Here is a 236,410-nt window from a genome sequence, read left to right on the forward strand (position 1 = left end):
CCGAGAACTATAGTGGTTTGGTGGACTGTTTGCCTGGAACAAACACGGACTCTAGGCAAAAAGGGTTCAACCACCAGGTGTCATGGCAGAAGACAGAAATATCACAAGTTCAAGGTTATCCTATACCACACAGTTTGGGTTTGAGGATAGGCTGGGCTATATAAGACACCTTTAATCCCTAGGGCTCAGAGAGGCAGAGGCAGTAGGATCTCTGTGAGTTCCAGACCAGCCAGGACTGTGAGGTGAGACCTCGTCTAATAAACAAACAACAAATCTGCAAAGAGAACAACAGTAAGAACAAGCATAGACAAGCAAACAGCAACTGTAAGCTCTCAAACGTGAAAGGAAAACAGACATTTCGGGTGTTCCCTAGGACACTACCAACCTCGCCCACCACAGCGGATGAAGCAATGAATGCATCTTTACCGCTCAGATCCACTGCTGCCCTGGGGGTCACGTGGATTATGTATGTGTTCTGTGGCTTTGGATGAATGTGTGTGTGACGCTGTGTCTACTGTGTAGAATCATATATATGATGCCACATCATACACAGTGTTGCTGCCTTGGCTCTGTCCACCCCTTCCTCCCAACCACCAGGTCTTCTCCGTCTTCACAACTTTGCCTTTTCTGGTCACAGAGATGGAGTTGTAGGGTGCGGCCTTCTCAGAGTGGCTCCTTCCCTCTGTTGTATGCACTCGTGTTCCTGCTCCGTTTGTTTACGGCTGGACAGATCAACTTGGGGTAATTAATATTCTGTTGTCACTTGATGCTACTCCGAGGAACTAATTTGTGTTCAATCCCCAGCATCACATAAAACAGACATGGCGGTGCACACCTGCGACCTTGGCGCTTGGGTGGTGGAGGCAGGAGGATCACAGGGTCCAATCAAAGTCATCCTTGGCTACGTAGTGAGTTTGAGCCCAGTCTGAGATATATAAAACCCTATCTCATATCTTCCTATGAATATTCAAAATATTCTGCCACCCTCACATCCCACCAGCCTACCCTGGACCCCTTTCACAATCCTTCCGGATGCTGGTCCAGGTTCCTTGAGAAGAACAACAGGCCATCAGGGATTGACGATTGCCACATTGGGTTGCTGCTTCTTAGGCCAGGAACCGGCTTAGACAGGGGCGGGCTTAGTGACGCTATTGCCTTGATTCTGGTTTCTGATTGACAACCTTTGAACGTCTGTGCTTGGCCTGCAGCAGATGCTCCACAGTTATTTTGAAACATTTCATGTGATTTGGGAACAGGATGAGGCCTTTAATCCACTCTGACTCAATGCAGATGTTCTTGGTGTAACACTGCTCCAAGTCAGTGGTTCTCAACTGTGGGTCAAGACCACCTACAGGGTTACATCCCGGCTATCCCGAATACTAGATATTTATATTGCAATTTAGAGAGTAGCAAAATTACAGTTATGAAGTAGGGACAAAAATAATTTTGACTTCGAGCGTCACCACAACATGAGAAACTATATTAAAGGGTTGCAGCATTAGGAAGGTTGAGAACAACGGTTCTAACAGGGCTGGCTGGGGGTGTAGTTGAGAAACAGGACACTTGCTTAGCACATGGAAAGCCCTGAGTTAGATCCTCAGCACCACAAAAAAGAATTAATTAACTAATCCATTTCAAACAATAGGGAGTTCTATGTAATGAAAAACAGAAGCTGGGTGGGAGAGAGAGCTCAGTTGGTAAAGTATTTGCCTTGTGAGCATGAAGACCTGAGGTAGATTCACCTCAAAAAACGCTGAGTGTGGCAGACTGTGCTTAGTTTCCCGGACCTGGGAAGACAAAGACATTTGGGAAGACAAACCCAGAGGTTGCTTAGCCGGTCAACCTAACCAATTGGGCAAGTTCCAGGCCAAGTTCCAGGCCGGTAAGAAACAATGTTTCAACAACAATAACAACAACTAAACAAACAAAAAAGCCCATAGGTACTGCCTGAGGGAAGAAACAGCACCTGAGTTTGTCTTCTTCCCTCTATGCATGCACAAGTAAGCATGTATGCGTACACACACACACACACACACCACACACACACATAATCACACACACACACCACATACACACACACATCACACACACACATCACACACACACCACACACACAATCACACACACACACATCACACACATCACACACACACACACCACACACACATAATCACACATACACCACATACACACACACACAATCACACACACACAATCACACACACACACACTACACACACACACACACACACACACACACACACACACACACCCCACACACACGTTGACCCCTGCTCAGTGTGCCCTGTGGATGCTGACGTGGTACACCTCAGCATACCCATGGGAGTCTGCCAAAGCTGTTGTGACAGCACCCCAATCTGGGTGGACTGAAACCACAAGCTTTTGCTGTCTCTCAGTGCAGGGGGCTAGGAGAGATGCCTGAAGCCGACAGGGAGAATATCTCCTACATCCCTGTCCCAGCCTGTGGTGACCGCCAGCACTCTGGGGTGTTCCTGGGTCTGTTACAGCATGACACTGTGTTTTGGCTTTTTTTAGTCAGTGTCTATCTGTAAAACCAGGCTGGCCTAGAACTGATAATCCCTCTGACTCAGCTTCCTGAACACTGGGATTACGGACAGGTGCTACCATACCTCGCAACACTGTCCTCACACACCACTTTAACTGTGTGTACCTCTAAACCCAAAGTGCCCCAGCCCTTCTTAAGAACAGTCAAGGGTTGGGGATTTAGCTCAGTGGTAGAGCGCTTGCCTAGCAAGCGCAAGGCCCTGGGTTCGGTCCCCAGCTCCGAAAAAAAGAAAAAAAAGAAAAAAAAGAAAAAAAAGAAAAAAAAAAAAAAGAACGTCAGTCAAATTAGGTCCCACCCTAAGGATTTCACTTGAACTTCATCTGCAAAGACCTTGTCTCTAGATCAGGTCACACTGGGGTACACTCTGGATACACTATGATTCACAGAAATATTTGGAGGAGATGAGTGACCTCATTACAGTGCCCATAAATCAAGTTTTCTATCTAGACAGAGAGATGCAAGGTTCTCAGCTCTGTGCTGTGAGGTGTAGCAATGGCATCTTAGATGGAAAAAAAAATGAAAATTGAAAAGATCAAATCAGGGCCAAGCATATGGCTGTAATCCTAGCATTTAGACAGAGGCAAGAGAATGAATGTTGCCTGCCTGGAGTTGACAGTGGCCGTGGAGTTAAACTGACACTGTCCCGTTTTTCTTTTGAGTGTCCTATGCAATTGCAGGATTTCCAGGAACTTCCACTCCTTCTCCGACTCTACTGAGTATGTTTTTAAAAATTTACACACACACACACACACACACACACACACACACACACACACACACCCCATTTCAAGTACTCTAAGCAACACTCATCACATAGCTAGAGACGACCTTGACCTAATCTTCCTGCCTCTGTCTCCCAAGTGCTGGCATCACAGGCCCGAACCAAGACACACAGCTGGGCCTGAGCCCAGGGCTCTGTGGCAAGCGCTTCACCTAATCGATTACATCACACCTCCAGCTCCCACTGTTGTGGCTGTCTTTTTCATGGTGGTCCAGGCTTGACCCTCCACTATGTTTGTTTCTTTCTTTCCAGAGCTGGGGATGGATCCAGCAACTTGTAAACTCATCGTTTCTGCCTCTGAGGTACACCCTCAGCCCCAACACAGCACTATTTTTGAAATGAAAAGGAGGGAGACAAAAGAGCTTAGAGGGAGCTCCTTGAATCAGAACTTCCTCTAGGTTTCTTCCATAAATGGTGAGACCTCCTGGGAGGCAGCCCTGAGGAGAAGGCCCCATTCAGCCACAACTTTTGCTTAGGATAAGACAGCCAGAGTATGGGGCTGGCGAGACGGGAGGATCCAGGTTCAGTTCCCAGGACCCTATACAGTGGCCCTCTGTAACTCCTGTTCCAGGGGATCTGAATCCCTGTTCTCACAGGGGCACACCTGTCAAGCACAGATGGACAAGCAGACATACTATGGCCATACACATAAAATTAAGAAAAAAATTTAAAGGCAGCAACGGTGTTATTCAAGCTGGCACAGGCCTTCAGGCTGTGGCGGTGGAGGAAGGACTGACCGAGCTCTACACAGATCAGCTATGATGAGAGCAGCAGATGCTGGGCAGGCCGAGCAGGCATCCTGTCTTATCAATAAGCCAACAGGATGGGCATACGTGCCAGCTGTTCACTGGGCAGATGTTTGCTTTGTGTTAAACAGAGGGCTGGGCTCTGGAAGCCTTGACTAGGTCTTTTTTTTTCTTTTAGGAACCAGGAGAACATTGTTTGCCAGGAAGGCCTCTATCGCTGAGCTGTACCCCTAACCCAGGAACAATATGGTTTCATTCTATGGTTGCTGTTTTCCTCTTTGTCTTTCTCTCATTTTGTTCTAAAGATAGGCTCTCATGTAGTAAAGGATGGACTTGTACTAGCAAAGCAGCCAAGGGTAACCTTGAACTCCTAACCTTCCCCAGCCTCATGAGAGCTGACATTACAGGCATGCACCACCAGGCCTGACCCACAGCCTAAGTTTTGAAAGATACCACTTTTCTTCTTGGGAGTTTTGGCGGTGAGAGAGAGTAGCATCCAGACTGCATGCAATGGAGAGAAGCCAGAATCTTTAAAACTCTGGAAAAGACTGGTTCAAGACCTAGAGCCAGGCCTGCACACTGGCCTCTTATGGAGAAGGGTAGAAAGTTTTCGGGGCAAAAACCTGAAAGCATCTGAGGCTAAAGCCACAGGAGGGGGCCCTGCCCCTGCTCCACCCTCAGTCTTCTTGGCAAACTATAGTATTATCCTCCGTGCACAGGAGAGGTGGAAGCAGTTTTATAGAAAAGCACAAAGAATGGAGTGTGTGTGTGTGTGTGTGTGTGTGTGTGTGTGTGTGTGTGTGTATACGGAGGCCATAGATGAATGTTGGGTGCCATCTTCAATAACTATCTGTTAGATTGCCTCCTCCCAGTGACCTAGCAAGGCTTATGTCATCATCTGCTGCCATTACCTGCCACAGCCAGGTACAGGCTCACCACCCCAGTTCTCTCTCTGTTTCCACGTGTTCCCAGCCAGTCTCTCTCTCCCCCATTCTGTCCTTCTCTGTCCTCTTTTCTCTGCCCTCATGGCTCTACTCCTTCTCCAGGCCCTCACTCTCCATCCCTTCCCTTCCCCCAAATAAACCTCCTTTATACCAGATCTGTTGCATGGCATAATTACCCAGGGGGACATCTTGGCATGGGCCTGCCCGGTACCCCCTCACTACATTATATTTCCTAACACTGTCCACCTGATTTTTCTGAAACAGAGTTGTCGATGACCTGGAGCCTGCTGATTTGTGTTAGCTTGCCTGCTCAGTAAACCCCAGGAATCCTCTGTCTTTTCCTCTCCATCAGTTCTGGAATTAATTCATACCCTCTGGCTTGCTGATGGAGCCATGTATCTCTCTCTGTCTCTTTTTCTTTCTTTATGACTTTTTTCGTTTGTTCGAGACAGGATAGCTCTGTGTTACCCTGGCTGGTAGCCTGTATTTAGACCTAGCTGCTCTTAAGCTTGCCTGGTCTATTCCTGCCTCTGCCTTCTGTGTGCTGGGATTACAAGTATGGACAGCCACCATCACTCAAACAGGAACCCGACATGAGATCCTCAGCTCACTCCCGCCCTCCTCCAAAGTTACGGTTTGCTACCAGGCGAAGTGTTCCTTTACCCTGTGCTAAACCTGGTGAGAGCACAGCCCTGCTGCTTCTGTGTCCCCCTCCCACCACCTGGCAGCCCACCCATTCCCACCCCAAACCCTTCCGGGCAGCGCATCACCCAGGGCTGAGTGCACACGAGCACCTCATACTTGGAGGGAGCACAAGTGGCGTAGGCCCAAGAATGAAATCTGGTGGAAGAAACTAAGGCAGCACGCCAGACACCCCTCATTTTCAGGAAGGTTTGGAGAAATGCTTGCTTAGCAGTCACTGGAGAGAGCAGAACAGTCACGGTACTCCTGTATTTTATGACCACCCATAAACAAGCCGCCTAGGTTTCCCTGCTGCTCTAATCGCAGCCAGCTTTCGGAATGGTTAATAGATAGTAATTAAGTACCATAGTCCCTTCTACTTAAGTTTGAGACAAAAGAAATTACAGTGGTTTAAAAGAAACGCTCCATTTCTACAACTTCCAAAGCTCTGTCAAGAAGAGAATTGTACTTTGGAATTCTGGCCGGAACAAAGAAGTTTCTGCGTCAGTGATAGCTGGTTCTGTGAGATTAGTAATTCCATTGTTAGAACACTGATACGCTCTGCTTTCTCTGCACCTGAGGTGCTCTGCTACAGCTTCAGAACTTATCAAAATTTTACTGTGTGTACATACGTGTGTGCGTGTGCATGCATGTGTGTGCCTATGCATGCATGCATGTGTGTGTATGCATGCATGTGTGTGTATGCATGCATGCGTGTATGTGTGAGCACGTGTGTGCATGAGGGAGAGACTGGGTCTTCCCTATCCCTCTCCCCTTTATTTCTTCGCAACACTAAACCTAGAGATAGGCTGATAATCAGCACATCCCAGTGATCCTCCTGTCCCTGCTTCAACAGTTCTGAGCTCACAGGTGTGTATGATCATGTCAGACTTCTTTTTTAAGAAAGTATTTATTTTTATTTTTATTTTTATGTGGATGAGTATTTTGCCTGAATGTATGTATATACAGTGTGGGTGTGCCTGGTGCCTGCAGAGGCCAGAAGATGACATCCCCAGGGACTAGAGTTATAGATGGCTGTAGGCTGCCATGTAGTCTAGGAACCCAAGCCAGGTCCACTGTGAGTCCATCTCTCCAAGAGTAGCCATTCTGGGCTTCCCCACTATGTGCTAGGGATCTTAATGCAAGAGCAGCAAGCACCTTACCCACTGAGCCATGCCTCTAACCCCTGGATGCCTGAGTCTGGAAGTCTGTGGGGCTAGGATCTGATGCTGGGCCCCAGAGGCTGCTCTGTCTGTTGCTGTTTCCCATCTGACCCCTTTCTGTCATACCTTCATTTCTCTTTGTAACTTCCTGCAACTGCCTGTTCCTTTAACAGCCTTATACTTGTAGGTGTGTAGTTCCTGCCTTATCTTTCTGTTTTTAGTCCATCGTGTTCAGTAAGTAACTTAGAGACCAGTGTGGTGAAGCATGACTTTAATACCAGTGCTCCAGAGGCAGAGGCAGATAGATTTCTGTGTGTTCAAAGCCAGCCTGGTCTACACAGTGAGTTCTAAGCCAGCCAGGGTTACATAGTGAGAACCAGTCTCAAACAAACAAACGAAGGAGATAACTTGATAAATAAATTATTTTAAAACTTTGGATATTAAAATTATTAAATCTAAGGGGCCAGTGAGATGGCTAAGTGGGTGAAGGTGCTTGCTGTCTAGCCTGATAATTTGAGTTCGATCCTTAAGGCCCTTATGGTGGAAGGAACAGACACCTGCAAGTTGTCTTCAGACCTCCACACTCATACCATGGCCTACCTGCACCACTCCCACACATACACAAAATATGTAATCTTTTAAAAGTTTTTAAACATCAGAGAAAAGGTAAATATCTTATAGAATAAACAGTAACAACCCACAATTTCCAGAGAGAACTTGTTACTGATATTTTCAAATGTTAACTGCTCTGACATGTCTGTTCTCTGGAGCCAGGGACTGAGATTTCTCGATAGTCCAAAGAAGTCAAAGAAATAAATAAATAAAACCCAGAGCCTGTATATTGTGGAGGAAATTAGAACTTTAAGCAAAGGGAGTGTTAGGGGGCAGCTCTGCTGCTGGGCTGGCAAAGGTGGAACCTCTCAGAGGAAAAGGCTATCTCCTCCTCCACACCGGATATGTGGAACCCAAAGGACCATGTAGTCATCTCTCCTGGATCAGCAGCGACAGGTACTGGTAGGGCATTTTTAAGGAACTCCAGTTGAAGAATGTGCACTTTGTTGTTTATTTAAGACAAGGTGCCTTTAGGTAGCCCTGTTTGGCCTGGAACTTCCTATGCGGACCAAATTGAAGATGCTTTCCCAAGTGTCTAACAACCTTCCTTGTGTGTTAACAATTCACAGTCATGTATTAGGAAAAATCTGCACTTTCTGATAGTGCAGTGATTAAAGAGGTTAACCACATACATATGCACACATGTATGTACATATTACATACACACATATAACACTGATTTCTTTTCACAGAGCAAGCCATCAGTGAACCTCCACTAATGATCAGAGTTCAGGTTCTCAGTCCGACCAAGATTTTAAGAACCTGGCAGTCTGTCGCCGTGGCTCACACCTGGGAGGCAGAGGAGGAGGATCACGCCGGATTACACCGGATCATGCCGGTATGGGGCTGTCCTGGTCTACACAGCATGCTCTACAACAGCAAGAACTACAAAGTGAGGCCCTGTCTCAAAAGAGCCAAAGGGGAAAGGAGGGGAGGGGGAGTGTTTGCCTATTGTGCCTGAGACCATAAATTAGATTTTCTGTAATCCCACTTGGGAAGTGGAAGCAGGAAAATTATAAATCTAACGTCCTCTGAAGCCACAAAAGCCAGTTCGAGACACTGTCTCAAAAACAAAGCAAAACTGAAACCTGACCAGTTGTCCTATGATGTAAGTTGGAAGATAGAGTTTTGAGAAAGCGCCCTTTGGTTTCGAACAACAGAAGAAAATTTGTGGAGTAGGGTATGACCCCTCCTTGGATCTATCTGGGCTTCTTGTCTCAAATTAGGAGAAAAATTCTGAGTTCTAAATGTGAAATATAGAAAGGGAGGTGCTTAACACATTTTGGTTCGAAATATTTAGAAATGTATGGGACTGGAAAGATGGCTCAGTGGCTCAGAACACTTGCTGTGCAAGCATGAAGACCTGGATTTGAATCTCTAGAACCCATGTAGAAAGCCGGCTGTAATCCAGCAGTTAGGGGTCAGAGACAGGCAGACCCTGGAAGTTTGTTCACCAGCTACTCGTCCTCACAGAAACAGAGCTTTGAGGCAATAAGTCAGACAAAGACTTGGAGGAAGGTTCAGATGTCTTCCTCTGACCTTCTCATAGACAAACACTGGTGTACCACCCATAGACTCTCGTGTACATGTACACATACACACACATATATACACACAAACATACATACATACACATACATACATACATACACATACATATACGTACATACACACATACGTGTACACACACACACACACACACACACACACACACACACACGGCATCAAACACTTCATTGCTCAGGATCAGAGGCAAACAGTCTTAGGAATTGCACATCCCTTATGACTGGATCTCCCCTAAGAGCTCCCCTAAGTCCAGACTCTGTTACAATGAAAACAAGTGTGTGAGTTAAAATGAGTTAGGGTTAGAAGGACAGGTTCAGGATGATAGAGAGGCGAAGCAAAAGAGCTTACAGCTGAGTCTACACCATCGAGTCGATGGATTAGAGGAAGGACAGGCCTCCAGGGAAAACCACAAAGCGGTGCTGGAGTCTTGGAAGGCGGCAGCGGCTCCCACGAAGCCTCTCCCAGGGAACGCACACAGGCACTTCCATATATCCTCATGCCTACTTGCAACAGACTAAATTGGTTTTGTTGTTGGTCGTTTGGGTGGCTGCCTGGCTAGTTGATTGGTTGGAGACAGGGTTGCACTGTGCAGCCTTGGCTGGCCTGGGACTCACTGCGTAAACCAAGCTGGCCTCAAACTCATTGAGATCCACCTGCCTCTGCCTCCGAATGTGATTAAAAGCATGCAGTCTGCCTGGCCCAGACTGAATTGTAAGGACGATTTCTAAGAAGCTCCTGTTTATTCCAGAAACAGGAGTCTGCCCTAGAGACATGCGGAAGGCTGGGATTTAGATGTGAGGTCACCAGAGAAAACGGCAGCTGTGTCTGGAGGCTGCTGACAATCCGAGAGCCAGTAAGCGATTAAAACCTTGAAGCTGCAGTTGGGTTGTTCCCACTTTATCAACAACACACCAGGGCATCACCCACACATGCACACTAATGAGGAGTCTGACTCCTTAAAGGACCTGACTCATGATAACAGCATTTGCACTGTGGCTTGGGTACCCCTCCTTTTTGTGGCAAGTATAAGAGAAAATACTTAAGAGAAAGATCTAGCCTGCCGTGCCTTGGGACAGAAGAGGCCTCCTCCTACCTCAGGAATGTGCTACCTGTCTTATCTTTAAAAATCACAACACAGAACCGACCAAGCTGCTCCCCATTTTGGGCACCCACTACAATCACTTTAGGGTGCCTACTATCATTGCCTTGTTGCTTCTGTTGTTTTTGCTAAATAAACTTAAACTGTGTATCTTGGCTGAACCTGTTTTTCAAGAAGGTGAGAACAGAAAGGACCCCACGTCCATGCCCCCTCAACATCCTCAACGTTCTAAAGGCACCATGTGGATGATGCTCCCTAGAACAAGCAAACCAGTTAATCTCCTTAAGACTTAGGTTTTGCACATTAAAAAATTAAGATGTTAATAAGAGCAATTAGGGCGGAGAGATGGCTCAATCGGCAAAGACATCAGCTGCCGAGCCTGAGGATCCACATGGTGGAAGGAAAGAGCCAACTTCTCAAGGGTTGCCCTCTGACCTTTGCATGTTCACTGCGGCATGCATTCAAATTTAAGCACATATACGAAATAATAATAGTAAGTTGGGGTGTATTGATGGCTTTCTTTTAATCTTAGATCATAGGGTTATTCATTTCATGGTGAGGCACTCCTAGTAACTCCTGTCTGTACACTCCAGCCAGTCCTGCCTTTGCTGCTCACATCTGTGTCGCACACTCAGGCTGGTCTTACCTTTGCTGTTCACACCTGGGTCCACACCCTTTATCTCCCTCACCATCTCCCTAAGAAAGCATTAAGCAATTGTCTGTTTTTTGTTTGTTTGTTTGTTTTTTTGTTTTTTTGCTTTTTACTTCATATCAGTAGAAAGATGCAGGCTTAGAAAACCTTTAATTTGTGCTGATGCAGGCTGACTCGGCGTGCAAAGACACTTGCCGGACAATCACGGCAGACCCGGGTGCGGTCCCTGAGACCCATGTGGCAGAAAGAGCCAACCTTCCCACGCTGTCATCTGACATCACGCATGTACACACGTGCAGCAGCATGCATACACTCTAAAAGGAGTAGAAAGCCATGAGCCTTAACCTGTTTCCTTTTCAGGATACATCGCTATCTACATCTTTAAAAATGCATTTAATGATCTGTGACAAGCGGAAGGTAAAGAATGGATGATAACCGTACATTAAGCTTCAGACTTAAGTGGGTATGAAGATGTACTTGTCTCCAGCAGCTGTCAAGCCCTGACTCTAATGATCTGTTCTGTTCTTTAACCTGGTACAATCTACAGCAGTAGCTTAAGAAAGAACTAGACAATGGTACAGACTAAGCAAAACCTAGGCGCTCGACATATACTTTTTTTTTTTTTTAAATTAGCCACTGCTTAATTTCCTTGATTTAGACAACTGGTAGCCTGATAAAGCTGACAGGCCTTCGAGCCTTGCCCTTCATGTCTCAGTAATTCCCTGAGGTCAACGAGCTCTGCTGGCTGTTCTCAGAGCCTGTCTCCCCTGAGCCTGTCACGGAGAAGGCTAATGATGTCTTTAAGTCAGTGCTGCTGACTAGACACTAGACTCCTATAGAAATGTTAAGCACACCCTTTGACACAGCAGTCTTATTTTTAAAGAATTTATTCTAGAGATAGACTCAAATCCTCACCGACCTGTAAGAGGATATTCCCTGAAGCATCGTTACACATGACTGGAATCGATCACTGAGAAGCTAATTTCAATATATTATGCTCAGGCCTGGGGAGACGGCTCAGCAGGTTAACTGTCAAGCAAGCCCTAATGACCTGAGTTCAACCCCCAGAGCCTGTGTCAAGGTGGAAGGCAAAAGTCAGCTCCACAGAGCTGTCCTCTGACGACCAAACACACATCATACACATACAGTAATGAGATCTACCATAATGAAAACCAAATATAAATAAGACAGAGATGCTGATGCAATTTTCATAGAGTTTTCTAAAAGACATATATTTTTCTTAGGGAACAAAGTATTTCAAAAATAGTGTCTGAATGGTGGTGGCACATGCCTTTGATCCCAGCACTTGGGAGGCAGAGGCAGAAGGATCTTTGTGAGTTTGAGGCCACCCTGGTCTATATAATGAGTTCCCAGACAGCCAGGGATATACAGAGAAATTCTGTCTTAACAAACAAACAAACAGAGAATGTCATGTGGAGGTGCTGACAGAAGTTTGTCCTTGGGGACTTGTAGACACAATGGGAAGCTGAAAGTGGTCTCTTTGCTGCTTAGACCATTTGGACTGTTTGGATTTGGGGCAAGGACAGGCAGACCGCATGGTGGCTAAGAACCCAGCTGCCTGAGATCCTACCCTTTCACTTGCTTCGGAAGTTCTGACAGGCTAAGAGCTCTTTGTACCTTAATTTCATCATCTACAAAATGGGGCTTAATTCAGGAAAAGAAAGTGATGTACTTCCAACATGATAAGTTTTAGAAGTATAGAAACAAATAAAGTATATGAAGATATTAGCCCATATAGAGTTTGCATTCTAGCCAGAAAAGATGGATAATTAAGACGTATGCCTGGGTCTGAGATGGCCCAGAGGTGAAGGCACTGGGTCTGAGATGGCCCAGAGGTGAAGGCATTTGCCCCCACACCTCCCCCCTGAGTTGAATTCCCTGGGACTCACATGGTGGAAGAAAAAGACTTCCACAAGCCATCTTCTGACCTCCACATGGTCCATGTTAAACGCACACCCACACATAGAGACACACAGACAGACATGTACACATGCGCACACACACATAGAAAAAATAGAACCGAAGAGACAGTGACAGCTCAGCGTTTAAGAGCACTTATTCTTCCTGAGGACTTGGGTTCAGTCCCAGCACCACAAAATGGCTCGCAAGTATTCTGATCCCCGTGGGCTCCAGACACATACATGGGTGTGGATCACTTTTTATCGTGAAAAAAAAGAGGCAAAACCCCACACCCCTAGCTTTAATTAAAATCTCACATTTTTCATTAACAAACTTCAACTCGATAAAGGATGAGGCTATACAAGGTTAATGGTAAATAAAACTGATACAATTTCTCCAAAAGAGAAATTGAGGGAAAATGAGAAATATAAGCTATACAATTCATCCTTTGACTCAAGGATTTCCATTTTGACTAAGAACATAATTTAAGGGCTGAAGAAATAAGCCGGTTGGTGGTGGTGCACGCCTTTAATCCCACTACTCAGGCAGAGGCAGGCGGATCTTCATACATTCAAGGCCAGCCTGGTCTACAGAGTGAGTTCTAGGACAACCAGGGCTACACAGAGTAACCCCGTCTCAAACATTCAAATGTCCCATTGGGTGTGGTGGTACACACCTGTAATCCCAGCACTCGGAAGCTGTGGGAGAGGAGAAGCAGTTCTAGGCTTGTCTATCTAGTGAACCTGGCTGTCCAGTGAACCTAGGCCATTCAGTGAACCCTGGCCTCACAAAAAGAAGGGGAGGAGGAGAGGAAACAGGAGAGGAGGGGAGTGCAGGGGCAAAGTTACCTGAATGGTGATGGAGCAAACATCTAAAATATGCATGCACATGTTCATTTCGGTATAGGAACTTTATGGCTGAAATTAGAAGGAGAATTGCAGGTTCAAAACCAACCTGGGTTACCATGCTGGTTAGTTTCTGTCAACTTGCCACACACTGTAGAGTCACCGGGGGACCTCAGCTGAGAAAATGCCTCCGCAGGATTGGCCTACAGACATATCTGTGGTGCGTTTCCTGATTGATGATTGATGTGGGAATTCTCAGCCTACTGCGGATGGTGCCACCCCTGAGCAGCCAGTCTCGAGTTACATAAGAAGGCAAGCTGAGGGGTTGGGGATTTAGCTCAGCGGTAGAGCGCTTGCCTAGCGAGCACAAGGCCCTGGGTTCGGTCCCCAGCTCTGAAAAAAAGAAAAAAAAAAAAAAAAAAAAAAAAAAAAGAAAGCAAGCTGAGGCTGGAGAGATGGCTCAGCAGTTCAGGGCATCGGCTGTGCTTCCAGAGGTCCTGAGTTCAATTCCCAGCAACCACGTGGTGGCTCACAACCATCTGTCACATCTGGTGTCTTTGAAGAGAGCAACAGTGTACTCACATGCATAAAACAATAAACAGTGGCTCACAACCATCTGTAATGGGATCTCTTCCGGTGTGTCTGAAGACAGCAACAATGTACTCACAAAATGAAATTAAAATTTTTCTAATAAATAAATAGAAAGAGAGAGAGAGAGAGAGAGAGAGAGAGAGAGAGAGAAAGAAAGAAAGAAAGAAAGAAAGAAAGAAAGAAAGAAAGAAAGAAAGAAAGAAAGAGCAAGCAAGCTGAATGGGCCATAGAAAGTGGGGAGTATTCCTTCATGGTTTCTGTTCCTCCAAGTTCCTGCCTTGGCTTTCCTTAATGGTGAGCTGTATATAACTTCTAGGTTAAAGCAAATCCTTTTCTCCTAAATTGCTTTTGGTCTTTAAAAAACAACAACAAAATACTACTTTTACATTTATTTTGCTTGTGTGTGTATGTTTGGGTGTGCTTTCTCACCGCCTGGAACTCTGAGACCATAGCAGAAGTGGGTCTGAGCTCGCCTACGGGAAAATAAGAATCAAGGGAAGGAACACAGGTGTCCCACTAACAGCCTGCCGACTGCCAGACGCCTGACAAGGCATCCTAGATGCGTAAGCTTGCAACCACCCACTGACCACAGTCCTGTATGGGAGCCTAGCAGCGATTAGCCATCCTGCCTAGACCTCAACAATCGACCCGGAGAAACTATAGCATTCTGAGCCGAACAATAGTTACTCCTTTAAACCACTAAGTCTTAAAGGAGGCTTGTCAGCAAATGCTGACGTAGATCCTCTTCCTCTTCCTCTTCTGCCTCCTCTTCCTCCTCTTCCTCCTCCTCCTTGTTTTTCAATTGAAGAATTATCTAAGCAAAAGCTACATTTGAGTTGAAAATGTAAGAGTCCAGCCAGAGACACACTTCAGATACAACATGCCTAAGGCCCTGCATTCAACATCCACAGTATGGGGGCAGGGCTATGGACGGGGATTTTGTTGGGGTCTCCAAACAGCAAGAATACCCTTCATTATTGATCCATATTTGCAAACATTATCCCTATTCCTTAGGACTCTAAAGTTCTAGTTAATATCCTGTCTCTGGGAGTCTCTCCAGTGTCAAGGACAGTATTAAGTTCCATACCCATCTACTGTCCCTTCAGTGCTAGAACTGGACCCAGGGTCTTGTGTGCTCTACCTACTGGGCTACATCCCCAGCCTTTTTTGAGAGATAATATTGCTATATTGCTCAGAATGGCCATGAACTCAACGTTGTAGCCGAAGTTAATCTTAAGCTGGTAGATCTTCCTGCCTCTTCCTCCTAAATGTGGGGATTATGTTCTTTGGGAATTAGAAATCAACATGTGAATCTTAATCCCTTACTCTCTAAAATAATTGAAAGGGAAATCATGATCAGTTCCTGCCCTTGAGAAAACAGTTTGGCACCTCCTAACGATGAATCTGCATGTTCCAGGGCCCAGCACCAGGCTCCTGTAGGCTTGCGGCACTGAGAAATACGTGCCTTCTTAGCAGGAGACAGATGCAGGAAGGCACAGAGAAGCATTAGTTAAAATAGCAAAACATGGTCCAATATGGCGGCACTCAGTGGCGGTGTGAACTGTGAAGAGTTCGCCGAGTTCCGGAAATTACTCAAGGTGATGAGGACAATTGATGACAGGATAGTACATGAATTAAACACTATGGTTCCAACAGCTTCCTTTGCAGGAAAAATTGATGCCAGCCAAATCTGTAAACAACTATATGAGTCTTTGATGGCAGCTCATGTCAGTAGGGACAGAGTTATAAAGAACTGTATAGCCCAGACCTCAGCAGTAGTAAAACGTCCCTGAGAAGAGAGAAAAAAGAATCTGGGTGATTTAACGTTATTAAAACAACTTAGAAAAGAAAAGATAAAGTTGAAATGGATGCAGTCAGACTAAATGTCGAAGAAGTGGTAATGACAGGAGCTGGAAGTGTTCAATGAACGCTGCCAAATTCACTTCAAGCCTCTGAAGAATGAGTAGAGAGAGTTTTTTTATTTTTATTTTTATTTTTTATTCTTTTTTTTCGGAGCTGGGGACCGAACCCAGGGCCTTGCGCTTACTAGGCAAGTGCTCTACCAGTGAGCTAAATCCCCAACCCCCGAGAGAGGTTTTTTTAAAAAGACCCGGTCATCTCATTGTCTGAGCATTTTCTAACAAGGAAAACATTTTACGAAAAAATTTATTTTTATTTTATGCATATGGATGTTTTGAACTTATGTCTGCACACCACATGAAAAGTATTATTTGCCTAGTGCCTTCAGGGGCCACAGGAGGATGTCAGAGCTCCTAGAACTGGAATTAAAGATCATTATCAACTGCCATGTGGGTGCCAGGGATTGAACCCCAGTCCTCTGGAAGAGCAGCCAGTGCTCTTAACTGCTGAGCCATCTTTCCTGCTCTTGAGAAGAAAACGCTCGAAGGCTGAGGAAAAGAGGCCAGAAATCAAGCTTATGTTTGGCACATTTATTCAGGCTGCGTGAAACAAGACATTATTGTGGAAGGAAGGCAGCTCAGTAGGAGGCCTGGAGACGGAGTCTTGGACAAGGACAAAAAGCCATCGCACTCAGTATATTTTGAAGGAAGGGCTGGTAAAATTTTTCTGATGAATTCTGATAGAGGAGGGAGAAAGAGGGGAGTCAGGACTTGCAGCCTGAGTGTTGGGAAGGAAAGGGCTGTTGGCAGCTGAGAGGAGAAAGTTTCTTTGAGGCACAGGATTTCAAAAAAAAAAAAAAAAATCAACATCAAAGTGATGCTGAGGACCAGGTCTGGACATTCTGAACCTGAACTGCCAATTAAATGCATATCCAGATGCAGCCGGATATACAGGTGTAGCGTTCAGGGGCAAGGTCCAGACTAGAAGTATGAATCCAAGACCCATCGATACATATGCGGCCTTTCACCTTGCCTTGTTGCTGTTTGAAGTCGTCTAGGGAGTAAAACTCAAGGGCTGGGGAGAGAGACGGAGGAATAGAGGGACGTTTGATGACTGACTTCTGGGAACTGACAGATTCACAGCTCAAGGAGACAAGGAGGCTGGAAATCAGGTAGAGAAGAGAAGGAGCCACCAGGGAGGCAGAAACAAAGCCAAGTCTCGAGTGGGGCTGGAGTCAGAAAGCATAGGTAGGCAGTGAGAGCCATCAGAGCTCTGTGAAGTGCTGGTAGATGAAGCCTGCTGGGGGCAGAAAGGTTACCAAGGGATTGGACAAGTGCAGTTTTCCTGAAAACGCTGGGGGTGAAAACCAATGTGGAACGTGGTCGATAAAGGAGAGGGGCCTAGAGAAGCTAGAGGGGTCTGGAGGGGTCAGACAAGATTTTCAAGAGTTTAGACAAGATTATCAGGAGGAACAGCTAGCTATATAGAGAGTTACATACACAGCAGCTGGAAGGAGATGGACAATCAAGAGACTAGAGAGATGGGCTAGAGAGATGGCTCTGCGGTTAAGAGGACCAATTGCTCTTCCACAGGTCCCGAGTTCAATTCCCAGCAACCACATGGTGGCTCACAACCATCTGTAGTGGGATCTGATGCCCTCTTCTGGTGTGTCTGAAGACACCACCAACAACAGTGTACCCACATATATAAAATAAATAAATCTTTTTTCAGAAAAAAGAGAGAGAGAGAAGTCTCTTTTTTTTGGAAATCAAATTTATTCTAGGTCAGTGCTCTACTGTTGACTTGTATCCCCAACCCTATCTTTTCCTTTTCTTCTCTCTCTTTTCTTTCTATTTCCTCCCTTTCTTCTTTTGTCTTTTTCTTTCTTTAACAAGGTCTGACGGGGTAGCCAGGCTGGTCTCGAACTTCTAGAAAAACAAGCTTCCTGCCTCAGCCTTCCCAGTGCTGGGACTGAAGACTTAAGCCACCATGATTATTTGTTTCTGAATTTTATTCCAGACACTTATTTATGAATTTTTAAATTCCTCCTCCTCCTTTTTCCTGAGACAGGGCTTCTCTGTGTAACCCTGGATGTCCTGGAACTCACTCAATCCTCCAATCAACTGTGAAAAAGGCAAGAACCCAGTTACTCGCATCTTACAGACGAGAAGGTGAAGGTGAGACGTCTTGCCAAGGCTCTGTGGCTGAAAAGGAGAACGGGGCCAAATCTGCTACCTGCAGGCCAGCAATGTCCCAGAGAAACGTGAGCCTCCTTCGGGCTTTTCAATTTGTCTCAAAAATGTAGAGAACAAAAAGGGTTAAATTAATTTTAATGGTAGGTTGCATTTAGATACTATGTAGGCCTTATCAACTTATAGTCATTATAAACTATTGCAGTGTTCTTCTTATATTCAGTCTTCAAAATTGACAGGTGTTAAGGTACGGCTCATTTTGGCACCAAATACTCATTCAAAAGTGCTTGATCTCCATTCTGACTTTATAAAAATTGCAGCAAGGGGAATGTACTCATTTACCCAAATGATCTTAAGTTGAGTTGAAAAGGTTTTCAGACACTGAGTATCTACTTTAACTTCACTTAATTAAGATGAAACAAAATCAATGCTCTAGTTCCTCAGGGTCCTTGACACCTCTAACTAACTGCCTCCTACGGCTGGTGGCCGCAGAGTAGAATACCACAGCGCCAGACTCTTTGCCAAGTTCAAGCACCTTTTCCCCAGAATGCCTTCTGCATCTGTTTCCCTCTCCTTGTTTATTACATGTGTTTGCTTTGCTTTCAGACAGGGTTTAACTCTGTATGCGGTCAAGGTGCCCTAAAACTCCCAGGGTGGCCCAGGCCCCTGTGTTAACTTGAGGCGGCCTTTCTGTCCCACATGACAGGGTTACCCACATTTGTTGTTGGTTTTTTATTTATTTATTTGGTTGGTTGGTTGGTTGGTTGGTTCAGTTTTGAGGCAAGGATCTTAAACCTTGTGTAATAACCCATACACCCCAATTCCCCCATACACCCCAATTCCCCCATCCTCCCCTGCTCCACACACACACTTCTGCTTTCCAGGACTGCAGGTGAGTGACATTACACTCAGCTTTCAGTTCAACCCACCTCCATCACCCTTATCCATAATGACTTCTTTTTAATTTATTCTTATGTGTATGGGAATATTGCCTGCATGTATGTCTGTGAACCAAGTGTGCTCCTGGTGCCTGGGAAGCCAGCTCTGGGTTTCCATCAACTGGAGTTACAGACGGTTGTGTAGGGATTGAACCCTAGTCCTCTGGAAGGGCAGCCAATGCTCTTAACTGCTGAGCCACTGCCCCAACCTCAGCACTTAACGACTTTTCATTATCATAAGCCAGGGTCAGATTGACTTTCTCTAAAACACAGTTGTAACCACTAACAGTTATTGGACACTTACTATGCCAAGATATGGTCTAAGTTCTGCCCACGGATTAACTCACCTAAATTGTTGTATGAAGGGAGGGTTATTAGTACCTTCCTTTTCTTTTTCTTTCAGTGCTAGAGATCAGGCTCATGGGCTCACACAGGCCAGACAAGCATCTTATACCAAACTGTATCCCAGGCTCCCAACATCCCCGTATCAAAGAGAAGTGACTGAGGAGATCAAACAACCTCCTGGCTACTGAGTGGAAGTGCTAGAAAGTTGAACCCAGTTTAACCAACTCCTCACATTCTGGGCCACTGGGAGGTTGTATACCTTCCTCCCTCGCAGGTGTACACACAAGTATGGAATTTCAAGTGATGGGATTCCACATGCTTTAAAAAAACCTTCTCGGGGCTGAGGATTTAGCTCAGTGGTAGAGCACTTGCCTAGCAAGCGCAAGGCCCTGGGTTCTGTCCCCAGCTCTGAAAAATAGAAAAGAAAAAAAAAAAAAACCAAAAATCTTCTCTCCTTCTTGTCAGTGTATTCCAATTTATGTGCCTATGATATGTACCATTTTTTAAATGTCTTAAGTCTGATAATCATTATTCTAGTGTGTTTTCAGTAGACAAAGTTGCTTCTTAAATGTTTGGATCCCAAGATCTTGCTCCTTAGTCCCTTCTGATAGTGAATATCCTCCTCTGTTAGTAGCGACAGATGCTTTAAACATCCAGCCTCAGTGTAAGAATCATTCTCTCATATTCTCTCTCTCCATCTCCTTCCCCCTCCCCCTCTCCCTCCCCCCTCTCTTCCCTCTCCTCTTCTTTCCCCTCTCCCCCCTCTCCCTCTCCTATTTTCTAAACAAGGTCTCCTATAACCCAGGTTGGTCTTGAACTTTCTGTGTAGCCCAAGGTTACCTTGAATTCCTTCCTTTTCACCTCCAGCGCGTTAAGAATGACAGGAGGTAATGGCATTGGAGAGATGGCTCATTGGTTAAGGGCACATACAGCTCTGGCAGAGGCAGAGCCCCCAAATTCAGCTCACAATAACGCCCTAAACCTCCAGCTCCAGGGGCATCTGACGCCCCTAACGTCTATGGGAACTTACATTCACATACACATACCCACATAGAGACTCCCCAAAATACAATTTTTAAAATTGATTACAGGAGTGTATGACTCACTATGCCTGGTTTATAAATGCTGGGGTTCAAACAAAGGGCTTCTTGAATACTAGGCAAATGTTCTAGCAACTGAGATATAACCCCAACCCTTCACCATATCTATGGGAATACTCCCTGAGCAGGCTTCCCTCCAGACCAGAAATCCTTCATGGATTCTGACATTCTGACTTTGTCTCCTACTAGCTTTACACCACTTCAAGTTTCAGCCAACTGGTCTACTTGCAATTCCCGGATTGTTTTTTCCATCTGTTGAACTTTCCTCAGACTCCTCCCTCTATCTAGAAAGCATCCTGCTTCCCTGTCTGCACAATCATTACTACCCAGGCAGGTCAAGTAGCCCGGTTCTGGTTACTTTCTCTCTCTCTCTCTCTCTCTCTCTCTCTCTCTCTCTCTCTCTCTGTCTCTCTCTCTTTCTTTCTTTTCTTTCTTTTCTTTTTTCTCTCGCCTGCCTCACCACTGCAGCCCCGCTGACCACACACATTAACCTTAGGTCAAAGTTTATATGTTCTTATGTGTGTGTATGATTAGTTTGCCCACCAGTGTTTCTTAAACACCATACAATGGGAGTATGTACTAGGTACTTGACTGTGCTATCTAATTTAATTCAATCCTCACAACAGCCCTTCCAGATAGACATGACTCCCTCCATTTTATAGGATAGGAATCTGAGGCTGTCAGAAGTTAATAATCTTGATTCCTTACTAAATGGCAGAGTCATCACTCACTCAACAAATCTTATTCCGCTTCCTAGGCCCCCCTGGGCTTTTCAGTATGGATTGGGAAGTCCCTCTGGGGGCTATTAGAACAACAGCCTCAGGACCAGGCAGAGCATGTCAGAGGCAGTTTTCTCGTTGCACTATGTTTAAAGAAATGTTTGGGTCGCAGCCGGCACTTAGCCTGGGCCAGCACAGCGCTAAAGGAGTGATTCATGTGGACAAACATCGTCCAGGATGTTTAGATCCAGTGGTGACCCTGATTATTGTAAAACTGAGACAGGAGTGCCAGGCCCTGGCACACGTCCAGCTGTCTCCTCTCCCTGTGCACTGCCACCGCAATAAAACCTGTGGCCAAGTCACCCTTCTTCCTGCCTTGCTCCGGTTGGAGCTCTCAGCTTTTATAAATAAATAGTCCATGATAGCAATGCTTTCGCTTGGGTCAGCCTTGGATTGATAAGAGGCCCCGGCATTAATACCCTATAGGCTCCTCAGAAATCCATAAGAAAAAAGAGAAGAGACTGGGAAGACACAGTCTCCCTCAAACTAGATTTTCACCTTTTGGGGTTAGAAACCCCCAAACTCGTTGGATCCGTTCACAGTGCTCAGTGAAGAACTTGCAACAATGGACTCATTCTCTTCCTGATTATTTTGGAGTCAAGGGTGTTCAGAAGTTGTTTGCTCAAGGAGAGTGTAAACAGAGCTTGCTGGTGCCCCAGGCCAAGAGCATGCCTCCAAAGCTATTTCAACATGGCAAGAGGTGGGGGGTCTAGTTAAAGAAGCTGAACCAAGAAGTAGGGGTGAAGTATTTTGTATTTGAGGTCCATTTTTATCTACCATCTTCAAGACAGTCATCCCTGGGGTTGGTGTTAGCAGGACACCCATTTCACAGCTCCCCAAAGAGTGGAGTGTTCCCTTCCCACTGCCTCTGGCTCACTTACTCCTAAGCAAATATGGGTTGTTTAAACAGGTCTAAAGACAAAATATTCGCACAATGTAAAACTCTTACGTTAATATTCTTCCCTTCCTCTCAACCAAGATGGTGTAAGTATCCAAGGCCTTCAAGGTCTCATCTGTCACAGTGGACAAAGACCTAATGATCAGTGGCAGTTGTATGGTAGAATTCTTATCTTCTACAAAGGAAATGGCAGTGTTTAACTCTTAAGCAAGGCAATTAGACCACAGGCCACCAAGGCCGGTGAACCAACATTACTGGGAAGCCATCCTGTTCTTGGTTATCTTTAAACTCCATCATGAAGTGGCTTGGTAAAAGTATACACAGCCGGGGTATCATTGGGACTAGTAAACGTTCTCAAAGGCCCTCTGACTCGGGCCATTTTCAAGGGATCGCTGTTTTGTTCTCCTGTGAGTGTGTTCTTGACATGGGTATGAATATGGGTAAACACATCCCACAGCATGCACGTGAAGGTCAGAGATGACTGTGGAGCCTGCCTCTCACTACGGACCTGTGAATGATCTTGGATTTCTGTCCCTGCTGTCCCTACCTCCCAAGTGCCAGAGATTACAGACATGTGTCTCGACATCTGGTTTATTCGGTATTGGAGAATCAAACCTGGGGCCTCACACATGCTAGGCCAGCACTTATCAACTATGCAAAAGGTGAGAGATTTGAAAACAAAAGTCTAGCACTTTAGGAGGAACGCCAACTGTCAAACGTTAAGGTGGCAAGAGGTTAAAATAGTCCCCGTAGCTAGGTCCCAGTCGTGGGGTGACTTCATTTTTAAAAAAAAAATATTTTTTTATCTTATGTATATGAATGCTTGCCTGCATGCATGTATGTGTACCACATGCAGGCAGTGCCCTCAGAGGCCAAGACTGAGTGTCAAATCCCCTGACACTGGAATTACAGATGGCTGTGAGCAGCCATATGGGATCTGAGAACTGGATTCAGGTTCTCTACAAAGGCAGCAAGTTCTCTTAACCTCTGAGCCAGAGCCATTTTTTTTCTTCCTTTGTGGAACATGCTATGTCCTAGAACTCGATTGGTAGTTTAGGCGGGCCTCGAACTCACAGTGATCCACCTGCCTCTGCCTCCCAAGTGCTAGGATTAAAGGCATGCACCACCAAGTCTGGTACCCATGGGCCACTCAAATATTAATGAATCTTTTAGGCAAACATTATTTATATAAAAATCCCACTTGCTTCTTTTGGGATTTGCTATGTTATAGTCAGGCTAGTGGTTAGGACCCTACATAATAACACTTGTATTTATGGGACTGCACTGGCATTGTCAATTAACATTGGTGATTTACAGGGACTAATTTAACCCCTCAAAACCTTGGCTGGGCTTGATATTTAGCATCCCTCCTACAGCGCTAGACTTCTGACGTATTTTCAAATCTCTCACATTCTGCATAGATAAATTTTATTCTGCCTTCCCCAATAGAGTTTTTTGTAAATATTTCAACGTAGCTTCTACCATATGTTTTTTAAAAGTCACTTAGAGCACAAACCAAACATTGTTATTTCACTAATACAGAAACTAATTTTGCTATTCCTAAGGTCTTGTCATAGGCCCCCAAAAAACAATTTTCCAAAAGCATTTTGTTGTTGTTGTTAGAAGGCATTCACTACCTACTGCGCGAATTATGTTGATAACATTTTAGAGACACCTTGAAAAAGACTTATGGCATATGTTAAGAGAAGTTCAAAGGAGAGAGTGGGAGAAATATGTTAAAGAATTCAAAATCAAGAAAAGGTGTGTCATATGCTAAACACTAAATGAAGTGTGCAAGAGGACAGGCAAAGCGTTCCAACAGGGTCACAGCCAGCAGCTGTGGGCTACTGATGTTACCACAGAGGGCACTTATTAGGATCCTAAGGTCGATATCCCGAGCTTCCCATCCTCAGACTCCAGGGCTTCTGACCCCAGTCTACTACTGGTCCCTAACTTTACTTTTATCCCAGTCCCCTCCTTTCCTCTTTCTGTTTAGCTTCTCAGTGTTTTCAACCACTTTTTAGGTAACCCATCTGGAAAGCAACTCCTGTCTTCTTTCTCTTTCTGAGAACTGTCACTCTTTCGGACCTTACTCCTGGAGCCAGAGCTGCTGAGAGCTTGTGAGGGTAGTCTATTTTAGGAGTCCTCCAATGGGCTGGCCTCACCCATGACGATGCCAGCCTGCTTCCCTCCCCCCAACCCCTACTTATTCCTAGAAAAAAAATTGAACTCTGTGGTCCCTGAAACTGTGACTGGATCTACAAGGTCTGTATTCTGGATCTAAGCTCTTTTTTTTTTTTTTTCTTTTTTTGGTGACCAAAGTGAGATCAGGTCAAGGGGGTGGAGTGGACAGTACCTCTTTGCAGGCGTGAAGCTCGGGTCCGGTTCCCAGGGTCACCTGGAAGGTGGTCCCAGCCCAAAGCAACAGCCACAGAAGCCGGGATGTGCGCCTTTCAGTTCTTCCGCCTTCTCTGGCAGAAGGTTGGGGGTTGTGACCAGGCTCAGCCATAGCGCTGTCCTGAGCCAGCGGCAGTAGCGGCTCAGGTGCTGCGGTAGCTGCTTATGCTGGCAGAAGGAGGAAAAAAAAAAAAAAGAAAAAGAGGAGGGAGGTACACAGAGGAGGATGCAAGGGGCTGGACTCGCTTCAGTCACCTCCCTGCGGCTACGCCAAGGCCGCCCATCCCTCCTCCCTCGGTCCTCTCCTCCTCCTATCCATGTCGCCTTGACAACCGCATCCTCTTCGCTCAGCGCGGGTGGGGCAAGGACCACGCGCGCCTGTGCCGCTCACCTGCCGGTCTCCATGGCAGCCGCCACCGCTGGCGCGCGGCATGGGAGTGCACGCGCCAGGGTTTGCAAGTAACCGAATAGGCTTACGTTACGTAAAGCACGCAGTAGAAGAACCTTCAAAACATCTGCAGCGGCTCATTTCGCACCTATTACTCTTCCGGGCCGGGAGGCTATTTCTAAGCTTCTCTTATTTTGTAAACATGGCTTATAAAACGATTGGGGGAAGACAGAGGTCTTCGTCATCTTCCAGGGATCGTCTCCTAGAGTGGCCCCAGCAGTAACTGCAAAATTTAGTTCCATCCTTCCACCCCGCCAAGTCCATTCACGTTTTTACAGCCGTCTCGGTGAGCAACCCTGACGTCTGCATAGTTAAACAGCGAGGGTGACCTAATCGACAATTTTCCAACTAGGACACGTGAGATCTTTGATTTTTTTTTTTTTTTGACATTCTCTTACTCTCATTGATTTGAAAATGGGGAAGCTTTCTTTTAAGTGAAGGCGAGAAGGAAACCTTTGGGTCATCTTTTAGTACTTCTTTCGTTAGCTTTTGCAGAAATCCCACGCCGTGGGAAGCCAGCGTTTTCCAACTGAGGCTCCAGATTGCGTATCCAGGTCGCCTTCCCTCTGCATTCACAGCAGTCTCCTCCCATTCTTGGAGACTTCTGTCTTCTTATTGAACCGCCAGGTGGCGCATCTCTCCAAGGGAATACATCTGTCATAACTGGAGGGGCAGTTGCCTAGCAACTAAAAACTGGGCGTTCCAAACAATTGAGACCTGGGATCCTCTTCAAGCCGGGTCGCCCTGTGGCGCACTGGTCTCCAGGGAGTAAGCGTGCACCCCTGGGCCTTTAAGCATGCCTCACTCTCAGGAATCTTACCCGAACCCTGCCGTAGGCGACAAAGACACACATTTGGGAAATCTGCTGGCCTCTAAGGTACATTGAGGTTTCCTCAGCAAATTCCCAGTGGGGTCTCCAGCAGATTCTTGGTCACCTAACTCTGGTGAGATCACCAGGTACCCAAGAAATCTTTTTTGCCTGTCTCCTAGGCCAGCTATTTGCGTCTGATAACCTTTTGGAAGTGGTTTTGAGCAGAGGGAACTGAACTCTAATGTAGAAGAACAAGGTCTGTCAAAGCAGTGACGGGGAATATAAATAATGGGAAATATATAATATAATGTAATATAATATAATAGTCTGGGTTGCGCCAAGCTACTGTTTTCTCTTCTTTTGGCATCTGTACTCTAAAGACAGATGAGATGTAGAATAGAAGAGAATCTCTGAAAGACAGAAGGTCATACTTCAAACAAGTCTTCGCGATACCTCTGGTTGATGCAAGAACAGATTTGTATATGTGTGTGTTTAACTTAATTATGTTCAGTGGTTAGAAATACAAACCATCTTTTTCCTAGTCTAATTCTTTGGGATATTTGAAGAGAGGCACATTAAAGTGAATTAAATGGTAATGTGAGGGCTGGGGATTTAGCTCAGTGGTAGAGCGCTTGCCTAGCAAACGCAAGGCCCTGGGTTCGGTCCCCAGCTCCGAAAAATAGAAAAAAGAAAAAAAATGGTAATGTGAGCTTGATAACAACACCAAAGAACTTGCTTTTCTTCAGTATTTGTGGCTTCTATGCCAGACGCCCTACGAAACACTGAGCCTAAACTTAGATATAGTTACTGTCTGGTTAGCTTAGTAAGGAAGATGGGCCAGCAACTGCGTCATAAGTCACTTAGTGGGTAATACAACTGACCCCAGGATTTGGTGGGTGAAGGGGAGGATCAGGAACTCTAAGCCTGCTTGAGCTATAAGAACCTGTTTACAAACAAACAAACAAACCCACAGACATAACCAAAACCAAAATGTACTTCCCTCAGTGGCACATGCATTCCGCCTGAGAATAGGACCAGGAAGGAGGAGTTTCTCAAAGAAAGTGAGTGACATTTGATGAATTAACTGAGACACATGCAAAGGGTGTGTGTGTGTGTGTGTGTGTGTGTGTGTGTGTGTGTGTAGTGAAGAAAGAAAGAAAAACCAGCTATTGGGGGGGGGAAGCAGTAGTTACAGATGCGTTGGAAGGAGAGACAGAGTGGCCTGTAACTCCAGAAAAGCCAAATGTCAGTGTGAAATAGTGACAAGGACTGATGGATGCTAGAGACCAGACCTTGATGGCTGAGTGCTGTGAGCATTGTGTTAGTGGGCTAGGCACCATCCCAGAGCTGTTGGGAATCACACACCGCTGTGACATGCCTTTCAGTAAATGTGTGTTAAATGTATACGTATAAGCAAAATGGAGGGCCTACCACCTCGGCTACATCGCTACATCTCGAATTCAAGACGAACCTAGATGATATGAGACACTGTCCCCAACACCAAAACTGGTGGCCTATGTGGGTAAACTTGGTCAAGAGAGGATGCTGTTAACATTTATGGGACTGGTCTTACGAGTATTGTATGCTCTGTCCAAAAGATTGTTGAAGCTAAGTCACTGCTGCTGGAAGTGTACTTTTATTATATCCTTGACAACTGTGGATGCCATGTGAGGCTGCAGTGAAAGTGAAATTAGAGTCTCAAGATAGCTTGCTGTGTTGGGGTTGGGGATTTAGCTCAGTGGTAGAGTGCTTGCCTAGCAAGCGCAAGGCCCTGGGTTCGGTCCCCAGCTCCGAAAAAAAGGAAAAAAAAAAAAAAGATAGCTTGCTGTGAGTCCTGGACACCCAGAGGAATTGAGTTAGCAGAAGGATGCCAACGCATGTTTACTATGGCTCTGATAATCACAGTCCCCAATTTAAAAAAATAAAATAAAAATAGCGTAGGTACCTGTCCATATGAATGGCTAAGTGTTCGAGACATGCACAGCCAAGTATCGTTTAGTCATAAAGAACAGGTATGTTTTCCAGAAGTTGGGTGCATACATAAGGAAGTCGAGGCAGATTCAGAAAGGCAGAGTGGCATGTGTAAAATCTACTCTAAAATTAAGCATGTGAGACTGGAGTGGCCAAGTGGTCGAACTTGCCTAGCGTGAGCTGGACAATGAAGCAAGCAGGGACCAAACGTGACACAGAAAGGGGACTGTTTGGAAAAGAAGCGAGAGAGGATAATGGGAGACAAATATGGTCGGAGTTTTGTGCTGCTCGTAATATCACGATGAAGCCTGCTTCGTCTAGCTAGTGTGGGTGATAATAAAAGATTACATTTTTTTTAATGTTCGGAGAAACCTATCACGGAATTAGTGACCAATAAGTACAGGCTCTTATGGCTTGAAAAAGAAGAAGAAAGAAATCACATGAAGCAGTGAGCTGATCAGGCTGGGCATGAGACAGAAGCCCCTCAGATCAGCTGGGAGCCGAGTGCAGTAGTCAGAAGCAGGCGCAGAAGTCCTGGAAGAGCAACTGACACCGAAGACAGGTGATAAAACTCGAGTCTGAGGAGGACGCGGCAGACCAGGCAGTGGGATTTGATGGCTGATTCCATATGGTCTAAAGAAAATGGATAAATACAGGACAGACTCCCGGGTTTCTGAGGGTTCAACACACCCTCACTGAGATGAAGCATCCCAAGGAAGTGGGTTTGAAGAGAAAGATGTTGACATCAATTATGTAGATGCTTTGTGGTGCCTGTGAAATCTTTAAATGATTGTGTGGTATGCAGGCCTGAGAAGCTAGGGTTGAAGATGTGTGCCTGGGAGTTACACAGCTTATGTGCTGTTTAAAATTGTAGTAGAAAAGCAGCCTATCCCATGAAGCTGAAAATAAGACATGAGGGACTGGAGAGATGGCTTAGCGGTTAAGAGCATTGACTGCTCTTCTGAGGACCTGGGTTCAACTGCCAGTACCCACCTGGTAGCTCATAAGTGTCTGTAACTCCAGGCTCTGACATCCTCACACAGACGTACGTGCACCAATGCACATTAAATGAAAACAGTTTAAAAATAAAACAAACAGAAAGACGCTCTCTTGAGAAGACTGAGCAGAGAAGGAAGGTGTAACAGCCAGAGACCAGAGTTAAACCGCTTGGCCTCATAGGATGGAGAAGGATTGGTGGGGTTTCGGAGTTTCCATGCCTGAAGTCTCAGGAACCAAGAAAGATCAGAACTGGAAGGATCTTCCTAGTGGCCACAGAGACCATAGGTCAATAGCCAGTTTCAGTGGGCACTGGAAGAGAGGCTAGACCACAAAGGGTTGGAGACAGGAGTGGTGAAGAAGGGGAGTTTGTAATTGTTGACCCTTGGAGAAGGTGACAGAGTGGCAGATCCGCCTCCATTAACAGATGGTAGAGAAGGTAGAACCAGATGAGGGGCAGGGAATGGCACTGATGGAAAGGACAGGGAAGGGCTGGGTATAGAGAAGCTTCCTCCTGAGTGAAGGGACTTCTCCCTGTGATCAAAGGAGAGAGGGTCTCAGACTGGCATCAGTGTTGATACTTGGCTTTTTCTGTTTCTTTTTGTTTGTTTTGGACAGTGTTTCTCTGTGTAGCTGTGGCAGACCTAGAACTCATCTGTAGACCAGGCTATCCTCAAGCTCACAGAGATCCTCCTACCTCTGCCTCCTCTCATTTATGCTTATATTCAGCCCTTGATTTTGTTGCTGTTTGGTTTTGGTTTTGAAGACAGGGTTTCTCTATGTAGCCCTGGTTGTCCTGGAACTTGCTATGTAGACCAGGGTGGCTTCTAATTCAGAGATCTGCCTGCCTCTGCTTCCGACTCCGCCTCTGACTCCCAAAGTTGTGCACCACCACCACCACCACCACCACCACCACCACTTAGTGAAAGGCAATCTCCTTGTGCCAATAGAGAAGATGTTGAGCCGCGTATAGCTTTTAAGGAATGTGGCAGAGCCACTCGGAGACACAGCAAAGCAAACCCAGATTTATCTGAGTTAAATCACCCAGCAGTTTGCTACATGGAGAGAGAGAGGAGGCTAGACAGTAGGCTCACTAGAATTCGGTCATTGGTTTGATCAGGCCCCGGTTTGGTTTTTTTTTTTTTTTTTTTGGTTTTTTTTTTTTTTGTTTGTTTTTTTGGTTCTTTTTTTCAGAGCTGGGGACCGAACCCAGGGCCTTGCGCTTCCTAGGTAAGCGCTCTACCACTGAGCTAAATCCCCAGCCCCCAGGCCCCAGTTTTTAAATACATGTGTTGGGTCACTGTACTTGAGGACACCTGCAGTGGTGAAAATATTCATTTTTGTATACAAGAAAAATCAACAGTTTTTCTCACTTACGCCTGTGGCGTTTATAGAACCGAGTGTCCAGTGACCTCTTTTCTGATGTCCCTTTCCTCCGTGAGTTATTCTCCCTTGTGTAATCTTTTTGTCACCTAAACAGCACACATTCTTTGTTCCCCATTGCCTCTCATGGAACCCTCCCTGCCCCAGTGAAAATTCTGTCCTCATGGAGCCTTTTGGTCAAGTTCTTTTCCTGCAGGCCCCAACTACTACTGCATGTGGACAACTTATGTCATTGGTTCCAGTCCTCCAGCGAGCCATGCACAACCACTTTTCCGTTAATTAGAACTCCAAACTTGGAACTTCTAATCATGACCAGGTTGTTGTTACGCCCAGTTCCCTGAGCCCCTCCTCTTATTTCCAGGATCCCAACCCACTGGTTTCTTGTTTCCCTGGCCCTTTTCTATGATTTCTCACTCAGAAGGCTCAGGGAGCTGCCTCTGCTGCTGTGCCTCTCCATGCAATGGGATGCACCACAGGAATGACCGTGGCCCACACTGCATCAGCATGGTGTCTGGTAACTGGGTCCTGCATGTGGTTTCTCTTGCAGAAATCGACTTTTAAGAACCCAACCCACCTTGTGCAGCAGCAGGATACCTGGAATCGGCTCAGCTCGGCTTCTACAGCCACATCCATAAGGCGAGACGCCTACTTTTATGATCCGAAGGTACTTAGCATTGTAATATGAAATACTACTTCTTTTTGCATCTACTTAGGCCTTAATAAATTTATTTTCTTTTTGGTTTGTTTGTTTATCTGTTTTTAAAATAGAGCTTTGTTACATAGCCAAAGCTGAGCTCAAACTTAGTATTTAGCCCAGACTGGCCTGGAACTCTCGATCCCTCTTGTTTTAGCCTCCTAAATACTGGGATTACAGGCATATGCCAGCACACCTGGCATTCATATCCTTTTCTAAAGATAGTCCAGAGTGCCTCAGTATCTTTCCCTTTGTTCCCAATTCAAGATATTACCATCCAAAACCAACCTATTAAGTCACAAGGCTTGGTCCAGATCACACACTGTATCAAATCAAAGGCTGCTCCAGGCTGTGGTGGTGCACACTTTGAATCCCAGCGCTTGGGAGGCAGAGGCAAGCAGATCTCTCTCTGAATTAGAAGCCAGCCTGGTCTCCAGAGCAAGCTCCAGCACAGCCAGGGCTACACAGAGACACCCTGTCTCAAAAAACAAAAACAAGCCAACGAAAAAAAACCCTCAAAGGCTGAATATAACTGTAAATGAGGTAGGGCTGATTAAACCCAAATCGAAGACAATTTTCCATGTCACCAGTAACATAGCCGTAACCGAAAAAAGACACTTTCTATTGACCAGAAGTCTGATCATTTGCAGTGTGGGGTTAAGCGCTCCCTCTGATCTGAATACAATAGCTGGGTACAATCTGAGGAGTCAGGCATAGAGCAGCCAGGTTAACTGTGGGAGGACTGATTCCTCTACAGATACCAAAGGATGATCTGGATTTCCGCTTAGCTGCCTTGTATGACCACCACACTGGGGCATTCAAGAACAAAACTGAAATACTGTTACACCAAGAGACCATTGAGGATATGCAGGGGTGAGTAATGGAAACAAAGCTCCTCCACCCTAAGGATGTAAGCATCAATTGCAACGCAGGTGCTGTGAACAAGCCCACAGTTGTTTATTTTGAGGGGTTTTTTGTTTCGTTTTTATCTGCAACATAGTTTGTTGTTCGTCTTTGTTTTAACTGTGCTAGGGCCTGAACCTAGGGTCTCCTGCATGCTAGGCAAGTGCCCTACCGCCGAGCTACATCCCTCAGCCCTCATTTCTGTATTTCATTTTTAAAACATGAGCAGAAGTCCTATCTCCATAGTTCACCTCCATGAAGGTAAGTTCGTGTAGCTAAACAAACACTGCTTTGATCATTCTAGAAGAGCGAAGGGGGCCCTGAGGTCTTATGAAATCATGCTTTCCTCTCACCAGCTCCTTTCTGATTGGCTCTCTCTCCTCTGCTCTCTTTCCACCATTGTCTAGAACCAAACTCCAGTTTCCTGGAGAATGTTTCCACTCTCCTTCAGCCCCCATCACTTCCCGGACTACCATCCGGCACTGGATCAACCCTAAGAAAGAATCCATCCATAGCATTCAGGGATCCATAGGTGAGGATTAGATGATGGGTGGGCTCATGGTGGGGGTGATGGGTGGGAGGGGCTGGCTAGAGGATGGCGGGGATCAGAGGCTCGTGGTTACTGGTCAATAGGAAAGATCAGAGACTATAGAGGGTGGGAATTATCGATTAAGTTGTCACCTACCAGACTAATACTAGATGATCTGTTGATAGTAGAACTGGAGGATTCTATCTTTAGATTAATTCTAGGAAGGCACTGGACATGAATGTGAGAGTGAAGACCTTGGTTCATTTCCATTGGTCCATCATATCTCAGTTTTCTACTTTTACAAGAATTTTCTCATAGTATTGATAAGTGCATTGATTACAGGATTAAAAGGGGGCTGGGGCAAAGGGTCTGAAATTCCAGCTCACCCCATTCTCTTTTCTTCACAGTGTCCCCTCACACTGCGGCTACTAATGGAGGTTACTCCCGAAAAAATGATGGTGGCTTCTTTTCCACCTAGTGGTGACAACTGGGCTAATTTTGCCATGGTGGAACATGCAGTCACCCATCTTCATTAAATAGGTTTGTTCAAGATGAAGCCCGATGTGTCTGCTGCCTAGGACATTTTTGAAAATTCCCCAATTCTAGAGACTAGTCCTGTTGGGTAAATTTGTGCCTTGGAAAGTCTTTTTGCCAGACGTAAGGGTTTAGGACAGAACCGTACTGGTTTGGACACAAGTATTTAGTGTACAAGTTTAGTGTATAACTAAAGTCACAACTACACAGAGCCACATCGGTGCACTGGGCACTAAGAGTCAGGGACACAGGAAACAGAATAGCCTATTTTCTTTCTTTCTTTCTTTCTTTCTTTCTTTTTTCATCTTTATTAACTTGAGTATTTCTTATTTACATTTCGATTGTTATTCCCGGTTTCCAGGCCAACATCCCCCTAATCCCTCCCCCTCCCCTTCTATATGGGCTTTCCCTCTCCATCCTCCCCCCATTACCACCCTCCCCCCAACAATCACGTTCACTGGGGGTTCAGCCTTGGCAGGACCAAGGTCTTCCCCTTCCACTGGTGCCCTTACTACAGAATAGCCTGTTTTCTTAACAAGCAAGTTATCACTATGATACTCCACACTCCACAGCTAATGTCACATTATCGGCCTCTTGGGTTTAGTCATCTGCTTCTTTCTCTTTGAGGGTTCGTTTCCCTGGCCCTACTCCTTGCTGTCGTTCAGTCTCTGACTCTGCCACTTCCTGGAACTCAACTGTCTTCTCTGTGTTAATTTTGCCTGTGGCATGTAGACCTGATTCTCATAAACGTCATTCAAAAACTCGGTGTTTGGATTTCAAGGTCCCTAAAATTTGATGCAGTAACATGGTTCCTAATCTTATAAGTTATGGGGTTGGTGGATGGCTCAGTGGATAGTGTTTGCTGTGCAAGCATGAGGACTTGAGGTTTATATCCCAGCACATCTGTAATTCTGGGGTTATGAGGCAGGGATGAGGGGACAAAGGATGATCCTAGGGGTTCTCTGGCCAGTCTGGCTGAATTAACTGAGTTCCAGGTTCTGTGAGAGACCCAGTCTCAAGCAAACAAATAAATAAACAAACAAATAAACAATATGATAAATCAGACAGAGATAGATGAGGACACCCAACTTCAACCTCTGGCCTCCACTGGTGCACACACAGAGGCATGTGAATCTGCACAAATATGCACAAAAATAAAAACACTTAAAAATTAAGAGGCACTGATAAGAACCTGTGTCAAAAAACGATTGGGCAAAAAATGATCCAATGTCCTTTTGGAGATCGCACTATAAGGTATGGAGATGGTATATAGCTTTAATCCCAGCACTCAACAGGTAGAGACAGAGGATTTGCTCATCCAAAACCAGTCTGAGTTACATAAACATTGTTTCAAAATATTTAAACAAAAAGTATTGGACTATAAAGTCCCATTGCTAATTAAGTCTGACAGCATTGCTTCGTGTATAATTCAAATACAAAGGGGGTTCTTCCAGGAACTGAGGTGTCCCTTTATATTGAAACTTTCCAGTCTCCTCAGATAGTATCCGCTGCCATGTGGCAATATGAAGTTTCCACACTTGGGAGGCTGAGGCAGGAATATCAGTGAGTTCGAGGCCAGTCTGAGATATCGTATATGATGCACTGTCTAAATAAAATCTTAACATTATTCTGAAAATGTGAACAAGAAGTGATTCTTACAATTTCATTTCTCAGGGCAGCATTAGCCTGATATCAGAACCAGATAAAGACACTTGTACACACTCAGAAAACTCATACTTATACATACACACCTACAATGCTCTCACACATATACACACATACTTTCACATTGAGACACTTATGCACACTTAAATACATATCTCTCTCTCTCTCACACACACACACACACACACACACACACACACAATTAAGAACTTTTTTTTTAAATAAGGAAAAGGAAAGGCCTATATTTGTAATGAATGCTATGGTGGCTTGAATAAAGACAGGCTGGGGTTAAAGGTGGGCACCATCTCTTCCAGGCTGGGGTTAAAGGTGGGCACCATCTCTTTTGGCTAGGCTCATATTTGCATGTTTCCCAGTTGAGGAACTGTTCTGAAAGGATTAGGAGGTGTGGCCTTGTTGAAGGAGGCGTGTCCCTGGGGGTGGCTTTGAGGTTTCCAAAGCCCACACCAGGCCCAGTCTCATCTCTTTCTCTGCTTCTAACTGGTGAGTCTGATGTAGCTCTCAGCTATGCTCCAGCACCATGCCTGGTGCTGCCATGCTCCTTGCCGTGATGGTCATTGACACCCTCTGAAACTTCAAGCGATATTTCGATTCAATGTTTTCTTTAAAAAGTTGCCTTAGTCATGGTCTCTCTTCACAGCAGTGGGACAGTAATTGAGACAAACATAGATGTAAAACTCAGCAAGGTACTAACCAAGCCCAATGGCTCATCAAAAGGATTATTTTCTGTGATCAAATGAGGTTCATACCAAGGACGATAGTTCAATATGTAAAAACCAATAGACTGAAAGGTAAAACCCACTTAATCATCTCACCAGATGGGAAAAGGCATTTGATAAAATCCAACATCCCCGGTCTGGAGAGGTGGCTCAGCGGCTGAGACTGCTCTTCCCAGAGGTCTTGATTGAAGTCCCAGCAACCACATGGTGGCTCACAACCATCTGTAATGAGATCTGATGTGTCTGAAGACAGCTACAGTGTACCCATATAAATAAAATAATTTTTTTCTAAAAATCCAGCATCCCCTCAGGATAAAAATGGAAGATGTCCTGGCTGGTTTTATGTTGGCTTCATACAAGCTAGAGTAATCTGAAAGGTAGAAACTTCAACTGAGAAAATGCCTCCATAAAAGACAGTTTTTCTTAATGATTGATGGATGAGGGCTCTGCCCGTGATGGGTATCCTACGTGGCTCTATCCCTGGACTATTGGTTCTAGAAGAAAGCAGGCTGAGCAAGCCACGAGAGCAAGGCAGTAAGAAGCATCCCTCCACGGCCTCTGCATCAGCTCTTGACTCCAGGATCCTGCCCTGCTTGAGCTCCAGTCCTGACTTCTTTCAATGATGAACAGTGCAGTGGAAGTGTAAACTGGGGGAGTGGCAGTTCTGTTTACCGATAGGAAATTGCGTGAACAAGAAATCAAGAAAGCAACCCCATTTGTGATAAATGTGAACCACGATGTGAATGCGCTCTATTGAGAAAACTGTAAACACGGAGACACTGCAAAGGACAGGCACACATACAGACATTGTGTTCATGCACTGGAAGAATCAGTCCTGTTAAAGTGTCCAAAGCATTGTACGGAGTCTATGCAATCCTTATCAAAACACTAATGGCAGTCTTCAGAGACCTAGGAAAGACAGTGCTATGATCACATGGAACGACAAAAAACAAAACAAAACCTTCAAATAAGGCTGAGGAGAGGTCCCAGTAGCAAGCTGCTTTGCAAAACCAAGGAGCTGACTTCAATCCCAGAACTCACGTTCAAAATGCTGAGCAGGGGCCCTGGGAAGATGGTTCAGTGGTTAAGAGCAGTGACTGCTCTCCCAGGGAGAACCGGGCTTTGATTCCCAGCACTCACATGGTAGCTAACAGTTTTAACTCCAGTTCCAGGGTAGCTGATACCCTCTCCTGGACTTGGTAGACATCCCATACACGTGGCACACAGACATATGTGCAGGCAAAACACTCATACACATAAAAATAAATTTCAAACAAATAAGTGTGGAGGTGCATGCTTTTTATCCCAGCACTGGGGAGCAGAAGCAGGTGATCTCTGAGTCTGAGGACAGCCTGGGTCTACAGAGTACCAGGACAGTCAGAGTTTCACAGAGAAACCCTGGCTCAAAAACCAAAGAAAACCAAAAGATGACGAAAAAGAGAAGAGGAGGAGGGAGAGTGGACAGTGCCTCTGTCCCCCATACACACATAGCCCACATACATACACCCATACATGCATCTGCATTCATGAACTCACATCATAGCCAAATCTTGAGCTTACCTCTCTTAATATATCATAAACGTAGTATAGAAACTGTATATTGACAAAAATAGGTACTTAGACCCATGGGCAGAAGTTATCTATTTCTAGGCAGAAGAAGCCTAGAAATAATGCCTCCACTTCTCCAACCAATTCATCTTCAACATGGCTGCTAAGGAAGCATATTGGAGCCACTGAGGTGGTACACAGCTTTAGCACTGGCACTCAGGAGATAGTGGCAGGCAGGCCAGTGAGTTCCAGGCCAGAGCTACAGAACAAAACCCTGCCTAGAGATTAAATAAAACCCTGTGCTGGGTTGTTTTGGAACTTGACACAAACTAGAACCATCGTTAAGTGGGAACCTCAGAAAATGCCTGTCAGATTGGCCTATAGGTATTTCATGTAGGATTTTTTTTTTTTTTGAGACAGGGTCTCTTTATCATGTAATGTAGAACTAGAGTTTTAAAAAGGTTACTCATTGTCAGAGTCTGGATGTGCAGGGCTGGACGTGCCTGAGGGAGAGCCAGAGATAGGACTTGCCAAACCAGCTATCAGCCCCAAGGACATTGACCATCTGTAGCCACCCTCTCCCCTTCCTTCACCCCCCTGAGTGAGATGAGCCACCCTACCTGCCTGCCGAGCTGCTAGAGAGCACGTACTCCTTGCTGATGTAATTTCGCGCCGAAAGAAACTGTGCACCATTTGAATTGACCAATCATGTGTAACCTCACGAATGTCCCTATATAAACCCCCGAGTTTGGAAGCTCGGGGTCGATTCCTCTGTCTCCTGTGTGGGATACATATCGACCCGGGATCCCGCTAATAGGGATCTCGTTAATAAAAGCTACCTCCTGCTGTTACATCAAGGCTGGCTACTCGTGATTCCTGGGGGCACCCCACCCCGCGATCGGAGTGAGAGACGCAGCTCCCCGTTTAGGGGTACGCTCTTTCATTTGGAGGTCCCACCGAGATCAGAGCGTGACCCCCCGGAACCCCGAATGCCCCTTGGAGGTGAGTTGGATGTTTGTCTGAGTGTTTCTGTGTGAGCGGCGCCACAATTGTCAGTCTGTGTCTGTCTCTGTTTTGGTTCCGCCGTGTGTGTATATATGTGTGCCTTAGTACTGGTCAGTGCTAAGAGGGCAGATGTGTATTCCTGCCCTGTGCTAAGAGGGCAGATGTGTATTCCTGCCCTGTGCTAAGAGGGTAGATGTGTATTCCTGCCCTGTGCTAGGAGAGTGGATGTGTATCGACCCCCTGGCTGCGGAAGGGGGGACGCCCCGGGCCCGCAAGCTGCAGCCCCTGGAAGACGTTCTACGGGCGGAGAACAGTCGGGAGAGCTCGGCTGTGGCCAGTCAAGGGGAAGAGAGTGGATGTGGAATCCCACTCTGTATCTGTGTTGAGAGAGTGGATGTGGAATCCCACTCTGTGTACCTGATTGTGGTTTTCTGGATAGGATGTCTTGGTCTTGTTTGCCTGGATTGTTTTCTGTGGTATTGTCCAGTGTCTTTTTGACTTTTGTTTCGTATTTGAATTTGGACTGACGACTGTGTTTGAATCTTGGACCTACGACTGTGTTTGAAATCATGAAACTGTTTGCTTTGTTCGTCGAAGAGTTTTACTTGGTCCCCTTAATGTTTAGTGAGTAAGGAACTTAATTTTGTGGACCCCGCTCTAGTGGCAGTGTGTTGGTTGATAGCCAAAGTTAATTTTTAAAGCATAGTGTTTTATCTGAGCTTGTACTCGCAGCCAGCTGTGATGAGCTGGGAAATATTTAAATTTTGCTTGGGAGCAAAGAACCTTAAAGGGACAGGCTACATTAGAAATGCTACAGGAGGAACCATCTGAAAAGGCTGAGAGCTAGGTGGGAGAGGACTATAAGGAAAACAAGAACAAGAAAGGAATTTCTGACATTTGCTCACAGTAGGAGAGCGCTCATTTAGAGAAGTTCTTTAAGGGAGCCTGCCTTATCAGGCGGTGGCCAAGGTCAGGATTAATGTTTTCTTTTCCATGGGCCTTTAAACCCAGTGAGACAGTTTGGTAAAGGGCTACTACTGAGGTCCTGATAGCCCCAGGTGAACTGGTTACGATTCTTTTGTCAGCCACCTGGCATCTAGCACCCAGGTTCTAACCATCTCTCCATCCTTTTGTTATTAGTTGTTACTAGAAGCCTAGTGTCATTTGGAGGCTGGTTCTCTTGAGAGGCAAAGCCACTAAGCTGACACTGAAGAGAGATACTCCTTGAGGGAAAATCTAAGCTTGTGCTTATTTGTACAATGGCCTTTTTGTTCCAAGAAAGGCCTTCTGGCTTCCCGTCTGACATTGGCGTCTTTGCAAAGGGTCACATTGAAGTAACGCTGCTCCGGGACAGTCTTTAGGAGTCAGGATGGCCGAAGACATCAAGACTAAAATCAAGAACTACAAAACCGCCCCCTTTGACAGCCGCTTCCCAAACCAGAACCAGACTAAGAACTGCTGGCAGAACTACCTGGACTTCCACCGCTGTGAGAAGGCAATGACGGCAAAGGGCGGTGACGTCTCCGTGTGTGAGTGGTACCGGCGTGTGTACAAGTCCCTCTGCCCCGTCTCATGGGTCTCAGCCTGGGATGACCGCATAGCAGAAGGCACATTTCCTGGGAAGATCTGACCTGGCTCCGCCCACCTCTCCTCTGCTCTTTGACCTTCTCCCCGATAGAAAAGGGGGACCTCAGTATATGATGGTCCCTACCCTGGGACCCTGAATCATGATGCAACTACTAATAAAAACTCACTGGAAAGGTTTCAAAAAAAAAAAAAGAAAGAAAAAGAAAGGCCTTCTGGTTTAGCTGTGTGACTAAATGCTGTTTGCCCTCTTCAGTAGACCTCTATTCTCAAGATTCTCTTGTTTTCTCACCATCCCATTTGAGATGCTTGTTAGTAACTGTTACAGGTCTTCTTTACCACCGAGGAAAGACGGAATCCTACTAGAGGCCAGAAAAAATGTTCCAGACACAGATGGAAGGCCCTCACTTCTGCCTGCTCTCTTCAGACGCCTGAAGGTAGGGAGTGCTCCAGGTCTGCCGCCAGGCTCCAAGGGTGGGTCTCTGAGGGGCTAGAAAGTGCCCCACCAATCTGGCTAAGATAAGGAAAGGATATAAAGAGAATGTTACAGAAATTTAAAGGGTTAAGCTAAGTTGCTGAGAGTTAGTATAAGTTACAGAGAAAGTAAGGTTGAAAAAGAAAGAGATAAAAAGAGCAAGAAGCTAGGAAAGAAAAGAGACAAAAAGAAGAGGAAGTTAGAGAGCTAAAGAGAGATAAAAAATGAGAGAGGAACATATACTGGCCACAGTAGTTAGGTAACCTAGGAAGATAGTACCTGGCAACAGAAGAGAATTCCTGGCTAAAGATCAGTGTGCCTAATGCAAAGAAAAAGGACACTGGGTCAGGGACTGCCCAAGAAAGAACAAGAGGGACCACTGGAGAGCTTCTTGGTCCTAGAGTGCTGGACAGGGACCCAATGCTCTATGCTCCTATGCCCCCAGTGGGCCAATATCCAAAGACCTTGAGTGCAAGGGGCTACAGGCAACAAACAATACTTATGGACTGCCCGAAGAACAGTGGACCTTGGTGTGGGCCGGGTAACCCACCCGCTAATTCATGGTCATCCCTGACTGCCCCTATCCCTTGCTCATGAGAAAATTGCTCTCCAAATTGGCTTGCGTGGGCTTAAATGGCTGGGTGAGGCCATGTGTATGCATATCTACAGACTGTGTATGTGGAGCTTAAGACCTGTCTCAGTGCACCAGTACCTGATGCTGGGAGATGAATGGCTTAGCGCTGTTCTGCTTGGAACATATCACTCCTGCTAGTCGGGCACTAACAATTATCACCCAATCCAGGACTTAAACTGTGATAGAGTGGCTGATGTTTTGCCTTTAAATAGAGTGTCCCAAAAGATGGGACCACTGGTCAGCTGCCATAGACTAGATTCTCCACCGGTTGGGGACAATCTGGTCACCTTGCTGCCCAATCCGGAATTGGCAGAAGCCCATGGGTGGAGGAAAGACCTCTGCGACTGGCTGATTGACCCCTGCTGAAAGCCGAGGACCTTGTCCACAGATGGGAACAGTTCTCTTCATGAATGAAGGTCAGAGACAAGTGGGTGCTGCCATGGTGGACAACACGACGTCATCTGGGATGGCTAAACTTCTACCCCCCAGCACATCAGCACTGAAGATGCCTTTACCATCTCTTGGATGCCCTGGTGAAGCCAACAACTGCAAGAGACGGCCTCGATAGTCATCAAGAAGATACTGGAAGAAATCTTCCCTCAGTCTGGAGTGCCCAAGGTAATCTGGTCAGACAACAGCCCTATTTTCATTGCCAAGGTAAGCCAGGGTGTGGCCAAGTATTTAGAGGTCGATTGGAAATTACATTGTATCTACAGACCTCAAAGTTCAGGACAGGTAGAATAAATAAATAAAATTTTAAAAGAGACCCTGACCAAATTAAATTGACCATGGAGACTGGCGCAGACTGGGTGACACTCCTTCCCTCTTGCTCTCTTCAGAGCAAGAAATACCCCTTCCAGATTCAGCCTTACCCCCTTTGAGATCTTATATGGGGCCTCAGCTCCCCTGACTGTATTAGATGATGTTACTGAACCAACACGTCATGTGTGCCAGGTTAAAAGACCTACAGGTGATACAGAAAGAAATCTGCTCACAGCTGACAGCAGCTTATGCTTCGGAGACCCCTGAGACATCTCATCAGTCATCAGTTCCAGGAGACTGCAGCTACACTGAGCCCAGACACTCGAGCCTCGCTGGAAAGGACCATACCTGGTGCTGCTGACCACCCTGACAGCTGTCAATTCTCAGCCCTCACCAGCCGTGTACTAGCTGTTAGGGCTGAGAGCTGGGACCTAGAGGGAAATTCAGTCATGTTTGTCCTGGGTTCTATCAGGATAGGTGTGGGATAGGCTTGATTTCCATTACAAATGATGTAACATTACATATGTTAGTACTCTTAATACTTCTTGGGACTGTGCCTCAGGGATCACAGTCTGTATAAATTTAGAAGTTCTAAAAGCTAGTCCTGACCTTGGTGTATAGGCTTGGATAGTGTCCAGATTAGAATCCTCATGTTAAGACAACAATACCAAGCTGTTATGCTAGATGAAACTGAGTTCTCTATGTAGTTCTAAGATTAGAACTATTAACAAAGAAGAAGGGAATCTAGAACTAGAGTTTTAAAAAGGTTACTCATTGTCAGAGTCTGGATGTGCAGGGCCGGACGTGCTTAAGGGAGAGCCAGAGATAGGACTTGCCAAACCAGCTATCAGCCCCAAGGACATTGACCATCTGTAGCCACCCCCTCCCCTTCCTTCACCCCCCTGAGTGAGATGAGCCACCCTACCTGCCTGCCGAGCTGCTAGAGAGCACGTACTCCTTGCTGATGTAATTTCGCGCCGAAAGAAACTGTGCACCATTTGAACTGACCAATCATGTGTAACCTCACGAATGCCCCTATATAAACCCCCGAGTTTGGAAGCTCGGGGTCGATTCCTCTGTCTCCTGTGTGGGATACATATCGACCCGGGATCCCGCTAATAGGGATCTCGTTAATAAAAGCTACCTCCTGCTGTTACATCAAGGCTGGCTACTCGTGATTCCTGGGGGCACCCCACCCCTCGATTGGAGTGAGAGACGCAGCTCCCCGTTTAGGGGTATGCTCTTTCAGTAGCTCTAGCTGTTCTGGAGCTTGCAGTGTAGACCATGCTGGCCTTGAATGCACAGAGATCCATCTACCTGTGCTTTCCAAGTGCTGGCAGGAAAGGCCCATGTCTCGTCAGTGTTAGGATGAAAGACGCATGTCTGGCCAGTAGGCCAGTAGTTTTCTCCATTAGTGATATGGGAAGGTACAGCCTATTGTGGGCAGTGCCACCTCTGGGTATGAAAGGTGACTCAGTGAGCACCTGGAGAATTAGCTCGTAAGCAGCATTCCTTCATGGTCTCTGCTTCAGTTCCTACCTTCAGGGTTCTGCTTGAGCTTTTCTTGACTTCCCTCAGACATTACTGTGACTTAAGATCAATCCTATCCTCCCCAAATCGCTCTTGGTCGTAGTGTTTATCATAGGCAATATAGAACCACATACAATTGACCGGCGAGTATCTGAAAGATTGGTATCACTAATCAAGAAGTGCAAACCAAAACCACCATCGGGTATCACCCCACTTCAGTTAGGATGGGACTAAGGCAATTGAAGATCCAAGTACCAGGAGGAGGTCTGGGGATGTAACTCAGTTGGCTGAGTGCTTATCCAGGACGAATAAAACCCTGGGCTTGCTTTCCAGCACCGAATAAACACTAGGAGTGGTGAAACCTCGCACTTATAATCGGAGCTTTGGTGGCATACACCTTCCAACATAGTGAGTTCCAGGCCAGCCAAGGTTCTAAGAGTGAGACCTATTTCAAAAAGGGGAAAAAACCCTATCAGCCAGGATTGGTGGCTTGCTTGAAGTCCTAGCTATTCAACAGGATTACATCAACCCTACAGCCTAGAGACCTTGTCTCATAACCAAACCAAACCACAGGATCCATCCAGTAAGTCTATAACTTGTTATGTATCAGTGAAAATAAAATCAGTTATTTTGAAGAGATATCAACCTCTCCATGTTTACTGCAGCACTAATAAATGAATTACAGGGGCTGGAGAGATGGCTCAGCGGTTAAGAGCACTGACTGCTCTTCCAGAGGTCCTGAGTTCAAATCCCAGCAACCACATGGTGGCTCACAAACATTTGTAATGGAATCCAATGCCCTCTTTGGTGTGTCTGAAGAGGTCTACAGTGTATCAATACACATTAAACAAGTCAAAAGAAAAAAGACGGAATTACAACAGCTAAGAATTTAAACATCCATCGATGAATGGATTAAAAAAAGAAGCATCAAAGCATCATCCATGGGCTGAGAAGGTTGAATAGGTAAAAGCACTTGTTGCCATGCCTGTCAATTGTAATAATGGAAGAGCAGTTCAGGCTGTAAAACAAGACAGCACCACCCACCAAAAATGAAAACAAGCCTGAGAAGGCTCAGATTACACTGGGATCCAGAACATCTAGAGCATTAGCCAGCTAGTAAAGACTTTCTATTGGCTTAAACCCACGTCTAGGCAGTCGACTCTGGTGAATTACCCAGCTGCCACCGGAGTTTAATCCCTGGAGCCCACATGGTGGAGAGAAATGACTAACACAGGCTACCCTGACCTTCACATGCCCACGAGCTGTGTGCACACACAAGGAAGTGGGAAAAACAGCTCAGTCATGAAGAAAATATGGTGTATGTACACAATTGTCTTAGGATTTCCATTGGTTTGATGAAAAACCAAGATCGAAGCGACTTGGGAAGAAAAAGATTTGGCTGACATTTCCACACTTCACTGGAAGAAGCCAGGACAGGAAATCAAATAGGGCAGGTTCTTGGAGGCAGGAGCTGATGCAGAAACCATGGAGGGACACTGCTTAATAACTTGCTCAGCCTGCTTTACAGACCACCAGCCCAGAGGGGCACCACCCACATTGGGTTGGACCCTCCTCAACAGTCACTAATTAAGAAAATACCTTACAGTCTATCCCGTAAGTCAATCTTATGAAGGCCATTTTCTCAGATGGGTACCCTTTCTTTCAGATGACTCTAGCCTCTGTAAAGTTAACATCAAACTAGCCAGCACAATAGAAGGTTATGCACCCATCAAAAACGAATGGGATCCTGTTGTGCAGCATATCCGGAACTGGGGATCATTAAATAAGTCAAGCACAGAAAAACATAATCTTACTCATGTGGGCTCTAAACCAGTTGCTCTCCTACAGGTTGTCGGCATACAGTAAATTACCAGAGGCCGGGAGAATAGTGATGGGGCATGGGGGAAAGGTCCCCCTTTGTGGAAAATACACACACCCACATGCTATTTGAGACAGGTACCCTTACCCTAATGTAGACATTACATAATGTGCAAATGTACTGAAAACCTCTAATTAAGTACTTTGTGTGCCAATTAAAATTATTTTAGGATGCTAGAAGGATGCAACATGTCTGTCACCCCAGCACTTGGTAGGCAGAGGCAGCTGGATCACTCTGAGTTCAAGGCCAGCCTGGTCTACATAGTGAGTTCCAGGACAGCCAAGACTACACAGAGAAACCCTGTCTTAAGAAAAAAACAAAACAAAACAAAAAATCTATTAGGGCTAGGAGGGTAGCGCAGTGCATAAAGCGCCAGAAGGATGAGGAATGGACTCTTGAGTTTCCAAAACCACATAAAGGCCAGTGGGCACACTTGTAATTCTGGGGTGTGTGTGTGTATGTGTGTGTCTATGTCTATGCAATCAGCTAGTTAGAAGAGCAGAAGCTTCAAAGAGAGGAGAGGTTCTGCCTCAGAAAATTATGTGTGTGTGTGTGGGGGGGGGCTGGTGGTGGAAAAACTTGACACCAACTTCACACAATCACCTATAATCTTACAAACAGGACACACACACCTTTTTTTTTTTTAACTCAATGTGTTAATAAAGTGGCTGTAATGGGAGCCTGGAAGGTAGAGGCAGGCATTCTGGAATTCAAGGTCATCCTCAACTACTAACCAAGTTCCCCAGCCTAAGACCGATCAAGTAAGATCAAGGTGTAGGCAGGGAGAGGGGCGTCGGGAGTAGGGGGGACCACACACACTCGCCTTCTAGGCCCCAGACTCCAACATCCGTTCTTGCACTAGGTCCACATGCACCACACACGCCGCAAAATACAAATCAATGCGGTCCACAACCCATCCAAAACAACACATCCATCCTTGAAGCCTTAAATCGTACACAGCCCATTCTAATTTACTGCATATAGGGCAAGTCCATGCATCTGGTAGTTTGTAAATGTATGCTCTCTAATGGATACACTATACAGGATATACTATAGAGTCTGTACAAGGCCTAGGTGAAACTATTAATAGCCCAGACTAAAAGGGGCACTCGCGGACACACACACACGGTGAGAAGAAAAACTGCAGCGGGGACAAAGCCTCCATCTACAAGCGGCGGCGCGCCTCTGCAGCACACGAGGCTACAGACCTGAACCAGGGCTCGCCGGCGGGGTCCTGGGGCCGGGCTCAGATCAGAATCGCCTCGGTAATCAGCGGCTGGGACGGACCCGGCCTCGTCTATCTGATCAATTCATCACTTCTGAGCGCCGGGCCCGCAGGACCGATCCGGGAACCTCGGGAACCGCGGCGTCGCCACCGCCCAGAGGGCCTCACTGCACAGCGCCCCACCCAGGGGGCTTCGCAGGAGGGCTGCTTTTCATTTCGGGGCGGCCCGGCGGGGCGGGGGTCACGACCCGATCAAATAAGATCAAGGTGTAGGCGAGGGGAGGGGCGTGGGGAGGACACACACTCGCCTTCCATGCTGCAGACCCGCGCGCACACACTCGCACATCCGTACTCGCACTCGGCCCACATGCACCACACGCAGCACACAACACAACCCAAAACTACCCACCACCCCAGCCGCGCTCCCACTCGCGAGGAAAGGGCAGTTGCACCCTCTTTTAAACACTCGGTCTTGTCTCAAAGGATTCTGGGAGGAACCACAGAGTAGTCAGGCGGTTTCCGTACACCTTGTTTAGCCAGAGTGTTCTCTTCTGCCACCCTGTGGCTGGGAGGTCCCAGGACAGAAAGCTTGATTTCCACAGATGGACTTAGGTTTTGTTGTGTTTTGTTTGAAATTCTAAGTTGCCCAACCTGGTAACCGACTCAAGATCCTTCTGCATCAGGCTCCGGGTACTGCGATTACAATCAGGCAGAAAACCCACCTTCCTTATTATGTATCAGTTTTATATAAAATGTAAATGTTTATATTCTCACTTAGTTTTTCCTTGATTTGACCTTTTCTTTGCTCTAAATTAAAAGATATCCAATTTGTAGCTATGAAATGACCCATTCTCAGACATATACGTGCTGACTTATTCATGGACTTATTAATCCTAGATTATTATTAACAAGAGCATCATAGGAACACTTAGGGACGTGCCTTCTCCTTGACAATATAATTTATCATGTGTATGTATTTATTGACAGAGTCTGAGCAATGTGTCATGGTGCAGACGTGAAGGTCAAACTTTAAAAGTCGGTTTTCTTCCACCATATGAGTCATGGAATCAAAGAGTCTGGTGGCTTGGGTAACAGGCGCCTTTTACCCACTAACCACTTTGTAGCGCACTAAATACCATTTAATCAAAGGATTTCTGAGTACTCAGGCACAGGGCATCTGTAAAATGGGGACTGCATATCCCTAGCCTCGCTTACAGAGCCTCCTGTTTGTCCAGAACTTGGTGCTGAGAGTCAGACCGCTGAGCCTTCATTTACACTCATTCCGTTAAAATATATCGGATGTTTCTCCAGGCTCGATGGTGCATGCCTTTAATCCCAGCACTTGAGAAGCAGAGGCAGGTTGGACGTCTTGAGTTCAAGGCTAGTCTAGTGTGCATACTATAAATTCCAGGTCAGCCAGGGCCATGTAGTCAGACCCAATTTAAAAAAAAAATCTAATTTTCAAATTCCATGAGTGAAGTAACAATTAGGTAGATGTACTGGCTGGTTTTGTGCCAACTTGACACAAGTTGGAATTATCACAAAGGAGCCTCACTTGAGGAAATGCCTCCATGAGACCCAGCTGTAAGGCATTTTCTCAACTAGTGGCCAAGGAGGGTAGGGCCCAGCCCATTGTGGGTGGTGCTGTCCCTGGTTTGGTGGTCTGGGTTCTATAAGAGAGCAAGCTGAGCAAGCCAGGGGAAGCAAGCCAGTAAGAAACATCCCTCCATGGCCTCTGCTCTAGGTTCCTGACCTGCTTGAGTTCCAGGCCTGACTTCCTTTGGTGATGAAACAGCATGTGGAAGTGTTAGCTGAATCAGCCCTTTCCTCCCCAGCTTGCTTCTTGGTCATGGTGTTTGTGCAGGAATAGGAGCCCAAACTAAGACAGTAGATGTGCCTCTCACCATATAGAAAGTGCATTAATACTCCATCCCCTCCTGTCCTTTTTCTGTAAGGGGCAAGGAGTGGCAAAGTTAAAAAAAAAAAAAAACAAAAACAAACTAGGGGTTGGGGATTTAGCTCAGTGGCCCTGGGTTCGGTCCTCAGCTCCAAAAAGGAAAAAAAAAAAACAAAAACAACAAAAAACAAAAAACTAACCATTAGTAGAAAATGATTTCTGAAGCTGTCATTTGTACTTATACCAGTCCTAATTGGCTGTTCAATAAACAAATACTGAAGAAAGTACCCAATATATGCTCCTGAATTCCACTGGCTCAGATATTTTCTAAGGGCTTGGGTGGTTAACCTAATAACCTCAGAATGAAGAACTTCACCAATAATGACAAATGACACAATTTTTTCTGTTTTGTGTTTGAGACAGGGTTTCTCTGTGTAACAGCACTGGCTATCCTGGAGCTGTTTGTAGACCAGGTTGGCCTCAAACTCACAAAGATCCAAGTGCTGGGATTAAAGGCGGGTGCCACCATGGCTGCTAAGACACTAGTCCTTTAATAGTAGCAATGGGCCTGTTGGCTAAGTGTACCAAAGCTCACCAGAATGGCAGTATTTACTCCAGTGAGCCAACACGCTATGGCATGGGTAGAACCCGAGAGCACTGAACAGTTCAATAAACACACACGACAAAGCAGGCAAAAACCACAAGGAGAAAAGTTTATTTTCAAGGATTGTGCCAACAATGGTGAATAAAAAAGCAGCTGATTCCACTATAAAAAAGGAGCTGATTTCCTCCAGCCCTGGCACAGGGTGGATCCAGCTTGAATCTGAGTAATAGTGCTACCCTCATACCACCCCTGAAGGACCTCTACAACTTTATCATTTTCTTCTTTGCCAAAAGTGAAACGCAGGCTAAATAAGTACACCAGGTTTCTATTTACCTGATTACATAAGGTCAAAAATGAAGTCGGCCATTTGCTTCTTCCTGTACTTTTTGATACATTCTGATAAGAAAACATCTCAAAATATAACAATGCAGAACATTTAGGCCCAGAGGACCTATGACGGAAGCCGCAGAAGGAAAGCTGTTTAGGGAGTGAAGCTGGTTCTAGAGCACAGTGGAGAAGCCAGCCCTGTTTGAGAACAAGCCATCAAATACAAAGTAACTAGTGTTGTGCCTACTTCCCAAGGGACACCCAGTTGGTCAACAGGTCCCAAACTCCCACCCAGAAGATCTCTCTAGCCCCATTAAATTTTTCTCTCTCCTGAGGAAGGATCCTTAGGAATGACCAGAAAACAGCAATAATTGCAATTTGCCTGTGGACCAATTCCTAGAGAGGCTCACACATGCGGTAGCGAGTACTTGGTGACTTTCTAGCCTGCTGCAAACCCTCACAGCACTCGTCTACACCAGGACCTGTGCTTCCAAGCAGCCTTTGTTCTGGTGCAGTATACGGACAGCAGAGAATTACACTTCTCCTGGGAGTGAGCCCCTGTACTTGTCCTGCTAAGCTTTATGACACACGATTGAACATGTGTGTGCTCGTGTGTATGTTAGACCTACTTTTTTGTTCCACTATTGCAGACTTCACATTTACCAGCTGATTCTTGTGCAGGCATAGGGGGGAATGGAGAAATCTTCCCTTCAAACGTTGAGTCATCTGACATCACCTGCTCACAGCTCTTACACCCCATGGAAAAGCCCTCAGCACTCAGGGGCAAAGCTTCATTTTTCTTTCCTCAGAAACACACTCATTTTATTAATGAATTCTCCTGGCTGACCAAATGCTAGTGTCAGTGACTTTTCTTATTCCAGTTTCTCATGGTCTGACAGAGAGGGAAATACTGCAGCATGAACATAAGAGTTGGCAGAGACAACTAAAATCGCTGTAACCCAGACTGAAGAACAAGCTTGGATCTCTTATGAAAAAACCCCCATCTACATACATTTTTATGGCAATAAATTCTTATACTAGATGAACTTACTAGTATATGAATTGACATACTAATTTACTTCTCTTCTACCCGAACTTCAAATATATTAATCAATGATTTTTTTCAATAGTCCCCTCCCCCAGCATTCATATTTAAAACTGAGTAACAGTATTTAGCACTAGGTAATTTAGAAAGTGTTTAAAAAGCTTTAGGAAATAGCGAGAGTTGGTTCATTTTCTCTACATCAGTCGGTTGACTGAATCTTCTCTGGGGACACTGGTAAGCTGCCTTGGCCCACTCGCTGCTTCTTACTGATAACCCTAGATTTCACAAGCACTCAGGTTCTCTGGGGAACCTTCAAGCTGCCAGAATGTGGCAGTCTGTTCTCTCTGCAGTGAGAACCACCCCCTCTTAAGCCCCCAGATACACAGAAAGAACACATTTCCAAAGCCAAACAATTTTTTTTGCCTCTCATAACTCCTAGTTCTCATCCAGCCCCACTCTTCTCACCAATTCATCAGATCAAAAGTAGCCAATGAAAAAAATGAAGCCTTAAAAAGTATTTCCTGGCACATGCCTTTAATTCAGGAGGCAGAGGCAGGCGGCTCTCTGTGAATTTGAGGCTAGCCTGCTCTACATTGAGTTCTAGGACAGCCAAGGCTATGTAGAGTGCCTCTCTTTAATCTGGGAAGTCTGAACAAAGCCTGTATCATTCCCCCGTGAGCCGCAGTTTTCAGAGATTCTGATGATGGGCTAGAGAGCAAAGCCGATGGCCAGCTCTAGCTAGTTTTATCAATGCTGGAGTGAACCCAAGATCGTGTCAATACTAACCAAATGCTCTACCATTGAGCTACCGCCCAGCCTGGGTTCTAAGCAGGAGATACATAATCATATCGATGGGGGCGATGTAATTTATCTGGATATACAGACTTGCTGCTGGGAGCTGATTAATGCAGAGATCAAAAAAGGTTGGCTTTCTGGAATCCCCTGAAACAAAAATGTTTGTGACCATGAGTTTTCCCCACATGTGGCAGGCAGACGCTTCAGTGTCATCTTGGGGACACTGACAATTTTAGCTCAACTCTCCTATGCTGGGTCCAGGTTTCCGACAAGTTCTTCATCTTTATCCCCTGGGTTGGCAGCTGATGAGCTGGATGGTTTGGAATTCATTTGATAAACAGGACGTAAAAGGCCATTACGATGCAGGCAATTGCAACAGCAGCATGCAGCCGGGTTCCAATCACAGCAGCTAGGGGACAAATGGAAAGTGAGGTCACGCCAGGTTCTTCACAAAAGCCTTGCTTTCAAACCATGTTTTGAATCTCTAACGAGAACCAACGGTTCCGAGAGTCTGGAAATGTTCTTAAATGATACCCTTATGTTCTAGGCTCTACATGAAATGGCTTAGCCCTGGCCCCCTTTTACTTTCTGAGATAGAATCACACTGTGTAGCCCTGGCTGGCCTCTAATTTGTAGCTAGAACAAGAATGTCCCTGAACTCAGAGGTCTGCCTATCTGCCTCTGCCTCCCCAGTGCTGGGATTAAAGGTGTGTGCTGCAATGCCTGTCCTCCCTAAACCTTTTTGAGACAAAGGCTCACTGTTCAATAGGATTAGAGAGATGAGTCACCATGCCTGTCCTTATTTTACACAATTAAAAGAAATATTTCTATAGGATTCCTGATGAAGGTGCCCAAAATAAAAAAAGCTAAAATATATATGAATTAATTAAGCTAAAAGTTGTTTCCAGTGTGTTCTGTTAAAAACAAAAGTGAGAAATTATTCTTCCTGCTAAGAGGAATTTCAGGCCAGCCTAAAATGATATTAACCTGTAAAATATCTCTCCCTCATCTCATGGGACCAAATATTACAACATTGGCCAAGAACAAGCTCACTTCTTGGCTTCCCAAGTAGCTGGAACTACAAACATGTGTCACACCTGGCATTGTATGTAGTCTTTAATCCTAGAACATCAAAATTACCTAGAAAGTAAAATAAACAAGTATGCCTTAAGGAATAGCTAATTTAAATTTTACCTCTTACCTCAACTTTGACTATCTTATTAGCAGACTCTAGGCAAAGCACTTACCACACAATTGTGAGGACCTAAGTCAAAATCCGAGAAGCCATGAAAACTATGGCTAGAGTGATACAAATCTGTACTCCCAGTACTTCTAGGATAAGTGGGCATGACGAGTTCTAGACTCACATGGGCCAGCTAGCCAGGTGTACACACCTACAACCACACACCCACAACACATCACATACACTCACATAGTAAAGATGAGTCCAAATAGAACCCCGGCACTACGCCTTGTATTTTATAGAACCACACTGCTCAGAAATAGCTACGTTCTCTCTCTGTATCCAGAGAGACCTTACCTTTGTAAAATACACCCCAAACTCCCTTCTTCTCTGAAAGCAGCCAGGTTTTGAGACGAGGTACTTTCTTGAAGTAGGCACAGGTGCAAACAAAGAGCAGACCAAACACCAGAATCCCATCCAAGGAGTACACTGTCGCATAAAGAAGAGAGAGAGAGGGGTTGGGGATTTAGCTCAGTGGTAGAGCGCTTGCCTAGGAAGCGCAAGGCCCTGGGTTCGGTCCCCAGCTCCGAAAAAAAAAAAAAAAAAGAAGAGAGAGAGAGAGCGTTGACGCTGGTTTAGCCTGGGAAAGGTGACCCTGCCCAGTTTGGTGCTGACATCACCTCAAACGGCAGTGCCAACAATGAACAGGAAGGATTCAACCATTTTGGCACTGTTTCCCCAACTTGCTTATAAACAGCCCCTTAACCACTTCACTCCCCTGCCCCCACTTCAGACTGGAAAACACGAGTGTATTTGTGTGGAGCTCTTGGAGTGACTGATGCTAGTACTATCTGTGCATAAGATTTACATATGTTCTTGATGTAAATCACTCATCTGATGCAGGAAAGCTCAGTCTTTAGCCAAGGTTTCCAGAGTTGCATCTGCCGGTAAAGCGTATGTTAAGGCGGACCATAAAGCTTAGTGGAAAACCCAAGAGTTAGACCTCATATAGCCACACTTTTGCTCTACCCAGTTGATATTTCAAGTACAGTACAGTTTACAAATCATAGTCCTGCCTGAACAAAAGATTTGCATAAAGCGAAAGACAGGAAAAACTGACGAGCATAAGGCATAACGATGCACTCCTTTGACACTGGCTTAGCAAAGGACAGCCAATTACAAAGGGAGACCATGTCCTGTTTTTGTTTCCAGACAGGGTCCTGCTGCCTAGACAGGGCTGGTCTGTCTGCCTCCTCCTACTCTAAGCTGGGCTTAGAGGCTTGCCACATAACATCCTGCAAAGTACACTCTCAGAAACAGAACAAAACTGTAGTTGATGCTTAGATGACACAGAAAGCTCTTAGTTCTGCTTCTGACATGTGTTATACAGGTAAGCAAAATGAATTACATAAAGGCAGAATTTATTCAGTAATCATGGTGCCAGAATATTTTATTTCCTAGTTTAATTTACACCATGTCTTTCTTTGGGTGATGTTCCTTCTTTAACTTTGTGTAGTATGGTAAGACTGACTACCCAGAAAGCTTCAAATGGATATTATATACAACCAGGGTCTTTGCCAGTTCCTGCCAGTTCTGGGCCATTCTGTCTTGTTCCAGTGAAACTATTTCATAGCTAGTTCCAGTATATCAGTCAACTCACAGACAGTTTTATGTGTTATTATTTTGCTCCGATAAGTTCTTGTAGACAATGCCAAAATTCACAAGGAAATGACATTTCAGTCTTCAGTGTTAAGTCGATGAAAGTCTATGAGAAAAAATTTCCTGAGCCTCTCCAATCATAGTGTCTAAAAAGGCTTTCTTACTTCCTTTCCTGTAAGATTGGCTATAAAGGTCTTAATTTATCTTCTAGAACCTGAAAATCATGACTATAAAATTATTTGAGGCAACCTGGAAAAATTATAAGTGCTCCATCATTAATAAAAGGCGGCTTCTAAATCCACCTTTTGCAATATTAGCCAGAAGCTCGAGGTGGAGCCACCCAGCTAGGACTTTATAGTCAAGTAAGTGAAGGTTTTTTTGTTATTTAAATTAAGAAACAAAACAAACAAAACTTTGAGGATGTCTACATTCACCTCCTCCGCAAACTGTGGAATTTGATACCATTTCCAGGTCCTCTCAACCAGCTTATTGTCAGAAAGTATGAGATCTTAGGGAACCAGATAATAGCTTCTCCTCCCTGGGGACTAACAGCATAATTCTACAGGGACCGACCTCCCCAGAACCAACTTCTAGGAAAGAAGAGAGTAAAGGGTGATAACCAAAGAGTCAGGCGTGGATACTAGGGTACCCTTATGGGCTTGAGAAAAGAGAAACTGCAAGGAGCGTCCCAGACAGGAGTTAGGGGCTCCCCAAGGTCCAGGGGGGCCGGGCTGGGAGGGGGCGGGGGGAAACGGCCACGTCAGTCTAGCCCCGCCCGCCACGATTGGTCCTGGTCGTCTACCGTCAACCTCCGCTTGGGCCCCCAGCACTCACCGTTCGTCATGGCGGTAGTGCCCGGCCCGGGTGAGGGGTCCGGGTTCAGCTGTAGAGGCTGCAAAGGCGGGGGAACCTGGTTCCCACTTGACACTTCCCGATCCGGGCCGTGGTGACAAGAACGAGCCGTAGTACGCAAGCGCGAGGGCCGAGAGGGAGAGAGAGAGAAACGCCGCACTCAGACCAAAGTAGCTGATCGTTGAGCCAAGGCCCCCACCCTGCCTGCGTAACGTCTGCGTCCCTACGTACGTGACGAGCGCGTGGTGGGCGAGGCTTCCTTTGTGGTCATGGCAACCGGATGTCTGCCTACTTGCCGTGTGTAACTGTGTAACTAGAGGGACTGGACTGAGAGAGTGTGTTTAAAAAAAAGTCAGGGGGTTGGGGATTTAGCTCAGTGGTAGAGCGCTTGCCTAGGAAGCGCAAGGCCCTGGGTTCGGTCCCCAGCTCCGAAAAAAAGAACCAAAAAAAAAAAAAAAAAAAAAAGTCAGGGGGCTGGGGATTTAGCTCAGTGGTAGAGCGCTTACCTAGGAAGCGGAAGGCCCTGGGTTCGGTCCCCAGCTCCGAAAAAAAGAACCAAAAAAAAAAAAAAAAAAAAAGTCAGTATGTAGGGTTTGCTCTGCGGCTATTGCTTTCGTGTGTGTGTGTGTGTGTGTGTGTGTGTGTGTGTGTTTTGTGTGTGTGAGCCACCCGCTTACAATGGTGGGAGAGTAACTGCTTTCTTTTTCTCTGTGACGCAGTATGCCAGAACATGTCGTTCTTCTCTTTATCTTCTTGAGAACAGAACTTTAAGGTTCAAATGATTCATGATTAAGAAACAGAACCATTCCGTTTCCTCCAACTTATTTAGGAGACAACTGGTAATGAAATCAGGTACAGTTCCAAGAGAAAACCCTTGGAAAGCAGGCTGCAATGTGAAGGAATTGCACATAAGGGGCGCACATGTGAATACTACAGCAGGGCAGTACTTTATCTTACCACACCAAGCTGAAAACGTCACCACTGTCAGTGTTTTGAACTGTTTTCTTGGAGACACGGTTTGTTTCGTTTTGTTGTTTTGCTTCTGTGTTCTGCAGTAGTACTATGCCCTGTAATATCTGAAACCCAGGGTGGAGGGGGGATACCACAGTAGTTACCCAGGCTCCTGGGACAGCCCTCATTAGGTGGCTTCTCCTGGCAGAAATCTAGCCAAGCTACATTTGGCTTTTGTAGACGAAATAAGAAAGTTTATTATAAAAGCCACATATTTCAGATAGTAAGGCTTTCGGTTGTCAGAAGCATTCAGACGACTTCCCTTTTCTTTTCCTTAAACTAACAGGATAGTTTCCTTTATTTCCTGAGTTTAAGTCATGCCAGCCTCATCTTTTCAGGAATCTGCCCTACCATGGCTTTTCTGAAGTGTTTTTACTGTATGGTGATAGTCTGATGATGGGGTGGGGTGCAGGAGACAAAGCTTTAGGTTCTGCTTTGTAAGCCAGGACCTTTAGAGACAGTTGGGTCTGCTTCCCTAGAGGCTGGGTAACAGGGCTGCACTCAGTCCTGAGAGTGGTTGTCAAAACCCTAAGAATTCTGTCCATTCCTGCTACAGTGCCATCTGCTGGCCGAGAACTGCCTGGTTACCTAGAACAAAACTGTCAGGTTTGGAATGGACGGAGTCAGGAGGAGGAAACCACTAGCAGCAACAATAGTTATAACAATGTTTGGTGCGGGAAAGAGTTCTTGAGAAAACAAGCTCAAATTATGAAACTATAGCATCAAAAACCAAAGAATATATAGAAAAAACTAATTAATACAATCATTTGGATTGTACACACAAGACATTCCACAAACCAAGACAGGATTGTAGAGATGGCTTAGTGGTTGATAGCATTTGCTTCTCTTGGTAAATTAAGGTGTTAGTAACTGAGGTGTTGGGGAGGGGTCACTCCAGTTGGCCCACCCAGGAAGTATTAAGGTATTTCCTCCTGGTTTCCTTCAGGTATAGTTTACAAAACAGGAGATTTATTTAAGAGAAGAGCCATAATATGGAAACTCCATCTCCCTTCTGACGTGGTCTCAGACAGGGATGGAACTGCCAACAGGTCCTTGGGAATAAATTACTTGCTCTAAGTGACTGTTGTGGTTTGAATAAGATACTCCTCATAGGCTCATATATTTGAATGATTAGTCATCAAGGAGTGGCACTATTTGAGAAGGATTAGGAGGTGTGGTCTTGTTGGATGTCACTGGGGGTGGGCTTTGAGGTTTAAAAACTGCCCCCAACCTCTCAGCCTATGGATCAGGGCATAACTTTTTTTTTTTTCCGGCGCTGGGGACCGAACCCAGGGCCTTGTGCTTCCTAGGCAAGCGCTCTACCACTGAGCTAAATCCCCAACCCCAGGGCATAACTTTTAGTTACTTTACTAGCACTATGCCTGTCTGCCATCATGCTTCCTGCCACCATGCTTCCCAACATGATGAGGATAAACCAAGACTCAGAAACTGTAAGGAAACCTCGATTGCATGCTTTTCCTTTATAAGACTTGCTATGGCCATGTCTCTTCACAGCCATAAAATAATGGCATACACAGGTCCTTACCCTAAAAATACCTAACTAGTTTCTACCCTTACCAACTGGACATGGTGGCTCATGTCTGTAATCCCAGCACTTGGGAGACAGATAATGCAATCTTGGTGAATTCAGTACCAGTTTGGTCTACACAGCAAATTCTAGGCCAACCAGGACTGTATAGATCCTGACTCAACAAAATAGGTATATGTGTATGTCAGGCCCAAATTCCCCAAACTCCAAAAGGCAACCCAAATATGTAGAATGAGCTCAATCTAGACTCTAGAAGGATTTCTAGCAGCTTGGTAAAAGCCAGCATTCCTCATTGCAAAGCCAGCTACTGTCTATCAATGGGAGTCATTCAGCAGTCACAGCACATGAAGACCTCCAGGCTCCTTCAGTGTTAAAGTATATATATTTCAAAGTCCATTCTGGTATCCTAGCTCTTCCCACCTCCTCTCCTACTCTACACTTCCTCTAGCTCCTGGGCTTCCCTCTTGACAGCTACTCATCCTTGAGAAGCAGCATTTTTCACTCTTCTCCCCTTAGGTTCCTACTATCTCAAGATGCTTTCTCCACTTTCTCCCACACCCCTAGCCATGGCCCTGTTCAATCTGCTCACCATGTTCAGTCTACTACTTTCTCTCTCTGCTCTGGACTTTTCCAGATGCCTCTGGCTGTTCTCTCTCTCATATCTACAATATAACCTCTCCATACCTGGAAGCAGTCATATTGTCAGTTTATACATAGATATTGATTTTTCCTATATGAATGTGTTCATATATATTGTTTTCTCCTCTATAAATATTGCATTAAAATGGTGGATCCTTTCTGGGGTTATTTGATTAACTGAACTACTACTTACAACAATAGTTGACAGACACCTGGCATTACTCCATCAAGACTAGCTACCACTGTTGATGTTCATTTGCTTAAAAAGTGTTTACCAAGCAGGAATGGTGGTGCATGCCTTGACTCCAGCACTTGGAAGGCAGAGGCAGGTGGATCTCTGCAAATCTAAGGTCAGCATGGTCCACAGAGTGAGTGGAGGAAACTTTGTCTCAAAGCAACAAAGTGAACATTGCTGAGCACTTGGTAGGTTTTGCAGAAACAAAAATCAGTCTCTGCTCTCAAGAGAACAAAACATACCGGGTAAGACAGGTGAATAAACAATAAGAGTATATAGTCGTTATATATGTGACATTATTTGTGACTCTTTAAAATATCTGCAGACTTTTTTTTAAGTAAGAACATTAAGTGAGAGTCTGGAAGTAAGTATGTGGATGAGAGCCTGTAGGTAGCTGGGGTCCAGGTAGGTCTGTGGAACTTCAAAGCTCCCTTCTGGTTGTTACTGCATTGCCTCAAATTTCCATGCTCTTCACCATCTCCATCTTTGATGATTTTCTCCCAAGCATTATGCTTTTGTCTTGCCTGGATCACCCGGATAGCCTCAGTGCCATCCATCCCCGACAGACATGTTTCTTGTCAGGCTAACCCCGGGTCACTGGTTCTTAGAGCACAAAATCAAGGAATAAATAGAGCCTGGCTGAACTGGGGCATCCCAATTCATACTTCGTCAGTTCATTTCAGCTGACACTGGAGAGCTGCCAGTTCTTGCCAAATGCCTGTCAGTCCAGAACAGTAGCCTGTTTGTTAGAATCATTGCGGTCATTGTGGTGAATGCCAATCAGTCTTGGGGACCATGACCAGAGCATTCTGGTTTAACTGAAGAGTAAGTTCAGTCCTAAAGGCACGGCTTGCAACAATAGCTTCATTTGAATGAAAACTACTTGAAAAGCCACGTCAAACAGGCATTCATAGATGCTACACACATTTGTTTCCAGATGTCTAAGGAATGAGCTAACCTTAGGGAATCAAGAGACGGATGAGAAACCGACTGCTCTGAGTAAGTTTAAGGTTTAAGGGAAACAGGTAAGTCACATATAGCAGCAAGCAGAAAATGAGGCAGAAACCGAGAGTTGTTAAAAATGAAAACAAAATGCTGTGGGAGGATGAAGGAGACACGCCTTCAAAGGAGGCTTTATGGAAGAACAGACCATTCACTGGGCCTGAAAAGCAGGCAGCATCTCAATGGGAAAAACATTCCAGTGGGAAAGGAGCTCTGATCAAAGGCTGGAGAGGGAGAGTTCAAGACCAGTCTGGAGCACCCTGCACTTCTTTCTTCGCTAGCTCACTCCGCGCATGCCTCAGGCCTTAGCTGACTTCCTGCCTGCTCCAACAAGGCTTCCTCCGATGTGGGGTCCTCTACTGCAACAGACACTTGGAAAGTATAAGCTATCAAGTGTATCCAAGTTACGCTGTAGTGTCCACTTGCATTCTGTATCATTTTATTGATGCTGGATGTATTTTGTGACTGCTTGACAATTATTTGTTGCAGGGTCTGGGAGATGGCTCAGTGGGTAAAGGTGCTTGCTGCCAAAGTTGACAGCCTGAGTTCAATCCCTGGAATCCACATGGTGGTAGGAGGGAACCAATTCCTGCAAATTGTCCATTGGCATTTACATAAGCACCATGGCACATATATACAGATGCACACAACAAACAGCAAACGAACAAACAAGTAAATGTTAAGAACTTGAAAATTTGTTACATGAATAGCCGAGCGTGGTCACAAAAAACTGGAATGTCAAAATTGGCGCGCGTGCACACACACACACACACACACACACACACACACACACACAGAGAGAGAGAGAGAGAGAGAGAGAGAGAGAGAGAGAGAGAGAGAGAGAGGCATGTATGCACTCACACAGAAGCACGAACCATGAGAGGCACATATATCTATTAGATCAGAAAGGGAGCCAAGAACAAACCCAAGAAACGATTGGACCAATGTCTAACCTGGTAACCTGATTGACTTGTATTGGAATTACTAGCAGGAGTATGGATAAGGGGTTTCAGATGAGGGATGGAGATGACTCAGAAGCAGCTGCATCACAGAAAAGCCCACTGCAACCCAGATGGTAATTCATGAAACCTGCGTGCCGGCCGCTCTGTGTGCGGCTGGCAGGGAGCTAGACTAGCTGTGACTCCCTGAGTTGTTAACCACTCTGTTTTCAGTTGCTGGGGCCAGGACCTCAAAACTCATCTGTGTTTCTGTTCTCCCAGATATGTAAGACACGGGCCTTTCTCTCCCTCTTGTGTGGAATATTTCAATCAGAGAAAACTGACAAACGACAGAATAGCAAATGATTGTCAGCAAAGGCCACTCCATTTTGTAAAGGTCCCTTGTTTTGGCTTAAACAATGGTAATACCTGAGACTAATCTCTCTAGGTCCTTGCCCTCTGAGCCCTGTCCACCCTCAGGAATGGCTGGCTATGAGATACTTTTCTGTCATTTGATATCTTTCCTCCAACCCTAAACTGGACTCTGGAGTCCACTCTGAAATTGTAGAAGAACCCCGGGCTGTTCCCTCTGCTCTGTGTCTGATCTACTCATTACATTGCTTTGTTATTCCCGGTTTCTGTTTTGGAGTTTGAGTTAAGAGGGTTGAATTTATCCACACTTCATAGTTTATAGCCCTGCTAGCATTGTCCATAGTCCTTTGCTTTTTATTTTTTCCTTTATGCCCTATTTCTACCTTTTCTGTGCTGCCAGCTTTCTAATGCATTTAATGTCTCTGCTGTTTTGTTTGTTGCTGACCTTGAACTCAGAGATTTTCCAGCCTCTGCCTCCCCAGGCAGGGATTAAAGACGTGTGCCATCACACTTAGCTCTTTGATAATTTTAAAATGTTTTACTTATTACTGTGTATGGAAGCCAGAGGACAGCCTTGTGGAATCTGTCTTCTTACCTTTCACTTTTTATATAGGCCCAGGGATTAAACCTGAATATTAGTCTTATTCCGTGAGAGCTTTCACTGACTGTACCATCTCTCCCGCACATCTTTTGTAATTAAAAAACCAAACCCAAACCCACCCCCCTCATAAAACCCAATGTACACACACACACACACACACACACACACACACAAACACACAAAATTACGGAGGCAGGAAAGATTGTTCTGCAGCTAAGAGCATTGGCTGCTTTTCCAAAGACTTGAGTTTGATTCCCAGCCCCTACATAGCGGTTCACAATCATCTAACTCTAGTTTCAGGGAATTAGTTGCTCTCTTCTGGCCTCTTTGGCGCTGCGAACACATGGTACACATGCGTGTCTGCAAAACACTCATATACATAAAGATTATATATATATTTTTAAAAAGTATATCTATGTGGGCTTGTGTACTTGAATGCATCAGTCCCAGAGGCAAAAATTCATCATATTCCCCTGGAGCTGGAATTACAGGCATTTGGGAGTCTCCATTAGTATGCACAAATTTATCATTTATGATTTCTGAGATATGGGCTCATGAAGCTTGAGTGGTCTCGAACTCTAAGCTCTCTTGCCTCGGCCAAGTGCACGGAATTTTTTCGGTATAGTACACCACGCCTGGCATCTTTGTAATTTTTAATCCCTTCTTCAGGATTCCACGCCTAAGTACGCGTCACTGATTTTCAGCCAATCTCAAGGCCGGGGTTAGGAGAATGAGAGTGCACACCCATCTGCGCAACTCCGGCCAGGCCGGAAGTGACGCACATATCTTATAAATCTTGCGAGCCGCCCTTGGGCGGGCTCAGAAGGCTGGCGGGCTGCTAGCATGGCAGATGAGGAGGAAGATCCCACCGTGAGTGAGCGCCCGTCACAGCCTGTTTCCTCACTCCCTCTGGCTCACTAGCGGAGGCAGAGTCTGACCCTCCTGAGCCTTAGGGAATCCCGCCGAGAGTTCGGGGTCTCCGCGGTGTTTTCCTCTTCCTTCGGTGTACCTTAGTCAGTGCGTGGGGCAGGAAGGGAAGGAAAAGTAGACAGGATCTCCTTTTGATCTGGATCTTCCTGACACTGAGAGTCTAGAGAGTCATAGGAGATCAAAGCAAATACTGCGGAACCAGCAGCCCATCTGCTAACAAAACTAGTGAAAATAGTGGAGAAAAGATGAACTAAAGTCAGGAAGTTTGAGATCCAGATTCTCCTTTGGAGTTATTTAACTTAAGGCATCGGTTTTCTTGTCGTGAGATAGGGTCAAGCCCAGTTAAGGAAAGTTTTTAGCCCTGTATTGACAGGTGCTTAGTAAATGTTGCTTCTGATGGCAGCAGAGAGTAGATTTTAAACTATCAGGTCTTTTACAGTAGTAGCATTGCTTAGCAGTATGACCACTAAATGGGCTAAAACCAAACCCAGAACCTGACGTCCATTTGAACTTCACACACACACACACCCCGGGTAGGGTTGTTAGTTAGGAGCCGTAATAAAAGACTTCTTGCACGACTTGAGAAGTGGACTAGGACATAAGAGCCCTCTGATGCTAAGTTTCTATGACTTTGTGCTGTTTGCCTTAGCTTACCACTTTTGAAAATGCAAAAGGGTCACTGGGCATGGTGGTGCACACTTTGAATCCCAGCACTCAGAAAAGGATCTCTGAGTTCCAGGCAGACGGGCACATACCTTGTCTCAAAAAAAAAAAAAAAAAAAAAGTCTAGAGATTTTGCTTTAGTGCATCTGGCTACCTACAGCAGTTAGACCCCTTTTTTGGCCTCTACGGGCATTTGCAGGCATAGTCAATGTAGGCACACACAATACATATAAATAATAAATGTCTTTCAAAAAAAGATGAAAAGGGCACTGGAGTGTAGCTCAGTGGTCAATTAACTGTTTAGAATCGTGAGCTCCTAGGTTCAATTCATAGCACTCAAAAGAGAGAGCAGGAGGAGACTCTGGAGAATATCACGTGCACTGCCATCATTTGACATTTCTGTATTTTTAAATTTCTAGTTTGAGGAGGAAAATGAAGAAATTGGAGGAGGAGCAGAAGGTGGCCAGGGGAAGAGAAAGAGACTTTTCTCTAAAGAACGTAAGTTGTACTTTCCAATGCTTTTATTACAGGTGGTGAGAGCTTTTAAACATGTCCTTGGAGAGTAGGTACATTGCTCTGCATATGTTTGCTTAGAGGGACAGTGTTCTCAGACTTGCCTGTAAGGTTGTTTTTATTCCTGTTTGTTTTTGCTTTTTTTTTAAAAAAAATTATTTTATGTATATGAGTACCAGAAGAGGGCATCAATTCCATTACAGATGGCTGTGAGCCACCATGTGGTTGCTGGGAATTGAACTCAGGACCTCTGGAAGAGCAGTTAGTGCTCTTAACTGCTGAGCCATCTTTCTAGCTCCCCTTGTTTTTGCTTTCTTTTTTTTTAAAGATAGGCTCTGCATAGGCTTGGCTATATTGGTGCTCACTGTTTAGCCCAAGCTAGCTTTGGGTGGCGGTAGTCCTCCTGCCTTAGCCTCTCAAGTATTGGGATTGCCGGTGTGCCTCCTGTGGTTGGTATAAGTCTCTTTATCATGTATACTAATTCTCTCTTTGTGACGTAAAATAATGAATGTGATTCCCCCCCACCCACACATACACTTTGAGGTGGGTTTTTTTTATTTTATTTCTTTTAGTTTTTTTTTTTCTCCTTTTCTTTTTTTTTTTTTTCGGAGCTGGGGACCGAACCCAGGGCCTTGCGCTTGGTAGGCAAGCGCTCTACCACTGAGCTAAATCCCCAACCCCTCTTTTAGTTTTTTTTTAAGATTGATTGATTGATTATAATTACACTGTAACTGTCTTCAGACACACCAGAAGAGGGCACCAGATCTCATTACAGATGGTTGTGAGCTGCCATGTGGTTGCTGGAAATTGAACTCAGGATTCCTGGAAGAGCAGTCAGTGCTCTTAACCACTCAGCCATCTCTCCAGCCCTCTTTGAGGTTTTTGAGACAGGGTTTTTCTGTGTAGCTCTGGCTGTCTTAGAGCTCATTCTGCAGATCAGGCTAGTTTTGAACTCACAGAGAGATACATATGCCTCCACCTCTGCCTCTGCCTCCTAAGTGCTGGGATTGACACTGTGAACCACAGCCACCCAGCTGAGGCAGGGTTTTTATATCCCAGTATGGTTTCAACCTTGGTATGTAGATGAGTATGACCTTGAACTTCTCCTGTCTGTATCCCTCGTGCTACACATAGGCCCATATGTCATGATTCCCAGTTTGTTTAGCTAAGGATTGACCCTAGTTGTGTGTGTTAGGCTAGCACTCAGCTACTAACTGAGCTACATTCATTGCACCGCTGCCCCTCCCCCTTTCTGTTTTTTTGTTTGCTTTGTTTTTGTTGTTGTTTTTCCCTTTCTGTGTTTAGCAGGGTCTCATGTACCCTAGATTGGTCTTGTATTTATTACGTAGCTGGGGATGACTATGATGTTATATTCCTCTTGTGTCCACCTTTCAAACGATGTAAGTTGAGGCTTTGGACTAAGGCACTGATCAGGGCAAGAAAGTGAAGTCTGGGGTACTAACAGTGTCGTTAACCTTCCATCATACTCCTTAGGCAGACAAGTTAAATCCTTAGAGCAGCAGGGTGAGCTGTTTCCTCTTGTCATGCCAATACTAATTCCTGAGAATGCCCTCTCCATCCCCGTGCCCAGGGACCTTGTCTGAGCATTGAGAAGTGTAGCAGCATAGATTTATAAATGCCTGGATGCAGTGGGATCGAAAAATTCTAGAAAACTGCAAGGCAGCCTTTAACTGTCTACATTGTTTTTGATCCCAGCTCTTGGGATAGATAGGGACAGGAGGTTTGGAGTTCAGGGTCGTCCTCATTGAGTTTGAAGTCAGCTTGGGCTGTAGGAGACACTGACTCACAACCACAATGGAGAAACCATTGCCAATACCTTCAGGTTTCCTTAAAGTCTGACCATTTCCATTCCGTCTCACTGATGCTAGTTACGTGATTTGTATGTGGTTTTACTTCCAGTCATGTGGACATATGAAAAGGACCGTGACATCAAAGCGCTCTAGAAATGGTGCCCACGCTGCTGCCTGTCCAAACCTTTAGTTCAGTTTCAACCGCTCCACTTTTGTGATGACAGAAGTTTGGGATCCTCCTAGGCTTCTCTCACTGACTTAATAGAGTCTTTGTGTCTCCTCCTTTTTGCTGTTTTTTTCAGACAGGGTCTTGCTATGTGGTCCAGGTTGACCTTAAACTGGTGTTTCTCTTGCCTCCACGATTCCCTCCTTCTACCACATGGGTCCTAGAGATGGAACTGGGTCTTCAGGTTTGGCACCAGGTGACTTGATGTGCTGAGCTACCTCCCTGAGCTTTTTTGTTGTTTTTTAATTATTATATCATTTTTCCCCTTCCCTTTCATCCCTCTAAACCCTCCCATATACTCTTCCTAGCTCTTTCAAATTCATGGGCTCTTTATTTTTGTTGTATACATACATACATACATACATACATACATACATACATACACACACATACATACACATACATACATACATATGTACGTATATACATACATATTCTCTCTCTCTCTCTCTCTCCCTCCCTCCCTCCTTCCCTCCTTCCTAATCCTAAATATGTCAGTACAACTTGCTTTGTTTCTTTCCAAGGGCTTACCATTGGTTTGGACAAACAGTTGGTGTGCTTAACTTTGGGAAGACTACTGCACCCTTTCTCAGCTCCTTAGTTGCCCGTTCTTCTTTGAGGAGAGTTGCCGCCTCCTGGGCTTCCCCCGCTCCACATTCGCACATCTGTTTTGGTTGCCCTTGCTTATTTGTTTGCTTTTGAGACAGGGTTTCTTATAGCCTAGGCTGCCTTGTAACTGCAAAGGACTCGAACTTCTGATCCTCCTGCCTTTACTTCCAAAGTGCTGAGATTACAGGGGTGTGCCACCATGACCAGTTTTATTCAGTGCTAGAAATCAAACCCAGGGCTCTGCGAATGCTAGGTAGGACCCTCCTGACTGAGCCACATCTCCAACTCTACAGACGTCTTTTTCTTACCCTAACAGAGTTTCAAAGCACCTACTGTCATTTGTCTATGCCTTTATCAACCCTTTGGCCAAATATGTGCATCTGATATAACAAATTTTCTACTCCCAATGAGATAGGTAAATTATGCCCATCAAAATATTTGTGATGGGGGCTGGGGATTTAGCTCAGTGGTAGAGCGCTTACCTAGGAAGTGCAAGGCCCTGGGTTCGGTCCCCAGCTCCGAAAAAAAAAAAAAAGAACCAAAAAAAAAAAAATATTTGTGATGGGTATCTTCTTCAAATACTTAAGGGAAAAACGGCTCATAGTTGGAAATTATAGCATACATCACTTTAGCGAAGATCAGAGTTAGCATCGTCAATGATACATTGGCATGTACCCTTGGTGTGAGAGCGTGTTGACCTTGGTATTCTTCAATAGCATGTAAAAGCATTCTAACCCCAGGATAATCACAAGAAAGCAGCAGATAGAACAGTCTGCCATATCTGACTAGGATTCTTGTTGAGGTCTCGAAAGACAGGGACGAGCTAAAGAAGTTGCCACAGGTTAGATGGAGCAAACTTCAGAGGTGTAACAGGTAGGAGAGTGACGTCTAACGGGAGTCTGAGAAAGAGGCCTGGGGACTGTAGCTCAGTGATAAGAGCATTTGCCTAGCACATGGGAAGCTCTGGTCGGGGTTGGGGTACAAACAAGGAACCTGAACCGAAAATGGACCTAAGTAGAAAAATCAGTACAGTCTGAATAAGGGACTAGTGTTACTTTCTTAGTTCTGATGAATATTTGTTATATAAATGTAAGGGAAAGCTAGATACTGGGCATATGGGAGCTCTCTCTCTCTCTCTCTCTCTTTTTTTATTACTCATCTGTAAGTCTAAAATTGTCTCTTAAAAAGACAAGTTTTAAAAATAGAATTCAGGGGTTGGGGATTTAGCTCAGTGGTAGAGCGCTTGCCTAGCAAGCGCAAGGCCCTGGGTTCGGTCCCCAGCTCCGAAAAAAAGAAAAAAAAATAGAATTCAAAAAAAAAAATATATATATATAATATTGGCTCCTATAGCAGCTTTCTTCCTTCTGTGTTGGGACCCAGAGTCTCTTGGCATTGTGAACTCACGGGATAACTACTGTAAGCTGGCTTCCAAGTCACCACATTCATTCTGCTCTGCCAGTTCTTGCTCTAAAGAGGAATTATTCTAAGGCTGAATATAGTGATATATACCTATATAATCCTAATACTCAGGAGGCTGAGGCAGGAGGATTCTGAATTTGAGGTCAGTGTGGGTTACACCGACAGACACTGTCTCAAGTCCCTCCCCTCCCAAGTAGTTAATTAGATAATGATAATAGTCATAAAAATAAAAACAATGTAAAAGGAATTGCTAATGTACTTATTTCTTTTTCTACAAGTATATCCTGAGTTCCTTTAAAAACAATTAGAGTTGGTCATGGTGCTGCTTGTCTTAAACCCAGCACTAGGGAAGCAGAGGCAGGTAGATCTCTGTGAGTTCTAGGCTAGCATGGTCTACTTATGAGTTCCAGCACAGCCAGGGCTACATAGTGAGACCCTGTCTTTTAAAAAGCTATTGGTCTGTGTGTGGGTGTGCACATGCCATGACATGGGAGAGCAGAGGACAACTTCGTGAAGTTGATTCTTTCCTTCCACCTTTATATGGGCTCCAGGGCTTGAATTAGGTCATCAGGATTGCACAGCAAGCATCTTTAGCCACTGAGCCATCTTGCTATCCCTTCAACTTTCTCTTTTAAAAAAAAATTTAGCTGGGCAGTGGTGGTCCATGCCTTTAATCCCAGCACTCAGAAGGCAGAGGCAGGTGCTTTTCTGTGAGTTCAAGGCCGGCCTGATCTTCAAAGTGAGTTCCAGGACAGACAGCCAAGGCTGTTACACAGAGAAACTCAGTCTTGAAAGGTGTGTGTGTGTGTGTGTGTGTGTGTGTGTGTGTGTGTGTGTGTGTGCATATAATAAGGTTAGTCTTTAGTAGTTTGGAAGGAAGAGAAATTTATGGAGGCTAAATAGTAAGAGCAGTCCTAAGACAACTTTGATCTTTTATACCAAAATCCATACTTGCAGACACAACTGTAATATTTCGTTTGTCTTACTGCATAGACCAGCCTGGACCAAACTAGGTCCACCTGTCTCTGATTCCTGACTGCTGGGATTAAAAACCAAGCTGTACCACGCCCAGCCATAACTGTGTTTAAACCATTGTTTATAATTTGGTTTAATCCTACTTGGTATGCAAAGTGTACTGGTGACACTGGTCCATCTCTGGGTCACGCAACACTCTTGCTCTCTCACAGTGCGCTGTATGATGTATGGGTTTGGGGATGACCAGAATCCTTATACGGAGTCAGTGGATATTCTCGAAGACCTTGTCATAGAGTTCATCACTGAAATGGTAAGATACTTTGTAACTATCACTTTTTTGTTGTGTTGATTTTTGTAACTGTTAATTGAAGGTTTAAAATGTTAAGCTTTAGATAATGCTAGAATTTTTGAAATAAACTATCTGTTTGAGTGCCTGCTTTGTGCAAGTTCCTGGCTTCTATTTGCCCTTACTATGGATAGTACGTAAATGTATCTCAGAACTTCTGAGCTTTGTTTGTTTTATATTTCACTTGGTGTGTACAGGTGTTTTGCCTACAAGTATGTCCCTGTATGTTATGTGTGTCTGGTGCTCTTGGAGGCCAGAAGAGGGTGTTGGATTCCCTGAAATTGGAGATACAGACAGTTGTGAGCTGCCATGTGGGTGCTGGGCACTGAACTCCAGTTTTCTGGAAGATACCATTGTTCTTAAGCACTAAGATGTTTCTACAGCCCCTGAGTTTTATTTGTAAAAACATAGTATCTTTGAATAAAATTAAAAGTATTGCCCATAATCTCACCCAGCCTAAGTTCTTTCCCTTCCAGTATTTATTTAAAGGTATGTACAGGGGGTTGGGGATTTAGCTCAGTGGTAGAGTGCTTGCTTAGGAAGCGCAAGGCCCTGGGTTCGGTCCCCAGCTCCGAAAAAAAGAACCAAAAAAAAAAAAAAAAAAAAAAAAAAAAAAAAAAAAAAAAAAAGGTATGTACAGCTCATGGAATACCTTTGGGATTTTTAAAAAATTCTATTTCATGTGCATTGGTTTTATCTACATGTATGTTGTGTGAGGATGTCAGATACTTTGGAACTGGAGTTAAAGACAGTTGTGAGCTACCTTGTGGATGCTGGGAACTGAACCTGGGTCCTCTGGAAGAGCAGCCAGTGCTTTTTTTTTTTTGGTTCTTTTTTTCGGAGCTGGGGACCGAACCCAGGGCCTTGCGCTTCCTAGGCAAGCGCTCTACCACTGAGCTAAATCCCCAACCCTGAGCAGCCAGTGCTCTTAACATCTGCACCATCTCTCCAGCCCCTGGTCTAACATCTTGAATGACCATTTTTATGGTTTTCTTCTTTTCCTTTGTTTGGATGGATTAGCAGGGGTGAGGTCACTGAGTTTGGTTGGTTTTAGTTCTTATGAGTGTTCACCCTTTACATTGGACCATCTCCTTACTACAGAATAAGTGAAAGGATTACTCAGCCAGGGCTGAGGCTGTTCGGTGTGTGTACAAGGGCCTGCACATGTGGCGAGTATTTAATCCAGTTTACCTCAGCTCAGGGAAAACATTAGCCATAGTAGTGCCAGATTATGCTAATATGCGTGTGCGAGGCCCTGGGCTCAGTCCCCAGCAGCATATTAAATGACAGAGCCTGCCATAGTGGCTCCTACCTGTAATCCCAGAATTCCAGAGAGAGTCAGGAGGATCTACTACAGGATGTAGCAGGTTCTAGGCCATCCAGAGCTACATAACAAGACTAGGATTTCAAACAAACAAATAAAATGAAATAAAGACATCTCTCAAACAAACAAACAGATAAAAACAAACAAAGCAGCCAGGCAGGAGAAGATGTCATTTCGGTGTGCTCGGCATTCAGGAGGCTGTGGTAGGTGGACCCCAGTTTTAAGACCAGGCTAGGTAGGCTAGGTAGTAAGACCCTTTCTCAACAAACAGAAACAAAGCTGAGCATAGTGGTGCATGCTTTTAGTTCTAGAAGTTGTAGCAGAGGCAGGAAGATTGCCTCATTTGAGACCAGCCTAGTTTCTGGATCCTGTCTCTATAAAAAACAGTCAGGAGGGGTTGGGGATTTAGCTCAGTGGTAGAGCGCTTGCCTAGGAAGCGCAAGGCCCTGGGTTCGGTCCCCAGCTCCGAAAAAAAGAACCAAAAAAAAAAAAAAAGCCAGTCAGGAATCAGAGATAAGTTGGCTTGAGTTCAAGGCTAGGCCAATCTACATAGTAAGTTCTAGTTATATAGTGAGACTCAAAAACATGTCTCAAAAACAAAACAGCAACAAAAATAATGTTATAATTGTGTCTCCAAGTATAGATTTTTTTATATAAAAGATTTAAGCATTAGTCTTAGGATCAGTTTTATTATTTAGCCTCCCAAAACCTCCCTTCTTTCCTTCCAGCCTACTAAAGCCTAATTGTTATTTTCCTAATCTCTATTACCTACTCATTAGCCAACCCAGAACACATTTAACAAGACAAAAACTTCACCTATATCATAAAATAAAACAGAAGTATCTTCAAAAGTTGCTAGGTTTTTTTTTTTCCTTTTTCTTTTTTTTCGGAGCTGGGAACCGAACCCAGGGCCTTGCGCTTCCTAGGCAAGCGCTCTACCACTGAGCTAAATCCCCAACCCCAATTTGCTAGGTTTTGTTGTTGTTTTAGTCTGCCAGTCTGTCTGACCATCCATCTGCCTATCTGTCCATCCATCTATTTTTAAGGCAGGGTCTCGCTATATGTCCCTGGTTAGCTTGGAACTTGCTTTATAGACCAAGGCTTGTCTTGAACTCACAGAGATCTGTCTGTCTCTGCCTCCCAAGTGCTGGAATTAAAAGTGTGTATCACTCTGTCTAGCTCATTTTGGTAGTTTTATTGTCCGTAATGAAAAAAGAAGTCCTGTAATGCAGAAAGAAAATACTGTCGATTATGCAATAGAAAGGCGGTAAGGAGGGCTAGAGAGATGGCTCAGCGGTTAAGAGCACTGTCTGCTCTTCCAGAGGTCCTGAGTTCAATTCCCAGCAACCACATGGTGGCTCACAACCATCTGTAACGAGATCTGATGCCCTCTTCTGGTGTCTGAAGACAGTTACAGTGTACTCACATGCATGAAATAAATAAATTCCTAAGTAAGGAGATGATCAGACAGCTGGTTCACAAATGTAACACTAGCGTGATTAATAGAAAATTAAAACACAAAAATATTTGGCCCTTAAAAATTGATGTGTTTCCTTGTCATAGACTCATAAGGCAATGTCAATTGGAAGACAAGGTCGAGTGCAAGTTGAAGATATTGTCTTCCTAATTCGAAAGGATCCGAGGAAGTTCGCTAGAGTTAAAGACTTACTAACTATGAATGAAGAGTTGAAACGGGCTAGAAAAGCTTTCGACGAAGCCAACTATGGATCTTGACACCGTTTGTGATGCCCGGGATTTTGATATTTTCTGTGGAAACCATACATTGTATTTGTTGTCTGCAGTAATATCGTGATAGCTAGGCATGCAATGACAGAGGCCTTTGATTTTAGATTTGTAACGTGAGCCTTTTGTTGCCTGTCTTTATCTGACCATATTTGAGTTGCTTACTGGCCTTGAATAACTCCTAACTTAAAGTATTGCAAACCATGCAGTTCCACCCGAAAGGGGGAAGTAGTACTTATTCTTCAGGTAGACATGTGCATTCCAAGCTGTGTACATCGCTGCATAAAATGCAATCTAAATGTCCTCTTGATTTTATGAATGGTAGGGCTTGTGCTTTATGAATCTCAAGTTTTTAGACGACAGTAGTGGGAGAAGCTATTAAAGATAATGAACTGGTTTGTGTGGTTTTTTTTTTTTTTTAGAAAACTAAATTCTTGTCAGAATGTCTTAATCGATCATTTGTTTTAATATTCTTTTCTAAAGAACACTTTTTTAAAGAGAAACTAGTATTTGCTAAGCATTAGTAATCTCGTCGTCTTCCTTGATGACTGTAATGCTTCCAAAAACAAATGCCTTCAGCCGTAGGAATGGCACAGCTTGTGAAGCAGAGGCCAGGACAGGTATTCTGGGTTGTGTTCCACTGATATACACATAAATACTTTCATTGTGAGAATGTATGGTTGATTAAACCTGTATGTGGGTGTGCAAGCCATTTTTATAGTTCAAGATATGCAGACTTTGTGTGTAGTTCACTTACTGCATTAAATTATTCTGCTTAGCTTATAATGAGGATTAAAATTGCATTCAAAGAGGTTACTGACTGTGTCTCTGAAACCTGCTGGTATTCCTTAACGTCTCTAACTCAATGCTTGGGGAAATACTACCTGTTTAATCTACTGATCCAAGGAATAAAGAATGAGGAATTAAACACACCAGTACTTGAGTTTATGTTTGTTTGTGTATGGTTCTTACAAGATAGGGTTTCTCTGTGTAGCCCTGGCTGTCCTGGAACTTGTTTTATAGACCAGGCTGGCCTCAAACTCACAGAGATCCATCTGCCTCTGTCTCCTAAGTGCTGGGATTAAAGGCCTGCACCATCGCACACTGCTGATTTTCTGATTTACCTCTTCCTCAGGATTCTGCATCCTTTACTGTAGGATAGTCCTAGCTCTCTTCTCCCGTTTTTCTATGTTATTTTTATATTATAGCCCAGCTGATGATGAGATTTAATGCATAACTGAACTGATCATTTTATTAAAAAAAAAAAAACAGTTGAAGGGACTGGAGAGAGAGAGCTCAGATAGCTCAGAGGTTAAGAACATTGGCTGCGGGTTTGGGGATTTAGCTCAGCGGTAGAGAGCTTGCCTAACAAGCGCAAGGCCCTGGGTTCGGTCCCCAGCTCCGAAAAAAAAGAAAAAAGAAAAAAAAAAAAAAAAAAGAACATTGGCTGCTTTTTCTAGAGGAACTCAGGTTCAATTCTCAGCACTTGACATGGTGTCTCACAACCATCTAACTCCAGTTCCAGGGGATCCAGTGTCCTAGCCTTCTCGAGTACCAGGCAAGCAAGTGGTGCACAAGCACGCCCACAAGTAGAATCCTCGTGTACGTAAACTAAAATGTTCAAAAAGCAATTGAAAAGCTACCTCAGTCTATGTTAAAATAAAAGATGGCAGTTGAGTGCTGACAAGATGGCACACTGAATAAAATATTTAAAACAACATGGCAGTGGCATTATATCTGTCACTATTAGGGGGGTGGGATGGGGTAAGACTGGGTCTCTACAAAGCCCTATTTGTCCTAGAATCACTATGTAAACCAGGCTGATCTTTTTTTTTTCCCCTTTTCCTTTTTTCAGAGCTGGGGACCGAACCCAGGGCCTTGCGCTTGCTAGGCAAGCGCTCTACCACTGAGCTAAATCCCCAACCCGACCAGGCTGATCTTAAACTCATAGAGATCTACCTGCTTTTGCCTCTCCAGTACTGTGAATAAAGGCGTGTGCCAGTAACTATCTGTCACTGTTTTTGCTAATCAGGGCCTGTTCTGAAAAGTGTACTAAAGAATTTGTACTGAGTGCTACTCAATTTTTACCCACTTTATGCAGAAGAGTGTACGCACACTGAGTTGATTCAGTATCTCAGTCATTTTAAGTGTCTTAATATTCTGCTAATGACCTGGGCCCATAATTTAGGGCCCATAAATTAATGATAATTTTAGTGTTTTATAACACACACACACACACACACACATACATGTATATTTGTGTATCTGTAAGTATGTGCACAAGAGTACATGTGCGCAAGGAGCTGGTTAGAGGATTTCAGATGTTTCACAGGTGTGAGCTACCTGATGAAGGTGGTGGGAACCAAGTCTTGGTCATCTTTAAGCAGTATGCATTCTAAGCTGCTGAACTAATCTGGCCCTGGTTGGATTTTTGTTGTTGTTTGTTGGGGGAAGGAGTTGTTTTGAGATGGTCTCTTACAGTGTGGGCTGGCCTTGAACCACCTCATCCTGTAGCTAAACTTCATCCTGGAGCTCCCGCCTGCCACGTGCTGGGAATACGCTCATGTACCACTGTCACTACTGTGTGCTTTTTGTTTTGTCTTTAATCTCAACACATTTTAAGGTGCCAAGTGATAGAATGTAAAGCTAGTATAAGAAGAAAAGGATCTTACTGGCTTGCTTAGTTGAAACATTGGAAAGAAGAAATGGAGCTAACGTCAGGCTTGACTGGACTTAGCCAGGTACTTAAGAAGAATCAAGACTATCTCCATCTTGTATCTTTTTTTTTTAAAGATTTATTTATTTATTATATATAAGTACTCTGTAGCTGTCTTCAGACACACCAGAAGAGGGCATCGGATCCCATTACAGATGGTTGTGAGCCACCATGTGGTTGCTGGGATTTGAACTCAGGACCTTTAGAAGAGCAGTCAATGCTCTTAACCGCTTAGCCCTCTCCAGTCCCTAGGGCTCCATCCTTCACCACTTGAGAACGTTGTACTTCTTAGTTGTGGTTTGAATGAGAATGGCTCCAATAGCTAGTGTTTAGTCCTCAGTGGAATTCTTTAGAGAAGGATTAGGAGGTGTGGCTTGGTTGGAGGGGGTGTGTCAATGGGGTTGGCCTTGATAGTTCAAAAGCCCCAGGCCCACTCCTCCCTCTCTCCTTCCCCTCTCCATCTCTCCCTCTGTCTCTATCTCCGCTGTTCAGATCTTATATAAGTTCTCAGCTACTGTTCTAGCACCATGTCTACCTGCCTGCTGCCATACTCCTCACCATGGTGGTCACATACTTACCCTCTGAAACTGTAAGCAGGCTTGTCATTACATGTTCTTCTCTTAAAAGTTGCTTTGGTCATGGTGTCTCCTCACAGCAATAGCAGTAACCGAACGGAAAATTCCAAATGAAAGTTACTATTGTCTTCCCTGCCGCACCTCTGTGGTGAAGATGTCACTAAGTTGGTAGAGTGCTTACCAATCATGCACAAAGCCCTGGATTTGGTCCTCAGCACCTCATAAACCTAGTATAGTGCAAACCTATAATCTGGTTCTCAAGATATGGAAGCAGGAAGACCAGAAGTACTGTTAGTGGCCAGCCTGGGATAATGTGAGATCCTTAACACACACACACACACACACACACACACACACACACACACACACACCACACACACACACACACACACAAACACACACACACACAAACACATAGACACACACAGAGACACATACACAGACACACACACACACACACACATGCCCCCAAGGGAAAAGGCATAGAGTAAGCCTAGAAAGCAAAAAGAAGGGGAGATTGGATAGCAGGGGAACAGGGATTTGATTCATGACTGCCCTGCCCCCGAGTCTCACTATATAGTCCATCATCCAGTCCATGAATGAACTCAAGGATCCTCCTCTAGCTCTTGTCGTCTCCCTCATCTAGGGATTACAAGCAGAGTTTATTAATTTTGAGTTCTAATACTAAGGCACTATAGCTACCTTCCAACATTTATTTAAAGTAACTGTCAGCTCCATGTGGCAACTTCATTTAAAATAAATAAACTGAAAACTTGTTTCTCAATTGCGCTGGACGTATTCCAGGTTCTCAACTCCATGGTAGTAGCTAGTGTAGCGTTGGACAGAGCTGATCTAACAGGTTTCCATTTTCACAGAAAAAAATTTTGAACAATGATGATTAGAGGGCACAGAGTTCCCTCCTCAGTTCCTCTGTTTTGCATAAACACTTTACTATAGTTTCAGTATGCTTGGTCCAGGGAGAGGCACTATTAGGAACTGCCTGTGAGACTGTCTCTCCTGGCTGCCTTTCGATAAGATGTAGAACCCTCAGCTCCTCCTGCACCATGTCTGCCTGGACGCTGCCATGCTTCCCTCCTTGATGATCATGGACTGAACCTCTGAACCTGTGAGCCAACCCCAATGAAATGTCCTTTAAGAGTTACCGTGACCATGGTGTCCGTTCACAGCAATGAAACCGTAGCGAAGGCACATACTGTGTCACAGGAAAGCATAATGAGCCGCAGCGTCAACAAATAACCAATTCTTTGCCAACTTGTCTTCTGAGAGAAATATTAAGTCAACCTCATCAGCAAACGCAGAACACACCCACCTCACAAAGGGAGCAGCTGTAGAAACCATGCTCAGAAGACTGATGTAGGGGCTGGAGAGATGGCTCAGTGGTTAAGAGCACTGACTGCTCTTCCAGAGGTCCTGAGTTCAAATCCCAGCAACCACATGGGGGCTCACAACCATCTGTAATGTGATCTGATGGCCTCTTCTGGTGTGTCTGAAGACAGCGACAGTGTGTACTTATATATAATAAATAAATAAATCTTAAAAAAAAAAAAAAAGAAGACTGATGTAAGGGAGTGAATGCCTGCTTTCAAAGGTAAGTAAAACTTGTCTTCTTGCTTCTAGGCAGGCACACACTGAAACAGAAACAGTATTCTGAGGGTAAATCAATGAGGGAAATTATGGGAATATGTATCCAGAGCATCATAACCTAAAAAAACGCTAATGCAAACATGGGAAGTAGCTCACCAGGTCTGAACAGAGCAGAGGGGTGGAGTGCCTGGGAAATGCCCTCAGGTGATTTGTCTTGTGGCTGACATTGGACACTTCGCTTGATGTTTTACCTTCATTAGCAAGAGTCGTCCATGCAGGTCTGCTTCTCACTTTAATGAGACTTTGAACATCTAATTTATTTAAATATTGAGTTTAGAGGTCATTCTTTCCCACCAAACAAGGAACGTATTACTCTTCCTCAGTTGCTTTTGTTAGGTATTTGGTCACACTGATTTAAAAAAAAAAAAAGCAGCAAATACAACATAGGAGCATATGGTATCTACTCAGATTTTTATAGAAAGTTCTAAATGTCTTCAAGCTCATTGCTTTTTTTTTCTTTTTTTCTTTTTTTCTTTTTTTCGGAGCTGGGGACCGAACCCAGGGCCTTGCGCTTGCTAGGCAAGTGCTCTGCCACTGAGTTAAATCCCCAACCCCCATTGCTTATTTTTTTTATTGCACTTGTTTATTGTGTGTGTGTGTTTGCCTAGGTGCATGCACATGCCGTATCGCTTATGTGTCTTCCCACAGAAGACAACTTGTGGAGTTAGGTCTTTCTTTCTACCAAGTGGGTCCCTGGATTCAAACTTAGGCCATCAAGTTTGGTGGCAAGTACCTTAAACTTCAGAGCCATCTTACTGACCCTAGAATATTGATGATTTTTTTATAAAATTATTTTTATTAATGCTCATATATTTACTTAATATAAATATAAATGTCTTCATTTGAAACAATGATGTATTTTTTAAACTAGATTTAATCATGCATGTATAATTTAAGCTTTTGTCAAGGAGCCCTGGTTAGATCCGTGGACATTTGGTTTTGGTTGGTTGTTTGGGGGAGTTTGGAATGAGAGTGAAAGAGTTATGACAGGGTCTCATGGAGCCCAGGCTGTCCGGGAACTTCCTATGTATAAGAGGCTGGCCTTGGATTTCTAATCTTTGTACCTCCTACTAATTGGGAATACAGATGTGGGCTACCACACCTTTATGTGCTTATACAAAGATAAAGAGACAGGGATATGTTCTATGAAGGTCTGAGGAAAGGGGGTGCCTCAGTGGGCCCAGGCTGAGACATCTTTTTCCCCCTGAGAGACCAGCCACACGACGGTATAGTATAAAATAGAGTTTATTTGGGGAATGGGGAGGGGAGTTAAGAAGGTAGTAGGGCAGAAAGAGAGAGAGAGAGAGAGAGAGAGAGAGAGAGAGAGAGAGAGAGAGAGAGTAGAGAGAGTAGAGAGAAGTAGAGGTGTAGAGGAATAGAGTAGAGGCTGGCCATGAGCATGTGGAGAGAAGGCGGGAGAGGAATGGGGAGAGAAGGGACAAAGGGGCAAGAGAAAGCAAGAGGAAGCAGGAGTAAGAGAGCAAGAAAGAGACAAGCAGCCCTTTTCATAGTGTCAGGGATACCTGGCTGTTGCCAGGTAACTGTAGGGCGGAGCATACCTGGCTGTTGCCTGGTAACTGCGGGGGTGGAGCTTAGACAGAATGCTAATACACCTGACCCTGGATTTAATCCTTGAATCTGTTGAAGGAGAAGCCATACTAATAGTATTTGTTCTCCCAAGGATGCTGCTGATCCTGAAGCACAAAACTCCTTAGTGTGCTTAAGTTTTCATAAGAGTGGCTCTTTTAAAACATGTCCCCTTATTTCCATTGTACTCTCTCTCTGACACCTTGGATTAAAATGTCCTTGTTTAGCTTTTTGCTTGGATTCCTTTTGTGACATCTGGGGGAAACCAAAAACTTCTATTCACCTTTTTAGAAATGAGATTTGAGAATCTCATTCAACGGTATCCACCCTAGCCTGTAGGTATTTAAGTCATAAGGCGCCATGAGTCATTTTGTCGTGTTAGAACCTGCGCTTTCAAATGATGCCTGACCTAGTTCCTGAATCACGGTAGGCATTCAGTAGATGTTTAGTGAATGACTGAGGCAACACCTCAGGATCTAAGGACGGTTCATGTAAGAAAGCTTTGTCTTTTCTGAACAGTTCACTGCTGTGCAGCTAGGAGAGTGAAAGGCAAGAAGATCTAATCTTAGCCCTGTGGCTGAGTATTGAAAGGTGATACCGCAGCCTAACATACTAAGTAAGGTTGGGTAAGACCTGATGTTACATTAGGAAGCAAATATACAAATAGTCACTGCATTATCAACATACAAGTGGTAAGGTATACTAGCTGTCTGATTCCAGTCTGGTCCTTCCTCTTTCCCAGAAGTATAAATAGTGTGTATTTGCTTCTAACAGTATGCTGAAACGCTGTCACAGGGTGTGGAGGACATAAACCATACACCCCAAATCCTCCCTACCTCATCAGAATAAGGTTCATTTTCTTTCTGTTTTTTCCTTTAAGACAGGGTCTCTGTATGTATCTCTGAGTGTCCGGGAACTCTCTTTGTAGATCAAACTGGCCTCAAATTCCGCTTGCTTCTCCCTTCTCAGTGCTGGGATTAAAGGTGTACCCCACCATTGCCTGAAAGGCTCATATATTTTTTTTAAGTTAAAGTTTGGGGTTGATACAAGGAATTTGGGTAGGGAAATAAGGTTTTAAGAGTTAGATGTTCTGGGTTGGGGATTTAGCTCAGTGGTAGAGTGCTTGCCTAGGAAGCGCAAGGCCCTGGGTTCGGTCCCCAGCTCCGAAAAAAAGAACCAAAAAAAAAAAAAAAAAAAAAAAAAAAGAGAAGTTCTTGTCTGCGGGGTCTTGATTGTGTTTGTTTTTCTCAGGCAACTAAAGAAATTAAAGGCAGGAAAAAAAAACTCAGACATGGCAGGCAACAAACTATTACAAGTGACACAGAGGCTGCAAGTGCAGCTCCACACAGAGCAGAGGGGGATGTCAGGATCTGAAGTCTGTTTTTCCAGGGGAGTACTGGGAGTTTTAAATGCTTTTGGTGGCCTGGGATAGGTTCCCTTCCCCTAACTTTGAGTTGGCCAGCTTAGAAAGATAGGGGTGTTCATACACCCACAGTTTCAGGAAAATATGTATTTACAGTGGTTCGGGGCAAGTACCTTTCCTCTGCCTTGAGGATGGGTTGGTCTATTGAGCTAATAGGCTTCAGGAATGGGTTCAGGGCTGTCCTTGAACATGTCTGACCACTTCAAACTGGTGAGGGAGAGGAGCCCTGCTTGTGGAAGGAATTAATATTAAAGATTTTAATTAAAATGAAAGATTAAAATATATAAGGCAGGTTTATTGCCTTGAGGAGGGAGAAAGGGAAGGAGGAAAAGAGAGAGTGAGGGCATGTGCAGAGAGGGTGAGGAAGGGAGAGGGAGAGAACGAAAGAGACCGAGAAATGTCTGGATTGCATAGGTAAGAGCCTCTGGGGGAAGGGCAGTCCCTGGGCTGGCAAGTGCAGGGTTGGGGGCAGGGTATGACACATAGGGAATGAGGGATGCTTGGGAGAAAAAGGAGGCCAAGTCTGCTTTGGTAGATATGCACCTCAGTCAGTCCTTCCAGTGTCTGAAACCAAACGCTGAGAAGAATCATAATAAATGTTACCAGAGTTGTTAGGAACACAGCCTAGGTCCTGGCGACACTAATTACCTGCCCTTCAATATCCCAACTGAAGTAATAGCAAAAGGAAGAGAAAGATCCATTCAATGTGGCAACATTAGGAAGAAGAACAGAGGAGAGCAGTGACCCTCCAAGTCTATCTTCACAGTTTCGGTTCAAGCAGAGGGCCAGAGCACGCATGGCTAAGCCCTCCTGGCCTGGGTTTCTGCCTCTGCCACCAGGCAGTGTAAACAGTTGTCAACCTTTCGAAATCTCTTTCCTGGAGACAAAGTCTTCCTCTAGCCTACACCAGGCTTTTTCCTTTTCCAGCATGAGATTCTCAGTGAAATCCCAATTTCCTAGGGACCATTGTGAATAGTCAGCAACTGAAAGGAGGGGCACACATTTCTCTTCACAATTCCTTCATTCCTGCCAAGCTGCTTGTGATGGTTTGAATGAAAATGGCCCCCTAAGCTCAAATATTTGAATGCTTAACCAGGGCACGGCACTGTTAAAAAGAATTCAAAGGGTTAGGAGGTGCTGCCTTGTTGGAGGAAGTGTGTCACTGGGAGTGGGGTTTGAGATTTTTAAAAGCCCACACCAGGCCCAGGGGCTCTCTTCCCAAGCATCAGGACGTCTGTTCTCAGCTGCTCCTCTAGTGTCTGCCCGCCTGCTGCTTTGCTTCTTGTCATGTTGATAATGGACTGAACCTCTGGAACTGTAAGCCAGCCCCAATTAAATGCCATTTCTTATAATATTTCCCTTCATCCGTTTGTCTCTTCTCAATAATAGGATAGTCACTAAGATACTTCTTATATGATTTTCTTCTAGGATTTAGGTGAACTGGGCAATTGAAGTTTCAAAGTTCAGATATTTTAATTTCTCCCCAAAAGTAAAAATGTTCTCTCTCCAACTTTTCCTTTAAACTATGACTTATCTTTTTGGGTTTTCCTCTTCCTCCTCCTCCTCCCCTTCCTCCTCCTCCTCCTCCTCCTCCCCCTCCTCCTCCTCCTCCCCCTCCTCCTCCTCCTCTCCTCCTCCCCCTCCTCCCCTTCCTCCTCCTCCTCCTTCTCCTCCTCCTCCCCCTCCTCCTCCTCCTCCCCCTCCTCCCCTTCCTCCTCTTCCTCCTCCTCTTCCTCCTCCTCTTCTTTCTCCTTTTTCTTTGTGTATGTGTATATGTGTGTGGTATGTGTGTGGGGGAAGCCAGAGGTTGACATTGTTTGACTCTGATCACTCTTTCTTCATCCTATTTTTTGAGGCAACATCTCTCCTTGACAGAGCTTGACAATTAGTCAGCTACTGTCCCTCACTCCCATGATCCATCTCTGCCTCTGAAGTTCTGGGATTACAGGTGATCACCAGTCTTGCATAACTACTGATGATCCCAACCCCGTTCTTCATGATTGTATGTCAGGCACTGACTACAGACCCATCTCTTAGGTCCCATCTTGTTTTGAGACAGCTTCACTATGTAGCTGGGCTCAGACTGGCCTCCAATCTGCAATACTCTCTATCCTGCAGGAACATACCTGGCCTTTAAAAAATATTGGATTTATTTATTGGATATATGCATGCAACAGTGCTGTGATTCACCTGGCTGTTTATTTTGAACTGGATTGCTGCTGTTGTTGTTGTTTTTGAGGTCCCAGTCTTTGCTGACTGGAACTCACTATGTAAACCAGTCTGGCCAAATCTCTCAGAGGATTGCCTCTGCCTCCTGAGTGCTGGAGAACTGGCTGGACAAAATGTGTTATGCTAAGGTTAGTCGTCTTCTATAGCTTCTGTATTGTTACAATTCCTGGAAGTTTGTCTCCTTGAGCATCATGTATCTGGGAGAATACTGCTACACAAATATTGTCGGAGGGAGGTTACTACTGTAAATAAAAGGGCAGTTCAAACTAGCAACCTTGTTAAGTGCTTCAAGATGGGATTAGTTTTACACATTAAGAAACTGGAAGTGGGGGGTTGGGGATTTAGCTCAGTGGTAGAGCGCTTGCCTAGCAAGCACAAGGCCCTGGGTTCGGTCCCCGGCTCCGAAAAAAAAGAAAAGAAAAAAAAAAAAAAAGAAAAAGAAAAAAAAGAAAAAGAAAAAAAAAGAAACTGGAAGGGGATAGTTCTCATGGAGGGAGATGGAGTATGGAAAAGGGCAAGGCAGGGAGATTTATTTAACCTTTATTAGTAAATTATTGGACATAGAATTAAGAGTCAAACCCAGTGCACAGAAAACTTCTACAGTAAGACTGATTGTCTTAGTTACTTTTTTATTTCTGTGACAAAACACCATGACCAAGGCAACTTATAAAAGACAGCATTTAATTTTCAGCTCAGGGTTCCAGAGGGTTAGTTCATGACTGTCTTGGCAGGGAATGTGCCAGCAGACTGGGAGGCACGATGCTGGAACAGTAGCTAATAGCTTACATGTGATCCACAAGCACCGGACATAAGACTGACTAGTAAAGGTCTGGCTTTTGAAACCTCCAAGACCACCCACAGTGACATCTCTTCCAACTAGTTCACACCTAATCCAGTGGTTCTTAACTTTCCTAATGCTGTGACCCTTTAATATAGTTCCTCATCTTTTGGTGACCACCCCAACCCCTGTCCTAACCATAAAATTATTTTCGTTGCTATTTTATAACAGTTGGCTACTGCTATGAATTGTAATTATCTGATATGTTACCCCCGGGAGGGGTTTGGACCCATTCTTGAGAACCACTATCATAATCCTTCCCTAACAGTCCAGTAACTGAGACAAGCATTCAAATGCATGACTAGGGGGGCAATTCTCATTCAAACTACCACACCTGTCCACGCTATTTTGGGACATACATAGCGTCACCCGAAGATTCTGAGCCTATTCCTTACAGGAATCTCCTAAACCCTAAGAGAGCTAAGGGCCAGGAGCTTCTAGGCGGCGCCAGTCTTAAATTCTGCCCCTCGTGTTAGGCCACGCCTCTATGCCCCGCCCTATCCTGGGCTGGCCCAGCAGACTCTTCTGCTCAGGCACCTGCCTAGCCGCCTCGCGAGGAGGGGTCCTGAGGCGGCCCCAGGGACGAGCAGTGATTGGCTGCAGCTGGCGGCTGGAGCTCCGTTCCAGCGGCGCTTGACAACCGCAGTCTGTGGAGCGGAGCGGTCGGAGGCGGGATAGGGGCGGACGCGAGAAGGACCGGCTGACGAGCTGATGGATTGACGTGCGGGCTGCTGAGCCCAGACCGCCGCCCTCGCGCTCGCGCCTTAGCCTGGAATTGGCTGCCTTGGGGCCCTGGCCGCCGGCCTCTCCGCCGCGTTTTCCTCCGCCGCTTCTGCCGGCTCCGCCCGGAGCCCTCAGGTGAGTGGATTCCTGGAGGCGGGGGCGGGCCGCGGTGCACCGTGGGTTGCCATGGTCACCCGTCGCCACCTGTCACTAGCCTGATGAGACGCAGACCCCACGGCCCCTTGGGCGGCGTTCGCGGCCGAGAGGAGTGTCTTGGGTAGGCTTCGGTGGTGACTGCGAGAAGACGGGATGCAGGCGAGGCCCGGGTGTATCAGGGACAGGACCTGGGACTCACCAGACTGTCTATCCAGGCCGCCGCCGCTCCTGGACCACACCTTCTCCTCCTTGCCAGCCTGATTCGGGCGGCTGAGCGATGCTCCTCTCGGTCGTATGGAGTACCCACCTCGCCGCTGCTGAGGGGCGCGAGTAGGCTGACTGAGTTGCATCTGCCTCGCCCCTCTGCTGGACTGAGGCTAGACTGAGGGCTGCGCTCTGGTCCCTTTCCTAGCTCGCCTTGGCCGGCGAATGGGTAGGGAGTGGCGGGTTTGGGGGGGGGGGTCGGGGTGGGGGATCCCTTCCAGACGCCAGTGGCTATTAGGAGCAGTCCTGTGGGGGTCTGGGAGAGTGGGGACAGGGTCATCGACTGAATTTCGAACGTGAGTTGTTCAGGAGGATGCCTGCGTAAGACAGGGTTATGGAACTCAGAGGGTTAAGTTCCTTAGCTGTATTGGGGAGAAAAAGATTAGGGCTCTAGCCCTGGGTCGACACCTTTGGCAAAGAGGTAGGAACCAAGAAGACAGGGTCAGTATTTGACCTGATGATTTTACCCCCTGCACATCCAGGCATGCAGCTAGTAACTGTGAATGGTGTCTGATGTCTGAGGGGAGCTTTTTTTTTTTTGGCAACTTGGTTCTCACTGCATAATGAAAGGAGAAGTCTTTGTTCCACCCAGATTCATCGGTTGAAATCCTGACACTTAGTTTCCCCCCTTTGTTGTAGAGTTCATAGAATGCTATAAAAAGTTAATGGCACAGGAATTAACACAGGTTTAAAAGGACTGTAAATCTTTTTCACAGAGAATACCATTTCTTTTCTTTTCTTTCTTTCTTTTTTCTTTCTTTCTTTCTTTTTTTTTTTTTTTTTTTTTTTTTTTTTTGGTCTCAAGGATTGGCCTATGTTATGTTAGCATTTTACTAGAAAGGAGAAATGCCTTGCAGTCGATTTTTCTTTATGTGGCACATTCTGGAGGTCTTATTTAGGTGGAAGATGTAACGAATCATTGTGCATTAAGATTTGGGGAGAAGGTACATTGCTTCTAGCAGCAAAGTAACACCTAAATGGGAAAGACAAGTAAATAATCCATAACAGTATATGTAAGGTAAACAACTAGAACATAAACTCCTTGACTTGGGGGGTGCCATTATCAATTGTATGTGTGACATTTAACTTCCTTCCCACCTTGCCACCTTTCTAGTTTTTGTCCTTTATGCAAATCAGTAGTAGGAATGTATCATAAGAGAGCCAAGAGTGCTAACCAATGTTTCCAGTTACATAATTGTGCACTTTTATTTTTGTTTGTGAAGTAGTTTGTTATTGAATGGATACCATATGATTTGTTTAGTATATGCAGAGTTTGAAAAACAATAAGAAATAAGAAAGATGTCAAAATAAGAAAAATGTCCAGTTTTCCTTGGTAGGTCAGTTCCCTGAAAATCAGATTGCCTGGTTGTAAGCTTCTCTTTGTTTGCTACTGTAATTCCAGTCTTGGAAGAGATATTTATCCTGTCATTGACCTTGTTTTCTTATTCTGTAAAATAGGGATAATGCCTGGTGTTGTTTTAGTCTGGACTGTGTTGTTGAATGAATCAATTCATTTGCAAGTGCTTTGGAAAATATTAAGGAATCTGTTGACTACCTTTTACCAGAGGGGAACACTGACAGGGATTATTATCATTTCCTGTGTAATCTTTTTAACATTTCTAGATTCAAGACCTTATTTATTACAGTAGCCTTAAAGGGTTTATGGGAATAATTGAGGTATATCCTCTTTCTCAGTAGAGAATTTGTTTGTTTAAATTGTGGTGATGTGATGTGGGGAAAGAGGGTTTTGTTTTTGTATGTGGGTTGTTTGTGATTCTTTCTTGCAAATAAGGCTCCTGCTAATAACCTGACCTGAGTTATATTTGGCACTAGATAATCTTCACTGCGGGTCACAGGTTCTTGACTAACGCAAACATAACTTTACCCCCTCTCACCTAAGTTTTTCAAATTGAGGTATTGACACCAACTCAGGTTGGGTCTGTAGTTCAGTGGCTAAGTACTGTCTAGCATCCACAAGACCCTGGGCTTGATCCTTGGAACAACGGAAATAAAGGATGAATAAGCTTCTGAATCTAAGAACGAGGTCTATAGGTGTGTAAATGAAACATAAAGTAGTCCTTAATTTCACTTGAAGAATTGGAAATATTCATACAAATCAAAGATGACACAAAGAGAAGGCAATATTAACATTAATTTCTAAGATAACATTTAGAGCTTTCAAAATAGACTTCCTGTTGGAATTGACCGAAGCTAAGTGAATTCTAAGCTGTGTTTAGTTTCTTTTGTCCTTAAATGCAATGTTTAAGAAGCTTTGTCTTAGGCATTCTTAGTTAATGAATGGAAAATCCCCACATAGCATAGGAAAAAAGGCAAATTTCATTTTTGCAATTCCAATTTTAAAAAGGTTCACAATTACTTAAATTCTAACTCCCACCCCACCCCCCTTGTTTGTTTGTTTGTATGCCCCAGAACTCTCCATAGAATAGCCTGGCCTCGAATTTACTAAGATCCCCCTGCCTCTGCCTCCCAAAGAGTTTTGGGACTAAAGGTGTGTGCCACCACTGTCCAGGCTTATTCCCTCTTGTGTTAAGCCCTGTAAAAAGTTAGAGTATTGTAATAGGAATGGTGCAGAATTTTAGTTTACCTCAGTGGTTCTCAGTCTGTGAGCTTCCACCTCTTTTGGGGCATGTTGAACTACCCTTTCACAGGGGTTGAATGTCAGATATCCTGCATATCAAATATTTACATTATGATTCATAACAATAGAAAAATTGCAATTATGAAGTAGCAATGAAAATAATTTTATGATTGGGGGTCACGACAAATGAGGAACTGTATTAAGGGAGGTTGAGAACCACAGGTTTAGATAGACTGATTCATTCTGGGATGTGAATGTGTTTTCTCTAGAGGCAGATTTCACACTTCTGAGCATGTGTGGTCACTTATAAAACGATGATCACAGGCATGAGAATTATATAGATGATGTATGGAAGTATCCAGCCAGGACACAATGTAAATAAATGTTAGTATTTTTTTCACTTTTCTCTTGTTGAATCAAAGGCTAAAATCTGGGGCAGGAGAGATGGCTCCTTGGCTAAGAGCACTGGCTGCTCTTCTAGAGGACCTGGGTTCAAGTCCCAGCACTCATATGGTGACTTATCTGTGAATCTAATCCAGTAGATCTAATACTTTCTTCCTACTTCTGTATGTGTGTGTGTCCGTGTCCGTGTCCGTGTGTGTGTGTGTGTGTGTGTGTGTGTGTGTGTGTCTGTCTGTCTGTCTGTCTGTCTGTCTGTCTGTCTGTCTGTATCTTTGAGATATATGTATCTAGGGAAGTGTGCATGTTAGTGCTGGTACCCAAGGAGGCCAGAGGTGTCAGATGCCCTGGAGCTGGAATTACAAGTGATTTTATGAGCTGTGAAGTTGGTGCTGGCAGCTGAGCTCAGTCCCTCTGTAAGAGCAGTACATGTTTTTAACTCATGAGCCATCTCTTCAACTTCTGGTTTTAATAATTTTTTTCAAACATTACTTTGAAAACTTAGGGATAGAATTAGGTAAGTTTTGTTTACTAACTTAAAGAAAAAATTTGGGAGCAGGGTATAGTGACACATACCTGTAATCCCAGCCCTTGGGGATGGAGTCAGGAGGATCATTAGTTCAAAACCAGATTTTGCTACACAGCAAGTTTGAAGCTGACCTGAGCAGTTGTCATGGTGGGCAGCCTATAATCCAGCACTTCGGAGACTGAGGCATCAGGATTGTTTTGAGTTTGGAAGTACCATGGTCTACACAGTAAGTTCAAAGAAAGAAAAGAGAAAAAGAGGAGGTGGGGAGGGGAGGAGGGAAAATAGGCTCAGTGATGAAATTTTAGGTGTACAAAAAGATCACAAATTATGAAAGTCTTAGTTTAACTGTATATAGTTACTGACCAACTATACCAGAAATACTGTGTTCTATTCTAGGTGCTTTAATTAAGATAGATACTCATGTGTATTCATAGGAATATCATCCAGATGGAAGGAGATGTGAAGACTGGTTTGTACTCCTTCATTAACAATGTTCGTAAGATCCAAGAATAACTCCCAATATTATATATTGAAAGCACAGCAGTTAATCTTGTTTTGGGGATTCTGCTCTAGTTTTTAGCTCAGTAATAGAACAGAACTTTTGTGATCTAATTCTAAAAATTGTTATTTTTATACATTTTAGCTTAATTTTATTTAAACATTTCAAGGGTTTATTTTATTTTTATTCATGTGTGAATGTATGTGCTGCTGGTGCTGGTGCTGGTGCTGGTGGTGGTGGTGGTGGTGGTGGTGATGATGATGATGATGATATTCTCCTCCTTTGAAATGGAATCTTTCTGTTTTCCCAGAACTCCTGAGGTGCCCCAGCCTCTCAAGTATGTGGAATTACATGTGCACACCACAGTCATCCTGAGTGAGGCAATCCAGACCCAGAAAGACAAGAATTGCATGTTTTTTTCTCATGTATGGATGTTAGCTTTTAAGCTTTAGCGATATGTGTTTCATTTACATACAGAGGCTAGGTAGCTATTAAGTGAGCAGGGCACTTTGAGGGAAAGAAGGGATATAATATTATAAAGGGATAAAGAGGAAGTGAGGACAGGAGGATTAATTGGGGTTGGGGAATGGGAGGACAGGGTAGAGGAGGCACTATAAGGAGGGACAACTAACTTTAACAGCTTCTTGCAAAGCTATCTGGAAACCTACTATAGTGGATGCTTCCTAAAGTGTAAACATATAAAAGGAGTTTAAGTAGCATTACCATAGCTCAACTATACATTGTATGCCACCACAAAACCTGTAGCACCCAGAATGATTACATCTTTTTGATTTGTTGACCAGTGGGGACCCTTCCCCCACCCCCATTACAAGCTATTGCCAATGCAGTGTTACCCTTCACAACCTGACAGTAAGAGCCTATTGCTAGTTACACCACATTTACACGTCAGGAGAAACCTTGCTGGTCCTCAGCTGGAGGCGCCATCATTATTTGCTAGTGTTCATAGTGTTGATACTGCTGGAAGGTATTATAAGCAATGCCAGAGAAGAAAATTAATGATGAATCTCACACAGCTATGGATCTCTGAGCTATAACAATGTATGCTACAAGATAGTCCACTGTGCGATAGTGGCACAGATGTCATGAGAGTCGCCTACAGTTTTGGGTGGATTTAAGGCCTGGTCTATAAGATGGAATCCATACCTGGTAATGACTAGATAAGTCATGGGTTCTAGGGGAAAACCTGCTACTGTTATTCTGCCAAATGATCATAGCAATATTAAAATTATTCCTAATTACATATTGCTATATCCATAGATTGGTGCAAGTATGAGAAGTTGTTTTGGGTTGTGAGAAAGTACAAATCACTCTGAAGTAATATTACTTCATTATATATACTAATTTGTTATTTTAGGGTTTATTTTTAGTTATATGTATGTGGGGGAATATGTGCACATGTGTGCAGGTGCCTGGCCATATTGGCACTCACTATATAGATTAGACTGACTTAGAATTAGTGCTTCCAAGTACTGGGATTACAGATGTATGTCACCATACCTGGCTCTGTCTTACACACACACATTCTCTCTCTGGGTGTGTGCGCGCGTGTGTGTGTGTGTGCACGCATGTATGTCTATGAGACAAGATCTCAATATACATCCTTGATTGGCCTAGAATTCTATGTAGACTGGCCTCAAACTCACAGAGCTCTGCCTGCCTCTATCTCCAGATGCTAATATTTTTAAAGTGTGCACTACCATAGCGGACATAACTGCTTATGTTTTTTGACCTAGGCTCATGCTGTGTAGATCAGGTCAGCTTGCAACGTTATGTAGCCTTGAGCTTGCCATCCACCAGCTTCAACCTCTCTGTAGTAGGATTACTATATTGTGTAACACTGAACTTTAAGTAGAATTTTTTTTTATTAATTTCATGTGTGTATGCCACATGTATGCAGGTGGCTGCAGAAGCAGAGAGGGAGTTGGATACTCTACTGCTTGAGTTACATTTGATATGGGAGAACCATTTGATATGGGGGCTAGGAATTGAACTTGGGTTTTTCTGGAAAAGCAACAAGCTTTCTTAACTAGCCCCACATTTAAATTTTTTGGATGTGTAATATTTGTACATGGTATAGAATTCAAAAGATTTAACAGGGTACATAATAAAAAGTCATGTAATCATTCTTATTATTTATCAAGGTCTTTGGGATACAACCATTATTACCAATTCCTTCTATCTTTTTCTACAGATATTTTAGGTATATGTACAAGATGACTTAATCTTACTTTATTCTATAGCTAAAGGGCACCAGGCTTTAGACATAATTTGTTTTCTTTTGCTTATTTTGACATAGTGTCTCACTATGTTTTGAGTTGACTCTAATTCATATTCTTGTCTTACTCCTCCAGCGTTTTATTCCACTGTTGTAATTTAGAAGTGTATACTATATTCCATTTTATCTTTTTTTTTTTTTTTTTGGTTCTTTTTTTCGGAGCTGGGGACCGAACCCAGGGCCTTGCGCTTCCTAGGTAAGCGCTCTACCACTGAGCTAAATCCCCAGCCCCTCCATTTTATCTTTAAAAGGTTTATATTCTCTCTCTCTCTCTCTCTCTCTCTCTCTCTCTCTCTCTCTCCCTCCCTCCCTCTCTCTGTGTGTGTGCGTGCATGTGTGCGCATGTGCATGTGCATGTTTATTTGTATGTTTATACCGTTGCATACACCTGGAGGTCAGAGCATAAGCTGTGGGAGTAGGCACTCTATTAACATGTGGATCCCAGGGAATAAACTTAGGTTTTCAGGTTTGGTGGCAAGTGCCTTTAGGTACCAAACCAATTCTCTGTGCCCTTTTTCATGTTTTCAGTAGCCTCCACTGGCCTTGAACTTGCTCTGTAGGCAAGGATGACTTGAACCTTTGATCTTCTGTCCCCTTCCTCCTGGGGGCTAGATTGTAGGTGCAGGACACCACAGCTGGTTTATGCAGTACAGGACTTCTTGCATTTAGTCAAGCACTTTATGTTAACCTCCTCCACAGTCTGTTTCCATGGGACAAAAATCACTCATAGTTCTGAAAAGTAAGTTAAAACAATCTGATCAAAAGATGGTTATCAACATTAAGAAAGGACACATGTTTATAAACAGTTTATTAGCAGGCACAGTGGAGCTTCGTAGTTAGGAGGACAGTTTTGTTTGTAAATGACCTAAAGAAAATCTGTTTTCTTTTATTTAACTTTTGATCTTTATAAATTCAAAATTTCTGATTATCTCAGACTTTATAGTACCCAACAGAATATATGCATCTTGTTACTAAGGTATGAATTGAAATAAATCACAAAAATAAATCATAGATAAATAAGTAAATCATAAATAAATCATAGAAAGGGACTGTAAGCACTTTTTCACGATCATGAAGTTTTAGACTTTATTTCCTCAGCCTTAACTTCTGAACCATTCTTAGTCTCCCGTGTTTTCCTTCTTTCTAAATTCTGTATTTTAAGAAAGCAACATCATTACAAAGAAACATTGAAGTCATCTCTATATTTGGTTAGAAAGCTAACACTGATTTTTTTTTTTTTTTTTTGAGACTCTGTCTTGGTGTGTAGCCCACGTTTGCCCTGGACATACTAGATAGCTCAGGCTGACCTCACATTCTTAGTAGGCCTGCTTTGGCCTCTTGTACTGTGTCACCACTTGTTGCTAGTGATATCTTTTCTTTTTCATCTTTTTTTTTTTTTTTTTCCGGAGCTGGGGACCAAACCCAGGGCCTTGCGCTTGCTAGGCAAGCGCTCTACCACTGAGCTAAATCCCCAACCCCATCTTTTCTTTTTCTATGTATCATTTTTAATCTGTTGTTAACATTGACCTTTAATCTTTGAGTACTAAAACTAAGGGGTTTTTTTGTTTGGTTGGTTTTGGTTTTTCAGGACAGGGTTTCTCAGTGTAGCCCTGACTGTGCTACATCTCACTCTGTAGACCAGGCTGGCCTCAAATTTACAGAGATTTTCTTGCCTCTGCCTCCTGACTACTGGGGTTAAATGTATGTGCCACCATACCCAGCTCTAAAACCAATTTCATATTTAAACTTTTTGCTTTATTTATATTTTTTGTTTATGTATTTTTTGCCTATATGTAATGCCCCAAAAGACTTTAAGATGGCATCAGATCTCTTGGGACTGGAGTTAGAGAAGGGTGTGAGCTGCCATGTGGGTGCTGTTAATTGAACCCCACATCTCCTGAAAGTGGTTTTGTTTTTGGTTTGTTGTTGTTGTTTTTAATATTATTTTGTATATGAGTACACTGTCGCTGTCCTTAGACACACCAGAAGAGGGCATCAGATCCCATTACAGATGGTTGTGAGCCACCGGGAATTGAACACAGGACCTTTGGAAGAGTAGTCAGTGCTCTTAACAATTGAGCCATCTCTCCAGCCCCATTGTTGTTTTTAATAGGGTTTTTCTATGGGGCTTTGGCTGTCCTAGAACTCAATATGTAGCTCTGTCTGCCTACCACACCCAGCTGCAGCCAGTATTTTTGGTATTTATTTATTTATTTATTTGCTTTTTCAAGATAGGGTTGCTCTAGCTCTCTTGGAACTCATTCTGTAGAACTCAATATGTAGCTCTGTCTGCCTACCACACCCAGCTGCAGCCAATATTTTTGTTATTTATTTGTTTGTTTGTTTGTTTGTTTTTTCAAGACAGGATTTCTCTTGGGTTGGAGAGATGACTCAGCGGTTAAGAGCACTGACTGCTCTTCCAGAGGTCCTGAGTTCAACTCCCAGTTACCACATGGTGGCTCACAACCATCTGTAATGGGATCAAATGCCTTCTTCTGGTGTGTCTGAACACAGCTACAGTGTACTCGTATGAATAAAATAAATCTTTTGTGTATTTGTACGCCTGTGCACACCTACCCCAACTCAGGTCAGAGGACAACTTGCAGGAGTTGGTTCTCTCCTCTGATCGTGTAGGTCCTGGGAATCAGACTCAGGTCTTCAGGCTCAGCAGCAGGCATCTTAACCTGCTGAATCATCCCACCTGTCCCAAGTATTTTACTCTTCTATCAATAAGTAAAATTTGAGTTGAGGGGCTGGAGAGATGGTTCAGCAGTTAAGAACACTGGATACTATTGTGAGGGCTTCAGGGGTCCCATTTGGGGTTCAGTGATAAAGATAGATATCTGTATAATATAAGGCTATTAGCTTGTTTGCTGGGGCTACCCTCAGCTACCCATTTGCTCCTGTTCTGCTTCCCTCCCTCTACCCCAGCTCCAGCAGCCTGCTCTTTATTTATCAAACGTCACACTCTTATTCTCATACAAAAATGCTATCAGCATAAGTGGGGGACAGCTTACTCATTTTGAGCCAATCAGCAGCCTGACTACACCCCATTCATATCGCAGTGTTTCCTTTTGGCCAGATTGAGGGCAATGTGCTTCCTCATGGCAGCTTGCTTTTTAACGTGACAATCTCAGCGAATCCTCTTGGGCAGGTGAGGAAGCAATAAAGCAGGTCTTGTGTGCTGTAGAAATGACAACACCATATATCCTGCTAGTACCTGACTCTGTAGGCCCAGCAATAAACAATTGAAAATACAGGGACATACCTTCAAGCCAGTTGATATAGTATGTATGGAGGTAGGTTATCCCAACAGGCTATTCTCCCAGAAGACCTGGGTTTGATTCCCAGCATCACAACCATCTGTGTAACTCTAGTCCAAGGAATCTCATGTTGTCTTCTGGAGTCCTCAGGTACTGCATATGTGGTGTACAGACATACAAGCAAGGCAGAACACCCCTACACATAAATAAATTAGCCTGGTATAGGAAGAAGAGGCAAGTGAATAGAGGCCAATCTGGTCCATAGCAGGGTGGGGCGTGGGGGGGTGTAGTGAGAGCATATTTCTAAAAAAATTGTTTCTTAACTGAATAATTTTCTTAACAAACTCTGTTCCTTATCCATGCTAACTTCTTTGCATAAGAGACAATATGTTATTTGCTGATGAGAATATTCTAGTTGACTGTACATTTGTATTCCTTTTTATGAAGAAATAAATTGACAAAGCAGATTGAAAGGAACAAAACTGGTTATCTACAAACTGTGCTTATGTTTCTGTGAGCTTGGTTAGAAAGACCAGTGAGAAAGTTAATCATCAGGTAACATTTCGTTACAACCAGTCCATTGGCATGGTAATCTTTGCATTGGTCTGAAGAATTTTTTACATATATTTATTTATTTTGTGTATGTGTGAGTCTTTGTATGTCATGGAGTGTGCAAGTTAGAGGACAGCTTGCCAGGAGTCTATTTTCTGCTTGCTCTATGTGGGTCCTGGACCTTGAACACAGGCTTGATAGCAAGTGTCTTTAGTGCTGGCCATATTGTCAGTCCTCCTATGAGTTTGTTTTTCTTTATTAGAAGGATTTTGTTTCCTTCTAATATCGTTCCACATATCCCACATCATCCTTATAATCTGGCTGGGTAGCTGCAGTCTTCCTCTCACATGCTGCAGGGTTACTTTTCAGACACAGATGCCATTCCTGCTGTCTTTGTTCTTAACTGTTCTGCCTTGTCAAATGAAGCTATGGGATTTGAAACAAGTTCAATATCATTTCCTTCAAGGATTAACTCACCCATTGGGGCTTGAGAAACGGAACTAGCAGCATCTGAACTCATCCAAACCCTGAGGATGTATTTTTCACCCAAGAAATTTCAGATTTCAACCAGAGACCAATTCTCACACCTCAACTAAAAACAGGTTTTTCCAGTAACTAACACAGTTTCAGGGTTCACCATGTGACCAAATATCCTACAACAGGACTTCATTTTCACAGTAAGTGCAGCAAAGAGAACAACCTTCATCTCTGTTCTTGTGATCTGTCGGTGGCCTGAGTGTTTCCTATGACTATTAACATTTGAAAAATACAATTACATATGACTTGACAAAATGAGAGCACTGTTCTAATAATTTTTTTAGTCCTCCTAGCTATAAATATTTTTACTTTCATAGCATCTATATTTAGTTGTATCATTACAGATATATAGGTAAGTGTTAGGAGGAATTTTATTTAACTTTTTTCTATTGAAAACTATTTTTTTGTGCAATATTCTGGTCATGGTTTCTCCTCTACCAACTCCTCCCAAGTCCTCCCCACCTCCCCATCCATACAATTCCATACCTTCTTTCTCTTTTGAGAAAACAAAGAGGCAAAAAACAAAAACAAAAACAAAAACCTATAAAAAACAGTGAAAGAAAAAGTACAAAAACAGATACCCAAACAAAATCCATAAAAACACAAAATTGGAAACCATAATACACAAACAAAAGATCAGTAAGATTTTTTAAAAAGTGCCCAAACAAAGCAATACGAGACCAGAAAAAACAAAACAAAACAAAAGGGCACAAACATACTGAGTTTGTTTTGCGTTGGCACCTACTGCTGGGCGTGGGACCTGCCCTTAAGTGTGTTTTATATACCCAGTAAGACTGTTGGACAAAACATTTTTCTTTTGCCAGTGGTTGTGATAGCTTTTTGGTTAGGAATAGGAACTCTTGGACCTGTACAGGCCCTATGCATACTGCCTGTGCATTCATATGCACATCAGTACTGTTCTATTATGGCTGGAAAGCACTTGTTTCTTTGGTGTCTTCCATCCCCTCTAGCTCTTCTGCTTCCTTTTCTACATAGTTCACTGAGTCCTGAGGGGAGGGGAAGGTTGATGAAGTCATCATCTATGACTGAGTGTTCTAAACTCTCTCACTCTTTGCACCTTGTCCAGCTCTGTGGGTTTCTGTATTAGTTCCTGTCTACTGCAAGAGGAAGCTTCTCTGTTGGCTGAGTGGGATACTGATCTACAGGTACAACAGAAGGTTGTTAGGAGTTATTTTGTTGCTATGTTCCTTTGGCAGAACAATAGTATTTTATTCCAATTCAATCTCAATAGAAGGAATTTTAAAGTGTTGAAAAATAATTGATATTACCACCATGACACTGATATTATCTACTTCTGGATTTCAGTTGAACCTTATTTAACTCCAAAATGATTCACAGATGACCAACTTTTGATCTATAACAGGTTACATGTTTTCTAGGATAGATATGAATTCAGCCTAGAACAAAATTGTAAACTTACTTAGAATTATGATTTTTTTTTTTTGTTTTTGGTAACTCCAGAGGGGAAGGGGAAGTGTTCTTCAGATGGATGTTATAGGTGACAGCATTGTGGCACTGTGTCTGGGTGTTAGACCTGCCTGATACTGTCACTTGCTAGATTATTCTGAGGCACTTCAGACCTCAAAACTTAATGTCATTACTCCAGTGTGTATTTCTCACAGATTAGTACTTTAAAAAACATGAGCATATTAAAGAATGACTCAGTTTTGATAGTTAATTTCTCTGAGAAACAATGTACTAAACATTCCCAAGCAACATTCTCATTTCCAGGCAATTAAATTTCCACATAAAGCAATAGGATTAAGTTTGTTGTTGTTACTGTTTATTTAGGCTAGCAATATGACTGCTGAAGAAACCGTGAATGTAAAAGAAGTTGAGATCATTAAGCTGATTTTGGACTTCTTGAATTCAAAGAAGCTTCACATTAGTATGCTGGCGCTTGAGAAGGAAAGCGGAGTCATAAATGGTCTATTTTCAGATGATATGCTTTTCCTGAGGTATGTTAACATCATTACTATGAGGCTTACAAGTAGCTCTTCTAAAGAAGAGTATTAGTAGGGTAATATGCATAATATCTCATGAAGTACTATAAGTATAGTTTTTCTCATATGGAATATTTGCAATATTTACAATAATGCACAGTAATATATAATGTTTTTAGTGGTAACATGCGAGGTCTTCAGAGTCACAGTCTTAATGTGCTATCAATTTAGAAAGTACAGAAGAAATCCAAGGCACTGGGAAGATAAAGAAAACATTTCTAAAATATACACAAGGAGCATATAGAAATGAATTCCATAAAATAAAGCATTTATTGTAAAATATATTCATTATTAAAAATAAAGAAAATTCACCACTACCTAGAAACAATTGTGATTGTTGTATTTATATATTTAACATATATATAATTTTTAAAAATTTTTTATGTATGTGTATTTTGTGTACCATGTGCATGCCTGGTACCTATGAAAGCCAGAAGAGGATTTCAGATTCCCTAGAACTGGAGTTAGAGATGATTGTGAGCTACTATGTGGGTGCTAGGGGTTGAATCCAGGTTCTTTGGAAGAGCAGCTAGTGCTTTTAGCCACTGAACCATCTCTCCAACCCCTTTTTTGCATACTTTTTAAAATAGCAAAATGTTTCCAGACATTGTAGTATATGCTTTTAATCTCAGCATTTGAGCCATAGAGGCAGGCAGAATTCTAGGCCAGCCAGAACAACATATATACTGTCCAAAAAAATAAAAAGTAATTTTGTTTCACAGGAATTCTCTGTGGTTACAAATATATATCTTAAAACTTTTCAATTTAGTCTTTTAATGGTTCCCCCATTTTTTTTTTCTTTTCCTTTTTTTCGGAGCTGGGGACCGAACCCAGGGCCTTGTGCTTGCTAGGCAAGTGCTCTACCACTGAGCCAAATTCCCAACCCTGGTTCCCCCATTTTTAAATCATTGTTTCTAATTTTCTTTTTTTCCTTTTTTCTTTCTTTTTTTTTTTTTTTCCCGGAGCTGGGGACCGAACCTGGGGCCTTGTGCTTGCTAGGCAAGCGCTCTACCACTGAGCTAAATCCCCAACCCCTGTTTCTAGTTTTCTTAAACACTCTGCTGAGCAGCCTTTATTCATGAGACTTTTTGTATCTTGAATTATTTTCCTAGGGCACAATTTTTAGAAGGGATTTGCAAGGCAAGGGAGATTGCCAGATTTTCCACAGTGGAAACTGAATATATCCCAGGCTGACTTTGATAGAAAAGAAAACACCAGTCTCTCACAAAGAAATATATTCTATTTTAATGATTCCACATATCCTTGAGATGGAGTATGTATTTAAAAAAATGAACTGTTACTAATTCATAAACATGAAGCTGAAAGGAGAACACAGAGGTTTATTAAATTATCTGTAGCTTATTAAACTTGTTACACTCTCTGAATCCCATTGTGGTCCATTAGCCTCAGGAACCAGTACAGAAGTAGTGTTCTTTTGCCTTTGTCTTTCCTCTCCTCTCCTCTCCTCTCCTCTCCTCTCCTCTCCTCTCCTCTCCTCTCCTCTCCTCTCCTCTCCTCTCCTCTCCTCTCCTCTCCTCTCCTTTTCTTCTTCCTTCTTCCTTTCTCCTTTCCTTTCCTCCTTCCTTTCCTCTCACTCTCTCCCCCCACCCCCTCTTTTTGTTTTGGAGACAGGGTTTCTCTGTGTAGAGTCGGCTGTCCAGTAATCCACTCTGTAGAACAGTCTGACCTTGAACTTAGAGATTCACCTGCCTCTGCCTCCTCTGAGTACTGTCATTAAAGGTGTGTACTACCATGCCTGGCTTGCCCTTATCTTTCAAGTGCTGATTCTTCTAGAATTTAGTACTGATCCTTGAGTACTTTCTAGGAGTCTGGTGGTTTGTGATGAAATTTTACTGGTTGTGAGGTGAAATGGAAAGAATTATTTTTTTTTAATTTTTTTAATTTATTCATTTATTATATATAAGTACACTGTAGCTGTCTTCAGATACACCAGAAGAGGGCATCAGATCTCTTTACAGATGGTTGTGAGCCACCATGTGGTTGCTGGGAATTGAACTCATGACCTCTGGAAGAGCAGTCGGATGCTCTTAACCGCTGAGCCATCTCTCCAGCCCGGAAAGAATTATTAAGCTAATGTATTCATTTAAGATCTAACCTTTGAAATTGTGTCCTTCCTCCATTTTAACGATTAAAACATCTCTCTATAAAACTCCTATGACATATATTGTGATTGGTTATTACTCTTTTTTTTTTTTTTTTTTTTTTTCCCGGAGCTGGGGACCGAACCCAGGGCCTTGTGCTTCCTAGGCAAGCACCCTACCACTGAGCTAAATCCCCAACCCCTTGGTTATTATTCTTTAAATAAAATATTGGAAATGTTATGTTGGTCTTTCTGCCCATCCATATTTACTGTTTTCATACATTCAAAGTTGAAAAAATGTTATCCTAAAAGAGTACTACTAATGTTGGAAGAGTCAGAGACTAATCTCATTATTTGCTTTTAATGTCTATCTTGTCCTGTCTTCTGTCATCTATTAGAGTATCCTGAATTGATGAGCATTCTGGGGTTTTTTCTTTATTTAGGCAGCTTATTCTGGATGGTCAATGGGATGAAGTTCTTCAGTTCATTCAGCCTCTAGAATGTATGGAAAAATTTGACAAAAAAAGGTAGGATTTTATTTGAAAGTTTTAGTTGTCTTGTCATTGACAGAAACCTAGCAATAAAACAGAACAATAAATGTATTTAAGATGCAGCCTTTCTATGAACCAGCACACACTGGGTCCTGCTGTATTAGAGCACTCTACACAGTAACGGTTCTTGAAGTCATTGCAAGTTCCATATGTAGATCTACTCAGTAGTCTGTATGCAGACTTCTGCATATGAAGCAGTTCATGAAGTGCATACTTCAGAGACCTCTTTCTGCTGACTCTTGGCCTTCATTGTTCAATGAGCAGTCAATTTTAATTTGTGTCCTGATTCTCTTAGTGTAACCAATGTCCTTCCCTCCACTGACTGCCTTTAGGTTTTATGCTTTATCATTGGTTTTTGGCAGTTTGAGTATTGTCTTGGTTTTCATTTCTGTGAAGAGACACCATGACCAAGACAACTCTTAAAAGGGCAACATTTAATTGTAACTGGCTTACTGGTTCTGAGGTTCAGTCCATTATTGTTCAGTCCATGGCAGCATGCAGGCAGCCATGGTGCTAAGTTGCTGAGAATTCTACATCTTCATCTTCATTTTAAGGAAGCCAGGGCAGACTGGCTCTTCTGCCCTAGGTGGAACTTAAGCATAGGACCTTAAAACTCACCCCTACAGTGACACATTTCCTCCAACAAGGCCATACCTATGCTGACAAGGACATACCTCCTATTAGTGTCACTCCCTGTGGGCCATTCAAACATGAGTCTATTTGTCTCGAGTGTGTTTAAACCACTACAATTATGATATGCTTAGTGATTTTTATTTTCCTCATTTATTTGTTTGTTGTATATTTCCTGCTTAGGATTTGGGGGGTAGCTATATGTTTATTCTTCTAATTTGGTAAATCTTTGGCCATACTTCTTCAAAAATATATCACACTTTGTATTTTCCTTCTGAGATAAAATATAAAGTTGAATTATGTCCACAGCACTGAGGACTTCTTTTGTTTAGTTTTTTTGTTTGTAGTTCTAGGGGTTGAACATAGGGTCTGGTGCATGCTTAACAAATGCTCTTGAGTAAACTATATCATCAAGACCCTCCTCCCCTCTTCTTTCTTTTCTCTTGAGACAGGGTCTCATTAGTCTCAGATGGCCTCAAAACTTGATACTAGGGCATGACCTTTATCCTCCCACCTCCACCTATTAGATATTTGGATTTATATAGGTGTGTCTCACCAGACACAGTTAATAAAGTGTTGGGGTTTGAACCCAGGACTTTGTACATGCTGAGCACACACTGCATCAACAGAGCTACCCAGCCTAATACTCCCAACCTGAAAAAAACTTGTTCAGAGACAGTGTTTTGCTCTACAGCTCAGAATGGACTGGACTTGTAATCTTCTGGCTTCCATATTCCAAATACTGGGGTTACAGCATTTGCTACCACACCTTAATCTTTTTAAAAGCACATTTCTTCTTTGTTGGATTTTTTTTTTTTTACTCTTCACTGACTTTTCTACTATAATGATAAGCATGGAATTTTAAATTTCAGATAGCATACTTTATTTATTCACTTTATTTTTTATTTATTATTTTTTATTTATTATGTTTATTGGATCTTTTCATTATTTACATTTCAAATGTTATCCCCTTTCCTGGTTTCCCCTCCAGAAACCCCCTATCCCATCCCCCCTCCCCCTGCTTCTCTGAGGGTACTTACCTACCCACCCACCCACCCCCTCCCACTTGCCCTCCCTGGCATTCCCCCACACTGGGGCATTGAGCCTTCACGGGACCAAGGGCCTTTCCTCCCAGTGATGCCCAGCAATGCCATCCTCTGCTACATATGTGACTGGATCAATGGGTTGCTCCATGTGTACTCTTTGGTTGGTGGTTTAGTCCCTGGGAGCACTTGGGTGTCTGGTTGATTGATATTGTTGCTCTTCCTGTGGGGTTGCAAATCCCTTCAGCTCCTTCAGTCCTTTCTCTAATTCCTCCATTGGACACCAATGTCTCAGTCCAGTGTTTGGCTGCCAGTATCCACTTCTGTATTTGTTAGGCTCTGGCAGAGCCTTTCAGGAGACAGCTATATCAGGCTCCTGTCAGCATGCACCTCTTGTTATCCTCAATAGTGACTGGGTTTGGTGACTGTATGTATATGGGCTGGATCCCCAGGTGTGACAGTCTCTGGATGGCCTTTCCTTCGGTCTCTGCTCCACACTTTGTCTCTGATTTCTTCCCATGAGTATTTTGTTCTCCCTTCTAAGAAGGATTGAAGCATCCACACTTTGGTCTTACTTTTTCTTGAGCTTCATATGGTCTATAAATTGTGTCTTGGGTATTCCAAGCTTTTGGGCTAGTATCCACTTATCAATGCATATCATGTGTGTTCTTTTGTGATTAGGTTACCTTAGAGCTCAGGATGATATTTTCTATTTCCACCCATTTGCCTAAGAATGTCATGAAGTCATTGGTTTTGTTAGCTGAGTAGTACTACATTATATAAATGTACCCCATTTTCTGTATCCATTTTTCTGTTGAAGGCATCTGGGTTGTTTCCAGCTTCTGGCTATTATAAATAAGGCTGCTATGAACATAGTGGAGCATATGTCGTTGTTATATGTTGGAACATCCTTTGGATTGATACCCAGGAGTGGTATAGTTGGGTCCTCAGGTAATACAATGTCTAATTTTCTGAGGAACCGCCAGACTGATTTCCACAGTGGTTGTATCAGCTTGCAATCCCACCAACAATGGAGGAGTGTTCCTCTTTCCCCACATCCTCACCATCCTCTGCTGTTGAAGCCTATACTCAACAAAACTGGAAAATCTGGATGAAACGCACAATTTTCTAGACAGATACCAGGTACCAAAGTTAAATCAGGATCAGATAAACTATCTAAACAATCCCATAACCCCTAAAGAAATAGAAGCAGTCATTAAAAGTCTCCCAACCAAAAACAGCCCAGGATCAGATGAGTTTATTGCAGAATTCTATCAGACTTTCAAAGAAGACCGAATACCAATACTCTTCAAACTATTTCACAAAATAGAAACAGAAGAAACATACCCAATTCATTCTGTGAAGCCACAATTGCACTTATACCTAAACCGCACAATGACCCAACAATGAGAACTTCAGACCAGTTTCCCTTATGAATATTGATGCAAAAATACTCAATAAAATTCTCACAAGCCAAATCCAAAAACACGCCAAAATGATCATCCATTATAATCAAATAGGCTTCATCCCAGGGATGCAGGAATGGTTCAATATATGGAAATCCACTGTATAAACAAACCCAAAGAGAACTATATGATCATCTCATTACATGCTGAGAAAGCATTTGACAAAATTCAGCACCCCTTTATGATAAAAGTCTTGGAAATATTAGGAATTCAAGGCCCATACCTAAACATAGTAAAAGCAATATACAGCAAACCAGTAGCCAACATCAAACTAAATGGAGAGAAACTTGAAGCAATCCCACTAAAATTAGGGACAGACAAGGCTACTAATTCAATATAGTACTAGAAGTACTATTCAATATAGTACTAGAAGTCCTAGCCAGAGCAATCAGACAACAAAATGAGGCCAAAGGGATAAAAATTGGAAAGGAAGAAGTAAAAAAATATTACTATTTGCAGATGATATGATAGTATACTTAAGTGACCCCAAAAATTCCACCAGAGAACTACTAAGCCTGATATACAACTTTAGCAAAGTGTTGGGATATAATATATTTTTTTTAAATTTAGAGAATACTTTATTAGTTTTTGTAATCAAACCCACGTAGATAAGACCTTACATATTTAATACAGTGTGTTACCCCTGTACAAATGGAAAAAACTTAAGTTCAACATTTCTAGACCAATGTGGCTGTTAATTTCTGTACAGTGCCAACTCAACACAGTAAACGGGGATACTTTTTTCCAAAGTTGACAGCACAGCTAAAGTTTCAAAAAATTCAAATTATATATCTGTATATATATATTTATATTTATATAACAAGACCAATAATAGCAGTGTGTTATGCATCAACAGCAGCAACAGCTTTTCCAGGTCCTGCAGTCATCTGAACAAAACTGTAGAGACATCCAGCACACTCCATTAAAAAAAAAAAAAAAAAAAGTAAAAAAACAAAACCCGAGAAAACAGCACAGTTTGTTACTCTTGTGGTATCTGGCACCATTTTTTTTTTTAAATTAGCTTCTCAATCATCATCTGGAAAGAAAACATTCTGAGCAACATCATTAAAAACAGCTCTGATAAAGCACGGTCACTACTACGTATCATAAAGCAGGTACAAGCTATTTTACATCCACAGAGGTATGATACAGTACTGTCCTACATCTATAATACTAGAGGATACAATTTAAAAGGCATTATTTGAGACTTGATTCTACTTTTCCAGCAGAGGGCCCAAAGGATGGTATGACACAGCTTTGTAAAGAAACATACTCTAGACAGGATTTCCTTTCACTAGTGGCACAGTTCTAAGGATTCATTCTCTCCATGAATGTCAGCTAAAACCGTTATTAAAAAAATGAAATATCCCTAGAACAAAACTGTATAACCACCGGATTCACATGACGATGACCTAGTGGAGACAAGCTGGACCTCACCTTACCAACAAGCTATCAAATCTGTTATGTTTAAACAGTGAGACCTCCAAGGAAGGAGATGCCAAGTAGTGCTTCAAAGCTTCGGACCACAATCAAACACAGCATCCTTTTCAACAGAAGCAGAAGCTCATCTGAATATGCTCAAGGATGCTGACATCAACATTTAATCATCTCCTCACTCATCCAGGAAGAAGGGGAGATCAGTTACTACTGTACTTTATTGTGTTCAACCAAATCACCATGTTACAAAAATAGCAAGCTGCCATAATAAGAAATAAGGCTCCTCTATCCAGCACCAGATAGCATCATTTTACTTTCAAGCCTAGAAATTGCACACTTGTATATAAACCAACCGAAGATGAGGATTGAGAGTTCATCTTGGTGGATTTTTCCTTTGATGAATATGAAGTGTCCTTCCTTATCTTTTTTGATGACTTTTAATTGAAAATTGATCTTATTTGATATTAGAATGACTACTCCAGCTTGCTTCTTCTGACCATTTGCTTGGAAAGTTGTTTTCCAGCCTTTCACTCTGAGGTAGTGTCTGTCTTTGTCTCTGAGGTGTGTTTCCTGTAGGCAGCAGAATGCAGGGTCCTCATTGCGTATCCAGTTTGTTAATCTATGTCTTTTTATTGGGGAGTTGAGGCCATTGATGTTGAGAGATATTAAGGAATAGTGATTATTGCTTCCTGTTATATTCATATTTGGATGTGAGGTTATGTTTGTGTGCTTTTCTTCTCTTTGTTTTGTTGCCAAGATGATTAGTTTCTTGCTTCTTCTAGGGTATAGCTTGCCTCCTTATGTTGGGCTTTACCCTTTATTATCCTTTGTAGTGCTGGATTTGTAGAAAGATATTGTGTAAATTTGGTTTTGTCATGGAATATCTTGGTTTCTCCATCTATGTTAATTGAGAGTTTTGCAGGATACAGTAACCTGGGCTAGCATTTGTGTTCTCTTAGGGTCTGTATGACATCTGTCCAGGATCTTCTGGCTTTCATAGTTTCTGGCGAAAAGTCTGGTGTGATTCTGATAGGTCTGCCTTTATATGTTACTTGACCTTTTTCCCTTACTGCTTTTAATATTCTTTCTTTATTTTGTGCGTTTGGTGTTTTGACTATTATGTGACGGGAGGTGTTTCTTTTCTGGTCCAATCTATTTGGAGTTCTGTAGGCTTCTTGTATGCCTATGGGTATCTCTTTTTTTAGGTTAGGGAAGTTTTCTTCTATGATTTTGTTGAAGATATTTACTGGTCCTTTGAGCTGGGAGTCTTCACTCTCTTCTATACCTATTATCCTTAGGTTTGATCTTCTCATTGAGTCCTGGATTTCCTGTATGTTTTGGACCAGTAGCTTTTTCTGCTTTACATTATCTTTGACAGTTGAGTCAATGATTTCTATGGAATCTTCTGCTCCCGAGATTCTCTCTTCTATCTCTTGTATTCTGTTGGTGAAGCTTGTATCTACAGCTCCTTGTCTTTTCTTTTGATTTTCTATGTCCAGGGTTGTTTCCATGTGTTCTTTCTTGATTGCTTCTATTTCCATTTTTAATTCCTTCTACTGTTTGATTGTGTTTTCCTGGAATTCTTTCAGGGATTTTTGCGATTCTTTCAGGGATTTTTGCAATTCCTCTCTGTAGGCTTCTACTTGTTTATTAATGTTTTCCTGTGTTTCCCTAAGGGAGTTCTTCACGTCTTTCTTGAAGTCCTCCAGCATCATGATCAAATATGATTTTGAAACTAGATCTTGCTTTTCTGGTGTGTTTGGATATTCCGTGTTTGTTTTGGTGGGAGAATTGGGCTCCGATGATGCCATGTAGTGTTGATTTCTGTTGCTTGGGTTCCTGCGCTTGCCTCTCGCCATCAGATTATCTCTAGTGTTTCTTTGTTCTGCTATTTCTGACAGTGGCTAGACTGTCCTATAAGCCTGTGTGTCAGGAGTGCTGTAGACCTGTTTTCCTCTCTTTCAGTCAGTTATGGGGACAGAGTGTTCTGCTTTCGGGCGTGTAGTTTTTCCTCTCTACAGGTCTTCAGCTGTTCCTGTGGGCCTGTGTCTTGAGTTCACCAGGCAGGTTTCTTGCAGGGGAAAAGTTGGTCCTACCTGTGGTTCCAAGGCTCAAGTTTGCTCGTGGGGTACTGCCTAAGTCCTCTCCGCGGCGGCAGCAACCGGGAAGATCTGCGCCGCTCTTTCCGGGAGCCTCCGTGCACCAGGGTTCCAGATGATGTTTGGTGTTTTCCTCTGGCGTCTGGATGTGCACAGAGTGCAGTCTCTTCTGGTTTCCCAGGCGTGTCTGCCTCTCTGAGGGTTTAGCTCTCCCTCCCACGGGATTTGGGTGCAGAGAACTGTTTATCCGGTCTGTTTCCTTCAGGTTCCGGCGGTGTCTCAGGCGCAGGGATCCTGCCGCTCCTGGGCCCTCCCCTACGGGAACCCAGAGGCCTTATACAGTTGCCTCTTGGGCCAGGGATGTGGGCAGGGGTGGGTAGTGTTGGTGGTCTCCTCCGCTCTGCAGCCTCAGGAGTGCCCACCTGATCAGGCGGTGAGGTCTCTCTCCCACGGGGTTTGGAAGCAGAGAGCTGCTGCCGGGATATAATATTAACTCAAATAAATCAGTAGCCCTCCTTTACTCAAAGGATAAACACGGTGAAAGAAATTAGGGAAATGACACCCTTCACAATAGTCACAAATAATATAAAATACCTTGGTGCGACTCTAACCAAGCAAGTGAAAGATCTGTATGACAAGAACTTCAAGTCTCTGAAGAAATAAATCAAAGGACATCTCAAAAGATGGAAAGATCTTCCATGCCCAGGGATTGACAGGATTAATATAGTAAAAAAGACCATCTTGCTGAAAGCAATGTACAGATTCAATGCAATCCCTTTTTATTTTTGTCTTTTTTTTTTTTTTTTCCGGAGCTGAGGACCGAACCCAGGGCCTTGGCTTGCCAGGCAAGTGCTCTACCACTGAGCTATATCCCCTCAATGCAATCCCTATCAAAATTTCTACTCAATTCTTCTCAGAGTTAGAAAGAGCAATTTGCAAATTCATTTGGACTAACAAAAAGCCCAGGATAGTGAAAACAATTCTCAACAGTAAAAGAACTTCTGGGGGAATCACCATCCTTAACCTCAAGCTGTATTACAGAGCAATCCTGATAAAAACTGTATGGTATTGGTACAAAGAGAGGCCGTAGATCAATGGCACAGAATTGAAGACCCAGAAATGAACCCACACACTTATCAGTACTTGATCTTTGACAAAGGAACAAAAACCATCCAGTGGAAAAAAAGACATTTTCAACAAATGATGATGGTTCAACTGGAGGTCAGCATGTAGAAGAATGCAAATCAATCCATTCTTATTGCCCTGTACAAAGCTTAAGTCCAAGTGGATCAAGGACCTCCACATCAAACTAATAGAAGTGAAAGTGTTCCCCGCTTTCACCTCAAACACAGACGCAGGGGAAATTTTCCTGAACAGAACACAAATGACTTATGTTCTAAGATAGCAAACATTTCAATTTCAAATTTTTTATTAGGCATGGTGGTATATACTGGTAATCCTGGTACTTAAAAGGCTGAGGTAGGAAGATCGTGAGTTGGAGGTTTCCTGTGCTTAATAAGGAGTTTTGTATCAGCCTAACTCAGAAGCTTTTGTCTTGTATAATTTTTCTCTGAGATACCCTTTTTTTGGTTGGTGTGTGTGTGTGTGTGTGTGTGTGTGTGTGTGTGTGTGTGTGTGTGTGTTTGTGTCTTTGTGTCCTGCTTCCAAGATAAGGTTTCTCTGTGTAGTCCTGGCTGTTCTGAAACTCACTCTGTAGACCAGGCTGACCTTGAACTCAGAGATCTGTCGGCTTCTGCCTTTCGAGTGCTAGAAATAAAGGTGTGGGACACTACTGCCTGGCTTTTCAGAGATATTCTTATCTGTTCCTTTCCTGTGGTATTTTTCTCTGAGTTTTTGAACTTAAATAGTTGCTTATAGCTTGTGTATTGTTTCTAAGTTTGAGTTCTGGTGATTTCAGGTTCAGATTTTAATGATTATCTTTTTTCCCTAATTTTAATTCACTTTTAAAAAGTACTTATTTTTTATATATTTTCTGCCCCTGAAGATTCTTCCAGCCCAAATGCTAGGGACAGAAACGAGTAGCCTGCACATACATGCTGGGCAATTACTGTACAACTGAGCTGTATTTCCAGCTTGTGCATTCTGTCATTGTCTTGTGAAAGTGTTGACTTCATGTGTGTGTGTGTGTGTGTGTGTGTGTGTGTGTGTGTGTGTGTGTGTGTGTGTGTCTGAAGACACTGGAGGTGTGGAATCCCTGGAACTGGAGTTAGAGGTGGCTGTGAGCTGCTCTATGTGGTTACTGGGAACTGAACTTGGGCCTTCTGCTAGAGCAGTAAGCATTCTCAACTGTGGAGCCGTCTTTCCTAAAAGTGTTGATCATTTAAGCAAGTAATTAACTGGTTTTTTTTTTTATCCTTTTTTTCTGTTGTTTTCTTAGTGTCCCTTGGTATTTCCTTTTTATCATAACCATTTTGGGAATAGCCATAAGTTTGGGCACTTGAATTTATATAGTACATTTTAATGCATCTCTTACCGTGATTCCCTTGTTTTCTTTTTCTTTTCCCTTTGTTTTTGTTTTTGTCTTGTTTCTTCACTCATTTTCTGTCTATTTTAGCGGTATCAAACTAGGGTGATGGAAACTTTTTCCTAAAAATTTATTTTTATTTTCAATTATGCTCATGCATGTGTGTCTATGTGGGCATATGTGCATATGAGGCCAGAAGAGGGTGTTGGATCTTCAGGTGTGATAGCAAGCACCTTTATCTGAGGACTGGTTTTGCTGCTGCAATTTGATCAAAATGGCTGGAGTGGTGCTTTAGCCCAGTGACAGAATGTGCCTGGCATGTGCAGAGTTCTGGTTTAGCCTGTGTGGAGCAAACCTGTGCTTCAGAAGCTTTGGTTCCTTCTCTAGGCTTTGGCTTTGTTTTCATTCTTGCCATGTAGTTCAGGTTAGCTCATGGTTGTCCTTATCTAACCTCCTGAGTCTAGATTTACAGATGTATGCTTCCATGCCTGGTATCATTCAACTTTTTAATCATTTTGATGTTTCTTCTTTCACAGGTTTCGTTATATAATCCTGAAGCAGAAGTTTCTAGAAGCTTTGTGTGTTAACAATGCAATGTCTGCAGAAGATGAGCCCCAGCATGTAAGGTTTTTATTCCTGAAGGTTTGCGCCCTAGTCTTGTTTTCAGCTCTTTTATTTATTAAATCAGAAGATTGTTGTTACAGGTTTCCTAAGATTTTTGTGAGCTATGATGAGGCAAGATCTGTAGTTTTGCAGACTTAGTACTTGTAATCTATAATCCTTCTAAACTTAACTCTCTGATTAAACCAAAGAGCTATATGAATACCCCAAAGGTATATATGTATATTCTCCTTTAAGGTAAGTTAGACCATGGCCTGTTAGACTTTTTCCTCTTTTGATTCTTTTTAGCCTAGAAAAATTTATATGACCCTGGATTTATTGGTATTAAAATACAGAATTTAGTGATCACAAATCTAAGGAATTTTATTTTAAAATGTTATGCATATTGTTTTACCATACCATTATTAAAGATTAAAGCAAATTTACATGTTAATGAGGTGGAAGTGTATATTTACTTAATATTTATGTATATTCATTTATTTGTATATGTATATATGTGAGGTATACACCCCAATGTGTGTGTGTGTGTGTGTGTGTGTGTGTGTGTACACGTGTATATGGAGTCCAGAGTGTCCTTATAGGATGTCTTCCTCAGTTACTATCTGCCTTCTTCCTTTGAGCCACAGTTTGTTTGTTTGTTTTTAAGCAAGGCTGGCAGCCAACAAGCCTCAGTGATCCTATATCCACCTACTTCACACTGGGGTTATAGGCATGTGTGAACTGTGCTTGGTTTTTACATGGGTGCTAGAATCTTGATCATCTTACAAGCTGAACAAATGTTCTTATCAGTTGAACTCTCTCTAGCCTTGGCGTCTATATATTTATTGAAATTTAAAAAATTGTATCTATGTATGATTTGTATATGTGTGTGTATGAGAGAGAGAGAGAGAGAGAGAGAGAGAGAGAGAGAGAGAGAGAGAATATATATGCATGCATACATGCTATGGTATGTGTATAGAGATCAGAGGACAATCTTGGGTGTCTTTTCTCACTTTCTAGCTTGTTGAGACAAAGTTTCTCTGTTGTTTGCTTCTGTATATGCCACACTAGCTGATCTGTGAGCTTCCTTAGATTCTCCTGTGCCCACTTCCCATCTTTCTGTACCAGCCCTGGAATTATGAACATTTTGCAAACCTTTAGTGTGTTCTAGGGCTTCAGTAGGTTCTAGGGATTCGAACCCAATTTATTCTATTGCACAGCAAGTACTTTACCTACTGAAGCATCTCTCATGTCACTCTCTTCTCATTTAAAGAAAAGGTTTCTGAGTTTGGTTCCTAACATCTACATGATGGCTCATGACCATCTGTAATTCGGGTTCCAGGTAATTCAACACCATCTTCTGGCGTCCCAGGGTACTGGGTACACATACGGTCACATATATGTGTGCAGGCAAAACACTCCTGTACCTAAAAGGAAGAAAGGGGCTGCTGTGGGGAAACAGGCTCCCATGTAGCTTGGGTTGGCTTTTAGCTGGCTTCTAACATGATGATACTGAACTTCTGTAATACCTTCCTGCCTCTGCCTCCTGATGCTTGCTCAATGTTATATAATGGAGGAAATATTGGCTAAATACTTTATATTAAGGATATAGCAAATTTAAACTCAGTTTTGGATCATCTTTTAAAATTTTATCATTTATTTATTTCACGGGGGTATATCACACACTTCATAGTGAAAGTATGTGGAGGTTGGCAGAAAGCTTCCAGGAGTTGGTTCTCTCCTTCTGCCATCAAGGTCCCAGGATCAAACCAAGGTCCTCAGAGTTGGCAGGCAACTCTTTCCTCTCAACTGTCTTTCCAGCCCTTGGTCAATATTTTGATTTTAAAAGTGTTAATGATGACAATACATTGCATACATACATAATTCAAAATGGCAGAAGTATGATTAGGACCATTTTAGAAATCATTGGAAATTTTGTTTTAATCTCAAACCAGAATTAATCAAAAGTTTTAAAATGAAACTCAAGTAAGCAACTCAAACATAAACTTTGAATTGAAATTTTTGAAGCAGAGTTGAGATTTTTAAAGCTATTCTAAAATAGATTTTTAACCCCCCAAGAATTACACACACACACACACACACACACACACACACACACACACACACACACACACACTCACTTGTTACCATTCACAAGTGTAGGAATTAAAGGACAGTTCTCTCCTTTCCACCATGTGGATCCTGGGGATTAGACTCTGTATTGTCAGGTTTGGCAGTGCGTACCTTACCCACTGAACCATCTTACTGGCCCAGTTCTAGTCCTTATGCCTGTGCAGCAAATGTTTTTATCCACTGAACCCCACCCACAACAGATGAATTATGGGGAATTCAGAGCATAGCAAAACCCAACCAATAATATAATGGCATTTTTTTCATGATGAAGAAATTTTTACCAGATGATGTCACAGGTAGAAAAAACAATGGAACAAGTTTTAAAAACTCAACTTGTTATTTTGAGTTTGTCATTAACCGATTCAGTCTGTATCCCTGTTACTCCCACATGTAAGATAGGCCCATGTGCTTAAATTCCATCAGCTGTGTCCAGACTTCCGACACTGGAAGGTGATAATATCATGTACAGTGCTTACACTCAAGAACCACACAACTGAGCAGGGGGAAAGCCACCTTAATGTTTAAGTGAGTTTACATTTTGGGGTTGAGCCATATTCATAGCTAACCTGGGGCACATACTACTCATAGGCCACAGGTCAGACATGCCCTCTGGCTATCTGATAATATTTAGTATACACATTGTTGTCAGTCATCTAAGCTTCTCCCTGCTTTCTGCTGTTTTGTAGTATAAATGTTCCCTGTTGTGAATTTTGCACTTTATCCCTATTTCCCTTAGAATTTATTCTAAGACAAGTTGAGACTAAGAAAATGGCTCCTTTGCATTTGTGCTAAACCAAATAATCACATTTTTAAAACAAACTATTGCCATCCTTCGGTTTTCACTTTCCTTGAGCTGTGCATGGAGACTGTCCACTCTAATTCCAGTATTCATAAGACTGAGGAGACAGAGACAGGAGGAGCTTGAGTTCAAGACCAGCTTGAGCTACATATAGACCCTGTATCTAACCACACTGACAAAGTGAAAGTAAATTAAAGAACAAACATTTTCAAAGAATTTTAAGTGTGAATTGAATTAGAATGCTATTTTTCTGGAGGTAAAATTTTAATTTGGTAATTAACCAATTTTTTCATTTTTGAGTTGTGAAAACATCACCAGTTAAAAATTACTACACACTGTACAGGTTATATGTGTGTTCTCTGGCACCAATATCTTACCTTTTATACTCTCAGCTTTCATATTCCATCTTAAGGTGAGCATTTGCCTTGCACTGCTTTCTAGCTATCCTTTGTTTTTCAGTTGGAATTTACCATGCAGGAAGCTGTCCAGTGTCTACACGCTCTCGAGGAGTACTGCCCTTCTAAAGACGATTACAGCAAGCTCTGCCTGCTCCTCACCCTGCCTCGTCTGACCAACCATGCTGAATTTAAGGACTGGAATCCCAGCACTGCCCGGGTCCACTGCTTTGAAGAGGTCTGTGTCATGGTCGCAGAGTTCATCCCTGCTGACAGGAAGCTAAGCGAGGCTGGTTTTAAAGCAAGTAACAACCGCTTATTCCAGCTCGTAATGAAGGGCCTACTTTATGAATGCTGCGTAGAATTTTGTCAGAGTAAAGCAACTGGTGAAGAAATTACAGAAAGTGAAGTCCTTCTCGGCATCGACCTCTTATGTGGCAACGGTTGTGATGATTTAGATCTAAGTTTATTGTCTTGGCTTCAGAATCTCCCTTCCTCTGTCTTTTCTTGTGCATTTGAACAGAAAATGCTTAATATTCATGTTGACAAGCTCCTGAAGCCTACTAAGGCTGCATATGCTGATCTGCTGACTCCTCTTATCAGCAAACTGTCTCCCTACCCTTCATCTCCAATGAGAAGACCTCAGTCAGCTGATGCCTATATGACTCGCTCTCTCAATCCTGCTTTGGATGGCCTCACATGTGGATTAACCAGTCATGATAAGAGGATCTCAGATCTTGGGAACAAAACTTCTCCAATGTCACACTCCTTTGCTAACTTCCATTACCCAGGGGTACAGAACCTCAGCAGAAGTCTTCTGCTTGAGAATACAGAGTGTCATAGTATCTATGAAGAATCTCCTGAGCGGTAAGCATTTACTCCTAAAAATTAGGACATTGTCAGTTCCAGGTAATCTGTAGTGTGTGCATGCAGATGCTCTTGGTGTTCAGTACATTGTAGTTTCGAGAATTTTAAGTTTGTTTTTAAAGTTAGCTTATCAAGTAATGGGTTTCATAATGGCACACATTTTTATACATGTGTTGTTATTACTGTGTTCCGATTTATCTCCTTCACTGTGCTCCCCCATGCTCCTGCCTGCTTGTGACCGTATCTCCTCCTTCCCTCAAATGTTTTCATGCACATGTGTTCCATTTTCCTTTTTCTCCCCTTCCTTAAGATATCTTTCTTCCCTGTCATAATCCCCTTTCTAGTGTGATGACCTATATATACACCATATACATAAATATAATTCTAAATATAGGTCTTCCATAGAGAAAATGTAGTCTGAATTTGGCTTATTTCTGTTTTTGTTGCTTTTGTTTGTTTATTTTTTTCAAGACAGGGTTCCTCTGTATAGTCTTGGATGTTCTGGAGCATACTCTGTAGACCAGGCTGACCTTGAACTCATAAAGACCAGCCTGCCTTTGCCTTCCCAGTGCTGGGATTAAAGGCACCACCACTGCCCAGCAAGTCTGGTTTATTTCATTTAACACAAGCATTTCTAGGTGTGTCAATTTTCTTGTGGATGTCATGATTTCATTTTTCTTAATGGCTTATTATAATCCCATTGTGTACTCTGACCTGCCAGTCAGGATGTGCCCACTAGTACACTAATGGCAAGACTATTTTGGTGACAACCAACTGCTTTCAGACTGGATTCTAAGTCCCTCTCCATTGGAGGGAATGCATGCCTGGTACTGAGCCTGTGGCTGGGATGATTATAGGCCCCAGTGGAGAACATATTGCAGGTGTTTTGCTAAATGGACACGTCTTAGTAAGGGTTTCTATTCCTGCACAAACATCATGACCAAGAAGCAAGTTGAGGAGGAAAGGGTTTATTCAGCTTACACTTCATGCTGCTGTCTCATCACCAAAGGAAGTCAGGATTGGAACTCAAGCAGGTCAGGAACAGGAGATGATGCAGAGGCCATGGAGGGATGGGTCTTACTGCCTTGGTTCCCCTCACTTGCTCAGCTTGCTTTCTTATAGAACCCAGACCACCAGCCCAGGGACAGTACCACCCACAATGGGCTGGGCCCTCCATCCTTAATCACTAATTGAGAAAATGCCTTACAGGCGGATCTCATGAAGACATTTCCACAACTGAGGCTCCTTTTTCTGTGATAACTCCAGCTTGTGTCAAGTTGACACACAAAACCAGCCAGTACAGGACATCTAGTCAAAGTGCCTTCTAAATATTTGTATTTATACTGACAGAACAATGCTGTTCTTAGCCTGGGTCAGAAACTTTTCTTTTAGCAGAGGTTGAAAGTTAATGTAGAGACCCACAAATGGTCAAAGTACTGAGAATAAATGTTTGTCAAGAGCTTAGTCCTTAAAGGAACATCTGTACCTGCTTCAAAGCCCAGGAAACATCACCAAAGGTGTGGAAGTTGTTGAGTGCCAGAAGATAGAGAGGAGTGCCTCGAAACACTGTTTTCTGGAAGTGGCATGGGCTTCCCAACCACCAGCTCACCGCAGCTGTGACTAGCTGTACAGAAAGAAAGAAAGATGTGGGAGTAGAAGGAAGTCTTCAAGAGAGGGAAAGGGAGCAGAAAGGTGATGGGGGTGAGACTGATCACAGACATTTATTTTTACACTATTAGAAGTAAAGTGCAAATGGTGAAAAGCATATTTTACAATATACAAGAATAAATAAGATGTCCATAAAGCATCCCGCTGTGTGTGTCCTACATTTTTTTTTCTGTTTATTGGTGGTCATCCAGGTTTGTTCCATTTTCTCACTGCTGTGAATTGCACCGCTGTTTAGAAACATGGCTGTGCAAGGATCTCTGCGATGTGTTGACTTGCAGCCTTTGGTACGTACTCAGGAGAGTAGTCTGACTGGGTTGATTGCCATAGAGGCCACACAAGTTCAGATTCCCCCTGAGTATGGGTTCTTCTTTCTCCACACCCATGCCAGCTCTACCTATCTATCGTATGTTCTCCTGTTGATAACCATTCTAACTGGCTGTGAGGTGAAATTTCAAAGCAGTTTTAATTTTTATTTTCCTGATAACTAAGGATGTTGAACATTTTGTATAATATTTATTGGCTATTTGTATTTCTTGTTTTGAGAATCATCTGTTCAGTTCAGTCATTAGCTCATTTATTGATTTTTGTGGGTTTTTCTCTTTGGTGTTCAATTTCTGTATTTCTTTGTCCAGGCTACGTATTGTTTGATGTATGGCTGACAGAGCTTTTCCCAGGCGTATGCTCTGCAGAAGTCTTTTACTTTCATTCTTCCAGTTCTTGGAATTATTTTCTGTGCTTTTAGAGTCCTATCAGAAAGTCTCTGCTTCTGTATATGGTTCTTTGTGGACAAGGTTATCATAGTTCTTAGTAACTCACAACAGTCTGATAATGAACATTCTTACACACACACACACACACACACACTTAGGTAGTCAAAAGGACAAGCTCCTAAGTAAAGGGTGCTGTTGGGACAATGACTGTCTAACTTGCCTCTCTGATCCCTGTATCCTTATATACTCTGCCAGGAGAGGCGAGTACTAAAAAGCTAGATTCTTTAAAGTGAAATGTCATTTAACTTCTGTAGTTGGTGTTTTGTAGAAATAGGTAAATCTGTGTAAATGTCTGGTATTCATCATCAGATAACAGTTTATTATTATTATTTTAATTTAAACAAATTTTTTGAGACAAGGTATGTAGTCTTGGCTGGCCTGGAGCTCACTGTGTGGAGCAGGCTGCCCTTAAACTCACAGAGACTAGCCTGCCTCTGCCTGCCCCTTAAGTGCTGGGATTAGAGGTGCACATCACCACACCTGGGTCACTGTTAACACTCTTGAGATTTATGAAAAGCATAAATTATTAGTATTTTAAAAGTATATTAGGAACAATTTGACAAAATCCCCCACTGATTATGCCATTAAAAAGATCATTTATTAAAAATGTTGGAAGTTAGGCCAGGCATGATTGTATACATCTTTAATCCCAGCACTTGGGAGGCAGAGGCAGGTGGATCTCTGAATTCAAGGCCAGCCTAGTCTACATAGTAAGTTTCAGGACAGCCAGAGCTATATAGAGAAACACTGTCTCAAAAAAATTAAAATAAATAAAAAATAATCTTGAGTAATTTAAAAAAGTAGAAAGATATGTTTTACTTTTGGAGGAGGGGTGCGGCAAACTTTCTCCTTGGAGAAGATTTCTTACTTCTTGGAGGCCATGTAGGCCATGAGGTCCACCACCCTGTTGCTGTAGTCGTACTCATTGTCGTACCAGGAAATGAGCTTGACAAAGTTGTCATTGAGAGCAGTGCCAGCCCAGCATCAAAGGTGGAAGAGTGGGAGTTGCTGTTGAAGTCGCAGGAGACAACCTGGTCCTCCATGTAGCCCAGGATACCCTTTAGTGGGCCCTCGGATACCTGCTTCACTACCGTCTTAATGTCAGGTTTCTCTAGGTGGCATGTCAGATCCACAGTGGATACACCAGAAGGCCATGCCAGTGAGCTTCCTGTTCAGCTCTGGGATGACCTTGCCCACAGCCTTGGCAGCACCAGTAGATGCAGGGATGATGTTCTGGACTGCCCCATGGCTGTCATACCACAGCTTTTCAGAAGGCCATCTACAGTCTTCTGAGTGGGAGTGATGGCATGGACTGTGGTTATGAGCCCTTCCATGATGCCCAAGTTGTCATGATGACCTTGGCCAGAGGGGCTAAGCAGTTGGTAGTGCAGGATGCATTGCTGACAATCTTGAGTGGGTTGTCATATTTCTTGTGGTTCACACCCACCACAAACATGGGGGCATTGGCCAAAGGGACAGAGATGATGATCCTTTTGGCCCCACCCTTCAAGTGGGCCCGGGCCTTCTCCATGGTGGTGAAGATGCCAGTAGACTCCATGACATACTCAGCACCAGCACCACTCCATTTGATGTTAGCAGGATCTCACTCCTGGAAGATGCAGATGGACTTACCATTGATGACAAGCTTCCCATTCTCAGCCTTGACTGAGCCGTTGAATTTGCCATGGATAGAGATACTGGAGCATGTAGACCATGTAGTTGAGGTCAGTGAAGGGATCGTTGATAGCAACAGATACTTTGCCAGATGAAGTGGCAGCCCTGGTAACCAGGCACCCAATATGGCCAATTCCATTCACACTGGTCTTCACCATCTTATCCGCCAGATGAGGCTAGCCCTGTAAGAGAAGATGCGTTGTCTCTGGAACAGAGGAGCGGAGAGCGGATATGTTTTACTTTTATCTTCAGTATAAATAAGCCAAGTAAAGACTCTTGATAAAATTTAAAAAGTCTTAAGACTCTGTAGAAACATATGAGAGGGAAAAATAAATATTTGAATACCAAAATCACAATTCATATTGCATAAAGAGACCATGGGTAAGGGGTTGGGGATTTAGCTCAGTGGTAGAACGCTTGCCTAGGAAGCGCAAGGCCCTGGGTTCGGTCCCCAGCTCTGAAAAAAAGAACCAAAAAAAAAAAAAAAGAGAGAGAGAGAGAGAGACCATGGGTATTAAATTTTCCAGCCTATTCAGTTTGTAGATGATTCTGGGCCACAAAGAATGGAAGTTAATTTCCTGAAAGTACAGACTACTGATATTAAATTAGAGACCCTGCATCCTGAGTAAATGTGTGCTCTACCTGGGCACTGCAGTACACACAGCTGCAGTTGAGCAGGGCTAAGGCTCTCTTGAGCTCAGGAGCAAGACCCCGTGACAAAGCAAACACCTCTTCTCTGAGCATGCTCTATACTTTGAAACTTTTTTCAGTAGTTAAAGAAAATAATAAAGACATCTATTTTTTTAATAATTGATAAACACTTAATCTTTAATATTCTTTTTTAATGCAGTAAAAATTCTTCTAAATTTATTTTTTTCACTCCCATCTGTTTTTTTCTACTCTTTTGGAAGAAGTGATACCCCTGTTGAGACCCAGCAGCCTGTGAGCATTGAACCCATGTGCCAGGGTTCGGGGTTAGAGAAAGAGCCTGCAAATGGAGCACAGAACCCAGTTCCAGCTAAACAACAAGAAAAAAACGAGGTAATATTTATTGAATGCCATATGTTTCAAAGTTATACTCTTTGTAAAAATTAATAGATAAAGTTTTAAAAGATTTTTAATGTCTGGGAGTAGTACAAAGATTTTAGATATTCTTATTGACTCATTTTCTGGCTTATCCCCAAAGAATTTATAGAATGTTTAGTTGTATTCGAGTATTTTATAACTTTGAAGTAGAGGAATTTATAAAAAAGAAACCCACAATGCCATATATTGGCATTGCATGACATAAGTAATTGAATTTGCATCAAATGTGGCTAATTTTCATTTAACGGCATATACTGTATATTTTACTTACTGTACTTAATAAACAAGAAATTTTTTATTATTTACAGTATTTTCATCTGAACCTAAGGTTCCATTTTATGTGTCTGACAGGTAATTGTATTATGACAAATTATAAATTTTATGTGCTATTCCACTTGAAGAGGTTTTTTTTTTTTTTTTTTTTTTCCTTTTTCTTTTTTTCGGAGCTGGGGACCGAACCCAGGGCCTTGTGCTTCCTAGGCAAGCGCTCTACCACTGAGCTAAATCCCCAACCCCTGAAGAGGTGTTAAATGTGGTTTTTCCTTTTAAAAAATATTGGGGTGTGTGTGTGTGTGTGTGTGTGTGTGTGTGTGTGTGTGTGTGTGTGTGATGTATGCAAGTGCACATGCCACAGTGCATGTGCGTAGGCGAGAGGAGAGTTTGAGGGAGATAGTTCTCTCCAGAATCAAGCTCAGGCTGTTAGGCTTACCTGGGAGGCACCTTTATCCTCTTGCCCATCTTTCCAGCCTCTAAACAGTTTGGATGAATGGGAAAAACTGAGACGGATGATGAAAGCATCATAAAAGCATATTTTGAGCTCAGCTTTTAGGCAAATATGCTTCTATCTATAGAAAACTATCATATGCTCAGTATTAAATATGTTTGATACGGTTAATAGTTTTACTGATTAGTAATACAGTCTTTAAAAAGGTATGTAATTTAAGTAGTGCCAAATTTATCGTTATCTACGTGCATTTTCCCTCTTGGTGTGCTGATTATTATTGCATGTTGTTTACTTCGGGCTAGTCAGGAACAGGCAGTCACCAGTCATTTCAGTCTGTTATAAAGCAAAAGGGCCAGTAATTAGTGACGATTAAGACACTGATGCAGGGCTGGAGAGATGGCTCAGTGGTTAAGAGCACTGACTGCTCTTCTAGAGGACCTGAGTTCAAATCCCAGCAACTACATGGTGGCTCACAACCATCTGTAATGGGATCTGATACCCTCTTCTGGAATGTCTGAAGACAGCTACGGTGTATACATGTAAATGAAATAAATAAATCTTTAAAAAAAAAAAAAAGACATTGATGCTATGTTATTTTTCGTAGAGTAATGTGATTTTTTAAATTGTTTTAATTGCAATTTTATTCAGCATTCATAGATGATGTCGAAAAAACATAATTCAGTAATGGTCTGTTCAACAATATGTATTGTTTTTCTAATATTTTTAAGCTTCGAGATTCTACTGAACAATTTCAAGAATATTATAGGCAAAGATTGCGCTATCAGCAGCATCTCGAACAGAAGGAGCAACAGCGGCAGATATACCAGCAGATGTTACTTGAAGGAGGTGTGAACCAAGAGGACGGTCCTGATCAGCAGCAGAATCTTACTGAGCAATTCCTTAATAGGTTTGTTTTCTGCCTCTGTAAATAGATTTGTTTAAAGCTGTTCAGTGCTCACAGTGAAGGCTAGGGCTGGAGAGGTGGCTCACAATTAATACCACATGATGTTTCTTAGAGAAGTTCCAGGTTTAGTTCCCACCATCCACATCCTCTTCTGGCCTCTATGAGCACCAAGTAAACATGCGCTGCACATATGTACATGCAGGAAAACATTCATGCACATGAAGTAAATCTTTTTTTTTTTTTTTTTTTTGGTTCTTTTTTTCGGAGCTGGGGACGAACCCAGGGCCTTGCGCTTCCTAGGTAAGCGCTCTACCACTGAGCTAAATCCCCAGCCCCAAGTAAATCTTTTAAAAACATGCAGTAACTGCTACTTTTCATGTAGTTTGGAATTTTCAGGATTTTTCTTCCCTGAGTAACTATAGCTGCAGTGTGGTGGTTCAGTTCAAGGGCTGGAAGTTTGTGGGCTAGCTGGGTCCCATTTTTACCCAAGGTAGATAAGGGTATAGGAGAAGTTACTTTGTTTCTTTCTTTCTTTCTTTCTTTTTTTTTTTTTTAAATTCTAACGTTTTATGTGCTAGTGTTTTGTCTCTGTGCCTGTCTGTGCACCTGAGCATGACTGGTCATCATATGGACTAGGAGTCATCGGATCCCCTGGAACTGGAGCTAAAGACTGTTGTGTGATACATATAGGGTCTGGGAATTGATCCCAGACCTTCTGGAAGGACAGTCAAGAGAGTGTTCTTAATCTCCAGTTCTCTACTTAGTTTCTGTTTGCTCATCCACTTTCCCTGGGTGCCTTGAGCATAAATGAGTTCATGTGCTTAAAACAGTACCTGCATGCTGTGAGCACAGGCCATAGCTGTAATTTATAGTTATCAGTGATTAAACCTTCAGATACAGCCAGGCACAAGTATTTGTGGGTCTAGCTATTTGAGAGGCTAAGGTAGAATATTCATTTGAGCCAAGGATTTAAGGTTGGAACAGACTGGCCAACAAAATGAGACTATCTTTTAAAAAAGTTACCATCTGTAGATCCATTTGGATTCAGGATATTAAAATGATTTCTTCTCAGCATTTCTTCTTAAACCATTAACTGTATTGTCTTTATTGGTTAAATATTTATGTGTGTATATGTGTGTGTGTGTGTGTGTGTGTGTGTGTGTGTGTGTGCGCGTGTGTGTGTGTTTCTCAAAATTCAGAAACCAGAATATATGTAATTAAATGAGCAGAGGTTGTTGGAAGATTGTGGGTTTATATCTAATATGTATGAATATGTATTAGACCAGCCATGGCCGCTTTAGCTGTTGGTTAGCATAATTATGGTTAGGCAGCTACAATGATGTCTCTCAGTTCTTCATGCTCATTAATGTTAGAAGTAATGTGTTTGGCTTTCTAAGTGTTGTATACATTATTGGAGTCTGAAATTGAACCTGTCATCAAATCTTTACACAGGGAATGTTCGTGATGATGATCTCACAATCTGTGTAGGCCTCTGAATATTCACATTGGGAAATTTTTCTTTGTCTTTTTAATTTATTTCTATTATTAGTTTAAACATTTATTTTTTTATGTGTATGAATCCTTTGCCACATTCATGTGTATATATGTGTACTACATACATGCCTGGTGCCCAAGAAGGTTAGAAGAGGTCATAGGAACCCTTGGAGCTAAAGCTTAGATAGTTGGGAGCTGTTATGTGGGTGCTGGGAATTAAACTTGGAAGAGCAATCAGTGCTCTTAACTGTTGAGCTACCTCTCCAGCCCCAGGGAGTGTTTTCTCCCTATCCTGGCTCAAGCTACTGCCTCTCAGAATGATCCTAATCTAATGAATTGCAACTTGTTGGTTTAGAATGCCTTCTCCATGTCTCCTAGAAGTTATGCTTGCTATTTGACCTCCCAAAGAAGACTCCCTGCAGTGAGTAAGAGGACAGAGTATCAAAAGGATCTGTGGTCTCCAGTTGTGGTTGAAATGTACTCCTTTAGAAATATATTATTCAGGAGTATTTGTCCTTTAAACATAATCAGAAATAGAAAGAAAATAATTTAGTTTCATTTTGGAGCATTTTTTGTTGTTGTTAAAGTGTTTGTTTTTTTGTGGTTTTAACTTTTTGAGACAGAGCTGGCCTGTAACCTGGCTGGCCTAGAACTTGCTATACCAGACTAACATTAAATTCACAGCAGTCTGTTTTTGTCTATCAACTGCTAGAATCACCACCAGGCTTGCACCATCAGGCCTGGCTAGAGTTATCTGTTATTAAACAGTTGTTTTCCTTGGTAATAGGAGCTTAAAATTACATCAAAGGCAATGTATGCTTTAGAAATCCTTGGGATATTGGCCCATTGAGGTGGCTCAGGGGGAGAAAGCCATGCTGCCAACTGACACCTCACTTCAGTCCCCAGGACCCACATGGCAGAAGTAGAAGGCCGACTCCTCTGTATTGTCCTTTGCCTCTACAAGCATGCTAAGCACATGCACATAGCCTAATTATTAGTTAGTAATTAATTAATTCTGGGTTTGCTTTCTTTTTTAAGACAGGGTTTCTCTGTAGAGTCCTGGCTGTTTTGGAACTCACTCTATAGACCAGGGTGAACTTGAACTTGAACTCAGAGATCCACCTGCCTCTGCCCCCTGAGTGTTGGGACTAAAGGCATGTGCCATTACCACCCAGAATGATTAAGTTCTAAGTCCACAGGATAGTAAGGTCTATAATAGTGTGTGCTTATCCTGTGTGCAAATGACTTATACATCAATTTTTCTTATTCTCTTAATAGTGCTATACCAACATTTTATATTCTTCTTTTTTTTTATTCTTTTTTTCAGAGCTGGGGACCGAACCCAGGGCCTTGCGCTTGCTAGGCAAGTGCTCTACCACTGAGCTAAATCCCCAACCCCAACATTTTATATTCTTGATTGTTTGCATTATACTTGGCATCAGTGATTGGTCACTTAAAGGTCTATTCTGTCCACCTTCATCCTACCCTACTTTAAAAGACTGGGCTATAGAATGAGACCGAGACTCGGGGAGGGGGGTGGGAACGGAGAGAGAGGCACAGAGAGACAGAGAGACAGAGAGGGAGGCATTGACTGACTGACTCTAAAATGACAATCAGACTGATGTGAGCATTTTGAAGTCTCTTTACACTTAATATTCAAATTTACTTAGGTCTTTTTGGGTGGGGGAGCATATCAGAGGATTAGTATTCATAAAAACATAATTTTGGAAATTCTTTTTAATAAGTTTGTACTTTCCCCCTGATTTTTGTTTTCATTTTTAAGTTGAGGGAGTCTCTGTGTACTTCAGTTAGCCTCAGCTTCGCAAGTAACGGGATAATTATCGGCATTTGTTAGCCTGCCTATGGTTAGTAAAGGGAAAGGAGAAAGCAATAGACTATCATACTTCAGTCATCATGCCTATTGTGTTAGTCTTCTCTTATGTTGACTCTTGGCTGAAGGGTGATCCTTGGTCAGTGGTAGACCTGTGCAGTTTTTGATGGTCTCACTGTGTAGGCTAGGCTGATCTTATCCTCCTACCTTAGCACACCTCCTGCAGGATTGCAGATATACACCATGAAGGCGTCCTAGATCTAAGAGAGCCTGGTACCATCTTCTTTGTGCCTTCCATAAGCCTGAGCTTCCAAGGAGTCAGGCTGTGCAGATGGAAGGATTGCTTAGAGAGAAATAGTGAAGGCCCATTTTTTAGTATGTTACGTCTCCGGTGCTCCATCAGAGTCTAGCAAACGATAAAGGGTGAGTGAATGAACACAGATCTGAATACTAGGGTACTACTTGACATTTGTGTCTACTCTTATCATCATCCATGTCTTGACAGCATGTTGACAGGATGTTCCTAGAGATAAATGAAGACAGCTTATTTTGTTAGAGGAAAAATTGGTACCTTGGTATTATTATTGACAATATTTGGAAATTATGATTTTTTTAAATTCAAAGCATCAAGCTTTGAATTTACATATGCTAAGCACCAAGCACCAAGCCTATTTCCTTTACAGTGTGGTACTATGGGAAAATTTGAATTATCTTGGTTATGTTTTCAGTTGATGGTGAGCATATTTTATAAAAAAATTTCCCCTTGATTATATATATTCCCAACTTTGACTTTTCAAGCTTTTAGCCTTGGATATATTATGAATGTTTTAAACTACATTTAAAAAAAAAACTACTTGTGTTGTTTGCTTCTATAGGTCTATTCAAAAGCTTGGCGAACTAAATATTGGAATGGACAGTCTTGGCAATGAGGTGCCAGTACTCAACCAACAATGCCTCGGGAGCAAAAACAGTGGGTCAAATAATTCCTCTGTCACTAGTTTCAGTTCACCACCCCAAGATTCCAGTCAGAGGTTAACACATGATACTTCTAATATTCACACAAGTACTCCTCGTAATCCTGGATCAACAAATCACATCCCTTTCCTTGAAGAATCACCTTGTGGAAGCCAGAAGTAAGTACTTGAGTATAAAACCTGAAATATTAACTTCTTATGCAGTGATAGGAACATAAACCTCAACTTCGCTTTGGAGCCTTACGGAATTGAGGGCCTCTTCCAATTTCTCTCTGACCTGCCTTCATTTGTCTATTTTAATCTCTTTGTAGTCATCTTCCCTGTCTGTTGTCTTTTTTGCTTCCTCATCAGCACCAGGACAGTTGCATTTGTACAAACCATCTTACTGAATCTTTAGTGTTAGACTTTATCTTGATTTTACCCCCTGCCTCTGACATGCAACAGATATTTTCACAGACTTTTAGGGAACAAGAGGGTGTTTTTACACCATGTTAGAGTGATTATAGGAAGACAATTTTGGCAACCGTAAAATACATTATAGCAGCTAAAGACTTTGCATATTCATATTTTTCACTAGTTAGAACATTTTTATCTTTCTGTCATTAGTAAACGGGTTAATTTATGCAGTGAGAAGAGTCAAGAGGTATTTTCTTGTATTACCATAAAGTACTTCTCAGGTGTGGCTGATTTAGAAATGTATAGTTTCCTTTTGACACCTGTGTGCTTGTAGGACTTAGCATTGTAATTAATGTTGTATTCTACTTTTGAAACTAGGATACTGGATCCCAGGCTGTTACACAAATGTCTGTGAGTAGAGATAGGAGCTAAATTTTAAAGTTATGCTTTATTCAGAGGGCCTGTGATCTGAGACCAAGTTAATGCCCTGACCCCCACATGCACAGCATTGCATACACCCATGCATGCACACACAGAGAGAAATGTAAAAAGCAAAGCTGTCTGTCATGCTATGTTAAAAAGCACCAATGATTTGCTGCTGTTTTTTTCTATGTCACAGGACTCCAGCATCATTCTTGCATTTATTTACTGGCTTTAAGCCATTTTAAAAACAAACAAACAAACAAACAACAACAAAACAAGCCTAGAAAATTCTGGGACTTTTCTCATCTTCCTGGGATCTTCCTTTCCTGTGTTGGGTCCCTGTCTGTAGGCTCTCACGTAGTTCTTTGAAAAGGGATGTGTATCAGAAGTGGTTTCTCAGACCCTGTGTATCTGCTTGTGGTGCTGTATTTCATAGTGTTGGAATAGATTTGGGATGGTAACCATGTCTCAGTATTTAAAGCCCTGCAACATGATATTCCAGTTTCAGAGCTCTTAGGAAGAAAGCCAGGGCCATTTTGATTTTTGATCCTTTGTGTAAGGCCTGTTGCTTTTTCCACTCTAAAATTTTTAGGTCATTTTCTGTCCTGATGTTCTGTAACTTCATTCTGTCAAATCCTCCATGGACATTCTGAAACCAGAAACTTAAGTTTTAAGAAATTAGAAAAGATGGTTAGTGATTTCTTCACCTCTATTTTCTATTAATTTTTTTTCTCCTGATGTGATGTTTTAGTTTAAGTGTTCCCATTTTCTAAAAATTTACTTTAAAAAAGCACTCCTTTTTTTTTTTCCCTGAGATTAAATCCTCTTGTCTATACAGAGTATATGGTTTTAGATTTGGGACTTTGTTCTGTGAAGTGCTGCTCCTTCCTCATTTCCTTTGGTGTCTCCTTTCTCTGAGGAGAGCTTTTGCTTCTTTGTGCATTTGGAAGCCTCTGGCTGCCTGTGAGTCCTGTGGAGCTTTCTTAAGTTATTAGAAAATAGCTGCGCATGCTGGCAATTTGTCTGTCCTTGGCCTTACCAAACAAGGGGTGAACCGGTGCACTCTTCTAGGAAGGGACACCTGGCAGCTTCAGTTGTTCTTTTCTCCAAGTCCAGATAATTTTCCTAAAGAACAGTTTCTAAGCTGGTGCTTGGGGCAGGATTAATAGACATGGCTGTGGGGCAAACAGAGGAAAGGTTCTCCATCCTTCCTGGGCCATGTAAAGACTTGACCCTCTTTCTCACTTCTCTACAACTCTCCTTGATATCATCAAACCCATAGCCCCTAACTGTAGTAGCCTTGAATAAAGTTATTGAAGATCATTTGCTAAGAGAAAAAAAAATAGGGGCTGGGGATTTAGCTCAGTGGTAGAGCGCTTACCTAGGAAGCGCAAGGCCCTGGGTTCGGTCCCCAGCTCCGAAAAAAAGAACCAAAAAAAAAAATATTGAAAGACTAAGTTAACTTAGTTTCTATTTGGAGTTTCAGAGTAAATTTTATTTGAACATCTATTCCCACAGCTCATCAGAACATTCTGTTGTTAAGCCATCACCTGGAGATTCATCAGGGAATCTATCAAGGTCAAAAGGGGAAGAGGTAATGTTTTTGAGAAGTTTCTGTGTGTATGTGTTGCAAAGAAAAAAAATATTTTGTGAGACAGGGTCTCTCTCACTGTGTAGCTCTGGCTGACATGGAACCTGGCCTCAAACCCACAGAGATCAGCCTGCCTCTGCCCCCAACACTAGGGTTAAAGGTGCATGCCACTACCACCCTGCTGCAAAAATTCTTTCTTCAAAGAAAACTATAGAAATGGTCATTGTTGATCTCAAAATAGTTGGATAGGTTTCACGGAACTACATGTTAGAGTGATTATAGGAAGACAATTTTGGCAACCGTGAAAAACATTATGGTAACTAAAGACTTTGCATATTCATGTTTTCACTAGTTAGAACATTTTTATCTTTCTGTCACTAGTAAACGGGTTAATTTATGCAGTGAGAAGAATCAAGGGATATTTACTTGCATTACCATAAAGTACTTCTCAGGTGTGGCTAATTTAGAAATGTATAGTTTCCTTTTGACACCTGTGTACTTGTAGGACTTGGCCTTATAACCACAAAAAAAAAAAAAAAAAAAAAAAAGAAAACACATTTTGGGATCAATCCAGATAGCTGGGTCAGTCAGTGCCAGTGCTCACACCAAACCTGATAAACTGAACTCAGTCCACGTGGTGGAAATAAAGAACTGATTGCCAGATGTTGTTTTCTGACTTCCATGTGCATATGCCCCACCCCCAATAATTAATTAAATGAAAACACATTTATAGATATTCATATTCATGACCTAGTGGTGACCTTGAATGTTCAAGCTGAGACTGTGCTACTTTCTGAACTTTATGGTGGCTTTGTTGAGATTATAGTGGTATTTCTACTGGGCTTTTTATCTCAATATGTTGTGTGCTCTGGAATCACATATTTTTTTTTCTTTTTTTTTTTTTTTTTTCCGGAGCTGGGGACCGAACCCAGGGCCTTGCGCTCGCTAGGCAAGCGCTCTACCACTGAGCTAAATCCCCAACCCCATGGCTACAGTTTTTAAAAAGTATTAATACATTGCAGTACAAATAAAACCAACTTATGTTACTTGTGCTATTAAGAAAACCCTCTTAGTGTTCAGAGGGTGTTTAATCAACCATCCATCCTTTTATCTTCCCCATACTGTTCATTTATGTGTCTCTTTCCTATACATGGATTTAGAACTCATATGAATAAGAATTCAATTAGGTAAGAAAAATACATATTAAACATATATTTCATAATATATATTGTGTATATATAATGTGTATATATAATGTGTATATATATATATTATACATACATACATTGCTTCCCTAAGGAGGATCCATTGGTTGTTGGTATTCATAAAAGCTTGGGTAGTAAGAGGGAAAGTCCCTTCACTGGTCCTTGTGAGTCTCCAGTTCTTAGGCTATGTCCAGAGCTGAAATGGTTTGCATTTTTGCGTACTTGACATTAATCTTCACCAAAGAAAAAGATTATGTTAAGGCTGTCAGTCATGCTGTCTGGAGGTGCCTGTTCCAAGTCCAGGCAGTCCTGCTCAAGGTAGCAGTGTTCTTCTAAAGGACGTCAAGCAGGAATTACTTCAACTCACTTCTCTGGGAGAATGTGTGGACAGAGGCTGACACTTTAAGTAAACAAATATTTTCAAATATTTTTATTGAAATCACTTTCATAATTTTAAAAGGCTATTCTACAATTTCACTGTGAAATACTGAAATAGTAATTGCCATAGGCTGTCTGATTTTAACTCTTTAAGTGTATCAAATTAATAATAGCCTTTTAAATTTCTTCTTTTCTTCCCAAGAGAGCAGTCTGACTGTGTTGCCGGCTCTCATCTAGAACTACTTCTCTTACCTCAGTTTCAACTAGCAGCCCATGAATTTCCTATTAGAACACAAATGAAGTTCTGTTGTATTTGTTAGAACTATATATATGAAAGTTAAAGAAAGTTTAATATGGGAATATACATTCTAATGTTATAGTTATTTTAATTTCAGTGTTTATTTATATGCATGGGTGTTTTGTTTTGCTTGCATATATATATGTGCACCATGTGTGTGCCAGGACGGAGCCCAATAGGGAAACTGGATTTATAAATGTGTGGCTGATTGGAATTGAATGGAGGTCCTCTGGGAGAGCAGCCAGTGCTCTTAACTGTTGCGCCATCTCTCTAGACCCCTTTTTTATTTTTTAAAAGATTTATTTGTTAGTATATTGAGTGTTTTGCATTCAGTACAATCTTATTTCTGTGAGCTACCATGTAGTTGCTGGAAATTGAACCTCTAGAAGTGCAGCCAATGTTCTTAACTGCTGGACCATTCTCCAGCCACCCACCCCGACCCCAAATCTTATTTCTATCACATTTATATATTTTATCTATAATGTTCCAGTTAAATGATGCACAGCAAAAATAGTAAGACACACACACACACACACACACACACATTTTTTTTTCTTTCAAGGTAGTATTTCATGCTCTGTATGTATATAATCACATATATGTCTGGTATCTGAGGAGGTCAGACAGCATCAGTTCCCCCTGAGCTGGAATTATATGCATGATGTTGAACTTCTATGTGGATGAACTCAACCTAAGTCCTCTACAAGAGCAAAAATACTCTTAACTACTGAGCTATCTCTCCAGGCTCCATATTTTTTTTGTTTGTTTTTTTAATTTATTTTTTGTTTTTTTTCATATTTTGTTTTTATATGACTTTGATTTAGTAATGATTAGCAAAAATTAATAACATTATGGTTAATTTGGACTTGTCACTTAAAAGATTATTAGTAGCTACTATGAAATGATCAAACAGCTATACTATGGTAGAAATTAATTTAAAGTGGGATAAAGGTAACTCTAGCTTGTTTTTTCCATATATTGACTTTTATATTTGTTCTCTCCATAGGATGACAAGTCAAAGAAGCAGTTTGTTTGTATTAATACTCTAGAAGACACACAGGCTGTTAGAGCAGTGGCGTTTCACCCAAGTGGTAGTTTATATGCCGTTGGTTCAAATTCAAAAACTCTGAGAGTGTGTGCCTATCCAGAAAAATTGGACACAAGGTGAGAGCAGCTGTTTGCATGGTTCTGCTGCACTGTTGGACAGGTAGCTCTGTTGGCTGCTCTTCATAGTTGCCATTTACTAATGTTTCAGTTTTTCCTTTCTTCCTGTGAAGCTTCATGAATCAGTGCCTAGGAAAATATCCATCATTATTAATTTATCTATTTCCCCATAAAATATTTCTGAGTATGGCATTTTATATCAGAAAGCCTTCCTTATTTCCAAGACATATTTATATCTGCAGAGTTCTTAAAGTCCATCTAAATGATGCAAGACAAAAACTAGATTATGGCTCATTACAAATTGAGAAAATACACATTATTTTCTTTCGAGGCAGCATTTCACTTGTAGGATGGGGTTGGCCTTAGGTCCTAGGCTCTTCTGCCTCTTTCTCCTTTGCAGGTACATGCCACCGTACCGTGAACACATCTCCTGTAGTTTCTCCTTTGCAGGTACACGCCACCATACCATGAACACATCTCCTGTAGTTTCTGAAGAGTTTCAGTTAAATTATTACTATAATTTAACTGATATTGGGCATTTTAAACCTATAAAAATTAATAATTTTATTTGGTTAACTTAACAATCTTGTTTGGTTTTACTATCTTGTTCTAGCAAATTATAGGATTTGAAAACAAGATATATGTTTTAAAGCTGGTAAATGTGAAAACTGCATTACAGTACATAGCAACAGAACAAACCTCAACATGTCATGGAAATTATTTATATGTGCATTATTTATAGTTCAGTGCTGGTAGAGCATTTGCCTATGATGCATAAGACACTAGACTAGGTTCAGTCCCCAGCACGGCAAAAAATATATTTTTTGTTTTAGATATAACTCACAGGAATCTAGATAGGAACTTCATGATAAGGTACTGTTTTTGTGTTTTTGTTGTTTATTATTAAAATGTCTGCATTATAGGACTGGAGAGATGGCTCAGCAGTTAGAGCAAAGATTTCTCTTCCAGAGGACCAGGGTATGAATCCCAGTACCCGTGTGGCAGCTTATAACCTTCTGAGCTCCACCAGACACAGACATACATACAGTCAGAACACTCATACACATGAAATAAAAGTTAAAAAAAGAGCATTATAAAGATTACGAGTGGGTTGGAGACTTAGCTCAGTGGTAGAGCGCTTGCCTAGCAAGCGCAAGGTCCTGGGTTCGGTCCTCAGCTCTGAGGGGAAAACAAAAAAACAAGAACAAAAAACAAAACAAACAAACAAACAAAGATTATGAGTACTGGATGTGGTGGTGCACACCTTTAATTCCAGTACTGAGATGGCAGATATAGGTGGATTCTGTGTTTGAGGCCGGCCTGGTCTGTAAAGGGAGTTCAGGACAATGTTACACAGAGAAACCATGCTCAAAAAACCAAAAATTAAGCTGGAGAGATGGCTCAGTAGTTAAGAGCACAGACTACTCTTCCAGAGGTCCCGAGTTCAATTCCTAGCAGCCACATGGTGGTCACAACCATCTGTACTAAGGTCTGATGTCCTCTTCTGGCATGCAGGTGTACATGCAGATAAAATACTGATATACAGAAAATCAAATAAAAAAACCAAAAAATAAAAAAGATTATGAGCTATTTGGTAAATTTTTGTAGTTAGAAAAATAAAACTGTTTGTATTAATATTCTAGAAGACATAGGGGCTGTTAGAACAGTTGCTTTTTAGCCAAATGGTAGCTTATATACTGTTGGTTCAAATAAAACAAAAGTCTGAGAGTATGTGCCTATGTAGAAAAAAATTCGTTTTCATACCAAAAGAAAGATACCCAAGCAAATAACCTATATAAAGCTTTAAAAGTTTTAATTATTACAAGAACCATGCAGCATATTATTTTGTCTTTTTTAATGTACTACTTCGTTTGGGAATTTCATACATGTATATATGTATTTTGATCATATTCACTCCTCCCCCCCCCCCTTAATTCCTCCTGGGTCTCTCCCAAATATACATCCCACTCACCCCCAACTTTATACACTTTTTAAAAAAGTTAAATATACACTGAATCTAGTTGGTGTTTCCCATATACATGAGTATGAAGCCATCCACTGGTACACGGTTAACCTATTAGTATCCATCCCTAAGAGAACTGACTGTGTGTCGTCCGTCCCCCCCCCCCCCCCCCCCCCCCCCCCCCCCGCTAACAGCAGTCAACTGACAATAGGTCCTCACCTTGCCGTGGGCTGTCTCAAGCCCCTGTCTGGTCCACTGCTGCACTTTTGACTGGCTTGGCCTTTGCAGGTCTAGTGTAGGTAACACAGCTGCTGTGAGTTCATGAGTGCAGTGGACATGCCATGTATAGACGACAGACAGCATTTCACAGCACTCCTCCCTTTCTGTCATGCTGTGCTGATTGATGTAGCTGTCTTAATCATATTTGATTAGTTATGCATCTCTGTATTAACTGTTGCTGCTGCCAAAAAAGAAAAGCTTCTTTCACCAAAGTTGAGACTAGCACAGACCTGTAAGTATCAACATAAATATTTAGAGGACAGTTTGACAGTGTGACAGTTTAGCAAAACAGCAATAGTGGGTTACCCCCGAGGGCTATGTTCCCCTTATCTGGCTTTTTACTAGTGTAACAATACCAATTTTTAAAGTGCACTTTAAGGCTTATTATAACCCATAGATTAGAATTGATGGAGTTGGGGGTTAGGGATTTAGCTCAGTGGTAGAGCGCTTGCAAGGCCCTGGGTTTGGTCCCCAGCTCCGAAAAAAAATAAAGAAAAAAAAAAGAATTGATGGAGTTTTCATTATATATATGTATGTATGTGTGTATGTATGTGTGTGTGTGTGTATATATATATGTGTATGTATGTGTGTATATGTATGTATGTGTGTATGTATGTGTATATATATGTATGTATGTGTGTATATATGTATGTATTATGTGTATATATATGTATGTATGTGTGTATGTATGTGTGTATATATATGTATGTGTGTATATGTATGTATGTGTGTATATATATGTATGTATGTATGTATGTGTATATATTTTTTTACTTTTGTCCCGCTAAAGCATTTAAAGAGTTAGTTAATAGGCTGTAGAGATAGTTCAGTAGTTGAGAACACTTGTCACTCTTGCAGAAGACCAGTGTTCATTTTCTGGTACTCACATCAAGTGATTCACAACCATCTGTTAACTGCATGCAGTTCCAGGGATTCTAATATCCTGTTCTTGCTTCCAAGGTCACCTCAATGCACATAACCATACATACATGCAGACATACACATATACACATAATAAAAATGAAAAACTAGGAAAAGGAATAATGAGACCCTGTTAATTCAGTGTTAAATTTCTTGTTGCTCTTTTTATTAGTAAGTAGATTTATTTGTTTATATTTAAGTGTATGAGTGTTCTTACATGTTTTTAAGTACAAGATGCAGTATGCACAGAGGTCAGAAGAAGGTGTCAGATCCTGGAGTACAGACAGTTTTTAGCAGTCATATGGGTACTGGGAGCTGAACACAGGTCCTCCACATGAGCAGTAAATACTTCTAACCATTGAACCATCTCTCCAGCTCTGTATTACTAAGTAGAAATGCGTTAAAACGAGACAGCAGAATTTTAGATCAGGGTTTTGTTTGAAGCTGGCCTTGACCGTGGGATCCATGGCAAGCACTTTCATATCTCTATGTACGTTTCCCTGCAGCTCTCTCTGACTTTCACCTTCTTGGAAACAAACCTTCCTGTCTATTAGAGCTCAGAACTTCACACTTCATCATAACTACTTACATGTAGCATTCATGACATCACCAGCTAGACTGTTAAATCCTTGAAAGAGGCCTTGTCTTTTTAATTCTTATCCACGTCTCACCTTTTCTTAAACCCAGACACATTGTTTGTAATTGTTAATAAATATTTATTTCACTTTCCTAGTTTCTGCCCCCCAGAAAATAAGATAAATGGAGATTTAAAAAATAAACCATATGTCCTATTTATTATGTGATCTGAAATGGAAGATTCATATAATAGTTATAGTTTTACTGATTTGGTTTGATTTATAGTATTTTCTTTTATGCTTTTGGAAATCTAATCATTTGCTGTCAGTTAGGTATGTGGTGCCCACATTTAACATCTGCATTCTGGAGGCTGAGACCAGAGATTACTGAGTTCAGAGGTAGGCTTTGTAGGATGTATCTTAAGAAGCCAAGGAATCCAGCCTCTCCTCAAATAAAGCCTGTTGCTGGATATTCTTTTTCCTCCTTCCTTTACAGTAATTTCATGTTAACTCATCTTCAAAAGCAGGAAACTGAAATATTTTTATGTACTTTTCTTTTCCAGTGCACATGACGGTCCTAAGCAGCCAGTGGTACGATTTAAAAGAAACAAACATCATAAAGGGTCTATTTATTGTGTGGCTTGGAGCCCGTGTGGACAGTTACTAGCAACAGGATCAAACGACAAATATGTGAAAGTGCTGCCCTTCAATGCAGAGACTTGTAATGCAACAGGTAGGGCCCGGCACAGCAGTGGCTGACATGCCAGTGTGCATGTATGCTTGCCCTGTCTTTCTGCTGTCACTAATGAAATCCGAGAACATTGTCTTAAAGAATTTATTTTTCGTTCTGATTACTCTGTTCCAGTGAGGCATCATTCTTTTAAAATAATCTTAAGGTAGTCAAGTAGTATGTGAATTTTAGAAAAACATAAGGTAAAAATAATTTTTAAGGACTAGGGATAGGGCTGACTGATAGATCACATGCATAGTGTGCATAAACATGTGAGTAGGCATGCATAGACACATACATGCATGTAAGAGAGACAGAGAGATTGAGGGAGAGAGAGACTGAGAGAGTCTTTTAAATTTAACTACCATAATTGAATTAATGGATATTTCTATAGTGTACCTTTCCTTTTTTGTTTGAAATGAAAGACAGGGAGGCAATGAATTTTTTTGTAGTTCTGTTTTAAGGGCAGTAATAACTGAATCAGTATTTTAATGTCTTGAAGTTTTATGTTCAGTAAGTGAGTTGATTATGTCAATTCCTTAATATAAATCATACTTTACAATTTTTTAAATTAAGTATGTTAGCATACAAGACAGTGGGCTTCATTATGGTATTTCCTACATACTTGTCAAAATGCTGTGATCTAACCCTGTGTGCTCTCCTTGGCAGTGCTTAGGCAGTTCAGCGTCCTCTTCACACACAGAGTTGAGCAGCATTGTTTTTGCTTTTAATTCTTACTGCTGTTTCAGGACCAGACCTGGAATTTAGCATGCATGATGGGACAATTCGAGATCTGGCCTTTATGGAAGGCCCAGAAAGTGGTGGAGCTATTTTAATAAGTGCTGGAGCAGGAGATTGCAACATTTATACAACAGACTGTCAGAGAGGACAGGGTCTTCATGCTTTGAGTGGACACACTGGTATGTGATGATCAGTCTTCCTTTTCTCAATTTGTGCTGGGTGCTGTTTTATTAGTGGCATAGGTCTCTTCGTAATGGATCTTTTTGAGGCAGATTTTTATTTAAAAAACTTGCATTGTGAGTGTTAGATATCAGAGTAATATTAATGGCATTATGACCCATTTATTCACCACAGGACTCCTTTACTCCAACTTCACAGCCATTATATGATGTAGGAAGTTTTATCCCTGTTTGTATTTGAAGAAAGGGAGGCACAGGGGTGAATCTGGTAAATGACAGGTCAGAAATGACTCTAGATCACTTCGTCCAAGCCCTAACCTCACAGAATCGCTGCTTGTAGTCTCTTCATGAAAGAGTTGCCATTGTTTTAAGTGACAAATCTTTGTCTGTACCACTTACTGTATCTTGAAATACAGAAAGAACTTAGTCTTCTAGTAGAGTCACCAAAGAAGGACTAAATTTGTTCAGAGTGGTTTTGATTAATTTAGAAAATTCCTAAATCTATTTTATAGTATATGCAATCTCTGTGATATGGCATATTTGGTTAACCAGCGATGAGAACTTACTTTTGCACATCTGTGGAAAGACCTCTCCCACACCGATGACTGACTGCATGTTACTACTGGTCTTTTTTAGGGCATATTTTAGCACTTTATACCTGGAGTGGATGGATGATTGCATCTGGTTCCCAGGATAAGACTGTTAGATTCTGGGATCTTCGTGTACCAAGCTGTGTTCGTGTGGTTGGCACAACATTTCACGGAACTGGTAAGTTTTCCGTGGATTCGAATGAAATTCTGTGAGACAGGAACTTTATAAAGACTCTAGTGTCTGCTTCCCTGCCCCCATCTTCATGTTCAAAAGCAGTAGACTAGGAATGTAGCTTGCTGATAGGCTGCTGGGCCAGTTTATAGGAAGCCCTGAGTTTAATTACAAGTGCTGAACCTGGTCAGCCTGGGCTACAAGAGAAAAGGGCTTTAAAGAAAAGAAAATGATGGTGGGATGGGCATTAGAGGGAAGACCGACTTTGAATTTTATTGCTTAGATTCAGTTCTTTTAGAATTCTTTCATATGTTACCATATTTGTAAACTGATATTAGATTAACTATTGTGTTCCAAATTGGCAATTTTAATGTATATCCATTTGTTTATTATAAGTGACATATATGAGTGTATACACCCCTACACTGTATATGTGGAAGTCAGAAGACGACTTGTGGGAGTCCGTTCTCCTCATGTGGGCTCTGGGGATTAGCCAAGTCCAAACATGGATGCAATCTCCTTAACTTTGGAGCCATCCCCTGCCCAGGTCTAGATACTTAACATTTTTTTTTTTTTCGGAGCTGGGGACCGAACCCAGGGCCTTGCGCTTCCTAGGTAAGCGCTCTACCACTGAGCTAAATCCCCAGCCCCGATACTTAACATTTTTAATGACCTTCTTTATTTATGTGAGACATATGTTCACTTGAAGGCCAATAGCTAACTTCTGGAGTTCCTCTGTCTTTACAGTCTGTATCATGAGGATTGACCCTAGGTCATTAGCGTGGCAGCAAGTGCTGTTTGGCACTTTTTTGGACCGTCTTATTGGCCTAGGACTCCAGATCTTTAAACTTATTTTTAAAGATTTATTTTCATTTTATGTACATGGGTGCTTTGCCTGCCTTTTGTCTGTGCACATGTGCATGCATTGTCTGTAGAGATAATCAATCCCCTGGAACTGACGTTACAGTTACAGAAGGTTGTGAAGCCACCTTGTGGGTGCTGGGGAGCAAACCCTCATTTTCTGTAAGAGCATCAAGCGCTCTTAACCACTGAGCCACCTCTGCAGCCTCTTCAGACTCTGTTAATGAAATTCACGCTTCAGGCTTGAAGCTCCAGCTTTCCTTTAAAGCTCTGCTCTGCTGTTTCTAGTCCATTGTACCTCTGCTATCTAATGCTTTCTAACCTGAAGGCCAGGTCCTGGCCTGTAGCCCTTTCTTCTTAAAAACCTCATTACTTCCTGAAGAACATTCACGTGCAGCTCCTTTCGATGGACCAGCTATGTTTTTTATGTAAAAGTATGCTTATCTAGTGTGGGGTCAGGGGGCTGTTTTGGTTAAATGGAGTATTCTGTAGATATCTATTAAGTCCATTTACTGTATGGGATAGTTTAACTCTAATATTCTTTATTGGGTTCTCATTTGGATGATGAAATGAGTAAGGTACTGAAGTCACCCACTATTATTGCATCAAAACTTAATCCAAATCTAAAAAAAAATACTGGTATTTGTGTGAAATTTTGGTGTATATCTTCTGGTGGATTGTTCCCTTTTTAAATATGTAGAGGCCTTCCTTATTTCTCTTCACCTTCCAACACCTGATGCTAGTGACCTGATGCTAGTGAACATCTGTTTGCCAGGTCCCACCTCCTAAATATGTCATAGCCTCCCCTGAGTCCCTTCCTACACTGGGGGAAAAGTATTCAAAACATGAAGCTCTAGGGGTAATTGCAGGTTCCAGCCTGACCTGGCATTACACACCCTTAGTCTTAGTTCAAACATTTTCCCCTTTTGTAACATTCCAAGATTTTCCATGAATTTATTTGCTTCTGTCATCCGAGGTGCTCTTCCTCTTGTCTCCTCTTTACCCGGCTTTTCTTATCTCTAGGTTTTAGTTCAACATTTCCTCACCACCGTGGTAAGAAGCCTTTGACTGCCCTAATTCTGAACTCATCACTGTGTTCTATCACAGAACTGTTACTATCTGTTTAAAGTAATGTTTATTCTTATTAATTGTTTGCCTCTTATAATACATACTTAGTGATCATACCTGTTTCATGTTTCAGAGTAGATGAACCACCCTCTGTAAGTGCCTGGCTCAAGGGACAACTGAATTAATAATCAGCTTTAAGAAATGAAGTGAATTTCTCTTGGCACAATAATTTTTGTTTAAACTCAACTTTTTGTAGTTTTCCTATGTGTTAGCTCTTCTCATTTTCTCTTTGTTTTGTGCAATTTTATATATGTAGTATATGTATGTTCACATGTGTGTGCAGGTGCACTTGCACTGTGTATGCATGTGGAGTCCAAAGGTCAGTTAGATCAGGAGACTTCATCTATTTCTTGCCACCTTATGACTGTGATTTGTTTGAGGCTCTCTCACTGACTCTGGAGTTTGCCATGTCTGCCAGCCTGGCCTGCCAGGGAGCCTGCCTTTATCATCAGCTCCAGATGTGCATGCCTGACCTCAAATTCCCATGGGCACCAGGGATCTGAACTCAGGTCTTTCACTTTCCCACTAAGTCATAGCCTCAGTCCTCAGCTTCTCTAATAAAAAATAGTAGTAAATTAATTACATTTACTTTGTGTGTGTGTGTGTGTGTGTGTGTGTGTGTGTGTGTGTGTGTGTGTGTGTGTGTGTGTGTGTGTTTGTATGAGGGTGGGTGCTGAATGTGTTATGATCTTCTCCTGGAGCTCAGAGGACAAGTTTAGAGAGCTAGTTCTCTCCTGCCACCATGTGGGTTTCAGGAATCAAACTCAGGTCATTTGGCTTCATAGCAAGTACTTCTACCTGCTGTGCTTTGCTGGGACCAACTTTTCTGATTTTGATCATTTATTTACTACAATGGCTCATTCTGCTAATTTTTTTCCTTATGCAGCTGAGATCAGGCATTCAAGTGAATTGTTAAAAGACTGGACACTAGTCTGGGAGAGTTGTTTTATTTGACTTCTAATACTCATTTGTACTTTTTAAAGACCTAGTCAAGCAGCAATCTTGTAATATTGTTTATCCTTTATTTTTTTATTCAGCCCTGATTCCCTCATTATTTGCCTTGTCTTCCTTTTATAATGATCTATTTGAATTATTCATGCATTTTGCTTAGATTAATCTTGTATCATGCAGTTGTCTTGCTTAGACACTTGCAGAGATGCATCCCCATTTCCAACCCTGTGGCTTGCAGCACAAAGTACTCCGCAGTCTGGCCCCGGCCTGCCTGGCCTGTCTCAGCTCCAATGCTGTCTTCCTTTACTACTCAAGCCTCTCAGCTCTTACATGGTTTTCTTTTAAATGTTTTCTTATCTAACTCTTCCAGCCCATAATGTTTTCTTTTTTCTTGCCAAAGTTTCAAGAAAAGATCATCTTAGTTTACATAGATGTGTTTACATCTGGGAGTCCATGATACCATTATTTATACTATTTTTCAAGATTTAATTCATATCCCTTTTTTCCTGTGTAATTTCCAGAGACTACTTGAACTTCTAGGGTATTGAGCACAACTCTTCACTCTCATTTTTATGATTGATCTTTTTTTTTTTTAAAGATTTATTTATTACTTCATGTGAGTACACTGTTGCTCTCTTCACACACATCAGAAGAGGGCATTGCCAGATCCTGTTACAGATGGTTATGAGCCACCATGTGGTTGCTGAGAATTGAACTCAGGACCTCTGGAAGAGGAGTCATGATTGATCTTCTTTAAGAAGAAAAGTCAAATCTTTATTTAACAAGAAAAACTAAATGCTAAGTAATAAAATTTTCTTAGTTACAGTTGCGTTTTGGCATGTCCACAAAGTATTGTTAGCGTTCTTTTTAACCGCGATCTTTTCTGTTTGCTTGGGGATATGATTGTTCCCATTGAGAATACATGGTAAAGTTGGGGCCATATCCTTCAGATCCAGAGCTTAATTTCTGTTCTTAGTAATCTTGGGCTGCCTTAGGATGTTTCCTATATTGTTGCTTTAAAGTACACCTCGTTTGTGATTTTTCTTGTTCTCTCTGCTTGATACTCTAAGCTGAGCATAGGGGAGTTTTTATGACTTGCCCTAGTAGTGAATGCACTGAGGGAGAAGAGGTTTTTCTAGCACTGTTTCACAATGTTATACTGGCGGTTCTTCAATGCACAGGAAATAGTGTTTCATTTCTTCCAGAACTCACTCCCCCCCCCCTTTTGAAAAAGACAGTGGTTAGTTTTGATCTTTCCTTATAAGAGAAATATAACAGTATCAGTGACCTATGTCAGTCATTAGTGTGTGGTCCAGTGAACGTGAATAGCTACATTGTGGCGTAAGTATTAATTTCCTGTGTTCATCTCCCCACTATAGGCAGTGCAGTGGCATCTGTGGCTGTGGATCCCAGTGGCCGTCTCTTAGCTACAGGTCAGGAGGACTCCAGTTGCATGCTGTATGACATAAGAGGAGGCAGAATGGTCCAGAGTTACCACCCTCACTCCAGTGACGTTCGCTCTGTTCGGTTCTCTCCTGGAGCTCACTATTTGCTGACGGGCTCTTATGACATGAAGATAAAGGTGACAGACCTGCAAGGTGATGGAGACCGGCTGGCTCCTTTGCTTTAATTTCCTATTTTATGTGGGGTCTTGTTTTCTAGTCTGATATGATTGACTACCATTTTTAAGTTTTAATTCTATAGTTGTTTAAGTATATAGAGTGAAATTTTATTTAATAAAATACATTTTATTAATTTGATTTACTACAGTAACTTATTGTGTGTTAAAAAGTGATGGGTTTATATATACTTTAGCATCTTAAAATAATATTGTACAATTTGCATAGTTAGTCCTTCAATGTCTAGTTTTATCCTTAAACATTCGTTAGCTAAGTGTTTTTTAAATAGTAACTGGGAACAGATGAATTAACTCCTGTCTTTTTTTTTTTTTTTTTGGAGCTGAGGACCTAGGCAAGCGCTCTACCACTGAGCTAAATCCCCAACCCCTTAACTCCTGTCTTAATGGAGCTTACATTTTAGAGGCCAGTGAAAAATAAACTAACAATTGATGTCATTTTAGGTATTCCAGTGTGATTATAAATTAGCTGCTAGGAAATAGTGACTGTAGTTGGGATGGCTGTTTCAGATGGGATGGTAAGTGTAGTTCTCTGCAGGGATGTCATTTGCACAGAGACCTGACTGAGGAGGAACAAGCTTTACCAAGACCCTCAGTGAAGAGCATAACTGATATAGAGTGCTGAGGCAGGGCAGACCTGGAATGACATGACACTGCAGGAAGTTGAAGTGTTGGAACTTCAACCCAGGAAAGAGATATAGTACCAAGGATGTGTTTGTGAACTCTGGAAGACCAGTCAGGAGCCAATTGGATGCAATCACACCAGGGTCTTTATTCAGGCTAGCTCAGACTTACCTCACCGTAGCTCTGCAAGATGGTTCTGGTGGAGGCAAGGTTTTATAGAAAGCAGCAAGCAAGCAAGGGGTGAGTGTTCCTAACCTGGCAAGCATCTAATTGGAGAGCTACTGTGGCGTTTAGCATAATTGGCTGGTGCTGGGAGCCAAACCAGAAACTTCTGATTTTTTTTCCTAAGAGGTAGTTGTTAGGCCGGGTCAGGTTTGTAACCTAGAGGTGTAGATTTGTGGGGGGAAATAATCTGGAGACATGCTAGATGCAGGTTTGTAGTGGAGAGATTAGCCTGAAAGGTAGGTCTTGTTGGGGTTAGCCTAGGAACAGGGCTAGAGTTTTGTTGGGGGTTAACTTAGAAACTAATGCTAGGTACCAGCCTTGAGTTGAAACTTAAGTCAAATAAGATAGAATCTGAACCCAAAATTTGGTCTCTCAGAAATACAACAGTCTAAGTCTGAGGCAGAGTTTATTGGCATAAAAAAGAGGTCTGTTTTTAAAAAAAAGTTTTAGGTTAATAGAAAACTCAAGGGCTGGAGAGGTGGCTCAGTGGTTAAGAACCCAGAGGTCCTGAGTTCAAGTCCCAGCAACTACATGGTGGCTCACAACCATCTGTAATGGGATCAGATGCCCTCTTCTGGTGTGTCTGAAGACAGCTACAGTGTCCTCATATAAATAAAATTAGTAAATCTTATTTTTAAAAAAAGTTACAACATGAATTCTCTGAATGGTTTTAAATCAAGAAGCAGTGTAATAAAATTACATTAACTAGTTTTAGTTCTTATGTGTGCACTGTTAGGACAGGAATGGAAATGCAGAGAAGACACTGCCTGATGAGGGTGGGGTCTGGGCAGTAGGGTGAGGGTAATCCTCCCTGAGGCTAGACTAGGGAGGAAGAGAACAAAGCACAGGGCACTCCCCAGGTTCTGCTGTGCCACTAGCCAGGTGAGGTGGGTGAGTCAGGCAGGACGAATTTCAGCCAGAAAATAAAAATTTGGCTGAATCAGGTGAGGAATAAAATAATTATTTAAAGGTTGGATCTGGTGTTGTTCACCTTTACTCTGAGCACTTGAGAGGCAGAGGCAAGTGGATCTCAGTGAGTTTGAGGTTAGCCTGGTCTACAGGACAGCCAGAGATACATAGTGAGACCCAGTTTTGAAAAAAAAAACAAGGGGTTGGGGATTTAGCTCAGTGGTAGAGTGCTTGCCTAGGAAACGCAAGGCCCTGGGTTCGGTCCCCAGCTCCGGAAAAAAAAAAAAACCCAAAAATTATTGGTTACTAACTTGAACTTTAAATTTGGAGATAATATGAGTATGAATCGTAGGTATAGAAACACCCAAGATATGAGATAGAATTTCAGAGGAATTAAGATATGGGGGGGGGATGTTGGGGGTGGGCAGAAGAAATCTTCGAGCTGACTCCAGGAACCCATCGAAGTTTAAATTGGGAAAGGAAGGAAAATCAGGGAAGGGCCTTGATTCGCCTGCGGTGGAGCCATATTGGAGAAGGAGGTGAGGAGAGTGGCAGCTGTGGCAGATGTTTGGTATTTTACCAAATCCTGACACTCAGAGTAGCAGGAGGTCTGTATAATTTGAGTATCCACTTGGTTTTTCCTTATAATATCTCTTCTTTCTCAATTTAGGAGACCTCACCAAGCAGCTTCCTCTCATGGTGGTGGGGGAGCACAAGGACAAGGTGATTCAGTGCAGATGGCACACCCAGGATCTTTCCTTCCTTTCGTCCTCTGCAGACAGAACTGTGACCCTCTGGACTTACAGTGGCTAGAGGCCATCCTGCATTGTCTATGCAGTGAAAGCACAGAGACTCGAGACTACTGAACTGTTAGGATTACAGGCTTGAAGAACGTATACTGCCCCGGAGAGAGTTTAACCCGAGGAAGCCCCTTATTACCATGTCCTATGAACAGAAGGTGTTGGGTGGTGGTTTTCAGTCTTCCATGTGTGCTCATGCTGCTGTGTTGTTTCCTTGCCAAAGTCTGCAGAAGAGCTCTTACGTTGTTGGTGTGCACGCCAAGTCATGGTTCAGGATGGGTTTGTGGTTTATTATTAAGTGCACTCCTTGGGTGTTAACCCAGATAACAGTTTTATACTCACACTGAAATGGAATTATAATTTAAGTAATTGTTACACATAAGAGAACCAGATTTTCCCCCAGATGAGACATAGGTATTCAGGAATGACTTTGCTCTTGTCACAATCCATACTGTCTTCTAGTCGTCAGGGTTTGGTAAGTCTCCAATTTTACATGATCATCTTTGCATAGGGCTCACCACAGAGTCTCCAGGTGAAAGGAGAACTGCTTTCTCTTAACCCAGGGGTGCACTTGCTAATTTGTCACATCATTTTGTTTCAGGCTAAAAGGTAATAACTATTTTGCTTTGAGAACTTGTTGACTTCAATTTTTTGAATGCACAAGATACCTCCCTTCCAAACTGTAGAAGCAGAGCGGCAGCAGTTACATGGAACCATATTCCATGGTAGGGTTAACTTACCGGGTAACATTTTCCTCTTAAAAATTAAAGACTTTGCCATGACCCTAGCATGGCTTGAAAAGCTATGTTTGCATGATAATTTAAAATGGAAAACTGAAACTTTGCACTCCATAAGCTTATTTGGGTTTTTCTTGCACAGTTTTGTGTAATGAGGAATAATGATTTTATTTGTACAGTACTATATATCCTAACATTTTATGTATCTTTATTTTCATATTGTTCAGTATTTTACTTTAAGTTATTAAATAGGCTACTTTATTTATTTCAGCTGCAGTGGTATTGACTGTCTGTGCACTATATGTAGCAAGCATTTTAAATCTATAGTACACAAGTGGGAGGGTAGAAGTGTAACTGTGCTTTTTATTTCAATAAAGACATCTTGACACCCAAAACTGTCCTTTTCTCACAGTCTGTGGCATTCTAGTCAGAGTGCTGTTTCCAGTTCGCTTAGAGAGGGTAGGTATAAGGAAAGAAATACTTCCTGGATGTGGACCCTAGCTCTGTTTCTTACTGTTTGTTGAAGTCCCAGGCAACACAGAGCACTTCTCTTCCCTCCTTCGGTTCCTGCCTTCCTCCCTTTACCCAAGACTACCCGAGCTAAGCAGGGATGCTACTTTTTTGTGTGGTTTTTGGTTAAGCCTGGCTCAGCAGGGGCTGGAATCCAGCTGCATGGTACAGCACTTGTCTAAGCACACAGAAGCCCTGGATTCCATCCCCAGAATTATAAAACTCATAAACAGGTCAGGCTAATAAAGTGTGCCTGTTAAAGCCCACACTCTAACCAGTGCACCAGCAAGGTTCGGAAGCTTTGGAATGTTTAACACCTACAGATTTTCACTCACACACCAGGAGGGAATGCTACCAACACCAGTGTCATCTTGAAATTAAGTCTCCTTAGTTTGGTTTAATATGCAGTTTCACACATTTTAGGTCTTTTTGTTTTGTTTTGAGCAGGATCTCACTCTTAGCCCTGGCTAGTCTGGAGCTCAGAGATCCTTTTTGCCTCCCAAGTGCTGGGATTAAAAATGTAGGCCCCATTTTAGGATGGATTCATTCATTCATTCATTCATTCATTCATTCATTCATTCATTCATTCAAGACAGGGTTACCTGTGTAGTCCTGGCTGTCCTGGAACTCACTCTGTATAGCAGGCTGGCCTTAAACTCAGATTCACCTGCCTCTGCCTCCTAAGTGCTGAGACCAAAGGTGGGTGTCATCACTGTCCTGTTCATTTTAGGAATTTTGAAAGGTCGGTCATTTTTGTTAAGTTTAAAACCAGGGTGGGGGGGCTGGAGAGATGGCTCAGTGGTTGGGGGAACTGACTGCTTGTCCAGAGGTCCTGAGTTCAAATCCCAGCAACCACATGGTGGCTCACAACCATCTGTAATGGGATCCAGATCCAAAACCTTCTTCTGGTGTGTCTGAAGACAGCTACAGTGAACACATGTGCATAAAATAAATAAATCTTTAAAAAAAAAAAAAAACCAGGGTGGGGAAGGCATTTAGAAAGGCCAACGTGATCTCATTTTACTCTTGTGAAATCAAGCTAAGAAGGTAATGATGCTGGCCTTACTTCCCAGATCAAACTTAGTTTCCTTTTCCTTGGACAACAAATAGTTTTGACCAAGTGAAAGTGACTTTGTTTTCCTTTCAGGAAATTAGAACATTTAAAGAATCCTTGGCTTTCTCTGCATGGTGTGTAGATGGTGTGAGGCATGTCAGTGAGGCCTCTGTCCACCTGGCTGGGTGTGCAGTTTGTTGTTCCTGTTTTTTCTGTGGAGGGAAATCCTGAGCAGAAGTTGTAGTCTAAAGGCAGCCTCTCTGCTCACTGATGGGTGGTGTTCTGCCCTGCTGTGGTCTCACAGCCCAGAGGTGTTGCTTAGCAAGAATGCATTATCTACCAGGAGTCACCTGGGTCACCTTGCTGTCCTCAGCAGGCCCCGATGTTGGAGGTCTGAGTGGGACCCCTCCATAGCCGCAGACCTCCCTTAGTTCTGCTCTGAGCTCTCCACAGTTCAGGAGCAGATGTCACAGTTCCTGTGGGCTGCTTTTCTGAAGGTAAAATTACTCATTTATCATAAGCGATATTATGAAAGTTAGGAAGAGGCAAGGAGCTTCCCTGGGCAGCATCTGGGTTCTTCCTGCATTCCTCTTCATTTGCCTTCCCTTTCCCCTTCCCTCCCACTGCCTCCTTTCCCATTAAAATTGTATTTATAGGATACTGTGAGGTTTTTCAACTCCTTTGTATATTTTTTCTTCCTGCTTTTTGAAGTGATTCACTATGTGTTGTTACCTTAATACATAATAAAATACCAGAACTTTACCAATACAGTCCTGTTAAATTCGATGACAGCAGATATGCATGCTGTTACATTCCTGTATAGCATGTTGGAGGTCCTGAGACCCTGCCTCAAAAAAAATTCATATATAAACAAACAATTAAAAATAAAGGTTTAGGGGCGTAGCTCTGTGTAAAGTTCTTATTGATGTGTGTGAGTCTCTGATGTGTGTGATTTTCAACATTCCCTACAACACCTCCCCCAAGTTCATAAAAATAATAATCCTACTTAAATTGTGAGACAGAAAGCTTTCAGGACCTTCAGATGAGGTATGAAGTTCACCTTTAAATTTTTTACATACATGTAGGGTAAGTGTATGTGTTTCTGTATATACACTGTAGCTTGTGAATGAAGGTCAAAGGTATCGATCCCAGGGATCAAGCTTAAGTTGTCAGGCTCAGGGCCAGGCACCTTTCCTGCTGGGCCGCATTGGCTTCGATTTCATTTCTTGTATTGCATTGTCTTACAGCACCAGAAATTATTTTAGCAACTACTCAGATACATACCCTTATTTTCTGTGTCTCTACACTCTTCCCCCACCAGTTGAGTAGATTCTGAACTTTATACACAGGAAATGCCAAGACCAAAGCTTCTGTGCTTCCAGCTGCTCTCAGCATGTGACAAAGGCGTTTGAATAAAAGGAGGTGCTGGACTCCCCAGGTCTAATTTAAATTTCATAGTCTACAGTGGTAGAGTGCTTGCCTAGCAAGCGCAAGGTCCTGGGTTCGGTCCCCAGCTCCGAAAAAAAAAAAAAAAAGAAAAAAAGAAAAAAAAAAGAAAAAAAAATTTCATAGTCTAATTAGTTTCCCCCTTCTCTTTGTTTTTCTTTTTTAAATCAAAGATATTTAGCTCTGATCAAAAGTTATAAACCAAAAGATACAGTTAACAGTGAAAGGAAGCCCATGAAATGTGAGAAAGCATTCACAAATCTTTTTTTTTTTTCCCCAGCATGGAAAGGCTTAATGAGAGGACAAGACAAGGGAAAGGGATGAGAGAGAAGAAGAGTAGAAGAGGAGAGGAGTAAAGGCCAGCCATGAGTACATGGAGGAAAGGGGTAGGGGAAGGGACAAAGGAGAAAGAGGGGAAGAGCAAGAGAGCAAAAACCACAAATCTTTTAATTAATATATAATTATCAGCTGGAGATATGGCTCTGCCATTAAAGGCTAGGCTTACAACCCAAAGTATAAGAATATATAATTAGGGGTTGGGGATTTAGCTCAGTGGTAGAGCGCTTGCCTAGCAAGCGCAAGGCCCTGGGTTCGGTCCCCAGCTCCGGAAAAAAAAAAAAAAAGAATATATAATTATCTGGGCATGGCAGTTGGAAGGCTGAGGTAGGAGAATTGCCAAGAGATTAAGGCCAACCCCGGGCTACATAGTAAATCTCAGGCCCTCCTGGGTTATGCCACTCCTGTCCAACACACACACACACACACACACACACACACACACACACACACACACACACACACACACACAGAGAGAGAGAGAGAGAGAGAGAGAGTTACTAAAATGTAACAACATTCAAAACTGAGTACTAACCAAAAAGTAAAGGATTTAAATAGTCATTCTCCAAAGAAGAGCACGAAAAGATTCTCTGCTGGACTTGGAAGACAGTACAAGAGTTTGAGGTTTGAGGTCAGCCTGGGCAACAAAAAAAGAAACACCCCCCCCCCCAAAAAAAAGACTGAAACAGTTGAGGATTCAGGATATTTTTTTTTTGGACACACTTGTGATTACAAAATTATTTTCTACTGCAGTGGTTCTCAACACAGGAGTCACATATCAGATGTTCTATGTATTAGACATTATGACATGTATTTACATTATGATTCATAACAGCTAAATTACAGTCATGAAGGAGCAACGAAATATTTTGTGGTCAGGGGATCATCTCAACATGAACTCTTATTAAAAGGTCACAGAATTAAGGTTGAGAACCACTGATCTACAGAGATGTAAGCAGTCCTACCAAGTTAAAATGAGCCAGCTGTGGTGGCACCTGCCTGCATTACTAGAACTGAGAGGCTGAGGAGGACAATCAGGAGCTGGAAGCTGTGTGGGCTACATAATAAGACCCTGTTACAAAATAGAGGAATACAAAAAAAAAAAAAAATGCAGGTTGGAGATTTAGCTCAGTGGTAGAGCGCTTGCCTAACAAGCGCAAGGCCCTGGGTTCGGTCCTCAGCTCTGAAAAAAAGAAAAAACAAAAAAAAAAACCAAAATGCCACTCATCAGTCCCACATTCAAATATATATTACTGGAGGTGGAGATATGGCTCTGTGATTAAAAGCACTTGTTCTTTCAGATAACTAGGTTCAATGGTGGTTCACAACTGTCTTAGGGCTTTATTACTGTGAAGAGAAACTGTGACCACATCAACTCTTAAAAAGAAAAACATTTAGTTGGGCTTGGCTTACAGGTTCAGAGATTTAGTCCAGTATCGTCATGGTGGGGACAGTGGTAGCATGCAGGCAGGCATGGTGTTAGAGAAGCTGAGAGTTCTGTATGTATAGGAGGCAGCAGAAAGGAAGACTGAGTCACTAGGCCTGGCTTGAGCTTCTGAGATCTCAAAGCCCATCCACTGGTGACACACTTTCTCCAGCAGCCACACCCACTCTAACAAAGTCATGCCTCCTAATGCCTCCATTGCCTAGGGCCTACAGGGGCCATTTTCTTTCAAACCACAACAACCTTCCATAAATTCGGTTCCAGGGGAAGCTAATAGGCACACATGTGATGCACGTACATGCAGGCAAAACATTCATTCACATAAAAATCTTCAAAAACATTTAAATATGTACTGCTTGCGTTTAGGGCCAGAGTCCTGTCTCCAAGTCCTGATGTGCCAGGCTCAACTACCTATCCTAATGTTTCAAAGATGACAAAGGACAGGATAATCAACTTGACTATGAGACCTGGGTCATTCGTATTAAAAGAATGCCATCCTGGCTTTACTGAGATCTCCTTATATACTAGAGGCAAAAGCCGTGGAAAAACAATAAAGCAGGTGAAAATCCCCAACCAGGGAAACAGGAAAAATCTGTGTGGTGGAAAGTCCCGCCCCAAAACGGGTGTAAATAACTTCTTAACAACAACAACAAGCTGAAAGGTTCAGCAAGGGGGAAGGGTGTCATGGAAAGTCCAGGGCCCAAATCAGGGACCAAGAGCAGCTGCCAAGGGTGTAAACAACTTCTTGCCATAGCAGGCTAAAAGGCTCAGCGAGGGGAAAGGGAAACACCCCAAGGTAGGGCCCAACAGCAGCTAATACTGTCTACTTGACAATCAGTCCTTGGGCATACCTTGAAATTAGATGAACAGAGGTAGGAAGACCCACCTTAACTGTAGGCAGCCCTACTCCACGGGCTGGTGTCCTGGACTGAGTACAAAGGAGAAAGCAAGTTGAGCACTAGTGTTCCTTGATCACTCTACTTTTCCTGTCTTGCTAGGCTCTCCCCTGACCTGTGAGCTCAAATAAGTCCCTCTCTCCTGAAAGGTAAAAGTTTTAAAGTTGCCCCCCTAGAGCAGAAGAAAGAAACGGGTTAGGCCCAAGAATTGTATGTTCCAGGAAGCCCCACCTAGGGCTATAGAATGGGTAATAACATCTGCCGGTTCAACAGCTTTCTCCCAGGAACTAGTGAATGAACAAATGAAAGAACCCCAAATTGGGACTCTCGCTCCAGTCTTGGGATGGCGGCATGCCCCAGAAAGCTTGAGAAGCTGTTCATGATATGATAACAAGAGGCAGCTTTATTAACGAGATCTCAGGCCGACACCGAGGTCTCAGGCCGACACGCCACGCCTCTCACGCAGGAGATAGAGGGCCGACCACGAGCCTCTTCAGGCAGGGGTTTATATAGGGAAAGCCAGGGGATTTCGCGTGGTTGCACAGGATTGGCTAATTCAAAGGACTCACCGTTACTTTTGGCGCCGGATTACATCAGCAAAGAGTACGTGCTATCTAGACCCATCCTCAGGGAGTGAAGGAAGGGGAGGGGGCGGTTCCAGCCAGTGAGCCCTATCTCAAATTCCCTCAGGCATGTCCGAACTTTGTTTGTGACTAACTCTTTGAAATTTAACTCTTCACTAGCTGACCATGAAGTTAGATTAGCATCTTAGAGAACAATCTTGAGAAGCAGGAAGCAGCTTCTTCCAAGAACTAGCAGACCATAAAGTTAAACAATCTTGAGAAACAGAGAGTTTCTCCTTGTGATTTTTCACTGGTATTCTCCACACTTTCCAATGACGCCATCTCTGCCCCCTCGGGTTGTGGTTTCTCCCTTTAAATACCCTTTCTCCCAGCCTCTCGGGGTCGAACTCCACTGCCCCTGCGTGGGATACTCCAGTGCACTGGTTCCTATCAATAAACCTTATGTGATTATAGCAAGGACAGTCTTTGTGTGAGTTCTTGGGGGGTCGAGTTATCCCGAGACTTGAGTGAGGGTCTCCCCACTTTGGGGGTCTTTCACTCCTAAGATGCTTATGTCAGAAGTTTTGATCAGGAAAACTAACTGATAAAGATGGATAAGGAGTTTGGTGGCCCCAAATCCCTATATCCAAGGCTAACCTTGAATTTATAATCTCCCCTCCTCATCCACAATCACGTGTGAGCATCCACAATTAAACCTATTAAGTCACACACATAAAACATGAAAGTACAAGGACTGATGTGGAAAATGGGTCAATATTGAAAAGGAGGGAGAAGGGGACAAAAGAGGGTTCTAGTAAGTGGGCTTGATCAAAATACACTATAAACACTTACAAAAATACAGTGAATCATTAATTATAACTAATGCATGCTATTAAAAAGAAGAGCAGGGGCACAGCTATTTACATTTAATTAGGGTTGCTTATGTGAGCAAAGGTGAGGGGTTATTTATAGAAGCATAGATGGGCAACTTAATCCATTGCTATTCCACTGAAACAAAAATACCTCCTCTCCTCAAGCAATCATTAACTGCCCATAGCTCCTCAGGGAAGGGTGGGGTCTCATGAGCCCTCTCTGACGTTCACAAGGTCAAGACAGGTACTGTCTTGGAACAGTTCTTGGCTACTGGTGAGTTCATGTCATGCCAGGTAGACAACATTCCACAACACGCCTGCCTTTCTACCCTTCTTCTGGCTTTCAGATTCTACCATTACTGCTCCCACCCCACCGCCCACCCCACCAAGTGATGTTCCTTGAGTCTTGGAAGGAGCAAGTTAGATGTTCCATTTAGGGCTGAGCACTCAAGCCACTTAATCTCAGCACTTTGAGCAGTTATGAGTCTCTGTATTAACTACTACTGCAAAATTAAGCTTATTTTTTCCCCCAAAGCTGAAAGCAGTACTAATTTTTGGGTATAAACATAAATATTTGGAAGGCTGTTTGATATGCACAACACATCTACTCAGCAAAACAACAGTAGCTTCTCCACTAGGGCATATGATCTCCGCAGACACAGACTTGAGCAGGTCTTCTGGTCCAGGCATGAATCCTCTCCTATGGAGTGGGCCTCAAATCAAGAAGGAAAGAGGATGGCTTTCCACTTAACAGTTTGCCACTATTGCAAAAGTGGGTACATCTTGCCTGGGAGTGCAACTGGGTAACACACAAGGTCACAGCGGGGCAAGACTGTTGGTGACTTCTTCCCTAGGCATCCAGTCCAGTTCCAGCTTAACTTAAGCACATACACGGTTTTTATAGCACTAGGATCTTATCATCTACATCTGGAGGGCCAGCAACAGTAGCAATGAGACTGGAGAGGTGGCCTAGTTGTTAAAAGAGCTCAAGTTTGATTTCCAACACCTGAGTTGTGGCTCACAAGCACCTATAACAATGTCTCCAAGGTACCTGATGAGATATTTCTAGCCTCTGTTGGCAACTGCATTCATATGCAGACACGCATTCAGAATTAAAAATAAATTTTGGGGCTAGGGATGGCTCAGCGGTTTAGGTCACATGTTGCTTTTGCAGAGGACTGGCTTCTAGTCCAGTACCCACATGGTGATTCACAATTATCTGTGACTTCCTACCTAGGAGGACACCCTCTTCTGGCTTCCGTGGGTACTAGGTTCACACGCGGTACACATAATACGTCATGAGGCAAAGCACTCATACATATAAAATAAATAAATCTAAAAAATACTAAAAATAAATTTTAAAAAGTTGTAAACAACATATGTGTACCCAAGAATACAGAATTAAATACCAACAGTATCTCATTACCAGTTAATATTTGTATTCATTTCTGGGGTGGAGTTCCTTTTTGGACAGTTTCTTGATACTACAAAGCCAGAAGTTAAAGATAAACACAAAACAAACTTTACATCCAAAGGCTCTATAGGGTGCAAACTCCCATTTGCCTGCCTCATTATAGTACTAGTTAATCATTACCTTCCTTCCACTTAGAAAGTTATGCTCGATGTATATTTGGTTTTATTGCAATCGCTATACAGTAGAACATATAAAAACAAGCTTAGAGTAAGAAAATATACTATATATTTATCATATATATAAACACATATATGTATGTGTCTATATGTATATATTTGTGTGTCTCTCTCTATATATAAACATACTTGGGTTTTACATATGTGGGGCCCTTCAGTCAAGCTCCTCTGAACTGAACTGGTGGTTGATTAATTGAAAAGCCTTTCAGAGCAGAGGAGCGAGGCCTGGCCCCACCCCCGCGGCGCAGCCAATCAGCGACGCACGCGGGAAGGCCGCACAGCTGCGGTCCGAGTGAGTCGATGAGTGGGCTCAGGACTTCTGCGCGAGCGCACGTTGTCTGAGGTAGGCGGCTGGGCGTCTTCTGCGTCTGGGCTGGCCCCGGTCGCTCTGGAAGAGCAGGCAGGACCCTCGACGTGAGTGGGCGCTCTTCGGTGTGGCGGGGCGGCCCGCGGGGCTGTAAGGGCGGCAGCGCGGTAGGGCGGGAGGCGTCGGGGCCTGTGCCTATGGCGATCTCCTGTTCTGTGCTATGCGAGCCGATAGCGGCCGCCAGTCATTCCCTTGCCTCATCTTTTCGTTTCCCTGCGAATACTGAGCAGCCCAGCCTAGGGCAAGAGCATCCTTGCTTGTGTTTCTGAAACCTAGACATATTCTGCAACAAATACTGACGGCCAAAAAAATTACACACACACACACACACACACACACACACACACACACACACATTAGATTTGTTATGGTAGTGGTATGAAACTCGACATTCTATTTGAATATATAAAGTTAGGAGATGAGGTAAGTCCGTGTGTTTATGCTTGGGTGCAAACACGTCAGGTTCCCTCCATGACACTGATTATAAAAGTGTTCTTCTTAGTGTTGTCTGGGCACACATTGGAAATGAATATTGTCAGGTGGGCGGTGGTGGTGCACGCCTTTAATCCCATCACTCCAAAGGCAAAGACAGGCGGATCTTTGAGTTCGAGGCCAGGCTGGTTTACAGAGTTCTAGGTCAGCTACAGATATACAGAGAAACCCTGTCACACACAAACAGAACAAAACAAAACAAAAAAACCAAACCAAACAAACAAACAAAAAAAAAACCTCAAGCGCCAGGAAATAACACCAACACGCGTGAGCTAAATAACGACTCTCGGCTTCTAAGATGACACAGAATAATTTGTATGTTAATAACTCTTATCCCGGTTAGTCCTGCTTGTCTGGTTATCCGCCTGTTTCATTGAAATCAGTGACTTTCTTAAGGATTTCCATCAGCCTGTGCTTCTTAAGAGCTATGCCCGTGCCGCCCCGGGAGAACCCCCTCTTCTGGTTTTCCCACCTGTGGTGATAGACCCAGCAGTGTTTCCTCACCCCAACCTCTTGAACCTTAACCTCTAAGGAACCTCTCCAAGCTGAGGCCAGGGGCAAGTTTTTCTTTTTTTTCCCCGGAGCTGAGGACCGAACCACTGAGCTAAATCCCCAACCCCCAAGTTTTTCTTGTTGAAGGGATTGAGACAGTTATACCTTTTCCAAGAGTCTTTGTAAGGATTAAAGGAGAGTGTGTTTCAGTAACAAAATGTTCTCGATTATTGTATGAAAGTATGTTTTTTTAATATACTGGTATTGCGGGTGCTGTAGTACATGTGTAGTAGTTGAGGCGATGAGAAAATGTTACAAACTAACGTGTCCACTGACAAGACATAGAGTAACACAGGTTTTTCCATAAGGCAGCATAGGAAGTTTTTGTGATGTTTTTGTTTTTTTCGAGCTAGTCTATGTAGCACAGGCTGGCCCTAGCTCAGAAACTTGTTAAACTCAAAGCAAGTCTAGATTGCAGCTTTAGAGGAAGTGTGGGGTCAGTTCTAAGTTTTGTTGTTGTTTTCAAAGAGTTCTAGTCTTAATGACAATGGGACTTGGAGGGCTTGAATTTCCAATTGATTTTGTTTTTGTTTTCTTCCATACCCCTCCCCCTGTCTTTTGATTTCCCAGCTCATTCTGTGGAATCTGACTCTGTCTTCCATATTTTTTCTTCTTTTCTTTTGGTCTTATCCTTTGTTTGTTTGTCAGTTTAATCATTCCATAGTCTTGGTTAACTCTGCACCTGGTGGTCATTATTGGAGAAAGTAACATGGTTGCCAGTGGTGTGACTTTGTTTTGTGAGTGATGCTTGGCAGGCTGTCAGTCACCTTTAAGTAATGCCCTCTGCTTTTGTTTTCTAAATATCCACTACCTTTACCCAAACTCCCATTTTTTATCTGAGAAAATTTGTCTTCCTTCTCACTCGTTCTATTAATGAAGAAGTTGCTGTGCCCCTGAAAGGGATACAGGATAGCTTTTCTGTATCTTTGAGCTCAGTTTATATGCCCTTATCTACTTTTTTCTTAACTCTTTACCATTGGTCCTTGTCCTATTACTCTTTTAGTAAGTGGTTAATGAATTAGCTCATCAAATGACCTTTTCTAGGGCTTTACTGAATTTCTTTGAAATACTGAATATGATCAATATTTCTTTCTTTCAGCTAAGCCCCTCCTTTGTGTGTGTTTTTTTTTCTTTTTTTTTTTTTTAATTTTTATTTATTTGAGTACACACTAGCTGTCTTCAGATACACCAGAAGAGGGCAGACCATTACAGATGGTTGTGAGCCACCATGTGGTTGCTGGGAATTGAACTCAGGTCCTCTGGAAGAGCAGTCAGTGCTCTTAACCACTGAGCCATGTCTCCAGCCCGTGTTTTTTTTTCTTAACAACTTTTTTCCCTTAAAAAAATGTATAGGTATTGTGCTTGCATGTATGTCTGTGCAACATGTGTATGCTGGGCCTACAGAGGCCAGAAAAGGGAGTCAGATCCCCTGGAACTGGAGTCATAATGGGTTCTGAGCTGCCACATGGGTGCTGGGAATAGAACCTGGGTCCTTTGGAAGAGCGACCGGGGCTAACCCCGGTGCTAGCCCCTGAGCTAGCCCCTTCCTTGGTGTGTTCACTTTGTTGTTTTTGTTTTTTCTTTTTTGTTTCTTGCTTGTTGCAGTTAGGCCTCCACTTTCTTCTGTATGTAGTTCTTCTAAAGCTCCAACTCATATCTTTACGTCTGTCTCCAGAGTACGAGATGATGTCAGTATTTAGATTTTCTATTTTCAAGCATAAACGTTAAAATATCAATTAGTCAGTATATTACTATATTCGATCCAGTCCCGTGATTGGTCACTGTTTTAGCCACTTTTGTGTAATTGTGTTTCACATAGGGGTTTGTATATAGGAGACTATGGGTTATAGACTTGTAGTTTTTTTGTGTCTAAAGAAATCTGTATTATTTTTCTAGGACTGCCATAACAAAGCATTTTAAACTGGGCAGTGTAAATAACAAATCAGTCTTCTGACAGCTCTATAGGCTAAGAAGACCTAGAGGAAGGTGTGGCCTGGTTGGTTTCTTCTGAGGCCTCTCTTCTTGGCTTTTGTTGAATGATTCTCCTGGCAAGACAGTACTTTTTAATTTTTATTTATGTATGTTTTGTATGTATGAGTGCTCTGGCTGCATGTATGACTGCATGCCAGAATAGGGCGTCAGATCTCATGCTTCTGAGCCACCCTGCGGTTGCTGGGAATTGAACTCAAGACCTTTGGAAGAGCAGTCATTGCTCTTAACTGCTAAGCCATCTATCTCTTCAACCCCTTGACAAGACTATTTTTATTCACTTCAGATAAAGAGGTAAATGACAGACCAAAGAACCAATTCTATCCAAGTCTAACTCAATGGACAGTGGATTTATGGTGCATGGGTGACTGACTGGGGCAACCGTATCTATCTGTAGAAGGAAAAGGCTCACTGTACCATGGGTGAGGCATTTGGAGGAAGCTATGTCTCTGAAGAGTCTCTCCCCTCAGCAATTGTTTACCACTTTCATAGCTTTAGAGTGGGGACTCGTCAGGCTTGTGGGCCTTCCTGGCTTCCCGGAAGAGAACGTTTTGATGGAGAGGAGGCAGCTTGCAGGTTGATTTGTAAATGGCCTGTATGTTCACATTGCCTCACTGTGATTTGTCTGTATCTAAATTTCTCTCTGGCTCTCCTGGAATTCCCTCTGTAGACCAGACTAGTCTCATACAGGGATCACCTGTCTCTGCCTTCTGAGTGCTGGAATCAAAGGTGTGCACCACCACGCCAGGCCCAATAGTGGATACTTTAATGATGTAGTTTCTCTTAATTCTTGAACACGCTCGTGCCCAGGTGGAATTATTAAATTCTCACAGTGGAATGGTCACCACTGCCAGGCTCTTCCTCTCTCTCCCACCATACTCATCCTCAGCTCACAGTTACTGCAGCAGGTTCCCCGTACTTCAGCTGTCACTAGCCTTGCTTGCTGCTCCTCTGTGAACTCTTCCAGGCCTGTCATAACCAGATAAGCCTCCTTCATTTCTGAACTAAAATCCTTTGAGTCCTTGCTAAGGCTTGAGTCACCTGCGTTTGCTTCCTGTCTCTTAGTGAGCTTGGATTGCTAGCTACAAGGCCAGTGCTGCGCTCTGGGGATATGGATGTGTAAGTGGGACGGTAAGACACTCCCTTCCACAGAAGTGTTCACACGGCACTGAGGTTTTCTACCTGGGCTGCACAGTGAAGTCACCCACGGAGCTTTATGAATCTGCTTCAATTCTGGAGAGGCTGATTTAGTGGTCTGGAAAGTGGCCAGAGCTGTGGGTGTTTTAGAGGTCTCTGGATGAATAGTATTTAGCCACAACTGAGAGACCCTTTGCTGATGGTAGAGACAGACAAGTATGGGGCTCAGTTCTGTGTTTCGCTATCATAATAAAGTATCATGGAAGGCTTACCTTCACAAGCAAAATATAAGCTGTTTACCATGCTCATCTGTGGTTACCATCCTGTAGACTTTGTGCTGGTGGAAATATTCTGTTTTCAGTGTTGTAAGATCATGTGGTAGTGGGGCTGGAGGGATGGCTCAGAGGTTAAGAGCACTGACTGCTCTTCCAGAGGTCCTGAGTTCAGTTCCCAGCAACCACATGGTGGCTCACAACCATCTGTAATGGGATCTGAGGCCCTCTTCTGGTGTATCTGAAGATAGCGACAGTGTACTCATATACACGAAATAAATAAATCTTTTAAAAAGGTGGGGGGAGGGCTGGAGAGATGGCTCAGTGGGTAAGAGCACTGACTGCTCTTCCAGAGGTCCTGAGTTCAATACCCAGCAACCACATGGTGGCTCACAACCATCTATAATGGGATCTGAGGCCCTCTTCTGGTGTGTCTGAAGACAGTGACAGTATACTCATATACACGAAATAAATAAATCTTTTAAAAAGGTGGGGGGAGGGCTGGAGAGATGGCTCAGTGGTTAAGAGCACTGCCTGCTCTTCCAGAGGTCCTGAGTTCAAATCCCAGCAACCACATGGTGGCTCACAACCATCTGTAATGAGATCTGACACCCTCTTCTGGTGTGTCTGAAGACAAACAACTACAGTGTACTTATATATAATAAATAAATCTTAAAAAAAAAAGATCATGTGGCAGTTAAAATATTCAGTTTTTTACATTAGCTGTATTTCAAGTGCTCAATATCCTCCTGTGGCTAATAGTTACTAAATTGGACAGTAAGCTGCTTAAGCAGGGTGTTCTCTGAATGATTTGGAGTTCACTCGCCTCATTTGAGTCTTTTAAAATATTTTATTATTTTTTCCATGTATCTGTTTATGTGGGGTATGTGCATGTGTATGTGAGTGCCTACAGAATCTAAAAGAGAAGTTTGGATCCCTGAAGTTGCACTTCTGAGCCACCAGTGTGTATGTTGAGACCTGGACTCAGGTCCTCTGGAAGAGTAGCAAGTGTTCCTACCCAGGGAGACATTCCTTTAGACATCTAGTTTAGCATTAATTTCATATCTTTTAAAATTTCAAAAATTAGGGAAGGGTTGGCAAGATGGCTCAGCTGGTAAATGTCCTTGCTGGTAAGCTTAAGAAAGATGATTTCAGATCTCAGAGCCCACATGATGAAGGAGGATGCCAACTGCTGTAGGTTGTCCTGGGACCTCCACATGTGTGTGGTGGCAAATATGTGGGCCCCTCTGGCCCATAAATGATTTCTTTAAATTGGTGAGGTAGGTTGATTGAAGTAGCTGGGAAGGTGGTTCAGTTGGTCAAGCAGAAGGATGTGAGTTTAGATCTTCCAGAGTCCACTTAAAGCCAGGCTTGATGGCACATGCCTATAACTCAAACACTGGGTCAGAGGGCTGGAGGCAAGAGGATTCCTGGAGCTCATTGGCTAGAGACTGAACTGATGTGCTCTGGGTTCAGTGAGAGATCCCATTTCAAGTAATGAAGTGGGAAGGCGGTAAAGGATGCCTGATAAGACCTCTGACCTCAACACATACCGTACAAACATATACAATAAGTTTACATATATACATATACAATACAATATACATATACAATATATATACACTATATACATATACAATATGTTTTCTAGCAAATTGTTTTGTGCTCTAAGGCACAGCACTATATGTGTGTGTGTGTGTGTGTGTGTGTGTGTGTGTGTGTGTATACATATATATATATGTCCCATTTCTTTGACTTAACATTTTGTTTTATTATTTTGTAAGGGCGTCTGTGATGTGCATGTGGGCACTGAAGACAGCTTTGTTCAGGATTGGGCCACCTCCCCAATTATCTCAAATGGCTGTGTAGTTATGCCCCTGTATTTTCCTTTGCTAATTGCTGTGCTGGCAGAGCCTGGTGTTGGCAGGATATTTGGTTTTGTCATTTCTGTGGCCCATTACCTGCCTTCTATATGTAAATGCTTGTTTCTCACTGCCCAATTATCATGTTAAAAGCAAGCAGCCATGGTAAAGATCGTTTAGCCTTCCCTGCCAAAAGATAAGGGAAAGAGATGGACAATGCATTGTTCTGCTGCTGATTGGTTCAGACTGAATGAATAAGGAGTATTTGTAGAATTAAAGAGCTAGTGCCTGGGGTAGAATGGCCAGGTAGACAGGAGGAAGAGAGAAGCCAGGCAGGACAGAAACATGAAGGGGAACAGAGTAGGAGGTAGGGCAGTGAGAGCCACCTGGAGAGAAGCAAAGGCAGAGAAGTCTCTTAGCTAGAAGGCTAGCTGAGAGACTGCCCAGGCTAACAGGCCAATAGCTTTATACTATACAGATGTGTCTACATCTTCATTAAACCCCAAGTGGGACTCCTGAAAGCCCCACCATAGTACTCTCCTTCATCTTTTTTTTTTTTAAACATTTATTTATTAAATATAGGTACACTGTGGCTGTCTTCAGACACACCAGAAGAGGGCATCAGATCCCATTACAGATGGTTGTGAGCCACCATGTGGTTGCTGGGAATTGAACTCAGGACCCCTGGAATCTCTCCTTCATCTTTACATGGATTCTTGGAGTTGGTCTCCAGTTGCTAGGCTTGCATGGGACCTTTTCCATGAGAAGGAATAAGTGTTCTCCATTCTTTTGAAATTACAATTTAAGGAATTCAGGGCTTAGGGAGACAGGTAAAAGTGCTTGCTGGCAAGCCTGAAGACTTGAGTTTGGTGCCTAGAACCTATGTAAAGAGCTGGGTGCTGTGACATACATCTGTAATCCCAGTGCTATAGCAACAGAGACAGAACTGGCTACAAGTCCAGGGTAGACAGATGCTGCAAGGTGAAAGGCAAGGTCAGACCTCCAAGATAAGTTCAGAAGCACCTGCCGCGTCAGCTAATGAGACTGAGGTAGGATAGTTTGAGCCCAGTAGTTTGAGGTTAGTCTGGGTAGCATAGACCTCAATACCTTAAAACAAAGAGAAAAACAAGGCATGGTTTGTTGTACTTTAATATACTCACAGACGTGTCTAATCATTATCACAGTTTAAAGTGTTGTTCACTACTCGAACCCTTCAGGGACAATTCCTACATAAAACCAAAACTCAGCCTTAAGCCCACATGAATTGACTTTCCATCATTATATATTTGTGTATCTGGACGTCCATATGAGTGCAATTATTATGTCTTTTCAGACTGGTTTTTTGGAGACCATTTTTAAAAGTTTCATTTATGTTGTAGAATGGTATCAGCACTTAATTGCTTTTATGCCTAAATATTCTTGAGTATGGCTATATGTAGTTAGAATGTTGGTTTCTTTGAAAGTATAGAAATGTTATGGGAATGTTTTTTGTTTTAATCCCAGGTGTGGGATATGGAGCTGCTTAAGCTTGTCCACAGCAGCCGACTGTGATTTGCCTTATGCTCTAGCAGGGGCGTGATTTTGCCAGCTGCAGATAGTTTAATTGTGGTGACTCTGGAGAGGGTATATAAATGCCAGAGCCCTTAGACATGAGGGGGCTGCTGCCCCCTCTTCTGTTGTTGTGGTTTGTCCAGTGGTTATGAGAGATAAAAAGAAGAAATTCGATATCCTGACAACGAAGATCAATATTGCCCCAGGGAACTCAATGCCCCTACTCAGCAGGAAGCAGTCTAACGAGAGTAACACCTCCTTTCTCCTTTCTGCTCTAACCTTTCTCTCCTACCTAGCTGGGCGTGGTGGTGGTGGTGGTGGTGGTGGTGGTGGTGGTGGTGGTGGTGGTGGTGTGGTGGTGGTGGTGTGGTGGTGGTGGTGTGGTGGTGGTGGTGTGGTGGTGTGGTGGTGGTGTGGTGGTGGTGTGGTGGTGTTGTTGTTGGTGGTGTGGTGGTGGTGTGGTGGTGGTGTGGTGTGGTGGTGGTGTGGTGGTGTGGTGGTGGTGGTGGTGGTGGTGTGGTGGTGGTGGTGGTGGTGGTGGTGGTGGTGGTGTGGTGGTGGTGTGGTGGTGTGGTGGTGTGGTGGTGTGGTGGTGACGGTGGAGGAAGAGGAAGGGGGGGTAAAGGTGGAGAAGGGTGAAGTGTCGGCGCCAGTGTATGAACATGGGGCGTAGGTCTGCGGGATTGAAAGAAAACACGTACACAGGTCACCAGTTTTCAGCGAGTGCCACCAAGGCTTTACTGAGATCTCCTTATATACTGGAGGCAAAAGCTGTGGAAAAACAACAAGGCAGGTGAAAAATCCCCAACCAGGAAAACAGGAAAAGTCTGTGTGGTGAAAGTTTCGGCCCAATCAGGGACATAAACAACTTCTTAACAACAACAAGCAGGAAGGCTCAGTGGGGAGGAAGGTTGCCATGGAGAATCCCAGCCCCAAATCAGGGGCTAAGAGCAGCTGCCAAGGGTGTAAACAATTTCTTGCTATAGCAGGCTAAAAGGCTCAGCCAGGGGGGAGGGAAACACCAAGGTAGGGCCCAACAGTGAAGAACCCAGTAAAGCAGCTAAATCTATGGTTATGGTATCTTATGTCATATTTTATTTACCCATTTTGTAGTTGATGGACTTTTGGGCTATTTCTATAGTTTGAATTGTGTGCCCATCATTCACACACAAGTTTTTATGTGACTATATATCTTTTAAATATAGAAGAGATAGGAATCAAATGACAGACATATTAAAAATGCCTATATTTTATGAGACAACTTTGTGTGTGTGTGTACATATATATAGTCACACACACACATTTAGATGTGCGTTCCATTTGTCTAGGTTTTCCATCGCTGTGAAGAGACACAGTGACCAAGCAGCTTTTATAAAGGACAACATTTAATTGGGGCTGGCTTACAGTTTTAGAGGTTTAGTCTGTTATCATCATGGTGGGAAGCATGGCAGCATCCAGGCAGACATGATGCTGGAGGAGCTGAGAGTTCTATACCTTGATCTAAAGGCAGCCAGGAGGAGGACTCTTTCCACCCTGAACAGAGCTTTGAACATAGAACCCTCAAAGCCCAACCCCACAGTGATACACGTCCTTCAGAAAGGCCTTGCCTCCTAATAGTACCACTCTCCATGGGCCAAATTCAAACACATGAGTCTATGGGGTCCAAACCTATTCAAACCACCACACCATTTTATTGTATTTTTTAAAAAGATTGTATTGTGTATCCTAGGGCAGCCTCAAAGCCAGTATGTAGCTAAGGCTGACCTTAAACTTCTGATCTTCTCTATCTGCTTTCCCAGTGTGAGGATTACAGGTGGGCACAATAATGCCTGCTTGTAGAGGTCCTGGAATTGAACCTAGAGTTGTGTACTTGTTGGTGAAGTTCTCTTTTAATTGAGCTATACCTGGAGCCATTTTACTGGGTTGTTTTGTTTGAATTTTAGGTCTATTCTTTTTTAAGATTTACTTATGCATACAGCATTCTGCCTGCATGTATGCTTGCAGACCAGAAGAGGTCATCAGATCCTATGCGGTTACTGGGATTTGAAGTTAGGACCTCTGGAGGAGCAGCTGGTGCTCTTAACCTCTGAGCCATCTCTCCAGCCCTTATTCAGAAAGTGTTAACTCTAGAAGGATTACAACAATAATAAGAACAATTACTAAAAACCAGTATTTTATACCTTTTGTTTTTAAGCCTTGCTCAGGATGCTGTGTTCACTGCTCCTTTGTGGATGTCTGTTACTGATCACTGGTTATGCTCATGACGATGACTGGATTGACCCAACAGATATGCTTAATTATGACGCTGCTTCGGGAACCATGAGAAAATCGCAGGTATTTGTTTTTTTAAATGCACTGATAAGACTTTATCTGTCATGATGGGAATAGTGCAGTTTTGCTGTTTTATACAGAGCTAAGAGAGTCATAAATGATTGGCTGTCATGCAAAGAACTTTTCTCCTTTTCTTCCATGCTTAAGATGCTAGACCAGCACTCACATCCGTCTGGTATCTGGTTTGACTTTGGTTGTGAAGCCCATCAAGGAGCAAGCCAGTTTAGTTCTGGTTCTTAGAATGTGTCGCTAAGACTTACTCTTTGGTCTTTAGTGCAAGTGAAAAGTTTTAAGAAGCCAAGTCATAAAAGGATAGACTTGTAGTCTTTATTCACTGGGACTCGCTTTTACAACTAAAGCATAAAGAATAAAATCTCTGCTTTGATTTAGGCAAAATATGGTACCTCAGAGAAGAAGGAAGTGAACCCTGGCTTGTCAGATGCCCAGGAGTTGTCAGACTGTTTGCAGAGACTGGATTCTTTAACGCACAAGGTTCAGTTTTTTTTTTTTCATTCACAAATTAGATATTATTTAGTTAAGTTATTATGTAGTTTTATGTCAACTTGAGCTAAGCTGAAGTCATCTGAGAGGAGGGAACCTCAACTGAGGAAATGTCTCCATCAGATCAGGCTGCAGGCGACGGGAGAGGACCCAGCACTTTGTAGATGGTGCCACCCCGGGTTGGTTCTATCAGAAAGTGGGCTGAGCAAACAAGTGAGCCGCACCCTCCATGGCCTCCAGGCTCCTGCCTTGTGTGAGTTCTATCCAGACTTCCTCAGTGATGAACAGCAATGTGGAACCAAAAATCTCTTTCCTGGTCATGGTTTGTCAGCACACCAGTGGAAACCCTAAGATAGCTACTTGTTTACTTGTCTTTGCTAATTTTTTGTATTTGTAATGTTTCTATGTACCATACAATTATATATTCTATTGGTATAATTTTTAGTTGCATCTTGTTTTTTCAAATAGTACTTAGTATTTTTGTAATAAAGGGTGGGTACAGATATAAATATGCGCATGCATGCAGAGGTCCATGTGTGATGGTTGTGCCATGGAAAGGCTCTGGAATGGGGAAGGAGGTTATCCCGTGGTCACTGAGGTGCAGCAGTGCTTGACAGCGCCCACACCGCCATGGTACCGAGAGCCGGGCTTAGACCTGCCAGATTTAAGAAAAAAAAAACACATTGTGTTACGATAATGCCCAATACTTTACTGAGGTTCACAGAATATATATCCCAAGTCCACTGGGTGGAAAATTCCAAGAAGCATAGTGAAAAAACAGGTTTATACACTCAAGAGAAAAACAGGAACAAAAAACAGGAACTGATTTAACAGTGTTACGGCCCAGGCCAAACAGAAAGGTCTGGATGTTCCTACCTTAGGAACAAAAGTCTTCCACATGCATCAGCAAGGCTCAACAGGGGGCAAACACTGGGGGGGGGGGTTTGGGGGGTGTGTGGTAGGGGGGGTTTGGGGGGGGTAGGGTGGGCCAACAGGTGCAGGTGCTGATGTTTCAAAACACAGTGACAGTGGTAAAGAGAAGCAAGAAATGTAACACTTTCATAAGTGCCAATAAGAGACTGAGCAGATAGGGTGGACAAGTGTGTGTCTATCTTGGGAGGCAGTGAGGTCCACATGTGTCCTGGTCAAGCTTTCTTTACTCATATTTACCAGTAAATCCTAGCCTTGTTGGCTCAGGGTTCCACTGCTGTGAACAGACACGACGACCAAGGCAACTCTTACAAGGACAACAGTTAATTAGGGCTGGCTTAGGTTGAGAGGTTCAGGCCATTATCATCAAGGCAGGAAGCATGGCAGCATCCAGGCAGGCATGAGCTGAGTTCTACATCTTGTTCCAAAAGAAACCAGAAGACTGTCTTCCAGGCAGCCCTGGAAGTGTCTGAAAGCCCACCCCCACAGTGACACACTTCCTTCAACAAGGTCACACCCACTCCACCAAGGCCACACCTCCCAGTACTGCCACTCCCTAGGCCAGGCATATTCAAACCACCACACTTGTCAAACAAAAAAATAACAACCAACTTCTTAATCTAGAACTTGAGCTTCTCAGTAGCCTTTGATACTGTTGACTTTATTGTATGATTACAGGTTGATGATTGTGAAAAGAAGAAAATGAAAGACTATGAAAGTCAAAGTAATCCTGTTTTTAGGAGATATCTAAATAAGATTTTAATTGAAGCGGGCAAGCTTGGACTTGTGAGTATTTGATGACACGATCCTTATCACTGTAGTAGATGCTTTCATTATGTCTCATAGAGTGTGAGAGGTCGTCTGCCGCGTGTGATGAAACACACCTGTTGTCTTAGTACTTGGGATGCTGAGGCAGGAGGATCAGCAGTTCCAGCCCAGCCTGTGCCCCCACCAAAAGAGTGAAATCATAGAACCTCATGCGCTTTAACAGTGCTTTATGCTTTCCCAAAGGCTGTTCATACAGATGTTAGGAGCACCGGGCATCGGTGTTGCTTGGTGGAGGGAAACAGTACAGGGCACTCTGGATTTTCCTAAGGATTTGCTCAGTCAACTCCACTGTCAGGCCACTGATAGAACTGAGGTGATGGGAAATAATCGTGTCCTAACCTTTCTATCATTGTCCTGTTCCCATACTGTCGTAGCCATAGAATGTAAAATCATCATTTGAGGACAAGAAAAATGTGTTTTAGTGGTCTGTCTCCTTGTTCCTTCTTGTGGTGGGTTCTTCTTTGTGGAACTATGTGTCTCCCTCATGGCTTACTTATAATGGTGAGAGTACCTTTTATTTTGTAGTGATGCAGAGCAAACCCAGGGCCTTACACATGCTAGGCAATAGTGTTACCACTGGGCACTAACCCTAGCTCTTATATGTCATTCATTCATTCCCTATTTTCTTAAGATTTACCATTTCAGTTTAGGGAATCAAGACATGACCTTCTAAAGACATCATACGTAATAAAACATTTGTGAGTGTAGAAGGTTTTTCCCTATTGTTTATGTTACCAGAATTGGTGTGGGGTTGGAGGCAGACTTTTGTTTGGTCTGGCCATGCGTTCCAGCCTTAGAAGTCCCGGAGAGATTCTGAGCAAGTTTGAGGTGTTGATACTGTGGGTCTCATGTAAGGCGGAACAAGGCAACACAGCTGCCGCCCGTCTCAGTCTGGCACTGAAGCCATTGTCTTTATTCCTGCCATTTACTGCGTCTCTTTAGTGCCGTGGTCGCCACACTTCCAGGTAGGGCATAATTTCATTGTTTAAAGTTCAATCATTTGAAATGTGAAGTGCCACCTACTGTCCCTACAGGCAAGAAGTCTATGTGTGCCCTACAGGAAAAGCCAAAACAAAGGCACAAATTATAGGAGGGTTGGCAGTGTGTCCGTGGTAATGAGTCACTCATATTTATGACTTAGGTGTCAACAACAGAAACAAGGATCTGTTGATCAGTTGACAAGCACAGGGATGCACAGCCCTGTGCTTCTCGTGGAACTGTGGCACAACACTCGTCGGTGGCTTTGTAGAGCCTGTGTGCGTCACACAGCGAGGCCAGCCGTGCCCAGTGACGCGTCTGCAGCGTTTTCAATGCTCTTTACACTCATTTGGGTTTCGTGCTAACCTTTGAGGAGAAGAACATACTTCTGTGGTGCGGGCACCTAGAACTGTTTACACCGAGTCATATCGAGTTCCAAGGTGTTTTTATCTTTTGAGATAAGGTCAAGGCTAACCTTGAACTTAGAGTTCTTTACATCCTCCTCCTGAGAGCTAGGAATGCCCATATTGGGCCCAAAACTCAGTGCTTCATTGTATAATGTAACAGTACAATTCTTTCTCCGTTGATGCAGCCTGATGAAGACAGAGTGGATGTGCGTTATGATGCTGAGATCCTCCTTACAAGACAGACACTGTTGGAGATACAGAAGTTCCTCAGTGGAGAGGAATGGAAGCCAGGAGCCTTGGATGATGCACTAAGTGATATTTTAACCAATTTTAAGTCTCATGACGCAGAAGCATGGAAGTGGCAATTTGAAGACTATTTTGGAGTAGATCCATACAATGTGTTTATGGTAAGACGACATGACGGGGTAGGAAGTTTCCTTCGAAAAAGGACTTCCAAAATTAATTAACATAAATAAGAACCTGTACTTAGGTCTTTAATGTGGGGATGAACGAGCACTGAAAATATACACTAATTTCGTTTGAATCCAGTTTTGTAAGGCTGTTCAAATGCTATATTCATTTCTTTTGTGTGCATAGTCTGTGTGTGTATGTGCAGATGTCAGAGGACAACTTGCTGGACTTGGTTTCTCTCCTGTGTGGGTCCCGGGACGGACTCAGCTCGTTAGGCTTGATGACAAGTTCATTAACTTCCTGAGCTGTCTGGCATCTTCCTGGCATGTCTAACCTTTTTGTTCGTTTGTTTTTAGACTGATATTTGGTGGGGAAGATCACTTAGCAATGACTCTGACTCCCAGTTCTGTTTCTAAGGTACTCTTGTGTCTGCTCTGCATTGTGGCGTTGGTGGCTACGGAGCTATGGACATATGTTCGCTGGCATACGCAGTTGAAACGCGTTTGTATCATCAGTTTTCTCGTCAGTTTAGGATGGAATTGGATTTATCTATATAAGGTATTAAATAAGGTTTTTCTTAATTAAATATAAATTCATAGTAACTGGAGACTACCGTCTATTCTGAGAGCAGTCCTGCGCAGATTTGGCTGAAGACAGTAGTTGGATCCTCAGCAGGGGAAGTCAGTGACTGTCAGCACAGGTGATCTGAGATCTTAGCCAACACACAGTTCTCCTCTACTGCGGCTTGCTGTTGCCGAGCACAGAGCAAAATGGACACATTTTAGAAACTCATGATTTGGAAAATGAGCTTTTATTCTCTATTTAGAGGCGATGCCACAGTCATGATTAAAAATGTTAACTGTAAGTTTGGCTTTTTGATTATAAAAGTTAGCTATAGTCACCATAGAGAGATTAGAAAACAAAGATACAGATCAACTCATTTTCAAAATGTTAATAATCATATTACTGATGGGTAATTATTGTTGAATTTTTATTTATTTTTATTTTTTTGTGAGACAGTCTCCCTGTGTAGACCAGGCTAGCCTGGAAGAGAGCTCTGCCTACCTCCCAGGTGCTCGGATTAAAGGCATAAGTCACCAGATCTCTAGCCCATTGATTTTTGAGGGTTATTTTTTCCAGATTTTTTTTTTACATTTTAATTATCTTTCAAAATAAGCATAAGCTTGTAGGAATGTAAAAAGATTACTGTTTGTAGCAGAATAGTATAATCAGGGATGGGAAAACTTAACTTTAGTCTTGCTGACAAGTGTGAGTCAGGATCGTCAGTGATTCGTGATGTCAGTGTTACACCTCATTTCCCCTCTCTCTGGTTTCGGTGACCCGGAAACAAATCACTTACACATTAAGCACATAGGTTGTTGGTGGAAGAAAACTTGGCTTGGTGGAGTGTTAATGACTTCAGTGAGTTCCTCTAGGAATGTGGTTTGATGAAAGCTATACACCTGTCTGTGGTGGACGACAAGGCTTGGGTCCGGAATCTCCTCCCCACATAGAGGTTGTCATGCGGCATTTGCATATAAGCTATGTGTATTCTCTCAGGACTTCAGATTACCTGTGGGTCACATACAGCGTAAGTAGCTATGCATGTTTGATACTTATGCAGGTTTTTCAGCCTATTTGGTAGCCGTCATTTATACTAAACCCACCCAGAGCAAAATGTCATTTTATCATGAACTAACTACTAAGGAGCCTGAATTGTTGTCAATATTTTCAGTCATGACATGAACCATATGTGAATTCTTTTTCAAAAATAGTCTTGATGGGTGGAAGTGGTGCATGGCTTTAATCCCAGTCCTTGGGAGGCAAAGGCAACTGGATCTCTGAGTTCAAGGCCAGCCTGTTCTACAGAGTGAGTTCCAGGACAGCCAGGGCTACACATAAACCCTGTCTTGAACCACTCCCTCTCCCCCAAAAAAGTTACACAAAATTAGTTTTCCTGCATCATAATTACATACAAAGATGGTATGAAGCATCGTAGTTAAGTTTTTTAACCCTTTTTATTGCATTAAGACTGCTTTTGTAGCTGGGTGTTACAGTACACATCTGTAATCGAAGTGCTTGGGTGAGGGAAGCAGGAGGGCCAGGAGTTCAAGGTTATCTTTAGGTACCATAGGAAGGCAAACCTGGGCTATCCAAGACCTTGTCTCAAAAAGAAGAAAAAAGTGGGTTTCCATGAGCTGAAAATAAACAGTCTTTAAATTTGTTTTTCTTAATTAATACCAGCACTCAGGAGGCAGAGGCAGGTGGATCTCTAGGTTTGAGGCCAGCCTAAGTCTACAGAATAAGTTCCGGGACAGCCAAGGTTATGTAGAGAAATCCTGTCTCGAAAAACAAACAAAACCTATTATTAGACATGATAATAGTGGCACAAGTCTTTCATTCCAGCACTTGTGAGGCAGGGAGTCTCCATGAGTTTGGGTTTGAGGACATCCTGGTCTACATAGCAAGTTTCAGGCCAGCCAGTGAGACCCTGTTTGAAAAAAATTACAGAAGAGAAATTAAAGTCTTATTTGGCTAAATTATATAGAAAATGATAAAATAAGTTTTGTTGGATTTGCATTCCCAGCCCCCGCCCCCGTTGTCAGTTTCTTTTGTGCTTCCTTTGCGCTTACCCAGGTAGCTTTTGCTCAGCATCAGGCTAATGTTGCCAAGATGGCGCCGTTAAACGATGTGTGTGCTAAGAAGATGGATTGGACTGAAAACCTCTGGGGTAAGGTGAAAACCAACTACACAATGACCAGTAACAAAATGAAATGCTACAGGAAACTGCCCATGACTGAGCCTTTAATATGAGAATGTGTACAGGTCGCGCGCAGTAGGTGGGGGAGGAACTGCTGTAATCCAGCTACTCCAGAGGCTCACAGGCTCCGGCCAAGCCTCCCCAAGTTAGCAAGACCCTGTTTGAAGGTTAAAAGGGATGGGGTGTAGCTCAGTGTTAGAGTGCTTGCACACCTTATCAAATACCCTAGTTTTGATCCCTCCCCAAAGAATAAACAAAACAACTGCAGATAAAACCTACTTCCTTAAACTTAAAAAGTATCGACTGGACTCACAGGAGACAGCAGTGGCGCGCATGCTTTGGTGTTTTCAGTCTGCTGTGTTAGGCGGAAGGGCTCTAGGCTCCTTCTCATCACCCAGCCCATCGCAGCATCTAGGTCTTGAGCAGAAACTTACTAAAAGTGAATGTATATAAAGTAATATTTTACCTTTAATCTCCTTAGAGTGACATAAAGGATTACTTTACAGCTTTCTTACAGCTTTTTTTAAAACTAAGTGAGAAGTTTTTTTTTTAAATCCTCCATATTTTGTAAAAATTCCCTCTAATATTAACCACTAACTGTCAAAATCGAGACTGGAACAGTTTAATATTCGAAGACACTTTATAAACACCAGTCTGTAATAACTGACAGAATAGATTCTACAAATGGGTCCCAAAATTAACTTAAAATTTTTTTCTTAGATCTTTTTTTTTTTTTTTTCTTTTTTTCGGAGCTGGGGACCGAACCCAGGGCCTTGCGGTTGCTAGGCAAGCGCTCTACCACTGAGCTAAATCCTCAATCCCTTCTTAGATCTTTTTTAAAAAACATGTTTGAGTGTTTGGCTTGCATGTATGTTTGTGCACCACATGTGTGCCTAGTGCCCAAGGAGGTCAGAGAAAGGCATCAGATTCCCTGAAAATGGAGTTAACGGTTGTGAGCCCTGGGCTGGGTGCTGGCAACTGAATCTGGGTGTTTTACTAGAGCAACAAGTAGCTGAGCCGCTGAGCCATCTCCGTATCTGCTGTCCCCCCCCCCCCCTTTTTTTTTTCTTTTTTTTTTTCCAGAGCTGGGGACCGAACCCAGGGCCTTGTGCTTCCTAGGCAAGCGCTCTACCACTGAGCTAAATCCCCAACCCACTGTCCCCCTTTTTAAGTTGTGAGTTTAGCCCAGTTCAGCTTGGGCTCCTGGCTTTAGGAGGCAGCATGCTTCCTCTAGTGCAGACCAGATTCCAAGCATTCGTGAAGCTGCTCTAGGAAAAGTCAGAGAGTATTCTACTTTAAAAGTTTGTTAGGGAAGGAGAGTAGGGGGGGTGGTGCTGCGATTGGGGTATAAAGTAAGTAAATTAATTAATGAAAAAGTGTGTTAGCACTCACTTTTTAAAGTGAATTTTGCTGAGATAATTAAAGGTTTATAGGTCTCTTCCCTGTTATAACATTTTACACAGCTACAGCACTATGTTGTCGAGCCAGGATATTAACGGATTGGTCTTACTGCCACTTCTCAGCTTTACTATGTTTAATTGTGTGTATAAAAAACTAATCATTTACCCTTTGAAAATCTATAAAGCAGACATTTATTTTCTTATGTACTTAAGATTTGCTGAATTTGAATGGATTTTGAAAATATGATTTTGGACTTGAGATGAAATAATTAACATTATAGAGAGTCTATTTAAAATGTAAAACAACTCAAAATTTACTAGTGGGTGGGCACAGAGTCAAAGCCAAAAGAATCTTACTTGTGAAAGAAATGCAACCATGTTTTCCTTGACCGTTCTGTTTCTCCATATAGAATGGTTTAGAATTTCATGGACCTATAAGGATGACCCATGCCAAAAGTACTATGAGCTCTTAATCGTCAACCCTATTTGGTTGGTTCCGCCAACAAAGGTATAGAATATATTTTGTAATAATTACAGCATGTCACAAATTCTTTGCCTTTATAAAGAATACAGCTAATAATAAACCTTTGTCCTAGAAAAAAAATAGTTCCATAAAACATTGGCTTTCAAATTTAGGTGAGCCTGGTGGTGTAGCTATGATCCTAGCACTTGGGAGGGAGGTGGGAGGATAGCATTCAAGGCCTGGTTGGGTTCTAGTTTGAGCTCTATGAGAGACTCGCTCTCAGAACATACATACACATACACAAAAATGTTAATTAGTGTAATTCGAGCCTCAGTGCACAGTGAGGTTTTGCATATAAGTGTCTCAGTCTTGAAGTTACATTGCTATGATCTTTGGTTTTAGGCTCTGGCAGTTACATTCACTAACTTTGTAACGGAACCATTAAAGTACATTGGAAAAGGAACTGGTGAATTCATTAAAGCACTCATGAAGGAGATTCCGGTGTTACTTCAGATCCCGGTGCTTGTGATTCTAGCCTTGGCTGTCCTGGTTAGTACATTAGCATTGCTGAACACGAGTAAGATTTATAAAAAGGAAAGCAACTCCCAAATTGTTAGACTTCTTTGCTGTAAACCAAATTGGAGTAATAATACTGTGCTCCCAGGTATGAGGTGGTTTGTAATGAGTTGGGATCTCATGTATCCCTGTAATCAGTGGTTCTTGGTTTGTACGCGTCGTAGCAGTGGTTTGCAGTAATTTCTCTTTAAATTTACTGTGAACACACAGGGAGTCGTTGACTGCTTCCTCCATGGAGGAATAGGGCTTAACAGAACACAACGGGGTGAGGAGTGGGCGTGCATACTGAGGAGCAGTTTAGAGCTCATAATACGTCTTAGACGATTAAGAGCTCATAGTACATGGCATGGGTCATCCTTATAGGTCCATGAGAAGATACCTACTACAGAGATTGTTCTTAGTTCCCCCATGGTTCTGTGTTTGTACCTCAGGTAAATCAAATGCCTGGAGCACCTCAGGGCTCCTGTTGCCAGAGTGAAATCTGGTGTCAACGTGTCTCTGTCTCACAACATGTCTCTCACACGCATGCATTTTGTCCGGTGTAATGTCCCAGTTCAGCATCTTGTCGTTTGTAGCCATGACCTCTCCAAAACACACGCTGTTAGAATCAAACACAAGACTCCCAGGAACTGGAGGGACGGCTCTTCCAGAGCTCCTGAATTCCATCTCCAGCAACCACATGGTGGCTCACAGCCATCTGTAATGGGATCCGATGCCCTCTTCTGGTGTGTCTGAAGACACAGCACTCATATAAATAAACCTTTAAATAAAAGAGAGATGCCCTGGGGCTTGCGATAATAGTGCTATGGGCACTGACTGAATTGTCCCTTCTCAGTTCTGTCTTGGGTATGACTGATTATGAGACCCAGCTCTTTCTTTTTTTTCTTTTTTTTTTTTTTCTTTTTTTTTTGGTTCTTTTTTTCCGGAGCTGGGGACCGAACCCAGGGCCTTGCGCTTCCTAGGTAAGTGCTCTACCACTGAGCTAAATTCCCAGCCCTGAGACCCAGCTCTTAATTCTCATCATCATACATGAGTGTGAACAGAAATGTGAGCATTGACTGGGGTTTTAGATTTAAATTTCTAGAATTTTGTAATTTAAATTTTTAGGTTTTAATGACTGTTACATATTCAAAGGATGTCAAGCTGATTGAAATATTTAATATCGCTTAGTACATTTTATTGGCTACTTTGACCTCTACTTTGAAGTTTTTAATTAAAGAGTGAAATTAATACACATATATTTACACACACACACACACACACACACACACACACACACACACACACACGTAAATCCATTAGACATAAGGCCTGAATCACATAGTTCCTACTTTATTACCTGTCAGTTACTGAGTCCTCACAGTCTACGTCTTCTCCACAGGGCTTCTGCTATGGTGCTGGACAGTCAGTTCCTATGCTGAGACACTTCCGTGGTCCTGAAAGAGAACCTCCCCGAGCACTTGAGCCAGATGACAGAAGACGACAGAAGGAACTTGACTATAGATTCCATGGTGGAGCAGGTGATGCAGATTTCTCTTACAGGGGCCCAGCTGGCTCCATTGAACAAGGCCCTTATGACAAAATGCATGTGTGTGAGAGAGATGTTTTGAGACAGAGACAAGTTAACATGAGATTTCCCTCTGGCAACAAGAGCCCTGAAGTGCTCCGGGCATTTGATTTACCTGACACAGAGGCACAAGAACATCCAGAAGTGGTTCCCAGCGTAAGTCGGCAACTGTCTATTTTTTACTCTAGGGCCAAGTGCTTTTTACAGAGCTTTGATTGCTTTTGTTCTGAACACTGTCAGTTAAGTCACTGGTGACACGATTAGTCATCTTCTCCTCTCATTGGCACCAGTCCAGTTTGCTCAGAAAGTGAGATTTACTTTGTATGTCAAATACCATTCTACTGTATTTGGAAACTCACAGGAAGCCAACATGGGACTGAAGCTTCTGCTTTTGACAAGATGGGAGGCCTCACTGAGGGCCTAAGAGTGTGAGGGGGATTAGCTGTAGAGTTTGGTGGCCCAGCCTGGATGGAAGAGAGGGTTGGCGAGGGGTCGGAAGCCCTATAGATTCTAGAGGCTAGAAGAACATAATAGGCCAGTTGGCTGCACGGGGCTCCCACCTGTTCTTCATTATTGATTTATTAGCAGTTCTAGGGATTGAACCTGGGGTCTCTCCACATGCTAGGACACTGTACATTTCCGTAGCACCACTATTGTTTTTTAAAAGGGGCATTTCCATTTCTGCCTTAAAAAGGAATTATTTGCAATGTTTGAGTTGCACTAGAAACCTCTGAGAAAGCTGTAAGTCCATAAGACTGTAGAAATGACAGAAATCTGGCTCTGGATGCTTTTGTGGATATTAATGTATCCAGATAACCCGAGAATGTTCTTCCAGCTTTTATAGCTGTTGACTACCCGTCACTCATTCCAAACCTCCCTGGTGTCACTTCCAAAAGCCATCTACCTACCACAGTGGCCCTGGGGGACTCCCTGCTTCCCCATGTCCATGTCCCACATCCACCAACTCACTGATAATCTGCTGTCTTGTGTGCTCGTTCTGCCTTTGACTGGGTGTCTGTCTGTGTCGTTCACTGTGTACACACACACACACACACACACACACACAGAGTCTTCCGCCTTTTCTCACATCATAAACTGCAGTTTGAACACAGTCTGTCTATCACCTTCCACATTTTCTCCTCTGTAGCCTGTACTTCAAATGTAATACTCCTATCCTGTCTGATTCATTCCCAGAGCTAAATGTAGGTTCCTATGGGAATAGGCTGTGTGCTTTGCTCTTTCTTTATTCCTAGCACCTAGAACTTAAAATGGGGTCAATAAGCATTTGTGAAATAATTATTCTCACCAGGCAGGAAGAGACACACTATTGGTAGCCAAACCTCTTGACCTTTCCCAAGCAGGGTCAGCAGACCATCTGTACACCTCAAGTGTCACCATTCCTTCACTTTGTGACACTTAGTGCTTTAATTATGCAACTCAAGAACCAGGATTTTAAAATGTTTGGAGCAAGCTACAATAGATTTGGATAAGAATTGGCAATGAAACTTTACATTTTACTAAATAGTTAATATAATTCTATATTTTAAAGCATAAACCATCCATTGTGAATACAAGCCTCAAAGAGACTAGTGAACTCCCAAGAGAAAGCACCCTGGCAGAATGCAGCCAGTGTGCCAAGGATGGCTCTGGCCAAGTCCCCAGCACTGCTGAAAGCTCACCCATCGTGGAGAAGGCCCAGCTGAAGACAGACTCTGAGTGCCGCCCACACAGCACAGAAGCTGCAGCAGCAGCAGCACATGGGACTGATCCTGTCAGCAGCCCGTGTGGCTAAAGACCAAGGCGCAGACCGACCACGGCTAGAGTCATCTTTGAAGTCTGTATTGACTCTTCTTTCCTTACAGATACGTTGAAACTTACTACAAAACTGCTAACTTTAAATTAATGGTTTTACAGACCATCAGAGTATCTCTTAGCTGTTAGGACATATCTTGTATTTTAGAACAGGGTTTTGTAAAATTTACATTTTTAGGTTGGTGCTGTAACAGACAGACACTACTAATTGAGGTGATATTAACAGGCTTCTAATGTTAAATGTTGCTATGGTTACATTGCCACATGATAGCTAGCAATGCCACAAGATCCCAGCGACCACAGCAAGTCTTAGCTGATGGAGGCTCTGAGCCCTCGTTTACTAACAGGGTATCTAATGAGTGTCTGCTGTGGCTGTCACAGAGTACACATCACCTGTGTCAATCATCTGTGTTTCTAGGTGGCCACCTGCAGAGCAGCGTGACTTTCTGGTCACCAGGCCTGTCTCCTGGTCATACATTTTACATTAGGTCTCACTAAGACAAGCCTGAGGACGACCTGGTTCTCTCAGTACTTGAGTTTCCCACTTCGTCAGTGACTGTGAGAGTGGCTTTATTCTCTAACGCAGAGTCAGATGTATAAAGACCCATTTTCATATTTAGAACTTAGCAGTTGCTTTGATGCCGTTCAGTTTACTATATTGTCCTGGCTAAATGTAGTTCTGGTTTTCAGAGAGCTGTAGATAGAGGACAAGATATATTAACTTCTTAAGTCAACATTTTGTTTGTGATTTTTAAAGTGCAGTCTCCATTTTATACTTAAAAAAAAGCAATTTATATATTTTGTTACAAGTCCCAGTTAGCACTTCCTGTGCATGCAGGTGTCCTTTGTTGTTGCAACCATATCTATATTGCACCTTTTATTCAGCTGCTTTCCAAAAATGATACCACTCAAGAATTGAATCTTGAAATTATCAGGCAGGCTGCTTCAACAAGGGCATTCTGAACACTTGGCTTTTGATTTCTTTATACAAACGTATGATGCTCCTTTTTTCTCTACCTTGGTATCTGAAAAACTAATTTTGTATTTCCATATAACTTTGTAAATGCCTTTTTTTTATTTTAAAGATTAGATCCTATAAAAGGTAGGTTTATTGGAAATTGAGGCCATTGGGAAGGGTGGGGGGGGAGAAAGGGCCTGAACATAGGAAGGAAGAGGAGAAGAGAAAATGCCTTTCGTATTTTATCAGGAAAGTAAAAATTTCCCCAAAAACCAAAAGGATTTTGCATTAAGACAGCAGTATTGCAGACATGTAATGAGTGGATGAGGGGAATGAGCAGTTCGTTCACTCTAATCATCTGTGTATAAGGCAGTTATTTCAGTGGGCTGGACCCGTTCACCCTGACTGGTAAATGCACTCCCAAGGTGGGAAGTGTCCTTTGAGCTCCGGTACAATTGTGAGGGAAACAAACGCCTTCTTTAACAGATGCACCTGAGAGGACAGGAAGTTCTGTTGGCACACTGATTGCTTTTAATCCAGAAGTGAACCCTTAAAAACTTACAGTCTCGTCTTCGTATTTTTCATTACAGATGCCCATTTGGGGATGGAATCTGCTTTGACAGCTAGCAAAGTGACACGCTGTTCTTGATGACAGCAATTCAGGGGAGACTTGATTAAAACAAGGTGAAACTACCAAGGCCAGTGTATTGCAGAACCGAGAGGCAGCTTGTCTCGAGTGACTAGCGAGAGGAGCGAGCGTTTGTCTTGGAGGTTAAAGCCCACTGTAACTGGCTGTTAGGAACAGGGTGGGTAGTTGTGAAAAGCACTTTTTAAAATGGAATAAATGTTGAATGCTTACATGGTCTTAACCACTGTAAACACCAAATAAACACTTATTTTTACATTATTTTGGCCTGGTGCATAGTCTTTTTCTTAATGAATTTTCTTCCAAGTGTCTGCACCAAATGCAGGCCAGAAGATCACTGTCTTGTAAACTCACTATCTAAGGCTGACAGTCTAACATTAATTACGCCTTGCATACTTTCTGTGAATTTTCACCTGTTTTCTGCTTCTGTAGTTTTCCTAACAGTAGGTCTTCCGCGGTTTTATAGCTGTGTTAGGTAATAAAGGAGACATAAGCCAAGGCATGCTAAAAGTAGTTTATTTCTCATCTCCTTCACTGGCTTTGCCTAAAAATATATTGAATATAGTTTTCTTAAGCTAGAATTTTATGACTATTTTCACCTTTTTTACATAGGAAATTTACATTATTTTCAGTAAACAATGCAATCCACTATATTCTTGGGCGGGTATATAAAAAAGTCATTGTTAACTAGATCCTTAAAAAATGACCTCAGTAAGAAAGGACTGAATTCTAGTGTAGGATTCATTTAAATTCCTAGTACACAAACCCTAGCCAAGGAATCTTAAGTCACCCAAGCAGAGTCTCAAGGTCGGGTAGGTTGAAGAAGCACCTTTCAGTCCCTTAGTACTTCAACATTTACACCCGGAAAACTTGGTGACTACTACGGTGCTGTGTAAGATGAGTTTCCCTGCAGTGTCCCGAGGGAACCTCCTTTTCTTTAGTAGGAAATACCACACCATCTTGTGGTTTGCTAGTTATTTCCCTGAATGCTTAAATTCCAACAGAGCATTATTTTGCAAAAGTTCCTTTAGTCCAAACTCACTGTCCCTGTTTGGATCTCTCTGTAGCAGAACTCTTTGTTCATCCATCCTTTTAGCTTGAGAGCGTAAAATGAGGCTAAAAAAGTCTTCGTCGGGGACAGTCGGCCCCTTTGTGGCAGCAGGTGGTGGAGCACATCTCTGATCATCTAACCTGGACCCCTAGAGATGGAGAGAAATTGAAACGTAATGGTCAGAAAGGAAAATGCCAAGCTCTCATCTGTCAGACCTGAAACTTGAAAGAATGAAAATACAGTAAATATTATGTAAAATGGGCTTCCTAAGTATATTACACTACCACGATTGGTCACAAATAATCCGACACTGAATCTTACTTATATAACATGTTTCTAGAATGGCCTAAGCCAGGGGCCAACAAATTATAATCTACTGCCTACGTTTGAAGCTGTTTGGACAAATGATTCAAATGGCAACCAGAAGGGTTTTTCTAACTATACAAAACAGATGTTCTCCAAGTCACTACCATCCTGATCACCCACTACCCCTTCAACCTTTATTTTCATCTGTCTCTTGCTTACACACTTGCCTCTGTCCACCAAGATGCACGGCCCTACAAAATCAAGAGCATCCTGATACCCCAATACCCCAAACTCCCTGTAACAAAGGCGTTTAATGGTGTTCTGAATGACAGACAAGAAAATAATGCCTGATCCACAAGTGAGCCCTGTGGGACAGTAGACCATGCCAGGAATCTTGGTACGGTTGACTGGTCCCCAGCACCCAGACATGGTAAGTGTGTCCCTCCTCCCTACTAGATTGCTGGCCTAGGACACGTGCCACACCTCTCACACAGGAGATGTGACCTGTGGTCATGTCACATAGACCAAAACAGTTCTCCATGCTAATGAGGTACCTAGAGAACCTGAGGGCTTAGCCAATAAGCTTCCCTTCCCTGAAAGAGGCATTTAATCTCTGATCCACTTTGAGAAGGTGGACCCATTTTCTACAATGAACAGTCAATAAATATATGGATAAACCGTCTCTTTCATCAAGATCTGCTGTGGGGAGCATGGAGAAATCCTTTGACTACCAAGCCACAGCCCAAGTCTCCTGCAGAAGGCCTCTCTGCTCCCAGCCAACCACTGCTAAGCTCAGGACTTTCACCAATGAAATAAGCTAGAGCTCCCATTTACTGGGCCGACTCTCATCACCCTCAGCCCAAAGGCTTCCAATTCTGTGCCCAATTCTTGATCCAGCAGCACCTGGATGTCCAGGAGTTTGGGAGCACTGGGTCCCAGCCGGCCTCTTCAAGGCCTAAGGACCCTGACACTTCATTTCCCAGCAGTGACCAGATGCTCAGGGAACCCAAGCTTCAGCCTCCTGCATTCTCAGCTGTGTTTCCCACCCCTTGAGTGGCGTCTCAGCACTTCCCTGAAGCCCAGCGCCTGTCAGCAGCGCAGGGCTAGTCTACAGGATGGACTGAATGTGCACTTACCTGACACTTTACAAGGATGTCAAAGAAGTCCTCATCAGGCTCTTTCTTGTCATTTGTCATCAGGCGCTCAAGTACGGACTGATTGTTGCCTTCTGTCAGACGGAGCCCTGGCAAATTACTGAAGCTGGCCCTCTGGTCATCCAGACGGCGGCTCTGCGAGCTAGCAAGGAGATCTAAAAACTCATCGGTGTTGGGGGATACCACAGAAGCCGACGGTGCTAGGACAGGAAAGAGTAGCGCCTAAGTGTTACTAAGATGCCGAAAGGACGCCTGTTTGCACATAACCTATTTGCACCTTGCTTCCCTCTCCTGCAGGGGACTGCTGCTTTGTGGTCTCCCCAGCAGAGTGCTTCAGATTTATTTAGACCTCTTTGCCTTTGTCTAGTACTCTCTGAGGTATCGGGCTGGATTTCAGAACGTGAGTAAACGGTTGTTTTTCCTTCCATGCTGGATGGGAATCACTTAGTGAAGTAAAAAGACTGCCCTTAATCTGTGGTAGAAATCGTCTTACGGTAGAGATGTAACAATACAGTAAGATGCTCTAGACTTTAAGTCTCAGATATGAAATGTCTTATGATTTGATTATAGGATACAGACAGCGACCATGTCTTTGGGTGTGGGGCTGCGGATGAGGGCCTGCTGCTTGCTAGACAAAAGTTCTACCAGTTGGCAGCAGCCTCTCCTTCAGTCAGGGTTTCACGGACAGGCCAGGCTGGTCTCGAATTCACTTTAGTACCCCTGTCTCTGTGCCATGCTAGGTTTATGGGGCCTTTCACTGCATTTCCTATAACGGGAACTATAAGACACTACAGCACTAGAGAGAATATTAGAATTGGGGAAATCTCACAGCGGTGTCTGTTATCCCTGCACCTGGGAGGGGAAGCAAGAGGATCAGGAGGTCTACGCCAGCTTTGGCTACCTAATGAGCTAGACTGGGCTATGCCTCAGATACTGAGGTGAACCAACGTTGAAGGAGAGCAGGGACGGCTGCTTACCTTTCACCATCTTGGGGGTAGCAGAGGAAGCGGCCACGGACGCTGTCCGGTTCTCCTGTAAGTGGCACCTCTGGTCCTCCATCCTGCTGCTCTGAAGTCGCCTCAGTAAGTCAAAGAATCCCTCATCTCCGACCGCGTCCGAGCCGACTTTCTACAACAAAGGAAGCCTAGTGAGCTGAGCTGTTCCCCTTTGTCCTTAGGACATCAGTGACCTCCACGACATGATCAGCACACGAGGTAATAAAAGGCAAAGGATACGGATTTAAAACATTGGCTTTTTATTTTAAGAAAGAATTTAAGTGGCAATATTGGTAATAAAATGCTCCCATGTCGACTCCATGAAAGCCACTTTTATTTATTTAACTGTTAATTTCTGTATTTTTTAGGCCAAAGAAATATATGTGAGGCATGGCTGGGATGCTCGTAAGTATACCTCAGCTTCTAGAGTGAAAAATGGAGAATTGCAGGGCTGGAGAGATGGCTCAATAGTTAAGAGCAGTGGCTGTTTCTCAAGAGGTCCTGAGTTCAATTCCCAGCACCTACATGGTGGCTCACAACTGTCTAACTGTAGCCCATGTGATCCGATGACCTCTTCTAGTGTGCAAATGTACACGCAGGCATAACGCCCATATACATAATAAATAAATCAATAAATCTTAAAAGCCTAATGGTGGGGCTGGAGAGATGGCTCAGCGGTTAAGAGCACAGACTGCTCTTCCAGAGGTCCTGAGTTCAAATCCCAGCAACCACATGGTGGCTCACAACCATCTGTAACAGGGATCCGATGCCCTCTTCTGGTGTGTCTGAAGACAGCTGCAGTGTATTCATATACATGAAATAAACATCTTAAAAAAAAAAAAAGCCTAATGGTGGTGTGCATTTAATATCCCAGTACTTGGGGGGCTAGAGCCAGGTGGATTTCTGAGTTTGAGGCCAATATGGTCAACAGAGTGAGTTCCAGAACAGCCAAGGCTACACAGAGAAACTGTTTCAAAAAACCAAACAAAAAACCCAACAAAACCAAAAATAAAAACAACAAAAAAGAAAGCATCAGTCTTTACAGGCAAAATACCGATGATCTTTTTGAACTCTGGTGGCCGTACAACTAGTTCTAAACACTGCTGGCCCCTCCAGTGGATCCGAGAAAGAGAAACAAAAGAGGAGGTCAATTCAAGCCTCTAATGCACAGGTCTAGATGAGGGATTAGGTATTAGATGAAGACTTGGTAGAGAGAATGTGAGAAATTCAAATCTAAAGAACAAAACGATCAACTGTGGCTAACACAGGAAGGAGAATCTAGTGACACCTAGCTTTCTAGGTGGAGACAGGGCAGGGCATCCCACAAATGAGACAGGGGGAGAGAAGCTGACTGCAGATTTAAGCTGAACCTGATGCTGGAAATGAAGTGTGTAAGCTATAGTCAAACACGGTATCACCAAGACCTGGTTTTTGGTACAAAAAGCCTGTAATGTACAATTCTGAACATCAAAAGCACAGTGCGATGCCATGATGACCCTACCTGTGCTCCAGCCTGGTCCGCAGTAAGACCTTGTCTCAAAACAGCCCCCAAATGACAAACCCACAGGAGGTTTCATGAGTAGACAGCTTTGAGCCCCAGTTCTGCATCCCGGACCATCTATACCCAGCTGTTTTATTAGCCAAAAAGCATTGAAAAGACATGTCAAGGGGTATATGGTCATTAGTGAAATATTGATCATGATTACAGAACTCTTTAAGGTTACCTAGCTCTTCTCTGTACTGATAAACAGGATCAAAGTAAGTGGAAAAGAACATTCTTCACCAAGTACCATTTTCAGTCAAAGAAGGCCTTTCAAAAAAACAAAGACCTTCTGTTTTGTCTTTTTAATCAAAAAGTCAATGGTGTTTTTATTTCTGAGTAAGTTAAATTCAATAAACTGGTGGTGAGACCGGATAAACAGTTCTCTGCACCCAAATCCCGTGGGAGGGAGAGCTAAACCTTCAGAGAGGCAGACAAGCCTGGGAAACCAGAAGAGACTGCTCTCTGTACATACATCTCGGACGCCAGAGGAAAACACCAAAGGCCATCTGGAACCCTGGTGCACTGAACCTCCCGGAAGGGGCTGCACAGGTCTTCCTGGTTGCTGCCGCCGCAGAGAGCCCGTGGAGCAAACTTGAGCCTCGGGACCACAGGTAAGACCAACTTGTCTGCTGCAAGTGACCTGCCTGGTGAACTCAAGACACAGGCCCACAGGAACAGCTGAAGACCTGTACAGAGGAAAAACTACATGCCTGAAAGCAGAACACTCTGTCCCCATAACTGGCTGAAAGAAAACAGTAAAACAGGTCTACAGCACTCCTGACACACAGGCTTATAGGGACAGTCTAGCCACTGTCAGAAATAGCAGAACAAAGTAACACTAGAGATAATCTGATGGCGAGAGGCAAGCGCAGGAACCCAAGCAACAGAAACCAAGACTACATGGCATCATCGGAGCCCAATTCTCCCACCAAAACAAACATGGAATGTCCAAACACACCAGAAAAGCAAGATCTAGTTTCAAAATCATATTTGATCATGACGCTGGAGGACTTCAAGAAAGACATAAAGAACTCCCTTAGAGAACAAGTAGAAGCCTACAGAGAGGAATCGCAAAAATGCCTGAAAGAATTCCAGGAAAACATAAATAAACAAGTAGAAGCCCATAGAGAGGAGACACAAAAATCCCTGAAAGAATATCAGGAAATCATAAATAAACAAGTAGAAGCCCATAGAGAGGAGTCACAAAAATCCCTGAAAGAATTCCAGGAAAACACAATCAAACAGTTGAAGGAATTAAAAATGGAAATAGAAGCAATCAAGAAAGAACACATGGAAACAACCCTGGATATAGAAAACCAAAAGAAGAGACAAGGAGCTGTAGATACAAGCTTCACCAACAGAATACAAGAGATGGAAGAGAGAATCTCAGGAGCAGAAGATTCCATAGAAATCATTGACTCAACTGTCAAAGATAATGTAAAGCAGAAAAAGCTACTGGTCCAAAACATACAGGAAATCCAGGACTCAATGAGAAGATCGAACCTAAGGATAATAGGTATAGAAGAGAGTGAAGACTCCCAGCTCAAAGGACCAGTAAATATCTTCAGCAAAATCATAGAAGAAAACTTCCCTAACCTAAAAAAAAGAGATACCCATAGACATACAAGAAGCCTACAGAACTCCAAATAGATTGGACCAGAAAAGAAACACCTCCCGTCACATAATAGTCAAAACACCAAACGCACAAAATAAAGAAAGAATATTAAAAGCAGTAAGGGAAAAAGGTCAAGTAACATATAAAGGCAGACCTATCAGAATCACACCAGACTTTTCGCCAGAAACTATGAAGGCCAGAAGATCCTGGACTGATGTCATACAGACCCTAAGAGAACACAAATGCCAGCCCAGGTTACTGTATCCTGCAAAACTCTCAATTAACATAGATGGAGAAACCAAGATATTCCATGACAAAACCAAATTTACACAATATCTTTCTACAAATCCAGCACTACAAAGGATAATAAATGGTAAAGCCCAACATAAGGAGGCAAGCTATACCCTAGAAGAAGCAAGAAACTAATCATCTTGGCAACAAAACAAAGAGAATGAAAGCACACAAACATAACCTCATATCCAAATATGAATATAACGGGAAGCAATAATCGCTATTCCTTAATATCTCTCAACATCAATGGCCTCAACTCCCCAATAAAAAGACATAGATTAACAAACTGGATACGCAATGAGGACCCTGCATTCTGCTGCCTACAGGAAACACACCTCAAAGACAAAGACAGACATTACCTCAGAGTGAAAGGCTGGAAAACAATTTTCCAAGCAAATGGTCAGAAGAAGCAAGCTGGAGTAGCCATTCTAATATCAAATAAAATCAATTTTCAACTAAAAGTCATCAAAAAAGATAAGGAAGGACACTTCATATTCATCAAAGGAAAAATCCACCAAGATGAACTCTCAATCCTAAATATCTATGCCCCAAATACAAGGGCACCTACATACGTAAAAGAAACCTTACTAAAGCTCAAAACACACATTGCACCTCACACAATAATAGTGGGAGATTTCAACACCCCACTCTCATCAATGGACAGATCATGGAAACAGAAATTAAACGGAGATGTAGACAGACTAAGAGAAGTCATGAGCCAAATGGACTTAACGGATATTTATAGAACATTCTATCCTAAAGCAAAAGGATATACCTTCTTCTCAGCTCCTCATGGTACTTTCTCCAAAATTGACCATATAATTGGTCAAAAAACGGGCCTCAACAGGTACAGAAAGATAGAAATAATCCCATGCGTGCTATCGGACCACCACGGCCTAAAACTGGTCTTCAATAACAATCAAGGAAGAATGCCCACATATACTTGGAAATTGAACAATGCTCTACTCAATGATAACCTGGTCAAGGAAGAAATAAAGAAAGAAATTAAAAACTTTTTAGAATTTAATGAAAATGAAGGTACAACATACCCAAACTTATGGGACACAATGAAAGCTGTGCTAAGAGGAAAACTCATAGCGCTGAGTGCCTGCAGAAAGAAACAGGAAAGAGCATATGTCAGCAGCTTGACAGCACACCTAAAAGCTCTAGAGCAAAAAGAAGCAAATACACCCAGGAGGAGTAGAAGGCAGGAAATAATCAAACTCAGAGCTGAAATCAACCAAGTAGAAACAAAAGGGACCATAGAAAGAATCAACAGAACCAAAAGTTGGTTCTTTGAGAAAATCAACAAGATAGATAAACCCTTAGCCAGACTAACGAGAGGACACAGAGAGTGCGTCCAAATTAACAAAATCAGAAATGAAAAGGGAGACATAACTACAGATTCAGAGGAAATTCAAAAAATCATCAGATCTTACTATAAAAACCTATATTCAACAAAACTTGAAAATCTTCAGGAAATGGACAATTTCCTAGACAGATACCAGGTACCGAAGTTAAATCAGGAACAAATAAACCATTTAAACAACCCCATAACTCCTAAGGAAATAGAAGCAGTCATTAAAGGTCTCCCAACCAAAAAGAGCCCAGGTCCAGATGGGTTTAGTGCAGAATTCTATCAGACCTTCATAGAAGACCTCATACCAATATTATCCAAACTATTCCACAAAATTGAAACAGATGGATCACTACCCAATACCTTCTACGAAGCCACAATTACTCTTATACCTAAACCACACAAAGACACAACAAAGAAAGAGAACTTCAGACCAATTTCCCTTATGAATATGGACGCAAAAATACTCAATAAAATTCTGGCAAACCAAATCCAAGAGCACATCAAAACCATCATCCAACATGATCAAGTAATCTTCATCCCAGGCATGCAGGGATGGTTTAATATACGCAAAACCATCAACGTGATCCATTATATAAACAAACTGAAAGAACAAAACCACATGATCATTTCATTAGACGCTGAGAAAGCATTTGACAAAATTCAACACCCCTTCATGATAAAAGTCCTGGAAAGAATAGGAATTCAAGGCCCATACCTGAACATAGTAAAAGCCATATACAGCAAACCAGTTGCTAACATTAAACTAAATGGAGAGAAACTTGAAGCAATCCCACTAAAATCAGGGACTAGACAAGGCTGCCCACTCTCTCCCTACTTATTCAATATAGTTCTTGAAGTTCTAGCCAGAGCAATCAGACAACAAAAGGAGGTCAAGGGGATACAGATCGGAAAAGAAGAAGTCAAAATATCACTATTTGCAGATGATATGATAGTATATTTAAGTGATCCCAAAAGTTCCACCAGAGAACTACTAAAGCTGATAAACAACTTCAGCAAAGTGGCTGGGTATAAAATTAACTCAAATAAATCAGTTGCCTTCCTCTATACAAAAGAGAAACAAGCCGAGAAAGAAATTAGGGAAACGACACCCTTCATAATAGACCCAAATAATATAAAGTACCTCGGTGTGACTTTAACAAAGCAAGTAAAAGATCTGTACAATAAGAACTTCAAGACACTGAAGAAGGAAATTGAAGAAGACCTCAGAAGATGGAAAGATCTCCCATGCTCATGGATTGGCAGGATTAATATAGTAAAAATGGCCATTTTACCAAAAGCAATCTACAGATTCAATGCAATCCCCATCAAAATACCAATCCAATTCTTCAAAGAGTTAGACAGAACAATTTGCAAATTCATCTGGAATAACAAAAAACCCAGGATAGCTAAAGCTATCCTCAACAATAAAAGGACTTCAGGGGGAATCACTATCCCTGAACTCAAGCAGTATTACAGAGCAATAGTGATAAAAACTGCATGGTATTGGTACAGAGACAGACAGATAGACCAATGGAATAGAATTGAAGACCCAGAAATGAACCCACACACCTATGGTCACTTGATTTTTGACAAAGGAGCCAAAACCATCCAATGGAAAAAAGATAGCATTTTCAGCAAATGGTGCTGGTTCAACTGGAGGGCAACATGTAGAAGAATGCAGATCGATCCATGCTTATCACCCTGTACAAAGCTTAAGTCCAAGTGGATCAAGGACCTCCACATCAAACCAGACACACTCAAACTAATAGAAGAAAAACTAGGGAAGCATCTGGAACACATGGGCACTGGAAAAAATTTCCTAAACAAAACACCAATGGCTTACGCTCTAAGATCAAGAATCGACAAATGGGATCTCATAAAACTGCAAAGCTTCTGTAAGGCAAAGGACACTGTGGTTAGGACAAACGGCAACCAACAGATTGGGAAAAGATCTTTACCAATCCTACAACAGCTAGAGGCCTTATATCCAAAATATACAAAGAACTCAAGAAGTTAGACCGCAGGGAAACAAATAACCCTGTTAAAAAATGGGGTTCAGAGCTAAACAAAGAATTCACAGCTGAGGAATGCCGAATGGCTAAGGAACACCTAAAGAAATGTTCAACATCTTTAGTCATAAGGGAAATGCAAATCAAAACAACCCCGAGATTTCACCTCACACCAGTGAGAATGGCTAAGATCAAAAACTCAGGGGACAACAGATACTGGCGAGGATGTGGAGAAAGAGGAACACTCCTCCATTGTTGGTGGGATTGCATACTGGTACAACCATTCTGGAAATCAGTCTGGAGGATCCTCAGAAAATTGGACATTGAACTGCCTGAGGATCCAGTTATACCTCTCTTGGGCATATACCCAAAAGATGCCCCAACATATAAAAAAGACACGTGCTCCACTATGTTCATTGCAGCCTTATTTATAATAGCCAGAAGCTGGAAAGAACCCAGATGCCCCTCAACAGAGGAATGGATACAGAAAATGTGGTACATCTACACAATGGAATATTACTCAGCTATCAAAAACAACGGCTTTATGAAATTCGTAGGCAAATGGTTGGAACTGGAAAATACCATCCTGAGTGAGCTAACCCAATCACAGAAAGACATACATGGTATGCACTCATTGATAAGTGGCTATTAGCCCAAATGCTTGAATTACCCTAGATGCCTAGAACAAATGAAACTCAAGACGGATGATCAAAATGTGAATGCTTCACTCCTTCTTTAAAAGGGGAACAAGAATACCCTTGGCAGGGAAGAGAGAGGCAAAGATTAAAACAGAGACTGAAGGAACACCCATTCAGAGCCTGCCCCACATGTGGCCCATACATATACAGCCACCCAATTAGACAAGATGGATGAAGCAAAGAAGTGCAGACCGACAGGAGCCGGATGTAGATCGCTCCTGAGAGACACAGCCAGAATACAGCAAATACAGAGGCGAATGCCAGCAGCAAACCACTGAACTGAGAATAGGACCCCCGTTGAAGGAATCAGAGAAAGAACTGGAAGAGCTTGAAGGGGCTCGAGACCCCATGTGTACAACAATGCCAAGCAACCAGAGCTTCCAGGGACTAAGCCACTACCTAAAGACTATACATGGACTGACCCTGGACTCTGACCCCATAGGTAGCAATGAATATCCTAGTAAGAGCACCAGTGGAAGGGGAAGCCCTGGGTCCTGCTAAGACTGAACCCCCAGTGAACTAGACTGGTGGGGGGAGGGCGGCAATGGGGGGAGGGTTGGGAGGGGAACACCCATTAGGAAGGGGAGGGGGGAGGGGGATGTTTGCCCGGATACCGGGAAAGGGAATAACACTCGAAATGTATATAAGAAATACTCAAGTTAATAAAAAAAAAATAATAAAATGTAAAAAATAAAAAAATAAAAAAATAAACTGGTGGTGTATTTTTGTGATAAGCTGAATAAAAAATATCCCCCACAGGCCACAGAGAGTGGCACTAGTAGGAGGCGTGGCTTGTTGGAGAACGACTGTCACTGTGTGGGCTGTGAGGTCTCAGGTGCTCAAGTCAGGCCAGTGGCTCACGGTCTTCCTGCTGACCACCCATCCAGATGCAGATCTCTCAGCTCCTCCTCCAGCACCAAGTCTGCCTGCGTGCGGCCATGCTCCCACCATGATGATGATGGACCTGTAGGCCAGCCACAACTAAATGTTTTCCTTTGAAGAGTTGCCAGGGTCACGGCATCTATTCACAGCAATAGAAACCCTGAGATAAATTTCTTAATATAAAAGTGGTTATGGCCAGGCAGTAGTGGTGCACCCCTTTAATCCCAGCACTGGGGAGGCAGAAGCAGGTGAAGCTTTGAGTCCGAGGCCAGCCTGGTCTAGAGCGAGTTCCAGGACAGCCAAGGCCACACAAACTGACTTGAGGGGTGGGAATGGGTGTGTGTGTGTGAAGGTTTCAATAATACGATGAAATAAAAGCTACCATGGCTGTCCTCTGAGAGGCCCAACAGCGGAAAGAGTCAGATGCAGATGTTTACACCCAACCACTGAACTGAAGCTGGGGACCCCTGTGGTTGAAGAAGGGAAAGGCTGGAAGAAGCTGAGGAGGAGGGCAACCCCATCAGAAGACCAGCAGCCTCAACTAACCTGGACCCCGGAGATCCCTCAGACACCAAGCCACCCACCAGGCCAAGCACACACCAGCTGGACCAAGGCCGTTGACACATATACAGCAGAGGACTGTCTGGTCTGGCCTCAGTGGGAGAAGACCCACCTAACCCTTGAGGATCGGGGAAGCCTGGTGGGGTGGGGGGACATCCTCTTGGAGACGGGAGGAGCTGGGGGAAGGTGGACCAGGAGGTGGATAATGACTGGACTATAAAAAAATAAAGGTGGGTTGGGGATTTAGCTCAGTGGTAGAGCGCTTGCCTAGCAAGCGCAAGGCCCTGGGTTCGGTCCCCAGCTCTGAAAAAAAGAAAAAAAAAAAAAATAAAGGTAATTAAAAAAAAAAAAGCTGATGCTACCAATATTTTTTTCCTCCAAGATAGTGTCTGCTTAAAAATCCATGACGATAAAAAAAAAGATCCCCTGGCTTCTGCTTTCACAGGGTGAAACGGCGCTGGAGCATTGCCCTGGTCATTAAAAATAAATCCTTGAATCTGAAGTCAGTTTTTTCTGGCTTCAAACATGAGTTAGTCTTACTAGGAAACAACAGTAAAATAAATAGTACTTCTGCAGTGACTGAACACAGTTCTAATTACTGTCCAGAACAAGAACACCTTCTCTATGAACAGAAGAGGCCTAGCTGAGGAGCAGGGGAATCAGAGAGACACATTCTTTGACGAGTACACGCTATTTGCTCACCGACAACTGAGCGAATACGAGGAACTGAAGTACGACGCCTGGCCCTCACAGGCTCCAGACCGAAGCCTACCTTCTGGGCATGTGGAGCGCGGTGGTCGATGGGGTTGCTGGCGTGGTGGAGAGCCTTAGTGGAGGCGCTGCCGCTTTTGGACTTTTTCCCCTTCAGTCTGTTGACAAATAGGAGCTTTGCAGACGATTTGGCAATGCAAGGTTTCTGTTTAGCGAGAATTTCACTGTTCCAATTCGGGACCTATAGATTGAAAATGGAAAGCAAGACATTAAAAAAGCCACCTTCCCAGTGCTCACTGACTACTGGGACGGGACAGCCACGACCCCTGGAGAGGCTGTGTGTTGCTGCCGTTATCGTGTGTTTGGTGTTTAGGCAGCCTGACTGGACTCATCTGGCCCTGCGACCCTTCAGCCTCAGCTCCTTTCTCAGTGTAACTGCCCTGGCTGTCCTGGAGTTCAATGTGTAGACCGAGCTGACCTCGATCTCAGAGATCTGCCTGCCTCTACCTCCCTACAGCCAGGACTAAAGACGTGCACCACCATGCCTGGCTAGCCTCACAACCTTAATGATTCCATTCAACATATTCAACATTGTGCATCATAGGCATATGTGATACAAACAGAAAAACAACGTTTACCCACATCCTTTAAACTATATATTTTGAATGGTCAGGGAAGATAATGTATTATTCTGAATCTGAATCAAATAAAAACCTGTTACAGTTAGAATCTTGTAAACTCTCAGTAGACGAATCGGGCGGATTGGTTTAAGTCAGGTGCAATGGCTGCTACTCAGAACGGGAGGACTGCACATTCAACCTCAGCCATACACAGCCTGCCACTGGGCGAGGGCAGTCCATGATACACTCTATGCTTGAGTGTGAACTCATCACAGATGGTTCATGGCAGCTATGTGTACCACTGGGAACCATGGAACTCCCCCTAATCAAGACACAGAACAGCTCCACCAATCTAGGAGAGTCCCCCATGAGGTACAAACCAGCAGGCTAGTCCCTGCTCCAAGGCTGACTCCAAGGCTGACAGGAGTGAGTGCGTAGCCAGCAAGTCAGGCACAGTCACAGGGGAAATCACTTGCTAGAGGGAACTTTGTGGTCTGCCTGTTGGTTTGTTTGAGACACGGCCTCTCTGTGTAGCTCCATGGTCTTATTTTATGAGTAGGAAAAAAATGGCCTGGATTTAAGAACATAAAACTATACCTCAAAATCCATTCTAATAAAATAAAGAAATGTTCAAGGGGAATTGTGCCTTAAAAAATCTGAGGGAAAGTTATTTCTAATCAAGAATTCCTTCTTTTAAAGAGATAAAGGAGGAGACTCTTTTGGGAAGAAAGGGCTCAGCAGGAGTGGGAGGAGAAAGGGAAGAGATGTGATGAATATGACCCAAATACACGATATGCAGGCATAAGCAATCAAAGAATAAAAGTTATTTTTGTTGTTCAGTATTTTTGTTGGTGTGTGTGTGTGTGTGTGTGTGTGTGTGTGTGTGTGTACACCCAGTATCTCAAACATTCTCTATCTACATGCCTAAGCCAAGAATCTAAAGTCAGCAAACTCTGATCAGTCAAATGAGAGAGCAGGAAGAGGCACGCTCACACTTCCAATAGGAGACATCAGAGCCTCTCTTCTCTTGCACTGTACCCGCTTCCCCAGGAAGCACCTTACCCCAGCAAGAATAGTGAAATAATTGTCAACTTGGGGGCTGGTGAGATGGCTCAGAGGTTAAGAGCACTGATTGCTCTTCCAGAGGTCCTGAGTTCAATTCCCAGCAACCACATGGTGACTCACAACCATCTATAATGGGATCTGATGCCCTCTTCTGGTGTGTCTGAAGAAAGTAACAGTGCACTCATATAAATAAATCTTTTTTAAAACTTAACTGTTAACTTTATTATGAAGAAGGAAAAAAAAAACCACCACATGACTAATTCTTTCAGGTCTGGCAAGATGGTTCAGCAGATAAGTGTTATGCTTGCTATGCAAGCCTGAAGACCTGAGTTTAATCCTGCATTCGAAGAGAACTGACTCCTGAAAACTGTCCTCTGACATCCACCAAAGCTTGGTCTCAGACAGACAGACAGACAGACAGACAGACAGACACACACACACACACACACACACACACACACACACACACAGAGCCAGTAGTAGTGCATATCTGTAATTCCAGACTGGGTAGGGGTGTGTTATGGGGTGGGATGGACACATGAGAATCAACGAGAAGCTTGTGAGCCAGCTAGCTTAGGATATTCTGTGCAGAAGAGGGAGGGAGGGAGAGAGGAAGAGACACTGTCTCAAAAAGCAAGGGGGGGCTAAATGTGGCTCAGTGGGTAAAGCTGTTTGCTGCCAAGGCTAATGACCCTGGAGCCCACAGGAGGGAGAGAAAGCCAGCTCCCACAAGCTGTCCTCTGACTTCTGCCTGTGCACCTCCTGCCACACATAAATGTTTTCTTTATTAAAAGCTGGAACAGACTTGACTCCTTGAAGTTGCTCTCTGACATCCACACGTGGCCTGGGGATGCACGTATACGCACGTGCACACACATGTTCACACACAGCTCTGCAAATGATCTTGCTATGTAGCTGAAAGATGCATTCAATTAAAACCTTTTTCTTTTAACAAGGGAAAATGTTCAGACAATTCAAAATAGCATATAAAATATTTCTAACCTATTCCAAATAATACCCTGCAGAGTCAGGAACTGTAACTTTTCTTATGTACGTCTCCAGGAGTGCTACATGAGCCTATACAGAGTATATGCTTGATCGTTACTAAGCACACGACAGCATGCTATTCTCATCCCCTTGGCACTGGGTTTTTTCTGGCTCTTTTAAAAAGCAATCTTTTAAGTGATGTCCACAGAGGACAAGGCTTAAACGCTTTTACTTAACAGTTCCCGGAATGTGAAAGCTGAGACTGCCGACCTTTTCTGGTGTTAACTTCATAAGTTCCATGTTCTCCATACTATGTCTTCGTCCCAGTTTGGTGCCTGCACCTTTGTTAAAAACAAAACAAAACAAAACACAAATTAATTCAGACAAACCAGGGAACCCTTCAGGACGCACAGCTGGCATTGCCACAGGATCCTCTTCTAACATTTGATTCCCAAATGCACATGGAAAGAGCACTCACTTTTCGAGTCATTATTTTCCACAGTTCATGAAAACATTCCTTCTAAAATGCTTTGATGTTAAAAGACGCCTTTTGGTTGCAAAGTAACCACTGGTTACTCAGATTCCCCTTGATTTAGAAAAGGCATTTTATAATCACTGCTTTATATTATCCATGTAGCCTCAGAGAAACCCAAACATATGTGGTCGAAGTGAGTAAGCCCATGGGAAAGCTACTGGGCTTCAATCTTGAGGGGACTGAAAATAACTCCCTTGCTCTCTCTACACAGCTTCTTCTAAGTTTCCCATTTCCAGACAGGCTCTCTGTTAGTCAGGACACAAGTCGAATAAAAGCAAAGTTTCTCAAAGATGGCTTTTCAGTAAGATTGTTAAATATTAATTACAGAGTTTCTGTGACCGCAATCCTTTAAAAAGTAAGCAGCATTTTTTTCTAAACATTTACATGTATGGGTGTCATATCTGTATGAATGTCTGTACCACATGCATGTCTGGTGCCCAAGGAGGCCAGAAAAGGGTATCTGGTTCCCCTGGAACTAGAGTTACAGATGGCTGTGAGCCACCTTTTGGTACTGGAAACTGAACTCAGTCCTCTAGTACAGCGGTCAGTGCTCGTGATCACTGAGACGCTTCTCCAGCCCCTGAGCTTCAAACGACCGAGACGACCGCTCAGATGGCTAAGTCTGGAGGACCAAAATTCCAAGCCAGTCGAGTGTACAGTGAGTTCAAGAACAGGTTGGGCTACACAGCAAGACTTTGTTAAAAACAAACAGCAAAGCCCCACCTCCGACCAAAGGCATAATATAAAGGATGCCTGATGCCCACCGGCCAGCTTTAAAACGTGGCCAGGATATGAACCCCCTTGTGCAAGCCCCACACATATAAATTCCATCGTTCTTGGGGTATCATGTCTTTCCCAGCACTGGAGATCCTAGACCCGGCCCACGCTAGGTAAGCGTCCTCATCAATGGAGGCATGGCCCAGCACAGGCCTTGTGTCTTGGGTACATCTGATCCAGTATTAACACAGCTCTCCTTTGGGCTAGGTTTTGTGTGATGAATCTTTCTCGTCCTTTTATTTCTGTCTTACAGTCCCTGAGATGAAAGCTTGTGTGTCTGACGGCACTGTGCATCATCAGGAGCGATGGTGCTGCGGTCCTCAAACAAAGCTGCAGTGGCATCCGGCGCTCTCCATTAAACCCAACTGCTTTAAAATAACGTTCCTGATCTGTTTGGTTTTGAACCTACATTCATGAGTGAAGCTGGTCTCAGTTATCTGTCTTGTGCTCTTGATATAAAAACGATTCATTCAGCAGGAACTGTTTACTGAATCTGGATCTTACCGCAGGTGAATGGAGGATACGCTCATGGTCGGGCAGCTGTGTGTGGGGGGCAGCTTCGGATCAGCAGAAAGCTCTACCTACAGGCCACAGCTGGTGCACTGTTTGGCTCTGTGTTTGCTATGCTAGGCACGTTGACTGCATTTTGACCAACTCAGAACAGGCTCGTGGCGGAGACAGCATAACCTCAGATGGTAAGGACAGCTGTAGGCATTCATGTTTTCTAGGGGGAAGATTTTGGGGGTGGATGGGTAGATATTTAAGACACGGTTTCTCTGTGTAGCCCTGGCTGTCCTAGAACTGTGGATCAGGCTAGCCTTGAACTTAGAGATCTGCCTGGCTCTGCCTCCGGAGTGCTGGGCTTATTAAAGGCGTGTAGCACCACCACCCAGCAAGGGAAGACTTTTAATTACTGACCTAATTTCTTTATGGTTGGTTATGATTCTAGAAATTGGAATTTCCCCCAGGTTTTGAAATAGATTGTCCTAAAATTATTCTGAGCTCTCACCTGTTCAGTCTGCACAGCCACTGTTATGCCCCTTCTCTCTCTTTCACTTTCTCTTTCTTTTTTTTTTTTTAAGCTTTTATTTTATTTATTTTTTCTTTTTCATTTTTTTTTATTTAGAGAATACTTTATTAGTTTTTGTAATCAAACCCACGTATATAAGACCTTACATATTTAATACAGTGTGTTACCCCTGTACAAATGGAAAAAACTTAAGTTCAACATTTCTAGACCAATATGGCTGTTAGTTTCTGTACAGTGCCAACTCAACACAGTAAACGGGGATACTTTTTTCGAAAGTTGACAGCACAGGTAAAGTTTCAAAAAATTCAAATTATATATCTGTATATATATATTTATATTTATATAAAAAGACCAATAATAGCAGTGTGTTATGCATCAACAGCAGCAACAGCTTTTCCAGGTTCTGCAGTCATCTGAACAAAACTGTAGAGACATCCAGCACACTCCATTAAAAAAAAAAAAAGTAAAAAAAACAAAACCCGAGAAAACAGCACAGTTCTGTTACTCTTGTGGTACCTGGCACCATTTTTTTTTTTTAAATTAGCTTCTCAATCATCATCTGGAAAGAAAACATTCTGAGCAACATCATTAAAAACAGCTCTGATAAAGCACGGTCACTACTACGTATCATAAAGCAGGTACAAGCTATTTTACATCCACAGAGGTATGATACAGTACTGTCCTACATCTATAATACTAGAGGATACAATTTAAAAGGCATTATTTGAGACTTGATTCTACTTTTCCAGCAGAGGGCCCAAAGGATGGTGTGACACAGCTTTGTAAAGAAACATACTCTAGACAGGATTTCCTTTCACTAGTGGCACACTTCTAAGGATTCATTCTCTCCATGAATGTCAGCTAAAACCGTTATTAAAAAAAATGAAATATCCCTAGAACAAAACCGTATAACCACCGGATTCACATGAAGATGACCTAGTGGAGACAAGCTGGACCTCACCTTACCAACAAGCTATCAAATCTGTTATGTTTAAACAGTGAGACCTCCAAGGAAGGAGATGCCAAGTAGTGCTTCAAAGCTTCGGACCACAATCAAACACAGCATCCTTTTCAACAGAAGCAGAAGCTCATCTGAATATGCTCATGGATGCTGACATCAACATTTAATCATCTCCTCACTCATCCAGGAAGAGGGGGAGATCAGTTACTACTGTACTTTAATGTGTTCAACCAAATCACCATATTACAAAAATAGCAAGCTGCCATAATAAAAAATAAGGCTCCTCTATCCAGCACCAGATAGCATCATTTTACTTTCAAGCCTAGAAATTGCACACTTGTATATAAACCAACCGAAGATGAGGATTGAGAGTTCATCTTGGTGGATTTTTCCTTTGATGAATATGAAGTGTCCTTCCTTATCTTTTTTGATGACTTTTAATTGAAAATTGATTTTATTTGATATTAGAATGGCTACTCCAGCTTGCTTCTTCTGACCATTTGCTTGGAAAGTTGTTTTCCAGCCTTTCACTCTGAGGTAGTGTCTGTCTTTGTCTTTGAGGTGTGTTTCCTGTAGGCAGCAGAATGCAGGGTCCTCATTGCGTATCCAGTTTGTTAATCTATGTCTTTTTATTGGGGAGTTGAGGCCATTGATATTGAGAGATATTAAGGAATAGTGATTATTGCTTCCTGTTATATTCATATTTGGATGTGAGGTTATGTTTGTGTGCTTTCATTCTCCTTGTTTTGTTGCCAAGACGATTAGTTTCTTGCTTCTTCTAGGGTATAGCTTGCCTCCTTATGTTGGGCTTTACCCTTTATTATCCTTTGTAGTGCTGGATTTGTAGAAAGATATTGTGTAAATTTGGTTTTGTCATGGAATATCTTGGTTTCTCCATCTATGTTAATTGAGAGTTTTGCAGGATACAGTAACCTGGGCTGGCATTTGTGTTCTCTTAGGGTCTGTATGACATCTGTCCAGGATCTTCTGGCCTTCATAGTTTCTGGCGAAAAGTCTGGTGTGATTCTGATAGGTCTGCCTTTATATGTTACTTGACCTTTTTCCCTTACTGCTTTTAATATTCTTTCTTTATTTTGTGCGTTTGGTGTTTTGACAATTATGTGACGGGAGGTGTTTCTTTTCTGGTCCAATCTATTTGGAGTTCTGTAGGCTTTCTTGTATGCCTATGGGTATCTCTTTTTTTAGGTTAGGGAAGTTTTCTTCTATGATTTTGTTGAAGATATTTACTGGTCCTTTGAGCTGGGAGTCTTCACTCTCTTCTATACCTATTATCCTTAGGTTTGATCTTCTCATTGAGTCCTGGATTTCCTGTATGTTTTGGACCAGTAGCTTTTTCCGCTTTACATTATCTTTGACAGTTGAGTCAATGATTTCTATGGAATCTTCTGCTCCCGAGATTCTCTCTTCCATCTCTTGTATTCTGTTGGTGAAGCTTGTATCTACAGCTCCTTGTCTTTTCTTTTGATTTTCTATGTCCAGGGTTATTTCCATGTGTTCTTTCTTGATTGCTTCTATTTCCATTTTTAATTCCTTCAACTGTTTGATTGTGTTTTCCTGGAATTCTTTCAGGGATTTTTGCGATTCCTCTCTGTAGGCTTCTACTTGTTCTCTAAGGGAGTTCTTTATGTCTTTCTTGAAGTCCTCCAGCATCATGATCAAATATGATTTTGAAACTAGATCTTGCTTTTCTGGTGTGTTTGGATATTCAGTGTTTGCTTTGGTGGGAGAACTGGGCTCCGATGATGCCATGTAGTCTTGGTTTCTGTTGCTTGGGTTCCTGCGCTTGCCTCTCGCCATCAGACTATCTCTAGTGTTACTTTGTTCTGCTATTTCTGACCGTGGCTAGACTGTCCTATAAGCCTGTGTGTCAGGAGTGCTGTAGACCTGTTTTCCTGTTTTCTTTCAGCCAGTTATGGGGACAGAGTGTTCTGCTTTCGGGCGTGTAGTTTTTCCTCTCTACAGGTCTTCAGCTGTTCCTGTGGGCCTGTGTCTTGAGTTCACCAGGCAGGTTTCTTGCAGGGGAAAAGTTGGTCCTACCTGTGGTTCCAAGGCTCAAGTTTGCTCGTGGGGTACTGCCTAAGTCCTCTCCGCGGCGGCAGCAACCGGGAAGATCTGCGCCGCTCTTTCCGGGAGCCTCCGTGCACCAGGGTTCCAGATGGCGTTTGGTGTTTTCCTCTGGCGTCTGGATGTGCACAGAGTGCAGTCTCTTCTGGTTTCCCAGGCGTGTCCGCCTCTCTGAAGGTTTAGCTCTCCCTCCCACGGGATTTGGGTGCAGAGAACTGTTTATCCGGTCTGTTTCCTTCAGGTTCTGGCGGTGTCTCAGGCGCAGGGATCCTGCCGCTCCTGGGCCCTCCCCTACGGGAACCCAGAGGCCTTATACAGTTGCCTCTTGGGCCAGGGATGTGGGCAGGGGTGGGCAGTGTTGGTGGTCTCCTCCGCTCTGCAGCCTCAGGAGTGCCCACCTGATCAGGCGGTGAGGTCTCTCTCCCACGGGGTTTGGGAGCAGAGAGCTGCTGCGGGCCGGGATCCGCGGGTGTGGGACTTCCGGTAAACACAGGAAGTCTCACTTTCTCTTTCTAACCCTGTAGATTTGCTCATCTTTAAAGAACCAAATGTTAACTGTAAAGATCTTCACTACATCTCATCAACACACACACACACACACACACACACACACACACACACACACAAAAAATTCTTCACAATGTAAATTTTGCTAAAGAACCAATCAATATAAGTCACATGCCACAAAACCCCTGAAGTACAGAAGTGTAGAGAGACGGTTCAGTGAGACCTGTACCCAGATGGTGCCTCACAACCACCTGTACTCAAGGGGCTCCAACACCGTCTTCTGGCCTCCTCAGGCACCAGTACATAGGTGGTGCAAACACACCCACACAGGCAAAACATCCAAACATACGATTAAAAACTTTAACTGAAATACTTTATTTTCATGGTGATTCCTAAACTATAGTTAATCTTATTTAAGCTTTCTTCCTTACCCTGTAAGTTACTTAGAAGTGTGTTTTAAGCTTTCAAATGGATGTTTATGTTACTGTGTGCACGCATGTACGTGTGCATATGCATATGCTTGTGCACGAACTGGGCAAGGACTCTGCCGCTGAGCTGCACCACAGTCCTCTTTTCCCGTTTTAGGACAGGTGTGAATGAGTTCCCAGCCTGGCCTTGAACTGCTTCCTGAGTATCGGGAGTTACAGGCCTGTGTCACCTGGTCCAGAGTTCTATGTTACTTTCTTGACACTAATTTCTAACTTAATTGCACTGTGCTGAGGACAAGCTACCTATGAGATTCAGATCCTTTGAAATTTCTATTTGCTTTCCTGGGTTACCTTTATGGTTAAATTTTGTTTACAAGCTGTGAAGTGGTTGGTGTTTGTATTTCATGAAGACCATTTTTTTCCACTTCTTAGAAGTTTTATTTTCATGCGTGTCACGTGTGAGTCTGTACCTGGGAGTGCAGGTAAGACGGTGTTGGATGTCACGTCGGTGCTGGGAATGGAACCTGGGTTTTCTGGAAGGGCAGCCAGTGTTCTTAACTGCCCTGCATCTCATTGCTGGAGAACTTGCCTACCATTCTAAAATGTTCTACTGAAGGCACCGAAGTGTAAGATCTCTTCCAATGAGAGACGGTGAACAGCGAGGGAGGAAAAAGAGGAGGAGAGCAGCCTGGGTATTGCAGATGTCCTGGAAGGAGCATGGAGAGCAGAGCTGTGAGTGCAGAGCGGCAGTGTAGCCCTGTGGAGGAGGAGGTCAGGTGGGCATGGTCAGCTACCAGAAACACTGCAGACCTAGACCAGGGCACTACCATGGAGCCTCAGTGACTGAGAAGAAGGAGACACTAGCATGGGTCTGAAGCTAGAGGGGTTCATGAGGAAACATGTTTTAAGATGAGAATTCTTACAACATACCGATTCGTCACAAGTAAAACGCAGAAAACTTGAGTTTATCCAATTACAAAGCACAGCTGAGTTTATCACACACCCCTCCCTCGCTTTGGAATCTTTTCTGGAGTGTTCTTTGGATATCTTAAGATTGTCAGTGTGGATCTCTCACTACCTCTCCGAGTTAAAGAAGAAACAGCCCATGATAAAGCTATCATTTCCACTGCTTTCAGTCTGAAACATTCTTGTTGATATTCTTTGGACCAAGAATTTCATTCTATTTTTTAAATTTTGTGTATGGGTGTTCTGCGTGCTCATGTCTGTGAACCACATTTGTACCTGGTGCCAAAGCGGGAGGGCATCAGACCCCTTGGGACCCGAGTTACCGTTCTGAATGGCCATGTCAATGCTGGCACTTAAACTCCAGACCTCTGGAAAAGCAGCCACTGCTCCTAACCCCGAGCCATCTTCCCAGCCCTCAACCGTGAATTTAAGCTTAGGAACCTAGACATTTTTTAAAAACTGTATTTATTTATTTATTGGTGTGGTGTGCATCTAGGAGCTGGTTCTCTTCATCTGCCACGTGAGGTCCAGGGCTTGGACCTGGGTCACGGGGCTCCCCAGCAAGTGCTTTACCACTGAACTATGCCTGTGGTTCATGGAGCCAAGTTTAAAAATGCATTTCAGAGTCAAAGTCTGAGCAGCTGACAGATACAGGTGGATGGTTTTCTGATTTAAGAAAGAGACGACTCCAAGTTGTTTCACCAGAAGTGAAATGGGGGGCGTTTACTAAAAACCAGATATATTACAACTATTTGAAATAAAAACGGTAGACAAAAGGTTTTAGTTCTAGCACATTCATATTTATACATTTCTGAATTACCCTACAAGTTAACTTAACATCATTTGAATATATTTTTAACCAGAGTAAATAATCATACCTTCAGTATTCCTGTGTTCTCAGTGGGAATTATAAAATGCTATGTTCTATATGTTGACAGGTGAACTGAACTGTAAAACCAAGTGTGGGAGAAGTCACACTGTCACCCACACACAATGGACATGCTTCCTAGCAACGTAAAAGTTTTTTCTGAACATGAAGTAAATGTTAAGCATAAAGAAGTGGGGTTTTCACGCTGCTACCTACCATGTAAGCTGCCATCGATTTCGATGTTCTCAGACATCATGGAATTATTTGTGCTATAGCTCAGACCAAGAACCATCTGCAGGTCTGAGAGGTTCAGCCGTGCAGTCAGCTCGCCGCTTTTGTCCCCAACCTGTAACCACAGACGTTTTCTACATCAGAGAGACATCAGTTCACCATGCACATGTATGCATATATACGTACATGCATACATACATAACCCATTCCTACGGTATCTATGACCATTTCCATTTCCTATACGAGGGACATGAAGCTCAAGAGAGGTTTCTAAGCTCAAACACCCATCAGGTGTTAACAAGAGCCAGTCAGCCCTTGATTCTAAAACGGCTTTTTCTTTAAAAACTATGATACTTCTCTACATAGAAACGAGGGTAGGAAGATGGGTATTCTGGTAACATCCTATTCCCACGTGCCTCGGCTCACCGTACTGTCTCCCTGGATCAAGTCATCTATCTGTTTACACAGCTCTATGAACACTGGGAACACCCTACCCCGTCACTGACTTGTAAATGCTACCAGGACCCACAGCAACGTCTTTTGTTCCATACCTCTCTTGAAATTTCCAAGTGCTTTTCAGCAAAATGCATTGCTTGGTCATGATTTCCTAGAGCCGTGTATGCATTTCCTAAACTCCAACACGCTCTCCCTTCACCAATTCTAAAACAGAATTCAAAATTAACATGGAGTCATCTGAAAAGAGATCACCTAGCAATAATTAAAGGTATAAAGCGTGCTTCGGGCTTACTTAACCTTTACTAAGCTATAGCAATGAGGAGTCTAGATGGAGGAATGACAACACTGAGTACCAAATTTAAAGTCAAATATTAATACATGGAAAGATCCTTTAAAAATACATAGTAAGGGGGTTGGGGATTTAGCTCAGTGGTAGAGAGCTTGCCTAGGAAGCGCAAGGCCCTGGGTTCGGTCCCCAGCTCCGAAAAAAAGAACCAAAAAAAAAAAAAAAAAAAAAAAACACAGTAAGGGGAAGCCCTTGGTCCTGCTAAGACTGAACCCCCAGTGAACGTGATTGTTGGGGGGAGGGCAGTAATGGGGGGAGGATGGGAGGGGAACACCTATAAAGAAGGGGAGGGGGAGGGGTTAGGGGGATGTTGGCCCGGAAACTGGGAAAGGGAATAATAATCAAATGTAAATAAGAAATACTCAAGTTAATTAAAAAAAAAAAAAACACAGTAGACAGACTTTTAATCTCAGCATTCAGGGGACAGAGGCTGGCCAATCTCTGAGTTTGAGGCTAGCCTGGTCTACACAGTGAGTTTCAGAAGAGCCAGGGCTACGGAGGTCTGTCTCATAACACCACCACCACCACCACCCACACGCGCGCGTGCGCGCGCGCGCGCGCGCGCACACACACACACACACACACACACACACACACACACACACACTCACTCACTGCATCATGAAACATCAAACCTCAGGGTGAGGACTTGCATCCTAACCACATTATCTTTCTATTACGGCCTTATCAGTAAGCATTCAGTGTAGTTTGAGCCCAGGAATGGGGGTCGGAGCAGCTAGCAAAACTCCTTCCCTGCATCTTGACGTAGTAGTATACTTCATTTTGAATAACTACACTGAAAAGTTCTTTCTCACAGTGAGGTAAAAATCTATCTTCTCAAGTAAATATTACAGACCAATACTCCATAGATGTTCTTCGTCAAGAGAAAAACAATAAAAATAAATAAATAAATAAGAACCAAAGCAATCGACTTAGTCACCACCACTCAACGGGCAGAGTCTACCTCAGGACTCCTAACTTCTCCTGAGGAGCCATGTTCCCCACAGGGGACATTCGAGCTGAGCAGCAGGTATGTATCCCTTGACCTCAGCATCATCTGAGTCCTCTGCAACGCCCACAGTGAGCTACACAGGACGACTTCTGGGAAGGCAGCTGAGCTTGGGACCTAGTTAGTCACTCATTCATACTCAAAGTCCCATGCTTCCCCACTAATCCTCCACCAGAGGCTGGCCCTTAAGACGGTAACATGCGGGTAAGAGTCCTCTTCCAGAGGACCCAGCACCCACAGAGCAGCTCACTACTGTCTGTAACTCCTGTTCCAGTGGATCCACCACCCTCACACAGACATACGTGCAGTCAAATCACCAATGTACATAAAATAAAATAAATTAAAAAAAGAATAATGTGCACGGAGGCTCATCGAGCAGGACACTCACTCCTTCTCAGGAAGGGGACAAATGGAAAGGCCCAGGAGAAGCCAAAATTCATAGTGCACCTGCATTCACCAGAACTCGGAGCAGGGCGTGTGTGGAACTCACCGATCCTTGAGCTCCTGGGCAATCGCTAAGTGCTTGAGGTGGTACTCGATGGCCTTCTCGTAGTCCTGAAGCAGAGTGTATGTATTCCCAAGACTGTAGCAGGACTGAGCTTCCACGGCTCTGTCTTTCAGCTGCCGAGCCAGCAGCAGTGTCTTCCTGAAACCAATTTACATAATGCTTATTTTAAACTTTGGTCCTAAGAATCATAATATTAACATTTTCCATCTCTGTTGCTTTTTGTTGCCTTTTAAGTAAGTCTGCCTGAGCGTCCAATATATTTCCTATTACTTCAGAAAAAGTGAAAAGATGTTCAGAAAAAGTAGGGGGAAAAAAAGGATTTAGACTTTGAGTCCTAACAATTCACCAAAACACAGGAGTGCCAAAGCATGAACTAAGCCTCTGGAAGAGCAGCAGTATTTCAGATATTTAGACGACCCCCCTCTGTGCCATCAGTAACTTACATGTGTTTGTATCTTGTGCATGTGTGTATGTGTCATGTGGCTGCCCAGAGTTGTATCAGTTGGATGTCTCCCTCATTGCTCTCCAATTTAAAAGAAATTGATATATTTATTTTACGTATGTGAGTACACTGTAGCTATCTTCAGACACCAGAAGAGGGCATCAGATCCCATTACAGACGGTTGTGAGCCACCATGTGGTTGCTGGGATTTGAACTCAGGACCTCTGGAAGAGTAGCCAGTGCTCTTAACCGCTGAGCCAACTCTCCAGCCTACTCTTCATTTCTTGAGGTAAGGATTCTCACTGAGTCCCTGATGCCTCAGGGATCTTCTGTCTCCGTCTTTTCTCCGAGCATTTGGGATTACAGATAACTCCAGACCTAGCGTTTTAGGAGGGCACTGGGACCCAACTTAGGCATTCACATTTGTGCTGCAAGCACTTTGCCAACAAAGCCATCTCCCTAACGCCAACATCTGTCTTTAACCTACTGCGACCTCTGCCTTTTGTCAGAATTGATAATATTTAGGAAAAATCCTTAGATGTAAGTTTATAGTCACCGTTTCACTAAAAACAAACAAACAAAAAAACCCCAAGCATTTCATTTAACATTACTCAAATGTTACCTAACACATGCAGTTCTGTCAGTGAGGAGTTAGTGTAACAGGTTAGAACATGGTTGTGTGGTCCAGGGCAAGCCACTCGAGCCCTCTATCCATTTTCTTACATATGTAATGGATGGGGAAGAAAGGCCTCACAAGGTTTCTGTGACGGTTTAAATGAACTGGTGTGTATATAAACTGTATCAGGGCCTAAATCCATACGCCTTTGGATTTAATAATCTAAATGACTCTTTTCCACAATTTCTGCCAAAAGCACAATTACTTCCTACGACCTATATCTAAAAATTAAAATATGGTAATAAGAGTCTTTTCTAGAACACAAATTGAAATTATATACCTATGACGATAACTCCAGAGCTGTCACCATGAGAGGTCTCATGCTTACTCTAATGGAGTGGTCCTGCAGGCATCTTTGAGACTTCCGGAACTGCCTTCAGGCCTTGCAATACAGATGTTTCTGGTCCACCATGATTCTTTGTATGGCTACTTTATAAATGATCTGAAGTCTTTCTAGAATCAAATTCAGTTACTTAGGCTATTTGCCAACCACTGCTTTCTATCTTTAAAAGTACAGATGATATTAGACAGTCCTCCTCCATCCTCTTACGCAGGTCTGAAGACAGTTCTGGGGGTGAGCTCCAAATCCATCACTAACCTGCCTTTGTGGAACACATGTTCATTTCTGAGTTCAAGCCTGCCTGCCTGGCCTGGGGTGGTAAGCCATTACAGTGAGCTCAAACCCTGTTAGTCAAAAAGCCACCAACCAGTTTGTAACACAACTTTGCAATAGTTAACACAAGCACAACATTTAATGATGACAACTTCTGTATTATTTGGCTTTAAACAATATGAAACTTTGTATCAAGTTTCATATAGTTTAGACTATATAGTTAAAATCAAAATGTATATTATACTCCTCACAGAATGACATATTAGGAAGAAAATTTCACATTTAGTTAACCTGTGGTTTGTGACCCCTTTGGGGAGACAGAATGACCCTTTCATAGGTATTGAATATCAGATTTCTTGCATATCAGATATTTACATTATGATTCATAACAGTAGTTATGAATGAACAGTTAGTTATAAAGTAGCAACATAATGATTTTGTGTTGGGGGTCACCACAACATGAAGAACTGTGTTAAATGATCACAGCATTGGAAGGCTGAGAACTAATCAATAACCAACCAAAAAATATTAAGCACAGGTAGATGTTTAAAGACAGATAGTATACTTTAATGTTTTAAATGGTCCAAAACAATTTTAGCTTTTTCTTTTCTCTCTTTATTAGAGACAGGTCTCACTCTGTACCTCAGACCTGTCTGAAAGTCGCTTTGTAGATCAGGTCAGCATCAAGTTCAGAGTGGTCCGCCTGCATTCCACTTAAGGGCAGGTGACAGATTTTCTTTTTCAAAGTCACCAAAAAACAGAGAAAGTTTACTAAGGAAAAGCACTCCTAAGAATGGGACTGGATTATTGGTCTGGAAAAGATACACACCAGAAGGCTAGGATTGGCTTTTTTTGTTGTGTTCTCTAAATTCTGTCATATGGAAATATCTAAAGCATCAATGCAAATCAATCCCTGTGCTTTTGGTTCAGTCTGAGCGAGTGTTCAAACCCCACTAAGCAGAGAAAACCCTCAACAGTTCAGAAGGTGCAGGACAACAAGTGGAAGCAGGTTAAGCCTTGCTATGCTCCTGCTGGGCTAGAGGGATGCTGGCGCAGAGCGCAGGCTGCCGATGAACGGGACCTCCACTTTGGTGAGAGTCAATGCTGGCTAAGAGGCCGGGGCAGTTGAGAACAACCCAGAGATCATCAGTGGACACTAAGACCTATGTTTTATCTTCAGACAAGATGGCCTCTTGTACAACTCATAATGGAGTGAGATAAAGCACACACCACACATGCTAAACAGGCTTACAAATGACTTGAGAAGTTTAGAACTTTAAACAAAGTTTAAAAGATAAAAATAAACATAATGGAAGTCACACAGCTGCCACTGAGTATCGGATGAAAGCCTACATGTGACGGTGTATGTCTGCAATGACAATACTAAAGAGACAGGGACAGGATTGCCAATTCAAGGCCACCAGGTAAGACTCTCAGAAAACAATAAAACTGGGGCACAGTGTTTCTTGAGCGTGGTGTACCAGGTAAGTACTTAGCACTGGGTGCTGAGTTCTTTTTTTTTTTTTTTTTTATTAACTTGAGTATTTCTTATATACATTTCGAGTGTTATTCCCTTTCCCGGGGGTGCTGAGTTCTTAACACATCCTTCAGCCCAGTTCTCACAACAACCCCACACCCAGGGCCTGATGCCTGCCACAGATGAGGAGACAGGTGTGGGCACCTAAGCCCTGGCGCTGCCCACATCATCAAAACCAGGTTTCAGCCCCAAAGCCAATGTGATCTGACGGGATGCATAATTACTCATTTGCTATTTATCTACAAAAAATATCTGACTGACCTGTAGTATTCGGAAGCAGTTTCGAATTCACCAAGGAATATGTACGCATTTCCGAGATTGCTGTACGCTCTTCTTTCGGCCGCCTTATCTCCGAACTCTTTTGCAATCAGGAGACGCTGGAAGAGAAAACCTTATCAGAGATACAACAAACTTAGACCGTCCAGTCCCGGCCCTCACCCCGGTGGAGGAGACGGCAGGCTCCGAGGCTCCTGCTTACCTGCTCATGAGCTATAACGGCATCCCTGAAGTTGCCGAGGAGGTAGTGTGTGTTGCCGAGGTTCCCAAAGGCTCGTCCCTGGGCTGCTCGGTCACCTAGAGCAGTTACTAACGACAGGTTTTCCCTTAGTGATGACAAAAGGCGGTGACAATGTAAGTTCAGGAGAAATTCTTAGCTCATTTACAGGCAGTTTGTTCTCATAGCTGAGGATTTAAGGCCAGGGCCTATGTGTGCTAGACAGGCACTAGCCATGGAGCTATAATTGCAGAATTAAGACTCTACGTATCAGGAAAAAGTAAGCCTATATAATGTGCGATGGCTTAAAGGTACATCCTGAGGCAGGGCAGTTGCGAAACAGCTGGAATTCTTTGTTCACTAAAACATTAACTACACATCTTTATTGAGAGTCATCAAGGGACGATCTTGAAGCCTTATAGCAAAGCAATTCTAGGAAGTTCTACTGGTCAAATACTTGGTTTACCCCAGATAAATTTAAGCACTGATATTTTTTGCTTTTACCACTAAGGGGCACTGGTCTGCAGTTTAAGGGAAACTGCAGATTTGTTTGAGATGGGGTCACAATATGTTGTACTGGAATTCAGAATGTAGATTAGGCTACTTTCAAACAGGGAGGAAAGGCATGTGAACCTACTACGAGTTAACTGGCTCAGAATTTTTCTATCTTTCACAAACTTGGAAATCTACTGAGTGAAAACTCCCGCAGGGCCCACTGTACTCACTCATAGAGCTCCACAGCTGCCTGTAGGGCGAGCCTCACTTCTTCTGGAAACTCTCCTACATCTTGTGGACCTGGGCAGCCGAAACTTTTCCCTTTGGCGTGATACACATTTCCAAGATTATAGAGAGCTCTTGCTTCTCCCACCTAGATGGAGACATCAAAAAAGCTCACATTCGGGAATCTGAGGCCAGGGCGTTCGAAGTGCTTATTCCATGTATCGACTTAATGTGCATTACCGTGTGTGTGTGTGTGTGTGTGTGTGTGTGTGTGTGTGTGTGAGTGTGTGTGTGTGTGTGTGTGAGTGTGTGTGTGTGTGTTCGAAGTGCTTATTCCATGTATCGACTTAATGTGCATTACCGTGTGTGTGTGTGTGTGTGTGTGTGTGTGAGAGTGTGTGTGTGTGTTCGAAGTGCTTATTCCATGTATCGACTTAATGTGCATTACCGTGTGTGTGTGTGTGTGTGTGTGTGTGTGAGTGTGTGTGTGTGTGTGTGCGTTCGAAGTGCTTATTCCATGTATCGACTTAATGTGCATTACCGGGTGTGTGTGTGTGTGTGTGTGTGTGAGTGTGTGTGTGTGTGAGTGTGTGTGTGTGTGAAGTGCTTATTCCATGTATCGACTTAATGTGCATTACCGTGTGTGTGTGTGTGTGTGTGTGTTCGAAGTGCTTATTCCATGTATCGACTTAATGTGCATTACCGTGTGTGTGTGTGTGTGTGTGTGTGTGTGAGTGTGTGTGTGTGTGTGTTCGAAGTGCTTATTCCATGTATCGACTTAATGTGCATTACCGTGTGTGTGTGTGTGTGTGTGTGTGTGTGTGTGAGTGTGTGTGTGTGTGTGTGTGTGCGTTCGAAGTGCTTATTCCATGTATCGACTTAATGTGCATTACCGGGTGTGTGTGTGTGTGTGTGTGAGTGTGTGTGTGTGAGTGTGTGTGTGTGTGAAGTGCTTATTCCATGTATCGACTTAATGTGCATTACCGTGTGTGTGTGTGTGTGTGTGTGTGTGTGTGTGTGTTCGAAGTGCTTATTCCATGTATCGACTTAATGTGCATTACCGTGTGTGTGTGTGTGTGAGTGTGAGTGTGTGTGTGTGTGCGTTCGAAGTGCTTATTCCATGTATCGACTTAATGTGCATTACCGTGTGTGTGTGTGTGTGTGTTCGAAGTGCTTATTCCATGTATCGACTTAATGTGCATTACCGTGTGTGTGTGTGTGTGTGTGTGTGAGTGTGTGTGTGTGTGTGTGTGCGTTCGAAGTGCTTATTCCATGTATCGACTTAATGTGCATTACCGTGTGTGTGTGTGTGTGTGTGTGTGTTCGAAGTGCTTATTCCATGTATCGACTTAATGTGCATTACCGTGTGTGTGTGTGTGTGTGTGTGTGTGTGTGTTCGAAGTGCTTATTCCATGTATCGACTTAATGTGCATTACCGTGTGTGTGTGTGTGTGAGTGTGTGTGTGTGTGTGTTCGAAGTGCTTATTCCATGTATCGACTTAATGTGCATTACCGTGTGTGTGTGTGTGTGTGAGTGTGTGTGTGTGAGTGTGTGTGTGTGTTCAAAGTGCTTATTCCATGTATCGACTTAATGTGCATTACCGTGTGTGTGTGTGTGTGTGTGAGTGTGTGTGTGTGTGTGTTCGAAGTGCTTATTCCATGTATCGACTTAATGTGCATTACCGTGTGTGTGTGTGTGTGAGTGTGTGTGTGTGTGTGTGTGTTCGAAGTGCTTATTCCATGTATCGACTTAATGTGCATTACCGTGTGTGTGTGTGTGTGTGTGTGTGTGTGTGTGTGTGTGTGGTGTGCACCCCTTCCAGCCCTCTGCGGGTTCTGTGGAATGGAGTAAGGGCACCGGGCTTGCATAGCAACTGTCAGTACCCAGTGAGCCATCTCATGGGCCTCCATGTGTATAACATCAATTGTCAAGGAAAGGAGGGTCCCCAGTGCCCATCCATAGAAAGTCAATCACATGACTTCCCTCACAAAGAAGGATCTTTTGCTATTTGCTTTTCCTATTTAAAAACAAAACAAAACAAAATCCCCTTTGTTTTCTCTTTGACTTTTTTTTTTTTTTTTTTTTTTGGTTCTTTTTTTCGGAGCTGGGGACCGAACCCAGGGCCTTGCACTTCCTAGGTAAGCGCTCTACCACTGAGCTAAATCCCCAGCCCCTCTCTTTGACTTTTGTCTATGAATGTCTTCTTCTGCAGTCAAACCATGGAAGTCGTGCTACAACATAGAACGACTTCCGTGGAGCCGCCATCACTTGGCCCACCATCTTTGCTACCTTGTCATTAAGTTCTCTGGAGATATCCAGGTGTCGCTGGCAACACACTATCGCTTCATCGAAGTTCCCAAGCACCTTCAAGGTGTTTCCAAGATTGCCGCTGGCTTTTGCTTCCCCGAGCTGGTCTCCAATAGTCCTAGGAAATACATTTGAAAAACAAATGATGTTAAAAACTATTTTTAAAACTTAACAGACAAAGAAGTAAAAAACCAGTTTCCCTAGAGAGCAAGCAACCCAAGATAAAATGCTACATCTTGGAACCTATTTTAAGTACAAAACTGAAGCAGCTTTCTCTAGTTAATTTTCATGCATTAAAGTCTAGGGCTGCTCCATTATTGTTCTGCCTAAAAGTTAAGGTTTTTTTTTTTCTTTTTTTTTTTTTCGGAGCTGGGGACCGAACCCAGGGCCTTGTGCTCGCTAGGCAAGCGCTCTACCGCTGAGCTAAATCCCCAACCCCAAAAGTTAAGTTTTCAAAAGCAATGTCATCAGTTAGAACACTCCGAATACACTGTTGGTTTTCTAGGTGAGTGGAAGGTTTTAAGTTTGAAATCACCTCGCCAGGGTTAAGTCATGGTGGTGGTACTCTAGCGCCTTGGCGTAGTCATGTAAGTAGAAGTAAGCGTTGCCCAGCTGGCTGTAAATAGCACTGAGCGTTTTCAGGTCTTCAGTTCCAACTTGAACCGCGGCTTCAAAAAACGAAACGCCAGCGCGGCAGTCCCCTGATTTACACAGACGTTCTCCTTCCAAGGCCAGCTCGAGGCAAGAAGCTTCCATTCTGCAAAATTATATATGACAGACGCATTACAACTCTCTCAGTGATTTTAACTCCCAATACTGTAATGAATGTGGACTCTGTGGCTACTCCTAATCAAGCCAAGACTTAGTTGAATTACAAACTAATTACTTAATCGTAGCACCAGCTAATGTGCCTACTCAGATTTCTCTGAGCCTCAGAAGTCTCTTAGACAGAGTTTGTTCTAACTGGCCCGTGTAGAGTGACCCACTTTACTCGTGAGGCTATCTAAAGCAGTGTTTCCATCCACCCACCCATCCCTCACTCCATCTACCTACCTCAGTCTCATCCACCACACACGCACAGACAGGGGACACACAGACATACACATACACAGAGACACACACGCACAGACACGGACACACAGACACGGACACACAGACACACACACACACAGACACAGACACGGACACACAGACACACACACACACAGAGACACACACGCACAGACAGGGGACACACAGACATACACACACACAGAGACACACACGCACAGACACGGACACACAGACACGGACACACAGACACACACAGACACGAACACACAGACATACACACACACACAGACACACACACACACACAGAGACACACACGCACAGACACGGACACAGACACGGACACACAGACACACACAGACACACAGACACGGACACACAGACACACACACACAGAGACACACACACACAGACACGGACACACAGACACGGACACACAGACACACACACAGACACGAACACACAGACATACACACACAGACACACACACACACACAGACACGGGACACACAGACATAGACATACACACACAGACACAGATGCACACACAGACACACACACACACACAGAGACACACACATGCACGCACACACACCTCACTCCCTTTCCATTTTTTACCAGCACACAAGCAATTACAGTCTAAAAGAATAAAGGAACCAAATATCTTGATTCACCAGAGAACTAAAGGTCAAGGAGCTTCCTGAAGCCAATAACTGAAGTGGAGATGGAGGGCTTAGCTGGTACAGCAGGGGGTGGAGGGCTTGGCTGGTACAGCACCTGCCTTGCAAGCATAAGGACGTGGTTTAATTCCCCAGACCCATGGAAAAAGGCCAGATGTGGCAGATGCTTGTCATCCTGGCAATGGAAAGGCTATGGTCTACAGGCTTGCTGGCCAGCCAGTCTTGTCAGGGTGGGACCTTTAGAGCAATAGAAACTGTCATAGGAGATGGTTGGACTTCCTGAAAGTGACCTACCAGGCTGTCCTTAGGATCATGCACTAAAATGGACTTGTAAAAGTAGAAAATAAATCTGACAGAGCTACAAAAAGTAAGGACTCAGATTAACAGTCAGCTGCAGGCCCCAATGCTGACTCTGGATTTACAATAGGAGACTTACCTGCAATCTGTAACAGGTACCGTTCAACTTTACACTCAGGTGTCTTAACAATTCTAAAGACCTAGCCAATGTCTAGTGCTTGTTCTATAGCAGTAATGTTGCCTTTGACACATGAGCTTATAAAATCAACTCAAGATATTCAAGGTTCTGACATTTTGTTTCAACATTAGATGAAACCAATTAGACGGAGGAAGAACATGGAAAGATTAAATCAGTCCAATCAGAACTGTAGCTAGCTATATTCTTAGAGTTTATCCTCTCACCACACAGGTAGACGGCGCACTCATGCCCGGATCCTCTCTTATCCCCTCCCTGCACTGCCCTGACGTTCTTCCCAATAAGCAGTTGTCCTAGCTTCACGGGTGTGGGGGATGTTGGTGCCCTACTGAACTTAGAGTTGCTTGAAAGAGCATGAGTAAGTGGGTCTTTACTTGAGCTGGGCACCTTACCAGTGGCTACAACACTGGGAAAGTGACTCCCTGTCTCCCAGCAACTGTTAACTGACTACAGCTCTTCAGGAAGAGGTGGGGGGGGTGTCTCAGGAGCCCCTCCCCAGTCCATGATGGAATGTTGGTGCCCGATCCAGTCTTGTGCTGATATTTACTCAGTTATACTTGTAGATTTTTTTCCTCATTTTTTTCTTCATCTTGAGTCAGCCTCACTATGTAGCCCATGCTGGCCTTAAACTGGAGATTCTCCTGTCTGTCTCCAGAGTGCTGGAATCACAGGCATGCACCACCTCAAACAGCTGTTTACATTTCTGTATATGCAGGTTTGAAATTAATAAAGCTTATTCTTGTCTTTCACAACTGAAGACTTCCCTTTATAAGGAAGGTGCTAGATGTGGCCTATTGTGTTTGTCTGAATACTGAAACTGATGAACATCTAAGAATTATCAGAGGGAACCATTTGGAAAAGAGAAAGTAAGTGTGCGTGTGTGTGTGTGTGTGTGTGTGTGTGTGTGTGTGTACTCATATATACATATACACATATATAAAATCTACCTACTAAAATTTTAACCAAATATTCTAATTGTGTAAAATATATATCAAGCATTTTCCCTTCTAGGAACAGAACTTCAGAATTAATTTCCAGAATTTCAGATGTTTATGCAAGGAGATTCATAGCATTAAAATATTGCTAGCAAGTGTCCACCGGGAGAATACTGGTCACGGTAACTGGCATGGCTGGACAGACGCTCAGTGATTAGGAGCACTGGATGTTCTTCTGGAGGACTTGGGTTTGATTCCTAGCACCTACCTGGAGGCTCATAACTATCTGTCCCAGGAATCCAATACCCTCTTTCAGGCCTTCTCTGGTACTAGGCACATGGCGCTCAGAAACACTAGTATACAAAACACCCACACACATAAAACAAATAAATAAATGATATGCCACCATACATGGCACATGATTTCACAGAGGGAGAGAGAGCACGGAAAGTCACAGGACATCAGAGACAAACACTGATTCATAGGGAAGACATTACAAGTGAGAGCTGTGTTGGCCTACACCATGTAAAGCAAATGCTGCAAACATCCCTACACAGGGCGTGTCATTAGTCCAGATACATGACCTTCTGGGTGTGCTCGTTTATTTATACAACATGATACCATCAGTCCAAACGACATGATAGTCAACAAAATTTAACTATAGACAAAATGATATCATAGAGTTCTACATTTCGAGAGACCACACTGGCTGCCAGAAGTCCAGATAAGAGCCTGGCCCAACTGTCCAAGAGGCTTCTGCCAGCAGCTGACAGGAGCAGATGCAGAGACCACACCAATCATTAGGTGAAGAAAGCCCAAACTGGAGATCTCCCCCGATCAGGCCCTTCTCCTCAGAGCCCAGAGAACCCTGCGGGAAGTGTAGAAGCCAGAGGGCTTGAGGATACCAGCAGAATCAATCAACTAAGAATCAACTAATCAGGGCTCATAGCGGCTCAGAGATAGAAGTGACAATCACAGAACCTGCATGGGTCTGTGCTATGTCCTCTGCATACGTTACTTTTATAATATCAAAATATTGAAGTGGTTATTATTTATGTGATAAAGACGGACGAGGATAGGTCCCAAAGAAATATAAAACCATAAAAGCTAATGTAATGAATATAACATATCCATCTTTCAACTTCAGTTACCAATCTGATCAGTAGTTCATCTCTACTCCTAAGCTCACCAGAATATTTTGAAGTAAATTCCACAATGTGTGTAATTTCCTTAATAAATATGTAATGTGTACTACTAAACGTATTTTTAACATGACTAAGGACTTGGAAGACAGAGGCAGGGTCCCTGGAGTGCTAAAGAAGCCAGGGATGTTTTTGGTGCGTTTTTACTACAGAGAGCTACAAGTCCTTCCTTGATGAAGTCCTATAGCTACAACGTGCCAACCAGGTGTGACTTGTGATGGAAAAAGAACAAAGCTAAGATCGTCCTTCAGGCAGGAGTCCAAACCTTTTCAACTTATCTATAGTTCTTATTCTGTATCAGAGGGTGTGTGTAGCAGTTTTCACAACAATCAGACAGATAAACATCCCTGGTTCATCTGACAGCCATGTTCAACAACATTCAACAGGCATGTACAGCAAACAACTGGGCTGCCTGAGGCACTACCAACCAAAGAAATGAGGGAAAAGTAAAGAAGGAAAGACGGTCAGACAGGAGAATGGACGGGTCACCATGTGAACAAACTAAGGAGCTTAGAAAAGGTTCCTATCTGCAGTCTCTGGGTTGAATCTTTCAGGTATTGAGCACAATTAACAAGGCCAAGAAAGCAGGAAGGGGATTTGTCACCATGCACAGTGTAAGCAAAAGCACTGGACACAGAGCAGCAAGCACAATGTGCAGAGCTCCAAGTGCAAGTCGGAGACCACAGAGGCGAGCGTTCGGCACAAAGGCAGGTGTTCGGCTTGGCTGTGCCCAGGCATCTAGGGGCCACTCTGGGCTTCAGTCAGCTCTGTTTTCACTGAGCCCCCAAGTGGCAAATTGAAGGTGAGTTGAGTGGGGAACACTGGGCGGGTGAACCAGTGCAGGGTGGGAAGGCTGCAGATGGGCAGATGAATCTAAGTACTCATGACTGAGTGTGGGAAAAAAAAAAAGGAAGTTAAAGTTCAGGTCTGGGGAGATACAGCCCAAGGTTAGCGTGAGAGTACTTCACATTAAATGCGTGTCCAAGCTCGAATGCCTTCCATTCTCTATAGCCTAGATTACAACTCGGTATACCTCAGGCTGGCCTTGAACTCACAACAATGCTCCTGCCTCAATCCTGAGTCGGATTACAGGAAGGAGCCACATACCTCAGACTTTTTTAAAAAAGGTACATTTATTCATTGTGTTTGTATGCAGGCACACATGCACTTGCATACATGTACCACAGCATGTCAGGGCGGCCAACTCTTGAGAGTCAGTTCTCTCAAGGCAATGTGCACACCAGGGAATTAATCTCAGGTCACCAACTTATGCTGCAAGTGCATTTTCCACTGAGCGATCTCACCAGCCTGAGATTTCTAAAATTGTAATTAAAATGTCCTTTTTGGGCGGGGGAAGGGGGGAGATGGTCACGTGAGGAAAGTGCTAGGACATGAGTTCTAGGCTTATGTCTGATGACCTGAGTTTCATCCCTAGAATCCACACTGTGGAAGGAGAGAGCCAACTCCCACAGACTGACTTCTGACTTCTAACTGTACAGCACACACAGCTCTGCCCCCAGCACACACAGATGCATGACACGGAGGTTGTCCTCCAGCCTCCACAGGCACATAATACACGCGTGCACACACGGAAGGGGAAAAGGGTGGGGGGAGAGAATACAACTTTTCTTGGCACTGCCTTAACCCAACCTGTCTGTTTCACAGTATAAATCTCCTATTAAACACGTTAAGACATGGATGATTTAATAACAAACACCTTCACACAGGAAGTGCCAAGACTATAACTCAGTGGCAGAGCATGTGCCTGCCATACACAAGGCCATGGGTTCAATTCCTAGTAAAAGAGAAACAGAGAAAGACAGACATTGATTTGAACTCTATCCACCACTATGAGCTGCTGGTGTCTGTTTCATTAACACATTTTGAGGATGAATCTTCTGTTACATAGTCAGCTTATTAAATGACTGTTTCCTGGTTTCACTAGAACTTCTAGAATAAATGTCAGATAACAACAGAAATGCTTGCCTTGCTCCTATTCTGCAGAAATGTCCTTAGTGTTTCATTACTAACATCAGGTTGGCTGTCGATTTCCATGTTTACAAAGTACCTGCTCATTCCCACTTTGTTTCACTAGTCTGTTTTGAAAGATCGCCACTTAAAAACTGTCACAGCAGCTTGTCCACCTATTATTACCCACGAGTCTTAAAATAGATTCCATTTTTGTATTTACAATGCACAAGTTACAAAATATAGAGCAGCTATTCATAAATTCTCCCAGAGAGCATTAATAAATTACAGTACAGTCTCTATGGCCATTTTCCCACAAAAGTATACACGACTTTCCACGACCACAAAACTCTGCTTACAGAACAGACTGAATCTAGTTGCTATATTTTGAGAACTTTGAAATTAAAACTTGAAATGGACAAGAATTAAAAGCACATCTAAACAGATGAACAGCATGCACTGGAGAGCGGCAGTCTTACCTGTAGCGGACATGAAAGGAATGGTCTTCCCTCATGCTCATCAAATTTCCCTCCATCCAGTCATATTATAAGCTGAGGAAATGCGAAATGATTGTGTCCTGGGCCAGTCCAGTCCTTTACTGCGCAGTGGGGTTTGCAGAGCACTGTCCGGTTAGTACATTAATGAGTTGGTGTTAATATATCCTAAGCTCCTGCTTCTTCTTTATTAATAATGAAAGGAGGTCAATGTCAGACAGCTTAAAGGTTCAAACGTGTCCCAAATCCTTGCATCTGTGGCCCCTTCAGCAGCGCTTCAGCAACATTTCTGCAAAAAGGAATACAAGACGCTTTGCTGGAAGTCTTAACCTAAAGTAACTTGAGTTGTACACAGTCACACAGCTAACGCCATGGCCTACAGACAGGACTGTCACCAGGAAGGCACGGACACGACTTTAGGAGATTACGCTGAGAAGTGCACTTCACTGGTTGGGAGTATAATCGTCTTATGTAATTATTACTATAATGGGAATGATGGGAAAAGCAATGTATCAGATTAATATCTTTAAAAAAATCATGATACTTTGAGCTTTTAAAGACCGCTATTAACAAATCAAGTGAGAACCCAACAACTGTCTAAATAAGTCAACAAAACTCAGTAAATCTGCTCTTTCGAGGATAGTACCACACTGGTAGTTATTTTTGCATTAATTTGCAAGTATATTTAAGTTCTTTAAAATAGTTGCATTAATGTTAAATAGACACAAAAAGAATTTAGGAAATATGTATATATGAGGCAACAAAGTATTCAATTAACCCAGTATAAGGTAACCTGCACCCCTCCTGCCCTGAGACTCTCCTGGCGCTCCAACTTCTCCACTGTCTTCACTTCCTGTCAGATGACCTCTGAGTGGACTCTGTTTACCATTCTCTTGCTTATCTTAACCTCACCGCCAGGTGTGCACAGCCCTAAGCAACACATTTCACTTTCTATGGTTTTGTTCAACACTGTGTTTCTGAGAGTCACTTGAATCATCGTTCCCCACAGCTCCAATTAGCATGTTTTTATCTCCTATAATACTCCATTATACAGCACGTGTATTTTTCCATCTGCTGTTGATGGGCGTTTGGGTTGTAAAGAATTTTATTCCTATTTTTTACTATTAATTAGATGAATCACCGCAAAGATTGATTATTAATCATCTGGTTACTAACTTGGCAGTAGAGTAGATGTAGTTAGGGAGGAAAATAATTAGATGAATAATAAAAACAAATCCTACAGAGCAGTGGGTGCAAGACGGAATGAAAAGAGAGGCTCTAACAGATGTAATGGGAGCACAGAAGGAAACAGTCGTAGATACGATCTGAGGGGCAAAGGTGGAGCAGCCTTCAGACTTAGAGGCACCGATCAGCAGATGGAAACAGCACAAGTCCCGACCAGAGATGCCCTGTGCCCAGACAGATGTACCACAGAAACCAGCGAGAGATGGAAACTAGAAAAGAAATAAAGATGCGACTGTAAAGTCCCAGAACTTCAGCACTGTAAATAAGCCTTTACACGGGAGACTGTCCAACATTTTACCACATTTGCAAAAGGTGAAGGCTGTTGCTTGTTTTGAGTCCTACTTCGAGGCTGTCTCTCTTTTTTTTTTTTTTTTTGGTTCTTTTTTTCGGAGCTGGGGACCGAACCCAGGGCCTTGCACTTCCTAGGTAAGCGCTCTACCACTGAGCTAAATCCCCAGCCCCGCTGTCTCTTATTTTAAGCAGGCTTTTCATTTCTACCCATCTGTCCAGGTTTTTCTTCACGCTGCCGTCTACAATGAAACCCAATTCTCCCACATAGCCACTGTGTTAACGGCTACAGCACAGCCGGACTGTAAATAATGACCAAGCCAAGCTGCAGGGAACTCGTGCCAGTGGCAGAGCAGTAAGGGGAGGTGGGCTCAGCCTTGGGAACCTGAAATGCCTCCTCGAGGAAATGAGGTTTTCAGATAAGCAACCAGCTTGGCATGTAAGGAACATACACTATTCTTCTTCCTCTTCCTTCTCTCCTCCCACAAAGGAAGCAGTAACTTAAAGATGAAAAGAAAAGTCACAGCTATTAGGCCAACAACTCTCTTCCTCCCCATCCCCAAATCCCGCTGTGTATCTTTCTTCCTTTTAAATACACGACTGAAGGGGATTAGTGTGGCTGCTCAGAACGATGGCATCTAGATTACACAACTAGCTAAAAGGGCAGCCAGCTGTCTATTATTCGCTGTGAGGTTTAGACTGTCATTTATAAAATGAGGTACAAGGAAAGGTATTTGGATCAGTCTAACTTAAAATTAAGTTGCATTTAAATATCTTGTCATCTATGAGATAATAATGAAATTCCAACTTTTTTTTTTTTTTTTGGTTCTTTTTTTCGGAGCTGGGGACCGAACCCAGGGCCTTGCGCTTCCTAGGCAAGCGTTCTACCACTGAGCTAAATCCCCAGCCCCGAAATTCCAACTTTTAACTAGTAACTGAACATGTTTACTTCATACATCTAAGACGTCTCCATGTTTAACGAATTAGCAAACACACACAAATGAAATTGTTAAATACCTTACTTGATGAAAACTGCACATAAAACCACATTGATTGACTGAATGACTAGTGACTGATTTGTGTGATTTTTTTTTTTTTTTAAATCTAGGATCTCATATAGCCCAGGTTAGCCTTAACTCCCTATCTAGCCAAGAAACTGCTAATCCTCCTGCCTCCAACTCTAAAGTCCTGAGATTGAATGTATGCTCCCCACAAAGGCCTCCTAAGTAAACTGTTAATCTGCATTACACTCTGTAACAACTGGTAGCATGTTATTTTCTCTCCTCTTTCAAGGCAAGTCCTCCCCGGCTACACCAGTGCTCTTATAGCTGACTTTGTTTTGTTTGTTTGTTTCCAAGACAGAATTTCTTGTGCAGCCCTGGCTGTCCTGGAACTCACCCTGTAGACCAGGTGGCCTTGAACTCACAGAGATCCACCTGCCTTTGCCTCCTGATGTTGGGATTCAAAGCCCTGACAACACCACTCAGCAAACAGGCCATTTGACTTGTGATCCACTTGCTCTAACCAGCTATGTGTTCGCTATGTTCCATGATGCACAGTTAACAACTGGTTCATATTTAGCACTACATTTGGGTATATGCATATAGATAATACTAGAAGGAAACAGCCATTATATATAAACGCACATACACACACACATATAAAACACCAATTACATTCACGACAGTTATTATAATACTGTTCTCTAGAATAAGACATTTTAAGGATAGAAACTGCAAATGGATGTGAGAGTTCCGAAAGAAGAGTGAGAAGCTGTCACTTGCAGGAAGCAGTAATCACACACAGCACCTCCCAACGATGCTCCGAAAACCAAGGTCACACGGAAAGCACAGGGAAGGAAGTGGCATGGCATGTACCTCTGCTTCCCATATAACTCTGATGAACAATTCACACAGGGAAGCGCCCCAGACGCAGCTGGTGGACTTCAGGTACTGTCCAAGGTCACAACCATTGTAGACTGGAAGTCCTGCCCAGCTTTACTCCACTGACAAAAGTTCACAAAGTACACGATGGGGGTGGGGAGCAGAGGGAACACAGCTACATTTTCAGCATCTACGAATTTATCTATAAAGGACAGTCCGCTTCTTTCATTCAAAGGCCCACATGAATGCAGATGGAGAGATAACCCAGTGGTCACCAGCACTTGTTGCTCTTGCAGAGGACTTGAGGTCCATTCCCAAGCTCCATTCCACTCTGAAGACTCACAACCATCCGTAAGTCCAGTTCCAAGGTATCTGATGCCCTCTTCGACTTCTGCAGGCACCAGACTTGCCTGCAGTGCACATATATACATGCAAGCAAAACTCTTATGTGCATAAAATAAATATTTTTTTAAAATAATGTATATATATTGGCAACACTCATTAGATAATTTACTTTTCTTACCTCCAAGTGAGGCCATCTAAACTCTGTAAGCTTTTACAGTCTATTCATTGCCTCTAAGGCACAATATTCAAATTCTTCAACTTCTATTAGTTTTAACATTTCTATCAATATAAGTGGGACTATGTATGAATAATCAAGAACAAACTCAAAGTAAGGTCTTGCTATATCAGAATTCAGAGCACAGGCTCTAGTAACACATGCACATCATGGTAATTACGGAAGAGATAAAGTACAGTGTCAAAACAGCCTCTTTTAACCCAGAAATAAAGCCACACACTTACGCACACTTGATCTTTGACAAAGAAGCCAAAAATATACAATGGAAAAAAGAAAGCATCTTCAATAAATGGTGCTGGTCTGACTGGATGTCTGTATGTAAAAAAAAGAAAATAGACCCATATTTGTCACCATGCACAAAGCTCAAGTGGACAAAGGACATCAACATAAAACAGATACACTGAATGTAATAGAAGAGAAAGTGAGAAAGAGCCTTGAAGTCATTGACACGGGGGTGGGGGGATTTCCTATACAGAACTCCAATGGCTCAGGATCTAAGATCAAGAATTGATAAGTGGGACCTCATCAAACTGGAAAGCTTCTGTAAGGCAAAGGACATAGAAAGACAAATCGGCAACCTACAGATTGGGAAAAAATCTTCACTAACCCCACATCTGATAGAGGGCCAAAATATATGAAGAACTCAAGAAGCTTACCACCAAAAAACCAAACAACCCAAACAAAAAATGGGGTGTGGAACTAAAGTGAGAGTTCACAGCAGAGGAATCTTAACGGCTGAGAAGCACCTAAAGAAATGTTCAAAGTCCTTTGTTATCAGAGAAATGCAAATCAAAACGATCCTGAGAATCCTCCTTACATCAATCAGAATGGCTGAGACCAAAACCTCAGGTGACTACAGATGCTGGCAAGGATGTGGAGAAAGAGGAACACTCCTCCATTGCTGGTGGGATTGCAAACTGGTTACAACCACTCTGGAAATCAATTTGGAGGTTATCTGAAAATTAAATCTACCTAAAAACCCAGCAATATCACTCTTGGGAATATACCCAAAAAATGCCCCACCATGCCACAGGGCACATGTTCCACTATGTTCACAGCGACCTTATTTGTGATAGCCAGAAGGAAACAAGCCAGATGTCCCACAACAGAAAAATGAATACAGAAAATGTGGTTCATTTACACAATGGAATACTACTCAGCCATTAGGAATGAGGATATCTAAGTTTTTTGGGCAAAACGATGGGACTAGAAAGTACCCTGAGTTCGGTAACTCAGACCCAAAAGGACATGCATGGTATGTCCTCACTAATATGTGGATTAAAAAAAAAAAGTACAGAATACCCAAGATACTGTCTACAAAACTCAAAAAGGTCCACAAGCTGAAGGTGTCAATTGAGGATACCTCAGACACCCTTGCGGGGGAGAAAAAAGCAACCACAAGGGGGGAGGGATGCCCTAAGGGCCAGCAGAAAAGAATTGAAACAGGCAACCTCAGGAGGTAGGAGGTTGTGGGGGAACCTCCAGAATGCACCAGAGACCTGGGAGGTGAGAGACCATCAGGACTCAAAGGGGTTGGGGAGACCCTAGACAAAATGCCCTATAGTGGGGAGAGGGAACTTGTAGAACCCACCTCCAGCAGAAAGACAGGGCATCAAGGGAGCGATGGGGTTGCCATCCCACAGTCAAAACTCTGACTTATAATTGTTTCCGTCTGAAAGAATTGCAGGGATGGAAATGGAGAAGAACCGGAGAAAAAAAGGTCCAGGGACAGACCCAAAAGGAGATCCAGCTCAAGAGGGGGGAAAAAGGGGAGCAAGGCCTGATACTATTACTGAGGCTATGGACTGCTCACAAAAAGGGACCTATCGTGACTGTCCTCCAAAAGACCCAACCAGCAGCTGAAAGAGTCAGATGCAGATATGTGCACCCAACCAATGAACAGAAGCTGCAGACCCCTGTTGTGGTTTGCCCGGGAATTATCTGTATTTTGATGCTAATTCCACTGCCCCAAGGACAGCGGCCTAGTCACTACTCAGGAATCAGATGACTTCACCAGAACTTTCTCCCCATTGAATTTGTAAAATACAGGTGAGGGGCAGGTACAGGATAGAAGGAAGCCTGTCATTGGGGGGGGGGGGGGGGGAGAGGCAGGCCATGGCAGGACAATGGAAGCTGATGTAAAGATCTCGCTCTGTGTATTTGCAGGTTATTATTAATGTTCTCAAGGGATGGATGGTACCGGGCTTTGTATGTTTAAGTGGGCAATTATATCTTATCAATTGGATCTAAGATTATTGTGTTGTGTTCTTTTATGTGAGGGTTTGAGTGTAGGAAAGTGTGTGGTGGCTGGAGACACTGGGCCGCTGCGTCGAGGTTGGGATGTGTTTCCGCCAAGATATCTAGCAGATATCTTGGGGCACTGTGGTGCGGGCCTAGCAAGGTAAAAAACAACGATATACTTTTTTTTTATTTTTTATATTTTTATAACAACAGACCCCTATGGTTGAATTAGGGAAAAGCTGGAGGAAGCTGAGGAGGAGGGCAGCCCTGTAGGAGGACCAGCAGTCTCAATTAACCTGGACCCAGGAGATCTCTCAGACACTGGATCACCAACCAGGAAGCATGCACCAGTTGGAATGAGGACTCTCCAGTCTGGTTTCAGTCAGAGAGGATACATCTAACCCTCCAGAGACTGGAGTTTAGAGGTCTGGCAGGGTGGTCTTTAGGGTGAGGACACCCTAGTGGAGGTGGGGGGGGGTAGGTGTGGGATGTGGAACAGTAGGAGGGTAGACCGAGAGGGAAATAAAATCCTGAGTGTATAAATAAATTTTTAAAAAGCCAGCCTGTTCTTGAATAAACTCAATCCTAGGTCATTTTGTGTCTAATTATGTGTTTGTAAACAGACATGACTTTAGTAATCTACCCCACCCCACCTTGGTGCTGACGGCTGAACATACAACCTCAGTCATGCTAACTAAGCAAGTGCTCTGCTATTGAGCTACATCCTAAGCTCCCTCTTCAAATCTACCTCTATTCAAACTCTATCTGAGAGATAAGTGGAACAAGTCAGCAAGTTAAAAAAAAAAAAAGCAATACCTGCAAAATCGAGAGACCAGTAAGTGTTCTTACTTAAGGAAGTGGAATGTGGGTGATGGATCAGTGGGAAGAGTGCTTGAGAAGACACCTGCAAACACATGCACACTACACATGCACACACCACACATGCACACCACACACACACACACATAGACAGACACACACATACACACACAGACACATACATACACACAGACACACACACACACACACAGAATCACACAGACACACACACACACACAGATACATACCGACACACACAGACACACACAGACACATACACACATGCAGACACACACACACACACATAGACACACACACAGACATACACACACACACACAAACAGATACACACACACACACACACACACACACACACACACACACACACACACAGAGCTAGAGAGATGGCTCAGCACTTGTGAGTCTATCATTCTTGCAGATGATCCTAGTCTGATTCCCAGCATGCATGTCAGGGGGCTTACAACCACTTGTCACTCTGGCTCTAGGAGATGTGACACCTCTTGCCTCTACAGGTGCCTGCCTGTAGGTACACTGTCACAGGTACATATACGCATGGTTAAAAGAACCTCAAACTTTTTATTTAGAAAAAAAAAAAAAACCCACAAAGGAAAGAGTAGGATGTTAGTCTAGGGGACCTAGGAGCATATTTGCCTGCTCCGTAGGCAGAGGACATGGTATGCAAAGTCCTAAAGGTAACAGAGGTTTGAATTTAGTGTGCTCAGTCAGTAAAGAAGCTCAAGTCAACAATGGCAAAACTTACTTGACATTAAAACACAGTACTACATGAGGAACCAGTGCCTAAAGAGAGATATCAAGCCCAAGAACAGCCGTGACGTGGAACGTGTCATCAGAGGAAAGTGAAGACAGAACCACGAGGCAAGCCAGGGGCTGAGGCTGACAGTGAACTGAGCTGACAGAACTTTAGGACCAGTGAAACAGTAACGGTGTCCATGGCAAAGGTAAACTGGATTACATTAAACTACACCGTGGAAGGAAAAGACTGGACAGCCTACATGTGCTAAACGTGTACTTCACAAAGCATATCTTCATCAATAATAGCTAAAAAATTAATATCTCAAGACAGAGATAGAGAAAATCTGACAAATAGGTAAAGGTCTGGGAGGAAGAAAGGTCTGAGCGATAGATGCTCCTGAGTTTATCTCCTCTCACTGTGATCCCTTCCAGGGTGGGATTCAACAGCCTGCATTTCCACACATCCTTAAAGCTAAAAACTGTTAAAGAACTCTCGGTCTTCTTTTTTCTTTTTGAAATCTAAATTTAATAAAGTAATTCAATAGCAAAATTAAAAAGAAATTTCCCTAGGAGTAAAAATAAATAGAATTCCTCATTCTTCATCCAACAGACTCTGTAAGCCAGTAATATAATCAGACTATACGCATAATGCTATGAGCTGGTGGTGGACTAACTCAGGATATACTATCCATCGATATCTAAGTGCTGAGTGTAGCTTTACTATTAACTGACACAATCCAAGTTAACAAAATAAATGTGGTCATACACTTCAGCAGGCCATCCTATTCTCCACTGAGTCCCGGCTCTTTATAAGTTATCTACATAGCACCAGCAAAAACTCCAGAAACTTTTTTAAAAAACATTCTAAATTTTAATTAAACATAATGATCTATTGAGTACTTTCTTTTTCTTTCTTTTTTTTTTTTTTTTGGTTCTTTTTTTCGGAGCTGGGGACCGAACCCAGAGCCTTGCGCTTCCTAGGCAAGCACTCTACCACTGAGCTAAATCCCCAACCCCTATTGAGTACTTTCTAAAGGACTATTATGACAAAACAAACGAACAAACAAACAACTCCAAGAGATCACAGGGAAGGTTGTAATCTAAAAATACAAAAAGCAAAAACTAAGCCCAATTTCTAAAAAGAAAAAAACTACATATTTATGTCGTTACCTTTCCTATCTGTAGTCTTTTAGTAAAGATGTGTTTGAATTCTTTTTTAAAGACCACACAAATTAGACAAACACATAAGAGTTCAAAGAAATAAATATAAAATAGTCCCGATGACTACTATTATTAGAGGGGAAAAAAAGGAACAATCATTAGTCAACAACGGTGTGATGGTTTGAATATGCTTGGCCCAGGGAGTGGCACTATGAGGTGTGGCCTTGGTAGAGGACATGTGTCACTGTGGGCGTGGGCTTTAAGGCCCTCCCTATTTGCCTTCAGAACAAGATGTAGAACTCAGCTCCTCCTGCACCATGCCTGCCTGGGTGCTGCCATGCTCCCTGCCTTGAGGATAATGGCCTGAACCTTTGAACCTGTAAGCCAGCCCCAATTAAATGTTGTCCTCATAAGAGTTACCTTGGCCATTGTGTCTGTTTACAGCAGTAAAACTCTAACTAGACAAATGGGAAGTATTCAACTCTAAGAAAAAGTAGTTAGCAAGCCATTTGAAAACATGGCCCACAGCCATTCATTATCACAGTAATTCTCTCAGCAGTAACCTCCCCTTTCAGTTTCAATTACCTACAGTCAATGGTACCCCAAAACTATTACATGCTCAATTCCAGAAAGCAAATATATCTTAAGACTTTACTTATGAACAATTCTGAGAAGCATGATGAAATGCCCTCGTTTGTTCTACCAAGAAGGTGAATCATTCTCTGTCCAGTGTATCCATGCTGTATACGTTACCTGCCCTGTTAGTCACTTACCAGTAACTATCCTGATCTGTAGATGTCACAAGTCCTCCTTCAAGCAATCCTTATTTTATTTAATAATGGCTTCAAACCACAAGAGTAGAGATGATGACAATTTCATTATAGTATATTGTTACAGTTGCTTTATTTATTTATGTTGTGCATTGATGTTTTACCTGCATGTATGCCAATGTGAGAGTGTCAGATCTTACTACAGTTGTGAGCTGCCATGTGGATGCTGGGATTGAAACTCAGGTTCCCTCAGTATCCTTAACCCCCTGAGACATCTCTCCAGCCCATAACTGCTTTATTTTATTACTAGCTACTGTTAACTTCTCACTTTGTTAATTTAAGTTTATTATCATAGGTATGTTCACACAGGCAAAGAGTGCCTAGGAGCCTCTCAAGCTCTCAAGACTGGAGGTCTTCAGAGAGTCCCTGAGGATAATACAGGCTACTGTATCATTGGTGCTCAACCGTCAACCTTACTCAGTCAATGCATGTCCGTGACAACCTAAGAGCTGAACAGTGGAACTGAAAAGGACTGGCCCTTCCTCAGCAAACAGCACGAAATCAGTTCTCTTAAAGAGGCAGCACCGACTTCAAACATTTTAAGGCAAAAATGAACCCTAATTGCAAAACCTTACACCCAACCAAAGAAGGGCTCTAGAAAGTGAGTATAGAATTTCTTATAGAAAAAATACATATAACACAATCTTAAATATAAAACAAATTATTAATTACCCTCTATGGAAGGAGATGTTTCTACTCAGTTTAATTTTATGAGCTTATATGAGAACTCTGATTAAGAAGGATAAAGAAAGATCCCAAGCCCTCTGTGGAAACAAGGAGATGTGTACTGCAGGCACTCTGAGGGATGGTAGAACTTATTAGGCAAACAGAGCAAGGCGTTCTATTTAAGGGAAGTAACTCAAGCAAAAGCCAAGAGGTGGGGTGTGCAGACTGCTCCCGGAAGGCACACTGGTCAGGAGTGGGAGAGAACAGGACCAAACTGTGAGGCCTGCACTGTCTGGAGGAGGCTCCTGTTTGGCAGTATATTTCTACAACGAGAACCTTGTAGGGTTATTATTATTTTTTCCAACAAAGAAACAGTACCAGAAACAGGCAGCATCACACAGGGCAGGGTGAGGAGAAGGTGGTGAAAAACACTGCAGAAAAACTCAGAACTGACTCCGGAGCCTCTCTGGCCACTCAGAACAGCCGCGCACGGTTCTGTGCATCACGGATGTCCAACAATCGTCCTTCCATTGCTTGCCTGAGAAAGAGCCTGAGACTGAGGCTGGGGGTGTAGCTCAGCAGAGTAGGAAGCATGTGAGGGTAAGAAACGGGGTTCAACCACCAGACTGCAAAAGATAAAAAAAGAACCCGTAACAGTACAGAAACGAGCGTTTATAACACATTTCTGCTCACCAGGGTAGAAGGCTTGCAGATTTAAGAAAATGATGTTCTATGTTTTTTAGAAAGGTTAAAAGATGTGGAAACATCTGATTTAGAACACACAAAAAGCAAGACCAATCATTAGGAGGGTAGAAATATTCCTCCACACTTCCTAATGACCACTGACTGTACACGTGGGTTTAAGTAGAAATAATGTGCCATAAATGGGATCCGGAGACATGGGGCGATTTCAGTGCAGTGCGGCTGGTGCTGGGACTGGGCAGCGGTTCCAATCCCACCAGCAACCTATTAATTACACAGTCTTAAAAAATGCCCACAGCTGGGGGGGCTCTGTTTGTTTCTTTTCTTTTTTTTTTCTTTTAGATAAATCTTGAAGTATTTTATGGATAAGAAAGGTAATGGCTGAGGATGTGATTTGCTTCTGCTTAGCATGCACCTGCCCTGGATTTGACCCTAAGCATGGATGGTGCATACCTGTAATCACAGCACTGGGAAGGTGGAGAAATGAGTATCAAAGAGTGCAAGGCCAAACTGAGCTATCTGAGACCCCCTGTGTCAGAACTAGGGAGAGGAAGAGGGAGAAGGGGAGGGGGAGGGGGGAGGGGGAGGGGGAGGGGGGAGAGGGAGAGGGAGAGGGAGAAAATAAAGTCAGCCAGCCATTTCATAGCAGGTGGTATTTGTGCACATCTGTAATCCCTGCTACTGGGCTGAGACAGGAGGATTCCAAGTTCCACGCCAGCCCTAAAACCTTAGCAACACTAGGTCTCAAATAAATAGATGATCTGGAATTACCTCAGTGATAGAACTCTTGGCTTAGTGTTCGCATGGCTCAGGGTTCAGATTCATATATAGAGGCGGTGAGGTGTGGGAGCCCCACTATATTCCATTACTTTTGTAATTAGCCTACAATTAAATCTCAGGTTTACATTTAAAACATACTTGTAATATTGTATGCCTGACGTAATGAAAATTCAGTTAAACTACTTTTCTGTGGGACATGCTTCCCCAACAGCCCACACTCCCTAAGTTCATAACCAGGCCAATCACTGAATTATAGGTTAGAAATAGGTTTGCAAGAGGGGCCTATGAATGCCTAGAACTGGCCAGGCATCCGAGTCCCCCTCCTCACACCAAACGACAGCGACCTTTGCTTTTGTACTTCTGCATAAAGAATCGCTTCTCTAGTATATAGAAACCCCAGGCAAAAGTGCTCTTTACCAGAAGCAATCACGATGGTTACTAACAAGCCGGAAAAATCTTCAGTTTAGCCTTCCACAGAGGTAGTCTGAAAACTCTGCTCCGTTGGTGATAAAAACTTACAACACAAAACACACAGCACTCCAATCAACACACAACACCGCGAGGAAAGTCAAGAACTCACCTCTTCTAATTCTACAGTGCTTTTAAATTATGCATTAAGGCAAATAAAATTTTCCATCATTACTCGTTTCAACAGAGTTCAAATGATACTAGTTAACCGCTACCTAGTTGTTTACTACTAAAAAACAAGGAAATTAAGTTTTCCACTTTTGAAGATTAAGTTTATAGCTTTAGGGGTAAGGTCTCAACAGTTTACTCTTGCTTTAAAACTGGTTGCAAAGACCTATCGATTTCGCCTGCCAGTATAAAAACGATGTCTGGGCTCCGAAAAGTTCAGGAGTTTAAATGTGATTTGACAAAACTGTCTGGTTTGGAGACCCGGGACCAACGACCTGCCTGGGATTCCGCTTTATCCACTGTCTGTTACGCTCGGAAAACGCGTGAAGTCGCTGCATCCCAGCAAATATTTCCAAGGTCTGCAGAACCCCGATGCCCAGTTTCCCCTCACTTAGAGGACCACAGCCGAGCGCTGGTGCGAAGCCCCCTGCGGAGCCCCGGGGTCCCAGCGTCACCGGAGCCCGTGGAGCCTCCGTGGTCCCGAGACCCCGCCACACGCCTCCACACGACCCTCTGGGTCACCCCTCAGGCTCCGCTCACCTCCCTCCGGCGGGAGGCTCCTGGGAACGCGGAGCCGCTTCAGGGATGAGCGCCTCCGACCGCAGACTGGGGATCGCCGCGCTTCCCCAAGGCTGGTCCCCGGGGCGACGCCGAGCCAAGCAGGGGCACCGCGGGAGGCTGGCCCGCGCCCCCGGCGCCCGCCCCCGGAAGGTCACGTGGGCCAGAGCTTCGGACTCCCCCTGGCCTCTCGGAGGGTCTCACCGTCAGCTAGGTCTCCTCAGCGCCTGAGCTCCTCTGCGCCTGCGCCTAGCTCCAGGCTCTCCCATTCAAACTGACAACGCCCCGCGTCTTTTGGACCGGCCAATGGCACCGGAGGGGCGGGACCAGACCGGTGGAGGGAGGAGCTAGACGAGCCAGGGCTCCCTCCTTCTAAAGATCTATGGGTTTGCTTCCCAGACTGTAACGCTTGATCCTCCTATGCTCCGGATAGATCCTCCGCCACTAACTAGAAGCTTATTGTCCTTGAATTTCTCCTTCAGATGCTGAAAAGTGGAACAATAAACATCAGAGTTCAAGCCGGGTCTAGTCCAGACTTTGAACCCAGGAGCCCCAGTCCAGTGCCTCTTTCCCTGCAGGCTCAGTCCCGCCCTGGGAAAGTCTTCCAAGAGGCAGATGTGAGAAAGAAAGAGGCCTGTGTGAAAGGAACAGAGGGTCCCGTGTGAAAGTCTGAACAAGGAGCCTCAGTTCTTGAGGCTGTGTCACAATTCTGGCGTTTCCAGCTGTTGGGAAAGCAAACTTCTGACTACAGGATCGCTGGTTCCCAGGAAAAGCAGAGTTGGCGAGTTTAATCAGCTTCTGCAGCTACATTCCCATTCTATTCATGCCCTCACGTCAAGTTCACCAAAAAATGGATCGTAGCTTGTTCATAAAATATTCAAACTAGAGTCTCTACTGGGAAGTTGATGATGTTGGTTATATTATATATAGCCACTGGTTATTTCTCCACTGGGATGAAATTTTAATGTTTTACGGAGTTGGGCACCTGTTAGAGGAATAGTTTCAGTATCCCTGTGGTGATGACCATGACCACTATGTGTGTGTCATGGAAAACTGTTCAGAGATAGTGTTAGCACCAGCTAGCCCTAGGTTTGAGGTTCAGCTCAGGGCCTCTTCCGACTGACTGACAGACCTTGAACAAGTTAGGCGACTGTCCTCTGTAGCCTTAGCTACCTCACCTGTAAAACACAGATAATGAGCCCTCCTCTAGTAAGGTCTGTCATGATGCTTCAGGAGTAAAGTTTATGAAGTGGTTAACACAGCTGCTGACACGTCGAAGCTGTTCAATAAGTGGTACCCTTATTGTTATTATCAGCAAGCACCCTTAATGCCAGATTCTTATAAAAAGCTGAATTAGCTGGTTGTACTATTTCAGAGGTAGATATTATAATTCTTCCAAACTCATAAATTCCTTGCGGGTATTGATACAACAAACCACAATAAAAGTATTTTAAAATCAGCATAGCTGGGGTTGGGGATTTATCTCAGTGGTAGAGTGCTTGCCTAGCAAGCGCAAGGCCCTGGGTTTGGTCCCCAGCTCCGAAAAATAGAAAAGAAAAAAAAAATCAGCATAGCCAAAGTGAGTCGTGTTTTCCCCGTGCCCCTTCTCTCATCGATTTGACTTTCTATCCCCTCTATCAGCTGTGTACATCTTCCTAATCACTTCAGTTGAACTGTCTTGTAAATCATCTTTCCAAATGCATATGTACATGAGATTGGGCCATTCTTCTACCGGAAGACATTAAATAGTCACGAAACAAACAAAAAATAGATAGGAGCTGGGTATTGTTTCACATCCCTTTAATCCCAGATCTTGGGAGGCTCAGACAAGTGGGTCTCTGTGTGTCTGAGGCCATCTTGGCCTATGTAGTGAGTTCCAGGATGGCCAGGGCTACATAGTGAGACCCTCTCTTTAAAAAAGAATATATGTATTTATATACATATATTTTTTATTAAGTGTAGTTGAGAGTATTGTATATGTAATATATCCCACACAGATTTTGAAACGGAAATATGCCATAGAATATTTATTATATTTAAAGAAATAAAGGCATGATAATATAATGAATCAAGTTATATAGTTACGATAGCTTATACAAATATCCTCAGGGGGCAAAAGGGCAGCAGAATCTAGTCCTCACAGACTTTGAAATGCAATAGGTCATAGGTAATAAAATAAGAATGGTTAATATATTTAAAGAGACAAAGCATGAATCAAGAACTGAAAAAAAAAACACCCACCAAGAATAGGAAGGCTTTAAAAAGAATCAAGAATCCAATGAAACTTCTAGTATCACAGGGAAGCGACTGAAATTTTAAGTTCAGTGCACAGGTTTGACAAGGTGCAACTCAAGAAACATTCTTAGGGGTTAGAGATTTAGCTCAGTTGGAGAGCGCTTGCTCCAAAAAAAGAAAGAAAGAAACATTCTCGAATAAAAGAGAAGTGTGGAAAATAGAATGAGACACCCCAACACGTTTCCAGTCAAAACCTAAGATGATGGGCTGGAGGTAGCCACACGGTAGCTTTACACCACTCTAGAACTCCAGTTCCAGGGGATCTGATGCCCTCTTCTGACCTCCGTGGGCACCAGGTGTGCAGAACACCAGGCAAAACACTCAGATAATGATCTTTAAAAAAGTTTAATTCAAAAACGAAGTCTGGGAACACACACAGTGCTTGCCCAGCACACGTCAATTCCCAGCACCATAAAATAAAATAAAACAAAAATGGCAGGGCATAGTTGTGCATGCTATCAGTGCCAGCACTTTTCCCTTTCCTTATTAAGTGGATTATCTGAGGGATTTTGTCACAGTGGCAGAAAGCTAACTAACACTGAAGTGTATATCCACTTGGGCAGGGCCAATCTGTCTGGAGGCTAAGCTTTGGACATCTCTCTTTACTGTCTCGTACCAATTCAAAAAGAAGGAGTAAGTACAGGCAACCGTGACTGGCAGAGTTAATACGTAGTATTTAAATTAATACTAAACACTTAGTATTTAAATAACTGTTGGGGATTTAAGTGATCTAGTACCAATAAAGGCAACAACCTAAGAGGAAAGCACAGGTCAGGATCAGCCGTTTGCAATGGAAATCCCAGTGGCTATAGTGAGCCTCCACAGGCTTCTCCAGCTTTTAAATAATGCAAACAGAGCGGCTGGGACAGGATGATCTGGAGGCTGCCAGTCAGCACGTGAGCCAAGTGCAAATGAACTACCTTATTACTCAAAGGACCACTTAGCAGGGTGAGTCGCATGGAAGAGACGCAGGAGTCTCCTATGACTATCCTGAGTTCAACTTTAAAGACTTGGCTTGCTGTTCTTACTCAGATGCTCTCCTCTGAAGATAATTTCCCTGTTTTATGATGCTATTATCAGTCTTAATTATGGGATTGCAAATGTGCCCAGAGGCCCCATTGGACACAATATCCTAGCAACCTAAATTATCATCATAAGGAATTCTTTCTACCCTAAGTGGTTACACTCCACTTCAAATAAATGCCACAGCCTTTGAACCAGCATGACCCCTGTAGGACCTGTATCTCACAGATATAAAGGCCTATGTAAGTTTTTTGTTTTGTTTTGTTGTTGTTTTCACAGCAAGGTCTTGCTGTGGTCACTCTGGCTGTGCTGGTGCCAGCTATATCTCACATGCTGACTTTAAAATTATCAAAATCCTCATATGTCAGCCCTGGTGGAAGTCACTGTCAAGGTAAATCTCACTTCTCAAGAAGCCAGGTCTAGTCACCGCACAGATACTCTTGACCTCCAAACTGATGAGTTCTATATCTTGCAGATTCAACCAATTGTGTGTAGAAATACCATTCATATGGAGACTTGTAATTATTTCCCAAGACACATAGAGCAGCAACTATATGTGGTGGTTTGAATGAGAATGGACCCCATATGCTCATATATTTGAATACTTGGTCCCCAGTTAGTGGAAGTGTTTGGGAAGGATTTAGGAGGTGTGGCCTTGTTAGAGGAGGTTTGCTACTGAGGGTGGTCTTTGAGGTTCCAGAATCCCATGCCATTCCCAGTTAGTTCACTTGTTTCTCTCTCTCTCTCTCTCTCTCTCTCTCTCTCTCTCTCTCTCTCTCCCCCCCCCCTCCTCTCTTTTCCCTATAGAGACAGGGAAGCCGGTCTCATGGTTGTTGTCTCAATGTGTAAGCTCTCAGCTACTGCTTCAGCACCATGCCTGCCTGCTGCCATGCTCCCCCACCATAGGTTGACTCATCCTCTGAATCTGTGAGCTCCATTTTTTGATATAATTTCTTTATTTATTGATTTAGATATATTTAAAAACACAAATACATAAATATATAAAGTATGTATAACATAGGAAAATATTAAGTATTTATAAAGGGACTTATATTTTTAGAGTAAGATACACAATATTCCTTTTAAAGAGTTCTGTGACTCATAGTCTCTCATTTCTTCAGCAATAACAATAATCATGAACAATTTGACCAGTTTGATTTATTGCAACTCGTGTATATTTGTTTCCTACTTAGCAGTGGATAAATTGGATATATATATATATATATATATATATATATATATATCTCCATTTCCATAACTTAGATTATCTATTAATTCTTATATTATCGATCCTTTTTTCTGTGCATACATAAAAATTACCATTTGAAAAGATATGCAGCTAGATAGGTTGGCTGATTTATAACATGCAACCTATCTAGACTATTTTGTATACGAAGACAAAACAATATTTAACAAATATATTTTCTTTGCTTTTCTTCTTGTTCTCTTCTGAAAATTGCACATTTTTTGAATGTATCTGAGACTTTAATTGTGTGTGGAGCTGTGCTACCTGCGGACTGTTTTACAGACAACTGTTACGTGAGCTCCACTTAATGCCTTCATCTTTAAGCTGCCATGGTCCCCGTATCTTCACGGCAGTAGAAAAGTAGCTAAGTCAGGCCATGTGTGATGTGTCTTTGACTGTGTTAATGCTTCAGTTTCATTTCTGTGGCTGTGGTAAAATACTCTGACGAAAAGCAACTTAGGGGAGAGAGGGTTTAACTCACAATTCCAGTTTACAGCTCTGTCCTTTTGAGGAAGTCAGTGCACAGATTTGAAGGAACTAGTCACATCACATCCACTGCCGAGAGCAGAGAGAAATGGACACATAACTCTTTGTTGCTCGGCTAGCTTTGTCTGCTCTTAAAGAGCACAGGACCCAAACCAAGGGAAATCTCCCACCCACTTTCAGACTGGTTCTTCCAGGTCAATTAAGGCAGTCAAGACAATCCCTACGGATGTGCCACAGACCAAGTTGACCTAAACAATCCCTGATTGAGACTCTCTCCACAAATAGTTCTATGTTATATCAAGTTGATAATTAAAACTGATTATCACAGCTAAGTACCCTCTTAGGTAGGCTTTATTGTTGCTGTGAAAAGACACAATGACCACAGCAACTCTTATAAGTGAAAACATTTCATTGGGGCTGGCTTATAGTTTCAGAGGTTTAGTCCATTATAATCATGGTGGGAAACATGGTTGTGGGCAGGCAGACATGGTGCTAGAGAAGGATTGGAGAGTTCTACATCTTAATTTGCAGGCAGCAAAAGGAGACTGTGTACCACCCTGGGCTTGACCATAGGAGACCTCAAAGCCCACCTCCACAGAGACACGCTTCCTCCAACAAGGCCACATATCCTAATAGTGCCACTTCCTATGGGCCAAGCATTCAAACATATGGGTCTGTGGAGGGAATACCTATTCAAACCACCACAAGTATAATAACCTGGCAATGATTCAAAAAATACAGGAAGCGTGTGAGGGTTACATGCAAATACTACATCATTTTATATAAGGAACTTAAGATAGATTTTGGCATTCCTGGAGGTCCTAAAATCAATCCCCCATGGCCACTGATAGACAACTATGCCAATGTGCATATTGGGATTATGAAGACAATATTGACTCTCCTAAAAACATTTGGACAATGGTAACACACAAGTATCTAGAATTCTATTCATTGCCTCCACTCAAAACTTGTTCGTCTGCCACCACCTAACCACAGGCTTTGCTTAAGTAGGTTTTTCAAGCCATCTAGAAGTGTTACAGACTTCCTTTCTCTCCCTACCAGCTTCAAAGACCTTTTTCAGCCCAGATTTCTTTCTTAGTGTCTGTTATT

The 236,410-nt window shown here is 42.9% G+C and overlaps 7 protein-coding genes, 1 non-coding gene and 1 pseudogene across 24 annotated transcripts in view; 5 read left to right on the forward strand and 4 right to left on the reverse strand.

Annotated features, from left to right (window-relative positions):
* Elapor1 (endosome-lysosome associated apoptosis and autophagy regulator 1) overlaps positions 1–24,982 on the reverse strand; it is a 78,261-nt gene extending 53,279 nt beyond the window's left edge. For 2 of the 4 annotated variants that reach the window (XM_087627761.1, XM_087627762.1), the window contains exon 1: positions 24,656–24,982. Coding sequence is in view for 2 of the 4 variants with exons in the window: in NM_001427831.1 (NP_001414760.1) it covers positions 24,656–24,808 (153 nt within the window). In the remaining 2 variants the exon portion in view is untranslated. 4 annotated transcript variants of the gene reach the window in all.
* Positions 24,983–25,869: 887 nt separating this feature from the next.
* Positions 25,870–32,987, forward strand: Cfap276 (cilia and flagella associated protein 276). Its single transcript, NM_001134578.3, has 5 exons — positions 25,870–26,021; positions 30,853–30,969; positions 31,757–31,872; positions 32,310–32,434; positions 32,839–32,987. Exons 1-5 carry the CDS (start codon positions 25,941–25,943, stop codon positions 32,907–32,909), a joined length of 510 nt encoding a protein of 169 aa, NP_001128050.1. The 5' UTR covers positions 25,870–25,940; the 3' UTR covers positions 32,910–32,987.
* Positions 39,280–39,686, forward strand: Cox6b1-ps1 (cytochrome c oxidase subunit VIb polypeptide 1, pseudogene 1; annotated as a pseudogene).
* On the reverse strand, positions 46,031–46,446 carry Scarna2 (small Cajal body-specific RNA 2). Its single transcript, XR_015679538.1, has one exon.
* Positions 46,447–50,770: 4,324 nt separating this feature from the next.
* Positions 50,771–59,654, reverse strand: Tmem167b (transmembrane protein 167B). Its single transcript, NM_001135260.1, is given in 4 exon segments — positions 50,771–51,086; positions 52,218–52,349; positions 54,354–54,508; positions 59,619–59,654. Coding segments are annotated over 3 exon segments (225 nt in total). The 5' UTR covers positions 54,364–54,508; positions 59,619–59,654; the 3' UTR covers positions 50,771–51,003.
* A 1,864-nt stretch (positions 59,655–61,518) lies between these two features.
* Taf13 (TATA-box binding protein associated factor 13) lies at positions 61,519–72,212 on the forward strand. Of its 2 annotated transcripts, NM_001303616.1 has the most exon segments (4): positions 61,519–61,588; positions 62,731–62,809; positions 68,077–68,174; positions 71,098–72,212. In NM_001303616.1, coding segments are annotated over 4 exon segments (375 nt in total). In that variant the 5' UTR covers positions 61,519–61,561; the 3' UTR covers positions 71,269–72,212.
* Positions 72,213–82,930: 10,718 nt separating this feature from the next.
* Positions 82,931–143,753, forward strand: Wdr47 (WD repeat domain 47). Of its 8 annotated transcripts, XM_087624773.1 has the most exons (17): positions 83,797–83,874; positions 94,057–94,267; positions 95,215–95,293; positions 95,940–96,106; positions 98,696–98,779; positions 108,500–108,584; positions 111,955–112,757; positions 117,781–117,910; positions 119,408–119,586; positions 123,784–124,041; positions 126,220–126,295; positions 129,180–129,337; positions 133,639–133,808; positions 134,555–134,725; positions 135,362–135,493; positions 139,807–140,025; positions 142,492–143,753. In XM_087624773.1, exons 4-17 carry the CDS (start codon positions 95,949–95,951, stop codon positions 142,632–142,634), a joined length of 2,766 nt encoding a protein of 921 aa, XP_087480899.1. In that variant the 5' UTR covers positions 83,797–83,874; positions 94,057–94,267; positions 95,215–95,293; positions 95,940–95,948; the 3' UTR covers positions 142,635–143,753.
* Positions 143,754–152,431: 8,678 nt separating this feature from the next.
* Positions 152,432–177,181, forward strand: Clcc1 (chloride channel CLIC-like 1). 5 transcript variants are annotated; one of them, XR_015658282.1, is made up of 12 exons: positions 152,432–152,543; positions 162,546–162,685; positions 163,073–163,174; positions 164,792–164,899; positions 166,512–166,733; positions 167,155–167,295; positions 169,375–169,468; positions 171,309–171,406; positions 171,764–171,910; positions 173,319–173,457; positions 175,054–175,338; positions 176,865–177,181. XR_015658282.1 is itself a non-coding variant. In NM_001439455.1 (12 exon segments), coding segments are annotated over 10 exon segments (1,626 nt in total). In that variant the 5' UTR covers positions 152,432–152,472; positions 162,546–162,556; the 3' UTR covers positions 175,297–175,338; positions 176,865–177,181.
* Positions 177,182–177,415: 234 nt separating this feature from the next.
* Positions 177,416–230,491, reverse strand: Gpsm2 (G-protein signaling modulator 2). 2 transcript variants are annotated; one of them, NM_001191962.2, is given in 15 exon segments: positions 177,416–178,119; positions 179,414–179,631; positions 180,409–180,559; positions 190,158–190,337; positions 193,039–193,109; positions 201,142–201,271; positions 201,708–201,816; positions 203,458–203,613; positions 207,005–207,120; positions 207,222–207,345; positions 207,962–208,104; positions 210,247–210,382; positions 210,800–211,021; positions 217,073–217,376; positions 230,233–230,491. In NM_001191962.2, coding segments are annotated over 14 exon segments (2,037 nt in total). In that variant the 5' UTR covers positions 217,129–217,376; positions 230,233–230,491; the 3' UTR covers positions 177,416–177,894.
* Positions 230,492–236,410: the final 5,919 nt, after the last annotated feature.

Source organism: Rattus norvegicus, chromosome 2, assembly GCF_021556685.1.
Source record: "Rattus norvegicus strain SHRSP/BbbUtx chromosome 2, alternate assembly SHRSP_T2T, whole genome shotgun sequence".
Classification (NCBI taxonomy): domain Eukaryota; kingdom Metazoa; phylum Chordata; class Mammalia; order Rodentia; family Muridae; genus Rattus; species Rattus norvegicus.

Bases quoted from the DNA above. Each gene is read 5' to 3' on its own strand.
- Wdr47 (XM_087624767.1), top strand. From the start codon at position 95,949: ATGACTGCTGAAGAAACCGTGAATGTAAAAGAAGTTGAGATCATTAAG. The intron at 112,758-117,780 runs GTAAGCATTTAC...CTCTTTTGGAAG, and splicing joins TATGAAGAATCTCCTGAGCG to AAGTGATACCCCTGTTGAGA. The intron at 133,809-134,554 runs GTAGGGCCCGGC...CTGCTGTTTCAG, and splicing joins AGAGACTTGTAATGCAACAG to GACCAGACCTGGAATTTAGC.
- Cfap276 (NM_001134578.3), top strand. From the start codon at position 25,941: ATGCCTCACTCTCAGGAATCTTACCCGAACCCTGCCGTAGGCGACAAA. The intron at 26,022-30,852 runs GTACATTGAGGT...TTTCTCTTGCAG, and splicing joins GAAATCTGCTGGCCTCTAAG to AAATCGACTTTTAAGAACCC. The intron at 32,435-32,838 runs GTGAGGATTAGA...TTTTCTTCACAG, and splicing joins TAGCATTCAGGGATCCATAG to TGTCCCCTCACACTGCGGCT.
- Gpsm2 (XM_087627765.1), bottom strand. From the start codon at position 211,020: ATGGAAGCTTCTTGCCTCGAGCTGGCCTTGGAAGGAGAACGTCTGTGT. The intron at 201,272-201,707 runs GTATGGAACAAA...CTGTGGTTACAG, and splicing joins ACTTGGAAATTTCAAGAGAG to GTTGGGGACAAAAGCGGCGA. The intron at 193,110-201,141 runs GTAGGTAGCAGC...TTTTTAACAAAG, and splicing joins AATCGATGGCAGCTTACATG to GTGCAGGCACCAAACTGGGA.